We start from the raw sequence: 288,358 nt of genomic DNA, 5'->3' as shown, positions 1-288,358 counted from the left end.
GCGGGACCTTCCTGCCGGTGGATCCTCTCGAGGCCACCGTGCAGAGGATCATTATTTCCAACGTCCCGCCCTATGTTCCTGGTGAGCTCCTCCTTCCCCATTTGCGACAACTTGGGGAGGTGAGGTCGGGGATCACGCCCATCCCGCTCGGCTTCCGGGAGGCCAGCCTTCGCCACGTCTTCTCCTTCCGGCGCCAGCTGTTTATCCAGCTGGCGCGGGAGGAGGACACTGAAGGGGCGTTCGTCGTCCTCCACGAGGGGACCGCCTACCGCGCCTTTTGGACGTCAGACGGTGTGAGGTGCCATGCCTGCAGGGAGGTGGGGCACATCAGGAGGAACTGCCCTGCCTCCAAGGCCACCGGATCATCTCGTGCGGCCGAGGCTGGCGCCGCTGCCGCCGCCCTTCCCCCCGGATCTGCCCGCGCGTCAAGTACGTCTGATGCGCGGTTGACGTCGGGGGCCGATGCCACCAAGGCCTCCGGCGGGGGGGAGGGAGCGTGTCCGGCCGGAAAGAAGGCGCGGGGAAAAAAGAAGCACCTTGGGGCAGGCCCCCCCGTGGATGGTGAGCCCTTGCCCCTTGAGCCCCTTACACCCGCGCTCCTCGCGGAGTTGATCAGGGCAGATGTGAGCGGGAGGGGCCCCGTGCCCGAGCCTGTGGCCGCAACCGCCGCAGCGGTAATGCCAATACCTGCGGCCGGGCTCGGGCCCGAGGAACCCGACAAACCTGCTCCGCCGGAGGGAGTCGAGGAGGAGGCCTTTGCAGACATGGAGGTCTCCCTCGCTCCCTCCGTGCTAAAAAGAAGGCGCGACCCCCTGGATGAGGAGGAGGACCGGGAGGAGGAAGGTCCCTCCGAGCAGGGGGAGTCGTCGCCCGCCGCGGGTACTGCGCCCCCCCCGCCGCCCCAGCGCTGTCGTCATCACCAGCGATCGGCAGGGGTCGCCTGTCCCTCGGGAGGCTGAGGCAGATGTGTCTGTCCAGCACGTGCCTCCCGGGGATGGGGATGAGACCCTGCCCATGGGGGGGGTTGCAGAACAACCCGCGGCAGTAATTGAAGTTGACCTTTTATCGGTGTCGTTACCACTCGCCGGGTCGGGCAGCCTGGGGGCTGGGTCGGGCGAGCTCGAGGACAATGAGCTCGCCCAATGCGACCCGGACGTCTCCCAGGGGATGCTCGTCCTGGTAGAGCTTTTAATTCAAAACCCCCCGTCCGCTGGGTCGGAGGTTGGTGGCGGGGAGGAGGATGGCCCCCTGGCTGCGTCTCTGGTGCCGGACGTACTGGAGGAGCTGGAAATTGTTCTCTCCCCGGTTTCTCCGGTCGTTCCGGCGTCTGAGGCGGAGGGGAGCTCTGAACCGCCGCCGTCTTCTGGCCCGGCACCCCTAGAGGAGCCCAGGGAGAAATCCTCTGCCGCCGATCCTGGGGGTGGGATCCGGGCGGAGGCGGGGCTGGCTGGCGCGGCCGAGTCGTTCGCTTCGCACTGCGCGGCGGACGGGTCGGCCGCTGGTAACGACCCCCTGGAGGAGGATGGGGACTCGGTGATGGGCACGGAGGACGATTCGGACTCCAGCGCCGACGTGGCGATGGATGACCTCGTGCCCCTTGCCGAGTCTCCCCTCATTTCCGTAAGGGAACTCCGGGATTTTATGGCCACGTGCCTGGGTCAGCGCAATAAGGTCCGGCTGGCCCTCGACAGGTGGTCGGAGCTGGCGCTGCTCATCGATTCCGTCCGCGCCGCCGTTAAGATCTTGGGCGCGGATGAGGGTGTGAACCCGCTCGAGCTGCGTCGGCTCACAACGTTTCTCACTGGGCTGCTGAGGAAGTGGCGGCGGACCAGCGGCTGCGCTTCCTCGCCCCGTTAGGTGTAGGTAGAGGTTGCACTATGCTTCTGACATGAAGATAACCATAGCCAGCCTCAACATCAACGGCAGCAGGGAGGCGCGCCGCAGATTCAATAACTTCTCGGTCCTTCGGGACGGGAAGTATGCGGTGTGCTTCCTGCAAGAAACCCACACCGTTCCGGGAGACGAAGCCACGTGGCTCCTGGAGTGGCAAGGAGGGGTCAGCATGAGTCACCTCTCCAACAATTCCAGCGGGGTGGCTATCTTGCTGGCCCCGCATTTTCAGCCGGAGATCTTGGGGGTCAAGGAGCACGTGCCGGGCCGCTTGCTCCATGTCACTGTTCGCCTGGGGGGCGTGCCGCTCCATCTAGTGAACGTGTACGCCCCTCAGACCAGTGCGCAGCAAGTGCGCTTCTTCGAAGAAGTGTCCGCTCTCTTGGGCTCCATCGACGTGGGCGAGTGCGTCATCCTCGGGGGGGATTTTAACTGCACCCTCGAGGCGAGGGACCGTTCGGGTCCCCCGCGAAGCCCGGCGGCGATGGAGAAGTTGAGGGACCTGGTTGGGTCCTTCGACTTGGTGGACGTCTGGCGAAATCTCCACCCCGACTCCAGCGCCTTCACTAGCGTGAGGTCTGGGGGAGGAAGGTCCAGAATCGACCGCCTCTACATTTCCCGGGCGTTCGTCTCCTGCGTTCCGGCAGCTTCCATGCGGCCGGTGCCGTGCACGGACCACCACCTGGTGTGGGCGGAGCTCGCTCCGCTGCGCGCGCGGGGGGGGTCCGTGTACTGGCATTTTAACAACCTGCTGCTGGAGGACGCATGGTTCCGGGATTCGTTTCGTCGATTCTGGGCCGACTGGAGAAGGAAGCAGGGGGGCTTCCCCTCCTTGAGGCTATGGTGGGATGTGGGCAAGGCTCACATCCGTCTCTTCTGTCAGGAGTATGCGAAGGGGTCGACCAAGAGGCGGGAGGCCCGGGTCGGGCGGTTGGAGAAGGAGGTGCTCGACCTGGAGTCCCGTCTCGGTCAGGTCGTCGAGGACCCGGCCCTGCGGAAGGTGTACGAAGAGAAGAAGGGCGCGCTGAAGGACCTGCAGCTCGTCGGGTCCCGAGGCGCGTACGTGAGGTCGCGGATCCAGCTCCTGCGGGACCTGGACCGCGGCTCCCCCTTCTTCTACTCGCTGGAAAAAAGACGGGGGGTCCGTAAGCAGCTCTTGGGGCTGCTGGCCGACGACGGATCTCTGGTCTCGGATCCGGAGGGTATCAGCGCGGAGACCCGCGCCTATTACGGGGCTCTGTTCTCTCCGGATCCGTCCAGCGAGGATGCGCGCAGAGTTTTGTGGGAGGACCTGACGAAGGTTGGCCCGGAGGGCGCCGAAAAATTGGACGCTCCGCTAAGTCTGGCGGAGCTGACCGGCGCCCTCCGCCAGCTCTCTAGGGGAAAGTCCCCGGGGCTGGACGGGCTGACCGTGGAGTTCCACAGGGCGTTCTGGGACGTCTTGGGGGGCGACTACGCGCGGGTCCTGGGGGAAAGTTTGGCGACCGGGGAGATGCCCCTCTCTTGGCGCAGGGCGGTCATTGTCCTGCTGCCTAAGAAGGGCGATCTCCGCCTCCTTAAGAACTGGCGCCCGGTCTCCCTCCTCAGCACGGACTATAAAATCTTTGCCAGGACCATGTCTGCTCGCCTTGGCACCGTGCTGGCCCACATGATCCACCCCGACCAGTCCTACACGGTCCCGGGCCGGACCATCCACGATAACATCCATCTGGTCCGGGACCTGGTCCACCACTCCCAGAGGGCTGGTCTGTCGGTCGCCTTCCTTTCCCTGGATCAGGAGAAGGCGTTCGACAGGGTGGATCACGAGTATCTCTTCGGGACTCTGCGCGCATTCGGGTTCGGGACGCATTTCGTCGCCCGGATCCGACTTCTGTACGCCGCCGCGGAGTGTCTGATTAAAGTTAACGGGTCCTTGACGGCGCCCCTTCGCTTCGGGAGGGGGGTGCGTCAGGGATGCCCCATGTCCGGTCAGTTATATGCCATTTGCGTGGAGCCTTTCCTGCGCCTCTTGCGGAAGAGGTTGACGGGACTGGCTCTGCAAGGGCCGGGCGTGGAGGTGGTCCTCTCGGCTTACGCCGATGACGTGCTCCTCACGGTCACGGATCCCGCTGACTTGCGGAGGATGCGGGAATGCCAGCAGATTTACTCGGACGCATCCTCTGCCAAGATCAACTGGGAGAAATGTTCCGGACTCCTGGTGGGTCAGTGGCGGGTGGACTCCCTGCCGGAGGAGTTCAGGCCTTTCGCCTGGAGCACCACGCACCTCCTCTATTTGGGAGTCTACCTTAGCCCTGCCGAGGACGCTTGGCCGGCGAACTGGCAAGAGCTGGAGGCCAAAGTCACCGCTCGCCTAGGACGCTGGACAGGACTGCTCCGAGTGTTGTCCTACAGGGGTCGAGCGCTGGTCATAAACCAGCTGGTGGCCGCCATGTTGTGGTACCGGTTGGTCACTTTGATCCCTCCCCCTGCGTTTGTCGCCAAGATTCAGAAGAAGCTCATCGACTTCTTCTGGGACAAAAGGAAGCACTGGGTCTCTGCCGCGGTTCTGTGTCTCCCGCTTAGGGAGGGCGGTCAGGCGCTGGTGTGCCTTCGCACCCAGGCTGCGACTTTCCGTCTTCAGACGCTGCAGAGATACCTGTACGTCGAGAATCCTCCGAGATGGTGTGCGCTGGCGACGTTTTTCTTCCGCCAGCTGCATGGCCTCAATTACGACACGCAGCTCCTGTTTGCGAAAGTGGGCAGCAGGCGTGCCGGCCTGCGGGAGCTGCCTGTCTTCTACCAGGAACTACTATGGGTTTGGAACTACGTCGCTTCCAGGCGGAGCTCTCCCCCGTCAGGAGCGGCGGCTCTCCTTCGGGAGCCGCTGCTCAGGAATCCGCACCTCCACGAACACGGATTCGGGCGGCTGGCGGAGGGTAGGGCTGTGGCTGGCAAGGTGACCAGAGTCGGGGACCTGCTCGATGGCGGAGGAGCGGGCTGGATGGCGCCGGAGGAGCTGGCGCAGCGCCTGTCCTGGGCCAACGTCCAGCTCGCGGTCGAAACCATCGAATCGGTAAAAGCGGCACTGGGCCCCGACTCCACTAGGTGTATCGAGGCGGCTCAAGCACGTGGGGCGATCCCGTCCGAGCTTACCCCCGTTCGGACGGAATTCCTCATCGGCGCCCGGCCCCGAAACTCCCCTCGGGAACCGGCGCCTCACAACTTGAGCCGTCTCGAGGAAATACCCTCCGTGCCTTTTCATTCCGCGCGGAGGGGTTTCCTGTACGGGCTGCTCCTGCACACTCTCCACTTTGCCATCTTCGTCTACCGTCCGGACACGCCTTGGCGTGGCGTTTTGCCGACCGGCGGTAGCGGAGGTCCCCAATGGAGGGCTCTCTATGCGGGAGTCCTCCCTTGTTCCATCGGGGACTTGGCCTGGAGGGTGTTGCATGGAGCGGTCCCGTGCAATAAGGTTTTAAGTAGGTTCACGGACTCCCAGGCCGCCTGCATTTTTTGCGGCCTGGAGGAGTCCGTGTTTCACGTTTATATGGATTGTGAGAGGTTGCAGCCCCTCTTTCACTACTTGAAGGGGCTGCTCCTCGATTTTTGGTTGCACTTCAGTCCCACGCTCTTGATCTACGGTCACCCGGTGCGGAGGGGAGCGGACAGGTTGGAGGACCTCCTTGTGGGCCTGCTCCTGGGCCTGGCTAAAAGAGCCATCAATTGGTCCAGGCAGCGGGCGGTCGAGGGGGTCGTCCAGCCGGATTGCCTGCATCTCTTCCGCGGCCATGTTCGCGCCCGGGTGGCCCTGGAGATGGAGCACGCGGTGTCCGCCGGTGCGCTTGAGTATTTCCGTGACCGGTGGGCGCCGCGGGGACTGGAGTGCATCATCAACACGGAAAACCAAATTTTAATTTGATTTGTTAAGCTTTAGTTGAACTTTTGTTTATTTACAGTCGAATTGGTTTTTTTTTGGGTCCAAATAAAAGAGTACCCTCTGTTTAGCTGCAAGCACGAGCAGAGGGAGCAGCCAGACTTTGGAGAGTGGATTAAAGTGGTGGTCCCCTGACCAGGAAGAGGAGGAGAACGTTGGACCACCACCACCAACTCCACCATCATTACATCAACTGAGGTGCCTGGAGAGAGAGGACAGAGGAGGAGAAGGAGAAAGGAGGCCAACATCAACATCAACCAGGGGAGAGGCCTTTCTATCACTGCCTCCCCAAATTGGCCTCCACTTCAGGAGAGGGAGAGAGGGGAGAGAAACCAACTGCTTGAAAGGAGGGAAGAAAACTTCATCCGGAACATCTACAGGTGGGTGTTATTTGGGGCACTCTCCCAAGACTTTGTATTTTAGGTGGGGGGAGAAAAGAAGAAGCAAGGCCGGGTCATCAAGGGGTGTAGTGTGTGTGTGTGTGTGTGCTCTTGTTAAAAGCTAGGCCACACACACCACTAATTAGCATCCCTTCTATTGCCTGCCCTGGGAGAGCTTGGAGCTGCCCAAGGTGAAGTCCTTAATTTAATTTAATTACATCGTTAAGACCTGTTGCAGGACTAAGCCTGGGCTTCTCCAGCTTTTCCAGGTGAAGACGTCTTCTCCCCCTGCCAGAAGACCACCATCACCAAAGACTTTTTCCATCGGAGAGTGCAACCCTGCCTACACCCACCCACCATCCTGAGTGGCAACACTGCCCTTTGCGGCCTCTCTCCTTCCCACCCCCCCACCTCTCTCTCTCTCTTTGTCTCTCTCTGCCTGTCTTTCTAAGGCACCTTAGTTTCATCTATTTTATTAATTGCCAATTGAGCAGAGGGGCGAGGGCTCCTCTCCCAATTTAAATCAATAAGGAGAGAGGTGTGTCCTCATTTTAATCAGCTCCCTCTGCTCAATAGAGGACAAAAAAATATATATATACACCGAGGCCATTAACACCTTCAGGCCTGTGACTTGGGGTGAGTGTAGCCCTTAAAAAAAGCACCCCAGAATGGCGACTGCATCTTCGCCGGTGGCGGGGCCAGCCGGGACCTATGCGAGAGTGGTAGCCACAGCCACAGCTGCTCCCGCTGTTCCTGCTGCCCCGTCACCTTTTCGATTAATAACAAAAAAGCTTGGGGTGAAGAGCTACACTCACCCCACTATGACCATCGAGGCCTGCATCAAGGCCATGGCTGGGGTTGTCGGCCCCTCAGCCATCGTCGCGGCCTCGAAAATGTATGGGAAGGCTGTGTTCTTCCTGGGGTCGGAGCGGGCGGTGTCCCTGGCTGTCGCCAAGGGGCTCACCGTGGGCGGGACCTTCCTGCCGGTGGATCCTCTCGAGGCCACCGCGCAGAGGATCATTATTTCCAACGTCCCGCCCTATGTTCCTGGTGAGCTCCTCCTTCCCCATTTGCGACAACTTGGGGAGGTGAGGTCGGGGATCACGCCCATCCCGCTCGGCTTCCGGGAGGCCAGCCTTCGCCACGTCTTCTCCTTCCGGCGCCAGCTGTTTATCCAGCTGGTGCGGGAGGAGGACACTGAAGGGGCGTTCGTCGTCCTCCACGAGGGGACCGCCTACCGCGCCTTTTGGACGTCGGACGGTGTGAGGTGCCATGCCTGCAGGGAGGTGGGGCACATCAGGAGGAACTGCCCTGCCTCCAAGGCCGCCGGATCATCTCGTGCGGCCGAGGCTGGCGCCGCCGCCCTTCCCCCCGGATCTGCCCGCGCGTCAAGTACGTCTGATGCGCGGTTGACGTCGGGGGCCGATGCCACCAAGGCCTCCGGCGGGGGGGAGGGAGCGTGTCCGGCCGGAATGAAGGCGCGGGGAAAAAAGAAGCACCTTAGGGCAGGTCCCCCCGTGGATGGTGAGCTCTTGCCCCTTGAGCCCCTTACACCCGCGCTCCTCGCGGAGTTGATCAGGGCAGATGTGAGCGGGAGGAGCCCCGTGCCCGAGCCTGTGGCCGCAACCGCCGCAGCGGTAATGCCAATACCTGCGGCCGGGCTCGGGCCCGAGGAACCCGACAAACCTGCTCCGCCGGAGGGAGTCGAGGAGGAGGCCTTTGCAGACATGGAGGTCTCCCTCGCTCCCTCCGTGCTAAAAAGAAGGCGCGACCCCCTGGATGAGGAGGAGGACCGGAAGGAGGAAGGTCCCTCCGAGCAGGGGGAGTCGTCGCCCGCCGCGGGAACTGCGCCCCCCCGCCCCCCCAGCGCTGTCGTCATCACCAGCGATCGGCAGGGGTCGCCTGTCCCTCGGGAGGCTGAGGCAGATGTGTCTGTCCAGCACGTGCCTCCCGGGGATGGGGATGAGACCCTGCCCGTGGGGGGGGTTGCGGAACAACCCGCGGCAGTAATTGAAGTTGACCTTTTATCGGTGTCGTTACCCCTCGCCGGGTCGGGCAGCCTGGGGGCTGGGTCGGGCGAGCTCGAGGATAATGAGCTCGCCCAATGCGACCCGGACGTCTCCCAGGGGATGCTCGTCCTGGTAGAGCTTTTAATTCAAAACCCCCCGTCCGCTGGGTCGGAGGTTGGTGGCGGGGAGGAGGATGGCCCCCTGGCTGCGTCTCTGGTGCCGGACGTACTGGAGGAGCTGGAAATTGTTCTCTCCCCGGTTTCTCCGGTCGTTCCAGCGTCTGAGGCGGAGGGGAGCTCTGAACCGCCGCCGTCTTCTGGCCCGGCACCCCTAGAGGAGCCCAGGGAGAAATCCTCTGCCGCCGATCCTGGGGGTGGGATCCGGGCGGAGGCGGGGCTGGCTGGCGCGGCCGAGTCGTTCGCTTCGCACTGCGCGGCGGATGGGTCGGCCGCTGGTGACAGCCCCCTGGAGGAGGATGGGGACTCGGTGATGGGCACGGAGGACGATTCGGACTCCAGCGCCGACGTGGCGATGGATGACCTCGTGCCCCTTGCCGAGTCTCCCCTCATTTCCGTAAGGGAACTCCGGGATTTTATGGCCACGTGCCTGGGTCAGCGCAATAAGGTCCGGCTGGCCCTCGACAGGTGGTCGGAGCTGGCGCTGCTCATCGATTCCGTCCGCGCCGCCATTAAGATCTTGGGCGCGGACGAGTGTGTGAACCCGCTCGAGCTGCGTCGGCTCACAACGTTTCTCACTGGGCTGCTGAGGAAGTGGCGGCGGACCAGCGGCTGCGCTTCCTCGCCCCGTTAGGTGTAGGTAGAGGTTGCACTATGCTTCTGACATGAAGATAACCATAGCCAGCCTCAACATCAACGGCAGCAGGGAGGCGCGCCGCAGATTCAATAACTTCTCGGTCCTTCGGGACGGGAAGTATGCGGTGTGCTTCCTGCAAGAAACCCACACCGTTCCGGGAGACGAAGCCACGTGGCTCCTGGAGTGGCAAGGAGGGGTCAGCATGAGTCACCTCTCCAACAATTCCAGCGGGGTGGCTATCTTGCTGGCCCCGCATTTTCAGCCGGAGATCTTGGGGGTCAAGGAGCACGTGCCGGGCCGCTTGCTCCATGTCACTGTTCGCCTGGGGGGCGTGCCGCTCCATCTAGTGAACGTGTACGCCCCTCAGACCAGTGCGCAGCAAGTGCGCTTCTTCGAAGAAGTGTCCGCTCTCTTGGGCTCCATCGACGTGGGCGAGTGCGTCATCCTCGGGGGGGATTTTAACTGCACCCTCGAGGCGAGGGACCGTTCGGGTCCCCCGCGAAGCCCGGCGGCGATGGAGAAGTTGAGGGACCTGGTTGGGTCCTTCGACTTGGTGGACGTCTGGCGAAATCTCCACCCCGACTCCAGCGCCTTCACTAGCGTGAGGTCTGGGGGAGGAAGGTCCAGAATCGACCGCCTCTACATTTCCCGGGCGTTCGTCTCCTGCGTTCCGGCAGCTTCCATGCGGCCGGTGCCGTGCACGGACCACCACCTGGTGTGGGCGGAGCTCGCTCCGCTGCGCGCGCGGGGGGGGTCCGTGTACTGGCATTTTAACAACCTGCTGCTGGAGGACGCACGGTTCCGGGATTCGTTTCGTCGATTCTGGGCCGACTGGAGAAGGAAGCAGGGGGGCTTCCCCTCCTTGAGGCTATGGTGGGATGTGGGCAAGGCTCACATCCGTCTCTTCTGTCAGGAGTACGCGAAGGGGTCGACCAAGAGGCGGGAGGCCCGGGTCAGGCGGTTGGAGAAGGAGGTGCTCGACCTGGAGTCCCGTCTCGGTCAGGTCGTCGAGGACCCGGCCCTGCGGAAGGTGTACGAAGAGAAGAAGGGCGCGCTGAAGGACCTGCAGCTCGTCGGGTCCCGAGGCGCGTACGTGAGGTCGCGGATCCAGCTCCTGCGGGACCTGGACCGCGGCTCCCCCTTCTTCTACTCGCTGGAAAAAAGACGGGGGGTCCGTAAGCAGCTCTTGGGGCTGCTGGCCGACGACGGATCTCTGGTCTCGGATCCGGAGGGAATCAGCGCGGAGACCCGCGCCTATTACAGGGCTCTGTTCTCTCCGGATCCGTCCAGCGAGGATGCGCGCAGAGTTTTGTGGGAGGACCTGACGAAGGTTGGCCCGGAGGGCGCCGAAAAATTGGACGCTCCGCTAAGTCTGGCGGAGCTGACCGGCGCCCTCCGCCAGCTCTCCAGGGGAAAGTCCCCGGGGCTGGACGGGCTGACCGTGGAGTTCCACAGGGCGTTCTGGGACGTCTTGGGGGGCGACTACGCGCGGGTCCTGGGGGAAAGTTTGGCGACCGGGGAGATGCCCCTCTCTTGGCGCAGGGCGGTCATTGTCCTGCTGCCTAAGAAGGGCGATCTCCGCCTCCTTAAGAACTGGCGCCCGGTCTCCCTCCTCAGCACGGACTATAAAATCTTTGCCAGGGCCATGTCTGCTCGCCTTGGCACCGTGCTGGCCCACATGATCCACCCCGACCAGTCCTACACGGTCCCGGGCCGGACCATCCACGATAACATCCATCTGGTCCGGGACCTGGTCCACCACTCCCAGAGGGCTGGTCTGTCGGTCGCCTTCCTTTCCCTGGATCAGGAGAAGGCGTTCGACAGGGTGGATCACGAGTATCTCTTCGGGACTCTGCGCGCATTCGGGTTCGGGACGCATTTCGTCGCCCGGATCCGACTTCTGTACGCCGCCGCGGAGTGTCTGATTAAAGTTAACGGGTCCTTGACGGCGCCCCTTCGCTTCGGGAGGGGGGTTCGTCAGGGATGCCCCATGTCCGGTCAGTTATATGCCATTTGCGTGGAGCCTTTCCTGCGCCTCTTGCGGAAGAGGTTGACGGGACTGGCTCTGCAAGGGCCGGGCGTGGAGGTGGTCCTCTCGGCTTACGCCGATGACGTGCTCCTCACGGTCACGGATCCCGCTGACTTGCGGAGGATGCGGGAATGCCAGCAGATTTACTCGGACGCATCCTCCGCCAAGATCAACTGGGAGAAATGTTCCGGACTCCTGGTGGGTCAGTGGCGGGTGGACTCCCTGCCGGAGGAGTTCAGGCCTTTCGCCTGGAGCACCACGCACCTCCTCTATTTGGGAGTCTACCTTAGCCCTGCCGAGGACGCTTGGCCGGCGAACTGGCAAGAGCTGGAGGCCAAAGTCACCGCTCGCCTAGGACGCTGGACAGGACTGCTCCGAGTGTTGTCCTACAGGGGTCGAGCGCTGGTCATAAACCAGCTGGTGGCCGCCATGTTGTGGTACCGGTTGGTCACTTTGATCCCTCCCCCTGCGTTTGTCGCCAAGATTCAGAAGAAGCTCATCGACTTCTTCTGGGACAAAAGGAAGCACTGGGTCTCTGCCGCGGTTCTGTGTCTCCCGCTTAGGGAGGGCGGTCAGGCGCTGGTGTGCCTTCGCACCCAGGCTGCGACTTTCCGTCTTCAGACGCTGCAGAGATACCTGTACGTCGAGAATCCTCCGAGATGGCGTGCGCTGGCGACGTTTTTCTTCCGCCAGCTGCATAGCCTCAATTACGACACGCAGCTCCTGTTTGCGAAAGTGGGCAGCAGGCGTGCCGGCCTGCGGGAGCTGCCTGTCTTCTACCAGGAACTACTATGGGTTTGGAACTACGTCGCTTCCAGGCGGAGCTCTCCCCCGTCAGGAGCGGCGGCTCTCCTTCGGGAGCCGCTGCTCAGGAATCCGCACCTCCACGAACACGGGTTCGGGCGGCTGGCGGAGGGTAGGGCTGTGGCTGGCAAGGTGACCAGAGTCGGGGACCTGCTCGATGGCGGAGGAGTGGGCTGGATGGCGCCGGAGGAGCTGGCGCGGCGCCTGTCTTGGGCCAACGTCCAGCTCGCGGTCGAAACCATCGAATCGGTAAAAGCGGCACTGGGCCCCGACTCCACTAGGTGTATCGAGGCGGCTCAAGCATGTGGGGCGATCCCGTCCGAGCTTACCCCCGTTCGGACGGAATTCCTCATCGGCGCCCGGCCCCGAAACTCCCCTCGGGAACCGGCGCCTCACAACTTGAGCCGTCTCGAGGAAATACCCTCCGTGCCTTTTCATTCCGCGCGGAGGGGTTTCCTGTACGGGCTGCTCCTGCACACTCTCCACTTTGCCATCTTCGTCTACCGTCCGGACACGCCTTGGCGTGGTGTTTTGCCGACCGGCGGTAGCGGAGGTCCCCAATGGAGGGCTCTCTATGCGGGAGTCCTCCCTTGTTCCAACGGGGACTTGGCCTGGAGGGTGTTGCACGGAGCGGTCCCGTGCAATAAGGTTTTAAGTAGGTTCACGGACTCCCAGGCCGCCTGCATTTTTTGCGGCCTGGAGGAGTCCGTGTTTCACGTTTATATGGATTGTGAGAGGTTGCAGCCCCTCTTTCACTACTTGAAGGGGCTGCTCCTCGATTTTTGGTTGCACTTCAGTCCCACGCTCTTGATCTACGGTCACCCGGTGCGGAGGGGAGCGGACAGGTTGGAGGACCTCCTTGTGGGCCTGCTCCTGGGCCTGGCTAAAAGAGCCATCAATTGGTCCAGGCAGCGGGCGGTCGAGGGGGTCGTCCAGCCGGATTGCCTGCATCTCTTCCGCGGCCATGTTCGCGCCCGGGTGGCCCTGGAGATGGAGCACGCGGTGTCCGCCGGTGCGCTTGAGTATTTCCGCGACCGGTGGGCGCCGCGGGGACTGGAGTGCATCATCAACACGGAAAACCAAATTTTAATTTGATTTGTTAAGCTTTAGTTGAACTTTTGTTTATTTACAGTCGAATTGGTTTTTTTGGGTCCAAATAAAAGAGTACCCTCTGTTCAGCTGCAAGCACGAGCAGAGGGAGCAGCCAGACTTTGGAGAGTGGATTAAAGTGGTGGTCCCCTGACCAGGAAGAGGAGGAGAACGTTGGACCACCACCACCAACTCCACCATCATTACATCAACTGAGGTGCCTGGAGAGAGAGGACAGAGGAGGAGAAGGAGAAAGGAGGCCTACGTCAACATCAACCAGGGGAGAGGCCTTTCTATCACTGCCTCCCCAATTTGGCCTCCACTTCAGGAGAGGGAGAGAGGGGAGAGAAACCAACTGCTTGAAAGGAGGGAAGAAAACTTCATCCGGAACATCTACAGGTGGGTGTTATTTGGGGCACTCTCCCAAGACTTTTTATTTTAGGTGGGGGGAGAAAAGAAGAAGCAAGGCCGGATCATCAAGGGGTGTAGTGTGTGTGCTCTTGTTAAAAGCTAGGCCACACACACCACTAATTAGCATCCCTTCTATTGCCTGCCCTGGGAGAGCTTGGAGCTGCCCAAGGTGAAGTCCTTAATTTAATTTAATTACATCGTTAAGACCTGTTGCAGGACTAAGCCTGGGCTTCTCCAGCTTTTCCAGGTGAAGACGTCTTCTCCCCCTACCAGAAGACCAACATCACCAAAGACTTTTTCCATCGGAGAGTGCAACCCTGCCTACACCCACCCACCATCCTGAGTGGCAACACTGCCCTTTGCGGCCTCCCTCCTTCCCACCCCCCCACCTCTCTGCCTGTCTTTCTAAGGCACCTTAGTTTCATCTATTTTATTAATTGCCAATTGAGCAGAGGGGCGAGGGCTCCTCTCCCAATTTAAATCAATAAGGAGAGAGGTGTGTCCTCATTTTAATCAGCTCCCTCTGCTCAATAGAGGACAAAAAAATATATATATACACCTAGGCCATTAACACCTTCAGGCCTGTGACTTGGGGTGAGTGTAGCCCTTAAAAAAAGCACCCCAGAATGGCGACTGCATCTTCGCCGGTGGCGGGGCCAGCCGGGACCTATGCGAGAGTGGTAGCCACAGCCACAGCTGCTCCCGCTGTTCCTGCTGCCCCGTCACCTTTTCGATTAATAACAGAAAAGCTTGGGGTGAAGAGCTACACTCACCCCACTATGACCATCGAGGCCTGCGTCAAGGCCATGGCTGGGGTTGTCGGCCCCTCAGCCATCGTCGCGGCCTCGAAAATGTATGGGAAGGCTGTGTTCTTCCTGGGGTCGGAGCGGGCGGTGTCCCTGGCTGTCGCCAAGGGGCTCACCGTGGGCGGGACCTTCCTGCCGGTGGATCCTCTCGAGGCCACCGCGCAGAGGATCATTATTTCCAACGTCCCGCCCTATGTTCCTGGTGAGCTCCTCCTTCCCCATTTGTGACAACTTGGGGAGGTGAGGTCGGGGATCACGCCCATCCCGCTCGGCTTCCGGGAGGCCAGCCTTCGCCACGTCTTCTCCTTCCGGCGCCAGCTGTTTATCCAGCTGGTGCGGGAGGAGGACACTGAAGGGGCGTTCGTCGTCCTCCACGAGGGGACCGCCTACCGCGCCATTTGGACGTCGGACGGTGTGAGGTGCCATGCCTGCAGGGAGGTGGGGCACATCAGGAGGAACTGCCCTGCCTCCAAGGCCGCCGGATCATCTCGTGCGGCCGAGGCTGGCGCCGCCGCCGCCGCCCTTCCCCCCGGATCTGCCCGCGTGTCAAGTACGTCTGATGCGCGGTTGACGTCGGGGGCCGATGCCACCAAGGCCTCCGGCGGGGGGGAGGGAGCGTGTCTGGCCGGAAAGAAGGCGCAGGGAAAAAAGAAGCACCTTAGGGCAGGTCCCCCCGTGGATGGTGAGCCCTTGCCCCTTGAGCCCCTTACACCCGCGCTCCTCGCGGAGTTGATCAGGGCAGATGTGAGCGGGAGGGGCCCCGTGCCCGAGCCTGTGGCCGCAACCGCTGCAGCGGTAATGCCAATACCTGCGGCCGGGCTCGGGCCCGAGGAACCCGACCAACCTGCTCTGCCGGAGGGAGTCGAGGAGGAGGCCTTTGCAGACATGGAGGTCTCCCTCGCTCCCTCCGTGCTAAAAAGAAGGCGCGACCCCCTGGATGAGGAGGAGGACCGGGAGGAGGAAGGTCCCTCCGAGCAGGGGGAGTCGTCGCCCGCCGCGTGTACTGCGCCCCCCCGCCCCCCCAGCGCTGTCGTCATCACCAGCGATCGGCAGGGGTCGCCTGTCCCTCGGGAGGCTGAGGCAGATGTGTCTGTCCAGCACGTGCCTCCCGGGGATGGGGATGAGACCCTGCCCGTGGGGGGGGTTGCGGAACAACCCGCGGCAGTAATTGAAGTTGACCTTTTATCGGTGTCGTTACCCCTCGCCGGGTCGGGCAGCCTGGGGGCTGGGTCGGGCGAGCTCGAGGATAATGAGCTCGCCCAATGCGACCCGGACGTCTCCCAGGGGATGCTCATCCTGGTAGAGCTTTTAATTCAAAACCCCCCGTCCGCTGGGTCGGAGGTTGGTGGCGGGGAGGAGGATGGCCCCCTGGCTGCGTCTCTGGTGCCGGACGTACTGGAGGAGCTGGAAATTGTTCTCTCCCCGGTTTCTCCGGTCGTTCCGGCATCTGAGGCGGAGGGGAGCTCTGAACCGCCGCCGTCTTCTGGCCCGGCACCCCTAGAGGAGCCCAGGGAGAAATCCTCTGCCGCCGATCCTGGGGGTGGGATCCGGGTGGAGGTGGGGCTGGCTGGCGCGGCCGAGTCGTTCGCTTCGCACTGCGCGGCGGACGGGTCAGCCGCTGGTGATGACCCCCTGGAGGAGGATGGGGACTCGGTGATGGGCACGGAGGACGATTCGGACTCCAGCGCCGACGTGGCGATGGATGACCTCGTGCCCCTTGCCGAGTCTCCCCTCATTTCCGTAAGGGAACTCCGGGATTTTATGGCCACGTGCCTGGGTCAGCGCAATAAGGTCCGGCTGGCCCTCGACAGGTGGTCGGAGCTGGCGCTGCTCATCGATTCCGTCCGCGCCGCCGTTAAGATCTTGGGCGCGGACGAGGGTGTGAACCCGCTCGAGCTGCGTCGGCTCACAACGTTTCTCACTGGGCTGCTGAGGAAGTGGCGGCGGACCAGCGGCTGCGCTTCCTCGCCCCGTTAGGTGTAGGTAGAGGTTGCACTATGCTTCTGACATGAAGATAACCATAGCCAGCCTCAACATCAACGGCAGCAGGGAGGCGCGCCGCAGATTCAATAACTTCTCGGTCCTTCGGGACGGGAAGTATGCGGTGTGCTTCCTGCAAGAAACCCACACCGTTCCGGGAGACGAAGCCACGTGGCTCCTGGAGTGGCAAGGAGGGGTCAGCATGAGTCACCTCTCCAACAATTCCAGCGGGGTGGCTATCTTGCTGGCCCCGCATTTTCAGCCGGAGATCTTGGGGGTCAAGGAGCACGTGCCGGGCCGCTTGCTCCATGTCACTGTTCGCCTGGGGGGCGTGCCGCTCCATCTAGTGAACGTGTACGCCCCTCAGACCAGTGCGCAGCAAGTGCGCTTCTTCGAAGAAGTGTCCGCTCTCTTGGGCTCCATCGACGTGGGCGAGTGCGTCATCCTCGGGGGGGATTTTAACTGCACCCTCGAGGCGAGGGACCGTTCGGGTCCCCCGCGAAGCCCGGCGGCGATGGAGAAGTTGAGGGACCTGGTTGGGTCCTTCGACTTGGTGGACGTCTGGCGAAATCTCCACCCCGACTCCAGCGCCTTCACTAGCGTGAGGTCTGGGGGAGGAAGGTCCAGAATCGACCGCCTCTACATTTCCCGGGCGTTCGTCTCCTGCGTTCCGGCAGCTTCCATGCGGCCGGTGCCGTGCACGGACCACCACCTGGTGTGGGCGGAGCTCGCTCCGCTGCGCGCGCGGGGGGGGTCCGTGTACTGGCATTTTAACAACCTGCTGCTGGAGGACGCATGGTTCCGGGATTCGTTTCGTCGATTCTGGGCCGACTGGAGAAGGAAGCAGGGGGGCTTCCCCTCCTTGAGGCTATGGTGGGATGTGGGCAAGGCTCACATCCGTCTCTTCTGTCAGGAGTATGCGAAGGGGTCGACCAAGAGGCGGGAGGCCCGGGTCGGGCGGTTGGAGAAGGAGGTGCTCGACCTGGAGTCCCGTCTCGGTCAGGTCGTCGAGGACCCGGCCCTGCGGAAGGTGTACGAAGAGAAGAAGGGCGCGCTGAAGGACCTGCAGCTCGTCGGGTCCCGAGGCGCGTACGTGAGGTCGCGGATCCAGCTCCTGCGGGACCTGGACCGCGGCTCCCCCTTCTTCTACTCGCTGGAAAAAAGACGGGGGGTCCGTAAGCAGCTCTTGGGGCTGCTGGCCGACGACGGATCTCTGGTCTCGGATCCGGAGGGAATCAGCGCGGAGACCCGCGCCTATTACGGGGCTCTGTTCTCTCCGGATCCATCCAGCGAGGATGCGCGCAGAGTTTTGTGGGAGGACCTGCCGAAGGTCGGCCCGGAGGGCGCCGAAAAATTGGACGCTCCGCTAAGTCTGGCGGAGCTGACCAGCGCCCTCCGCCAGCTCTCTAGGGGAAAGTCCCCGGGGCTGGACGGGCTGACCGTGGAGTTCCACAGGGCGTTCTGGGATGTGTTGGGGGGCGACTACGCGCGGGTCCTGGGGGAAAGTTTGGCGACCGGGGAGATGCCCCTCTCTTGGCGCAGGGCGGTCATTGTCCTGCTGCCTAAGAAGGCCGATCTCCGCCTCCTTAAGAACTGGCGCCCGGTTTCCCTCCTCAGCACGGACTATAAAATCTTTGCCAGGGCCATGTCTGCTCGCCTTGGCACCGTGCTGGCCCACATGATCCACCCCGACCAGTCCTACACGGTCCCGGGCCGGACCATCCACGATAACATCCATCTGGTCCGGGACCTGGTCCACCACTCCCAGAGGGCTGGTCTGTCGGTCGCCTTCCTTTCCCTGGATCAGGAGAAGGCGTTCGACAGGGTGGATCACGAGTATCTCTTCGGGACTCTGCGCGCATTCGGGTTCGGGACGCATTTCGTCACCCGGATCCGACTTCTGTACGCCGCCGCGGAGTGTCTGATTAAAGTTAACGGGTCCTTGACGGCGCCCCTTCGCTTCGGGAGGGGGGTTCGTCAGGGATGCCCCATGTCCGGTCAGTTATATGCCATTTGCGTGGAGCCTTTCCTGCGCCTCTTGCGGAAGAGGTTGACGGGACTGGCTCTGCAAGGGCCGGGCGTGGAGGTGGTCCTTTCGGCTTACGCCGATGACGTGCTCCTCACGGTCACGGATCCCGCTGACTTGCGGAGGATGCGGGAATGCCAGCAGATTTACTCGGACGCATCCTCCGCCAAGATCAACTGGGAGAAATGTTCCGGACTCCTGGTGGGTCAGTGGCGGGTGGACTCCCTGCCGGAGGAGTTCAGGCCTTTCGCCTGGAGCACCACGCACCTCCTCTATTTGGGAGTCTACCTTAGCCCTGCCGAGGACGCTTGGCTGGCGAACTGGCAAGAGCTGGAGGCCAAAGTCACCGCTCGCCTAGGACGCTGGACAGGACTGCTCTGAGTGTTGTCCTACAGGGGTTGAGCGCTGGTCATAAACCAGCTGGTGGCCGCCATGTTGTGGTACCGGTTGGTCACTTTGATCCCTCCCCCTGCGTTTGTCGGCAAGATTCAGAAGAAGCTCATCGACTTCTTCTGGGACAAAAGGAAGCACTGGGGCTCTGCCGCGGTTCTGTGTCTCCCGCTTAGGGAGGGCGGTCAGGCGCTGGTGTGCCTTCGCACCCAGGCTGCGACTTTCCGTCTTCAGACGCTGCAGAGATACCTGTACGTCGAGAATCCTCCGAGATGGTGTGCGCTGGCGACGTTTTTCTTCCGCCAGCTGCATGGCCTCAATTACGACACGCAGCTCCTGTTTGCGAAAGTGGGCAGCAGGCGTGCCGGCCTGCGGGAGCTGCCTGTCTTCTACCAGGAACTACTATGGGTTTGGAACTACGTCGCTTCCAGGCGGAGCTCTCCCCCGTCGGGAGCGGCGGCTCTCCTTCGGGAGCCGCTGCTCAGGAATCCGCACCTCCACGAACACGGATTCGGGCGGCTGGCGGAGGGTAGGGCTGTGGCTGGCAAGGTGACCAGAGTCGGGGACCTGCTCGATGGCGGAGGAGCGGGCTGGATGGCGCCGGAGGAGCTGGCGCAGCGCCTGTCCTGGGCCAACGTCCAGCTCGCGGTCGAAACCATCGAATCGGTAAAAGCGGCACTGGGCCCCGACTCCACTAGGTGTATCGAGGCGGCTCAAGCACGTGGGGCGATCCCGTCCGAGCTTACCCCCGTTCGGACGGAATTCCTCATCGGCGCCCGGCCCCGAAACTCCCCTCGGGAACCGGCGCCTCACAACTTGAGCCGTCTCGAGGAAATACCCTCCGTGCCTTTTCATTCCGCGCGGAGGGGTTTCCTGTACGGGCTGCTCCTGCACACTCTCCACTTTGCCATCTTCGTCTACCGTCCGGACACGCCTTGGCGTGGTGTTTTGCCGACCGGCGGTAGTGGAGGTCCCCAATGGAGGGCTCTCTATGCGGGAGTCCTCCCTTGTTCCATCGGGGACTTGGCCTGGAGGGTGTTGCACGGAGCGGTCCCGTGCAATAAGGTTTTAAGTAGGTTCACGGACTCCCAGGCCGCCTGCATTTTTTGCGGCCTGGAGGAGTCCGTGTTTCACGTTTATATGGATTGTGAGAGGTTGCAGCCCCTCTTTCACTACTTGAAGGGGCTGCTCCTCGATTTTTGGTTGCACTTCAGTCCCACGCTCTTGATCTACGGTCACCCGGTGCGGAGGGGAGCGGACAGGTTGGAGGACCTCCTTGTGGGCCTGCTCCTGGGCCTGGCTAAAAGAGCCATCAATTGGTCCAGGCAGCGGGCGGTCGAGGGGGTCGTCCAGCCGGATTGCCTGCATCTCTTCCGCGGCCATGTTCGCGCCCGGGTGGCCCTGGAGATGGAGCACGCGGTGTCCGCCAGTGCGCTTGAGTATTTCCGCGACCGGTGGGCGCCGCGGGGACTGGAGTGCATCATCAACACGGAAAACCAAATTTTAATTTGATTTGTTAAGCTTTAGTTGAACTTTTGTTTATTTACAGTCGAATTGGGTTTTTTTGGGTCCAAAGAAAAGAGTACCCTCTGTTCAGTAAATACCTGTTATTATTGTTCTCCTGCAGTCCGTGTATTATTTATACTCGGACACTACAGGATTTGTCCTGCTTTTTGTGGACAGGACATACCTGGGCAGTTTTCTACATTGTTGGATAGATGCCAGTGTTGTAGCTGTACTGGAGCAGCTTGGCTAGAGGCGCAGCTAGTTCTGGAGCACAAGTCTTCAGCACGATAGCCGGGATGTTGTCTGGGCCCATAGCCTTTGCTGTATCCAGTGCGCTCAGCCGTTTCTTGATATCATGTGGAGTGAATCGAATTGGCTGAAGACTTGCTTCTGTGGTGGTGGGGACCTCAGGAGGAGGCCGATATGAATCATCCACTCGGCACTTCTGGCTGATGATGGTTGTAAATGCTTCAGCCTTGTCTTTTACACTCACGTGCTGGGCTCCACCATCATTGAGGATGGGGATATTCATGGAGCCTCCTCCTCCCGTTAGTTGTTTAATGGTCCACCACCATTCATGACTGGATGTGGCAGGACTGCAGAGCTTCGATCTGATCCATTGATTGTGGGATCGCTTAGCCCTGTCTATAGCATGCTGCTTCCGCTTTTTAGCATGCATGTAGTCCTGTGTTGCAGCTTTCCCAGGTTGGCACCTCATTTTTAGGTACGCCTGGCGCTGCTCCTGACATGCTCTTCGACACCATTCAGGATAAAGCAGCCCGCTTGATTAGCACTCCATCCACCACCTTCAACATTCACTCCCTCCACCACCAGCGCACTGTGGCTGCAGTGTGTACCATCTACAAGATGCACTGCAGCAACTCGCCAAAGCTCCTTAAACAGCACCTTCCAAACCCGCGACCTCTACCACTTAGAAGGACAAGGGCAGCAGACACATGGGAACATCACCACCTACAAGTTACCCTCCAAGCCACACACCATCCCGACTTGGACCTGTATCGCCGTTCCTTCACTGTCGCTGGGCCAAAATCCTGGAACTCCCATCCTAACAGCATTGTGGGTGTACCTACACCATATGGACTGCAGCGGTTCAAGAAGGCGGCTCACCACCATCTTCTCAAGGGCCATTAGGGATGGGCACTAAATGCAGGCCTAGCCAGCCAGTGATGCCCGCATCCCATCAATGAATAAAAAAAACAACTCATTATTGAACCAGGGTTGATCCCCTGGCTTGATGGTAATGGTAGAGTGAGGGATATGCTGGGCCATGAGGTTACAGATTGTGCTGGAATACAATTCTGCTGCTGCTGATGGCCCACAGCGCCTCATGGATGCCCAGTTTGGAGCTGCTAGATCTGTTTTGAATCTATCCCATTTAGCAAGGTGGTAGTGCCACACAAAATGATGGAGGGTGCCCTCAATGTGAAGACGGAACTTCCTTTCCACAAGGGCTGTGCGATGGTCACTCCTGCCGATACTGTCATGGAGTGATGCATCTGCGACAGGTACATTGTTGAGGACGAGGCCAAGTATGTTTTTCCATTGTGTTGGTTCTCTCACCACCTGCTGCAGGCCCAGTCTGGCAGCTATGTCCTTTAGGACTCGGCCAGCTTGGTCAGTAATGGTGCTGCCGAGCCACTCTTGGTGATGGACATTGAAGTTCCCCCACCCAGAGTAATTTCTGTGCCCTTGCTATCCTCAGTGCTTCTTCCAAGTGATGTTCAACATGGAGGAGTACTGATTCATCAGCCGAGGGAGGGCGCTAGGCGATAATCAGCAGGATGCTTCCTTGCCCATGTTTACCTGATGCCATGAGACTTCATTGGGGCTGGAGTCAACATTGAGGACTCCCAGGGCCAGCCCCTCCGACCTTGCCTCCACTTCTGGTGTGTCTGTCCTGCCGATGGGACAGGACATACCCAGGAACGGTGATGGAGGAGTCTGGGAAGTTATGATTCTGTGAGTATGACTATGTCAGACTTTTGCTTAACTCGTCTGTGGGACAGCTCTCCCAATTTGGATCAAGTCCCCAGATGTTAAGGAGGAGGACTTTACAAGGTTGACTGTGCTGGGTGTGCCTTTGTTGTGTCCAGCGCCTAGGTCGATGTCGGGTGGTTCATCCTGTTTTATTCTTAGTATTCTTCATTGTACAGCTGTTTTGTACAACTGAGTGGCTTGTTAAGCCATTTCAGAGGGCAGTTAAGAGTCAACCACATTGCTGTGGATCTGGAGTCAGATATAGGCAGGACCAGGTAAGGACAGCCCATGAATAACAAACATTCGCATCTCTTTTGTATCCACATGCTGAATTTAATGTAGTCAGCAGCATGTTGAAACAGGGCATGCTGTGACCTTGGTTATAGAATGCTGAGCTAAAGACTGGCTGAGCATTTATCAGATTTTCTGTAAGTGCATGCAAAGAGCCTGTGATTAAAATAAATTGAGTGCTGTTGTCACTTTTACTGCTACTGTTAACAGGGTGCTAATATTTGTGGTTGTAAGTCTAGGACAGGGTACAACTCATCAATGGCTTGATTAGTAAGATGTAACCTTCTCAGATATTGTTCCTCATTGAGGTTAAGGTATTTTGACCATCTGTGGTACATGACATAATAAAACTCACTATGCACTTGGTTTGAGCATAAAGCAAGGCTTTAATCAACTTGTTTCAGAACATGGAAGTCTAGTTGTATCTCACTAGCTCCTTGTCTTACAAAATCTCCCTGAAAAGCTGGGGCCCACGCCCGAGTATTTATACTCCTTGGACGACGCCATCAGCTGGCCGTCCAGCGTTATTTCATAAGTAGTTTCTTGATGATGAGATTTATAACATTCTTCCTGCCTAAAAGATTTGGAAGTCCGACGACTTCCTCTTAACGGATTAGGCGGACCACAAATAGCTGCAGTCTTTTAGATTTTTGTTTATGGCCAGAAGGCACATCTCCCCGGACCGTGTCTTGGTCCCTGGGCCGCTTGATCTGTACCGGTGGATCGACAGGGCCCGTGTTGCTCTGATCGACCCGAGGGAGGCAGGGGAGATTGTGACTCTGTGTGCGGGTCCCCACAGGCGAAGAACTGGCTTCGTCCCGTTGGTTAGCCGGGGATTGATCGGCGTCCTGGCCCGGGGTGGCCATCCCACGGGGAGCGCTCGGCTCCCCGAGTGGATCCGGCCGGGCAGCCGGCAGATCCCTTGATGTCCCAGGCAGGGCGTCATCCTCAAGGGAGTGCAGAGTGTCGGCCTCATCCCCGTGGGTCCCTCCATCAGTTGGGTCCGCGGAACCGGCCGGACAGGGAGCCAGGTCCTGGAGCGAAACGGTGGACTCCCGGCCATCCAGGTACCGCACGTGAGCGTACGTGGGGTTGACGTCCGTAAGTTCTACCTCGTCGACTAGAGGATCGGTTTTCGACGATCGGACGAATCTTCGGAGCAGCACGGGGCCAGGAGCTGCCAACCATGACGGTAGAGACGTCCCATGGGTGGAGTGACGCTGGAAGCTGAAGAATCGCTCGTGAGGTGTGACATTGGTAGAAGTAGAAAGGAGAGACCTGATGGAATGCAACGCGTCAGGGAGCATAGTTTCCCACTGCTGGTCTGGTAGATTGCGTGACCTCAGCGCAAGATGAACAGCGTTCCAAATGATAGCGTTGTATCTCTCAACCTGTCAGTTACCAATGGGATGGTACGGTGTCGTTTTACTTGTGGCGATTCCCCGTTGGGAGAGATAACTTTTGAGTTCGCTTGACATGAAGGAGGGACCCCGATCAGAGTGGATGAAATTGGCCGTACCACAAAGGGAAAAGACTTGATCAAGGCATTTGATCACTGTGGAAGTAACCATATTGGGACAGGGGAAAGCAAAGGGAAAGCGTGAATATTCGTCCACCATAGTCAGTAAGTAGGTGTTCCGCATTGAGGAAGGCAATGGCCCTTTTAAGTCAATGCTGAGTCGCTGCATAGGGTGTATGAGCGAGCCATCCGATGGACGGAAGAATTGCTGTTTTAACTCCGCACAAATTTTACAGGAGGAACACGTTCTTTTCACACCTTCTGTAGAAAATGGGAGATTTTTAGATTGCACAAAGTGCAACATATGGGTAACACCAGGATGGCATAAGTCAGTATGAAGAACCGCCAGAGTTGAAGTTGACACAGAGCAGAATGACCGCGTGAGGGTATCTGGGGCCACATTCTCTTTGCCGGGTCGATAATGTATGGTGTATCCAAGGGCAGCCAATTCCATCCTCCCGAGTTGTATTTTGTTATTCTTGATCTTAGTGCGTTTCCAGTTATCCAGCATAAAGATCACGGAGCGCTGATCGGTTATAAGTGTGAAATGGCGACAAGTGAGAAAATGACTCCATTTACGTACCACTTCGATGATGGCCGTAGCCTCCTTCTCAACAGGAGGATAATGGAGCTCGCTACCCTGCAAAGTCCTGGACAGAAATGCAATGGGTTGACCACCTTGATTCAAGATAGCAGAGCTCGCCACATCCGATGCATCGCACTCGACCACGAAAGGAAGATTTTCATCAATGGAATGAAGCGTGGCTTTTTCCAGTTGTCGCTTGAGGAGGTTGAAAGCTGAAATAGCCGATGCCTCCAATGGAAATGACTGTAGAAACAGGGGGGTACTGGGGTTATTGTCTCTGGCCAGTCAGAAGTATCTGAGCTGCTCCAAAGCCCCGTGCGGTTTCAAATCGCTCCCCTTTTTCTGGTTCTGACCGCCGGACTTATTTCAGTAGCGATATAGACAAAATGAGACTCGTGGTTGGGTGCAAAGAAGAACAGTATTTATTGAAATAAAGAATAAATTGAAAATAATGATGAATACAGCACACTTTTGCTTACTACAGCACACCTTTGCTTAATACAGCACACCTTTGCTTAATACAGCACACCTTTGCTTAATAAAGCACTCTTTTGCTTAACGGGAGGAGAAACGGACACATCGAGGGAAAATTGACTAAAATTACAATTTAACAAAATTCCCCTTTAATTCCCACCCCTAATACCTATCTATGTTGCCTTGTAATGGGCCAGAAAGTTTTATGCTCACCAGTGAACACCTGCTCCGTGCCCCTGTGGTCTGTCTTAGATTCTACACCGCCCCGAAGTAGAGATACCCCAGTAATTCAAAAGTAACTGCTGGTATTCCACTTCTTTGGGTGGGCTGTTGAGCTGTTCTTCTTGTAGGCAGGGCATCGGAGGCAAGGCAGCAGAGAGAGAGAGAGTGGCTTCCTGAGGGACTATCTTTATACCCTATTGGGAGCCGTTATCTGCGCGCCCAAATCTGGATGTATCTGGGCTATACAAAAGGGACCGAACTGCCCCCATTGACTGTACTGGGTTTGAATGTGTTACCCATTCATTTAACTGGTTTGCGACCAGTTTGAAATGTCCCACTGATTTCTCAAGTGTTCAGTCAACAGCACTCAAGTGCTTTGTAAACAATCCATTGTCCTGCGGTCACCGCCCAACCGCAACTGATTGACAGCTTTAAGTACTTAAGCCCTTGAGTCAACATCATAGAGGGCTGGTAAACAAACAACCCTTTGTCCTGTGAGTGAAACTTCCAAAACTGCAGTTGATTGACAGTTTCAAGTATTTCATGCATATTCGCACAGGCTGGTGTTTTTTTCAAATCCTTTGTCAGCCAGGGATGGGAGATATACAAGCAGGCTTTCTTTGTCTTCTGCCACGAGGCCTGACAGCCATTTTTGATGCCCTGGGTTTTTAATGTATATTCCACCCAGGTTTTCTTTAATCAAAAATAATCTTCGGGGGCTGTAGAAATTTTCTGAAATTTTTGCGAAACCTTACATGACTTAGCGTGAAGCAGGGACTGGATCTTGTCGGAGAAGTGGGGTATCCATTTTGTATAATAGGCGAACATGCCGAGTGCCCGATGAAGAGAGCCGAGATTCATGGGGGGAGGGAGCTCCTGAAGCGGACGAAGTCGCTCCGGATCCGGTTTGATGACACCTTTGCCCACCCAGTAGTCAAGGATGTTGACTGATGGTACTGATTTCACAGATTTGGACTCATTTAAGGTTAAGTTGCGACGACGGAGAACGTCAAAAAATTTCTGGAGGTTGTTCCTTCTGGTCATGACCAGCAATGGTGATATTATCCAGATATGGAAAGGTGTCCATTAAGTTCTCCTGTTTGACTAGGCTATCCATTGCCCGTTCAAAGACGGCCACCCCATTGGTGACCCCAAATGGAAGGCGACAAAACTGGTAAAGCTGACCATTGGCCTCAAAGGCTGTATACTTTTTGTCAGAGTCCTTTAACGGTACTTGATGATATGTGCTCTTTAAATCAAAAGTTGAAAATACCTTGTAGTTGGCAAGGTTATTGACCATGTCATCGATGCGTGGTAGTGGGTAGGCATCCAAGTCGGTATACTGGTTAATAGTTTGCGAGTAATCGATGCAAAGATGTTTCTTGTGTTGCTTCAGAGGAGTTTTAACAATGATGACTTGAGCCCGCCAGGAAGATGAACATGGCTCAATGATACCGTCAGCTAGAACGCGAGAGATTTCTGCCTCGATAAAAGCTCGATCATCTTGGCTGAAACATCATGATTTAGTGACTATGGGCTTACATCAGGGGGAAAGATTGGCAAACAAGGAGGGCTCGTCGAGCAAAGCCACCGAAAGCGCACAAAACGGTACTTTGGAAATAGTAAGCTCTGGTTTTGACCCTCCAAACTCGAAAGTGAGTCCTTTGTGTTGTTTCTGGAAATCCTGTCCCAGGAGCACATCACTGCATAGGTTCTTGAGCACCCCGAGCCGCGTGGAGAAATAACTGCGGCCATTGAGGATAAGGTCGACAAGACAAAAGCCGGAAGAATTGGTGGTCAGTGTTGTTAGAGCCATTGCAATTTCTCTGTCCAAGGGGTAAATACGCAGTTTTAACTTACTGACAGCCCACTCACTAATGAAGCTGTCAGAGCTGCATGATTCGATTAGTGCACTCAAAATGTGTCCATTTACCGAAACCTTCATGGCTGCATGGGACAGACTTTGGGGAAAAACAGCTGTGATGGGAGGAGGGACAGTTTTACCCTTGACAGCTGTAACCCTAGTAGTGGTTCTTGGGGGAGGAGCAGTTTTATAGATTGCAGCTGTAACCTTAGTAATGGCTCTTGGGGGAGGAGCAGTTTTATAGATAGTAGCTGCAAAACTAACAGGAGCTCTCGACCGGTATACCTTAGAAAAGTGGCCTTTCTTACTGCAATGATTGTAGGTTGCGTTACGAGCAGGACAAAATTTCCTATAATGGAACGCACCTCCACAGAAGAAACACTTCCTTCCGGATTGCCAAGATGCCGCTAGGGCGGGGTCGTCATCAGTGTAGGTTTCTAGGGTAGGGTTGCCATCAGCCAGGTTGGAGTCGTCATCTGTGAGGGCTTCCACCCGAGGCCTATCGAAGGAGTCACTAAAAGTGATAGCAGCAGCCCGTGCAAGTGGTGAAAGATAGGTATCTGCATTCCTCTTTGCTAAGTCCAGAGAGCATGACTGGTCATAGGCAGCCTGTAACTTGAGGGTTTTATTCTCCAACAGATGCTGACATATGAAGGGAGACGCAATCCCATTAATAAAGGAATCACGAATTAACTCCTCTTGGTACTGCTCAGCTGTAACAGCTTTAAGATTACAATCCTTGCTGAGCCTGCGAAGTTTCTGAAAGAATTCGTCAAGTGATTCCCCGGGTTGTTGTCGAGTTGTGGCCAGTAGATGCCGAGCAAAAATTTCATTTGGGGACTTGACATATAGCTGCTGTAGTATTTGGATAGCGGCGTCATAGTCTACATAGTCTTCGATATAATCAAACACATGAGGGGATACATAATTCGCAAGTATCTCTAATTTATCAGGAACATTTTCACCACACACCATGAGGAAGTTGCTGAAAGTACGATACTAGTGTTTCCATACCTTAGCAGCTGTAAGTGAATTCGGGTCCAGGTCGAGATGGGCAGGGCTGAGTAGTTTCTCCATGATGGATCGATTACTTGTCTGAGTTCCCTTCTACAGTTCGAGTCGTAGCTGGCTGTTCCCGAAATCACCCAAAGCGTGGAGTCGATATCAAGTTGATTAAATTGACGTAATAAAACTCACTACGCACTTGGTTTGAGCATAAAGCAAGGCTTTAATCAATTTGTTTCAGAACATGGAGGTCTAGTTGTATCCACTAGCTCCTTGTCTTAGAAAATGTCCCTGGCAAGCTGGGGCCCACGCCCGAGTATTTATACTCCTTGGACGGCGCCACCAGCTGGCCGTCCAGCATTATTTCATAAGTAGTTTCTTGATGATGAGATTTATAACAGTACATATACTGCTTTGCGTAGTAGCAGGTCCTGTGGGTCTTTGCCCTCGACTTAAAAATTCTCATTCTTGTTTTCAAATCCCTCCATGGCCTTGCCCCTCCCTATCTCTGTAATCTCCTTCAGCTCTACAACCCTCTGAGATATCTGAGCTGCTCCAATTCTGGTTTCTTGACACCCCCGGTTTTGATCGTTCCACCACTGGTGGCCATGCCTTCTGTTGCCTAGGCCCTAAACTCTGTAATTCCCTCCCTAAACCTCTCCACCTCGCTACCTCTCTTTCTTGCTTTAAAATTTACCTCTTTGACTCAGCTGCTGGTCATCTGCCCTAATATCTCCTTCTGTGGCTTGGTGTCAGATTTTGTTTGATGATGCTCCTGTGAAGTGCCTTGGGATGTTTTATTACGTTAAAGGTGCTATATAAATACAAGTAGTTGTTGTAGCCTTTATCCTCCCTGACCAGCTTCTGTTGCTCTTGTTCCTCTTTCTCATCCAATGTACCCAGTATAGTGGGACTTGGTGATGCATCTGTGCTGATGTGTGTTCAGAAGCAGTTAAATCACTCCTTGCAATGCCTTCTGCTCTTTCTGTCCTGGGCCCTGGTGATTCTTTTAACTGACTTAATATCATCATTATAGTGGATAACATTATCATGAAGTGGACAAAAAGACGAACATAAGCAAATTTGCTCATCTTCCTTAACCTGATGTTGAATAAACTGAAAATGGTTTATGTAGTGTTTTTACTTTCTCATGTAATAGTATGGATTACCCTCCCAGAGGAACTTTCATTGAAGGGATAATTACTAGTCCTAGCCCCTTTAGGGCTACCCCAGATCAGGTGTATTCCCCAGGTGATCACTTTCAACTAAAGTTTGAGGTAGCCGAATCCTAAAGACGTTTAATTGGTTCTAAAGGTCCAGACTATCTCTCCCTAAAGGAAAAGAACAACCTGAAGATGTTACCATCCTCCAGATAGCACTTTTAATAAGTTTAGCTAGACTGTAATGTTCTGGATATTATGAAGGTCCGGAAAGCTCCCCCAGAACTCTGCAACTCCTCACCAAAGAGCGTACAGAGATTGAGTTCGCGAGTTTGATACAGAAGTCTTATGTGAGACAATTCTAAAAATATATAGATTTATTAAAGAACCGACATGTAATTTACAGTTGGTGAGTCAATCGCAACATTAACAGTTCCAAAAAGAGCAATCTTACAATTCTATTATCAGAGATCCTGTAGGGGGTGGCCGTGTGGGTGGTGTTGCTTGGCACGTATGTGCACCCAGTCAGTTATGCCTCTGACTGTTTTGTGAGCGGTTCGAATCACTCCCACGCCCCTGGGTTCTAGACACCGGACTTAGGTACAAGGCAGCGGTACAGAGAAGACTCGAGTAGACAGGTGGTTGGATGTAAACAAAACCAAGATTTTATTGAAGAGGAAAACTTGATACAATCTTATGGAAAAATTACTAGTGTACACTTCTACAGGCAAAATTACAAAAGACGAATAATAAACTATACTTCTACAGGGAATGGGGAACACACGGCACATCGAGGGAAAACAACTATCTTAACAATCCCCTTATCCTTATCCAACGCCCTATACCTAACTAGATTAAGCTATGAGGGGTCAGAACTTCATGCTCACCAATCAAAAGGGTCTGTTAGACTCAAAACAGCGGTTGGGTTCGGGGTTCGCTCCTGGTGCTCTCTGGAGCCTGCCATCATCATGTGGTTTTCGGGCGCTGCAAGGGCGTTGTCCAGGTTCGCGTACGCCAAAGTTAAACTCTCTGTTTGGGCACTTTACCTTGCAGGTATGATTCTTCATCGACAGCCGCCAGTTTGAGTTAGTGTGCAGATATTCGAAGGTCGGCCGAGGCTGAAGACCCGATGATTCGAAGCCTCCCCTCGGTTCATCTCCTCAGTTGGTCTTCTTCAGGTGGCCTGCCCTTCGGTGGTCTTCCCTCCTCCCCTCACCGCGTCCCGCCTCGCCTGGCCTGAATTGTCCGTGTCCGCCCGACCCGGTGCCGGGGCGATTCCAGATGGAGTGGGAAAGGGCACGGGCAAAGGCCAGGGGGTAAGCGCGGGACGGGGAAAGAGTGGCAGCCACGAGGGCGAGGGGCCGAAGCGCAGCCAGCACACCAACCAATGAATGCACCTGACGATCTAACTCCTCCGATTGCTACCCGGGGGCCTTCAATTATACCTTCGTCGAAAACCTTTATCTGCGTGCCAAATCAGGTTAGTTCTTTGTTTTAAATTTGGCGGGCTAGCTTAAAATAATGGTAGCAATCCATACTAACTGGTTTTAGATGGCCGGTAATCACATCTACCGGCCCGATAATTGACTTGTATTGTCATGAAAGTTCCTTGATGGGCCTGTCCAGCCTCGATGGCTGTGTTAATCTGTTTCTGATAATATATGTAGATTGTTTGATGGCCTTAACTATAGGCCTAAACTGAATTTAGATTTTGTCTCCAATTCGGTCTAATGCATAACTCAGAGTCCTGTCTCGTTTCAAAATACAAAGTTTCTCTTCACAGAAAACCTGCAGCTTTGGTTTCAATTTCTCCAAGCTGTCTGCGTTGCAGAATCAATTTTAAAATCCCACAGGCTTTCTGCCATGAGGCACGGACGCCATCTTGGGTACCCTTTTTGATTTAAAATGTCCACGCAGGGTCCCGTTTATTAATAACAGCCTTCGGGGAAATGCAGAAATTTTGCAAATCTTACAGTCACCCCTGTGATACTAAAACTTGCTTGAAGTATCATACTTTTAAGGTGAGCAAAATTTTTCTGACCCTCCACAGTCAACCTTCCCCTGTAATTATCCATCTAATGTACCCACAACACATGCACTTCCCATTCCGTGAAAATGTAGTGTACATCAGCACACAGAGAGTAAAATTACAGCCTTTACACAAACACCCAAGCATGGAGGGGGTCCAACACCCCTGCACCACTTGGTACATATATCTTTATTAAACCGCGTCGCAAAAAAACAACAAAAGAAAAACCTTTAATTAAAAATAACAAACACAAAGAAACAATAATCCTTTAATCAAAATACAGGGGAAAAAACTTAAACCGGCGTATCTCCCTCCACCTTTACATAATGTTCTTTCCAAATCCTCTGGTTTCGGAATTCTGACCTTTTCCCTTATACTGAATACAAACTAAATACAACACTATCCCTAACTGGCAAACCACGAGAATGTGGGAAGCCAGTCTGATCCACGAAGGGACCTCTACATTTTTGAAAATGTTCCACCAGGGTGGAGTCACAATATCCAATATCTTAGTCCCTATCTCTACTGTTTTCTGTTCAAGTGTATAAAAATCTTTCTGCGAAACTACAACGGCTTTGAGTATTTTGGTAAGGCGTTCAGGGAGAGGGGGAATTTCGTAGCCAAAGTGCGCTACGTACTTCTGCAAATTCGTAAAATTCTCCTTCACAGTGAGGTGAACAGTGGAGGGTTCAGGAATGGGGACAAATTGCTCCTGGGCCACTTGAACTTCTGCCTTGGGTTTAAAACAGAAACTGCTGTCACTAACCAGACACCAGCTATGCTGTCCATGCTGGTAGTGGGACGCGCCGGTGGTGACACAATATGTCCCATCCCCTATATATGCTACCTGCGGGGGAACATGGCCTTGTGCCATTGCCTCCATGATACAATTTATAGGCTTCGCGTCAGCAGCTCTGAACCCACACTGTGGTTTCGAATAGGCATTCAAGTGCTGGGGACACAGGATTATGTGTGCTCCCCGGCTTCGGCACCCTGAGAGGTCAGTACCTGTCATAGCGTGCTCCCACTTAATGACGTAAGGCAGGACCGCTGTGAAACGAATGTGTGCACCCCCTTGAATGACTCCAATGTTCTCCACCCTGTATACCGGTGCGGGTCGGGCTGTCCTACCCATGACCGGCATCCTAACTACTACTCCCATGATTATGTGGTTGGACCGTCCACAATCCACGGGGACTGGATAGGCTTCAGAGGCTAGCCGGAGTTGGCACGGGCTCAATGCATTCTCAAAAGGGTGGAGGGCTGCGAGGTGCTTGTTGCTAATCCAGGAGGGGACCAAACCTTGTTTTAAATCCTCCAGATTACTGCGGCCCTCACCCAGTAACCACGCCCCGCATAACACACACACCTCATTCTGTGCAGCTTGGTCGGAAGCATTTCTGTCCTCCCTTATGAGAGCATTTACCGTCTTTGCGTGCTTTTCCAACTCGGCTATGATCTCTTTTAAATGGACCGTCATGGCCTGGTCCTCATGCAACTCCGAGCCCACTACCTTGTCCTCATCCAGCAATATCCTCTTTAACTGTGTTTTTAAATCGTTTATCTGGGTCTGCAGCTCTATGTCATCTAAACTGTTGATGACAGAGGACCCAGTATTAAACACAGTAAAAACATCATTCCATACTCCCCTTCTTTGCCTCCCTGCATTACCCAAAAATTCTCGGTGTGTGGTGTAGAGTTCGGTCTGGTCCACGTGGGGAAAATCGAACTCGTAACATTTCTTGAACATGTCCTTCAATAGGGCCAGGTATAACTGCTTTGTTTCTTTGGGGCACCACTCCGGTAAATGTACCTCGGTGAGATTTAAAATCATGGAGGCTACCACGTAGTGTACCCCCAAATACAGCATCTGATCGGTGGGGACTAGTACCAACCCATTCCCTGGTCCCTTGGTGGTGGTGGGGCAACCTTCCCTGGATAACCTCACCGCCTGCGCCATGGGCGGGAGCTTACCGGGGCGGGTTACCAGCTCAGTGGCGTTGACTGGGATCAGGGAGAATGGGATTGCGCACGCCTTCAGGCTGGTGTCCCACCTGATCCCATCCCTGGTGTCTTGCCACTGCCGGTGGAAAATAATGGATATGCCTGCAGGACAGACCTTCTCTGACCCCCACATACAGATGTAAATCCCTTGATCCGGCTCCCACCACTTGTCCCAACACACGCTTAGTCCTCCATGAGTCCCGGTAATTGTCCGATGGGTGTTGTTACCCGGTGTTGTTACCCAACCGTTCCCATTCGACTTCAGGGTTCCTCATGTCCTTGCTCAACTTCCTGAGCCACCACCACCTATCCAGTGGAATGTGTCCTTTATACGTCAAACATATTGGCCTAGAAATTCAGTTGCGTTCGCCAGCCGCTAACGCCATAAGAGGGGTAGATTTGCAGCGCTAGGCACTTAGCGCCCGGGCGCAGAACGATCTGCGCCTACGCCCAACTTCAGTTGACATTTAGCGCCGGCGCAAAGTGTTTGCGCCCGCTCAGCTGCGCGCGCAGCTTATGACGTCATTTCGTCGTGCAACGCTGTTTGTGCGCCCCAAACCGGAAATTCAGTGGCGCCCGGCCAATGTGGGCGTGGCGCTGTTAAGAACTGTGAAGTGGAACGCAACAGAGGCCCTGTGGGCCTCGGGGAGCGCTAATTAAAGGGCACTTTCACTGACCTATAAAGCCCAGCCATTTTGCTGCAATGACTTCAGTGCTTTGGATTTCTGGACAGAGACCAAGGAACAGAGCTTACTGATTTGGGACAACATAGGAGAGGTATTTTTGGCTTCTGGCCAGAGCTTGGAAATTTGAACCATTGTGATTTAACTGTTTGCAAGTTTATTATGGGGGCTGTATGGGGTTCCAACCCTCAGTTCCAGCATTATGTGCGAAGGGCTCGCAGACGCTGTGTGAGAGGGCCAGCCATGCCTAGACGCAGAGGGGCCATCAGACGTCGGCAACGTAGGCCTTACCCACTCAGGGAATACCGGCAGCAGGTGTCCTATCTCACCATGACTGCCGCGCATTGTGTTAAGAGGCTGTGCTTCAGAAGGGAGGTGGTTGCAGAGATCTGCCAGCTGCTTCACAGAGATCTGCGTCCACAGCTGATGTGCAGGATGTCTCTCTCGGTGGAAGTGAAGGTCACGGTGGCTCTGAACTTTTATGCAAGCGGCTCCTTCCAAGCCGCTGCTGGGGACATAGCGAACATCTCCCAGTTCGCCGCGCATCGCTGCATCCGGCAGGTCACCGATGCCCTTTTCGCGAGGAGACACCAATTCATCTCCTTCCCCATGACCCTAGAGAGGCAGGAGCAGCGTGCAGTCAGATTTGGCAGGATCGCGGACTTCCCCATGGTGCAGGGCGCCATTGACTGCACGCATGTGGCTATGCGGGCACCTATCGACAATGCCGAGAATTACCGCAACCGGAAGGGCTACCATTCCCTCAATGTACAGCTGGTGTGTGACCACAGGCAGCGCATCCTAGCTGTCAATGCCCGCTTTCCAGGAAGCAGCCACGATGCATTTATCCTGCGCCAGACTACTGTGGCTGACATGTTCGAGGCACAGCCTCCACCAAGGGGATGGCTTATTGGGGACAAGGGCTACCCTTTGTGTACATGGCTCATGACCCCGCTCCGCGCGCCCAGGACCCCTGCGGAGGAGGCATACAACGAAAGCCATCAAGCCACAAGGAACATCATAGAGCAAACGATTGGCGTCCTCAAGCAACGGTTCCGCTGCCTGGATCGCTCTGGCGGATCTCTACAGTATTCGCCGGATAGAGTCTCCCAGTTCGTCGTCGTTTGCTGCATGCTGCACAACCTGGCTATCCGCAGGACTCAGGCACTGCCACCTCACGTTGGACCACCACCTCAGGTGGACGAGCAGGAGGATCATGAGGAGGAGGAGGAGGAGGAGGAGGAGGAGTACCAGCCCAGGAGGGAGCCACAAGGTCCAAGGGCCGTCCGCCGGCGGCTTATTGAACGACACTTCTAGGCCCCCTGTCAGGGAATGGCTTGTGGCAATGAACGCACCTGAATGCAGCCGCTCCGCAAGCCCTCAGCCGCTTAACGCAACAACCACTGGAAACATGACACCTGGACAAGCTGAATAAATAAAAAGCTTTATTTAACAAACTCAGGGCCCTTCCCACATGAAACAGAAAAACAGACAAGACCCCCAAAAAACAGTCACAAAAATATCTCACTCCCACAACCTGGGGAGGAATAACAAAACTTGCCCATCCAATTGGCCTTCATCCTCGGCCTTACCAAAATAAGCCCCCCCCACAACACAAACACCCCCATATAAAAAAAACCGTTGCCAACACACTACTGGGTGTGCCGAGAGGGCGAGTCCTTGTGCAGCCTTGTGCGGCCCCTGCCCGACCTGTTGCTCCGCCTCAACCTGGGCCCTGTGGGTGTTGCAAGGCTGGGGGAAGGCTCCTGAGGGGCAGAATGCGTGACGGCAGATGCCCTTGGGGGTCGGCCGAGACGAGGACCGGCCCTGGAGGGGCCGGCTGCTGACTGCTGCAGCTGTGGCTGGGCAGCATCAGTGTCTGCAGCAGCTTGTCGCACCTTGGCTGGGGGAGTTGCAGTGGCGGCTGCAGCAATGGGGGCAAGCTGGCTGATGCCAGGCGCTCGCTGGTTGCCAGAGACACTGGCACTCGGCCGGGCTGGCAGTGCAGCAAGCGCAGCAATCTGGTGGAGGCCAGACCGCTGTGCTGCAGCAGGGCGGTGGGTGCCCTGGCGATGCTTCCGCGACACAGCGAGTGTGGCAGAAGTGAGTGCCCGAACTGCCCTGGTCTGTGCCCGCATCAGATCAGTGAGTGTCTGCACGGCACCACTCATGAACTCGCGACTCGCGTCCTGCGCTGCCGCGAGTTCCTGGACACCCCTGTCCTGTGCTGCCGCGAGTTGGTCGACACCCCTGGCCTGTGCTGCCGCGAGTTGTTCGACACCCCTGGCCTGTCAGTCCCCGAAAGCGGCCACACTATGAGCCAGGGACTCAATGGCCTGAGGCAACTGTCCCACAACCCCCATGAACTCCTTGTGGCGGCGCTCAGAATCCGTGGACATTTCATCTAGGAGGCGCACCTCCTGGGCGAGGACCGTCTCCGGACTGGAGGCCGGACTCTCCCTCTGGGGAGAATGCCGCCGTTCTGCCCGACCCTTCCCACATGCCTGGACGCCACTGGGCCCAGGAACTGGCCTTCCCTGCAACACTTGCCCCCTCTGGGGAGAAGGCCGCCGTTCTGCCCGACCCTTCCCACGTGCCTGGACGCCACTGGGCCTAGGAACTACACCCCCCTGCAGCACTTCCCCCTGGCTCTCCTCCAGGCAAGACGTCTCCCCTCCATTGCCATCCCCTGGCGCGGATGAGGCTTCGCCCGATGTGCCGCCTTCCTGTTGGTCCTCGTCGTCCTCCTCTTCCGAGGGACTGGCACTCTCAGCTTCAAGGACCTCCTCCTCACCAGCTGAAAGCAGGAAGGCACAAGAGTAGCTTTAGAGTGAGGACAGGGCGTCAGCGAGGGAGGCATGAGTGGTGGCATTCAGCGCATTGGTCGGACAGTGGCAAAGGATGTAGATCTGATGCGCTAGGGGAACGAGAGAGGTCCAAACGGTCATGTCCTTACCATTGGGTCGCAGCACAGGGTCGGCATCTCCAATGGCAACAGGGCCAGTCACCCGGCCACGCATGAGTCGAGCCACACTCTCCTCCAGCTCACTGAGCTCCTGGAACTGGGCATGGCCTCCCCCGGTGACATTCTGGCTCTTCAAATTCCAGGCCAACTTGGCCTGCAAGAGAAAGGACGGCCTCTAAGTACATTGTGGTGGCCTGTTGTTGTGTGCACTGCCTCCCATGGTCGAATGGCTTGGCCAGTGTGTTAAGTGCAGAAAGTGCTATTGAGGATCATGCCAGTGCCATAGCTGCGGGAGGAGGGCTGGCCATTAGGCCTTTGAGGTCCCTTTGCCCATAATGTGAGGTGCACATGCAAGGATGAGGAGGACACTGGAAAGGGTACTCACCTTGACCATCCGAGTGAGGTTGTTGTACTTCTTGCGGCATTGGTCACCAGTCCTGGGGACATCGCTGTTGACTGACACCCTGTGGGCGATTTTCCTCCAGGCTCTCCTGTACTGCCTCCTGGGAGCCTTCTTGCCACTGTCCGGGCACAAGATCTCTTTGTACCTTTCCAACCCCCTAACCAGCACCCTCAAAGCATGCTGGGAGAAGCGCTGCGCTTGTTCACGGGCCTTCTCCATGGCTTCAGGCGCTATTTGGGTCCACCAGCAGTGTTCAGGCCTAGCTGCAGGGCTCCACTATCCAGGGCGTGGCTGCAGACCAAGTCGACCCTTCCCCCTTTAAGAGCTGGCCGGCGTCAGGGTGTCTGCTGTCAATCAAAACATGACCGCACCTGCGCTGCGCCCGGCCTCGGCGTTATCAGTCCGCACCGCCGGCTTAGCGCCTAAAGATAGGAGTGCAACGCCAGTTTCAGCGCTCGCCCAAACTCTTGGCCAAATCTACTGAATTTCGGCGAACTGACCTGCACTTTCCGGCGGGCGCTAACTTTAGCGACCGCCCGACTTTACCGCCCCAAAAGTGGCTATACTGAATTTCTAGGCCATTCGCTTTCCAACGGTGACGCTGACCCTCGTGGTAACGACTCGTACCCAGGGGCACAGGAGGGAGGCTTCCCCTACGTGAATCCGGTTTGGCTGGAGTACGGAGACAAATTGGACCCCAACCATCCTGGCCACCTTCCCTCGTGGAAGTAAACGGCGGTCTCCTCCGCATCCTGTTCACCGCTCCCATCGATCGCCAGGGGCGCCTTGTCTCCCGAACACCCGTAGATGTGGGAGTCCTGGATGTCGCCCCTCCTCTCCGCACTCATCCCGATCAGGGCGAATAGGATCACGATCCATTCCATCCCGACAATCTTTTCTGCAAAAAGATGTAAAAACATGCAGCCAGGTCCCAAAGAGATTCTCTGGCTTGGTGAAGCATGGTCGGGTCCCACGACCTCGATCCAAAGATACACTCTTAACAGACCACTTACATAAAACTACCCATCATCTTATTCAACTTAAATTATAAACGCCCAAACTTAAGCCAAATAATTACACCTTACCTAAACCTTAACTTAAACTAAAACTATATACATCCGCCGCCCGACTCCGGGCGGCCAGGCTAATCCCTGGTCGGATTGAGGCTCACCACTACCCCCGGCATGACTGCACCGTCCTTGACTGTTGGTCCCTCGCAGCCCGTGGCTGCTGGCTGAAGAACTCTGTCCTTGGACCTCTCCCTGACTTGAGAGGCGGCCCTTGGTACCTGGAGGGCTGGTGACCATGGCTTTCTCGGCTGGGGCGTCCGTGGGGACCTTCTAGGGGCTTTGACGGGTGGGGCTGTCTTGGCCGCTGGGCCGTTTACCCAAACTGCTGCTCCCCAAGGCTTGACCCCTCCCGAAAGTGGGCTGGGGGCAGGTAACTTTTCACAGCCTGCTGCTGCGAGCTGAGAGTCTCCGCCCCCAGGTCCTATGGCTGGGTCCGGGGCGGGGTTTTTGACCTCAGGTCCCTCCCGCTCTACACCTGGGTTAGGGGTGGGGTTTTCGCCCTCAGGTCCCTCCCCCTCGTCTGGATCCCAGAAGAGTGGGGGGGGTGTCCCAACCGATGGGCGGGATGGTCCCTCCCTTCAAACAAGCCACAGCGCCTGCCTGTGCAGTCTGTGAACTCGCTCCTGCTGCAGGCTGAGGATCTATATCCTCAGACCTTTTCCTAACTGGCTGCTTTTCCCTTTCAGGTGTAAACAGCTTACACTGGTTGATGTAACCAGCGGCTTGTTTTAAAACCTGTGCTGAAGGCTCGGCCGCTGCCCCGAGCGGACCTTCTAGGGGCTCCCCTTTCTCTTTCCTCACCGGGACGGTCTTACAGACGGGATCTTGGGTCCGGACCCGCTTTAGGTCCAGGGCCAAAACTACCCCCTGTGTGCCTCCCTTGTCCCGGACTGCGGCTTCCGGACCTGCCCGATAGGGGTCCCGGGACTCTCCTTCCCCAGCCTTATCTATGGCCCTTTCTCCAGCGCGCACGGTCAGACCGAGGAATTTCACCTCCTGCTGGCCGATCTGCGCCTTCTTGGGATTTCCCTTGAAACCCTTCCGTCCTAACAGCTCCAGCAGTTCGGCCAATAGCGGGCCATGCTCCTCCTTCGAATCAGTGAACAGGAGCAGGTCATCCACATATTGAACCAACTGTCTAGCTTAGCTAAAATCCTTCAAACTGTCGGCCATGCACTGATGGAAAATGCTGGGGCTGTTGTGGAAGCCCTGTGGCAAACAGTTCCACGTGTACTGTTGCCCTTTAAACGTAAAGGCAAACTTGTACTGATCCTCCCTCCTTACAGGGATGGACCAAAACCCATTTGAAATATCCAGCACCGTGAAACTGGTCGCGGATGCTGGAATACTCCCGATAAGGTCGGCAACTGCTGCTACTGTGGGTGCGCAGGCTGGGATGTTGCTATTGAGCACCCGATAGTCCACCGTGGCCCTCCAGGAATTGTCCGGCTTTCTGACCGGCCATAACGGAGAATTCACGTGGGTTGCTATCGGCCTCAGAACTCCCTGCTGCACTAACGAGGACATGGCTGCTTCCATGTCTGGCTCTGCTTCCCTGGGGAAGTTATACTGTTTCTGTGGTCGGGCCATGGGGTCCCCGTCTACGCTGACCTCAAACCCTGTGACCCTCCCGCAGTCATGCTTGTGCGTGGCAAATGTGGCCAGGTGGGCCTGCACAAATGCCTGGAACTCCGGTGGGGTGTTGCTGACCATGAGCCTGAGGTTATAATCCCCTTCCCTTCCTTACCCGGGATAACTACGATCTCACCGTTCTTTACTTTTCCTGCCCCCCAAAGGCAGTGATTCCTCAAATCCACTAGGATCCTGTGACCTACGATAAAGTCGGCCCCCAGGACCCCGCTTCCATCCTCCATGTCCCATTTCATCAGGACACACGTCCACTTGGAGCGGAGCAGTCCTATCTGAATGGCGAGCGGGATGGAAACCGAGCCAGCCTGTTCCCTACCCGTGAACCCCGATAGACTGTATGGGACCCCACTGGAGAGAGGTGAGGTGATGGGGTTAGCTGAGTAGATCACGGTGCGCGATGCCCCCGTGTCCAACAGATAGGTCCCTGTCACCTTTTCCACCTCCATCTCCAAAAGGGGTCTCCTCCACTAATCACATCGGAGCGAGCACAGATAAACAGGCTGCGCTGGCTCTAGTCACAGCTGTGGGTTGGATGGGGCTGACGGGGTGAGAGCACCGGTGGTGGCTGCTACTCTCCCCTGGCCAGTCAGTAAAGACCTCATGGCATCCAAAAGTGACTCGACCTCTGCGGAAGGGGTCCCTACCCCCACCTTTTGGGCTGGGGCTGTGGGATGGTTTCCCTTGTTATCCTTCCAAGGGTTCTTACACTCCTTCCGCCAGTGACCATCCTTCCCACACCCGTAACAATTGGTCTTAGTGTTGGGGGTTTACTCCCTTCCTGGTGCCATTCCTTTCTATTCTGCACTCCTGGTTTTACCTCATGCACCTTCCCTTTGGGTGGGTGTGCATCGGTTCCCCTGCCGTTTTTGTAGGCTAGGGTTAGCTGCCTAATTACCGTGAGCTCTGTGGTCTGGGGATCTTTGGGGTCGAACCAGGCTTCTGCCTTGGCCCGGACCTGTGGCAAGCTGTTCGCCACCAGGCAATGGAGCCAATGCGTCAGGGAATCCCCGTTCAGGAATGTCCGGCCTGGCGTCCCCGGGCAAGCTTTCCAGTACACCAGCCACAGCCGGTCCGCAAAAGCCTGCGGGGTTTCCCCAGAAAGCTGGTTCGTCTTCTCCACGTGGGAGAAGGGACTTCTCTCATCCATCCCCATGGCCTCTAGCACCGCATCCCTAAGCTCCTCATACCCGCTCTGCCCCCTTTTACACTTGTCAGAGAGGGATTGGAGGAGATTACTCTCCAGGGAGAATAGCAGCATTTTGGCCTTCTCAGCGTCATCGCAGTCGTTGATGCTGGTGGTCTGCTCTATTTCCCTCAAGTGGCTCAAATGGTCTCCATTTGCGGAAAGCTTCGGGAGATGGTTGACCATAACCCTGAGCTGTTGGGTATTAAAGGGTAACACGAACTGGTTTTGGAGGGGTCCCTCATTGTCGCCATCGGCGGGTGGGCCGAACCTCCGATGCCGTGCTGGGCACATCGGTCCTGGCTCTGGCCTCTCGGGCGGGGGTTGCTCTACTTCCGCCTCCACCTCTGGCTCCGCTTCGGGTTTCACCACCGGTTCCACCCCCCCTTGCTGCCAAACCTCGCTGAAACTTGGCGCTACGGGTGGTGGCCGTGAGGTCTCCTCCCTCTCAACCGGGTCGTCCCTAGGCACCACCGGTGACGTTGGAACTGTCCTCCCCTCGTTACCCATAAAATCTGCCTGGCCTACCTTTGGGCTTATGAGGCATACCATGCCTTTTGCCCTCCGGAGGGCCTGGCTCAGATTTTCTATCCTCTCTTTACAGGGGCTGTGGTCTGCCTCCTCAAACCCCTGTTCATTTGCTAGCTTATAAGCGGCTTTTACCTCCTGTACTTTCTCTTCCTGTTCCCTGGTCTGCCTTGCCAAGCGGGCGTTTTTCTCCCGCAACCGTAACTCATTTCCCTTAGCCTCGGTGACTTGGCACTGTAGGTATTCCAACTGGGCCTTGTGTTCTCCTACTAAATGTACTCTCTCTTGGTTCAAAGCCTGCAAAGCTACTAATAACTTCTCCCCTGCGAGAGCCTTATCCCGGATCTCCAGGGCTGACTCTTAACTTGACTGCCTGTGCTGCAACGAGCCCATCCAAGAGCTGGACCTGCTTTTTAAAGCACATCAGCCAAACTGCCTTCTCTAAAGACTTCTTGTGTTCCTTTCCCTCTGTCCACTTAGCTGCTGCATCTATCGGACGCCCAGCCCTTAACAGAGTGGTGATCCACTTCTTAGTGATATTCACCTTGCTAAACACATAATCAGAAATCCTTTCCTCCATCACGGTTCGCTCATCCGAACCATTGTCTACTGTATCGCCACCTTGTTGCCGGTGTCCTGCCGTGGTCGCCTTTCCTGTAGGGGGTGGCCGTGTGGGTGGTGTTGCTTGGCGCGTACGTGCACCCAGTCAATTATGCCTCTGACTGTTTTGTGAGCGGTTCGAATCGCTCCCACGCCCCTGGGTTCTAGACACCGGACTTAAGTACAAGGCAGCGGTACAGAGAAGACTCGAGTAGACACGTGGTTGGATGTAAACAAAACCAAGATTTTATTGAAGAGGAAAACTTGATACAATCTTATGGAAAAATTACTAGTGTACACTTCTACAGGCAAAATTACAAAAGAAGAATAATAAATTATACTTCTACAGGGAATGGGGAACACACGGCACATCGAGGGAAAACAACTATCTTAACAATCTCCTTATCCTTATCCCACCCCTATACCTAACTAGATTAAGCTATGAGGGGTCAGAACTTTATGCTCACCAATCAAAAGGGGTTTGTTAGACTCGAAACAGCGGTTGAGTTCGGGGTTCACTCTTGGTGCTCTCTGGAGCCTGCCGTCATCATGAGGTTTCTGGGCACTGCAAGGGCGTTGTCCGGGTTCGAGTACCCCAAAGTTAAAGTCTCTGTTTGGGCAATTTACCTTGCAGGGATGATTCTTCGTCGACAGCCGCCAGTTTGAGTTGGTGTGCAGATATTCGAAGGTCGGCCGAGGCTGAAGGCCCGATCATTCGAAGCCTCCCCTCGGTTTGTCTCCTCAGTTGGTCTTCTTCAGCCGGTCTTCCTCAGGTGGTCTGCCCTTCGGTGGTCTTCCCTCCTCCCCTCGTTGCGTCCCACCTCGCCTGGCCTGAATTGTCCGTGTCCGCCCGACCCGGTGCTGGGGCGATTCCAGATAGAGTGGGAAAAGGGCACGGGCAAAGGCCAGGGCATAAGCGCGGACGGGGAAAGAGCAGCAGCCACGAGGGCAAGGGGCCGAAGAGCAGCACCAGCACACCAACCAACGAACACACCTGACGATCTAACTCCCCTCAATGCTACCCGGGGCCTTCAATTATACCTTCGTCGAAAACCCTTATCTGCGTGCCAAATCAGGTTAGTTCTTTGTTTTAATTTTGGTGGGCTAGTTTAAAATAATGGTAGCAATCCATACTAGCTAGTTTTAGATGGCTGGTAATCACATCTACCGGCCCAATAATTGACTTGTATTGTCATGAAAGTTCCTTGATGGGCCTGTCCAGCCTCGATGGCTGTGTTAATCTGTTTCCGATAATATATGTAGATTGTTTGATGGCCTTAACTATAGGCCTAAACTGAATTTAGATTTTGTCTCCAATTCGGCCTAATGCATAATTCAGAGTCCCGTCTGGCTTCAAAATACAAAGTTTCTCTTCACAGAACACCTGCAGCTTTGTTTTCGATTTCTCCAAGCTGTCTGCGTTGCAGAATCCATTTTAAAATCCCACAGACTTTCTGCCACGAGGCACAGACGCCATCTTGGGGACACTTTTTGATTTAAAATGTCCATGCAGGGTCCCATTTATTAATAACAGCCTTCGGGGAAATGCAGAAATTTTGCAAATCTTACAATCCTTACTCTCAAATCTTAACTTTGCTACAGTTTTACAGTTCTTATTTTTATTCAAGATATCTACCAAAATCAAATACAGTGTCATAAATCACAACTTCTACAAGAAGTAACTCAGGAAGTACTACTGAACGGCCAGCTGAGGGCGCCGTCCGAGGAGTATAAATACTCGGGTGTGGGCCCACCTTGACCAGAGACAATTTGGAAACAGGAAGCTAGTGACTACTAACTAGACCTTCATGTTTTGTTACAAGTCGATTAAAGCCTTGCTTTATGTACAACTAAGTGCGTAGTGAGTCTTTATTATGTCATACAGTACCTTGATCCCCGAGATACAAAGTGTTGTAGACTTACAGAGCCACCTCTGAAGCCTGATAATCGCTTTGCCCCTTTACAGCAAATCTATTATCCCATTTGAGAGCTCAATATTTATACCCTTTTCCAGTGGTATTCCCTTTAAAGTTTTCTGCTGATGTAAGCTAATTATCTCTAGTCATTTTTCTGCTGACTTCTGCAATTCTTAGTCACCTCAGCTGGTAGCAATACAGACTTGTGTCTCTCCTCTAGGTGTTTGAAGCTTACCATAAAAAAACAGTGTAAGAGCAGGTGCATTTCATTTGATGTCATTTTTACTAAGGCCTTCTATTTGTGCCTCTTTACGAAGTGTAATTTAGAACACCTTATACAGGGTGAAGCATTGTTTTGTTCTGAAAGATTCAGACTGTCAGGAGCCTTTAATCTTCTGTTTCAATAAAGTTATTGATTCAGTGTCAACAACTATCATATCTCAATAGCCATAATTCTATTACAGGTTTAGATTGTTGAGGTTTCCAGATTTCCAGACCCAGTTTGTCATGTTTTAATAAGGCCAGAATTCTTTCATAGAATGGTGTATTTTTCTGAATAGGTTATGTGGCCTATTCCTTCACATCGTAACATGGACAGAAATGTGCTAATGTTTCATAAATGCCAATGCAACAAACGGTAGAAATATTATTGTATGAATGCTCAAAGTGCTCATATCAAATTTCTTTCTCTGCTGCTTCAATGCAGGTGTTAACCCATTTAAAGTAGTGGAGAGAGGAATTTGGTACAAACATGTTCAGTGTATGAGAACATGACTGACTAATTTTACACTCAAATGACTGCACATTGACACTCACTTCGTGTGCACCTTAACTCTTGTGTTAGCCGTGGCTCGGTTGGTAGCACGCTCACCTCTGAAACAAATGGATGAATTTTAAATTTAACGTGTTATCTTGCATGGTTCCATCTCAGCAAAGTCACTACATCTCCTTCCAGTTTCACGGCCTTTGTCCATGCAGTAATGTCAGAAGTATTCCAGTACTTTATCCTTGGTTCCCACTTCTCTTCATCTGCATGCTTCTCCTTGGCAAAATTATCTGTAAGCATAGAGTCAACTTTTAATTGTACATTGATGACATCCAGCTTTACCTCTCTGCATTTACTTTGGATTTCACCACCTCTCATGTGTCTGATATTAAACCCCTCAAAAAAACAACCAGAACAATAACACTCCAGCTTGGTGTTGATAAAACCAAAGCTGTCCTTTTCAGTCCTGACAATACCTCTGTGCCACTTCCCTGGACTCCATTCACCTCCCTGGATGCTATCTGAAACTTAGGGCTGGATTTTGCCAATGGGGAGCTTTTGGAGGCGGGACTCCCACTTGTCGGGTTTCAGTCCCGGCTCCATCAACTTCTGGCCAACCAACGCTATTTTCCCTTGATTGACATTGTTAAGCCCGCCCAGCGGGCTTAGCAGGCCAATTAAGGGAAAGCCGGTTACACAGAACGTCTACGTATGACGTTTCATTTGACAGATGAATTGTCATCGTTTGTCAGCTTTGTGAAGCTGTCAAACACTAACATTCTCTGTAGTTTGATGAGTTCTTGAATTCAAGACTCATCAAACCTCTTTATTTAGCAGAAATTAGATGGTTGCTGCATTGGAGAATGCAGCGGTCATCTGTCATCTCTGCTGTGGAGGTGTGAGCCTCTCCGCATACCCAACTCTTGAAGCCTGCAGGAAGAAACAAAGGTAAGTGAACTTTTACTAATACTTTCCACTTACTTCACATACTCACCTCTCCACACTTGCACCCATCACTTACCTCTACAGTGCACTTTTGCACCCCTCCGACCACCGCAGACCCACTGCTCGCCTCAGTGACCCTGGCGGGGTTTGGAGCCTTCGGGAAGCCTGCACTTTTGTGGGCAAAATGGGGATGATCCTCTTATCTGCCTTTTAACTACCTGTTAACAGGCAGATAAGTGGCACTGATCCCCATCCCACCTCCAAGGAGACGGGACCCGGCGCGGGTCGGCTACCCACCTCCTGGCAAGATGGCACGGAGGCGGGGTGGGGGCGGGTTGGGCACCCGCCCCCAGATTCTGCCATTTTCCAAGCAGTCCCACCTCCATACCCGCCTCCTCAGGGCTGGCAAGATCGTGCCCTTAGGCTGGAGATGTGAAACCTCACTGTATGATTTGACCCCAAGTTAAGCTTCCTGCCTTAAATCTGATCTGTCACCAAGACTGCATTCTTCCCCTTTTGGAATATTGTGCACCTCTGTCTTCACCGTCCCTTCACTGCTGCCGAAACTTAGTCCATGTCTTCAACATCTTGATGAAAGCCCTTCTTGCCAGAGTCCTGGCCTCTACGTTGTGTGTCCAATTATGGACATCACACTTTAGGAAGGACGTGAAGGCTTTGAAGAGGGTACAGACAAGATTTACTAGAATGGTTCCAGGGATGAGGGATTACAGTTATGTGGATAGACTGTAGAAGTTGGGGTTGTTCTCCTTAGAGCAGTGAAGGCTAACAGTTGATTTGATAGAGGTGTTCAATATCATGAAGGATTTAGATAGAGTAAATAAAGAGAAACTGTTTCCAATGACTGAAGGGTTGATAACCAGAGGGCACAGTTTTAAGGTGATTGACAAAAGAATCAGAGGCAACATGTAGAAAAACTTTTTTATGCAACGAGTGGTTAGGATTTGGAATGCACTGCCTGATAGGGTGGTGGATACAGATTTAATAATAGCCTTCAAAAGGGAATTGGATAAATATTTGAAGGAGAAAAAAATTGCAGGGATATGGGGAAAGAGCGGGGAAATGGGTCTAACTGGATTGCTCTTCGAAAGAGCCGATGCAGACTCGATGGCCGAATGGCCACCTGCTGTGCTGTATTATTCTATGATTCTATAGCCTACAACATATGCAGAATACTGAGACCACGTACCAAACCCCATCACCCCCATTCTTGCTAAGGTACATTAGCTTTCTGTATCCCAATGAATTGATGATAATATCTTCATTCACATGTTGAAACCCTCCATAGCTTCAACCTACCCTACCCCCATAATCTCCTCCAGTTGTATGCCCCTGTACTTCATCCTCCTTTCATTGGGCACTCGCCTACTTCTTGTTCCACATTGCCTTGGCTGCATTATTGGCGGCTGTCTCTTCAACCACTAGGCCCCATTCTCTGGAGCTATCCTCAAATTTCCTCCACCTTGCCACCTGTCTTTCTGCCTTCAAAAGCCTACTTAAAATCCTTCTCTTTGACTGTGCTATTATGCCCCTTCCCTAATCCCATTCCCTCTCCCTTTTCTTTCATGCTTGATGCCCACCTTTTTGTAAAAGCATCTGAGACATTGTTCCCTACGTGAGTAGTGCTATATGAGTGCAGCTGTTGTAAGTGATGACTAAAGGGTCAAATTCAAGGCAATTTTCCCTGTCGCAATCATGTCTGTCTGCTGTACTGGCGGTTTAAAATATATGGCATTAAGTTTGGCCATGATTTGAATAAAATTATCCTTCTTTTTCTTGTTTGCAAGAACTGAGATGGACGTGTGGCAGGGGGCTAGTTCATACATGCCAATCATCTGACAATCAACTGACAATCAGCACTTCAACCCATGTCAGCTTGTCAGCGTCTCACAAGAAAATCAATGTTTTCACTGGGATTGAAGCTTGTTGGCATTAACTGATCAGACCGTTTGAAAGGTGGGAATGCAGCCTGTCAGAAGTAATCAGTGAGACTGAAGGCTGCTAAAACCAAACTGGTTGGAGGGTGGGAGTGGCTATCAGAACCAATTAGATCCTGCCCATTCTCTAGCTTCTCATGTTAGCTCACTTGAGAAGTTAGACAATGGGCTCTATCTTGCTGGAAGAACAATGGTGTGTTAATGACACACGCCATTATTAATGCGCAAATCAGGCAGCAAATTCAGGGGATTAAGAGCTATACCACGAGTTGCGAATCTCCAGAACTCGCTGGTCAATTTACATTGCTCCGCCGTTTGTTTTGCACAAACAGCATCTCACCCTTAGCCTCCCTGTTATTTTTAAGAACTTGCTGGATTTTCACATTAATTGTCCATTAAATGCGCTGCAGGAAGTTAAGTTTGGTAATGAAGAGTGTAACTACCTTTTAAACGACGTGATAATTGTTAATGCAATGCCAATCAACCTCTCTGGCCCAGAAAGGGAACAATTTAATGGTTCAGTCTCATTCTTGCATGTAGTCAATTGTTGTTAGAGATTTTTTAAAATGCCAACCTTTTCTTACTTTTCCTTTCTGACTCTTTTTCTCTCTCTCTTAATCGAATCTTTCTTTCCCTCTCTTTATTTCTCTTTCTGTACCTGATTTGAAGCAAATTCACCCTCAATAACTCACCCTCCTTTCCATCATTTCTCTGTTTCTTTCTCAATCCTTAAATCTCTTTGGTCAAGGAGCTACATTGTTGATCTCACTGTTCACCAAGGTCCTAGATGCCCTGTTGCCCTCACCACGCTGTTATCAGCTCGCACTTCCAGCAATTTATGGCACAAATTTTTTTTGAGTTTAAGGTTGCAGAAAAAGTCCAACTAAAGGAGCGCACCACGAGATGCACCGCTCCAACAAGGTCTGGCCCAATATGTATTGATTCAATAAACCCAAACCGCTGTAATATTGTCTAGGGGCTACTTGTTGAAACTGTCCTTGGCTTGGATATTTATTCATATGAATGTACAGCGCTAATCTTCTCACAATAAAATGTAAATAGGAGCTGAGTCTTTTTTATATTTGTTTGTTTGTGGAAAGTTCTCTGAGAAGGCGGTGGTTGTTTTTGTAACTGAGTGACTTGCTAGACCATGTTAGAGGGCAGTGTATTGTGGGTTAGGCTGGGTAAGGGGAGTTAGTTCTTTGCCCTGAAGGCATTAATCATCGGTGAACAAACTGGGTTTTTACAACAATCCAGCAGCTTTCATGGTCATTTTTCTGGTTCTAGTCCATAAAATTGCCAGATTTATTAAATTAATTTCATAATTAGAACTCATGACCATACAATTCCTAAACCATAATCACTGCACTATTATACCCACCTTGGCTAACTTTATTAAATAAGTGGGTGTGCAAGAAAAGTGACATAATGCTGATAGAAAGCAGTAATTAATTTTCCATCCATGCTTAGTCTTCATATCCTTTTAAAAGTAACAATTATTTGGGAAAAGTGTGTGAAAAAGTTGATTTTTATTTGCTAAGTCTTTGGTAAAGGTCACTGTGACAAAATGAAACATTTTTGCCTCCTTTTAATATAGTGGCTGTTGCTTTGAATCCACTCGTACTACACAAAAGGGACAATTTTCCTACCCCATTCTCTGCCATGATAGATCCACTTACAAAATAGTCTCACAAAGTAAAAACTCCATAGTGTTTAATGTGTTTTGCAGATGCATTTGCCTCTTGCATTTCATAAACTTCTTCTTGCTGTTGTGTATGTGCAACAATGCTCTGCCATTGTTGAAAGAATAACACTAATGGGTGGCTGCATAGCTTACTAACAAACTGTATGGGTACAGAGGTCCATTAATGTGACCTATGAGAAAACTAATGCACCTCCATCAGTACCAAGGGCTTTTTTCCTGGGGTGGCACTGCAGGATCATTGCTTTCAGAGGTGGTGCCCCTGTCATTTGTGCAGGGCTACATGATGGCATAGAAGTGCTTACTATCTGGTAGCTATTGATCATGAGGAGAAGGAGGTTTAGTGAAATGTGGTGCGTTACCCTACGCATGCTACTGCTACAGGCCATCTCATCATGAAGCCTACTAATCTCTCTGAGGCATTTATGAGCTGTTGGAATCACTCCTTTATTACCCAAATCCCTCAGTAAAGTGAAACCAAGCATGGGAAGCACATGACAGCCACCAAGACAGAGAAATTCACAGCTCACTAGAGGAAAAAGCACTCGCAAAAGACATTAAACATGCAAACTGTGGTAAACCACTGTTTGTATTCCTGTTTGTCCTGTTTGTATTCCACTGTGTACATGCCTGGACATGCCTCGGCTGACTCCTCCCACAGGTCCTAGTATAAAGGTGACTGCTCCCCAGCCCGTTGTATCCTGGACCGGTCGACCACTCGAGGCAGACCTCCATTCTGTTGTTAATAAAAGCCTTTAGTTACTCTTCTAACTCTCAGTCTTTTATGAGTAATTGATAGCGCATCACAAACCATATGCCCTAAACATAGAATGAAATGCATTCACTTAACTGTATGTAATAAAAAACAGAGTTTACTGGAAGATCCAAGCAGCAAAGTCCCTGTCTCACACACCGGTCTCCCTGTCTGCAGTGCTTTCTCTGCTGCTGGCTCTATGATGCATTATTGCCCTTTTGCTCTTCCATGACTTGCTGCTACTCATCATTCAAACACCTGACGAGACCTTTGCACATAGCAATATAGTGCAACAGGCAGTACACCGCTATCATTTCACAGAACTTCTCTGGCTCATATTATAAAGCCCACCTGACCAGTTCAGGCATCTAAAGTGTTGCGTTAGTACTCCAAATATCTGCTCAAACGAGTCCTGTTTTGCCCATGTATCTAGAAACATAGAAGATAGGAGCAGGAGTAGGCCATTCGGCCCCTCGAGCCTGCTCCGCCATTCAATGTGATCATGGCTGATCATCCAAATTCATAACATAAGAACATAAGAAGTAGGAGCAGGAGTAGGCCATACGGCCCCTCGGGCCTGCTCCGCCATTCAATAGGATCATGGCTGATCCGAATCTAGACTCACGTCCACTTCCCTGCCCTCTCCCTGTAACCCCTAATTCCCTTATCTGCTAGGAAACTGTCTATCTCCGTTTTAAATTTATTTAATGTTGCAGCTTCCACAGCTCTCTGGGGTAGCAAATTCCATAGATTTACTACCCTCTGAGTGAAGAAGTTTCTCCTCATCTCAGTTTTGAAAGGGCAGCCCCTTATTCTAAGATTATTCCCCCTAGTTCTAGTCTCACCCATCAGTGGAAACATCCTCACCGCATCCACCCGATCAAGCCCCCTCACAATCTTATATGTTTCGATAAGATCGCCTCTCATTCTTCTGAACTCCAATGAGTAGAGGCCCAACCTACTCAACCTTTCCTCATAAGTCAACCCTCTCATCTCCGGAATCAGCTGAGTGAACCTTCTCTGAACAGCCTCGAGAGCAAGTATATCTTTTCTTAAATATGGAAACCAAAACTGCACGCAGTATTCCAGGTGTGGCCTCACCAATACTCTGTATAGCTGCAGCAAGGCTTCCCTGTTTTTATACTCCATCCCCCTTGCAATAAAAGCCAAGATTCCATTGGCCTTCCTGATCACCTGCTGCACCTGCATACTAACTTTTTGTGTTTCATGCACCAGGACCCCCAGATCCCTTTGTATTGTAGCACTTTGCAGTTTCTCTCCATTTAGATAATAACTTGCTCTTTGATTTTTTCTGCCAAAGTGCATAACCTCACACTTTCCAATATTATATTCCATCTGCCAAATCTCTGCCCACTCACTTAGCCTATGTCCTTTTGCAGGTTTTTTATGTCCTCCTCACTCACTGCTTTCCCTCCCATCTTTGTATCATCGGCAAACTTGGATATGTTGCACTCGGTCCCTTCCTCCAAATCGTTACTATAGATTGTAAAGAGTTGGGGTCCCAGCACTGACCCCTGCGGAACACCACTAGTTACTGATTGCCAGCCCGAGAACGAACCATTTATCCCAACTCTTTGTTTTCTGTTAGATAGCCAATCTTCCACCCATGCCAGTATATTACCCCCAATCCCGTGATTTTTTTATCTTGATCAGTAATCTTTTGTGTGGAACCTTGTCAAATGCCTTTTGGAAGTCCAAATACACTACATCCACTGGTTCCCCTTTATCCACCCTGTATGTTACGTCCTCAAAGAATTCGAGCAAATTTGTCAAACATGACTTCCCCTTCATAAAACCATGCTGACTCTGTCCTATTAAATTATGTTTATCCAAATGCTCAGTACCCGGTCCCCGCTTTCTCCCCATACCCCTTGATCCCTTTAGCCTTAAGAAATATATCCAACTCCTTCTTGAATATATTTAATGAATTGGCCTCGACTGCCTTCTGTGGTAGAGAATGCCACAGGTTCACCACTCTCTGGGTGAAGAAATTCCTCCTCATTTCTGTCCTAAATGGAATACCCCTTATCCTTAGACTGTGACCCCTGGTTCTGGACTCCCCGACCATCGGGAACATCCTTCCTGCATCTAGTCTGTCCAGTCCTGTCAGAATTTTATAAGTTTCAATGAGATCCCCTCTCATTCTTCTAAACTCTAGTGAGTGCAAGCCCAATCGACCCAATCTCTCCTCATGCATCATTCCTGCCATCCCAGGTATCAGCCTGGTGAATCTTCGCTGAACTCCTCCCATGGCAAGAACATCCTTCCTCAGATAAGGTGACCAAAACTACACACAATACTCAAGATGTGGTCTCATCTGTTCTCTTTTGAGATACAGGAGGTCAAGTTGGTCTTTGCCAGTAGCGCGAAACAGGCTCATAGCAAATCGCCAGCCTGTTTTACACCATGCTCGATTTTCTTATTCATTGGGCTGGCAATTGGCTTTGATCCTATTTCACACAACTGGTAAAGACCAATTTCATCCTGACTCTTTTGCAGTCCTCATCCTCGGCGATTCAAATCTCCATCTTAACTTACCTCTGATTTCACTGTCCTCCCTTAACCTTTCCTTTCATATAAGCTCTCCTACCCATATGCACGGCCACCCAGTCAACCTTGCCATCTCACGTGGCCTCTCCGCTCCCATTGTCTGGATCACAGACAAGGCCGTCTCCAACCACTTCCTTGTATCCTTCACGACTCACTTCCCCCTTTCAACCCCACTTCCTTCTGAATTTACCCCTTGAAAATATGTTTTGCCGATGCATTTGCCACTGAAATACCACTGAGGGCCTCTTGATGGTACTGTTGAACACAACAACTGCAAGGTCTGTGGTGCAACTGATGGGGACTTTGTGGTACTGCAGCTGTTAGTAAATTATTGGAAAAAAAACTTGCCATGTTGAAAGGGGATGAATACGCTTACAAAACAGTCTCACAAAGAAAAAAGTCCATAGGGTCAAATGAAGGCTTTCTGTGCAGTTCTCAGTTCTTGTCTGGGAATTTTATTTGGGGTGCGGGAGGGGCAGTGTGGGGAGGGAGGGAGCGAGGATACAAATAATAACTATCGACTGGAATGATTGAACATATATATTTGTTAAATTTATAAACTAGATACATCTTATGTGGAAAAGACTAACTACATTTCAATACATTTCATAATTAGATTTTTAAATAGTTTCAAAGATAGACTGAGTAACACAATGGGCTGAATAGTGCTAATGTTGTAATTCCTGATTTCAGCCCATGGAAATTTTGCATTCCAAAGTGATGTATTGCCTTTAATAACCACATAAGTTAATGAAAACACTGTGTATAACTTGTAATTATTTCCCTGTAAAAGATTTTCACCATTAACCTTTTGCTTTCATTGCTATCTATATATTAAAAAAAGAATGATATCATAAAGCTGGCAAAACTAACTATTAGCTGTTTCATGTCACTGAATTTAATAGCAATGTTTGGCTTCACATAATGATAACTGTATAAAGGCAATCTATTAGGTTTATAATCTCTTTTCCACATAAAATGTAGCTAGTTTATAAATTTAACAGAAATAGATAATATGTCCAGTCAATAGTTATTACTTCTCTCTTCCCCCTCCCCAAACAAAATACCTCATCAAGAATTGAGAACTGCACAGAAAAATTTGAAGTAAAATAGGATCCAATGCAAACATTCATCATGGCAAATACAGTGATCACAATCAATCACAGAAAGCTTAGCTGCTTGTAGGAACAGCATGACGATCACTGGCCAGGGGATTGCTGGGCATAGTGAAGGATGGAGGTCATGGTAGATCAGTTAGTGGCTTGTAAGGGGAAAGGCAGAGTAAATGAGCTGTGGTGCACCTAGACAAACTGTGACAGAGATATCAAAAATTGTATTGAACAAGCACTGGAACGCGTGAACTATCCTCCAGTGCACCATATCTTTAATATCCTCTACCCATTCATTCCATTCTGCTGAGCGCACTGGATACAGCAAAGGCTATGGGCCCCGACAACATCCCGGCTGTCGTGTTTGCAACCATCTTCAACCAGAAGTGCCGAGTGGATGATCCATATTGGCCTCCTCCATCACAGAAGCCAATCTTCAGCCAATTCGATTCACTCCACGTGATATCAAGAAACGGCTGAGTGCACTGGATACAGCAAAGACTATGGGCCCCGACAACATCCCGGCTGTCGTGCTGAAGACTTGTGCTCCAGAACTAGCCGCGCCTCTAGCCAAGCTGTTCCAGTATAGCTACAACACTGGCATCTACCAGACAATGTGGAAAACTACCCAGCTATGTCCTGTCCACAAAAAGCAGGACAAATCCAATCTGGCCAATTACCGCCCCATCAGTCTGCACTCAACCAGCAGCAAATTGATGGATGGTGTCGTGCTAATGGGGCACTGATTCAGTAGCGCTGGGGTGAGGCGAATCCAGCGCCGCACACCAAATCTGGGCCCTCCCGTAGTGCCGCCGCTAACAGTTACCACTGGTGACTTCAATGCCAGGGTGATCGTGACATCAGTGAGCATCTAACTGGGTGCCCGATCTGCCAAATTCATTTTCGTCCCCTGCCTTAGCGCCTCGCCCCGACAGCGGAGAGGAGGTGTCAAGCAGGCGGATGCCGGCTCCAGGGGCGCTACTTAAAGGGATCATGAGTAATGAGCCGCAGATGTCAGGTTAGTGCAGTTTCACTGCTTCCGTGTCAGTTTGAGATTGCGCAAGTTTAATTCAGTCATTTAAAGTTTCTTTAGCTTCAGGAGTGTTGTGGCTACTAAAAATTAGTTACATTTATTCTGACAACATATCAAAGTGCTACACTTGGTTACATTAATAAGGTCTGTACTGGCAGTCGACCTCGCCCTCCAGGATCTACTGCGGAGGCAGCGCAGGCAGCGAGAAAGACTGGAACATGTGGCCAAGGGGAGGAGGAGAGCCATGAGGGCTCTCAACAGGAGGCCTTACCCTCCGAGGGTATTCCAACAGCACTTCTCCTACCTTCAATGAAGCGAGGAGCAGTGTATTAGAGGGCTCCGCATCACCAAAATGGCGGTCACAGAACTCTGCCACCTCCTCCAAACAGACCTCCAGCCTCACACCAGGAAGCCTTAAACCTCAGATGCCTTTTCCTCACCATATCACATTATCCTCCTAGGCGCAAAGTTGAAATGAGAGTGATCACAAAATATTGCAAACTCCATGAATAAATTTATGCATAAACATATCACAATCATTCCAACAACTAATGACCCTTGCGCCTGTCATAGTTGAATAGCTGTCATTGTGTGCAAGGCGTGAGATGTGAATGTGAGTGTTGGTAGGTAGAGATTGTTGGTGTGTGAGTGCTGGGGGCAGTGTGTGAAGCTTGTGGTACAGATGGTGGTATGTAGCATTTGTTGAAGCATTCAATCACCCTGATCACCTGACTGAGGTGGATCTGCGCTGAGCACACCTGCTTCAGTCCTCCTGCTCCTTCTCCTTGTTGTGCTTCTGTAGGGGGTGGTGTGTGTGCCCAGTCAGCTCTGCCCCTGACTGTCTCTGAGCGGTTCGAATCGTTCCCACACCCCTGGGTTCTAGACACCGGACTTAGGTACAGGCGGCGATACAGAAATAGAGTAGACAAGTGGTTTGGTACAAGAAAACCGTAATTTTATTAAAAGGCACAACAATATTACAATACTGGAAAAATCACTAGAATAATTACAGGCATATAAAGTTACACTTAGTTGGGAATGGAGAACACACGGCACAATGAGGGAACAATCACGTTAATAATTCCCCTACCCTTGTCCCACCCCCAATACCTAACTAGATTGAGCTAAGAGGGGCCAGGGATTTATGCTCACCAATGGGGTTTCCTTCACAGTTCGAAACCTGTCGATTAAGCCGGTTGTGGTTTTGGGTTCGCTCTTTGTGTCCTTTAGGGCCTGCCGTCGTCACGTGGTCCCAGGGCGCGGCGGTGGAGTCGTCCGAGTAAAGTACCCCCTTTTCCTCAGTTTAAAGAGTAAAGTCTTTGTTGGGTACTTTACCTTGCAGAATGGTTGTTCTTCTGGTGGTGGTCTGGTCGTTGGATTTCGTTGCGGCTGGGCTCGGTTGGTGGCCTTCGGGGTCGGCTCAGTCGTGTAAGGCTGCGGTTGCGGCCTAATTGTCCTCAGTTGTTACCTTGATCTTGCTATTTGGCTTCGCTCCTCATCGTGCCCCGATGGTTAGTCCTCTTCTGCCGTGCTGCCACTCGAGCTTGCTGTTTGGCTTCGTTCCTTATCGTGCCCCGATGGCTAGCCCTCTTCTGCCGTGCTGAGCATCCTGAGCTACCGGTGGGCCTATAATAATACAGGTTCTCCATTCCCTTATCTGCACGCCAAATCAGGTCAGTTCTTTGTTTAATTTTGGCGGGCTTGTCTAAAGTGTTTACAGTCATTCACCTTAACGGCTTTGGGGCGGTTGTCTCCTTGTTTTAACGGCTTCAATATCCTGGCTGTTTGTCATTTATGAATGTTTAATCATCTTTTCCTGGCTTGGTGGCTCCTTTGAGCGGTTACCGATTATGTATGCAAAAAGTAAATGGCCTCAAGATTACGTCTATCCTGAGTTAACTGTTTCGAGATGAAAGATGCATATTCTGTGTTTACCTAGCTGTCTGGCTTTAGAAAAATGACAAAGTCTTCCACACAGATCCATGCATGTTAGGTTTCGTTTCAGGATTTGAATGGGCCTGCTTTTGCAGGGCCTTGCCTTTTAAACTCCTGCGGGCCTCGGTCACAAGGTTTCAGAAGCCATTTTCTTTCGGGTACCCTTTTTTAATAACTTGTCCATACAGGGTCCCTTTATCCATTACTTTTGGGGAATGTGGGAATGTTGAGAACCCTACACTCCCCCCTGTTGATACTAAACTTGCTTTAAGTATCATCCTGACAAGGTGAGCAAAATTCCCGACCCTCCATAGTCAATCTTCCCTTGTAATTACCTATCTATGATCCCATGACACATGCATTTCCCATTCTTTAAAATGTAGTGTACATAAGCATACAGAGACAGAATACAGCCATTTACACACATCCAAGCATGGAGGGGGACCAACACCCCTGCACCACTTAGTACACATACACTTTATTAAAAATAACACGTCGAAAATCTTTATTAAAAATAACAAAATGCAAAGAAGAAAAAAACAATCTTTAATCAGTAGCACACAAAAAAATTCAAAAAGGTGTATCTCCCTCCACCTTGACATAATGTTCCTTCTAGGTCCTTTGGTTTCGGAATTCTAGTATTTGGCTTTTTCCCTTGCACTGAGTGCACACTAGGTACAACAGTATTCCCAGCTGGCAAACCACGAGGATGTGGGAAGCCAGTCTAATCCATGAAGGGACCTCTATGTTTTCAAAAATGTCCCACCAGGGTGGAACCACAATATTCAATATTTTGGCCCCTATCTCTACTGTCTTCTGCTCCAGAGTGTAGAAATGTTTCTGTGAGACTATTACTGCTTTGAGTATTTTGGTAAGATGTTCTGGGAGAGGGGGGATTTCATAGCCGAAATGTGCTACATACTTTTGTAGGTTGGTGAAATTCTCTTTTACAGTGAGGTGAACAGTGGAGGGTTCAGGAATGGGGATAATTCGTTCCTGGGCCACTTGAACTTCTGCCTCGGGTTTAAAGCAGAAACTGCTGTCACTTACCAGATACCAGCTATGCTGTCCATGCTGGTAGTGGGGCGCACCTGTGGTGACACAATATGTCCCACCTCCTATATATGCTACCTTTGGGGGAACATGGTCTTATGCCATTACCTCCATGGTACAATTTATAGGTTTTGCGCCAGCAGCTCTGGTTTTGAATAGGCATTCAAGTGCTGGGGACACAGTATTATGTGTGCTCCCTGGCTCCGGCACCCCGAGAGGTCAGTACCTGTCATAGCGTGCTCCCACTTTATGACATAAGGTGGGACCGCTGTGAAACAGATGTGTGCACCCACTTGAATGACTCCAATGTTCTCTATCCTGTATACTGGTGCAGGTCGGGCTGTCCCACCCATGACCGGCATTCTTACTACTATACCCATGATAGTATGGTTTGAACGTCCACAATCTACTGGGACTGGGTAGGCCTCAGAAGCTAGCCGGAGTTGACACGGGCTTAATGCATTCTCAAATGGATGGAGGGCTGCGAGGTGTTTGTTGCTGATCCAGGAGGGGATTAAACCCTGTTTTAAATCCTCCAGATTACTGCGGCCCTCGCCCAGCAACCATGCCCCGTACAGTACACATACCTCGTTCCGTGCAGCCTGATCTGAAGCATTTCTGTCCTCTCTTATGAGGGCATTTATAGGCCTAGAAATTGGGTATAGCCCCGCTTGAGGTGTTAGAACTGGCGCTGCGCAAAGTTTATAGCCAGATGAAACTTATCGCCGCCTGGCGCGATATTGGGTCGCATCGCCCCCAAAGGGGATTGAGGCGCGAATTCAGACATTGCACGGGCCTCCTAAGGCGCAAAACTTCCGGCGCTACCCAATATCGGCGCGGACGGGCGCAGCGCAGGTGATCTCAATTATCGATAACCACGAGACTTCCAGGCACTGGCCGGCTCTTAAAGGGGTGGGTCAGTCAGCCTCAGCTTCCACACTCAATGCCCTTTAGGCCTCAGAATCGGCGCTCTTCCTTCTCTGGTGCAAAAAACTTGGTCAGGATGGAGAAGGTGAGAGAGAGCAGAGCGCTTCAGCACTGAGGCCCTGGACCAGTTGGTGTCCGCAGTGGAGTGCCGTCGAGATGTTCTGTATCCTGACAATGGCAGGAGGCCGAATCAAAAGGATTACCGCCGAGCTTGGAGGGATGTTTCTCAGAGGGTCAACTCCAGCAGCATGGCGACCAGGAGCCCTGTTCAGTGCAGGAAGAAATTCAATGACCTCACTCGGGTCGTTAGGGTGAGTGGTGTTTATGCAAACTTCTGATTCCCTCCATCTGCACCTGACTTCACGCACCCTCTTGCCATGATGCCCCAATGGCCATCTGTCAGCAAGCACCCATGGCCCTTTCTGGGCACACACATGCACACTTGACTCAAGGCATCATATAAGGGCTCTTGCACCATGGGGGGCATGAGATGCTCTCTCAAGGCATCATGTAAGGGCTCTTGCACCATGGGGGGCATGAGATGCTCTCTCAAGGCATCATGTAAGGGCTCTTGCACCATGGGGGGCATGAGATGATCTCTCAAGGCATCATGTAACAGAGCTTCCCCTTCTTTCCCCTGCAGTCCAAGCTGGCGACGATCCAAAAGGACCAGCGTCGAACCGGTGGCGGACCTCCACAAGTGGTCACTCTCACGGATCTCGAGGAGAGAGTGCACCAGATTCTTGGAGGACGTCTGAGTGGTCCTGTTACCACTGCAGCTGCCGACCCCCTTCTCGACAGCGAGGGTAAGGCTCTCACCTTTTTCAGCTGTCTCCTTCCACTTGGTCCCCCCACCAGCATGCTTTCTCAGTGTGCAGCCATGTCAGAGCCTTGCCGCCAACCTGATCACTTGCTAAAGCCACTCTTCCACCTCCCTGCTTTCAGATGCTGCATCACCAACTCGGGATCTGCGCCCTGAAGCTGCCAGTGCCAGTGCCTCCAGAGGCGAGGATCAGGAGGAAGCCGGAGCATCCGTTCCAACTTCAGGGGAGCGTACACATCTGCAGACTGGGGATAGTAGTTCCCTGGAGGGGAGTGGGGGGGGTGGTCTGCTGATGAGCCAGTTGCCGGAACAAGCGGCATGCAGCAGCGCGGGGGGGGGGTCGGCAAGTTCGGCCACTGGCTCCCCGGAGGGCAAGGCAGGGAGTGAGCTCAGGCACACTGAGCTGATGGCTGCAGTGGGGAGGATGCCTCAGTCGATAGAAACACTGGCAAAGAGTGTGTTGGACTTTGGAGCAGCAATGGAGAGGACTGTAATGTATATACCTTTAAGTGGGGAACTATCTTTTACAGCTCATGTATACTGCAGTACCAGCAGTGACCACACCTGTATATAGCCCTGAGTAGTAATCTGTACAGATCAGTTCAACTGTGAGCCACGTTGAGTAAACACCTGTTGTTACCGTTCTCCTGCAGTCTGTATCTTATTATACACGGACGTAACATTGGCGACGAGGCAGGTTCGAACCTACCTGCAACTCTGCACCACCTCCCGGGGATTCGTTCCTGGAGATCAGTGGATTGGAGGTCAAGGCCAGAGACTTGGGTGTCGACCACGGGCAACCGCCCAGTCATCCAGCAGAGACTCGAGAATTGCGGGGGAGGCCGTCGAGAGCCAGGCTTGGCTTTCCAGTTGAGGTGGTCCAGCGAAACGGGCTGGCAACAGGTAGTGCGCAGACCCTTCCCGGACAGCGGCGGGCTAGAGCCTGACCGAGCGGCACAGCAAAGGGCCGAGCAGCGTCGACGGGGGAGAGAGAGAGATGGCAGAGCACACAGAGCGCAGCCGGTGTTCAGGGGCCGAGCAGCATTGGAGAGAGGGAGAGAGAGACGCGCAGAAACCCGCGAGGCACCGCCATTGCCATGAAAACCGGCAGCAGCGGGGGAGGAAGGAAAGCGTGGGAGACGCCATTTTAAGCCATTGGGAGACGCCATTTTAAACCACACCCAAAATGCCGAAGAGTGGCAGTATCACCGCATTTGACAATGAAGTCGAAGGTTGGACTACATATGTCGAACGAATAGAGGTGTACTGCAAGGCAAATGAGGTGTCAGATGACAAGAAAGCGTCGGTATTGTTAAATTTAATGGGTGCAAAGACGTATGGTTTATTACGAAATCTAGTAACCCCAACGAAGCCAATGGAAAAGAGTTTTGAAGACATAGTAACGATACTAAAGGAACATTTAAACCCCACACCGCTGCTGATAGCAGAAAGATTCAAGTTTCACAAACGGAACCAGCATAAGGATGAAAGCAATGCTGATTATTTAACAGAACTGCGCAAACTATCGAAACACAGCCAGTTTGGAGCGGGACTGGCAGATACCTTAAGGGACAAGTTTGTGTGTGGGCTTCAAAGTGAAGGAACCCAGAAACGGCTTTTATCTGAAAAGGACCTTACGCTGGAAAAGGCTTTCAGCATTGTGGTATCATATGAAGCAGCAGCACGGGGCGCTGCAGAGATACAACAGAGACCGCAAGAATATGGCACAAACGAAATGTCATATGGAACAGAGAAGTGCTATCACTGCGGCAGAACAACACACGACCAGAATGATTGCTGGTTCAAAGACAAAGTGTGCAGACAGTGTGGAAAAGTAGGACTCATACCACGAGTCTGCAGGTCGGGAAAGAAAACCAGCAATAAGAAACCTATCAAAGAAAAGTACAAGAAGGTACATAAGATGACGGAGAATAGTTCAGACGAACAAAAGAGTGATAATGACTCCGAAAGCAGGGAACTGAGTTGTCTGAAACTACATAATGTGATCACGACGGAGGATCACCGAACCATTTGGGTCACTCTCAAGATAGCAGGAGTCCAGGTAAAGATGGAATTGGACACAGGATCAGCCCTAACAGCCATAAACCGATGGGACTATGAGCGGCTATTCTCACACATACCCTTGAGAGGCACAAAAATTATTTTGAAGACGTACACGGGGCAAAAAGTCTACCCCAAAGGAAAAATAAGGGTGACCGTTATATGTAATGGTAAGGAAACACCAAAACTAGGCCTGTATGTATTGCAAGATGGAGGACCACCATTACTGGGACGTGAATGGATCCGGAAAATACAACTGGATTGGCATTCCATACAGGCACTGACTGTGGCTGACAAAAAGGATGACGACGTCACACCTGGGCGACTGTCAAAGATCCTAACTGACGCAAAAGAAGTGTTCCAGCAAGGACTCAGAACATTAAAAGGCATGACAGCGACGATTAAAATTGAAGAAAACGCAAGCCCAAAATTTTTTAAAGCCAGACCGGTACCTTATGCGATCCGACCAGCCGTCGAAGCAGAGCTGGAGAGGCTGGAACGTTCAGGTGTACTGTCCAAGGTAGACTGGAGCGAGTGGGCTACTCCCATCGTCCCTGTGATTAAAAAGTCATTGAGCAGCACGCCTGGGGAACCAAGGAAGGTTCGCATCTGTGGGGACTTTAAGGTAACAGTGAACCCGGTCCTTCACACCGTACAATATCCACTTCTACGGATTGAATATATTTTCGCCTCGCTATCTGGAGGGAAACGCTTCACTAAGATTGATCTGGCCCAGGCGTATCTGCAAATGGAGGTAGAAGAAACATCAAAAAAATACCTCACAATCAACACCCATGAAGGTCTCTACCAATACAACCGGCTGGTATTCGGGGTAGCATCAGCTCCGGCTATTTGGCAGAGGGCAATGGAACAAGTCCTGCAAGGAATCCCAGGGACCCAGTGTTATTTGGACGACATCCTGGTCACGGACGAAAATGACAGTGATCACCTTGCCAACCTGGAGCAGGTGCTCACTAGATTGCAGGAATATGGGCTCCGAGCTAACCGCCCCAAATGCGAGTTTTTTAGAAAACAGATCTCGTATTGTGGTCACGTTATCGATAAAGAGGGGTTACATAAGTCCCCAGGGAAGATTGAGGCAGTAGTCAAGGCTCCAGCACCGGAAAATGTGTCACAACTGAGGTCGTTCCTCGGGCTGGTAAACTACTACCATAAGTTCTTGCCAAATTTGTCTACAATACGACACCCACTGAACACCCTACTGCAAACTGGGGTGCCATGGAAGTGGAGTGACGAATGTAGACGAGCTTTCCAGAAGAGCAAAACACTAATCACATCGAAAGAGGTATTGGCCCATTACAACCCAGCATTACCAATTCGGTTGGCATGTGATGCGTCACCCTACGGCATTGGAGCGGTGCTGTCGCACAAATTCTCGGACGGCTCAGACAGGCCAATAGCCTTTGCGTCACGATCACTAACCTCAGCTGAGCGTAACCACGCCCAGATTGACAGGGAGGCCCTCAGCCTAGAGTGGGGAGTGAAAAAGTTCAATCACTATCTGCACGGGCAGAAATTCACCTTGCTGACTGATCACCAGCCTCTTGTCTCCATTTTTAATCCGAAGAAGGGCGTTCCGGTGATGACTGCGCAACGACTACAAAGATGGTCACTTTTTCTAGGGGCGCACCACTATGAGATTGAATATAAGGGCACGAAACAGCATGGAAATGCTGATGGGCTATCACGCCTGCCACTGCCTACTGCGGAGGAAGCACCAGCAGTGGATCCTATTGAAATATTCCATTCGACTATAGTTGAATACCTACCGGTAACTAACGCTTGTATCGAAATGGAAACCCGAAATGACCCGACACTGTCTCGGGTATATGATTTGACGGTGAAGGGATGGCCAGCACATGGCGACTCACTGTTGCCAGCATTCTCGACAAGGAGAGAACAGCTGTCAGTGTGCTGGGGGACCTTGATGTGTGGATCCCGAGTGGTAATTCCACCCAAGTTAAGGGATAGAGTGCTCAATGAGCTTCATGAAGGTCATCTGGGAGGGGTAAAAATGAAAAGCCTAGCCAGGGCTTATGTGTGGTGGCCGGGAATCGATAAACAAATCGAGGACCTGACCAAGAGCTGCTCAGGATGCCAGAAAGTCCAAAATGCACCACCACAGGCCCCTCTACACCCATGGGAGTGGCCCTCATCTCCATGGCAACGGGAGCATATTGATTTTGCTGGTCCATTCATGGACTCAATGTTTTTAATAGCCGTGGATGCGCACTCGAAATGACCTGAAGTCATCAAAATGTCCTCCACCACCACGGAGAAAACTATTGCAGTCCTACGGACCATTTTTGCCAGGAATGGCTTGCCAGAACAGATTTGCTCCGACAACGGACCACAGTTTGTGTCCGAAGAGTTCTGGAGGTTCTTGAAAAAGAATGGGGTAAGGCATTACACATCCGCCCCGTATCATCCAGCCACAAATGGATTGGCTGAGAGGTTCGTACAAACCTTTAAGAAGGCAATAAAGGCTATGTACAATGACAACATTCCGCTGCAGCACAAGGTGGAAAATTTCCTGTTCGCCTACCGGAATGCGACACATGCAGTCACCAACCAGGCCCCAGCCATGATGTTCTTTAACCGAAGGTTAAGATCTCGCCTGGATTTGCTCAGACCAAACGTACGAAGAGATGTTGAGAGTAAGCAATTCCAGCACATCCATGAGAAGCCAACAAGGAGCTTCAATGTAGGGCAACCAGTCTTGGCCCGCAACTACCGAACAGAAAAATGGCAGCCAGGAACGATATGCACACGGCAGGGCCCACTAATGTACACAGTGGACGTTGGGGAGAGCATCGTGAGATGCCATGCTGACCAGATCCTAGAGTCACAGGAACAAGTCAACCCCATGCCTCGCCCATACGTACCTGGTGATGAACCCGACGTACAGGTCGCATCTACCCCAGAAACAGTAGCATCGGAAGCTGATGAACCAACCGACGACAGGGGGCCTGAATCGCCTCCGCACCAAGAGCAAGACACTCGGGAAAGGCGCTATCCAGAAAGGATCAGGAAGCCTCCCCAAAGACTGAATATATAAATAGACTATTTTCAGCTAATGTTGCATGTTAAAAGTGTTAATTGTAATTAGTTTGATATTTAATTGTTAAATGAGTGTTATGGTACTGTTAATCTAAAAGGGGAGGAATTGTAATGTATATACCTTTAAGTGGGGAACTATCTTTTACAGCTCATGTATACTGCAGTACCGGCAGTGACCACACCTGTATATAGCCCTGAGTAGTAATCTGTACAGATCAGTTCAACTGTGAGCCACGTTGAGTAAACACCTGTTGTTACCGTTCTCCTGCAGTCTGTATCTTATTATACACGGACGTAACAAGGACTGTCCAGGGCTTCGGGGCAGCAATGGAGAGGACTGTCCAGGGCTTCGAGGCTGCAATGGAAAGGACTGTTCAGAGCCTCGGACAATCCCTGGAAAGGTCTGTCCAGGGCTTGTCCGAGGCAGTGGAACGGACTGCTCCGGCCTTGTCCGAAGCAATGGAAAGAACTATCCAGGGCTTCTCCGAAGCACTGGCACCTGCTACACAGGTCCTCACTGCTGCCACGCAGTCACTTGCTGGCCTCGTCCACACCCAGATTGAGGCAACGCGAACTCTCACTGCAGCCACCCTATCTGCATCAGCTAGGATCACCCCGGGCCCTTCCAGTACCATACAAGGCCAGGAATCAGTAGAGCAGGCGATTGTGGCGGTTGAGCCGAACTGGCCCCCTCAGAGAGCCAGTGTGTCGTCCGACCATGGTGCAGGTGTCCTCTCTCGGCAGGTGACCATTGCTCATGCCACCACTGGTACGTCTGCAGTGCAGCTGCCACCACCTGCAGGGCACACTGCTTCCAGCCATGCTCAGATCAAGCAGCCTGCGTCCGCACCCTCCAAGACCAGAGGTCTGCCAGGCCGTCCCTCAGGGGCTTCTGTGATTCCACACAGTCAGCAGGCTTCCCCCAGCCTTGACCCTGCCACTGGGGTTCAATTACGTAGGAGCAGCAGGGAGGGAAGGGGCCGACCGCGAAAGAGAAGTCCTTCTCCATCAAGGGGCCAGCAGTAGAGGGAGGTGCTGAGACGTTTCTTTGGCCAAATTGAAGGACTCCCTCACCTGTTGTGATCGTTGGAAATGGTTTGTTTAGTTTTGCCGAAGAGTTAACTGTTATTTTGTTAGTTATGGTTTCTGTTGACATGACGTTGTTATGCTGGAAGGAAGGACTTTTGTGACAATAAAGAAAAGTTTTAATTTGCAATGGTACACGCACGGTGGCATAGTGGTTAGCACTGTTGCCTCACAGCGCCAGGGACCCGGGTTCAAATCCGGCCTCGGGCGACTGTCTGTGTGGAGTTTGCACATTCTCCCTGTGTCTGCGTGGGTTTCCTCCGGGTGCTCCGGTTTCCTCCCACAGTCCAAAGATGTGCGGGTTAGGTTGATTTGGCTATGATAAATTGACCCTTAGTGTGTTAGGGGATTAAATACGTGGGGTTACGGGGATAGGGTGGGATATGTGTCGGTGCAGGCTCGATGGGCCAAAATGGCCTCTATCTGCACTGTGAGGATTCTGTGATTCTGTGATTCTGTAACTATTTACAGTCATGCTGGCCTTCAGAGCCTTTCAAAGATCCGCAGTGCGCAGGACGAATGACACCCATCATTCCGCCAGAGGGGCCTGGAACCGAGTCCTGATGAGCCTCTGACGGATGGCCCTTCCACTTGCAGGAGCCCTCCCATCTTCCTCCTCCTCCTCCTCCTCCTCCTCCTCGTCCGCATGCTCCTCCTCGTCCGCCTGCTCGTCCTCGTCCGCCTGCTCTGCTGGACCTTGAGGGACAGTTGGCATTGGCTGGGTGCGTCGAATTGCCAAATTGTGGAGCATGCAGCAGACGATGACGATGTGACCCACTTGCTCCGGCGAGTACTGCAGGGCTCCCCCCGAATGGTCCAGACAGTGGAAACGCTGTTTGAGTACACCAATAGTGTGCTCTACAATGTTCCTGGTCGCCTGATGGCTGCTGTTGTACAGCTCTTCTGCTGGGGTGGCGGCCAAATGGAGTGGTGTCATGAGCCATGGGCAGAGAGGATAGCCCTTGTCCCCAAGAAGCCAGCCTCGTGGGCGAGTCGGCCCCTCAAAAAGGTCACAAACTGAGGTCTGCCGCAGGATGAAGGCATCGTGGCTGCTCCCTGGGAATTGGGCGTTGACTGCCATGATCATTTGGCGGTGGTCACAGACCAGCTGCACATTGAGGGAGTGGAACCCCTTGCGGTTGCGGAAGTCCTCAGGATTGAGCAATGGCGCCCGCAAAGGCACGTGTGTGCAATCAATCGCCCCCTGCACCATGGGGAAGTCCGCAATAGCAGCGAAGCCCTGTGCGCGCTCCGCCTGCTTCTCCAGGCTCAGAGGGAAGTTGATGAATTGACGCCTTCGCCTATAAAGGGCAGCTGTAACTTACCGGATGCAACAATGGACTGCAAACTGAGAGATATTCGCAATGTCCCCAGTGGCTGCCTGAAAGGATCCGGTGGCATAGAAATTGAGGGCAACAGTCACTTTAACGGACTCCGACAGAGAGGTCCTGCACCGTAGACGCGGCTGCAGATCCTGAGCAAGCAGGTGGCACAGCTCAGTTACCACCTCCTTCCCGAATCGGAGCCTTCACACACACTGCTCCTCTGACATTGCAAGGTATGAGACCTGCTGCCTGAATACCCTCGCAGCGTACCCTCGGATTGGCCGACCTCCATTGCCCCTCCTCCTTCTGGCCAATCCCGGCCCTCTCTCCCGCCATCTCTCTGCCCTTTCACAGTGTCCGGCCATGAGGACGTTGCCATCCAAAGCAGCTCCCATACCGATGCCAGTCGGTCCAAACGCTGTTAGGTGTAGCGCTCCAGCTGCTACGGACAGGTTTGAAGGTCCCAAGTATTCTAAGACTAAATTCCAAAAAATCTGCTCCACAGTAGCTCACCAACTCTCTCCAGCAACGATCACAATGAACAGGCCAAGTGGCTGCAGCTTTTATACTAGAGCTGTCCCTTTTAAATAGCGCCCCCGACTACGAGAAGGGCCTGGTAGCGTTCCATTGAACTGTCACTAACAGCGCTAGGCGCAAAGGTTCCGGGCGCCACCCAATATCCGGTCCGGGGCGCCAAAAAGGCATTGCACACTGAAATGACGTCATGATCTGCCTGCGCCCGCGGGCGCGCACAAAGAGTTAGCGCCGGCGCTAAAACAATACTCAATATGGGAGGTGGCGCAATATTCACTGCGCCCGCCCGAACATTGGGTAACGCCCCAATTCTCGGGCTCTTTAGGCGCTAATCGCTGGCGCTACCAACCGATTTTCTAGGCCATAGTCTTTGCGTGCTTCTCCAGCTCAGTTATTATTTCTTTTAAATGGACCGTCATGGCCTGGTCCCCATGTAACTCTGAGCCTACTACCTTATTTTCATCCATTAGGATTTTCCTCAATTGTGTTTTTAGACCGTTTATCTGTGTCTGCAATTCTATGTCATCCAAGCTGTTTATAACAGAGGATCCTGTGTTAAACGCTGTGAAAACATAATTCCAGGCTCCCCTTCTTTGTCTCTCCGCATTACCAAAAATCTCATTGTGTGTGGTGTACTGTTCGGTTTTGTCTTCATTGGCAAAATCGAACTCGTAGATTTTCCTAAACATCTCTTTTAACAGGGCCTGGTATAGCTGTTCTGTCTCTTTGGGGCACCACTCCAGTAAGTGTACCTCGGTAAGGTTTAAAATCACGGAGGCTACCGCGTAGTGTACCCCCTGGTATTGCACCTGATCCGTCGGCACTAGTACCAGCCCATTCCCTGGTCCCTTGGTGGTGGCAGGGCACCCCTCTCTGTGTGTCCTTGCTGCCTGGGTCGTGGGCAGGGGCTTTCGGGGGTGGGTTACAAGTTCAGTGGCATTGACTGGGATCGAGGAGTATGGGACCGCGCACGCCTTCAGCCTGGAATCCCACTTCACCCCCTCCCCGGCATCTTGCCATTGCCGGTGGAAAATGATGGATATGCCTGTGGGGCAGACCTTCTCTGACCCCCACATACAGACATAAATCCCCTGATCCGGTTCCCACCACTTGTCTCAGCACACACTCAATCCCTGTGAGGCCCTGTAATTGTCCGATGGGTATTGTTCCCCAACCGTTCCCACTCAACTGAGGGGTTTCCCATATCCTTGCTCAGTTTTCTGAGCCCCCACCACCAATCCAAAGGAATCTGTCCCTTGCATGTTAAACATACACGTTTCCCTACGGAGACGCTGACCCTTGTGGCAACGACCTGTACCCTGGGGCACAGGAGGGAGGCCTCCCCATAAGTGAACCCGGTCTGGCTGGAGTACTGAGTCAAATTGGACCCCAGCCACCCTGGCCACCTTCCCTCTTGGAAGTAGATGGCGAGCTCCTCCACATCCCGTTCACCACCCCCTGCGGTAACGATCGGTGCTCTCTCTCCTGAGCACCCATAGACGTGGGAGTCCTCCACGTCACCACGCTTTCCAATGCTCATTCCTATCAGGGCGAGTAGGAGTACGCCCCCCTTCATCTTGAAATCCTCTCCTGCAAAGAGACACAAGAGCATATAGCCAGGTCCCAAGGAGATACTCTGGCTCGGGTGAAGCATAGTCGAGTCTTGTGACCTCGACTCAGTACCAACATTCTTAACAATACTACTACTATTTAAACTACCAATCACCTTGTTTAAACTTAAACTAAACACCCAAACTTTACAATATCACACTTAAATTACCTAACTATGTACATCCGCTGCCCGTCTCCGGGCGGCCAGCCTAATTCCTGTTCAGGCTGCGGCACACCGCTCCGTTAGATGTGACCGCAATGTCCTGTAATTTCGGTCCCTCACAGCCTGTGGCTGCTGGCTGGGGACCTCTGTCCTTAGATTTACCCCTGACTCGTGAGGCTGCCCCTTTAAAATGGGGAGCTGGTGACCACGGTTTCCTTGGCTGGGGCGTCCGTGGGGACCTTCTGGGGACTTTGGCAGGTGAGGTTTTTCTAGCTGGTGGTTCTTTAACATGAGCCACTGCCCCCTCCTGTGCGGTCTGTGGGCTTTCCACTACTGCTGGCTGGGGATTTTCCTCCTCAGGCTTTACCTCTCCTGAACCTGGGCTAGGGGCAGGTAACTCTTCACAGCCTGGTGCTGCAGGCTGAGGGTCCCCGCCCTCAGGTCCCACTTCACCTAAACCTGGGTCGGGGGCGGAGTCTCCGCCCTCAGGTCCCACCTCACCTAAACCTGGGCCAGGGGCGGGGTCTCCGCACTCGGGTCCCACCTCATCTAAATCCCAGAAGAGTGGGGGAGTGTCCCAATCAGTGGGCGGGATGGCCCCTCCCCTTAAGCAAGCCACAGCGCCTGTCTGTGCAGTCTGTAAACTTGCTCCTGCTGCAGGCTGAGGATTTCTATCCTCAGACCTTATCCCAAATGGCTGTTCTCTCCTCTCGGGCTTAAACAGTTTACACTGATTAATATGGAACCATTTGGTGCGCCGAGGCATCTTAATGGCGTATGCCATGGGGCTGGCCTTGCCTACAATGCTGTAGGGCCCCATGTATAGCGGTTCTAGACTTCCTACCCGAGCAAAATTCCTCACCATAACCTGATCCCCTATTTCCCACTCATGGTGTTTTCAGGGTTCTAACAGCAATCGGTTACTTTGATGCTGCTTTCCCATGTTCCCAGCCGACTGCCCGTGGACCTGCTTAAAGTGCTCAAAGAGGTTCCTGGCGAACCTGTCCCGGTTTACCTCCCTGAGCTGATCTTCTGTGAGCACCGGGGCTAGTACATGGGTGGGGGTCCGCATAACCCTGCCAGTCATCAGCTCGTGCGGGGAGTACCCGGTGCTTTTGGACTGGCTGGCCTGGATCCCCATCAGGACCAACGGTAGGACCTCTGCCCATTTACTAGGCGAATCCACCGTCTCTTTCCTCAGCCTTTCCTTCAGGGTCCTGTTCATTCTCTCCACAATCCCTGATGACTATGGGTTGTGGGCAACGTGCCACTTCCCCTCGATGCCGAGCAGCATAAGGGTATTCTGCATGACCTGCCCGGTGAAGTGACTTCCTTGGTCGGACTCCACGTACTGTGGTAGCCCCCATCGTGAGAACACTTCCCGGACCAGGGTCCTGGCTGTACCCAGAGCTGTGGCTGTTCTGCAGGGGATGGCTTCTACCCATTTCGTGAACACATCTACCAGGACTAGGCAGTACTTATAGCCTCCCTGGGCAGTGGGCAGGTGCCCGATGTAGTCGACCTGGATCGACTGCCACTGTCCCTCTGCCCTCCAGATGTGTCCCATAGGTACCTTCCGTTTGTGGGGTTCAGGGTTATTGGCAGCGCACACCAGACAGCCAGCGCAGAACTTGTGGACATCTTCCCTGAGTCCTGGCCACCATCCTGCCTGTTCCACCCGCTGCCAGGTGGTCTCAAGCCCGGGATGCCCTGCTCCTGGACCCTCATGGGCCAGTTGAAGGAATTCCCTCCGGTGCTACCTATTGTTCTCCCCTAAACAGCATGCCTTCTTTCACGGAGAGGGCCGTTGTGCCATACGGGCCCTCTACCCTTTTTCCCTCAGTCACTTCACTGAGGACTTACTTAAGGATGGGGTCTTGGGTTTGGACCGTCTTGAGGTCCGGGGCTAAAGCTACCCCTGCACTCCCTAGTGTCCCATCCCTACCCCTGACTGCTGCTATGGGTCTGGATCCATATGGGTCCATGAAAGTGCCTGTACGGGCACCCTCCTTAGCTAGCATTTCAGCCTGCTGGTTGCCCTGACTACGGGGTTCTGTGGAGAAATGGGCTTTCACCTTATGGATGAAAACCTCCCCTTCCTCCCCCACTGCTGCTAAGATTTTCTCCAGCAGGGGTTTTATTGTGAGGGGTCTCCCGTCGGCGGAGGTGTATCCGCGGCGGGACCAGATGGCCAGGTACCCCGTACACGAATTGCACGTGAACAAACTGTAGGATTCGCAAAATTGAACTTTATATTATAAAGGGTCGAATGGCAGAAGAGGCCATGATTTTAAAGACTATTTTAAAAGAAGCCTAGAAAAAAGGGGCATTCAAAATGGCCGCCAGACCCCGTGACCAACTTATTGGGACACTTTAAAATGGTTCCTGCAGTCCTCAGACAGCTTTGTGGATTCAGCCCACAGGATGTTCTGGAAGCCGTTTCTGAGAGAACGAAACCAAACACCCACATTATACATATAGATTGGATGCAGATCCAGTCAAGAGCGGCCTGTAGATAAAGGCCATCTAAATGTTTAACCAGACAAAAGGGAACAGTTTCATATTCATGAGAAGAGCATCAAGGGCCCGTTAAGGACATCACCAAGACATTAAAAACAATGAAGGTCATTCCAGACCAGAGATGGCCCATTACCGGCCATCCAAGAACAGTTTAAAATATAATAACTACCCCGTTGAGCTCCCAGCCCGCCAAAATTAAAACAAAAGACTAACCTGATTTGGCGCGAGATAAGGGCTTCTGATGAGAAGTATATCTGGGAACCCAGGGGTAGAAAGAATGCATCGTGGGGAACGGGAGGAAGCCATAGACGAAGCCATCGTGGTGCTACCATCGTATCGGTGGCATCATCGCTAGAAGAAGGAGAAGAAGACAGTTCGAGCCAGCGTCCCGCTCCAGGGTAAAACATCGGGAGATCATCGACCAACCCCAGGCCGTTGACGAAATGAGAGGCCATCGACCCACTCCTGCTCGGGAGAAGAGACAATTAAAACCGACTGAAGAAATGATGAGGGCCAGCCCAAGGCTCCTCTGACTGGGGTCGAGCAAACGATCCCCGACCCCGCCGACATCCAGACCAGTCGGTGTCCAGCCATCCCCGACCCCCACCTCAGGAGAGAGGTGTGGCGCAGTTCGCTGAGGCTCCACCAACCACGTGGAGACGGGACGCCTGAAAGGATCAAACGCAGACCTGTTTCAAAACCTTACACTTCCTAGTTGGATTGGTGAGCATGTTTCTGGCCCTTCATAATCAGTTCGAGATAGGTTTAAGAGGGTGGACATTTAAGGGTATAATTAACATGAGTTGTTGTCCCTTGATGTTCCGTGTGTTTTCCCCATTTCATGATGATCTTTGTAGAGTATAGTGGGCTAGAAATTCAGTGGGCTTTGCGCCCAGTTTCCGCCCAAATAGGGTTTCTGCGCCAGTGTAAGAGGGTGCGCTGATATTCAGCGCTGCGGTAATGGCGGCGGTAGCCGGTAGCGCTGCGCCGACACCGATGACGTCATCGGTGTGCGCAGTGCCCCGGTTCCGCCCCGCTTCCGGCCCAAACCCCATATTTAGTTGCGGCCGCCTCTTCTGCAGCGGCCGCAAACAGCGATTGAAAAACGGGGCCGTACTGCTGCGCTACTGGGGCGCTTTAAGGTGGAGGTGCGGCCGGCCGCTTTTTCGGCGGCCGCCTGCCCGCACCTCCTTCCCCGGCCTCCTCCACCACCTCCCCCGCGGCATTGCCGGCTGCTTTCCGCGAGCCCGGCACTTCTCTGTGGTGCCGGGCTCATTTGCCGGCACAATCCAGCGGTGATCTCCCCGTTGCAGGCACCTCCACCTTAAGAGAAGGAGGAGGCCTGCAGTACCGCAGCCCGCCGCACTGCATCGGGTGGCGCAGCGGCACTTAGAGCGCTGAAATTCAGTTTCAGCGCCCCAAGCGGGGGCGGGCACACCCTGGAATAGCGGCCGGTTCCGACTTGGGGCGCAAAAAGTGAATATCGGACGGTCGCACATGGCTCCGCGCCCAGCGCTAACTTTTGGCCGTTAGCCAGCTGGCGGAGCCATAGTGAATTTCTAGGCCAATATGCCTGCATTTGCCTTAGTTAGTATTGTGTCGTTATGATTTGTGTGTGTTTTCCCCTCCCATGTACCCTCTTATTTGCATGCATTTTGATTTTGTTTTACATTATGCAATAAAATTCCATTTCGTTTCATCAAACTTGGTCTATAAGAGTTTTCTCTACATTGTAGTTCCTGCCCCAAAGTCCAGAGTATAGAATCTAAGGGGTGAGTGGGTCGAACCACTCACGGTTTTACTGTGCAAGAGAGAGAGGCCTCCAGAGAGAGAAACCTCTGCGATCTAAAACCCCTTACAAACTGTCCGAGCAAATCGTGCACGGGGTGGGGAAGATTTCGGGGTGTGTAACTACGTACACTACCGCGGACAGTTCAGCCTGCTGGGCGCTCATGGTGCTGGGGAGCTTAATTGCCAGGGCAATGTTCGCCGCTGGGTCATAAATTCCACCCCCTGTGAGTCGCTCACCAGCAGATACTGTGCTGGAGCCGTCCACATAGATTTTGCGGCCCCTGGGGTGTATCCCGGCCCGTAAACCTATGTCCACTTCCCAAACCCCTTCTATGGAACACCGGTGGGCTGTTCCAGGATATACCAAGTTGGCTGCGAGCTTTGGCTCGCAGAACCCTTTCCCTTTTAGGTCCATCTGTGAGAGAAGCAGGGTCCAGCGAGCAATGCGGGCACTGCTCACTGTCCCATCTTTGATTCTCCCATCCAGGAGCATCTGGGTGGGTGTGTGATGGGTGAGGAGGGTGATTGGAGAGGTGCCTGTGAAGATCAGTGATCTTTTCACAGCCCAATGCATGGCCAAGAGGTGCCTCTCACAATTGGAGTAGCTCTTCTCCACATCCGTGAGTATCCTGGAGGAGTAGACCACCGGCCTCAGCCTGCCATGCCGCTCTTGGAGCAGCATAACACTCAGGCTGTCCCCACTGGCTGCTACCTCCAGGAAGAACTCTTTTCCCCATCTATGGCCCCTAGAGCTGGTGCGGTCTGCAAGTCCTCCTTGAGCCTGACAAATGTTGCCTGGCAACCCTCATCCCACGCCAACTCCACTCCCTTGTGTAGGAGTCGGAGCAGAGGGGCTGCTGTGGCTGCATAGTCTTCAATAAAGTCTCAGCAGTACCCGGTTAGTCCTAGCCACGATCTCACACCCGTGACTGTGTTGGGGACTGGTAACTCCTGTACCGCTTCCCTTCTAGCCTTATCTATGGCCCTTTCCCCAGCGCGTACAGTCAGGCCCAGGAATTTCACCTCCTGCTGGCCGATCTGCACTTTCTTTGGGTTTACTTTAAAACCCTCCTGCCTGAGCAGCTCCAGCAGTTCGGCCAGTAGTGGGCCATGCTCCTCTCTCGAATCGGTGAATAGGAACAGGTCATCCACATACTGTAACTGCTGCCTGGGCTGGCTAAAGCCCTTTAAACTGTTTGCCATGCACTGGTGGAAGATGCTGGGACTGTTGTGGAATCCCTGAGGCAAACAGTTCCAGGTGTACTGTTGCCCTTTAAAAGTAAAGGCAAACTTGTACTGGTCCTCCCTCCTTAAAGGGATGGACCAAAACCCGTTGGAAATATCCAGCACCGTGAAAGTGGTCGCGGATGCTGGGATACTTCCTATCAGGTCGGCAACTGCTGCTACCGTGGGTGCACAGGCTGGGATGTTGCTGTTGAGCACCCGATAGTCCACCGTGGCCCTCCATGAGTTGTCCGGCTTTCTAACCGGCCACAGTGGAGAGTTTACGTGGGTGGCTATCGGTCTCAAGACCCCTTGCTGTACTAAGGAGGACATGGCTGCTTCCATGTTTGGCTCCGCTTCCCTGGGGAAGTTATACTGTTTCTGTGGTCGGGCCATGGGGTCCCCGTCTACGCTGACCTCAAACCCGTTGACCCTCCCACAGTCGTGTTTGGGTGTGGCAAATGTGGCTAGGTGGGCTCGCACAAATGCCTGGAACTCCTTCGGGGTATTACTGACCATGAGCTTGAGGTTATAACCCCTTTAGGCTTCATGGTGCACAGGGTCCCCTTCCCCTCTTTCCCTGGGGTGACTACTACTCCGCCTTCCTTTCCTGTACTTGCCCCCCATAGGCAATGATTTCTTAAATCCACCAGGATCCCGTGGCCCACGATAAAGTCGGCTCCCAGGATCCCTTTTCCGCCCTCCACTTCCCACTTCATTAGGATACAGGTCCACTTAGAGCGGAGCATACCCAAATGATTGGAGAGCGGGATGGAAAATGAGCCGGCCTGTTCTCTGCCTGTGAATCCCACCAGACTGTATGGGACCCCGCTAGATAGAGGTGAGGTGGTGGGGTTAGCTGAATGGACCACGGTGCATGATGCCCCCGTATCCAACAGATAGGTCCCCTTCACCTTTTCTATCTCCATCTCAACGAGGGGTCTCTTCCATACATTGTACCGAAGGGAACACAGGTAAACAGGCTGCACTGGCTCTAGTCAGGGCTGTGGGTTGGATGGGGCTGACGGGGTCAGAGCTCCGGTAGCGGCTGCTACTCTCCCGTGGCCAGTTAATAGGGACCTCATGGTGTCCAAAAATGACTCGACCACGGCAGGAGGGATTCCTGCCTCTGCCTTTTGGGCTGGGGCTGTGGAATTCTTTCCCTTGTTATCTTTCCAAGGGTTTTTGCACTCCTTCCTCCAGTGTCCATCCTTCCCACACCCGTAGCAATTGAGCTTTGTGCTCGAAGGGTTATTCCCTTCCTGATGCTACTTCTTCCTACCCTGACCGGGTTTTACCTCATGCACCTTCCCCTAGGTGGGTGTGCATCGGTTCCCCTACCATTCTTATAGGCTAGGGTCAACTGTCTGATCGCCGTAAGTTTGGTTGTCAGGGGATTCCTAGGGTCGAACCAGACTTCTGCCTTGGCGCGGACCTGTGGCAAGCTGCTTGCCACCAGGAAATGGAGCCAGTGGGTCAGCTGATCCCGGTTCAGGAACACCCGGTTAGGTGCCCCAGGACAGGCACTCCTGTACACCGGCCATAACCTGTCCACGAAAGCCTGCGGGGTTTCCCCTGTGAGCTGCACTGTCTTCTCCACACGGGAGAAAGGACTTCCCTCATTCATCCCCATGGCCTCCAGAACTTCATCCCTGAGCTCCTCATACACGCCCTACCCCCTCTTACACTCATCAGAGAGGGATTGGAGGAGCCTACGCTCCAGGGAGAATAGCAGCATTTTAGCCTGCTCAGCATCATCGTTGATGCTGGCTGCCTGTTCCACTTCCCTGAAGTGGACCAAGGGGTCCCCTTTCTCAGTGAGCCTTAGGATATGACTCACCATAGCCCTAAGCTGTTGGGTGCTGTAGGATAATACGAACTTATTTTGGAGGGGTCCCTCTTCCTCGCCATTAACGGGTGGGCTGAACCTCTGATGCCGGGCTGGGCACATCGGTCCTGGTTCCAGCCTCTCTTGCGGGGGTTTTTCCACCTCCGCTTCTACCCCTGACTTCACCCCACCTTGCTGCCAGACCTCGCTAAAACCTGGCGCTGTAAGGGTTTTTTTGCTAGGTCTCTCTCTCTGGTGAGACCTCTCTCTCTTTTCACAGTAATTTACCGAGTGGTCCAACCCACTCACTCCTTAGGTTCTGTACACTGGACTTTGAGGCAGGAACTACAATGCAGAGAACACTCTGTAGACCAAGTTTAATGAACATAAGAACATAAGAACATAAGAAATAGGAGCAGGAGTAGGCAAATTGGCCCCTTGAGCCTGCTCCACCATTCAATAAGATCATGGTTGATCTGATCCTAACCTCAAATCTTCTATCACTCTCCATCCCACCCGAACCCATGTGATCTCCCGGGAGAGGCGAAAAACCAGATAAAAAACCCAATGGCCAATTTGGGAGAAAAAATCTGGGAAATTCCTCTCCAACCCATCTAGGCGATCGAAACTCTTCCAGGAGATCACTCTGTCCCTATATTTGCTATAGTACTTACCTTCTGTAAAGGCGATCTCCACCCCAGCCAGGAACAGGAATAAAACCATCTCCTGAAATCTAACACAGAATTAGAACACAAGAAGTAGGAGCAGAACCAGGCTACACGGCCCCTGGGCCCGCTCCACTACCCACAGGGCCATGACCATTCCGAACCTAGACTCATGTCCAATTTCCTGCCCGCTCCCCGTAACCCTTAATTCCCTTTACTTCTAGGAAACTATCTATTTCTGTTTTAAATTTATTTAATGATGCAGCTTCCACAGCTTTCTGGGGCAGCAAATTCCACAAACCGACCACCCTCTGAGTGAAGAAGTTTCTCCTCATCTGAGTTTTGAAAGAACAGCCCCTTATTTTAAGATTATGCCCCCTAGTTCTAGTTTCACCCATCATTGGGAACATCCTCACCGTATCCACCCAATCAAGCCCCTTCACAACCTTATATGTTTCAATAAGATCGCCTCTCATTCTTCTGAACTCCAATGAGTAGAGTCCCAATCTACTCAACCTCTCCTCATATGACCACCCCCTCATCCCCGGGATTAACCGAGTGAACCTTCTTTGTACTGACTCGAGAGCAAGTATGTCTTTTCTTAAGTATGGACACCAAAACTGTATGCAGTATTCCAGGTGCGGTCTCACCAATACCTTGTATAACTGCAGCAATACCTCCCTGTTTTTATATTCTATCCCCCTAGCAATAAAAGCCAACATTCCATTGGCCTTCTTGATCACTTGCTGCACCTGCATACTAACTTTTTGAGTTTCGTGCTCCAGGACCCCCAGATCCCTTTGTACGACAGTACTTTCCAGTTTCATGCCATTAAGACAATAACTTGCTCTATGATTTTTCCTGCCAAAGTGCATAACCTCACACTTTCCAGTATTGCATTCCATCTGCCAAATCTCTGCCCACTTACTTAGCCTGTCTATGTCACGTTGCATGTTTTTTATGTCGTCCTCACTCACTACTTTCCCTCCCATCTTTGTATCATCTGCAAACTTTGATATGTTACACTCGGTCCCCTCCTCCAAATCGTTAATATAGATTGTAAAGAGTTGGGGACCCAGCACTGACCCCTGCGGAACACCACTAGTTACTGATTGCCAGTCTGAGAATGAACCATTTATCCCAACTCTCTGCTTTCTGTTAGAGAGCCAATTCTCCACCCACGCCAGAATATTACCCCCAATCCCGTGATTTTTTATCTTGAGCAATAATCTTTTGTGTGGCACCTTGTCAAATGCCTTTTGGAAGTCTAAATACACTACGTCCACTGGTTCTCCTTTATCCACCCTGTATGTTACTTCCTCAAAGAACGCAAGCAAATTTGTCAAACATGACTTCCCCTTCATGAAACCATGCTGAGTTTGTCCTATTAAATTATGTTGATCCAAATGTCCCGTTACTGTCTCCTTAATAATGGACTCTAACATTTTACCAACCACAGATGTTAGGCTAACAGGTCTATAGTTTCCAGCCTTCTGCCTACTGCCCTTTTTAAATAAGGGTGTTACATTAGCAGTTTTCCAATCTGCCGGGACCTTTGCTGAGTCCAGGGAGTTTTGGAAAATTATTACCAATGCATCCACAATCCCTACCGCCACTTCCCTCAAGACCCTAGGGTGTAAGCCATCAGATCCAGGGGATTTATCTGGCTTAAGTCCCATTATTTTACCAAGTACCACTTCCTTAGTGATTTTAATCGTATTTAGCTCCTCTCCCGCTAGAGCTCCCTGTTTGTCCAGTGTTGGGATATTCTTAGTGTCCTCTACCGTAAAGACTGATACAAAATATTTGTTCAGCGTTTTTGCCATCTCCATGTTTCCCACCATTAATTTCCCAGTCTCATCGTCTAAGGGACCAACATTTACTTCAGCCACCCTTTTTCTTTTTATATAACTATAGAAACTTTTGCTATCCGTTTTTATATTTTTTGCTAATTTACTTTCATAATCTATCTTCCCTTTCTTAATCAATCTTTTAGTTATTTTTTGCTGTCTTTTAAAGACTTCCCAATCTTCTATCCTCCCACTAGATTTGGCTACCTTATATGCCCTTGTTTTTAGTCGGATACTATCCTTAATTACTTTACTTAGCCACGGATGGCTATATTTTCTTTTACACCCTTTTTTCCTCAGTGGAATATATATTTTTTGGAAGTTGTAAAATAACTCCTTAAATGTACACCACTGATCATGTACAGTCTTACCCTTTAATCTATTTTCCCAGTCCACTCTAATCAATTCCGCTCTTATACCTTCATAGTCTCCTTTATTCAAGTTCAGCACGCTTGTTTGAGATCCAACCTTCTCACCCTCTACTTGAATATGGAATTCAACCATGTTATGGTCACTCATTCCAAGGGGATCCTTTACTAGGACATTTTTAATTAATCCTGTCTCATTACACAGGACCAAATCAAAGGTTGCTTGCCCCCTGGTCGGTTCAGTTACATACTGCTCAAGAAACCCATCCCTAATACACTCAATGAACTCATCCTCAAGGCTGCTCTGCCCAATTTGATTTGTCCAGTTAATATGATAGTTAAAATCCCCCATAATTATAGCTGTTCCCTTATTACAAGCCTCAACTATTTCCTGATTAATACTCCATCCAACAGAGTTGCAACTGTTCGGAGGCCTATAGACTACGCCCACTAGTGTTTTTTTCCACTTATTATTCCTTATCTCTACCCAAAGTGTTTCACTATCCTGCTCCTTTGACCCAATGTCATTTCTCTGTATTATAATGATTACTTCCTTTATTAACATAGCCACCCCACCTCCCCTCCCTTCCTGCCTGTCCTTCCTGATTGTTAAATAACCTGGTATGTTTAATTCCCAGTCATGGTCACCCTGCAGCCATGTTTCTGTAATGGCCACAAGATCATACCCATATGTAGTTATTTGTGCCGTTAACTCATTCATTTTGTTACGAATGCTACGTGCATTCAGATAAAGAACTTTGAAATATGTTTTGTGACACTTCATTCCTGTTTTTTCCCCTTTTACTACTTTACCTTTTACTCCATACCTTCTGTCCCTTCCTGACACGTTCTGTTTTTTAATTTCCCCACTGCTACCTAAGTCTATGACCTTCTCCATTGTCATTTCTGTTATTTGCTCTCCAGAAACCTTCCCCCCACTAATTAGTTTAAAGCCCTCTCTACAGCCCTAGTTATATGATTCGCCAGGACTCTAGTCCCAGCACTGGCCAAGTGGAGTCCGTCCCAACGGAACAGCTCCCTCCTGTCCCAGTACTGGTGCCAGTGTCCCAAGAAGCAAAACCCATTTCTCCCACACCAGTCTTTGAGCCACGCGTTTAACTCTTTAATTTTATTTATCCAAGCCAAATTCACTCGTGGCTCAGGTAATAACCCAAAGATTATTACCCTTGAGGTTCTGTTTTTTAATTTGACCCCTAGCTGCTCATACTCCTTTAACAGAACCTTCTTCCTTGTCCTTTCTACGTCATTTGTACCAACATGGACCACGACAACTGGATCCTCCCCCTCCCACTCCAAGTTTCTTTCCAGCCCAGAAGAGATGTCCTTAATCCTGGCACCGGGCAGGCAACACAGCCTTCGGGACTCCCGCTCTTGACTGCAGAGAACCCTATCTATCCCCCTAATGATACTATCCCCTACCACTACAACATTTCTTTTTACTCTCTCCACTTGAATGGCCCCCTGTACCACGGTGCTGTGGCCAGGTTGCTCATCCTCCCTGCAGTCCCCGCTCCCGCCCTCACAGGGAGCAAGAGCCTCAATCCTGCTTGACAAGAGCAAGGGCTGCGGTTCCTTCAACACTACATCCTGGATCCCTGTACCTTCCTCACTCGTAGTCACACCGTCCTGTCCCTGACCACGGACTACATCTGCAGTAATTAATTTCATAGGTGTGACCACCTCCTGAAACATAGAGTCCAGGAAGTTCTCCCCCTCCCTGATGTGTCGCAGTGTCTGAAGCTCGGTCTCAAGCTCTTTAACATGGAGCTTGAGTTCCTGCAGCAGCAAACACTTATCGCAAATGTAATCACCGTGAGTCTCAATGGGGTCCACCAGCTCCCATATTTCGCAACAGTGACACATCACCTGTTCACCCATATCTGTGTAATTAATTAAATTTCTTATTATTAGTTATGACGACCCTCTGCCCCGATATAGATGATAATATTACATCACTATTTAATAGGACTTACCAACTTAAAGGTATAGAAAAGAAGGAAGGAACCTACCAACCAGCTGATCACCAACCTCCCTCGTGGAAGCTGTCTGGGGGACCTGTCCGGTTGAATTGTCTCACTGCTCCACGTCCGCAGTGTTGGATTAGCCTGAGAGAGGGAAGCAAAACAGAGCAACAAGCACCCCCTCACCTCCCACTTGCCCGAACTCTGCCACTTACCAAAGTCTGCTTAAACTCAATGCGATTGCACTCAGCCTGCAGCTCCAAGCCCGCCCCTTTTTATACCCGGATTCTACTTCCAGTTTCAACTCCCCAACAGCTTAATTTACTCTAAAAAATTTAACTTACTTCAAATAATTCACTTTTTTACTCACTAAAATTCAGTAAATGCACTTAAAAGACTTTTTCTGCCACTTACCAAAGTCTGCTTAAACTCAATGCGAAGTGAAATTTTATTGCATAAAGGAAAAATTGAATGTGAGCCACTAAGGTACATGGGAGGGAAAAACAAATCATAATACAGTACTAACCAATATATCCACAGGCATATTATACTTTACAAGGTTCACCATGAAATAGGGAAACACACGGAACATCGAGGGACAACAACTCATTGTTAATTATCCCCTAAAATGCCCACCCGCTAAACCTAGCTAGATTAGATTATGAGGGGCCAGAAACATGCTCACCAGTCCCAGTTAGAAAATAGAGGTTTTGAAGTCTGCATTTTGGTCCTCTCAGGCGTCCTGTCTCCACGTGGTCAGCGGAACGCAGCGGGCTGCGACACACTCTTTTCTCCCTCGAGGTAATGGACACGGGCAGGCTGGATGTTAGCAGGCCTGGACGTCGGCGTGGAGAGAGCCCATCTGTTTGACCATGTTCATAAGGTTTCCTCTTGGAGGGTCGTTGTCTTCTCGTCTCATCAATGGCCTGGGGTTTGTCGATGATCTCCCGATAGCTACCCCGGGTCTGGACGTTGACTCAACCTGAACCACCAATGGCTACTCTGAGTCTTCAAAACGTCTCCGATCCCAATCTTCTACTGAATCATCTTCTTCTTCCGAGTCTGAGCGGCCTCTCTACCAAACCTGAACTCCTAACCGAACTACACCTTCTTCGGACCCCCGAACGATCTCTCGAAAATGATCTCTACAATGCTCTTCTTGCTCTTCCGCACTGCTCTCTCTCTGAACTCTCCTAATGGCTACCCCAGGTCTCCAGTTATACTTCTCATGGAGGCCCTTATCTCCCGCCATATCAAGGTTAGTCTTTGTTTAAATTTTGGCGGGCTTGTAGCACAGAGGGGTAGTCATTGTGTTTAAAGTACTTTCGGGATGGCCGGTAACTGCCATCTCTGGTCTGGAATGACCTTGTATTGTCTTTAATGGGTCTTGATGTCCCCCTTTGAACTTGAAGCTGTTTTCCTTTGCCTGGGTAAACATTTTGATGGCCTTTATCTACAGGCCGATCTGATTGGATCTGCATCCAATCCATATGTATGGGGTTCTGTCTGGTTTCGCATTCTCCGAAATTGCATTCCAGAACTTTCTGTGGGCTGAATCCACAAAAGCTGTCTGTGGACTGCAGGAACCATTTTAAAATGTCCCAAAAAGCTGGTCACGGGGTCTGGCAGCCATTTTGTGTGCCCCTTTTTCTGGGCTTCTTTTAAAACAGTCTTTAAAATTAAGGCCTTTTCTGCCAATAGACCCTTATAGGACAATGTTCAATTTTGCGAATCCTACAGCGCTGCGGGTGGTGGTCGCGGGACCTCCTGTTCCTCAACTGGGTCGCCCCTTGGCACTACCTGTGGTGTCTGAACCGTTCTCCCCTCGTTCCCTGTAAAATCCGCCTGGCCTGCCTTCAGGCTTATGAGGCACACCATGCCCTTTGCCTTCCTTAGGGCCAGGCTCAGATTCTCTATTTGTTCCTTGCAGGGGTCATGATCTGCATCTTCAAACCCCTGTGCGCTTGCCAACTTATAGGCTGCCTTTACTTCTTTTACTTTCTCCTCCTGCTCTCTTACTTGTCTCGCTAGGCGGGCGTTCTTTTCCCGTAACCTCAAATCATTACCCTTGGCTTCAGTGACCTGGCACTGTAGGTATTCCAACCTGGCCTTATGTTCCCCCATTAACTGTACCCTTTCCTGGTTTAGGGCCTGCAATGCTACCAGTAACTTCTCCCCTGCTAGAGCCTTGTCCTGGACCTCCAGGGCTGACTCCCTTATCTCGGCTGCCTGTGCTGCAACGAGCCTGTCCAAACGCTGGACCTGCTTCCTGAAGCACATCAGCCAGACTGCCTTCTCTAGGGATTTCTTGTGCTCCTTCCCTTCTGTCCACTTAGCTGCGGCATCTACCGGACGCCCAGCCTTTAACAGATTGGTGATCCACTTCTTCGTGATATTCACCTTACTAAACACATAATCAGAAATCCTTTCCTCCATCATGGTTTGTTCTTCCGAACCATTGCCTACTGTATCGCACCCCTGTTTCCAGAGTCCTGCAGCGGTCGCCATTTCTGTAGGGGGTGGTGTGTGTGCCCAGTCAGCTCTGCCCCTGACTGTCTCTGAGCGGCTCGAATCGCTCCCACACCCCTGGGTTCTAGACACCGGACTTAGGTACAGGCGGCGATACAGAAATAGAGTAGACAATTGGTTTGGTACAAGAAAACCGTAATTTTATCAAAAGGCACAACAATATTACAATACTGCAAAAATCACTAGAATAATTACAGGCATATAAAGTTACACTTAGTTGGGAATGGAGAACACACGGCACAACGAGGGAACAATCACATTAATAATCCCCCTACCCTTGTCCCACCCCCAATACCTAACTAGATTGAGCTAAGAGGGGCCAGGGATTTATGCTCACCAATGGGGTTTCCTTCACAGTTTGAAACCTGTCGATTAAGCCGGTTGTGGTTTTGGGGTTTGCTCTTTGTGTCCTTTGGGGCCTGGGTCGTCACGTGGTCCCAGGGCGCGGCGGTGGAGTCATCCGAGTAAAGTACCCCCTTTTCCTCAGTTTAAAGAGTAAAGTCTTTGTTGGGTACTTTACCTTGCAGAATGGTTGTTCTTCTGGTGGTGGTCTGGTCGTTGGATTTCGTTGCGGCTGGGCTCGGTTGGTGGCCTCCGGGGTCGGCTCAGTCGTGTAAGGCTGCGGTTGCGGCCTAATTGTCCTCAGTTGTTACCTTGACCTTGCTATTTGGCTTCGTTCCTCATCGTGCCCCGATGGCTAGCCCTCTTCTGCCGTGCTGCCACTCAATCTTGCTGTTTGGCTTCGTTCCTTATCGTGCCCCGATGGCTAGCCCTCTTCTGCCGTGCTGAGCATCCTGAGCTACCGGTGGGCCTATTATTATACAGGTTCTCCATTCCCTTATCTGCGCGCCAAATCAGGTAAGTTCTTTGTTTAATTTTGGCGGGCTTGTCTAAAGTGTTTACAGTCATTCACCTTAACGGCTTTGGGGCGGTTGTCTCCTTGTTTTAACGGCTTCAATATCCTGGCTGTTTGTCATTTATGAATGTTTAATCGTCTTTTCCTGGCTTGGTGGCTCCTTTGAGTGGTTACCAATTATGTATGCAAAATGTTAATGGCCTCAAGGTTACGTCTATCCTGAGTTAACTGTTTCGAGATGAAAGATACATATTCTGTGTTTACCTAGCTGTCTGGCTTTAGAAAATGACAAAGTCTTCCACACAGATCCATGCATGTTAGGTTTCATTTCAGGATTTGAATGGGCCTGCCTTTTGCAGGGCCTTGCTTTTTAAAATCCTGCGGGCCTCGGTCACGAGGTTTCAGAAGCCATTTTCTTTCGGGTACCCTTTTTTAATAACTTGTCCATACAGGGTCCCTTTATCCATAACTTTTGGGGAATGTGGGAATTTTGTGAACCCTACAGCTTCTCCTTGCTGAAGCAGCTACACAGCCAGCATTGCTAAGGATGAGGTGCTGCAGTATCAATGAACCTCCCCTTTAAGTACTGGGAAAAGCCTGTGGCGATGGTGACTTGAGATTAGACTGCACCCAATATTGGTCAGGAGTGGTTAGGATCTGGAATGCATTGCCTGAAAGGGTGGTGCAGGCAGATTCAATTGTGGCTTTTAAAAAGGGAATTGGATAAGTACCTGAAGGAAAAGAAATTGCAGGGCTATGGGGAAAGGGTGGGGGAGTGGGGCTAGCTGAAATGCTCTTACAGAGAGACGGCACTGGCTCAATGGGCTGAATGGCCTCCTTCTGTGCTGTAACCATTTTATGATTCTATGATCTATCCTATCAATGCCCCTCAGTGTTACATGTTTCAATGAGATCACCTCTCATTCTTCTAAACTCCAGAGAGTGTAGGCCCAATCTGCTCAGTCTCTCCTTATAGGACAACCCTCTCAACCCAGGAATCAATCTAGTGAACCTTGGTTGCACCGCCTCTAAGGCAAATATATCCTTCCTTAGATAAGGAGACCATAACTGTGCACAATACTCCAGGTGTGGTCGCCCCTCATACCTTGGCTTTATTTAAGTTTAAGACTCTAGTTTTGGACTTAAGAATGTCACTCTTAAACTGAATGTGAAATTCTATCATATTATGATCACACTTCCCCAGAGCATCCTTTATTATGAGATTACTAATTATCCTGTCTCATTATATAAAACAAGATCGAAAATAACCTGTTCCCTTGTTGACATATTGTTTGAGGAAACTGTCTCAAATGCATTCCATGAACTTGTCCTCCAGACTCCCTTGCCAATTTGATTTGCCCAGTCTATATGAAGATTAAAGACACCCACGATTATTACATTACCTTTGTTGCAAGCTCCTATTGTTTCTTGATTAACACACTGTCCAATGGTATAGCTACTGTTAGTGGGCCTATAAAGTACTCCCACCACTGTTTCCTGCCCCTTGTTATTTCTTATCTCCAACCATACTGTTCTACTCCCTGATCTTCCGAGCCAAGAACCTTTCTCACTACTGTCCTTATGTCATCCTTTATTAACAGGATCCTTCCTTTTCCATTCTGCCTGTCTTTTTGAAATGTCATGTACCCTGGAATACTTAGTTCCCAACCTTGGTCACCTTGCAACCACATTTCTGTAATGGCTATTAGATCATACACATTTATCTCTATTTGTGCCACTAATTATAAATATGAGACCACACCTGCACAGTTTTGGCCTCTTTACCTGAGAAAGGACATACATGCCTTAGAGGCAGTGCAACAAAGGTTCACTAGATTGATTCCTGTGATTAGAGGGTTGTCCTATGAGGAGAGATTGAGAGTTTAGAAGAATGAGAGGTGATCTCATTGAAATATATAAGACTCTGAGGGGGATTGACAGGGTAGATGCTGAGAGATTGTTTTCCCTGGCTGGAGAGTCTAGAACTAGGGGGCACAGTCTCAGGATAAGGAGTAGGCCATTTAAGACTGAGATGAGGAAGAGTTTCTTCACTCAGAGGGTTGTGAATCTTTGGAATTCTCTACACGAAAAGGCTGTGGCTGCTGAATTGTTAATTATATTCAAGGCTGTGCAGGGTTCTCAAAATTCCCACATTCCCCAAAAGTTATCAATAAAAGGAACCCTGAATGGACAAGTTATTAAAAAGTGTATCCGAAAGAAACCTCGTGACAGAAGCCTGCAGGATTTTAAAAGCAAGGCCCTGCAAAAAGCAGGCCCATTCAAATCTTGAAACAAAACCTAACATGCATGGATCTGTGTGAAAGATTTTGTCATTTCTAAAGCCAGACAGCTAGATAAACATAGAATATGCATCCTTCATCGTGAAACAGTTTAACTCAGGATAGACGTAATCTTGAGGCCATTAACTTTTTTGCATACATAATCGGTAACCGCTCAAAGGAGCCACCAAACCAGGAAAAGACGATTAAACTTCATAAATGACAAACAGCCAGGATATTGAAGCTGTTAAACAAGGAGACAACCGCCCCAAAAGCCGTTAAGGTGAATGACTGTAAACACTTTAGATGAACCCGCCAAAATTAAACAAAGCACTGACCTGATTTGGCGCACAGATAAGGGGTGAAGAACCAGTATAATTGTAGGCCCACTGGTAGCCAAGCTCTCTTCCTCTCTTCCTCTCCTCCCTTCCCGCGCTGCTCAACACCGAGGACGCCTATTACAACACCGGGTGCCAAATGCGGGAGGAGAACGGGATCCGACTCAACACATACAGGACACACGGGGCCGCAAGCGGGCGGGCGAGACGAGACAAACGGCAAGACCGACAGGCAGAGAAGGGCAGCGTAAAGAAGCATTGGGGATGAGCGGGCACACACCCCGGTAAATGGACGTTCGATGCATGGGTAGAAGGAGCAGCTGACGACCACGAGCACCGCAGTAACAAACTCAAGCCAACACCATAGACCGCCAACCGAACCCCAACCGCAACAAAGCCTTCGACGACCAAACCACCACCAGAAGAACAACCATTCTGCAAGGTAAAGTACCCAACAAAGACTTTACTCCCTATCTCTAACGGAGGAAAAGAGGGTACTTTACTCAGACGACCCCACCGCCGCGCCCTGGGACCACGTGGGGATGGCAGACCCCAAAGGACACAAAGAACGAACCCCAAAACCACAACCGGCTTAATCGACAGGTTTCAAACTGTTAAGGAAACCCCATTGGTGAGCATAAATCCCTGGCCCCTCTTAGCTCAATCTAGTTAGGTATTGGGGGTGGGACGAGGGTAGGGGGATTATTAATGGCCCAGAAATTCCAGAACGGGGCTTGCAGCGCGTGCAAGCCCCGTATTTACACTTACCCCGCGCTACTGCCGATCAGCTCCAGGGACGCCTGGAATTGGTGTTTCCAGAAGAAGAATCCCGGGCAGCGTATGACGTCACGCCGCCCAGGAGTGCAGCCAGCGCGAAGTCAGGAGTGTGCAGTGCAAGTGAGACACGCCCCTTGAGGCCTCAGTTTCACTGGACATGCCCCCAATGTTTCTGTCAAGCTGCTAACCATTTTTACATGCAAAGCAGCAGTTTAAATAGGTTTTTGGAAGTTTTTTGAAGATTTTGGTAACTTTCATAAACTTTTTTAAATGTTTACATTATTTTGAGTAATCTGAAGTAGTTTTAAAGAGAATTAAAGCAATTTAAAGACTTTTAAAAGCCCTAAAAGAATTTTTTTAATTCCATTTATTTATTTAGCAATGTCGTCGTCATACGTGTCTTCACACTGTTCCCTTTGGGGAACTGTATGAAGTGGTGGAAGGATTTATGGCCATGATTAACGCTCATTCCGTGACCGTAACCATCTTTGAACCAGCCATTAGGGCGGTTAGTCCTATGGCGGGAGGGTTTTACGGGCTCCCACAAGCTATACAAGGAGGGGGGCCACCCACACCCACGGACGCAAATATCCCACTGGATGTCAACCCAGAATTTAGAGCCGGAGCTCCGACTCCACTTGCCGGGACTGTCTGGAGCGGGGTTCGAAACCCTACCCTGATCTGGCCAGCGGCGGGGATCCTACCGCTATGACAAAGGCCCAATCCAATTAGCAACGTGAAATGGCAGCATAGGGCTCCAGTCACGGGGAGGGAAAAGGCGCAGGAAACGTATGGGTGTCACCTTTTGTGCGGAGTGGGCCTTTTGCGTAGCAGTAAGCATCCCCGCCGCTGGGCCAGAAGGAGTAGGGTTTTGAACCCCACTCCAGATAGTCCCGGAAAGTGGAGTCGGAGCTCCAACTTTAAATTCTGGGTGGACATCCAGCGGGATGCTTGCGTCCGTGGGTGTCGGTGGCCCCCCCCCCCTCAGATGGGTTGTGGGAGCCCGTAAAACCCGCCCGTCATAGGACTAACCACCCTAATGGCTGGTTCAAAGATGGTTACGGTCACGGAATGAGCGTTAATCACGGCCATAAATCCTTCCACCACTTCATACAGTTCCCCAAAGGGAACAGTGTGAGGATACGTACGATGATGACCTCTTGCGCAATGCACCTCCTTGGACCCTCAGTCGCAGATGCGAGGGGGCAAGTTGTGCAATTGTTAAATTTTTTATTTTATTGACATGTAAAATGTTGGCCCAGTAATTCCCTTCCAAATGCGCTAGTACGGTCGGGGTACTTACGCATCTGGCCGGATGAAATGCCAGTTTTCAGCATGCACAGTGCATGTGGGGAAAACCGGCATTTCCTGTCCTCTGAACGAAGGGGTTCAGAGGCAGAACGCGTGCGACTGCACAGGCAGCGCGTGCGCAGTATAATTCGCCGCTTTCATTAATGCTTTCAGTGAGGTCCAGTCATTACAACTTACACATGAAAAAAGCATGGGTACAGTTGCTCCAGAGGCTGCGGAGGAAGATATTTCTTATCGTGGAGCTTCTGAAAGTATGTATGTCTGTATATATTCCTTTGCGTGTTATGTATATATTCCTTTACTTATGTGTATGAATGTATTATTTAATTATGACTTTCAGAGAAAGTAACTTATTGGAAAATCATAATTAAAAATATACATTCATACACATTAGTAAAGGAATATAAAACATACATACATATACGTAAAGGAATATATGTGGACATACATACATAACTCATTCTCACATTCCATTCACACAGCCACAATTGCTCCTTCTACCTACCGTTCTGAAAACCCGTTTAAAAAAAAAAAATTAAAGTTTAAAACTTAGTTAAAATTTCTTAAAATAACTTCCCTCCCTTTCCCAAACCTAAATATTGCATTTCATAAGCTCCTCCATAAAATATATCTCCTTCCCCAGCCAATGAACAACTTTACACTTGCTTTTTTTAAGTGCAAGCTCTAGGGACTTACCCTCACTGAATCCATCAGTGAAATCTACAAAGTTCACTGCGCAAGCGCTGCCTGTGCAGTCGCACGCGCTGTGAATAGACCTTGGGTCTGGAAATGCCGGCGTTCCCCGCATGCGCTGTTCCTGCTGAACGCCGGCATTTCCAACGGCCAGATGCGTGAGTAACCCGACCGTACTCACGCTTCTGGCCTGGAATTTCTGGCCCAATGTGTTTGTTCCCTCGATGTGCCGTGTGTTCCCCATTTCCAAATAAGTGTATTTTTATATGCCTGCAATTATTCTAGTGATTTTTCCAGTGTTGCAATATTGTTGTGCCTTTAATAAAATTACGGTTTTCTTGTACCAAACCAGTTGTCTACTCTATTTCTGTATCGCCGCCTGTACCTAAGTCTGGTGTCTAGAACCCAGGGGTGTGGGAGCTGTAGTGTCCGTGTGTAGATAAAGACACTGAAGACAGGAGTTGGTTCATAGGTATTTACTAAGCAAGTCTGGGGGGGGGTTCTAAAGGATATACACAATACACAGGCTTATATAGCCCAAGTGGCAATTACCGGCATTACGCACACCTGGGGCTCTTAAAGGCACATACACCATAATTGCTCTTAAAGGCACATACACCACAATTCCTCCCCTTCTAGCTAACTAGTACATCATATTTTAAGTAATTATTAATTACATGTTATATGCAAAATAATATACATTGCTGTATTAATTAATTATAAGTTAGTCTCTCAGGAGGCTTCCTGACTCGGTCCGGATAACGCCTCGGGGGTGTAGTAGTTTCTGGTGGTGTAGTAGGTTCTTCTGGCAAGGCTGATTCGGCTTGAAGGCCAGTGTTGGGTTCATCGGGCTCCAGTATCACCGGATCGGAGGTAGATATGGGTATCTCTACTTCATCGTTAGATGTATAGAGTGGTGGTGTAGGTTGTCCCTTTTCGGATGACTTGATGATTTGGTCAGTATGGCGCCTTATTATGCTGTCTCCGATGTCCACGGTATACATCAGTGGTCCTAATCGTGTGCAGATAGTTCCAGGCTGCCATTTCTCGGTACGGTAGTCCCGGGCCAAAACCGGTTGGCCTATCTGGAAGGCCCTAGTTGGCCTTTCATTCATGCCTTGAAACTGCCGGTTCTCCACGTCCCTTCGGATGTTGGGCTTGACCAAATCCAGCCGGCATCTTAGGTTTGTATTGTAGAACATCATGGCGGGAGTTTGGTTTGTAACCATATGTGTTCCATTCCTATATGCAAATAAGAAGTTATCCACCTTGTGCTGAAGTTTTATGTCTTCATTACCCATGGCCTTTATGGCCTTCTTAAAGGTCTGGACAAACCTTTCAGCCAATCCATTGGTGGCAGGATGGTATGGGGCGGACGTGTAGTGCTTTACCCCATTGTTCTTTAAGAACTTTCTGAATTCTTCGGACACAAATTGCGGTCCATTATCAGAACATATCTGTTCCGGCAGCCCATTCCTGGCAAATATGGTCCTTAATACTGTGATGGTTTTTTCCGTGGTGGTGGAGGACATCTTTATTACCTCCAGCCACTTGGAGTGTGCATCAACTGCGATTAAGAACATTGAGTCCATAAATGGACCAGCAAAGTCGATGTGCACCCTTTGCCAGGGAGATGAGGGCCACTCCCATGGATGTAGAGGGGCCTGTGGCGGAGCATTTTGGATCTTCTGGCATCCTAGGCAGCTCTTGGTCATGTCTTCGATGTCTCCATCGATACCTGGCCACCATACAAATGCCCTAGCTAGGTTCTTCATTTTCACTCCACCCAGATGCCCCTCGTGAAGCTCCTTTAGCACTTTATCCTGGAGTTTGGGTGGAATCACCACTCTGGATCCACACATCAAGGCTCCTCGGCACACTGACAGCTGTTCTCTTCTTTGCGAGAATGCTGGCAACAGTGGTTCGCCATGTGCTGGCCATCCCTTCATTGTTAAATCGTAGACCCGTGAGAGAGTAGGGTCATTTCTGGTCTCCCTTTCAATGGCAGAATTTATCACCGGTAGACATTCCACTATGGTAGAGTGGAATATCTCTACTGGGTCTACTGTAGGTGCCTCTTCTATCGTTGGCAACGGCAGGCGCGATAAACCGTCAGCATTCCCATGCTGTTTTGACCCTTTGTATTCAATGTTGTATTGGTGTGCCCCTAGAAAAAGGGACCACCTCTGTAGTCTTTGTGCCGTCATAATGGGGACACCTTTCTTAGGGTTGAATATGGAGATGAGGGGTTGATGGTCACTCAGCAAGGTAAATTTTTGTCCGTGTAGGTAATGGTTGAATTTCTTCACTCCCCATACCAGGCTGAGTGCTTCCCTGTCTATCTGGGAATAGTTACGCTCAGCTGAGTTCAATGAGCGTGACGCAAAAGCTATCGGCCGTTCCGAGCCATCAGGGAATCTATGGGACAATACCGCTCCTATGCCGTAAGGGGATGCATCGCACGCCAGTCTGATTGGTAGTGATGGGTTGTAATGAGCCAAAACTTTCTCGGATGTGATTAAGTCTTTACATTTATGGAAGGCACGTTTACAGTCTTCGTTCCATTTCCAAATCACTCCTGTGTGTAGAAGATCATTAAGAGGGTGCAGAATAGTTGATAAGTTCGGTAAAAATTTATGATAGTAATTTATTAATCCCAGGAATGACCTTAATTGTGAAACATTTTCAGGTGCTGGGGCTTTTATAACTGCTTCAATTTTTTCAGGTGACTTATGCAACCCTTCCTTATTAATTATGTGGCCACAATATGATATCTGATTTTGGAAAAATTCGCACTTGGGGCGATTTGCTCGTAGGCCCCGTTCTTTCAGCCTAGTGAGCACCTGCTCCAAATTGGCAAGGTGCTCGTTGTCGTTTTCTCCTGTTACAAGGATGTCGTCTAGGTAGCATTGAGTCCCCGGAATCCCTTGCAGGACTTGCTCCATAGCTCTTTGCCAGATAGCTGGAGCTGATGCTACTCCAAAAACCAGTCGATTGTACTGGTACAGGCCTTTGCGTGTGTTTATTGTGAGATACTTTTTAGAGGTCTCCTCAACCTCCATCTGTAGATATGCCTGTGCCAAGTCAATTTTTGTGAAACGTTTCCCTCCGGATAGTGAGACGAAAATATCTTCTATCCTCGGAAGAGGATACTGTACCATGTGAAGGACCGGGTTTACAGTCACCTTAAAGTCCCCACAGATGCGAGTTTTTTTCTGTTCCTCAGAGTTATTTTTCAATGTTTTATTCATGACTGGAACGATGGGTGTTGCCCATTCGCTCCAATCTATTTTGGATAATACGCCTGCCTTTTCCAAATTCTTCAGCTCTGCCTCGACTGCCGGACGTATTGCGTATGGCACCGGTCTTGCCTTAAAATTTTTTGGAATTGCTGTATCTTCCACTTTTATTGAGGCGGTGATGCCTTTCAAGGTTCCTAGTTTCTCTTGAAACACTTCTTTGGCGTTGGCCAAGATGTCTTTTAATCGTTCAGGTATGATGTCATCATTGTTTTTTTCCTTACTGGTCACCGTCAGTGCCTGAATGGAGTGCCAGTCTAAACGTATCTTCCTTATCCATTCACGTCCCAACAACGGTGGACCACCATCTTGTAGAATGTATAAATACAACTTTTGTATTTCTTTGCCGTTGTATACCACAGTCACCCTTATTTTTCCTTTGGGGTAGGCTTTCTGCCCCGTATATGTTTTTAAGATAATGGATGTGTCTTTTAGAGGTATATGCGAAAATAGCCTCTCGTAATCTCGTCGATTTATTGCGGTTAGAGCTGATCCTGTATCTAGCTCCATTTTAACTGGGGACCCTGCTATTGTGAGGGTAACCCAAATGGTTTGGTAATCCTCTTTGGCAAGTACATTATGTAATTTGAGACAGCTTAGTCTCTTGTTTCCGGAGTCGCTATCGCTATTCTGGTCTTCAGAGTTATTGTCCGTCATCATTTGTACCTTCCTGTACTTTTCTTTATTGATTTTTTGTTTTCTGTCAGTGGATTTATTTTGTCCAGATTGGCATACCCGTGCAATGTGTCCAATCTTACCACATTGCCTGCATGCTTTGCCCTTGAACCAGCAGTCCCTCTGGTTGTGGGTGGATCTGCCGCAGCGATAACATCTTCCGAACTCCTGTGTCATTTTATGGGTGCCGAAGTCTTGTGTCTCTTGTTGTATCTCTGCAGCTCCTTTTGCTGCTGCTTCGTATGATACAGCCATACTGAAAGCTTTGTCCAATGTTAAATCTTTTTCAGAAAGCAGTCTTTTTTGTGTTCCTTCACTTAAGAGACCGCAAACAAATTTGTCTCGAAGATAATCCAATAGTCCTGCTCCGAATTGGCAGTACTTTGATAGCTTTCTTAATTCGTTTAGGTAATCAGCGTTACTTTCATTCTTGTGTTGATTTCTCTTGAAGAACTTGAATCGTTCCGCTATCAGCAGCGGTGTTGGGTTTAAATGCTCCTGCAGGGTATCAACAATTTCTTTAAAAATCTTGTCCTTTGGTTTGGCTGGAGTGATTAAATTTCGTAACAGCCCGTATGTCTTTGCGCCCATTAAGTTCAGAAGTACTGAAGCTTTTTTTTCATCTGTTATTCCATTTGCAGTGCAATAAACCTCTACTCTTTCCACGTATGTGGTCCAATCTTCTATTTCGCCATCAAAAGCCTCAATATTACCAGATTTAGGCATTTCAGAAAAGATATGGCGCTTCCCGCGCTTTTTTTTTTTCTCTGTAGCAACGATATGGCGCTTCCCGCGCTTTCCCGCCGCTGCTACCGATAACAACGCTGTTTTACTGTGGTTTCCGTTTATTCACTGTTGGAGACTTGTTCCCGACGGAGGTCTAAACACTGACCTGCTTGCCGCGCCGGCCGTCTCTCGAGTGCACCCTCCCAGTCCGTTATTGCTTGCCTCCGATTTCGCTGCCTGTCTCAGCTGTAGAGCCCGCCGCTGGAGCTCCAGCCTGATGCCCAGGAAGGATTAGCGCAGTACCTGTCACCAGCTTGGCCAGCTGGTGAAACCACAGTTTCTCTTACTTCCTTGAGTCTTCTGGACGCTGGAGGAATCGATGTCCTTGAGGTGCTGCCGAATTGCAGGTAAGTCCGTTTCCACTTCGTCGCCACTATAGTGTCCGTGTGTAGATAAAGACACTGAAGACAGGAGTTGGTTCATAGGTATTTACTAAGCATGTCTGGGGGGGGGGTTTCTAAAGAATATACACAATACACAGGCTTATATAGCCCAAGTGGCAATTACCGGCATTACGCACACCTGGGGCTCTTAAAGGCACATACACCATAATTGCTCTTAAAGGCACATACACCACAGGAGCGATTCGAACCACTCAGAGACAGTCAGGGGCAGAGCTGACTGGGCACATGCCACCCAGCTGAGATAGATTTTTGGATGCTAGGGAAAAGCAAGAGATATGGCGATCAGGCGGGAAAGTGGAGTTGAGGTCGAAGATCAGCTATGATCTTATTGAATGGCTCCTAATTCTTATGTTCTTAGGGGGAAATATTTGGTATAGCCTGTTTTGGGGCGCTAACCTCGTAATTTTAGCGCCCCAATAAAGTTAGCGCCCCTACCCCGTAAATTCAGTAGTAGTGCCCCAAGAAGGAGGCGGGGCGCTACTGGAAGTTCTCCACCTCCTTCTTGGGGCGCTACTACTCAATGTCCCGGTGCTACATGCAGCAGCGCCACACGCAGCAGCACACAGCGCCACGTCATTGCAGAAGGGGAGGGGCCTAGCACTGCGCGCACTGGGGCCCTGCCGGACCACCAGTTGATCGTTCAAAATCAAATATTGAGAAATTTCAACTTTAAAATGTTTTAAGCATTTGAGAACCTCTTTAAAAGTGTTTGGACTTCAAGACCTGGTTGAAACTTATTTAGATGAGAGGGAAATTGATTTTTGTTTCTGTTTCTTCCAAAATCTTATTCAAAACTATGTGGGGAAAAAAGTGTTTTTAACACTCATTTTTTGTGAAAGGTGCATTAAAAATCTTTAAATTCTTTCAAGTCTCTTTTCAACTTTGACAGAAGTTGCTCCAAGTTTCTCTTTCCCTCTTCAACGCTGTCATTAAACATACAACAAAAAATAATAAAATAAACTCTAATTCCAAACAGAGCTTAAATAAGAAAGTGAACAAAGTGGTTAAACTTCCTAAGAAGACGGTGAGGTTATGTATCCCCAGCCTTGGCGACGAGTTGGGATCAGTTTTGGAGAAGTTTAAGTTATTAAACTAGTTTAAGTTATTAATTTAATAAAGTAACAACAGTTATTATTCTCCCAGCTCTTAATTTAACCCACTACCCTAACTCAGAGAGCAAAATAAACTGTAATACTCACCAACCAATCACCAACCTGCTGTCCTGCGATGCCTCTGCGGCTCTCAGTGAGTTTATTTATTTAATTATTTAATTAAAATGGAATTAAAATTAGGTAGAAAGCTTTTGTTAAAGAAAAACAAATTACTTACTGTTTACTCACTGGATTTACCGAGACTCAGAGCTTCTCCTTTGTGCTTTCCATGTGGTCATTTTTTCAGATGTTCCCTTTCGTTGGTTTCACTGCCTGCTCATCTTAAACTAAGTTTTAAAGTAGTTATTAATTATTCTGAATATTTATTCAACGATTTATTTATAGGTAAGCTAAGAAAAAAATGTGTGTAGTAAATTAAATACTTAGCTCAATTTCCTCCGAATATGACGTCACTGTGCTTTTTCTCTGGGTTTGTTTCACTGCTGCGAGGCTCCATTTAATCTGCTCCGGTTCCCGCTCTTTTACTTGTAGGTTGCCAGTTGTAATGCCTGTATGGTATCGAAAATTCAAATGTTTGTTTATGCCATGCTAAAAGCAGTATGAATGTCAGCAAATTTAATAAAAGCTGGTAATCCTGAGTATGTCATCGTTCACAATGTAAAGTTCTTTTTATAGCAGAATTTAGTCCACAAAAAGCAGGACAAATCCAACCCGGCCAATTACCGCCCCATCAGTCTACTCTCAATCATCAGCAAAGTCATGAAAGGTGTCATCGACAGTGCTATCAAGCAGCACTTACTCACCAATAATCTGCTCACGATGCCCAGTTTGAGTTCCGCCAGGGCCACTCAGCTCCCGACCTCATTACAGCCTTGGTCCAAACATGGACAAAGGAGCTGAGTTCCAGAGGTGATGTGAGAGTGACTGCCCTTGACATCAAGGCAGCATTTGACTGATTGTGGCATGAAGAAGCCCTACTAAAACTGAAGTCAATGGAAAACGGGGGAGGGGGGGGGAGGGGAAACGCTCCACTGGCTGGAGTCATACCTAGCACAAAATAAGATGGTTGTGGTGGTTGAAGGTCAATCATCACAGCCCCAGGACATCACTGCAGGAGTTCCTCAGGGCAGTGTCCTAAGCTACAACCATCCTCAGCTGCTTCATCAATGACCTTCCCTCCAACATAGGGTCAGAAATGGGGATGTTCACTGATGACTGCACAGTGTTCCGCGCCATTCACAACCCCTCAGATAATGAAGCAGCCTATGCCCGCATGCAACAAGACCTGGACGATGTTCAGGCTTGGGCTGATAAGTGCCAGGTAACATTTGCATCACAGAAGTGCCAAGCAATGACTATCTCCAACAAGCGAGAGTCTAACCACCTCCCCTTGACATTCAACGGTATTACCATCGCCGAATCCCACACCATCAACATCCTGGGGGGTTACCATTGACCAGAAACTTAACTGGACCAGCCACATAAATACTGTGGCAACAAGAACAGGTCAGAGGCTGGTTATTCTGTGGCGAGTGTCTCACCTCCTGACTCCCCAAAGCCTTTCCACCATCTACAAGTCACAAGTAAGGAGTGTGATGGAATACTCTCCACTTGCCTGGATGAGTGCAGCTCCAACAACACTCAAGAAGCTCGACACTATCCAGCACAAAGCAACCTGCTTAATTGGCACCCCATCCACCACCTTAAACTCCCTCCACCACCGGTGTACCGTGGCTGTAATGTGTACCATCTACAAGATACACTGCAGCAACTCGCCAAGGCACCTTCGGCAGCACCTCCCAAACCCGCGACCTCTTCCACCTAGAAGGACAAGGGCAGCAGGCGCATGGGAACACCACCACCTCCAAGTTCCCCTCCAAATCACTCACCATCCTGACTTAGAAATATATCGGCAATCCTTCATCATCTCTGCGTCAAAATCCTGGAACTCCTTCCCTAACAGCACTGTGGGACTGCAGCGGTTCAAGAAGGCGGCTCACCACCACTTTCTCAAGGGCAATTAGGGATGGGAAATAAATGCTGGCCTTGCCAGCGATGCCCACATCCCATAAACAAATTAAAAAAAAAAAATTCTTGCTAGTTTTCTCTCTTCTATTTTCTCCCTTTTCATCATTTTTTTGGTCATCTTTTGCTGGTTTCTAAAGCTCTCCCTATTCTTTGCAACATTATAAGCCTCTACTTTTAATCTAATATCCTTAACTTCTTTAGTTAGCCACGGATGGATCATTTTTCCCATGGAGGTTTTATTTCACGATGGAATGTATATTAATTGAGAATTATGCAATATTTCTTTAAATGTTCACCATTACTTATCTACCGTCATACCTTTTAATCTAATTTCCCAATCTACCTTAGCCAACTCACCCTTCAGACCTATGTAATTGGCTTTATTTAAGTTTAAGACTCTAGTTTCATGCTTAAGTATATCACTCTTAAGCTCAACATGAAATTCTATTATCTTATGATCACTCTTCTTCAGTGGATCCTTTACTATGAGATTACTAATTAACCCTGTCTCATTACTCAATACATGTTCTAAAATAGCCTGTTCCCTGATTGGATCCATGATGTCTTGTTCTAGGAAACTGTCTCGAATGCATTCCATGAACTCGTCCTCCAGACTACTTTTGCTAATTTGATTTGCCCAGTCTATAAGAAGATTAAAGTCCCCCATGATTATTGTATTACCTTTGTTACAAGCTCCTATTATTTCTTGATTAATACTCTGTCCAATGGTATAGCTACTATTAGGTGGCCTATAAACTATTCCCACCAGTGTTTTCTGCCCCTTATTTTTTCTTATCTCCACCCATACTGATTCTACTACCTGATCTTCCGAGCCAAGATTCTTTCTCACTCCTGTCCTTATGTCATCCTTTATTATCAGGGCTACGCCTCCCTCCTTTACAATTCTGCCTGTCTTTTCTAAACGTGAAGTACCCTGGAATATTTAGTTCCCAACCTTGGTCACCTTGCACCTCTGTAATGGCTATTAGATCAAACCCATTTATCTCTATTTGTGCCACTAATTTGTCTATCTTGTTACGATTGCATTATGCATTCAGATAAAGAGCCTTTAATTTTAACTTTTTACCATTATTCCCTGCTTTCACCTTATTTGTTGATGCACTATTACCGTTAAACGGTCTGTCCCTTCCTGTCACACTCTGTTTACATTTACCGAAATCACTACACTGCTCCATTGTCTTGACTTTTCTGTTTAGATTTCTAAATTTCCCCTCACCCCTCTTTTTACTTTAAAGCGCTATCTACAGCCCTAGCTATTCAATTTGCCAGGGCACTGGCCGCAGCCCAGTTTAGGTGGAGCCCATCCCAACGGAACAGCTCCCTCTTTCCCCTGTACTGGTGCCAGTGCCCCATGAATCATAACCCCTTCCTCCCACACCACTCTTTGAGCCACGAATTTAACTCTCTGATCTGCTTGTCCCTATGCCAATTTGCACACAAGTTTCTCTGAAGCACAGAATAAATCCTTTGAGCACATGAAAAATTAGTAAAAAGTTTCATTTCTTATGCATACATTATCTGTGCGCTAAAAGGAATTTCACCCCCTTAATTTCTGTCAAAAAGCCTTGCGAGGCAATCTATAGGATACCAGAGTTTGAATCCTGTCAGGGCCCCTCACTCTTTCTGAGGTGGATAACATGAGCACCATGGCTGGGAATTTCCACGGAGCTGCTCCCACTTTGCCAGCTTAATTGTTCCAGATATGTGGGAGAAACCCCATTTAAGCGCATAAATTGGATTTCCGTCTCACGTCAGGCAAAGTTACAGCTGCGGAGTGGAAGCAGCTATGAGAAAATTCACAGTAAATCTTAGGATGTGGGGGGAAAACAAGAGATTCAAAGGAGGGACTGAGCAGTCAGTTTCAAGGTGAAAAGGTTAAAACTATTTCTGACCTAAAAATAATAATTTCAGAAATTGACATAATAGTCTGGTATATGTTGTAATATAATGAACACAGTCAAACCTAAATCAATGCAGGATTTTTAAAAAATGAGGTATTGCAAAACTTTCTTCAATTGAATTGTTCTTCATCAACAGAGTTGGGATAAATGGTTCATTCTCGGGTTGGCAATCAGTAACTAGTGGTGTTCCGCAGGTGTCAGTGCTGGGACCCCAACTCTTTACAATCTATATTAACGATTTGGAGGAGGGGACCGAGTGCAACGTATCCAAGTTTGCTGACGATACAAAGATGGGAGGGAAAGCAGTGAGTGAGGAGGACATAAAAAACCTGCAAAAGGACATAGACAGGCTAAGTGAGTGGGCAGAAATTTGGCAGATGGAATATAATGTTGGAAAGTGTGAGGTTATGCACTTTGGCAGAAAAAATCAAAGAGCAAGTTATTATCTAAATGGAGAGAAACTGCAAAGTGCTACAGTACAAAGGGGTCTGGGGGTCCTGGTGCATGAAACACAGAAGGTTAGTATGCAGGTACAGCAGGTGATCAGGAAGGCCAATGGAATCTTGGCTTTTATTGCAAAGGGAATAGAGTATAAAAGCAGGGAAGTCTTGCTTCAGTTATATAGGGTACTGGTGAGGCCACACCTGGAATATTGCGTACAGTTTTGGTTTCCATATTTAAGAAAAGATCTACTTGCTCTCGAAGCAGTTCAGAGAAGGTTCACTCGGTTGATTCCGGAGATGAGGGGGTTGACTTATGAGGAAAGGTTGAGTAGGTTGGGCCTCTACTCATTGGAATTCAGAAGAATGAGAGGCGATCTTATCGAAACATATAAGATTGTGAGGGGGCTTGATCGGGTGGATGCAGGGAGGATGTTTCCACTGATGGGTGAGACTAGAACTAGGGGGCATAATCTTAGAATAAGGGGCTGCCGTTTCAAAACTGAGATGAGGAGAAACTTCTTCACTCAGTGGGTAGTAAATCTATGGAATTTGCTACCTCAGAGAGCTGTGGAAGCTGCGACATTAAATAAATTTAAAACGGAGATAGACAGTTTCCTAGCAGATAAGGGAATTAGGGGTTATGGGGAGAGGGCAGGGAAGTGGACGTGAGTCTAGGTTCGGATCAGCCATGATCCTATTGAATGGCGGAGCAGGCCCGAGGGGCCATATGGCCTACTCCTGCTCCTACTTCTTATGTTCTTATGTTCTTATGTTCAAGCTTCTTCTCTGTGCTTTGGTACCCTGGGAGAGTATAAAGATCATAGCGGTCCTTTAAGTTGTCTTCCGCAAATGCCAGCTCTGAACAGGGATTAAAAACACTTTGAGGGAAAAATTCGGTTGGTTAGCATCTCCCGTTTGCGCCTGATGGAGGCGCTAACTGGGTGCTAATGAAGTAGTGCCGGGGCGAGGCGAATCCAGCGCCGCACGCCAAATTCAGTAGCCCCTTAGCGCCGCCACTAACACTTAGCGCCTGGGCCTTTAGCGCCAGGCAAGTTGTGCAACGCTCACTCAGCGCCCGATCTGCCAAATTGATTATTGCTCACTGCCTTAGTGGCAGTCAAAGTCACCGTCGCCCTCAATTTATTCACCAGCGGTTCCTTCCAGTCTGCAACAGGAGATATAGTGAACATCTCGCAGTTCGCTGTCCATCGTGGCATCCGGGAGGTCACAGAGGCTTGCTACAGTAAGAGAAGGGACTACATTTCCTTCCCCATCACCAGAGAGAAGCAGAACGAGCATGCATGTGGCTTTGCCAGGATAGCAGGATTCCCCATGGTGCAGGTCGCCATTGACTACACCCACGTGGCTTTGCGGGCACTGCATAATAATCCTTATTAACCGCAAAGGCCACCACTCACTTAATGTGCTGTTGATGTGCGACCAGACAGCGAATCCTCAATGTGAATGCCCACTGCAGCCACGATGCCTTCATCCAGCACTCTTCCAGCTACCATGTCAAGCTCACGGCTGGCTGCTCGGAGGCAAGAGCTATCTGCTCTCCACCTGGCTCATGACTCCCCTCCGCAACCCTAGCACTCGTGCTCAGCACTCATATGATGAGAGCCAATATGCCACCAGGAACATCATCGAGCAGACCATCGGGGGGCTCAAGTAACAGTTCTGCTGCCTTGACCGCTCGGGAGGAACTCTCCAGTACTCACCGGAGCAGGTATTCCATTTCGTGGTGGTCTGCTGCACGCTCCACAACCTGGTCATCATGAGAGCCCAGCCCTTACCACCAGGGATTGCAGGACCACCTCAGGAGAAGGAAAAGGGCGAGGAGGAGGAGGACGAGGATGAGGAGGAAAAGGAAGATGAGGAGGCGGAGGAGGAACAGGAGCGAGGGAGGAGGCAGCCACTCAATCGGCATTCCGGAAAGGCGGTCCGTGACTACCTCATCAGACTGTGGTTCCAATAAATTAAACCCCAGATCCCCGTTGCTCACCACATCCCCATCATTCCATTCATTTCATCTATATATATAAAGCGGCTCTTCTGTCTGTCCCGATGTCTGTCTGTCCGTTCTCTATACGTTTGAAAGTTACAGAGCGTACCGACGCGCGCGTCACCTCAAAAGAAAGCTTGCGATTCCGGACCGGTCATAGGTGTATTTACGTTTCAGCCGGACAAAAATCCCGCCCGCGGTATCCCAAAAACTTTCAGCGTTCCGCTCATTAGCATCTCATTAGCGACCGTGTGACGTTGAGGCCCACCAATCGGACGGCGGGTTCCTTCCTACAGTTGAGTGTCGAGTGACTCGACGATTGACCAATCCTACGCTTCGGTGACCTGACCGGTCGACCAATCGGTGCGTGTGTGGGCGGGCCTTATCCTTCTGAACCGAGGTGAGTGGCCGCCATCTTGATTTTTCACAATTTTTTCCCCCACACTTTCTGTGTGTTAGGGAACTAAGGTAAATATTTTAATGATGTGTTAGGGAATTAAATAACAATTTAATGGGGGGGGGGAGAGCCTCGGGAAATCGCGGGGGGGGGGAGAGCCTCGGGAAATCGCGGGGGGGGGAGAGCCTCGGGAAATCGCGGGGGGGGAGAGCCTCGGGAAATCGCGGGGGGGGGAGAGCCTCGGGAAATCGCGGGGGGGGAGAGCCTCGGGAAATCGCGGGGGGGAGAGCCTCGGGAAATCGCGGGGGGCTCTCGCCGCCCGCACGGACCGCGCATGCGCCGCCCGCCCGCCCACAGCGGCCGCCCATCAGCCGCGCGATACGCGGGGGACCTCAGCTCCGGACCTCAGGCGCTAGGTAGGGGGAGGGGCCGGAGAGAGGGACGGGGGGAGGGGAGTGGGGGAGGGAGGGAGACAGGGGAGGGAGAGGAGGGGAGAGGAGGGGATAGGACAGGGAGAGGACATGACAGGGAGAGGGGGGACACACAGGGGCAGGGAGACCAGCTGGATAAACCCATTCTCACACAAGCCTGGTCAGAAAATCATTCTACATGTAATCAGACTTTGGAGCTACAAGATACACCACAGTGAAAAATCTGGAATGCTCAGGCACTCTACAGCAGTATTAAGACTTACAACCTTCAACACTGAACTGAAATGGCAGCTTTTCTTTCTGCGGTGCCCAAGTTTGAAAATAAATTGAAGCAAATCATCAGCTCCGGACCTCAGGCGCTAGGCAGGGGGAGGGGCCGGAGAGAGGGACAGAGGGGAGTGGGGGAGCGGGGGAGTGGGGGAGGGGAGGGGTGGGCGATTGGAGGGAGGGAGGGAGAGGAGGGGACGGGGAGAGGACATGACAGGGAGAGGGGGGACACACAGGGGCAGGGAGACCAAGCGCCCCAAAATTGCCCTCGCAACGCAGGGCTCCCCAGCTAGTTGAATATATTTAAGGTGGAGATAGACAGAATTTTTGAATGATAAGGGAGTCAAGGGTTATGGGGAGTGGGCAGGGAAGTGGAGTCGAGGCCAAGATCAGATCAGCCATGATCTTATTGAATGGCGGAGCAGGCTTGAGGGGCCAAATGGCCTACTCCTGCTCCTACCTCTTATGTTCTTATGTCCTTATGTATTCCTGTCGCAGGCCATATCACAGCGCAAAGCTGAAATAAGAGACACCACAAAAACATCCAAAGCCAATTAATACATTTATCAATAATCAATGAACACATATTTACAACAAAAATATTAACTATTCACCCTTGTGCAATCCCTTAGTGCCTCTCGTTACTGTGCCTTTGCCTACTCTAGTGCTCCTACGAAGTGTTGGCCCAATGGCTGCAGCACAGCTGGTGGAAGGCTGCTGAGTGCCCATGCGGGAGACTTCAGAAGGCCTTGCAGGATGCCCTCAATCAGCTCTGGGCCTGGAAGGCCTGGCTGTAGACTGCAACACCTTAGCATGGGCGGCAGCAGTCTGAGATGGCTGGCTGACAGGCAGCAACAAGAGCAATGGCAGAGTACCAGTGGTGAGAGCAGGAATGCTGTCATCCTGAGAGAGGACAGCAGCTTCCTGCTCCACTGACCCACTGCCACTCCCCCGGGGGCAGCACCTCAGCATCCCTAGCAATCTATTGCAGCACAGATTGCTGGTCTGCTGTGACATCGTGAACGCCCCGGCCGACGATGGTAGACCCAGCCACGATGGCAGCAGTCAGAGCTTGCATGATACTGCATGAGAGCAGAGAGCAGAGAAATTGGATGCCACCAAGCATAGACTTCATTACAGCACTAAGACATTGCAGCGCTTCCGCCTGTGCTGCAATGGAAGCTGCCAGATCACCCATCACGCGTGGCATGAGGTCTGGGTCGCCACGGTCTCTCTGGGAGTCGACCATCCTTTGCAGACTGGAAATGATGGGCTCCATGGTGTGTGCAGAGCCTTGTGCAATGTTGGAGGTGGACTACCCCACCCTCCTTTTCATTGCCGAGAGGCTCTCGGGCACCCATGCCATTGCACCTATCATCTCCGTGTGCATGCTCATCACCCTTCTTCTAAAGGCCTCCCCATCGAGGTCCTCATCTGAGTCCTGTGCAGCAGAACTCGCATGCGAACTCGCCCTCCGGTGAGCTGACCCCCGAGCTACCCTTTCCCCCTGGCCTTGCTGCAGCCCACTTGTTCCCGGTGCCTCACCCTGTGCAGATCCCACTACTATACTAGCCTCTAAAGAATGCGTAGTGCCATTATCTGAGCTGGTGCCCGCGGGTGAGACATGCAATGGCGCAATGTGTTCTTCCCCCTCTTCTCCTGTCTTGCTCTCTATGGTCCCCTCAGGGACAGGCTGCTCAGGTGCTTGCTGATTATCAGAAAACATAAAGGCACAAGAGTTGGCTTAAGGTGAGGGGGGGGTGGTAGGAAGGGAGAAAGGCATGCATACAGAATGATTAGCTGGAAAGTGCGAAACGCTTGTGGGGTGAGGGGGAAGTGGGATGTGAGAAGGAGTAGGGAGCAACATACTGTTGTTGTCCCCAAGGGGGTCAATGTCACTGGTGGCCACGGCGCTCACCACCTGGTGCCCAATAATCTGCAGCACTCTATTCTCCAGCTCAGACAGTAGTTGGGTGTCAGTTTTCCCCCCGCCTGTGCGCTCCTGCTCCCTCCCATTGTGAGCCACCTTGGCCTGCAAGAGAAAGGAAATTGTGTGAGTGAGTGTGGAGCAATGTGTTTTGGTAATGTGCCTGCCATAGTTGAATAGCTGTCATTGTGTGCAAGGTGTGAGATGTGGGTGTGAGCGTTGGTAGGTAGAGATTGTTGGTGGGTGAGCACTGGGGGTGTGGTGCTTTGGGCAGTGTGTGCAGACTGTGGTTCAGACGCTGGTATGTAGCATTTGTTGAAGCATTCACTCACTCTGACCACCCGAGTGAGGTTGTTAAATTACTTCCTGCACTGCGTGTGGGCCCTGGAGACCACAGTGCTCCCCGAGATGTGCTGCGCTACCTCCCTCCACATGGTGTGGAAGACTTGCGGTGAGGGCCTCCTGCCACTTGCCGGGTAAAGCACCACCCTCCGTCTCTCCACAGCGAACACCAATGGCTCCAATGCTTGATCACTGAATCTGCAGGCTCGCTCCCTCAGGCGTGGATCTGCCATCAGTACAGCTGCTTCAGTCCTCCGGCTCCTTCTCCTTGACCTGCTGTTGCTTGCTGAGGCAGCTGCACAACCAGCAATGCTGACTCTTAATGCCAGCAATTGCCGATTTTGAGTCAAGTATGTGCCCCCTTTTTAAAGGGGCACAACTAATAAAGACTGTAAATTAACAAAAAAGGTTTTAAGGAAACTTAACAAATCAAATTAAAATGTTATTCCATGGGGTGATGATGTGCTCCAGCCCCTCCAGTGCCCACCAGTTGCGGAAGGCCTTGAACGTGCCGATGGATACCACATGCTCCATTTCCAGGAACATCTGGACGCAAACGTAGGTATGGAAGAGAGGCAGACCATTGGGCTGAACGACCCCCTTGACCGCCCACTGCCTGGACCTGTTGATAGCCACCTTGGCCAGGCCCAGGAGCAGTCCCACGAGGAGGTGCAATGCGGAGAATGAGGTTCTTCAGCATCAATGAACCTCCCCTTTAAGAACTGGAAAAAGCTTGTGGCAAGCATGACTTGTGATTAGGCCGCACCTGATATTGGTCCACCATTTGATTGTAACGCCAATGAGCTTGGGCTTAAAGACTTGAATTAGCGCTTTAATAATTTCTTTGAGCAGTGAGCATGAATTTTGCGTGCAGCCTAAAGCATTAGCGCCTGGTGCTAATTTTCCAACTTTTCTAATTGTACCGCCCATTCCTGGGCTATAATGAATTTCTAGCCCTATATGTCAACTGACATTAACATCCAGTTTTTTCACAAATTATGGACATATGCTCAATGTTATGTTTTAACTATTTGTTCTGTGATCAGATTCCATTATACTGCTGACCACAAATTTAATTAACAGCAGTAACTTCTAGAAAGCCAGGGCAGTGGCTGAGCTCCACATGTTCATATCGTTTTTAAACATGTGCTTCAGTTTTAACTGAACAGAATAATTCTGAACCAAAGATAACATAGAAATGACTTGACATACAGTATTTGACTTTTCCAACTTCCAACAGAAGGGTGTTACCGGGGAGTGGATGCCACAGTGAGTTGGCAGAAAATGAGGTTATGGCAGACTTAGGTCAGCACTTAGAGGATGTGGGCCCACGACACAAAAGAAAATCCCCATTATAGTACTAAATTGGCAATCTCACTTTGAGTGCAAGAAAGGGAAATGTCACACGTGAGAAGTGCGAGACACTGCCCTCAGACTGGGTTTTAGGAATATTGGGTTGGATTTTATGAATTAGCGTTCTCGGCACAGATCAGGAATTTGGGCCCAGAGATCAGTGTGCCTCATATGATTTTCCTTCTATTTGATTCAGGCGGATTGTTGCAGACTCCAAATGGAAACTCCTAGTTCTGTCCATTTTCTTTTCATTTGTGAAAGTAAAGGCTTCGTGCTCTACCTGGTCTAAAATATATGTGGGGAAGGATTTGCCAGGGTAAATAACTCTTTCGAGTTCTCCTTGTGAAATAATTTGACTATGTATGCTGATCTGTGGAGCTTCACATCATAGCGAAGTTGGCATCTTGCAATAGATTGCCATACCTATTCCCCTTCAGGTGTTGCGGAAAACAATTAACAATCCCATGAATTGTAGATCTCAGCGAGAAGGCCCAATACAACTTCTGTGAAACTTTGCTGCCTTTGCTCGGGACTTATATTCAACCATCTTGCAGCACCAGTTTGAGGCACAGTCTTCTGCACAAAGTATAATGAGTCACAAGACTAATTTACATTTTATTTTTATCATTCTTGTAAGATTTTTATTTTCTTCCTTTTTTTTCCACTATTAAAATCTCCTCACAGCACATATCTTCTTCAACCAAGCGAATAGCCTGGAGACCTTTGTCCAGGCCTTCACCATTGCCACTGCTGGGTAAAGCCTTGAGTGACGCAGTCTATTTTTCAACTCACTCTGTGAAGAAGTGCCTAGTCTCTTCATGGTGTTTGCTCATTATAGCATGGTTGTGATAGAAAAACTCACTGAATGGAAAACTGTAGAACTGTCAGAAAGAAAGTTTTGCATTTTGCATTTATATGTCCCAAAATGCTTTGCAACCAGCTAATTCCTTTTGAAATGCAGTCACTGTTGTTATATAGGCAAACATGGCAGTCAATCGTTGCACGGCAAGATCCTGCAAATGACAAATGAGATAAATGATCAGTTAATCTGTATTGGTGTTGTTGGTTGAAGGATGAATGTTGTCTAGGACTCTAGGGGAATTCCATGCGGGTTCTTTGAATAAGTGCCATGTGACCTTTTATATACATCCGGTTCTGTGTCTGACCATTCCATGACACAGAGCCGTGGAACTCCTCCGTGCTGCCTCTTTTTATGTCTAATTTTAACTGTGCTCAGATTCAATTGCACATTATTCTGCCAGGGTGAATTATATCACAATTCTTTTGTACCAAGCACGAACAAATGCAAATAAAGCTGTCATAGAACCAAAAGGTATGAAATCAGGATCAATATCTTTCTGCATGTCAGAAATATGATCAGAAACATCCATAGCGCAATGAAATGGTTCGGTATGTACTTCCCCAATGCTTTAATCACTATGTCACTGAGCTACAGATTCCCAGAAGCCAAATTCAAACCCGAAGTTTGACTTACCTCATTTCTTGCCTGAAGCAGATAGTTGATTCTGAATATTTTGCTTTTAACAGGACTTCCTTGTAAATTAGCTCTTGGCTCAACAATTTTATACTGTCTAACTATCACAGCAAATTAAAACCCAGCCTATTCAACCTCTTATGTGATTTCTGTTTGCCAGTGATCAGTTCCTCAAAATAGAACAGTCAGGACTGTCTCAGGGCAAGAGCAATATAATTCTACACACGGAATTTATAATAATTTAAAGTTCATCTATATGGTAGACAGATGCTGAATAGATTGTGACCCCACATTGAAACTCACCTTATTACTTTCATGCATAAATGTGAAAAACCTATCTTCCTGATTATAATAAAATGTATCAGCATAGATCCCTCGCAAACCTATTTAACCCATTCCAGCAAGAAAAGCAATCTACAACTTCCTCAATTTACTTCTAATTTGGGTAATGGGCCCGAAGCTTGCTTTGGAACTTCCCCAGTACAGAAATTCAATACATATTTTGCAAGAAAAAAATAAACACTCTGGGCTTAATGGCTACACGTTTTTAGATTTATTTTTCCTCATATTTTCCTTCTGACATCTCCTATTCCATCTTCCTTGAAGATGTTGTTTTAATGAAACTGGCTGCTACAGGAAACTCTCTTTTAACCGGCAAAATTCAGGAGTAGGTTCAGGTAAGTTTTACTATATATTAGTGGCTGTGTAACCGGGGTTCCTGGATCTGTGGCTGTGTAACAGGCACTCCTGGATCTGTGGCCGTGTAACCGGGGTTCCTGCACCTGTGGCCGTGCAACAGGGACTCCTGAATCTGTGGCTGTGTACGGGGCTCTCGTACCTTGGTAAGTACACCTCTCTGTAATCCAGACTTTTTGATCAACCGGCACCATGCCAGTCTCATCAGTGCCGGATAAAAACGAGTTTCCTGTACATAGATTTACAAAGAATCTACAGCATAGAAATAGGCCATTTTGCCCAACTGGTCTATGCCGATGTTTATATTGCACACATGCCTCCTCCCACTCTAATTACCTCTTCCCATCCTACCCCCATTTCCCTCTATTCCCTTCTCCCTCACATATGCATCAAGCTTCCCCTTAAATGATCACTGCTCTCCAAGCTCCACATTCTCACCACCCTCTGTGTAAAGGAATTCCTCTTAAATTCTTTATTTGATTAGTTAGTGGCTATCTTATATTTATGCCCCCTTGTTCTGGACTCATCCACAAGTGGAAACAGTTTCTCCGCATCCACCCTACTGAACCCCTTCATAATTTGAAAGACCTCTATCGGGTCCCCTCTTAGTACTTTTTCCAGAGAAAAGAGTCCCAGCCTGCACAATCTTTCCTGCTAGTTGCATCCTCATAATTCTGGTAACATCCTTGTAAATCTTTACTGCACTTTCTTCAGTGCTTCAATATCATTTTTGTAATATGGAGATCAGAACTGTACACAATACTCCAAGTGTAGTCTAACCAAGGTTCTAAATAAATTTAACATTTTAACACATCACTATTTTCTTTGTAGATCAATTCCCTTATGAAGATGGCATGTTTTCTGCACTGCCATTGGATAATGCATCTTCCTTATACTTTTCCAAAATAGTTCAAGTAAATATTTTTTCCTCCCCTCAATTTAGGAGCAAACAATTAGTGCTGTGCCTAATCAGCGAGTTGTAAAACTGCAATGTAAAGGGAAACACCACTTCTGACAGCATGCTAACCTCTGGCTGGCTTTGCTTCATATCGTACTTCATGTGGCATTTCAGAATGAAAAATTATAATAACTGATCTTTATACTGTAGTGTTTTGGGATTGAGGGCAGGCTGTAAGCTTAGAACAGAGCACAGAGAGGCCATTCTGAAATCTATTCTGATCCCAAATCATTCCACAATGTAAATAGGATTACAAGTCAGCCAGCTTTGGTGTACAATTTTAGTAGCACAGAGGAACTTTGCCGCATACCCACGATGCAAGAGTAACAAGTTAATTATGTTGGTGAGATTCATTAGTGGTACCATTATTAAATGTCATTATTAATGTAGCCAAATGAAAGGTTACACTTTATATGTTAATTTCATTTTCTCTTTCTGAAGCTGCCCACCTGCTGTGCTTTGCTGCCATTTTCTGTTTTTGACATTATTGATGTGCCCCACACCACAGTGGTGGGTTGCGTTCCTGATTACAATTCATCTATCAGTGGAAAAATGAAAGCACAATTAAGGCGGCTCTGCAAATGAGAGAAAAAATCAGTGGGCAACAAAAACAGCGGCAGTCTTGTGAACCTCTGAGTAATCTTCTTAAAAGTGGCATTGACAGAGGCCTGGGAGCAGAGGAAGGCCTAGACTGTAGAAACCTAACTAAAAAATGAGGCTGGAGGGAAATATGTTTAAAAAATAGTAAAGGTGATGATCATGTATTCTCTTTATATAGTGGCCCATTTGATAATTCAGTCAGGGTCTCAATTTAATATCTCACCTGAAAGATAGCAGGGGTAATTTTGACTTTGGGCGATTACGTGAAATGGGCAATATCGATTCAGCCTCCCTGTTATAAATCTCATCATCATCAAGAAACTACTTGTGAAATAACGCTGGACGGCCAGCTGGTGGCGGCATCCAAGGAGTATAAATACTCGGGCGTGGGCCCAGCTTTCCAGGGACATTTTGTAAGACAAGGAACTAGTGAAATACAACTAGACTTCCATGTTCTGAAACAAGTTGATTAAAGCCTTGCTTTATGCTCAAACCAAGTACGCAGTGAGTTTTATTACGTCACTCCCGTTATACATCTCTCCCGATTTTCACTTCTATTGACTTCATTATTACCTTCAAGAATAGATTTTCTTTTCATTCGGTGAACAATTAGGTCTGCAATTCATACAATGCACAAACCAATTACTTAGAATTGACTTGTTACTCCTGTAATTCTGCAGTTTGTGGATGGATTCTGGGAAGCATCCATGGTGGCATCGGGCATTATGATGCCTGATGTGTAAATCACAAACTTTGGTGGGGCATAAGTTCAATTGTTCTATAAAGCCATGTAGTCCGTGATATATGGGGGTAAATTTCCTTGCTGTTTTCGATGTATTTATGGTGTATAATTGAGGCAAGTAAAATTTTGTGGTGGGAAATTCAGGCAGAAGCCGTTTCCTCTGACTTATTGCTATAAAATTACTCACCCACCACAAGTTTTCTCGCACGTCTCGGCCCTTCCTGCGACCCCCCACCCCCCCGCTGAGTCCCGTGTGCCCTCATATACATATGTAATAATGAGAGCAAGTAGCGCTGCAGCGTTGCGTTTCACTTCACTCAGGGTAAATTAGACTGAGAATGATAAGGCGTAGCTGCTGTCAGGATCAGCTGAGCCAGGTGGAAGTGAGGAATTTCTGAACCTGAGATGTGTGGAGAGTTTCATTAGTGATTTCTGCAGTTGGGAAACACTTTTTAAAGCAAGTGTTTTTCCATTCTGCCTGCAGACCTGTACTTGCTTTTCACTGCTTCTGTCAGGATCAAGTCACCGGCAGATTTTCACCTCTCCCCACCCCCTAACCTACTAATGTCCTTCAGGGAAGGAAATCTGCTGACCTTACCCAGTCTGGCCTCTATGTGACTCCAGACCCACAGAAATGTGGTTGACTCTTAACTGCCCCCTGAAATGGCCGAGCAAGCCACTTACTCAAGAAGGCGCCATGAATATGGAGTCTCCAGAGAACACAACTGCTACACCAGCAAAGACATGCCAATCCAAGCCAACTTAAACAACCTACCATCAACCCGTCTCAAATCTAGAAGGCCATTTTGGACCGTCGTTGAAGCCCTTCAGCGATCTCCCCTCAACCTTGATGACCGATGGCGAAATGTTTGGAAGAACTGCGACATACAGAATGGATTCCTTATAAAGGACCTCACAGTACAACCTGAAGGATCAAACCTTCCTCGCAAACAGTGGACAACCATCAACCACCTCAGAACTGGTCATGGTGGATGCTGCCACCTTCTCCATTGATGGAAGATTAAAGCATCCCCATCATGCGACTGTGGAGCTCCTAATCGGACCCTGGAGCACATCATTGAACACTGCCCTCAGAGGAAATTTGCAGGCAGCCTACAAGATATCCAGGCTGTTACACCGGAAGCTTTGGCCTGGATATCCAACTTAGATATTGACATTTGATTTGCTTTGCTACTACCATAAGAAAGAAGAAGAAGGCAACTCACCACCACCTTCTCAAGGGCAATTAGGGACAGGCAATAAATGCTGGCCTTGTTGGTGATGTCCACATCCCATGAATGAATAAAAAACACACAGACAGGGCTTCTCGGAAGCAGGGATGTCATTCCCGATGGGCATTCCCTTGTATGTTATTATCATGGTGCTGGAGGAACATTTAAGGAGGATGCAGCCCACCTGATATTCCCCCCATAGAATATACAGGCTGCACAGGCCATACATGGATCTTACTGAGAAGATGTGTATAAGGAGTCAAAGGGCAGCTGTCACCTACTGCATGAGGACCTGTAGTTACACTCCTCTGCCCTCACTGCTCTCACTCTCTGTGGCTATAAAGCAATCACACACTTAACTTTTATGGCGCCAGCTAATTTCAGGCAACCACAGACGATATCAGACGATTGGCCAATTGTAGCTTGCTTCCTGTCTCCCAGAGTTGAACAAGCTCAGCATAAACTAAGGAACAAACCTAGGACCTTCCTGGTCTGTACGACTCAATACCACTGAGTCCTTGAAGGAATGGTTGATTTTTTTTAACATGAACATATAAGGTACAGTACAACTACTACTACTGACAGGATGTTGTTGGTACTGCATTTGATGCAATAGCATTACTTTACGTGATGTAGTGGCCACTTATAACAGTGAGAGCGGTGTGCTTATTAAAGCATTAACAATATGACATTTCCATCTATAATGAACTGGCTGAAAGCAATTTTTCAGTGAGTAACCTGATTACTGAAGTGGACTTAATTTGAGTGTGTAGTTTCCATTTACAGCTTCTGAAAACTGTGTAATCTTGTTTAGCATGCATGTTATCCTCTCTTTCTACCATGTACCATCCTGACATCTAAACATTAATCCTGAAAATGCCAAGACAGAAGCTTCAAGAACAATATGAACTTGTTTCATTTGGGAAGTAATATATGTAAACGGATACTTTTGAACCGCTATTGTTTATTTAAAGTTAAATGAGTATCATCCTTATAGAGTAAATTATTTTATTGAAAGAAATACAATTTAAGAACATAAGAACATAAGAAATAGGAACAGGAGTAGGCCATACGACCCCTTGTGCCTGTTCCTCCATTCAATAAGATCATGGCTGATCCTCAATCTCAACTCCACTTTCCCACCTGATCCCCACATCCCTTAGAGTCCAAAAATCTATCGATCTTGACCTTGAATATACTCAACGACTGAGCCTCCACAGCCCTCTGGGGTAGAGAATTCCAAAGATTCAGCACCCTCTGAGTGAAAAAATTCCTCCTCATCTCAGTCCTAAATGGCCGACCCCTTATCCTGAGACTGTGACCCCTGGTTCTAGACTCCCCAGCCAGGGGAAACAGCCTCTCAGCATCTACCCTGTCAAGCCCCCTCAGAATCTTATATGTTTCAATAAAATCACCTCTCATTCGTCTAAACTCAACAACAACAACAACTTGTATTTATATAGCGCCTTTAATGCAGTAAAATGTCCCAAGTTGCTGCACAGGGGTATTTTAAGACAAAACATTTGACACTGATCCACATAAGGATAAATTAGGGCAGGTGACCAAAAGCTTGGTCAAAGAAGTAGGTTTTAAGGAGCGTCTTAAAGGAGGAAAGAGAGGTAGCGAGGCAGACAGGTTTAGGCAGGGAATTCCAGAGCTTAGGGCCGAGGCAACAGAAGGCACGGCCACCATAAGGTTGAGCGATTATAACCAGGGATGCTCAAGAGGGCAGAATTAGAGGAGTGCAGATATCTCGAGGGCTTGTGGGGCTGAAGGAGGTTACAGAGATAGGAAGGGGCAAGACCATAGAGGGATTTGAAAACAAGGATGAGAATTTTAAAATTGAGGCATTGCTTAACCGAGAGCCAATGTAGGTCAGCGAGCACAAGGGTGATGGGCGAACGGGACTTGGTGCGAGTTAGGACACGGGCTGCCAAGTTTTGGATGACCTCAAGTTTACGTAGGGTGGAATGTGGGAGGCCAGCCAGGAGTGCATTGGAATAGTCAAGTCTAGAGGTAACAAAGGCATGAATGAGGGTTTCAGCAGCGGATGAGATGAGGCAAGGGCAGAGACGGGTGATGTTACAGAGGTGGAAGTAGGCAGTCTTTGTTATGCTGCGGATATGTGGTTGGAAGCTCATTTTATGGTCAAATATGACACCAAAGTTGTGAACAGTGTGGTTCAGCCTCAAACAGATGTTAGGTAGAGGGAGTCAGTGGCTAGGTAACGGAGTTTGTGGCAGGGACCGAAACAATGGCTTCAGTCTGAATTAAAGGATTCAACTGAAGGCTTTTAATCACTAAGAACATTGCATGTCTTTCCACATCGGATTCGTCTGGCAGAAATGACTCATACAGCTCTTGAGACCTTTATATGACAAAAGACAGGGGCGGAGCCAATACATACAATAGGAAAAAGGGGGCGGTACACACAATACAATGCAGGTAAAACACAGGGGCTGATGAAGGCATATATTTCATCACATTCACCCCTTCTACAGATTTAGTCTGTCCGGGGGTGTGATAGTTCTTCCTGAACGTCGCAACAGTACCTCGGGTTCCGACCGGGAGTCCGTGGTGCCCTCCTGGGCATACCCCTGTGCTGGGGGTGTTGCAGGTACTTCTGGGGGTGGTGAGGATACCTCTGGGGATGGTGGAGGTTCTTCTGGGGGTGGTGAGGATGGGTCGTCGTCGCTTCCTGCCGAGGCAAGGTCCTTTATGGACACGGTGTCCTCACGCCCGTCGGCGTGCTTGACGTACGCGTACTGTGGGTTTGCGTGGAGTAGGTGTACTGCCTCCACGAGGGGATCCATTTTGTGGCCCCTCACATGCTTCCGTAATAGGACTGTCCCTGGGGTGGAGAGCCACGAAGTTAGGGGCACTCCTGAGGTTGATTTGCAGGGAAAAACAAACATCTTCTCGTGAGGAGTGGCGTTAGTAGCAGTACACAGTAGCGACCTTATCGAGTGGAGTACGTCTGGGAGGACCTCTTGGCAGCGGGAGGTAGGGAGGCCTTTAGACCTTAGTGCTAAGGTGACTGCCTTCCACACCGTCGCGTTCTCCCTCTCCACTTGCCCATTACCCCGGGGGTTATAACTAGTGGTCCGACTCGTGGCTATCCCCTTCGACAGCAGGTATTAGCGCAGTTCGTCGCTCATGAACGATGCCCCCCTGTCAGTGTGGATGTAGTTAGGCATGCCGAACGTGCAAAACAGGCTGCCGAGGCACTTGATGACCGTGGCACTGGTCATGTCTGGGCAGGGGTAGGCGAATGGGAAGCGGGAGTACTCGTCCACAATGTTGAGAAAGTACACATTGCGGTCGGTGGAGGGGAGTGGTCCCTTGAAATCTAAGCTCAGGCGCTCGAATGGCCGTGTAGCTTTGATCAGGTGGGCTCGGTCGGGCCTGAAAAAACGGGGCTTGCATTCCGCACAGGTGCGGCAGTCCCTGGTCATAGACCAGACCTCCTCGATGGAATAGGGCAGGTTACGGGATTTTATAAAGTGGAATAGCCGGGTGACCCCCGGGTGGCAGAGGCCATTGTGGAGGCCCTGTAGCCTATCCCCCTGGATGCTGGCACACATCCCTCGTGATAGGGTGTCGGGGGATTCGTTGAGGGCCCCCGGCCTATACATTATGTTTGTACTCAAACATGGAGAGTTCGATCCGCCACCTGAGAATTTTGTCGTTCTTGATCTTCCCCCTCTGTTTGTTGTTAAACATGAAGGCTACCGACCGCTGGTCGGTAAGCAGGGTGAAGCGTTTGCCGGCTAGGTAGTGCCTCCAGTGCTGCACTGCCTCCACTATGGCCTGGGCCTCCTTCTCTACCGAGGAGTGCCTGATCTCGGGCCCTTGGAGGGTTCTTGAGAAAAAGGCTACGGGCCGCCCATCCTGGTTGAGGGTGGCTGCTAAAGCGAAGTCGGACGCATCGCTTTCGACCTGGAAAGGGATGTTTTCGTCCACTGCCTGCAGCGCGGCCTTCTCAATGTCGTGTTTAATGCTGTTGAAGGCGGCATGGGCCTCAGCCGTGAGCGGGAAGGACGTTGATTTCAGGAGGGGACGGGCCTTGTTGGAATAATTGGGGACCCATTGGGCGTAATAGGAGAAAAACCCCAGGCACCTTTTCAGGGCCTTGGGAGTGTTTGGTAGGGGTAGCTCCCGTAGGGGGCGCAATCGGTCGGGGTCCGGACCGATTTCCCCGTTTTCCACCACGCAGCCCAGGATACAGAGGCGCGTGATGTTAAAGACACACTTATCCTCGTTGTAGGTGAGATTGAGTCTGAGGGCGGTTTTCAGAAATCTCGCGAGGTTCGAGTCGTGGTCTTGCTGGTCGTGGCTGCAGGTGGTGACGTTGTCTAGGTATGGATAGGTGGCTGTTAACTGGTTCTCATCGACCATGCGGTCCATCTCCCGCTGGAAGACCGAGACCCCATTCATTACCCCAAAGGGGACTCTGAGGAAGTGGTAGAGGCGTCCGTTCGCCTCGAAGGCGGTGTATGGACGGTCCTCCGGCCTAATGGGGAGCTGGTGGTATGCCGATTTTAGGTCGATGGTGGAAAACACCCGGTATTGTGCGATTTGGTTAACCATATCCGCTATGCGGGGCAGAGGGTAGGCGTCTAGCTGGGTGTATAGATTAACCGTCTGGCTATAATCTATCACCATCCGCTTCTTTTCGCTACCCTTAACTACTACTACCTGGGCGCGCCACGGGCTGGTACTGCATTCAATGATACCCTCCCGCTTGAGTCTTTCTACTTCCGATGCAATGAACCGTCTGTCCTCCCAGCTGTACCGCCTACTCTTGGTCGCTATGGGTCGACAGTTGGGTGCGAGGTTGGCGAACAGAGAGGGCGGCTTGACCTTCAGGGTAGCCAGACCGCACACTGTGAGGGGCGGCTGGGACCCACCGTAGGTGAGCGTGACACTTTGGTGGTGGCACTGGAAGTCCAGACCCAAGATCATGCTCACACAGAGATCTGGCATTATCAATAGTTTAAAATCTCTGTAATCAGTGCCTTTTACCGACAACATAACCGCGCAGAAACCTGTAATTTTTGAGGTATGGGTCTTATCAGCCATGGCGATTTTGCCCTGTGTAGGGACTATCGTTAGTGAAAGTCGTTTTACCAGGCTAGGATGAATAAAGCTTTCGGTGCTCCCGCAGTCAATCAAGCATTTAACCTTGTTCCCGTTTACCTCTATGTCCATCATCGATCTAGACAACGGATGCGGCCTGGATTGATCCACCGTGATCGAGGCCACCAGTGGGTCCTGAGGTCCGTGTAGTCGGGACAAGATGGTGGACTCCATGAGGGTGGACAAGATGGCGTCCAAGATGGCCGCCCCCACGGCGCGCACGCGGCGGTGGCGGAGTTGGAGGCGGGGTTCCCTCTGCAGACTTTGCTGAAATGTCCTTTCTTCCCGCATTTAAAACAGGTGGTGCCCTTCGCTGGGCACAGATGCCTGGAGTGTTTGTCCTGGCCGCAGAAGTAGCATTTCGGGCCCCGATGCATCGCGGCAGTAGTGGGGCTCCTGGGTGGAGGCTGGGGCTCCGATGGTGCTGGGCTGGCCTGAGACCTGGGAGGTGAAGATGGCTTCCAAGATGGCGGCCCCCACGGCGCGCACGAGGCAAGGGCGGAAACCTGATTGGAGGGATTCAAACATGGAATTGCGGGAAAGATGGGTACGGATTTGGGAGGCGACAACTTTGGAGACGAAAGGGAGGTTGGAGATGGGGCGGGAGGTTGCAAGGATGGAGGGATCAAGGTTTGTTTTTTTGAGGAGAGGGGTGATGACAGCAGATTTGAGGGAGAGGGGGACAGCACCTGAGGAGAGAGAACTGTTAACAACATCAGCTAACATGGGAGCCAGAAAAGGAAGTTGGGTGGTCAGCAGTTTGGCGGGAATAGGGTCGAGGGAGCAGGAGGTGGGACTCATGGACAAGATGAGTACAGACAGGTCATGAGGGGAGATAGGAGAGAAACTGGAGAAAGATGTGAGTTTAGGGCTAGGGCGGGGCGGGGGGGAACCTTAGAGGAAGTTTGGCCCAGTGGGCTAGGGGAAGGAAGGGAAGTGGCAGAGGCAGCTGAACGGATGGTCTCAATCTTACAGACAAAGAAGTCCAAGAGCTCCTCACACTTGTTATCGGAGGTGAAGGTGGAGGAGACAGGGGAGAGGGGTTTAAGAAGACGGTCAGCAGTAGAGAATAGGAGCCGCGGTTTATCTTTGCATTCCAGAATGATTCTGGGATAGTGAGCAATTTTGGCAGACAGGAGCAGGGCCCGATAATGCTTTATGTGGTCCAGCCAGATCTGGCGGTGAATGGCTAAACCAGTTGTCCACCATATCCGTTCGAGTCTGCGTCCCTTGGACTTAAGGGAGCGAAGATGAGAGCCCTCCCAGGGGGAATGGCCAGGGTGAGAGAGGGTAATTGTTTTAGTAGGGAGTAGGGCATCAAAGATAGTGGTGAGGGTGTGGTTGTGCAGACACGTCATGGTGAATCGAGGGCCAGAGGTTGGGCAATTGGGATTTCATAAGTGCAGTTGTAAGAAAGTTGGGAGAGAGTTTTTTCCAGGGGCGGACACAGAAGCAAGTAGGGTTGAGGGGGGGGGTTGAAAGGGGGATGTGGGTGGAGAGCGATACAAGGAAATGGTCAGAGATGGCCTTATCTGCAATTGACACGATGGGAGTAGCGAGGCCACGAGAGATGGCAAGGTCGAGGGGATGGCCGTGAATATGGGTTGGGGAGTTTACATGGAGGGAGAGACTTGTAGTGTATGTAACCGTTCTACCTTTAAGAGAACTATTGTATGTAACCGTCCACCTTTAAGAGAACTATTTTAGGTGTGGCACTACTTTATCCTGGCTGCTGTATACTGTAATACCGACGGTGACCACACCGGTATATAAGTGCTGTGGCAGAATTTATTGGGCAGATTCGCCCTGACCTTCGAATAGTAAAGTCCTGTTTAAGTTACTCTTGTAGTCTGTGTATTACTTCGCTATACAACCCACAGACTTTACAGTGGCGACGAGTTCAATCTTACCCTGCGGCAACAATACTTCTGAAGAAGTAAACGAGCGTCGAGAAGAGGCACCCGCCCTCGTCGTTTTGCTGAGAGAAAACTCGAGTCTGCAGACCAAGAAAGGAGGAAGATTTCAAACACGAAGTCTTCCATCAGCAACAGGCACGGATTGTCCCTTCTGCCACGGTGGTGAGTGAGCCGATCAACACGAGAAGCAAGTCGGCCACGGTGACTGTGAGTAAAGGGAAAATAGAAACAAATAAACGGAGGATAAGGGCGGTGCACTCGACCACGGTCGAGGGGGAAAGGAGCCGGACAGAAGTCGGGCCCAGAGGCGCTGAGACTGGGGCAGCGTGGAGCAGAAGCCGCAGTACAAGCGGGCTGGGGAGCGTCGTGAGACGACTAGACCGCGACGGCGAAAAAGGCCGGACAAATACCGCGACCACGAGGCGCTGCGACCGGGACCATAAGGCGCGGGGAGATATAAACATAAATAAGCCACGGAGAACTCAGCCACAGCCGGGGAGGAAAGCACCGGACTGCGAGAAGCTAGGAGGCGCGATTGGGGTGAAAAAGGCCAGACAGTGACTGAGGCCATGAAGCGCTGCGACCGGATCGTAAGGCGCGGGAAGAGATAAAAATAAATAACCCGCGGAGAATGCAGCCGCAGCCGGGGAGGAAGCACCGGACTGCGAGAGGCTGGGAGGAGCGATTGGGTGAAAAAGGTCGGACAGTGACCGAGGCCACGAAGCGTTGCGACCGGGATTGTAAGGCGCGGGAAGAGATAAAATAAATAAATCGCGGAGAACTCAGCCGCAGCCGGGGAGGGAAGCACCGGACTGCGAGAGGGCTGGGAGGCGCGATTGAGAGCCGCGCGAGCGGGAGAGACAGAGCCCGAGCGAGAGCCGCGCGAACGGGAGAGACAGAGCCCGAGAGAGAGCGAGCGAGAGAGACAGAGCCCGAAGAAGACTGAGCGAGATCCAGCCCAGCGGCTGAAACTGTTCACCGTCAACGGGTTGTACCCAGCACCGGAGAGACAGAGCCCGAGCGAGGGAGACTGAGCGAGATCCAGCCAGCGGCTGAGACCGTTCGCCGTCAACGGGTTGTACCCAGAGCCGGTTGCCCGGCCGAGAGAAGGGAACGCGCTGAAGCCGAAGAGCAGGCTGCGAACCCCGAAAGCCAGCGGCCGTCGCCCGAGGGAAAAGCTTACCCCTCCCGCCAGGGGAAGAAAAGCGGGAACCGCCATCTTGAAAGTGGGCGGGGAAAGAAGATAAGCGCGGGAAACCGCGGGAAGCCGCCAGTAGGCGGAGAAAAAGACAGAAGCGGGAACCACCATTTTGAAAGGGGCGGGGAAAGAAGATAAGCGCGGGGAAACCGACATCTTGGAAAAAAAAAATTTAAAAAAAAAAAGAGTTAAAGAAATATTTCGTTGTTGTTTATCAGGGAGGTGAAGATGCCTAAGCGTGGTAACATCAACGATTTCGATTCCGAGGTAGAAGATTGGGCCACGTATGTAGAACGCATTGAGATATATTATGAGGCCAATAAAATAGAGGATGATGATAAAGCTATAACCTTGCTAAACTCGATGGGGGCGAAGACATACGGGCTATTGAAGCATCTTCTAGCACCAGTTAAACCGGCGGATCAAACCTTCGATAATATTGTTGCTGTTCTGAAGGATCACTTGAACCCCACACCGCTGATGTTGGCGGAACGATTCAAATTTTATGCGAGAACGCAACGGAAAGAGGAAAGCAACGCGGAATACTTGGTCAAACTGCGTAGGCTAGCGAAATACTGCCAGTTTGGAGGAAATCTGACAGAGGCATTGCGAGACAAGTTCGTGTGCGGGTTGTCGAAGGAAGGAACGCAAAAGTGACTGCTCGAAGAGAACGACCTTACACTGGATAGGGCTGTCCTTATTGCAGCATCACACGAAGCCGCAGCGAAAGGAACTGCGGAAATGCAGCTGAAGGCAGCGGTCCTCAGTGTGGATCAAATTACTTCGGGTGCAACGAAATGTTATCGTTGTGGGAAGACAACACACGACCAGAACCAATGCTGGTTTAAAAACCAGGACTGTAGGAAATGTGGCAAACTGGGTCACATAGCCAAAGTATGCTGGTCAGGGAAGAAGACCAACAACCAAAAAAAAAAGCCATCACAGGAAAAGTACAACAAAGTACACAAGGTGGTTGAGAAGAGTTCAGATGAACAGAATTCGGATTCAGACCCAAGCGGCCACGAACTGGGTAGTCTGAGAATTCATAATGTGAGTAAGGAAGCTGACCTACAAACTATCTGGGTCATGCTAAAAATAGCCGGAGTCCAAGTGAGAATGGAATTGGACACTGGATCAGCCCTATCAGTCATAAATCGAAGGGATTACAACCGGCTATTCTCACATATACCCTTGAGAGATACCAAGTTCCTATTGCAGACATACACGGGGCATAAAGTATACCCCATGGGAAAGATAAGAGTCAAGGTGAGAGACAGGGGCAAAGAACACCCCGGAATGGACTTCTATGTACTACCTGAGGGAGGACCACCACTTCTAGGACGGGAGTGGATCAAGAAAATAGACATGGAATGGCACTACCTCAAAGCAATAACGAGTGAGGACTCGGGGCAGACAATCAGCTCAGACTCTGAAACGGATGACGATAAGACCAGCCCAAGCATGAAAGACAAGTCTAAAATGAACTTGCTGACTAAGGTTGGTAGAACGAATGTGGGCATAAAGGCTTATGCTCCAGAGGAGAACAAAGTTTCAGAACAGAATTCCTCTGAACAACAACAACATAGCTTGACAGAGAATTCTGAGTCTGTTCAAGTTACAGACATATTACTGAGGAACATCGAGCTCGAACGCAAACTTATTTCAGATTACGACAGCAATTAGAACAATTGAATTGCCGTCTCGAGCAAGAGATGAAAGCAATGAAAAAGTTCTATGATACCGAATGGGAGAATCTGGAAGGACAACAGAAGCAGCTGGGGAAGAAAAGGGAGCAGGAGCACACAAACCGTCTGCACGAGGAGGCCAAACGAATCAAAGCTGATTCGGCTTCTGAAGGGGCGTGCTCCAATCCGGTGGAACAAGATGTGCCGCAACTGAAGGCGCTGGTTAGCAGGTTGCAGGCAGAAAAAGCTGAGTTGGTCGACATGACTTCCGAGTTCCTACTGAAGTTGGGTGCAGCATCACCGGACGATTCATTTGTGGAAATTCGAATGATGGGGGCTGCGGATGATGGCGAAGTAGAAGCAGCAAAGGAGCCCCAGGACAAGGTTCTAAACAGCCCTGCAGCTAATGGAAAAGGGATGAGGACAGAAGAGTTAACAGTCAGCCAACTCCTCCAGGGCAAGGTTATAAACAGCCCTGTAGTTAATGGAAAAGGGATGATGGCAGAAGAGTTAACAGTCAGCCAACTCATTCATATGCTGAGGGATAAAACTCTAAAATGGGAAAAACTTAAATACGAGCCTCAATCTTCAAAGGGAAGGGAGCTCTCAAAAGTCATTGGAAGAGCTGAGGTGGCAACCCAGACTGAGAAGTCTGCAGCAGAACAGCCCTTGGATGCCAAAAGTACGCTGACGCACGGCAATGTAGAACAACAGAATACTGAAACAGCTACTTCGGTAGAGGGATTGAATAGTCCGATCAATCAATCTCCGAATGAAGTTGAAGTATTGAAATCACAAATGAGGTCATTAGTAAAAGACTTGCAGGAAGCCCAGAAAAAGCAGGATGAATCTGAACGCATGATGAAGTCTCTTCAGGACAGATGTCGGGATTTGGAACAAAAGTCGGCTAACGTCCAGCTGGGTAAGGAGGAAATAGAAGACCCTCTCGCTGGCCTAGCTCAGGACGACACCGAATATTACCATGATCTGTTGAGTGACACTGAATATTACGAGGACCTGGTCTGCCCAGCTTGTGCCGAGAACTCCCAAAGTGCCGAAATCAGGATGAATCACTTAAAGTCTAAGGAACATAGGGAGATGGTGGCGTTACAGCTGGCAGCTGACAATGGAGCCCCGAGAGTCTCCAAGAAGCAAAAAAAGGAAAAGACGAAGCAGAAGATGATAACCATCTGAACCATTATTACCTCTACCCGATCACACACGTGGTCCCCCGAACGGAGCCAAATCAGTTGGAAAGTAGGAAAATTTCCCAAGGCAATCCAACTGTTTTTTGTTTGTTTTAAAAAGTCAGCAATGCTGGTTCAGAAGTGATGGAAGTAAAGCTGTTAAGTCTAGGGAAGGACTATGGGATGAGTCCCTCTAGCAAGGTGACCCGACTACGCCACGGAGGCGTGGTCCGGACCGAGTCAAGAAGATCAGAGACTGAATCTGTGAACTGTTTCCCGTAGAGACTGAATCTGTGAACTGTTTCCGCAGAGACTACCTCTGTGAACTGTTGTAACATGAAGTTGGATATGTTATGATGTTATGTTAATGGGGAATAAATATGTTGTAAGCTAAAAAGGGAGGATTGTAGTGTATGTAACTGTTCTACCTTTAAGAGAACTATTGTATGTAACCGTCCACCTTTAAGAGAACTATTTTAGGTGTGGCACTACTTTATCCTGGCTGCTGTATACTGTAATACCGACGGTGACCACACCGGTATATAAGTGCTGTGGCAGAATTTATTGGGCAGATTCGCCCTGACCTTCGAATAGCAAAGTCCTGTTTAAGTTACTCTTGTAGTCTGTTTATTACTTCGCTATACAAACCACAGACTTTACAAGACTAAGGGAGGATAGGAGGCTAGTGAACTCAGCAGAGAGAGATGAATTGAGATGGAGGTTGAAATCACCGAAGATGAGAAGGCGTTCGGTGCAGTGGCTGAGGGAGGAGAACAGTGAAGATATCTCAGTAATAACATGTTTATGGTACTTGGGTGGGCAGTAGAGAACAAGAATTTTAAATGAGAGGTGAGAGGGGTGGAATAAGGTGAGATGCTCAAAGGAGGAAAAACTGCTGGAGGAGTAGTGGGACAGACCAAGGTGTGATTTGGTGATGAGAGCCGCAACGTCACCACAGTGGTCTGGGCGGGGCAAGTGGTGGAAGGTATAGCCAGGTGGGGAGGCTTCATTTAAGGGTAAGGTGTCGTCACCCCTCAACCAAGTTTCCGTCAGGGCCATGATATCGAGGCAGTCATCCACGATAGGCTCATGGATGGCAAGAGCCTTATTTGCAAGTGAATGGACATTCTGGAGGGAGATGCGGAGAGGGTCGGTGATGGCTGCCCCACTGCCAGCATCCACAGGGTCAGCACTGGGGGGGGGGTGGATGAGTTGGATGGGGAGCAGATTGGCAAGATTTGCCCCCAGTGGGCATGCTGGGCGGGAAGGTCGGCAAGAGAGTAGGATGGGACAGTTGGGGTTGCTGCTCGTAAGACGGCAGTGACAAGTGCCTTGATGGGCCCTTCGTAGGATGCCAAGAGAGGTACAGAAGGAAGCTGTGGGCTTATCTAAGAGGGAGTCAAGCCTGGGACGGCGGCAGGAGAGTAGGAAGGTCGAAGAGTAATGAGGTAGGGATTTGGGAGGACAGAGTATCCGAGAGAGGAGAGATGAAAGGAGGCATGACGACAGGAGAGTGCGGTCAGGGAGGGATAGAGAGAAAAGGAAAATAGGGGGGAAATATTGAATGGTTTGTGTCCAGAGCGGCAGCTAAAGTGCACATGCAAATGGACACGGGAAAAGCTCAGGTTACATAGGCCTGTTTAAATGTAGTAATTAATTGGATACATATTTCTTGGTAGCAGGGAATAGGTTGGGTACAACATTAGTAGGGAGACCAGGGTCAAAGTCAGAGGTCCCGTGGAAGGACAAAGCTGACGTAAGCAGAATGGGGCTGGTACGGAGCATCGACGAACCGCTGTCCAAAGCGGGCGAGTGAAGTCTAGAAGCTATTTGAAGGTTAGAGAGTTCGAGGATGGAGGTAGTTGCTGTAGGAACGAGAGTCGGTAGCGATGCAATAAGATGATGGCGAAATTGACGCAAGTTGGAGGTCACCGTAGATCAAAGCAGCGAAGAAAAAGTAAAACCATAACCAGTGACCAGCAAAGCTGAAAACCGGTAGAACGAGTCACGAGCAAGTGAAGCAGCAGCTGCAAGCTTGAAGCCAGTTCAGCAGAGACACAGCCGGAAGTTTAAAGATAAAAATCCAGAGAGTGTAGGATATTTCTATCCACTAGTAAAACCATGCATGTATCGTGTCTTAATAGTTCAGAAAATTCCTCACACTTTCAAGGCTGTGTTCAGTTCAATTCAATTTTTTAATACTTTATAGCTGCAGGGTAAGAATTCACTATTCACTATTCGGCTGGGTGGGACTGCACTTGCCTGGTTCCATTCTTATCTATCTAATCGTAGCCAGAAAATCACCTGCAATGGCTTCTCTTCCCACTCCTGCATCATTGCCTCTGGTATCCCCGAAAGATCTATCCTTGGCCCCCTCCTATTTCTCATCTACATGCTGACCCTCGATGACATCATCTGAAAACACAGCATAAGTTTCAACATGTACGCTGATGACACCCAGCTCTACCTCACCACCACTTCTCTCGACCCTAGATGGGTCGGAGAGGAATTTCCCAGATTTTTTCTCCCAAATTGGCACATTGGGTTTTTTATCTGGTTTTTCGCCTCTCCCGGGAGATCACATGGGTTCGGGTGAGATGGAGAGTGAAAGTAGATTTGAGGTTAGGATCAGATCAGCCATGATCTTATTGAATGGCGGAGCAGGCTCGAGGGGCCGATTTGCCTACTCCTGCTCCTATTTCTTATGTTCTTATGACCCCTCCACGGTCTCTAAATTGTTGGACTGTTTGTCCGACATCCAGTACTGGATGAGCAGAAATTTTCTCCAATTAACTATTGGGAAGAGCGATTTTCTTCAGCATCTGTCTGAGGCTGAACCACACTGTTCACAACCTTGGTGTCATATTTGACCCTGAAATGAGCTTCCAACCACATATCCGCGGCATAACTAAGGCTGCCTATTTTTACCTCCGTAACATCGCCACATCGCTCGTCTCCACCCCTGCCTCAGCTCATCTGCTGCTGAATCCCTCATCCATGCCTTTATTACCTCTAGACTTAACTATTCCAACGCACTCATGGCTGGCTGCCAACATTCTACCCTATGTAAACTTGAGGTCATCCAAAACTTGGCTGCCCATGTCCTAACTCGACCCAAGTCCTGTTCACCCATCACCCCGTGCTCGTGACCTACATTGGCTCCCAGTTAGGCAACGCCTCGATTTTAAAATTCTCAACCTTGTTTCAAATCCCTCCCTGGCCTTGCCCCTCCCTATCTCTGTAATCTCCTCCAACCCCACAACCCGCCCCATCCCCCCCCCACCCCCAGAGATATCTGCGCTCCTAAAATTCTACCCTCCTAAGCATCCCTGCCTAAACCTGTCTGCCTCTCGACCTCTCTTTCCTCCTTTAAGACGCTCCTTAAAACCTACATCTTTGACCAAACTGTTGGCCATCTGCCCTAATTTCTCCTCAGGTGGCTTGGTGTCAAAATTTTGTCTTATAACACACCTGTGAAGTGCTTTGGGACATTTTACTATTTTAAAGCCACTTTATAAATACAAGTTGTTGTTGTTATAGGAAAGGATGTCTTGGTTTATTTTAACAGCAACTTAAAAAAAAGCCAATTAATAATTAATATTTTTTGAACAATAGATTTGCTAATCATTTCAATCATTTTTTTTTTTACAGATTTTCACAATCCTGCGGCACAGACTTGCACATGATACAACCTGACCTGATTCTCCGACTTTTGCTCTGTACCTTCAATAGAATGGGCTCTCTGCTCAACCAGAACGTGTGCAGGGAGGCAGACCTCAGTGCTGGTTGGTTGACAACGGGAAAATTGGGGCATCCAGCAGCTCATAAAGGGACACAGCTGGCCCTTAAAGGAGAGGCGTTTTCACCAGGAGTTGGGAGTTGCAACATACTGATTGGATTTGTTGTGATGATGGCAACGAGGAAAATGCCAACTTTCAACCTCAATACTTTGGAGGTGCTGAGGTGCAGTAAAGGAGGATTTCCCCTTTCAGGACAGAAGGCCACCGCTTTCTTTCTCGAAACCAGAGGCTTAGGCACCCTGGGAAGAGATGGCTCAGCAAGTCAACACATGAGGAAGAAGTTCTGTGAGATCGGAAGAAGTCCCAAGTTAAGTTTACTCAATGATGTGTATATGCAAAGTCACCTTTCACAAAGGTGTGGCCCCAAAGTAACTGTCCATTATATTGGTGAGTAGCTGCAAAGTTTACACACTGAATTGTCCCCTTGGTACTACACATTCTTATTCTATAGAGGCCACATGGTGCATCGACAAGGAGGCACACAGTTTCCATACACAGAGCTCTTCACAGGTCATCCACAAAAGAGAACTTTTCAGTGTGCAAATTACAGGGAGAAGTCAGGGCCAGGAAGGGATGTGTTGAAGACACAGGGATGTTGGTTCGATTGCTCATTCACAAACTAACATGTTTGTCAATGTTGCCACACGGTAGGGAGTGAATACGTACAGGTAATGACCAGCACTGGAGAAAGTGAGTTAGGACACATGACCCAGCAAGTATCCTCCATGTGTTATGATTCTTCATACTGGCAATGCCTTACCCAATCCCCATAGCAGGGCATACATGTGTTACTCACCTGCATGATGCCTTAAAATCATATCATTTTATTTGTCTTGCAAGCCATTGTCTGAGGGTTGCATTCTAAATATTACTTATTTTCTTTTTCTGTAGGTCCTTCCCAAGATGAGTACCCAGAGGGATTGCTACCAGTAGCACCAACACCTCAAAGAATGTTGCAGCAGGCACTCCACCTATCTGGAACTAACACTAGCACAGATACACATACCCTGGAAAGAATAGTCAGTGGTTTGCAGGTAAGGACACAATTAAGGGTGAACAAGTGGAGGTGGCAGGAGAGGAAGAGAAGCAGATGGCCAGGCTGTGAGCCCACACTGTCTTCCAGCAGCCTGGGCAAGGGATTGGTATCCTACTAGACCTGCCCTCATAAGGCAGTTAATAGAGCAGTAGAAGGCATTCAGAATATCCTGAGTCATATTCAGAATGCTCCTGAGTCCGTCATCAGCATCTGTCAAAGAATGTGCAGCAGTGCACTTTTTGTCATCACTGTCGTTCTATGGGAAGGATTTATTCAAATGTTGGGTATCATGGAGCAAGTGGCATCTTCACAGCCCTGGGTTTCACTGACTGGGTGATTGTTAAGGACAAGCAGTGAATGTTGCCATCACCCACATTGGAGACACGCTGTGGATTCTCTGATGCAGAATGCAGGCCAGGCAATTCAGAGCCCCAGTCTGCAGGGAATGGAACAGAAGGGTCCTATGAAGTGGCCTCCTATCAAGAAGACCACACAAGTTTCCACTTACTTTCTTCCACTGCCTGGCCAGGTTGCAATTCTTGGGTATCTGAAAGGTAAAGGGCACAAGGGTAAGGGTTGTGGTGAGGAAGGGGGGAAAGTAAGAGGTGCATATTTACACCATCTGCAGCTTGTAAGTCAGAAGAGATTGTGGGATGAGGGGCAAGTGGGATGTGAGAAGAAAGATTAGGTATGAGGATACTCTCATCTTCAATTGTTTCAAACCCGCCACTGGCCACTGCCTCAGCAATGACCGTTCCAATAATGGCCAGCACCGTCTCCTCCATGGGGCTTAGGACTTGCAGACGCGCCTCTTCCCCTCCGGTTAGTTCCTGCTGCCTCCAGTTGTGTGCCACCTTGTCCTGCAAGAGAGAGGGAAGTGCGTCAGTGAGTGCCCTGCAGTGGCTGGAGCAGGGGCTGGGAGTTGTGCAGGAAGTGAATCTGACCTGGGAAACAGTGACGAATGGCAGAACATGGGAGAGAGCGGGCTCTTCTTACTTTCTCCTCTCCCCTCACCACAACCCAACCCTTGTCTTGTTCCTTTTTCATTTCAGATACCCAAGAGCTGGAACATTCCCAGTCAGTGGAGGAAGAGGAAGAAAACATTGAAGATGAAGCGACATGGTCACTCGATCTTACACACGCAGCCAGCAGGTCAGAGACTGACACTGTGAGTATTTTAGAGGCTAGGATAGAGGAGGAATCTGCAAGTGGTGAGACACCGGGCACAAATGCACAGGAGCCATAGCGGGGGGAAAGACAGCGCAGGTGCCAGCTCGCTGGACGGGAAGGTCACACACTACTTCTGCTGCAGAGGAGTCAGATGAGAACTTCGATGGGCCAGGCTACAGAAAAAGTTTGATGGGTGTACATAACCAAATGCTTGGTGCACTGGAAAGCCTGCCAGAAAGCCTGCGCTCAAGGTCAAGGAGCATGGAGGAGTCCAGCACCAACTTGGCACAGGGCTTTCGCAGAGCTTGGAGCTCATCCTTTCCAACATGGAATAGATGGTCACCTCCATCAGCACGCCTGTGGAACCCACCATGATGCAGTGTCTGATGGCTAATGTCACAGCTTCGGTTGCAGCACAAACAGCTTCCATCAAAGCTCAGATTGCTGCCATCATGGCTCTGGAGACCACTGTTCAAAGGGGCTTCCAGGGTGTCACAGCAGTCCAGCAATCTGTCCTCCAACAGATTACTAGGAATGCTGAGGTGCTGCCCCAGGTTAGTGGCAGTGCCAGTGGCTCCATGGAGCACAAACCCGCTGTCCTCTCTCAGGATGACAGCATTCCTGCTCATACCCCTGGCATTTTGGAACCCTAAGGGGATTCGTAGCACCCAAAAAACGGGCACTACCAAGCCCACATTCACCCTCATTATCCCTAAGTTTTTGGCCTTAACAACCTAGGTCCACCAGCTCGAGTTGTGAAAGATCATGGGAGTTATTTTGGCCAAAGGGTGAAAACAGGTGCTAATTGGGTGCTGTGCTAATAAGATGCGCCTGTTTGATGGTCTGGATTTAGTACTTAATTTTGGTCCTAATTGCTGATTGCCATAATTTGAATTTGCCTGGAGGTGATAAACCAGACACCTGCAGGTTTAGCACTCAAGTGCTGATTAGACGTAATTTTCGTGAAGCAGTTTATGTGGGCTCCTCCCATCCACTTCCACTGAAGTTGTGGAGGGTGCTGGCTGGCACACAGTGGCACATTGCAGGATGGCTCAGAAACCAAGGGAGAGGGTGTAGAGGTTCTTGGACATGGCACTGGAGGTCCTGGTTGTTATGTATTGTGTGTTCTCCTCCCACCTGCGGTGGCGCTGTCACAGCAGATACATGGTTGGGTGTTCTCTTGGTTAAGTTTAGCTCTCTTTGTTCGGAACTCTCCAGAACTTTCCTTTCCTTCCGGAATAAAGCACTTCATGTTTGAATCTCTGGGTTCTGAGTTCTAATTGTGTCTAGGTAGAAAGGTACCAACACAACAATGTGGCGACGAGGATCGTATGAATCTGCGTTTTGGGAACTTTCTTGTTTTCGACTACAAAACACTCGGAACAGAGATTGCAGCATCACATTAACATTACGGGTGCAGTGAGTAAACAGAAATTTTAATTTGAAACGTGCGATGGCTACTATATTAGGAAACATCGGTGATTTTGATGAAAATGTGGAGCAATGGAGCGCTTATACGGAATGTTTTGACTATTTTGTATTGGCGAATGCAGTGGCAAACAAAAAGGTCATGCCTACCTTTTTGAGTGTAATGGGGCTGAAGACATTCAATTTTCTTCGCATCCTTGTGCAGACAGATAAGCCAGGAACTAAAACATATAAGCAACCAGTGGAAATTCTTGGAGCACATTTTTCACCAAAACCTCTGGTTATTGCTGAGAGATTTAGATTTCACAAACGGAATCAAGAGGAGGGGGAATCAGTGACGATGTTTATTGCTGCTTTAAAAAGGTTGTCAGAACACTGCCAGTTCAAGGAGGTGCTGAAGGACACCATTAGAGACAGACTTGTGTGTGGTCTGCAAAATGCAGCCACGCAGAAGCGCCTTCTTACTGAGGACAACCTTACTCTTGAAAAAGCCATTGAAGTTAGTGTCTCCATGGAGATGGTGGAAAAGGAGGCTCACCAGTTGAGTTCAACAGGGAGAGTTCACAAGGTGTCATCTGAGCCTAAAGGTGCACGGAACGGCACATGTTACTGTTGTGGGAAAACGGGCCATCACGCTAATGACTGCTGGTGTACGGAGCTGGAATGCCGAAATTGTGGCAAAAAGGGTCACATTGAACGCGCCTGTAGAGGTAAAACAAGAACAGACAGAGCTGGGAAGCATGGAAGCAAAATGTCTGTATTTGGACAAGAGAGGAAAAAGAGTGTTCATTCAGTGCAGTATGATGGAACAAGCAAAACAGAGGGGAGCGACACCTCTGAGGAGGAAGAGGTGCACATACTGACGGTTGCAGGTCATTCAAATGGCTACTGGGTGTCACCACTGGTGGAGGGACAATCAGTGCGGATGGAGGTGGACACAGGCGCGGCTGTGTCCCTTGTTTCAGACACTGTCTACAACAAAATGCTAAAGCATCTTACCCTTCAGCCAACAAACATTGTGCTAAAGACGTACACCAGCGAACCTGTGGTCATGAGAGGCGCCATTGAGGTGACAGTTAAATTGAACGGACAGACTGCGAAACTGCCACAATATGTGGTAAAGGGAAATTACCCATCGCTACTGGGACGTGCGTGGCTAGAGAAAAAAATGCTGGACTGGCCTGCAGTCCGCATGATGTCAAAAACGGAGTCAGGTCTAACTGCAGTGTTAAACAAACATGCAGAACTCTTCAATGGGGAACTTGGGAGCATGAAAAAGATCAGCGTGAGACTGGACATTAAACCTGACAGCAAGCCGAAGTTTCACAAAGCCCGACCTGTACCCTATGCAATTAGGCCAAAAGTTGAGGCTAACTTGGAGGCCTTAGTCGAGAATGGAGTCCTGGAGCCTGTGAGCATGAGCAAATGGGCCACACCCATTGTTCCTGTCCTGAAAAAGGATGGATCTGTTCGAATCTGCGGGGATTTTAAAGTGACTATTAACCCGGTGCTGTCTGTGGAACAGCACCCTCTTCCCCTCATTGATGGTCTTTTTACGGGCCTGGCCGGAGGGCAAAAGTTCAGCAAAATAGACTTATGCCAGGCTTATCTACAAATGCATGTCGATGACAAATCAAGGGAGCTGCTGACAATTGTGACACACAAGGGGCTATATAGGTACTGCCGCCTTCCGTTTGGAATTACGTCGGCCCCTGCTCTATTTCAAAGGGCAATGGATCAGATTTTGAGTGGACTGCCAGGAGTCCAGTGCTACCTGGACGACATCCTTGTCGCTGGGACAAATGAGGAGGATCATCTTCTGAACTTGGATGCGACACTACAACGACTGAAAGAGTACGGACTCAGAGTTCGTAAAGACAAATGTGAATTCTTTCAGTCTTCAGTTGAGTACCTGGGGCATGTGATTGATGCTACTGGGCTGCATAAGGCGCCGTCAAAGGTCAAGGCGATTGTGGAGGCCCCAGCACCCCAGAATGTGAGCCAGTTACATTCATTTCTGGGGCTACTTAACTACTATGGGAAGTTTATTCCAGACTTAGCAACATTGCTGAAGCCGTTACATTCGTTGCTATGTCAAGGCAAAACATGGAAATGGACTGAACTGTGCAACGAAGCTTTCGCCCAAGCAAAGAAAGCATTGCTGAAATCGGAGGTCCTGACACACTTCGACCCAAAGCTACCCGTGCAGCTAGCATGTGATGCGTCACCATATGGTGTGGGAGCAGTCATATCCCACATCATGCCTTCTGGTGAAGAGAAACCTATCGCATTCGCATCACGCACCTTGAACAAGGCCGAGAGTAACTATGCACAGATTGAGTGCGAGGCCTTGGGAATCGTTTTTGGAATTCGAAAATTTCATCAGTACCCGTTTGGGAGAAGGTTCACTCTCCTGATGGACACCGTCCATTGACTTCAATCTTCGGGCCCCACACCAGAATTCCGTCTCTTGCTGCAAGCAAGATGCAAAGGTGGGCTTTACTGTTGTCAGGACATACATACGACGTCAAATATCGCAAATCAGGCTTGCACGGCAACGCAGACGGTCTCTCGAGGCTACCCTTGCCTATTACTCCCCCAGAGCCTCGTCAGATAGACATCTTCTCCTTTAGACAAGTGGAGGGAGCACCTGTCACGGCAGTTCAGGTGCGAAGGTACACCCGCAATGATCCAGTCCTGTCTGAGGTAATGGACGATGTCATTCGAGGGAGAGCTATAGGAGATTCTCCTAGTTTGAAACCTTACGTTTCAAAAAAAAAATGAGCCCTCCGTCCAGGCAGATTGTCTTCTTTGGGGACGCCGTGTCATCATTCCGCCACCTCTGAGGGAACCTATACTGCAACAACTTCATACAGGCCACAGTGGGATGGTTTGGATGAAGGAAATGGCAAGAAGCTACTTCTGGTGGCCAGGTCTCGATGGAAATATTGAGGAGAAAGCCAAAACATGTTCCCCATGTCAAAGGGTCCGGAATGTTCCACAGCTGGCAACCCTACACCCCTGGGATTGGCCTGCAGAAGTGTGGCAGCGAGTACATGTGGACTTCGCTGGTCCTTTCGAAGAGAAGATGTTTATGGTGGTTGGGGACGCTCGTAGTAAGTGGCCGGAGGTCGCTGTGATGAGGTCTACCATGGCAGAGAAAACAATTGAGAAACTTGGTGAGATGTTCAGCCGTTATGGCTCACCGGAACAACTCGTAAGTGACAACGGTCCACAATTTGTATCACAGGAGTTTTCAACCTTCCTGCATGTGAATGGTGTCCAACAGATCAGGTCTGCACCCTATCATCCCTCTACTAACGGCCTGGCAGAAAGGTTCGTGCAAACTTTGAAGCACGCCTTGAAGGCATCGCAAGGTCAGGGCTCAATCCACCAACGTCTGAACAGCTTCCTGTTGTCCTACAGGAACGAGCCGCATGCCAAAACCAAAACTTCCCCCCCCTTCGCTCATGATGAAGAGGCAGTTGCGGACAAGGGCAGAACAGGTTGTCCATTGTCAACAACAAGCTCAAGTTGAAAAGAGAGAGAAAAGAGCCAAGGAGAGACGGTTTCACCCTGGAGAGCACGTCCTAGTTCGAAACTACAACACTGGACCGAAATGGGTTCCTGCTACGGTGATCGCGCAGACGGGCCCTGTGTCTTACACGGTTGAGACTGCCGAGGACGTCGTCTGGAGAAGACACACAGATCAATTGTTGCTAGGAGCAGAGACAGCCACAGAGGCCCCAACGGCTGGTTGCCCTGAACTGTTTCCGGATGATACCGCAAACCAGCATCCTTTGCCACAGTGCTCTTCTCCAACACAGGAAGTCATAGAGACTGTTCCACCTGTGCAAACTCCTGACTTTCGACTGACACAGGCACCTTCTCCATCCAGGCCTTTGTCAATGCCTACTGCTGTGGAAGCCAGCGATGACCGCCGGTATCCTGTCAGAGAGCGGCGGCCTCCAAGACGCTTGGATCTGTAGGCTTAGTGACTTACCCACAAGACTGGGGCAGAATAAACCCCAGGGTAAAATCAGGGTTGAGGCAGTCTACCTCTACCCTTGGTTAGTTGAGTGCATTGAAAGTAACTTACCTGTTGAAGAATAATGTGGACCTTTCATTTAAGAGGGGAGGAATATGTTATGTATTGTGTGTTCTCCTCCCACCTGCGGTGGCGCTGTCACAGCAGATAAATGGTTGGGTGTTCTCTTGGTTAAGTTTAGCTCTCTTTGTTCGGAACTCTCCAGAACTTTCCTTTCCTTCCTGAATAAAGCACTTCATGTTTGAATCTCTGGGTTCTGAGTTCTAATTGTGTCTAGGCAGAAAGGTACCGACACAACACTGGTGGAGGAGGTCCAGAGCAGGAGGGGTGTCCTGTACCCGCAGGGGGGAAGGACGCCACCTCGCCCTCCTGTCCCTCTCTCCTGCAGCAGCTGGTGCTGCTCTTCCTGGCCTCATGTCCTCCTCCCATTCATCATCCAGACCAAGAGGGATCCCTAGCAAGATGCCCATGATCAAGCACTCCCTTTCTTCTGGTGACTCCTATAAGGTGGAGTAGCACAGCACTTACTCTTTTTAGGTGATGCTCTCAGAAGATTTGTGGAATAAATGTTGCTCGAGTGTTTGTGAAACCTTGAAAAATGTCCCAGAAAGTCTCCCGATGTGTTTCAGAGGTCCTCTTTGTAGTGTATGTACCTTTAAGAGGAACTATGTTTTTGAAGCCCCTGTATACTGTAGTACCAGTAGTGACCACTCGAGTATATAAGCCTGTGTAGCGTCTTGTGTTTTTTAGTTCACCTCCAGACTTTGTTCAGTAAACACTTGTTAAATCAACTCCTGCATTCCGTGTCTCCATTAACACACGGATCTAACAGTGGCGACGATTTAGAAACGAACTTACCTGCAATTTGGCAGCACCTCAAGGGGATCGATTCCTCAGACGAAGGTCGAAGCCAGAAGCAAGAAAAAAAAACAAAAAAACTGTGGTTTCACCAGCTAAACGGGCTGGTGGCAGGTAGTGCACTGATCCTTCCTGGGCTGCGGCAGGCTAGAGCTCGATCGGGTGGCTCTGCAACGGTGCCGGGCAGCGAGTCGGGAAGCAGAAGCAAAGAAAGACAGAGGGTGGAGCACTCAGGGGGCGGCCGGTGCTGCAAAGCAGGTCGGCGTTCGGACCGAGCAGAGGGAGGGGAAAGTCCCAGAGGGTCCACTCAACGATGGGAACGGTTCTCCAAGTAACGGAGAAACTATTGAAGAGATATATATTTAAAAAAAGAAATAGAAATACCGCGAAAAGCTGCAGGTCGCAACAGGAACCGCGGTGAACAGCATTGGCAGCAGCGGCAGTGGCGGGAAAGCGCGGGAGGTGCCATCTTAACTCGGCGGGGAAGAGAGAAAAGCGCGGGAGGCACCATTTTGATCCATCGGGGACAGAGGAAAAGCGCGGGAAGCGCCATTTTAGATTTTCAAGATGCCTGAGACTGGCAATATTACTGCTTTTGATAGTGATATAGAAGATTGGACCACATATGTGGAAAGAGTGGAGGTATATTGCAAGGCGAATGAAGTAGCAGATGATAAAAAGGCATCGGTACTTCTAAATCTGATGGGCGCAAGGACATACGGGCTGTTACGAAACTTGATCACTCCAGCCAAACCGATGGACAAGAATTTTAAGGAGATTGTTGATACCTTACAGGAGCACTTAAACCCAACACCGCTGCTGATAGCGGAACGATTCAAATTCTTCAGGAGGAATCAGCACAAGAATGAAAGTAACGCTGATTACCTCACCGAATTACGAAAGCTGTCAAAGCGCTGCCAATTTGGGGCAGGACTGGCAGATTCTCTACGAGACAAATTCGTCTGCGGTCTCCTAAGCGAAGGAACACAGAAAAGACTACTTTCTGAGAAAGATTTGACACTGGACAAGGCTTTCAGTGTGGCTGTATCATACGAAGCAGCAGCAAGAGGAGCTGCAGAGATACAGCAAAAGCCACAGGACATTGGCACCCATGAAATGACACGGGGTTTCGAGAGATGTTGTCGGTGCGGCAGATCCACCCATGACCAGAAGGACTGCTGGTTCAAGGACAAAGCATGCAGGCAATGCGGAAAGATGGGACACATTGCACGTGTATGCAGATCTGGAAAAAAATCCGCTGACAGTAAAAAGGTCAATAAGGAAAAGTACAGAAAGGTACAAATGATGACGGACAGTAGCTCCGAAGACCAGAAGAGCGATAGCGACTCCGGAAACAAGAGACTAAGCTGTCTCAAATTACATAATGTAATTGCCAAAGAAGAATACCAGACCATTTGGGTTACCCTCACGATAGCGGGGTCCCCAGTCAAAATGGAGCTAGATACAGGATCAGCTCTGACCGTCATGAGTCGACGGGATTACCAGCGGCTATTTCTGCATATACCTTTAAAAGACACATCCATTATCTTGAAGACATATACGGGGCAGAAAGTATACCCCAGAGGGAAAATAAGGGTGCCTGTTGTATACAACGGCAAGGAAATACAGAAGTTGTATTTATACGTTCTGCAAGATGGTGGTCCACCGTTGTAGGGACGTGAATGGATCAGAAAGATGCGTTTAGACTGGCACTCCATTCAGGCACTGACGGTGACCAGTAAGAAAAAAAATGATGATGACGTCATACCTGGACGATTAAAAGAAATCTTGGCTAATGCCAAAGAAGTGTTTCAACAGGAACTAGGAACCCTGAAAGGCGCCACCGCCTCAATAAAAGTGGAAGATGCGGCAATTCCCAAGTTTTTAAGGCAAGGCCGGTGCCACACGCAATTCGTCCAGCCGTCGAGGCAGAGCTGGAGAATTTAGAAAAAGCAGGCGTGTTATCCAAGATAGATTGGAGCGAGTGGGCAACACCCATCGTCCCGGTCATGAAGAAAACGTTGAATAATGATAAATCTGAAGAACAGAGAAAAGTTCGCATCTGTGGGGACTTCAAGGTGACTGTAAACCTGGTTCTTCACACGGTACAGTATCCTCTTCCAAGGATAGAAGATATTTTCACCTCACTATCCGGAGGGAAACGTTTCACCAAAATTTACTTAGCACAGGCATATCTACAGATGGAGGTTGAGGAGGCCTCTAAAAAGTATCTCACGATAAACACACACAAAGGCCTGTACCAGTACAATCGACTGGTTTTCGGAGTGGCATCAGCTCCGGCTATCTGGCAAATAGCTATGGAGCAAGTCCTGCAAGGGATTCCGGGGACTCAATGCTACCTAGACGACATCCTTGTAACAGGAGAAAAGAACAACGAGCACCTTGCCAACTTGGAGCAGGTGCTCACGAGGCTGAGAGAACGGGGCCTATGAGCAAATCGCCCCAAGTGCGAATTTTTCCAGAAACAAATATCATATTGTGGCCATGTCATTAACGAAGAAGGGTTGCATAAGTCACCTGAAAAAATTGAAGCGGTCGTAAGGGCCCCAGCACCTGAAAATGTCTCACAATTAAGGTCGTTCCTGGGATTAATAAATTATTATCATAAATTTTTACCAAACTTCTCTACGGTTCTGCACCCTCTTAACGCACTGCTACAAACGGGAGTAGTTTGGAAATGGAGCGAAGACTGTAAACGTGCCTTCCATAAATGCAAAGGCTTGATCACGTCCAGGGAAGTGTTGGCTCATTATAACCCATCACTGCCAATCAGACTGGCGTGCGATGCATCCCCTTACGGCGTGGGAGCGGTATTATCGCATAGATTCCCTGATGGCTCGGAGCGGCCGATAGCTTTTGCGTCACGCTCATTGAATTCAGCTGAGCGTAACTATGCGCAGATCGACAGGGAGGCACTCAGCCTGGTGTGGGGGGTGAAGAAATTCAACCATTACCTACACGGACAAAAATTTACCTTGTTGACTGACCATCAACCCCTCGTCTCCATATTCAACCCTAAAAAGGGTGTTCCCATTATGACAGCGCAAAGGCTACAGAGGTGGTCCCTTTTCCTAGGGGCACACCAATATGACATAGAATACAAAGGAACAAAACAGCATGGGAATGCTGACGGGTTATCGCGCCTACCGTTTCCAACGGTAGAAGAGGCGCCTACAGTGGACCCAGTGGAGATGTTCCACTCGACCATAGTGGAATGTCTGCCGGTGACAAATTCTACCATTGAAAAGGAAATGAGAAATGACCCGACTCTCTCACGAGTCTACGATTTAACGGTGAAGGGATGGCCAGCACATAGCGAACCACTGTTGCCAGCATTCTCGCAAAGAAGAGAACAGCTGTCAGTGTGCCGAGGAACCTTGATGTGTGGATCCAGGATGGTGATTCCACCCAAACTCAAGGATAAAGTGCTAAAGGAGCTTCACGAGGGGCATCTGGGTGGAGTGAAAATGAAGAACTTAGCCAGAGCGTTTGTGTGGTGGCCAGGTATCGATGGAGACATCGAAGAAATGACCAAGAGCTGTCTAGGATGCCAGAAGGTCCAAAACGCCCCACCACAAGCCCCTCTACATCCATGGGAGTGGCCCTCATCTCCATGGCAAAGGGTACATATCGACTTTGCTGGTCCATTTATGGACTCAATGTTCTTAATCGCGGTGGATGCACACTCCAAGTGGCCGGAGGTAATAAAGATGTCCTCCACCACCACGGAAAAAACCATCACAGTATTAAGGACCATATTCGCCAGGAATGGGCTGCCTGAACAGATCTGTTCTGATAATGGACCGCAATTTGTATCCGAAGAATTCAGGAAGTTCTTAAAAAACAATGGGGTTAAGCACTACACGTCCGCTCCATACCATCCCGCCACCAATGGATTAGCTGAAAGGTTTGTCCAGACCTTCAAGAAGGCCATAAAGGCCATGGGTAATGAAGACATAAATCTACAACATAAGGTAGATAACTTCTTGTTTGCGTACAGGAATGCAACACATGTGGTTACAAACCAAACCCCCGCCATGATGTTTTTCAATAGAAGACTAAGATGCCGGCTGGATTTGGTCAAGCCAAACGTCAGAAGGGACGTAGAGAACCGGCAATTTGAAAGCATGAATGAAAGGCCAACTAGAACCTTCCAGATAGGTCAACCAGTTTTGGCCCGGGACTACCGTACCGAGAAATGGCAGCCTGGAACTATTTGCACACAACTAGGACCACTGATGTATACCGTGGACATTGGAGAAAGCATAATAAGGCGCCATGCTGACCAGATCATAGAGTCATCTGAAAAAGGACAACCTACACCACAACTCTATACGCCTAGTGATGAAGCAGAGATACCCATAGTATCTACCTCCGATCCGGTGATACTGGAACCAGATGAACCCGACACTGGCATTGAAGCCGAATCGACCTTGCCAAAAGAACCTACTACACCACCGAAACCTACTACACCACCGAGGCGTTATCCGGACCGAGTCAGGAAGCCTCCAGAGTGACTGAATTTGTAATTGATTAACTTCAGCAAATGTGTAGATTATTGTTCTTGTAAAAATGTTATTTAATGATTACTTCAAATGTTATGTACTATTTATCTAAAAGGGGAGGAATTGGAGTGTATGTACCTTTAAGAGGAACTATGTTTTTGAAGCCCCTGTACACTGTAGTACCAGTAGTGACCACTCGGGTTTATAAGCCTGTGTAGCGTCTTGTGTTTTTTAGTTCACCTCCAGACTTTGTTCAGTAAACACTTGTTAAATCAACTCCTGCATTCCGTGTCTCCATTAACACACGGATCTAACACTCTTCACAGCTCCAGCAGCAATGACCATGAAATGGTGAGTATCCCTTTAAGTGGTGAGTATCCCTTTAAGTAGGGCTTGAAATCCACATCAATGCCTTGTTCACTCCCAAATAGCTGGTCGCTGTTAGGAGAGGGCGTTAGGACAAGCGCTAGACGCCAAAATGCCGTGCAGTCTCCTTAATGAGAGCTAGCAGGCAGTTTAAGTGGCAATCAGCCCTTTAATGAACCTCCAGATGGCCGTTCCTAGCGCGCACTTCAACTTTACCAAGATGATGTCTTGCGCTAACCATGGGCTAAACCGATGTTTCAGCTCAAGACCCCATCTTGGCCACCTCGGAGGATCTTTAGTGCCTGAATGCGCTGACTAAAATCACCCCCCATTTGTCTTCAGAAAGTGAGCATTGTCTCAAATAGCTTATCAACTGTAAGAGCATCAGAGGCGAGCTTAATCTTACCTTCACAGTCTGCACACAAGCACTTTCCACCAGGGTTCACTAGACAGTGAGCAAATATCTTGGCTGATTATTTTCCCCCTCCCAATCCCAATCCCAATCCCAATCCCAATCCCAAATATTTTCACCCATTAATCCGAGATAGATTCAAACTCAGATCCCAAAGGGAAGAACAGTGCACTAACTGAAGAAAGAGTAACGATAGTAAAATCCATTTTTATTGGCTTGTTGTAAAATAACCCACAGCTGATGAGCAGGAAATTCCTGGCAGGGTTTCATTCTGGCTTTAAACCACTTCTCCAGCAATACTGAGGTAGGTGGTGGCAGAAAATGGGTTGGGGATCTGCCACGCTTGATCCCCTGCCCACTTTGAGTCTGTCAGATTATCTGGTGCCATTTCCACCTGAAAGCGGAAGCCTGCCCAAATATGGATGGATGCATTTAAATGACGTAACTGTGATAGAATGAAATCATGTGCCAGATGTTCTGTCATCATCGCTGTTGTAATAATGGACCCTGGGGATGCCTGCATTCAACAGGTGTCCAGCGTTGCTAAGGGAGACAAAACGTGTGGGGAAATTGTTCATTCGCAGTGAGTTTAATGGATGCATGGGCCAATGATCCACTCAATCACAGCAGCAGATTCTAAAATATTAATCAGATGACCTTGGAAGCTGCTTGCCCTTTTTGGCTGCTGCAGTTGTTGGAAACCTGCAGTAGAAGCCATTTCCTGCTCCTCCCTCCCCAGCAGTGAGCTCCCATGTGCAGGCAGGAACAATACCGGGAGCCTGCTGAAAAATTTAGATAAGACTGACCTGGAAAATTTGCCTGAGTCAGTGGTGGGTCACTTAGAAGTCTTGCCCTATCACACTTGAACTGTATTACAGCAGAGAGGAAAGTCCTCTGTGTTCAGTATGCCTGTTGCACACAGCCTGTGCTGAGTAAGGATATCCAACCTTTCGGAGCAAGATGCTGGACACATAGGGGGTGATGGGTGCGATTTAGTCCCGCCTCCATTAGTCGGGTGAGGTAGTTAAGACCCTTAAATAGTAGTTAAGGGCCTCTATAATCCTATTTTGACAGGCCTGTGACGTACCGATCACAAAAAGGACACAATCCGCTTTCCGGTCCGTAGACTATAAATCAGGCGTCATGCCTTTAAGAAGGATCACACCTTTAAGAAACTCGATCTGCAACATAGTTAAGCCCAGAGCGGGGGAGGAGCAGTCGAAGCTGTGCACTGATGAAAGGCAGTTGTACTTTGTGTAGTCTCTGACTCCATTTTGTGTTCAGCATGCAGCCTCAACAATTAAACCTTTTCTGTTGAACCTCTCCGAGTTCAGTATTTTTTGTTAGGAGTACGTAGACTCCTCCATTGGTGACCCCGACGCTCAGGACGACTCCTAAGCGTAACCATGGCTGACACAAATGCAGTTTCTGTGAAGCTGCCGGAGTTCTGGGAGAACCTGGCCACCGCCTGGTTCCTTCAAGCCGAATCGCAATTCCGACTCCGCGGCATCACCGCCGACGCAATGATGTACGACTACCTCCTCGCCTCCCTGGGCAGCTCCACAATCACGAAAGTCTGGACAACACTACAAAACCCTCCGGAGGAAGGCAAGTACGCACATCTCAAGGCCGCGCTCATTAAAAAATTCACAGCCTCCCAATTCTTGCGCACCTGCCACCTCCTCGACCTCCCGGGTCTCGGTGACTCCATGCCGTCAGACATGCTCTCACACATGCTTGCTCTGACCGACGAGAAACCGCCCGGCTCCCTCTTCCGCACGCTCTTTATCCGCGAACTACCTCCCAGCATCCGCCCGGCGATTGTGGCGTCCAGCCTCACGGACCTCGAGGCCCTGGCTGACGAAGCTGATAAGCTCCTGTCTGCCAGCTCCAGCCATGCCGTCACCCCCGACCTGGCCTCCGCAGCATCGGCGCGCGCTCCACCCTCTATCATGCAGCCACACAGCTCGGCCACGAGGCCCCCCAGGCCCCCACATCCCCCAAGCCCTCCGACCCAGGGCTACTGCTACTTCCATACCCGGTTCGGCGCACGGGCACGCCGCTGCAGCCATCCCTGCATGTTTCCAACCGCCCCCACACCGGCCTACACGATGGCCGTGGGGCAAGCAGGCGCGCTGCTGTACGTTACGGACAGCGCCTCCGGACGCCGTTTCCTATGCGACACGGGTGCGCAGCGCAGCATCATCCCCGCGTCCGCCCTCGAGATCCAGCGAGGCGGCCGCGGCCCTGCGCTGGCTGCCGCCAATGGCACCGACATCTGGACGTACGGCACCCGCACCATCACCATCGACCTCGCAGGCCGCCGCTACCACTGGGAGTTTATCACCGCCAAGGTGCTCTCCCCGCTCCTCGGTGCGGATTTCCTGTGCGCCCATGGCCTGTTGGTTGACATGCCTCGGCGCCGCCTCGTGGACATGAACACCATGTCACCTATCCCGGGCGCCATGGCCCCCCCCAACCTGCCGAAATGGCGTGGCAGTGCTGTGCCCGCTCAACGGACGACTACTCAGCACTCCTGGCTGAGTTCCCAGCCCTCACCAACCCGACCTTCTCCGCGAAGGTTGCTAAGCACGGGGTAGAACACTTCATCCCCACCACAGGCCCACCGGTGTATGCCCATGCCCGCAGGCTGGACCCGGCCAAGCTGGAGATCACGCAGGCCGAGTTCGCCACAATGGAACAGCTCGGCATCATCCGCCGCTCCAACAGCCCCTGGGCCTCCCCACTCCACATCGTCACCAAATCCGACGGGGGATGGCGCCCCTGCGGGGACTACCGGCGCCTAAACGATGCCACCACGCCGGATCGGTACCCCATACCGCACATTCAAGACTTCTCGGCTAGACTGGCCGGCCGCTCAATCTTCTCCAAAGTCGACCTGGTGCGCGGTTATCATCAGGTGCCAGTCCACCCCACGGACGTTCCCAAGACGGCCATAATCACCCCTTTTGGGCTATTCAAGTTCCTCCGAATGCCCTTCGGCCTCAAAAACGCGGCCCAGGCCTTCCAGCGGCTCATGGACTCGGTCCTCCCGGACCTGAAGTTCCTCTTTGTCTACCTGGATGACATCCTGGTAGCTACTTCCTCCAAGCAGGAACACATCGAGCACCTCCGCACCCTGTTCCAGCGGCTCAGTGAGCACGGGCTCATCATGAGCCCAGCCAAGTGCAAATTCGGCCTCAGCAGGATCGAATTCCTCGGCCACCACATCACGCAGGACGGAGCCATTCCCCTGCCCGCCAAGGTGCAAGCCGTCCAGCAGTTTCCCCGGCCTACCACCATCAAAGGCCTCCAGGAGTTCTTGGGAATGATCAACTTTTACAACCGCTTCATTCCCGGAGCGGCCTCCCTCATGCGGCCCCTATACGAAGCCCTCCGGGGTAAGAAAGACAGAATGGCGATCGAGTGGTCGGCGGACATGTTGACCACTTTCGACTCGACCAAAAAGGCGCTCGCCGACGCCACCATGCTCGCTCACCCACAGCCCAACGCCAGGGTGGCCCTCACCACGGACGCCTCCGACCACGCGGTCGGCACCGTGTACGAACAGTGGGTCGATGGGGCCTGGCAACCGCTGGCCTTTTTCAGCCGCCAACTGCACCCCCCGGAGGCCAAATACAGCGCCTTTGACCGCGAGCTCCTCGCACTGTACCTGGCAGTCCGCCATTTTAGATTTCTTCTGGAGGGCCGCCCCTTCACCGCGTTTGTCGACCACAAACCCCTGACATTCGCGATGGCGAAATCTGCGGACCCGTGGTCAGCCAGGCAACAACGCCAGCTCGCCGCGGTGTCCGAATTCACCACGGACATCCGGCACATCTCCGGTCGAGACAACGTGGTGGCCGACTGCCTATCCCGCCCCGACGTCCACGGCGCCCACCTGGCGGTGGACTATGCTCAACTGGCAGCGGAGCAACGCACCGACCCCGATCTGCTCTCTGCGCCCACAACCCTCCCAGGGCTGCGACTGACCGACGTCGCCTGCGGCCCGTCCGCCATCACAGTCAAATGTGACACCTCCTTGGCGCAACCCCGCCCCGTAGTCCCGGTGTCCTGGCGAAAACGGGTGTTCGATATCGTCCACGACCTCTCACACCCCGGCACCCGCACGTCCATTAGACTGGTGGCCAACCGATTTGTCTGGCGCGGCCTGCGCAAAGATGTGCGCGTCTGGTCCAGGTCCTGCATAGCTTGCCAGCATGCCAAAATCCACCAGCACGTCAAAGCCCCACTCGAGGGGTTCTCCGTGCCAGAAAGAAGGTTTGACCACGTCCACATCGACCTCGTCGGCCCCCTGCCGCCATCACAAGGTCACACGCACCTGCTGACAATCGTGGACCGTACCACCCGCTGGCCCGAGGCCATTCCACTGACGTCCACCACCACCGCCGACATCGCGAGGGCGTTCATCGGTACCTGGGTCGCTCGGTTCGGCGTCCCCTCCGACATGACGTCGGATAGAGGCCCGCAGTTCACCTCTGATCTGTGGGCCGCCATCGCCCGAAACCTCGGGGTGGCCGTTCACCGCACCACGGCTTACCACCCCCAAGCCAACGGACTGTGCGAGTGATTCCACAGGTCCATGAAGGCATCCCTCCGCGCCAGCCTTGAGGACAAGGCTTGGATCGACCGCCTCCCGTGGGTGCTACTCGGCCTATGCTCCGCGGTCAAGGAAGACCTGCAAGCCTCGGTGGCGGAACTCGTGTACGGCCAGCTGCTGCGCGTACCCGGAGAGTTCCTGCCCACCGCCACGACCCCCTGGTCGGCTGACCAGCAATGCCACGCTTTCGCCAACCAAGCACAACAGTTCGCTCTGGTACCCACCGGCTGGCACAGCAAACCAGCAACCCGCGTACCACCTAGCCTGCACATGGCCAAATTTGTTTTCGTGCGCCATGACGCCCACCGAGGACCTCTATGGCCCCCATACGACGGACCCTACAAGGTACTCCAGACGGGGAACAAGTTCTTCCTCCTCGAAGTGGGCGGCAGAACGGACATGGTGTCGGTCGACCGGCTCAAGCTGGTGCACCTAGAGCCCGACAAACCCATTCAAGTGGGCCAACCCCCACCGCGGGGCAGACCGCCTAAGAGCCCGACGCGTCCGACCGCCCCGCTCCCGACACCAACCGCCAGGAGCCGTTCCGGCCGTGCCATCAAGCCACCACGCTGGTTCGTACACTCCCTACTAGTGGATTCTGGTGGGAGCTGTGTGGTGTACCGATCACAGAAAGGACACAATCCACTTTCCGGTCCGTAGACTATAAATCAGGCGTCATGCCTTTAAGAAGGATCACACCTTTAAGAAACTCGATCTGCAACATAGTTAAGCCCAGAGCGGGGGAGGAGCAGTCGAAGCTGTGCACTGATGAAAGGCAGTCGTACTTTGTGTAGTCTCTGACTCCATTTTGTGTTCAGCATGCAGCCTCAACAATTAAACCTTTTCTGTTGAACCTCTCCGAGTTCAGTATTTTTTGCTAGGAGTACGTAGACTCCTACAGGCCTTTGTTATTTTGCCACATTTTATGCGTGTTGCATGACCCTCCTAAACCACGCCAGCTAATCCTGGCAGGTTGATAAGTGGGTGACCTCCTCACAGCTGCAGCTCCAGCATTAAAATGGAGCTTTCATCAAGGAGCAGTTGCAGGTGGCAGAACTTTTGTTCCAAAGGTCTTTCAGCACTTTTAGCAGGCCTACCGAAGTCGGAGGTGCTGCAGCTTCTATCTCTCAACTGTGAGACCTCCTTGGAAGACCCTCTCCCCACTTCCCCAACGGAGGTATCTGCCAGCAGCATGGGAACCATTTATTTCCTTTCACCATGGAGCTCAGATTCGGATGAGGAGCAGCCACGGCAGCAGCAGAACCAGGCAGCTCAGCAGCAACAGCAGCAGGAGCGCCAACCTCCTGCTCACCCACCTGGTGCTGCACAGGGCAGAAGGCACCAGCGCATGGAAGCACGTCGCCGCAGGAGATACCCCCAACACAGGATTTACAGACAAAGGATGAGCTACCTCAACATGACTGAGCTGCAGTGACAAAGGAGGCATGAGACTTTCGCGAGAGGTTGTTGGAGACATCTGCGCACTGCTGCACCAACACCTGGAGCCCAGAGGAACGGGTGGACACCCCTTACCAGTGGCTGTCAAAGTCACCACTGCACTCAACTTTTTTGCCTCAGGCTCCTTCCAGGGATCTTCAGCAGACATCAGCGGCATCTCCCAGTCAGCCGCCCACAGTTGCATCACGCAGGTTACCGATGCCCTTTTCGCAAAGGCGCACAATTACATCCACTTCTCAAGGGATCAAGCAAGTGTAACCGCGTGTTCAGTTGGCTTTGCAAATATGGCAGGCTTGCCAATGGTGCAGGGCATCATAGACTGCACACATGTGGCCCTTAGGGCACCCCATCACAACCCAGCTATCATTGTCAACTGCAAGGGCTTCCACTCTCTCAACATACAGCTAGTGTGTAACCACAAGAAGGAGATTTTGCATGTTTGCACCAAGTTCTGTGGTAGTTGCCATGACTCGTTCATCCTGTAGAACTCTAGTATTCCTCCGCTCTTCAATCCACCAAACCAACTTAACAGATGGCTCCTGAAGAAGTGGCTAATGATGCCGATCAGGAGGCCAGCTAATGAGGCTGAAGAGTGCTACAATGCCAGCCACATTTTGACCAGGTCCATCATCGAGCAAACCTTTGGCTTGCTGAAGATGCGATTCCGATGCCTTGACAGATCAGGTGGAGCCCTGCAGTATTCAGCAGCCAGGGTCTCCAGAATGGTCGTGGTCTGCTGTGCACTGCACAACATGGCACAGCGTCGTGGCTTGCAGCTTCCTGATGAGCAAGTGGCTCAGTTCATAGCCTCCTCCTCCTCAGAGGAGGAGGAGGAGGAGGAGGACTGAGCGGCAGCGTATCAACCAGCAGCGGCGGCAGCACGCGAGCACATGGCTGCCCGTGATGCAAGGGATGCACTCATCCTGGCCAGATTTGCATAGGTTGCCCATTTTGGCACATGTCCTTGGCTCCAGCTTAACACATGATAGACAATGGACATGACTCTCTGGCCTCCTTTCACTCTGGCCACCAACCTGACCATGCCAGTGTCGCGGAGCCCGCAATGTGGAACTAAGACTAAATAACAGATACCATCATGCCAACAGTTTGCCATCACCTCATTTTTATACATTCAAACAGGGATTGCATTTCATCATTAAACAGAGACAATCACCCAAGTGCCTACCCCTGTGACTAATGGTGCTTTATTTTTTCTTATGCTTGCTCCTACATTGCTCCTCCTGTGGTTTCAGCAGAAGTGGAGGCCCCTTGCTCACTTTGATGCTGCTCCTGCTTCGACACCTTTGGTGGGCGTCCTCGGGTTTCTGAGCCTGTGAGGGCTCGCCAAACGTCTGCTTATACTATGGCAATGCAGGGGCTGAGGCGCCCATCTCAGTTGGGTGCGGACTCTGGTGGGGCTCTGATGGACGGGCTACACAGTGGCATGGAAGTGTGAGCGTTGGAGAGGAGCCCCCACTTCCTTGTTCTCTGCCACCAACTTCCCTCTGATGGGTCAGGTCCACCTCAGCGCTTGCAAGTGGCTTGAGAGCACCTTGCTGCAAATCAGGGGGGCCATGAGGACCCGTATCTGCACTGGCAGTCCTACTCAAAAGGACTTCCATGAAGCTCTGGTTTCTCTGCTCAATAGCTGCCCATCACTCCTCCAGAGATATCAGTCTATTCTGAACATTCACCATGTTTTCCTGACTCTGGTGAATTATTTCCTCCATGGCCGTAGCCAGCCTTTCCACGGAGATAGCCATCCTTTCCATGGTGCTGCGTATATGCGCCATTGCCTCCATAAAGGCACTGTTCATGTTAGAGTTAGACTCCTCCATCCTCTCCACACTCGCAGTGACCCTGGAGACAAGACCTGTCAGAGACTCCTGCACCTGCTCCTGGAGCTTCAGCACCACTCTATTTCTGGATAGACCCAGAGGCTCAGGGTTCACATGCAGCGGAGCAGAACTAGGAGAGTCCTGTGCCCCTCCGCCGAGGACTCTCCACTGCTGTCCCTGACTCCAACACCTGCTGATGCTCACCTGTGAGATGTGATACACACGGTGACAACACTAATCTATGTCCTGAAGGTCCCACTGAGGTGTGCGTATCTGCACTGGCGCTGGGTACGCTTACATCTGCTGACGCTGCGTCCTCAGAGGTTGCAGGTTCCCCTGAGGCACCTTGCTGCTCAGCCTCTTCCTCATCGACAGTGGGGGGTGGGGGGGAGGGGGGGACTCTGTGGATGGTCCTCTGGGGGAGTAAAGGCATGGGTTAGACATTTGACAGAAGTCTGGCATGCACATGTAATAGTGCAGATTCTCAAGTGACATTCTAATAATGTACACCAGCAGCCATTTCAGTCACTCAAGCAGTGTAAATGAGAGAGACACAAAACTATTCTGTCACCAGCTTGCTCTGCATCGCCCGTCTGTCTGTCCCCCACTTCCACCTCCACCTCTGCGCCGGCGATGTCCAGGGCCGCCTCTTCAGCCTGGGTGAGAATGGCTATGGAAGGTGGTCCTCCTCCTGTCTTCGCCCTTTCCCTTCTATTGTGGGCTCTCTTTTGCTGCAGTGAGGGAGACAAGTGGAGTTGGAGTGAGAATGATGGAGTGAGTGTAGAGAGTCCAGAGCATAGATGCTTAGAAGGAGACAAAGATGGAGTGAGGTTCCATGTCCAAGGGCCCTCCCTGTGCATTGTTAGTCATTGTCATTGCACAACATTGAAAGGGAGTGTGAGGCCAGCATAGTCGAATAGTGAAGTGATTGGGTTCATAGAGTGAGAGGGATGGTGAAGGGTGCAAGGGTTGTAAGGGTAAAGTGGGATGTGGAGGAGGAGATTGACAATGCAGAGTGTTGGTGATGAGAGGCGAAGGGGAGCAGAAGGAGGGTCAAGCTGAAGGAATATTCACTTTGCCTGATCTTACAAGGTCACTGAACCTTTTACGGCACTGCAGCCATGTTCTACTGCACACAGATCTGGAGGTTATATCCCTTGCCAGCTGGACCCACACAGCCTTGGTTTCTTTGGGAGGCCTTTTCCTCCCAGATGAGGGGAAGAGCAGCTCCCTGCTGGCTTTTGCCCCCTCAACCAGCATACCCAGCACCTCATTGGAGAACCTCGGGGAGGCCCTTGCCTTGGAGTTGGCCATTCTTGAAGGAGGTAACAGCTTGGAGGTGGTGCAGCATCGACCAAAAACCAGTGGAATGAGCCAAGGCAGCAAGCGGCCCTTAAATGAAGCTGGATAAGTGATGTCAGCAGAGGCGAGTTTCAGTCCCAAAAGACTAATTGGCCCAGGGTAACCCACACCTATGAAATCAACTGACCAATTAGGGGGAAATCGCAAATTTCTCCCACCTCTCAGTGGAGGCAGGTTTGGAACCCACCCAAACCGAAACCCGCCTCCATTGGGAAAATCGCGCCCATGTTTCAACTACTTACACAGAAATGTGAGCCCCTCTCCATAAGCACAGATGAAAGACTTCATATACAAAAATGAAAGATTCCCTATGCACACAGAAAGCAAGACCCCCATAAGTGAGAATCCATAGATACAAAAAGCAAGAACCTCATACAAAAAAGATGAGGGGGGAGAAATTGGGCTCTGTAGTGCCCATTTTTACGAGTTAATCGGCCTCCTAAAGGTCGAAAATTGGGTTCTAGATGCACGTGCACACTTCTGATGGGAAGTGCGCCAGACGCTATCTTGGTACAGCAGTTTGCATGCATGCACCTAACCACCGCCAGCAGCATGCAGAGCAAGTAGGTTATGATGTCAATCAGTGCGCAATGCTGATTTGATGCCAGCCCTATCGCAACCTCCCACAGGCAAACACGCGTTCAATGGCATGAAGGATCACCCACCAGCGCTACTTAAAGGGATCATGAACTAACATAAGAACATAAGAACATAAGAAATAGGAGCAGGAGTAGGCCAATCGGCCCCTCGAGCCTGCTCCACCATTCAATAAGATCATGGCTGATCTGATCCTAACTTCAAATATACTATCACTCTCCATCCCACCCGAACCCATGTGATCACCCGGGAGAGGCGAAAAACCAGATAAAAAAAAACAATGGCCAATTTGGGAGAAAAAATCTGGGAAATTCCTCTCCGACCCATCTAGGCGATCGAAACTCGTCCAGGAGATCACTCTGTCCCTATATTTTCTACAGTACTTACATTCTGTAAAGGTGATCTCCACCCCAGCCAGGAACAGCAATAAAACCATCTCCTGAAATCTAACAGAATTAGAACACAAGAAGTAGGAGCAGAACCAGGCTACACGGCCCCTGGGCCCGCTCCACTACCCACAGGGCCACGACCATTCCGAACCTAGACTCATGTCCAATTTCCTGCCTGCTCCCCGTAACCCTTAATTCCCTTTACTTCTAGGAAGCTATCTATTTCTGTTTTAAATTTATTTTAATAATGTAGCTTCCACAGCTCTCTGGGGCAGCAAATTCCACAAACCTACCACCCTCTGAGTGAAGAAGTTTCTCCTCATCTCAGTTTTGAAGGAGCAGCCCCTTATTCTAAGATTATTCCCCCTAGTTCTAGTTTCACCCATCATTGGGAACATCCTCGCCGCATCCACCCGATCAAGCCCCTTCACAATCTTATATGTTTCAATAAGATCGCCTCTCATTCTTCTGAACTCCAATGAGTAGAGTCCCAATCTATTCAACCTCTCATCATATGTCCACCCCCTCATCCCCGGAATTAACCGAGTGAACCTTCTTTGTACTGACTCGAGCGCAAGTATGTCTTTTCTTAAGTATGGACACCAAAACTGTATGCAGTATTCCAGGTGCGGTCTCACCAATACCTTGCACAACTGCAGCAATACCTCCCTGTTTTTATATTCTATCCCCCTAGCAATAAAAGCCAACATTCCATTGGCCTTCTTGATCACTTGCTGCACCTGCATATTAACTTTTTGAGTTTCGTGCACCAGGACCCCCAGGTCCCTTTGTACTACAGTACTTTCCAGTTTCTTGCCATTAAGATAATAACTTGCTCTATGATTTTTCCTGCCAAAGTGCATAACCTCACACTTTCCAGTATTGTATTCCATCTGCCAAATCTCTGCCCATTTACTTAGCCTGTCTATGTCCCTTTGCAGGTTTTTTATGTCCTCCTCACTCACTACTTTCCCTCCCATCTTTGTATCATCTGCAAACTTTGATATGTTACACTCGGTCCCATCCTCCAAATCGTTAATATAGATTGTAAAGAGTTGGGGACCCAGCACTGACCCCTGCGGAACACCACTAGTTACTGATTGCCAGTCTGAGAATGAACCATTTATCCCAACTCTCTGCTTTCTGTTAGAGAGCCAATCCTCCACCCACGCCAGAATATTACCCCCAATCCCGTGATTTTTTATCTTGAGCAATAATCTTTTGCGTGGCACCTTGTCAAATGCCTTTTGGAAGTCTAAATACACTACGTCCATTGGTTCCCCTTTATCCACCCTGTATGTTACTTCCTCAAAGAACTCAAGCAAATTGTCAAACATGACTTCCCCTTCATGAAACCATACTGAGTTTGTCCTATTAAATTATGTTTATCCAAATGTCCCATTATTGTCTCCTTAATAATGGACTCTAAAATTTTACCAACCACAGATGTTAGGCTAACAGATCTATAGTTTCCAGCCTTCTGCCTACTACCCTTTTTAAATAAGGGTGTTACATTAGCAGTTTTCCAATCTGCCGGGACCTTTGCTGAGTCCAGGGAGTTTTGGAAAATTATTACCAATGCAACCACAATCCCTACCGCCACTTCCCTCAAGACCCTAGGATGTAAGCCATCAGGTCCAGGGGATTTATCCACCTTGAGTCCCATTATTTTACCAAGTACCACTTCCTTAGTGATTTTAATCGTATTTAGCTCCTCCCCCCCTAGAACCCCCTGTTTGTCCAGTGTTGGGATATTCTTAGTATCCTCTACCGTAAAGACTGATATAAAATATTTGTTCAGCGTTTTTGCCATCTCCATGTTTCCCACCATTAATTTCCCGGTCTCATCCTCTAAGGGACCAACATTTACTTTAGCCACCCTTTTTCTTTTTATATAACTATAGAAACTTTTGCTATCTGTTTTTATATTTTTTGCTAATTTACTTTCATAATCTATCTTCCCTTTCTTACTCAATCTTTTAGTTATTTTTTGCTGTCTTTTAAAGACTTCCCAATCTCCTATCCTCCCACTAGATTTGGCTACCTTATATGCCCTTGTTTTTAGTCGGATACTTTCCTTAATTACTTTACTTAGCCACGGATGGCTATCTTTTCTTTTACACCCTTTTTTCCTCAGTGGAACATATATTTTTTGGAAGTTGTAAAATAACTCCTTAAATGTACACCACTGATCATGTACCGTCTTACCCTTTAATCTATTTTCCCAGTCCACGCTAATCAATTCCGCTCTCATACCTTCATAGTCTCCTTTATTCAAGCTCAGCACGCTTGTTTGAGATCCAATCTTCTCACCCTCTAATTGAATATGGAATTCAACCATGTTATGGTCACTCATTCCAAGGGGATCCTTTAATAGGACATTTTAAATTAATCCTGTCTCATTACACAGGACCAAATCAAAGGTTGCTTGTCCCCTGGTCGGTTTAGTTACATACTTCTCAAGAAACCCATCCCTAATACACTCAATGAACTCATCCTCAAGGCTGCCTTGCCCAATTTGATTTGTCCAGTTAATATGATAGTTAAAATCCCCCAAAATTATAGCTGTTCCCTTATTACAAGCCTCAACTATTTCCTGATTAATACTCCGTCCAACAGAGTTGCAACTATTCGGAGGCCTATAGACTACGCCCACTAGTGTTTTTTCCCCTTATTATTCCTTATCTCCGCCCAAACTGTTTCACTATCCTGCTCCTTTGACCCAATATCATTTCTCTGTATTATAGTGATTCCTTCCTTTATTAACATAGCCACCCCACCTCCCCTTCCTACCTGCCTGTCCTTCCTGATTGTTAAATAACCTGGTATGTTTAATTCCCAGTCATGGTCACCCTGCAGCCATGTTTCTGTAATGGCCACAAGATCATACCCATATGTAGTTATTTGTGCCGTTAACTCATCCATTTTGTTACAAATGCTACGTGCATTCAGATAAAGAACTTTCAAATATGTTTTGTGACACTTAGTTCCTGTTTTTTCCCCTTTTACTACTTTATCTTTTACTCCATACCTTCTGTCCCTTCCTGACATGTTCTGTTTTTTAATTCCCCCACTGCTACCTAAGTCTATGACCTTCTCCGTTGTCCTTTATATTATTTGCTCTCTAAAAATCTCCCCCCCACTAATTAGTTTAAAGCCCTCTCTACAGCCCTAGTTATATGATTCGCCAGGACTCTAGTCCCAGCACTGGCCAAGTGAAGTCCATCTGAACGGAACAGTTCCCTCCTGTCCCAGTACTGGTGCCAGTGTCCCAAGAAGCAAAACCCATTTTTCCCACACCAGTCTTTGAGCCACGCATTTAACTCTTTAATTTTATTTATCCTAGCCAAATTCGCTCGTGGCTCAGGTAATAATCCAGAGATTATTACCCTTGAGGTTCTGTTTTTTAATTTGACCCCTAGCTGCTCATACTCCTTTAACAGAACCTTCTTCCTTGTCCTATCTACGTCGTTTGTACCAACATGGACTACGACAACTGGATCCTCCCCCTCCCACTCCAAGTTTCTTTCCAACCCAGAAGAGATGTCCTTAACCCTGGCACCGGGCAGGCAACACAGCCTTCGGGACTCCCGCTCTTGACTGCAGAGAACCCTATCTATCCCCCTAATGATACTATCCCCTACCACTACAACATTTCTTTTTACTCCCTCCACTTGAATGGCCCCCTGTTCCACGGTGCTGTGGCCAGGTTGCTCATCCTCCCTGCAGTCCCCACTCCCGCCCTCACAGGGAGTAAGAACCTCGAACCTGCTTGACAAGAGCAAGGGCTGCGTCTCCGTCAACACTACCTCCTGGATCCCTGTACCTGCCTCACTCGTAGTCACACTGTCCTGTCCCTGACCATGGACTACATCTGCATTAATTAATTTCATAGGTGTGACTACCTCCTGAAACATAGAGTCCAGGAACTTCTCCCCCTCCCTGATGTGTCGCAGTGTCTGAAGCTCAGTCTCAAGCTCTTTAACACGGAGCCTGAGTTCCTCTAGCAGCAAACACTTATCGCAAATGTAATCACCGTGAGCCTCAATGGGGTCCACCAGCTCCCACATTTCGCAACAGTAACACATCACCTGTTCACCCATATCTATGTAATTAATTAAATTTCTTATTATTAGTTATGAAGGCCCTATGCCCCGAATTAGATGATAATATTACACCACTACTTAATAGGACTTACCAACTTAAAGGTATAGAAGAGAAGGAAAAGGACCTACCAACCAGCTGATTACCAACCTCCCTTTTGAATGCTGTCTGTGGGGCCTGTCCGGTTGAATTGTCTCGCTGCTCTGCTTCTGCAATGCTGGATTAGCCTGAGAGTGGGAAGCAAAACACAGCAAAAACACCCCCTTACCTCCCACTTGCCCGAACTCTCCCACTTACCAAACTCTGCTTAAACTCAATGCACTGCACTCAGTGCAGCCGCACTAAGCCCGCCCCTTTTTATACCCGGATTCTACTTCCGGTTTAAACTCCCCAACAGCTTTAATTTACACTAAAAAATTTAACTTACTTCAAATAATTAACTTTTTCACTCACTAAAATTCAGTAAATACACTTAAATGACTTTTTCTCCCACTTACCAAACTCTGCTTACACTCAATGCACCACACTCAGTGCAGCCGCACTAAGCCCGCCCCTTTTTATACCCGGATTCTACTTCTGGTTTAAACTCCCCAACAGCTTTAATTTACACTAAAAAATTAAACTTACTTCAAATAATTAACTTTTTCACTCACTAAATTTCAGTAAATACACTTAAATGATTTTTTCTCCCACTTACCAAACTCTGCTTACACTCAATGCACCGCACTCAGTAAAGGTTAGTTGCTGGAGTATTTCTTCTGGCTGTTGGTGCAATTCTATGGGCTGGATTTTCTCAGCCCCGGGGAGGCAGGCGGGACTGCCGGGAAAGTTGCAGAATTTGGGAGCGGGTGGCAAACCCGCCCCGAACCCACCTCTGTGCCCTCTTGCCAGGAGGCAGGAAGCCGTCCTTCCCTGGGTCCCATCTCCTTGGAGGCGGGAAGGAATTAAAGCCTATTAACTGCCTGGGGGAACGCCGCCGGCATGTAGGAGGTGAGAAGGAGGTCGGAGGGGGTCGGAGGGGTCTGAAAGTGCGATGTAGAGGTGAGTGATGGGTGCAAGTGTGGAGTGGTAAGTGTGTGAGGTGAGTGTAAAGTGTTAGAAAATGTTAACTTACCTTTGTTTCTACCTACAGCCTTCAGCTGCTGTGGAGCCGGAGTCCCCGACATCTCCATTGTAGAGATCACAGACTGACTGTTGCATCCTCCGATCTAACAGCCAGCTGATTTCTGCAAAGTAGAAAGGTTTGATGAGTCCTGAACACAAGGACTCATCAAACTACACAGAATATCAGTGTTTGTCAGCTTAACAAAGCTGTCAAACGATGACATTTCTTCTTTCAAAAGTTCTTGACAGATGACACGTGCTCTGTCACTGACTTCCCCCTAATTGGCCTGCTGAGCCCGCCAGGCGGGTTTAACAAGGTTAATCAGGGGAAATTCCCACTGGTTGGCCAAAAGCTGATGTAGGCAGGACTGAGACCCAGCAAGCAGCAGTCCCGCCTCCAAAAGCTTCCCATTCAGAAAATCCAGCCCTAAGTGTTATTGGAGCTTTCCTATACTTATCCTCATCTGAGTCCTCTGCATCAGAACTAGTGTACGACCTCACCCTCCGGTGAGCTGGCACCTGCGCTTTCCTTTCCCTCCACCCTGGCTCCTGTGCACTTGTGCCCGGTGTGTTACCACATGCAGAGCAGTCCTCTATCCTAGCCTCTAAAATGTGTGCAGTGTCAGTATCTGAGTTGGTGGATGCTAGCGTAAGATTGAGTGACAGTGTCTTTTCATCTTCAATGTCTTCTTCCTCTTCATCCATTGCCTGCGCAGGTTCCAGTTCTTGGGTATCTGAAATGAAAAAGGGACAACGGTTGGGTTGAAGTAAGAAGAGTGTATTTACACCCTTTGCAGCCTCTCACAGAGAAGAGATTGAGGGATGAGGGAGAAATGGGATGAGAGAAGGGGGATAGGTATGCGGATACCCTCATCGCTTCCGCGCCGCCAGGGGCCACAGTGATGCCTCTTCCCATGATGGCCAGCACTATCTCCTCCATGGGTGTTACAACATGCAGATGCTCTTGTCCTCCTCCAGATCTTTGCTGCTGCCTCCGGTTATGCGCCACCTCCTCCTGCAATAAAGAGGGAAGTGTGTCAGTGAGTGGCGTGCAATATGTTTGGGTGATGTGGCTGTCATGGTTGATTAGCTGGCAGTATGTGATTTATTGGTGTGAGGCTTGCAACAGTGCTAAGTGTGTGAAGGTGAGGTAAAGCATATTAATGTTAGGGTTGAGTACTGATTGATAAAGATTGATGGGGGTATAGTGAATTGAGCAGTGAATGAGGCTAATTGGTGCAGTTGGCAGGATATTTGAAGATGAAATCACTCACCTTGACAATTTGCGAGTGATCATTAAACTTCACTGCATTCATGTTCTTGGAGCAGCATTGACATCTGCCACTGAGTTCACATCTCTGGTCGAGATGTTGCCTGATCTGCTGAGTATTTCCACCATTTTGTGCTTTTATTTCAGATTTACAGCATCCGCTCACAGAGGGAAGAGGAAGATGCAGAAGAGGAAGATGGTGAAGAGGAGGAAGCGGAAGAGGAGGAAGCAGAAGGAAGGAGGCAACCCAGACAGTCCCTATCTGGCCGGGATATCCGGGATGGAATGATCCGCCTGCGGTATCAGTGACCACAACCCCAATTCCCCTTTCAGCATTTGTCCTACACCTTACCTTCCCTCTGTTACTGACCTTCACAGCGTCCTCTTGGCCTCAAAGCTGAAATAAAAGCCACCACAAAGCAAACTTTCCAGTCCAACTTTATACATCTATCCATCCAATATGACATCAAGAAATCAACTCATCACCATTATGCATTCCCTTAGTGATTGTCTTGTGTGTGCCTTTGCCTATCCCACTGATGTCATGCAGTGCTACCCCAGTGGCTGCAGCATGGCTGGTGGAAGGCTGCTGACTTTCAGTGAGGAACACTGCAAATGGCTATGCTGGTCGAACTTGAGGAGCTGGTGGCTGGGAGTGTCAAATCAAGTGACGGTATTTCTTTGCCTTCTCCTTCTCCTTCTTCTTCCTCTCCCTCTTCTTGGTCACCCACTGGCTGGGCAGGCTGCATTTCTTGGGTGTGTAAAATGAGGAAAACACAAGGGTGGAGTTGTGGTGAGGGGAGGGTGGGAAAGCAAGAGGTGCATGCGAGAAGGAGAATAACGTATGAGGATACCGGTATCTTGTACCCTTTCAGCTCTGCCGCTGGCCAAGGACTCAGCCATGCCCCTGCCAAGAATGGCCAGCACTGTCTCCTCCAAGGGGGTGAGGTGAAGCTGGGAATGGGAGGGATGCCTCGTGATTGGTACAGATTGTTGGTAGGTGAGTGATTGCGGGAGGGAGGGTGGGGAGGGTGGGGAGTCATGCATTGGGAAGGGTGTGAGGCTAGTGGTGCAGTTGGTAGGAGACAGCTTTTGAAGATGCATTCACTGACCTTGACCAGTGGTCTGAGGTCATGAACCTTCTTTGGGCACTGGATCCAGGTGGTGGGGGCAACACTGCTGGCAGTGTCGGCCTTAGTGATGTGATCCCACATCGTTCTTTCTGGAGGGCCTTCTGGCCCCTGTGGGTAGAGGACATCCCTTGCAGTGTTGATCTCCTACACAAAGCTGGAGTGCTGCGTGCGAGACCTTGGGTGCTCCTTCCTGAGCCATTTGTGTAAGTGCTGAAGCGCTTTTCCCATTTTTTTGAGGTGCAGAAGGGAATTCAGCTTTAACAGCTGAAGACTGCCATTTGGGAATGTTTTTTCAAATTTTTTTAAAAAGGCAATAGAGCTATAAGGGTTGAAAACTGCATTTTTTTAACTCATTTTTATTTTTATCAGTTCAGAAGCATTTCCCCTTTTAAGCAAACGACAATGCATTGCCATTTTAATATCCCACAACTCATGGGCAGGAATTTTTCCCTAAAAAAAGGGTGGGTTTGGAGCATGGTGGCTGTTAAAGTGTTAAAAATGGGATTCTCGATCTGGTTCTGCCTCCACCCGCCCACTTCCAGTTTTGCCGGAGGCAGGACAGAGGCCGGGCGACCAACCCGCTCTCAGGGGGCGTTACCTCAATTTAAATATTGTAATGAGGCTGGAAGCCTTTTTCCTCCCTCCATTTTGTGTTAAACTGCCTGCGAACGAGTTTCACACAATTTGTTAAACAGAGGCGGGGACTGCTGCATCCTGGAGGTAAGTGGCTTTATACGTACCTCTTAGATCCAGAGTCCCGACCATACCCACCCTCCGCAATTGGAGACCCCCCACGAGACCTCCGATCATCCCCTGCCCCCCACTGGCCAGGTCCCCCCCACCCAACGATGATGATGAGACCGGCCCCAATCCACTCTTCCCCCCCACCCCCTGCCAATCCCTGGCCGAACCCCCCACCCCACGATCCCAGACGATCCTCTCCCCCATGATCCCCGACGATCCTCTTTCCCACCGATCCCCGACGATCCTCTCCCCCACCAATCCCCAACGATCCTCTCTCCCACCGATCCCCAACGATCCTCTCTCCCACCAATCCCCGACGATCCTCTCCCCCACCGATACCAGACGATCCTCTCTCCCACCAATCCCCGACGATCCTCTCCCCCACCAATCCCCAACGATCCTCTCTCCCCCCGGTCCCCGACGATCCTCTCTCCCACCAATCCCTGACGATCCTCTCCCCCACCGATCCCAGACGATCCTCTCTCCCACCGATCCCCAACGATCCTCTCCCCCACCAATCCCCAACGATCCTCTCTCCCCCCGGTCCCCGACGATCCTCTCCCCCACGATCCCCGACGATCCTCTCTCCCACCGATCCCAGACGATCCTCTCCACCACGATCCCCGACGATCCTCTCTCCCACCGATCCCCGACGATCCTCTCTCCCACCGATACCAGACGATCCTCTCCCCCACCGATACCAGACGATCCTCTCCCCCACGATCCCCGACGATCCTCTCTCCCACCAATCCCCGACGATCCTCTCTCCCACCAATCCCCGACGATCCTCTCTCCCACCAATCCCCGACGATCCTCTCTCCCACCAATCCCCGACGATCCTCTTCCCCACCGATACCAGACGATCCTCTCTCCCACCAATCCCCGACGATCCTCTCTCCCACCAATCCCCAACGATCCTCTCTCCCACCAATCCCCGACGATCCTCTCTCCCACCAATCCCCGACGATCCTCTCCCCCACCGATCCCCGACGATCCTCTCTCCCACCAATCCCCGACGATCCTCTCTCCCACCAATCCCTGACGATCCTCTCTCCCACCAATCCCCGACGATCTTCTCTCCCACCAATCCCCGACGATCCTCTCCCCCACCGATCCCCGACGATCCTCTCTCCCACCGATGCCCGACGATCCTCTCTCCCACCGATACCAGACGGTCCTCTCCCCCACCGATCCCCGACGATCCTCTCCCCCACCGATCCCCGACGATCCTCTCTCCCACCAATCCCCGACGATCCTCTCCCCCACGATACCAGACGGTCCTCTCCCCCACCGATCCCCGACGATCCTCTCTCCCACCGATCCCAGATGATCCTCTGCCCCACCGATCCCCGACGATCCTCTCTCCCACCGATCCCAGATGATCCTCTCTCCCACCAATCCCCGACGATCCTCTCTCCCACCGATGCCCGACGATCCTCTCTCCCACCGATCCCAGATGATCCTCTCCCTCACCGATCCCCGACGATCCTCTCTCCCACCGATCCCAGATGATCCTCTCTCCCACCGATCCCCGACGATCCTCTCTCCCACCGATCCTCTCTCCCACAATCCCCGACGATCCTCTCCCCCACCGATCCCCGACGATCCTCCCTCCCACCGATCCGCGACGATCCCCGACAATCCTCTCTCCTACCGATCCCCGATGATCCTCTCTCCCACCGATCCCCAACGATCCTCTCTCCCACGATCCCAGACGATCCTCTCCCCCACGATCCCCGACGATCCTCTCTCCCACCGATCCCAGACGATCCTCTCTCCCACCGATCCCCGACCCCGCCACCCCGCGATCCCCGACAAGCCTCTCCCCACTCCGAACTCCGGCCGATCCTCTTCCTCCCCATCCCCCGATCCCTGCCGATCCTCTCTCCACCCTGAACTGCGGCTAATCCTTCCCCACTTTACCCCGATCCCCGACAGATTGCTGACCCCCCTCTTGCAATCCCTCCCCCGGACCGGCCCCTCACTTCTGAGGCCTACCTGCCCACAGCCAGCCAGCTTCTCAAATTGCTGGCTGTGGGCGGGAATCGGAGGCCTCACATTCTGATCAGGCCCTGCCGTTAGTTGACAGGGCCTGCAGGAAATGGCCCCCACCCCCAACCCGCATCCCTTGAGAAAATTCCAGCCATAGTCTCACTTCCAGAGGCTGTTGGAAGATGCAATGCTGCTTCTGGATGCCACATTTGGGACCGATACCTGCACTAACGCCACCAGGAAGGTGTTACATAGTCAGTTTAGCGCTGGGCTACTAGTCTTTAGTCCCCAGCGCAAATTTTTCTCTCCTACCGGCACGACTATTTTCAGCGGCCGTAATTTCGTGTTGCAGTTGAATTTCTAGGCCACAGTTTCTGATTATTAACTAATTATTTTTTACACTTTGCTAGTTTAATTATTTGCATTGGAGTAATAATAATCAAATAAATTAAACTAAGCAAGATAATATCCAAGGCACATGAAAAGTAATTGCTGTGGTAACTGGGATTTATAGAACTTTGATAAAGAACAAAGTGCATTGCACCTACAGTACTGTGCTATAAAAATGCATTTGTGCTTGTCAAGTGTCAACAGGAATATGACCTGTATTTCAATATTGACAGATGAAATGTCTTTTTGTGTGAGTTGGTTTGCACTGCATTATCAAAAAGTAGTGACATTGTCACAACAGAAAGATTTTCAGTGTAAAAAAAGATCTCTAATTATTAAATATGAATTTTCACATTTGTATGGAACAGAAATCGAGACAAGAGCCAGCTTTCCCAGCACTCTGGGGATTAACAATGGGAAAAGAGGAAACAGTGCATAATGGGACATCCTGCACCTGTAGATGACCTCATTCAGTTTGAGATATACAATACAGAATGCAGATTATATGCATAGCAGAAGGCAAATAGCTGGGTGGAGTAGGTAATACTGCAGCTTGTCAAACAGAACACAGTGGACTCAGCTACAAACTGAAGTACATTGCAGTAAAAAAAGGAAAAATGAGTATTTGTGACAGCTTGTGAGAGGATGGCTCAACCGGCTGATATTCCTGACAGCCTCTGTGTCCCAGAAGTAGGACTTTTAGCTGCTTTAAAATGGAGCAGAAATGCAAAGGGGCAAGGACAATTAAAACAGAAGATAAAAGACTTGCCTGCACTGTTGAAGAATGGATTGAACCTCAAGAAGAAGCAGGCCGATGTGGTAATTATACAATTCTACAATTTATTATACATTAGAATAAACCAGGGCAGATTTGCTTCACAGTTGTGCGAAGATGTGCTATGCTGCTCTTTATATGATTGGACATTCATTTAGTATACATTATGGAAGGTACAAGAGGAAAAATTATGTTGAACAGCATAAATATTAAACAGATATGATTGTGGTGATTTTCTAACAGGTCTGAAACCTTTACAAATAGGTTGACTGCTGTTGATAGTGGAACATATGTTAAAAACGAGCTGAGGTGACTAAGGAATTATTTTTTTTAAAGTTTTAATCTCAGTCACTTACTGGCGTGTTTTGGGGCAATGCCCCAAACCATTGTCACAACAGTTTTTGAGATGTCAGGAGAGTTTGATTGCTCTATTAATTTGAACCATAACATAGCTACACCTTGTACTGTGTGGTAAACATCCTAAAGATCATAGTCACTGCTTAAAAAAAAGTAACTATTTGTAGTTTCACATGTTACACAACAGAACTGGTAGCTCAATAATGGAGGCAAAAACATTTTTGCAAAAAAATTCTCAGGGAGAGAATAAAGAGCTAAATTTGAAATAGTAATTAAAGGAGTTCCAATGATAAAATTGAAGGGGGCTCGAACAGTTCATTATATCATCTGAACTGTTAGATTATGTTACAGTATATTATGCTCTCTTAGGTATCTGGTCAAGGTATTTAAAAATAATACCAGAGGGCACCTGAGTGGAACGTTTCCTCTGTTTTCTATTTGCAGCAACATTGCAACAGCTTTATACTATTGTTTACGATTTTGTTACATACAAGGAAGAGAGGACATTTTCCCCAAATACTGTAATTGCATATTATACCTGCCTTATCAAGTGGCATCAATAATATGGTGTTGCAATCAGTTCCGAAGTAAACAAATACAATATTACAATGATATGTGGCAATCAAAGGGTATGATAGGCCAAGGATTTTCTTTGTCATATTTTACCAGGTTATAATATCTCATATATTAAAACCCTGGTGATGTGAGGGGCTGGGTGGCAAAGTATGGTTGCACATACTCCTTCAGCCTTGGGGACATTGGTTTGAATGTAGCCCAGACTGATAGGATGACAATCGCTTTCTGCTGCAGTATGAGACCCATATGTAATTGGTAATCTCACGCGTGGAGACTGGCTGGTTGGTGTGTGGAATGGAAAACTTAAGGTTACAGTACACTATTCAGGCAGAATAAAGTACCTGCCTGTGTTATACCTGACTGGGGATGGAGGGGTGCTTAGTGCTCAATGACAGCAGTAGAAAACTTGTTTTCTTTCCACATCACTGACATCTTTCACCATGATAAGCACACAAAATTACAATAGTATGTATATTAATTTTAAAAATCACTGCGTAACTGTGGGAATAAAGCTAGACTTGCAAACTAGTAACATTACAATGAAGTATTCATGTCAGCATATGATTTGCTCTCATTCAATTACCTAATAAACATACCAAGCAAAATTCATTTAAAAATGAAAATTTTTAATAAAACACTAATACACAACATTGAACCGATTTCCATTTTATATAGCTTCATTTCCACTTGTGAGACTGACCATAATTCATTGATGGAAGTGAAACCATTTTACAATGGATGTCCATGAAGCATCACTTACTTATCCATTTTTTAGTTGATCATGTAATTATACAAATAGTAATAGCTATGATTGCTCTTATTTTACAGTACACACAAAAGTTTATTTTCTTTGGGTGATGTGTAGCTACTAATGTGTCTTTTTATGTTCAAAGCCTTTTGTACACTTACCTTGCAGCTGCAGTAATTGCTGTGCCCCAATTTTTGTTCGTCTTCATGATGCAGAGTATAGCTATTGCTAGACTGTCAATGGGTTGTGATATAAAATCTGTGGGATCTTTGCTTATTTTAGCACTGAAACAGTGCTGTCAGGTAGGCCTGACAAATTACACAAGCAATTTCAATGAACAGATCCATTTTGCAGAAAATATTTTGATTGACCTATTATAATTGATTGCAATATTTATTGTGACCCTATTGTGACGTAATAGCATTGCAGTCAATTATAAATGGTCAAGCTAAATATTTTCTACTAAATAGATCAGTTCATTGAAATTGCTTGTATAAGTTAGTGTCCCTATTCTGACTTTATCTATATACTGTAGTCTATCAAATGGCAACATTAGTCATCACTAAATGTTCATTTGATGAGATTTTATATGTATGAGGTCAAATTATTAGCTATGCAGCTTTCTGCTTAGGAAAATGTGCATTTCAGTGCAGTGCTTTGAGCTTGGCAGATAAATATACAGGTATGACGATCAAAGGCAATATATTTTGAAGTATTTTATCACATGACTTTAAATGGGCAATTATTATTCTAAATTTATGTGAAAAAGGGATTCCTGATAGTTTAAACATGAACAACAAGCGTTGACTCCCTTCCAGGAGTTCATGAGTCCAGTCTTGGGGCATTCAGCCTTTCATGCCAACCTGCCTGCCTTGGTTGGATGAATTTCATCAGCTTCCAGCGAAATGGAGCCCAGTGTGGTAGCAAGGCTCCCCCCGAGGATTGAGAAGCAGGAACTGTTCATTTCAGTTCCCCTCCCCCAGTGTATCATGCTTTCTATTGTCTCAAAAAGGAATGGCATTCATCGTGCTCATGAAGAGGCTGGTGACCCAGCCTCCACAGGATGTATGATAGGAAGTTGTCTAATAGAAAATCAAAATTAGGAGAAAGAAATGGAGGGGAGCTGGTGAGTCATGGATTAGAATGTTGCCATTGCAGCTTGGAGACCAGGGATCTCGCCTGTGTAAACGTAACACTGCTGAGACTAGTTTATGACTGGACAGGCCCTATAATGGGCTGGGGAGCATTGTTAAAGTACATTGTCAAGTGGTATTCCCTTATTGCCGAATAAAACCTATTCAATCATTGCACATCACTTGCATAATTTGGCTCTTGATGTAACTCAGATGTGCCAAAGCCAAAATGAAAATCTTAATTCAAACACCGAGTTTTGGTGACTAGCTCTAGTATCCAAAACCAAAGTCGGAATCATCAGCTAACTTCTTGCATCTCATATTTTAAAGGTAAATGGTTGGGCTCGGCCATGACTAATTCTAGCTTGGAAAAACAATTTTGTTTTGCTGTTTCTAAATCAAACTATAGGAATATTTTTTAAAAATTGACTGTTAGGATGTGGTTGTGTTGGTTGTTGTGTTGGTTACACATGACTGGAAACTGGTTCTCAGTGTAGCACATTCCATAATTGTTACATGACTGGCCTAGTTGTTGTTGTTTAGGTTGTGTGTAGTATTAGTGTAAGTAAAGGACTACTATCCAAGCATTGAAACTTTAGATTTACTCCATTGCCTATTAACATGGCTGTGTTCAGTGCAAGGAGATTTAATTAACTACCTTAAATAATCGAGAAGCCTACTATTCTAGAGCAAGATCTATGGGAGAGAAATTGGATTGCATTTCATCCATTTGTTTAGGCCTAAAACAGGTGTTAAAACAACAAATTTACCTGTGAAAGGTCCCGTGCTCGAACTGCACTGGAAGTGCATTCAGTGCCATATTAGAACAAGCGATTTGTAGGTGTCCCTGGTGGTTGCCTGAAAGAAACACACCCATCATTAAAATATGCTAATCCGGGTCCTGTGCCTGAATCAGCACACTTTTGAGAGACTTCCTAAGCCTGCATAGCGAAATATGGCGGGAGCAGTCACGAAGCAGGCTGCAGCTGTGTTATTTAAAGGGATCCTCGCCTCCATTAAGATGAGTCTCTGGTTAGTTGTTTTAGGCTGCTAGGGTGCTTTTGGGTCAAATAATTGGCTGTTAAATATTTTTGGAGAGTGAGTTTTCAGAGGTGCTGAATTCTTTCACAGGATTGGCTTCAGTAGATTTGTTGACCATGGGATGCTACTGGGGTTACCGTTGAGGCTGCCAAATCAGGCGGAAGAGCAGCAGCTGCAAGGAAGGCAGCTCATACCTGCATAGGCTGCAAGAAGAGGGTGAAGGAGGGAATGGCGCAGGAGGCCTGACAGCCTTACATAGTCTTTTGAAGCAGGACATCTTTGACCAAGCTTTTGGTCATCTGTCCTAATATCTCTTTATGTGTCAATTTTTTCTGATTACGCTCCTGTGAAGCGCCTTGGGATGTTTTACTACGTTAAAGGCACTATAATAAATGCAAGTTGTTGTTATTACCATAACTCACCTCACAGAGGAGCAGTGTGTAAAGCAGCTCCGCTTCAACAGGAAGGCCATCACTGACCTATGTCACCTGTTGCAGTGAGAATTGGAATGCAACAGCAGGGCACTGCCTGTGGCAGTGAAGGTCACTGTGGCTCTAAACGTTTAACCCTCTGGCTCCTTCCAAACTGTAATAGGTGACATCAGTAACATTAGTCAGTTTCTTGTGCATAGGGCAATCAAGCAGGTGACTGAAGCACTGTTTGAGATGCACCAACAATTCCTTCCCCACTGAGGCTGCCAAACAGGAGGAAAGAGCACTAGGATTTGCCTACATTTCTATATTTCCATAGGTGCAAGGCATCATAGACAGCAAGCACATAGCCCTGCCTGCTCCCCATCAGGAACCAGCAATGTATTACAACAGGAAGGGCTTCCATTTGTTGAATATTCAACTTGTTTGTGACCACAGGCAGTGAACCATGCAGGTCTGCGCCCAGTTTCCTGGCAGCAGTTATGATGCTTCCATACTATGCCTGTCTTCAATAACCCCTCTGTTTCACCAAAACCGTCGGGTGGCAGACTGGCTGTTGATGGACAAGAGGTACCTCACCAACTGGCTCATGACCTTTGTCAGGAATCCAGGCATAGGCACGGAGCACCAACACAATAACAGCCATGCAAGAATCAGCAATAGAGCTTAATGATTGGCATCTTGAAACAAAGATGTCTTTTACCACAGCTCAGGGCAAGTGTTCAAATTTGTTGTCGTTTGCTGCATGCTCCACAATTTTGTATTCCAAAAGAGAGTTTCCTTTGGAATACAAAATTAAGTTTTGTAAGGGACCTCGTCTCCTCTATTGTCCTCAAATGTTACACGGCGCACTCTCCGAGCATTTCCAACCTAGGACCCCGATTTGCATATTAAAAGGGCCCACTGCCTAAAACAGGCAGGCACTTTGGGCACCCAGTGGTAGGCCCCTTTCAAAATAGTACTGGCCATATCATCAAAGTTAACGGGGTGTTAAGGCCACCCACCCCCTTTCGAGGTAATTACCGCACCGTTAACACCAGGTGATACAAGTTAAGATTGATCCCATTGTCCTTTCACTTCAAGGATCAAATCCTGCTCAGATTGACAGGATAGAAGTCTCCTCTCTTGGGGCCTTTAGAATCACTTTCATAGGCACTATAACATCTGTTGCAAAAAACAAAAAATGCTTTACTGAGTTTAACACAAAATATTGTGGGTGTAAAATAACAAGGGATGTCCACAATGTTTGTTTTACCCAAAATAATAATTTTCTTGTGAAACATGGCCTGGCTATACGTGCTGCAGCAGTTCAAATTGATCTATTCTTTCTGATGAATGCGAAATTAATTTTAGCAGTCTCAGTTCAGGTCCAAGTAACTGTGGCCCAGCAGCTATCCATACCTAGTCAATCTCAGTCAGCTAGGACATCAAATTGATGTGCAGAGTGAAAACATTCAGAATGTTCTGAGATTAAGACTGAGGCACATTGCTGGAACAGAAGAGAATGGCCTATAATTTGTTGTAGGAATGAATCTAACGACGTCTACCGCTAGTTAGACTTGCTCTTGCTCGTTTAATCTCAACAATATTTCAGACCAGCTCTAACTTTCTGTGGTGAGTTTAGTTTGTATCTGCCACGCAAATACAGCAACTTCACGCCGTTCTATGGTGAGGCAGACAGTGAGATGCCGTTTTCATGAAGCTAATGGCGGAGCGGTGCATCTCGGACAGCAACTTTTGGATTTCCACGTTTAACCGCACATCTGCCCTCACCTGAAGTTGCTGCAGCATTTGCGCGTAAGTAATGGCGACGCTATTAGCTTCGCCAGCAAATTATGGGCCACGGCTGCAAATGGCTTATCCTATGTAGGGTTTAGGAGTGCTTGGCTCCGGCACAGGTTTCCTGACAGCTCTCATCCTGATCAGCAGAAAAGAACATCAAAAAAGGCAAGCATTCTCTTCAGCAAAATAGTTCTGGTAGACACAAGAACGCACAGCTGCTTAAACCAGTAAATCAATTTTGGACTTTTGCTGAGGTTTGTGGATCTCTCCAATTTCAGTCTTTATGATGTCAGAAGAATTGCTTGATTGAATTGCAACCACATAGCTGATGGGTTGATTGGCCTCCTTCTGTACTGTTTGATTCTATGAAGAAAACAACATTCATTTGAGAAAAGGAAAAAATAAGGCATCTGCCTTTTCATTACTCCAAACCTTAAAAAGAGTCCACAGTGTTTCTAGAAACATTTTTTTCATTGCCCCCCCAAAAATTATGCTGAGCAATATTAAGTATTTTACATTTTAGGAACTAAAGATGGTTACATAGAAATGTTGTGGTTTCTTTGACTTTTTCTGCAACAGAATTTTCTTTTAATTATAATTTTGCTTATTGCCTAACTTGGTGTAAAGAGAGCAGCAAAAGAAACTTGCTGGTTAAGCATTTATTAAGGATTTTGAAGGCTCATTTTGAATGTGGGGATGTAAAAATAAATGGAAATGTATATTCTGAACTCCCGTTCAGATATATATATCTATATATATATCTTATCTATATATATAAAATAGCTCTTCTGTCTGTCCTTCCGTCTGTCTGCCTGTCTGTCTGTCTGTCCTCTATACACTCAAAAGTTATAGAGCGTACCTACACGTGTGTTGCATCAAAAGAAAGCTTACGATTCTGGAATGGTCATAAGCGTATTTACTTCTCGGTCAGACAAAAATTGTGCCGACGGTATACAAAAAACGTTCAAAATTCGGCTCATTATCCGCTCAATAGCATCGAGTGACATGAAGGTTGACCAATCGTAAAGTCGAGCGATGCGACGGTCGACCAATCGCTGCGTCACGGGGGTGGGTTCATTGCGCCTGCGGGCGGGCCATCCTAGAGTCGAGTGACGTGACGATTGACCAATCCTACAGTTCAGTGACCTGACGGTTGACCAATCGGTGCATGTGTGGGCGGGCCTAATCCTTCTGAGCTGAGGTGAGTAGCCACCATCTTGATTCCAAACTCTTCATTTCTTTTTCCCACTTTCTGCGTGTTTCTTTTCAAATCTAGAATTCCAGCAAAAAAAAAGTTGCTTTTAAAACACAAATTGTTTTTAAAAAAAGTTAATTAATTTGTAAATCTTTTCTCTAACCTCTATAATTTTTCTACCTTTCACCGTTTTTGCAGGCCTCGAAGCCTGGGCCTCTGTTGCCCAGCCACACCCGAGCTAGGCACCTCCCATCCCGCTCAACAAGCGGCCTGCGATCGCCGCCATCTTTCTAAAGGCTGGTGGAGCGGGACTGAGGCGAGCATAGCCATCGCCGCCATCTTAGTAAAGGCAGGCGGGGCGGGAGTCATCGCGCGCGTCAACGTCGTCCTGGAGCGCGCGCGTCAACGTCGGCCTGGACCAAAATGCATCAACGATCGGCGGTCTTGAAGCCGGCTCGGGCGGGGGCCCGGTGCTCGGGAGGGCGGGGCTCGGGAGGGCGGGGCTCGGGAGGGCGGGAAGGGGGGAAGGGTTACCCCGGCAACTGGGCCCGGCCCTCTCTCACAGCCTCAAGCCAGCTCACGCCCGTTCCCGGGGCTTGGCTCCAGCGCAGACCCAGCCGCAATCGGCGGTCTTGAAGCCGGCTCGGGGGGGGGCCGGGGCGCGGGAGGGCAGGGCTCGGGAGGGTGGGGCTCGGGAGGGCGGGAACGGGGGGAATGGTTACCCCGGCAACCGGGCCCGGCCGTCTCTCACAGCCTCAAGCCGGCTCACGCCTGTTCCTGGGGCTTGGCTCCATTTGCAGTGGCGGGCCACTTGCCCTCTCTCTCTCCTTCCCTCTGTCTCTCTCTTCTCCCCCTCCCCTCTCCCCCCTCCCCTCTCCCCCCTTCCTCCCTCCCCTCTCCCCCACTCCCCCCTCCCCCTCCCCTCCCCTCTCCCCTCCCCTCTCCCCCCTCCCCTCTCCCCCTCTCTCTCCCCCCTGCCTCACCCTCTCTCTCTCCCCCTCTCTCTCTGCCCTCTCCCTCCTACTCTCTCTCTCCCCCTCTCTCTCTGCCCCCTCCCTCCCCTCTCTCTCTCCCCCTCTCTCTCTGCCCCCTCCCTCCCCCTCTCTCTCTCCCCCTCTCTCTCTGCCCCCTCCCTCCCCCTCTCTCTCTGCCCCCTCCCTCCCCCTCTCTCTCTGCCCCCTCCCCCCCTCTCTCTCCCCCTCTCTCTCTGCCCCCTCCCCCTCTCTCTCTCCCCTCTCTCTCTGCCCCCTCCCTCACCCCCTCTCTCTCCCCCTCTCTCTCTGCCCCCTCCCTCCCCCTCTCTGTCTGCCCTCTCTCTCTGCCCCCTCCCTCACCCTCTCTCTCTCCCCCTCTCTCTCTGCCCCCTCCCTCCCCCTCTCTGTCTGCCCCCTCCCTCCCCCTCTCTCTCTGCCCCCTCCCTCCCCCCCTCTCTCTCCCCCCTCTCTCTCTCTCCCCTCCCTCCCCCTCTCTCTCTCCCCCCCTCTATCTCTCCCCCCTCTCTCTCTCTCCCCCCTCTCTCTCCCCCCGCTCTCTCTCTCCCCCCAGTCTCTGTCTCTCTCTCCCCCCCAGTCTCTCTCTCTCTCTCTTCTCCCCCCAGTCTCTCTCTCTCTATCTCTTCTCCCCCCAGTCTCTCTCTCTCTCTCTCCCCCAGTCTCTCTCTCTCTCTCCCCCCCAGTCTCTCTCTCTCTCCCCCACTCTCTCTCTCCCCCAGTCTCTCTCCCTCTCTCTCTCCCCCCCCAGTCTCTCTGTCTCTCTCTTCTCCCCCCAGTCTCTCTGTCTCTCTCTTCTCCCCCCAGTCTCTCTCTCTCTCTTCTCCCCCCAGTCTCTCTCTCTCTTCTCCCCCCGTCTCTCGCTCTCTCTCTTCCCTCCAGTCGCTCTCTCTCTTCCCCCCAGTCGCTCTCTCTCTTCCCCCCAGTCACTCTCTCTCTCTCTTCCAACAACAACATGCCCTCAAAAAAGCCTCGGCACCGCCAGGCACTTCAGCTAGTATATCTATATATATAAAAGGATACACCTGTCTGTCTGTCTGTCCTTCGGTGTGTCTCTCCGGCTATACAATCTAAAGTTATAGAGCGCACCTACATGTGCGTTACATCAAAAGAAAGCTTACGATTCCAGAACGGTCATAAGCATATTTACATTTCGGCGAGACAAAAATTGCGCCCGCGGTATCCAAAAAACGTTCAAAAGTCCACTCATTATCCGCTCATTAGCATAGAGTGACATTAAGGTCGACCAATCGTATGGTCGAGCGACCCAACGGTCGACCAATCGCTGCGTGGCGTGGGCGGGTACGTCGTGCGTGCGGGCGCGCCCTCCTAGAGTCGAGTGACAGGATGATTGACCAATCCTACGCTTCGGTGACAGGACGATTGACCAATTGGTGCGTGTGTGGGCGGGCCTTATCGTTCTGAACCGAGGTGAGTAGCCGCCATTTTGCTTCCATTCTTTTTCCCGCTTTCTGCGTGTTTCTTTTCAAATATACATTTCCAGCAAAAAAAAATTGCTTTTATTAAACTGTTTTAAAAAAAAGTTCATTCATTTGTTAATATTCTCTCTAACCTGATGATTCTTTTTCCTACCTTTTCCCATTTTTGTAAGGCCTCAAAGCCTAGGCCTCCAAGCATGGGCCTCTCTTGCCCAGCCACGCCCGACCTCCCTCACTCTCTCTCTCTCTCACACACTCCCAGTCAGCACCAACCAGATCGCTCGCCGCCATCTTTGATCATGGCAGCACTTCAATGTGGGGAAACAACAGCGCCATATTTGATCCTGGCGGCACGACAATTTCCTCCTGATGCCATCTTTGATCATGGCAGCACTTCAATGTGGGCCCGAACAGCGCCATCTTAGATCATGGTGACATTTCAATGTGGGGAAACAACAGTTCCATCTTTACTCTGGGCTGCCCGGTTTCTTCCTCCTTCCCTCACTCTCTCCTTCCCCCTCCCCCCTCTCTCCCCCCTCCCCTCTCTCTCTCCCTCTCCTCCTCCCCTCCCACCCCCCTCCCCTTACCCCTCCTCTCCCCCTCCCCTCCCCCCTCCCCTCCTCCCCCCCACACCCCTCCTCCCCCTCCCCTCCCCCCTCCCCTCCCCTCCTCCCCTTCCTCCCCCTCCCCATCCTCCCCTTCCCCTTCCTCCCCTTCCCCTTTCTCCCCTTCCCCTTCCTCCCCCTTCCCCCCAGTCGCTCTCTCTCTTCCCCCCCCAGTCGCTCTCTCTCTTCCCCCCAGTCACTCTCTCTCTTCCCCCCCAGTTGCTCTCTCTCTTCCCCCCCGTCGCTCTCTCACTTCCCCCCCAGTTGCTCTCTCTCTTCTCCCCCCAATCGCTCTCTCTCTTCCCCCCCAGTCGCTCTCTCTCTTCCCCCCAGTCACTCACTCTCTTCCCCCCCGTCGCTCTCTCTCTTCCCCCCAGTTGCTCTCTCTCTTCTCCCCCCAGTCGCTCTCTCTCTTCCCCCCCCCAGTCGCTCTCTCTCTTCCCCCCCCAGTCGCTCTCTCTCTCTCTTCCAACAACAACATGCCCTCGAAAAAGCCTCAGCACCGCCGGGCACTCCAGCTGGTATATATATTAAAGGATCCCTCCGTCTGTCTGTCTGTGTGTATGTCCGTCCGCCATACACTCAAAAGTTATAGAGCGTACCTACACATATCTTATATCAAAAGAAAGCTTATGATTAGGGGAGTGTCATAGGTGTATTTACTTTTTGGTCAGACAAAAATTGTTCCGACAGTATACAAAAAATGGACAAAATCCGCTCATTAGCGGTTGACCAATCCTACCACTCATTAGCGTTGAGTGACGTGATGGTTGACCAATCCTATGTGGGACATGTGTGGGTGGGGCCTAATCCTTCAAACTGCCGTTAGTGCAGGAGCGGGAGCTGAGCTGAGGTGAGTGGTGGCCATTAAAGACCTGCCGGGCCTGAAGCTAAAAAAATGGTAATGGAGGTGAGGAAATTGTTGATTCATTTGTATTGACACATTAACCACTGGAGGCAATGCCAGAAACGATGCAGATGGGGATTAAATGATATGAAATACAGATTTCCAGCAAAAAAAAATGTTGGTTTTAAAAGAAAAAAAAATCCATTTGCAAAGGAGTGCATGATACACAAAGTTTGTGTTTAACGTTTTATGAGGCATTTTAAGATAACGGATCCCCAGCTGAACCCTGTAGGTAAGCTCTTTTTTTTATTTTGGTAAGTGGAAATAGGACTTTCCAGGTGGTGGGTGTGCAGGAGTTCAAGCCTGGAGCTCGAGCCCCGAGCCCCGAGCCCACGAGCCCAGCACTGCCGCCAGCTGCAGCCTCATCAATTCTCCAATAACTCAACTTTTTCACGTTGAACTATTCCTCCTGGTGATGCGAGCGCCTGATGGCACGTCCCGCCAATCAGCACTCTGCTGGCGCATCACGTGCCGCGGAGTGGGGGCGTTTCATGGTGTCTGTGGGCGGGGCCTATTCCTCCCTCCCCGCCCAGCGAGCATGTGAGCGGCGGCGCATGGGGGCTCCGGGTCGTGGGCGGGGCCTACTCCTGCAGGCGAGACTCGGCGCCATTCCCTCCTTCCTCCCCACCCAGCGAGCAGGTGAGCGGCGGCGCACGGGGGCTCCGGGTCATGGGCGGGGCCTATTCCTGCAGTCGAGACTCGGCACCATTCCCTCCTTCCTCCCCGCTCAGCGAGCAGGTGAGCAGCGGCGCACAGGGGCTCCGGGTCGTGGGCGGGGCCTATTCCTGCAGTCGAGACTCGGCGCCATTCCCTCCTTCCTCCCCGCCCAGTGAGCAGGTGAGCGGCGGTGCACGGGGGCTCCGGGTCGTGGGTGGGTCCTATTCCTGCAGCCTGCCATGAGTGCGGGACTGATACACCCTTGCGGCCATCAGGGGTCAGCCCGACTGAGAGACTCGGCGCCATTCCCTCCTTCCTCCCCGCCCAGCGAGCAGGTGAGCGGCGGCGCATGGGGGCTCTGGGTTACCAAGGTTGGGCTCTGAGTCCTACCCCTTCCCCGCGGTATCAACCGCGTGGCCCGAGAGCCCGGGGGAGAGGGAAGACAGCTCTATTACAGCCCCGGGGGGCGCGGGGTGTGTGAGAGAGACTCGGCGCCATTCCCTCCTTCCTCCCTGCCCCCGGCCAATCACCCCCCACCCACCCGGGGGGGGCGCTGGGCTCAGCTCACACTCAGTGTGAAAGAGGAGGAGGAGGCCGGGAATCTGCGGCCTACCGCCTCAACATCAATCCCCGAGCTCAGAGCTTTAGCAAAGCGCAGAGAGAGAGAGAAACTCACCTCAGATGGTGTCCGGCCGGGCTGCAGAGAGTCTCCGTCTCCTCACACAACACACACAGCCCGAGCGATCAGACCCTCCGGCTTCACCTACATCTCCTCTCTCTAGATCCTTTTAAAAAAAATTTAAACCCACAATCTCGCCTTCTTCCTTCCTTCCTTCCTTCGGCCGCCGCGATTTAACCTTCCCGCCGACCTCACAAAATGGCGGGCGCCCTTCTTCACCCACCGGGCCCTGAGTCAAGTCCCTTCCCCGGGGTGTCTTCCTCTCTTCTCTATCTCCTTCCCTTACTCTCTCCTTCCCCCTCTCTCTCTGTCTCTCCTTCCCTCTCTCTCTCTCTCTCCTTCCCTCTCTCTCTCTGTCTCTCCTTCCCTCTCTCTCTCTCTCCTTCCCTCTCTCTCTCCTTCCCTCTCTCTCTCTCTCTCCTTCCCTCTCTCTCTCTCTCTCCTTCCCTCTCTCTCTCTCTCTCCTTCCCACACAGACAGACAGACAGACAAACTCATTTAGATATATAAAAATTATTTCTACTTTTTTCATAACAACATGCCCTCAAAAAACCCTCGGCACTGCCGAGCACTCCAGCTAGTTCATAATAAAAAGGAAGTGAAAGGAAATAAAAATCTGTCTTTAACTCAGTTAACCACAGTTACACAAAATGTTTCAGATTGTGAGCATGCATTTGTCGACTGCATCAAGAGAAGAAATTTGGACACATTCTGACAGAACCAGGATGGAGGAAATAGTCTTTGTAATTTATCGCAGCAGCCTGTAACAACATGACCTGATACTTGCTGTATGCAAATCTATTCATATGACTAGATACAGCAGGTTTAGATTTGGACGGGGTTTGTGCAGATCCTGGCCTGTTTAGAAGAAATGGATATGGTTGTAGGACTTTGTATATTGTGGTGTTATTTAGTGTTAAAGAATGGAATTCACTTTTATTGGGAAATATTTAAGATAGAATCTGAGGTAAAGGAGATAGGAGATGAATAAGACAACATGTAGTTCTACGATAAATAGTTTTGATGAGGGAAGCCTGATGTTAAGAAACTATGATGCAAAATTAGTAAATGTGGTAGAGATTAATATGATATATTGATTTAAAAAATGTTTATATTAACATAGGTGTAGTGGCCGTGTGTTGATAGAGACACTGAAGACAGGAATTGGTTCATAGGTGTTTACTAAGCAAAGTCTGGAAGGGTACTAACGGATATAACACAATATACAGGCTTATATAGCCCGAGTGGCCATTACCGGCATTACAGCACATATGGGGCTCTTAAAGGCACATACACTACAATTCCTCCCCTTTTAGCTAACCAGTACATCATATTTTAAGTAATTATTAATTACATGTTATAAGAAAAATAATATACACATTGCTGTAGTTAATTAATTATAAGTCAGTCTCTCTGGAGGCTTCCTGACTCGGTCCGGATAACGCGTCGGTGGTGTAGTAGTTTCTGGTGGTGTAGTAGGTTCTTTTGGCAAGGCTGATTCGGCTTGAATGCCAGTGTCGGGTTCATCGGGTTCCAGTATCACCGGATCGGAGGTAGATATGGGTATCTCTACTTCATCGTTCGGCGTATAGAGTTGTGGTGTAGGTTGTCCCTTTTCGGATGACTCTATGATTTGGTCAGCATGGCGCCTTATTATGCTTTCTCCAATGTCCACAGTATACATCAGTGGTGCTAGTCGTGTGCAGATAGTTCCAGGCTGCCATTTCTCGGTATGGTAGTCCCGGGCCAAAACTTGTTGACCTATCTGGAAGGTTCTAGTTGGCCTTTCATTCATGCCTTGAAACTGCCGGTTCTCCACGTCCCTTCTGATGTTGGGCTTGACCAAATCCAGCCGGCATCTTAGGTTTCTATTGAAGAACATCATGGCGGGAGTTTGGTTGGTAACCATATGTGTTGCATTCCTGTATGCGAACAAGAAGTTATCCACCTTGTGCTGAAGTTTTATGTCTTCATTACCCATGGCCTTTATGGCCTTCTTGAAGGTCTGGACAAACCTTTCAGCCAATCCATTGGTGGCGGGATGGTATGGGGCGGACGTGTAGTGCTTAACCCCATTGTTTTTTTAAGAACTTTCTGAATTCTTCGGACACAAATTGCGGTCCATTATCAGAACAGATCTGTTCCGGCAGCCCATTCCTGGCAAATATGGTCCTTAATACTGTGATGGTTTTTTCCGTGGTGGTGGAGGACATCTTTATTACCTCCGGCCACTTGGAGTGTGCATCAACCGCGATTAAGAACATTGAGTCCATAAATGGACCAGCAAAGTCGATGTGTACCCTTTGCCAAGGAGATGAGGGCCACTCCCATGGATGTAGAGGGGCTTGTGGTGGAGCGTTTTGGACCTTCTGGCATCCTAGGCAGCTCTTGGTCATTTCTTCGATGTCTCCATCGATACCTGGCCACCATACAAACGCCCTGGCTAGGTTCTTCATTTTCACTCCACCCAGATGCCCCTCGTGAAGCTCCTTTAGCACTTTATCCTGGAGTTTGGGTGGAATCACCACTCTGGATCCACACATCAAGGTTCCCCGGCACACTGACAGCTGTTCTCTTCTTTGCGAGAATGCTGGCAACAGTGGTTCGCCATGTGCTGGCCATCCCTTCACTGTTACTGCTTGCCTCCGCTTTCGCTGCTTGGCCCAGCTGTAGAGCCAGCCGCTGGAGCCCCAGCCTGATGCCCAGGAAGGATTACCGCAGTACCTGCCACCAGCTTGGCCAGCTGGTGAAACAACAGCTTCTTTCACTTCTTGATTCTTCTGGACGCCAGAGGAATCGATGTCCTTGAGGTGCTGCCGAATTGTAGGTAAGTCCGTTTCCACTTCGTCGCCACTGTAATGTCTGTGTGTTGATAGAGACACTGAAGACAGGAGTTGGTTCATAGGTGTTTACTAAGCAAAGTCTGGAGGGGTACTAATGGATATAACACAATATACAGGCTTATATAGCCCGAGTGGCCATTACCGGCATTACAGCACATATGGGGCTCTTAAAGGCACATACACTACAATTGGGATCACCAACAAGTTACTGGAGATATATGTACACACTCGCACAATTTAATTCTCAACAATATTCCAATAATCATCTTCAAACCATGAGAGTGAAGGAAGTAAATCAGTTTTAGCTGTGCATGGGGTACAGAACAGGTATGAGCCAAAATGACATGAAAGAAGGATGATTTGTTTTACACATAAGTATAGATAGCACCTCTACAGAGAAACTATTGAAATGGGGTGGGTGGGGGTGGATTTTAGCTGCCAGTGGGTTTCTGGAGGGTAACCACTGGTTTCAATTAGATTCCCACCTACCCGTGGCAGAATGAAGCGATTATAACCGTCAGGCCTCATTAACATGCCACCGGCTGACTTCCCGCCTGGAACAGGCAGGTAATGGTTGCCAGTCTGTGGAAATTCCGGCACTCGGGTAAGTGTGGGGACCAGTGTTCTGGAGGGCTCTCGCAGTACAGAAGAAGGGGCGAATCCAGGGCAATAGGTAGCCTAAACATTCGTTGTTGGGCGCATGGGGCACTCCTGCTCCTCCTGGCCCCTCAAATGAAACTAAAAGAACTTATTTTAATGCCCTTACCTGCTTTCAAACCTCTTTTCATTTGACTTTACTCAGTGGGAAACCCACAGCAGCTTCCCCACTCAGGTCAGAGTTAAAATCGCGGTCGGGATCCGATGACAGGCCTAAACCAATTTCTCCCCCATAGTCCAGTAAACTCTGGATAAGGACGCTCAAATGCCGCCTGATCCAATCTGGCATTGGACGTACTGCCGGTACCGTTTGCCATCATTTTGGCCTTTTCGTGTTCATCCGTCAACTGAAGGCGAGGCGTTTGTGTAATGGTACAAGATAAATTCCAGTAAGCTGGAGTACAGTGAAAAGGATTCTCTTTTTGACCCCTGTGTCTTATTATGTTACTAGATATTCCAGCATCTGCAGTATTTTGCTATCGTACTAGATATTGGGCACTCTGGCTCATAGTGGATGTGAGGTCCACTTACTGGTTACTGGTCAGCAACGCTGAACCCAAGGAGAATAGCTAAGTTAAAAAGCCAAAAACATAATAGGCACTACAAGAAAGAGGCAAAACATTATGGCAAGCAGCTACAAAAATGCAGCAATTGAATTACAATTTGTTGTCACAGCAAATAGCATTAGCAAGAAGTAAGTATCCTGTTTTCTGCTATAATGAAACAAAAAAAATAGCTGTGACAACAAACATGAATGCAAGTCAAATCATTCTCTGGAGGATTTATTACACATGCCCACAGGATCCATGACTGGGAAAGCAACTCCTTTTCATCCAAAATGTTTACCTCTTGTCTCTTTGATTTATTTCAATGTATTCAGAATGTAAACCTAAGAAGTCACCACTGGACAGAAAAAGTAGAACACTGAACATGGGAGCTTCAGTGGAAATCTTAGTGTTAATGGTCTTGCATATGAATAGAACTAATAAATGCATTATGCACCAACAGCAGTTAACTAGATAGTGAAGTCAAGGAAGCTATTTTCACCTTTTGCCATTTTAGATATTAAGAAGTTTAAACTTTGGGATAGACACTCAGGCCTAGAAATTCAGTTGGTTGCGCCAGCCGTTAGCGCCTTAGGAGGAGTAGATGTCGGGCGCTAGGCGGGTAGCGCCCGGGCGCAGCGCGATCTGCGCCTCGCCCCAACTTCACTCAAGATTTAGCGGCGGCGCAAAGTCTTTGCGCGCGCTCAGCTGCGCGCGCAGATCATGACGTCATTTCCTCGTGCAACGCCCTTTGTGCGCCCCCAACCGGAACTTCAGTCGCGCCGCCCCATTGTGCGCCTGGCGCCCCTAGCGACTGTTAGAGTGGAATGGTGCTCAGCCGATGCGGGGCGCGAGGGGCGCAAATTAAAGGGCACTCCTCCTGCAATATAAAAGGCTGCCATTTTGCAGCACACCTTCTTGTGAAACGGATCTTTGGAGAGAGACCAAGGTAGATAGCTTTCTGCTTTGGCCCAACACTCGGACAGGTACTTCTGGCTTCAGGCCACAGCTTTCCACTAGTCTTTGCCTTCATTGACATCTCATTGTTTGCCAGCATATTATGGGGGCTGCAATGGGTGTCAACGCTGGCTTTCTCAATTACATCCAAAGGGCTCACAGACGCCGTGAGAGAGTGGCAGCCCTGGCTAGACGGAGAGGGGGCAACAGGCGTCGGCAAAGGAGGCCTTACCCACCCAGGGTATACCGCCAGCAGTTCTCCTATCTCAACATGTCTGACGAGCAGTGTGTTCGGAGGCTGCGATTCAGAAGGGAGGTGGTCACAGAGATCTGCCAGCTGCTTGGCGGTGATCTGCAGCCACAGCTGAGGAGCAGGACGTCTCTGTCGGTGGCAGTAAAGGTGACGGTGGCTCTCAACTTCTATGCCACCGGCTCCTTCCAATCCGCTACTGGGGACATTGCCAACATCTCCCAGTTCGCCGTGCATTGCTGCATCCGCCAGGTGACCAATGCCCTTTTCAAAAGGAGACGTCAGTTCATCTCCTTCTCCATGGCCCTTGCCAAGCAGCAACAGCGTGCAATGGGCTTTGCAGCATTCGCGGGCTTCCCCATGGTGCAGGGCGCCATTGACTGCACGCATGTGGCTTTGCGGGCACCTCTGGAGAATGCCGAGGATTACCGCAACCGGAAGGGCTACCATTCGCTGAACGTACAGCTGGTGTGTGACCACAGGCAGCTCATCCTAGCTGTGAATGCCCGCTTTCCAGGCAGCAGCCACGATGCCTTCATCCTGCGCCAGACTTCTGTGGCAGACATGTTCCAGGCACAGCCTCACCCACGAGGATGGCTTATCGGGGACAAAGGCTATCCTTTTTGTACCTGGCTGATGACCCCGCTCCGTGCGCCCAGCACCACTGCTGAAGAGGGATACAACGAGAACCATCAAGCGACCAGGAACATCATCGAACAAACAATCGGCGTCCTGAAGCAACGGTTCCGCTGTCTGGATCGTTCCGGTGGAGCCCTCCAGTATTCGCCGGAGCGAGTCTTCCATTTCGTGGTCGTTTGCTGCATGCTGCACAGCCTGGCTATCCGCAGGACTCAGCCACTACCACCACAGATTGGAGGACCACCTGAGGAGGAGGAGCAGGAGGAGGAGGAGGAGGACCAGCACAGGAGGGAGGCAGAAAGTGCAAGGGCCGCCCGTCGCCGGCTTGTTGAACGTCGGTTCTAGGCCCCCTCTCAGGGACTGGCTTGTGCCAATGTCAGCAGATGAATGTAGCCGCTCCACAAGCCCTCAGCCGAGCAGGGCAACCAGGACTTAACCAAAAAACCATGCACACTGCAATTTAACAACAATAATTTATTGAAAACCTCTGCCCTTCCCACATTACATGCTCATGTGGAGAAGCCCCCTCCAAAAACACAAAACTACCAGTCTCGGCCTTACAAAAAGAAAGAAAGACACCAGTCTCGGCCTTACACAAAGAAAGAAAGACACCAGTCTCGGCCTTACACAAAGAAAGAAAGACACCAGTCTCGGCCTTACACAAAAACAACTGCACCAGTGTCGGCATTACAACAAGCACCAGGCATTTGTGCATACCTCTACTTTTTGCCCTGCGAGGGCGATGCCTTGCGCATCCTTGCCTGGCCCCTGCCCGCCCTGCTGCTCCTCCTCAATGGGAGCCCAGTGGCTGCAGCAAGGCTGGGGGAAGGCTGCTGAGGGGCAGATGGCGAGACGGCAGATGCCCTTGGGGGTCGGCCTGCACCAGCTCTGGCCTTGGAGTGTCCGGCTGCTGACTGCTCCAACTCTGGCTGGGCGGCAGCAGTCTGTCCAGCAGCTCGTGGCAGCTGCAATGGCGGTGTGGCAGTGTCGGCTGCAGGAATGGTGGCAACCTGGCAGATCGCAGGTGCTCGCTGGTCGCCTGAGACATTGGCACTCGCACGGGCCAGCACTGCAGCATGCGCAGCAAACAGCTGAAGAACAGACTGCTGGGCTGCTGCTGCGCGGCGAGTGCCCTGGCGATGCCTGGCTGATCCAGCGAGGGTGGCAGCAGTTAGTGCCCGTGTGGCCTTGGTCTGTGTCCGCATGACACCAGCCAGTGAATGGACGGCACGACTGAGCACTTGGCTAGAAGCCGACTGTGCTGCCGCGAAGTCCTGCAGACTCCTGGCCTGTGCTGCACTGAATAGTTCCAGACTCCTGGCCTGTGCTGCACTGAATTGATCCAGACTCCTGGCCTGTGCTGCTCCGAATTCCTGCACACTCCTTGACAGACACTCTATGGAGTCAGGCATCCTTGCCACTGCAGCCATGAGCTCAGTGTGCCTGCGCTTAGCCTGGACGGCCATTTCCTCTAGGAGGCGCACCTCCTCTGCGCTGACCGTCGCAGGACTGGAGGCCGCACTCACCCTCTGGGGAGAAGTCCGCCGAGCTTCCCCACCCCTCCCGCTGGGCCCCGGAGCTTCACTCTCCTCCGACCCTTCCCCCCGGCTCCCCTCCAGGGAAGACGTGTCCCCTACATCGCCATGGGCTGGCGCGGCTGAGGGTGGCACTGATGGGCCGGCTTCCTCTTCCTCCTCCTCGTCTTCCGAAGGGCTGACAGTGGCAGCTTGAGGGCCCGCCTCCTCACCTGGCGATTCACCATCTGAAAGCAGGAAGGCACAAGAGTAGCTTTAGAGTGAGGACAGGGCAGCAGCGAGGGAGGCATGAGTGGTGCCATTCACCGCATTGGTCGGACAGTGGCAAAGGATGCTGATCTGATGCGCAAGTGGAACGAGAGAGGTCCAAAAGGTGATGCCCTTACCATTGGTGCCCAGAACAGGGTCGGCATCTCCACTGGCGACGGGGCCAATCAGCCGGCCTCCCATAATGCGCTCCACACGCTGGTCGAGGTCGGAGAGCTCTTTGAGGTCAGGATGGCCTCCGCCGGTCTCAGTTCGGTTGCGCCGGTTGTGCGCAACCTTGGCCTGCAAGAGAAAGGACGGCCTCTAAGTACAGTGTGCAGCCCTGATCTTGTCTGCACTGCCTCCCATGGTCGAATAGCTTGGATAGTGTGTAACGTGCTGAATGTGCAATTGATTTTCATGCCAGTCCCATAGCTGCTGGACGAGGGCTGGCCATTATGGCTTTCAGGTCCCTTTGCCCATAATGTGAGGTGCACATGCAAGGGTGAGGAGGACACTGGAAAGGGTACTCACCCTGACAACCCGAGTGAGGTCGTTGAACTTCTTCCGGCATTGCACAGGAGTCCTGGCAACCACACTGTTGGAAGACACCCTGTTGGAGACCTCCCTCCAGGCTTTCCGGTAGGCGCTGGGCAGCGGCCTCTTGCCACCTTCTGGGAACAAAACATGGCGCCTGCGCTCCACTCCGCCAACCAGCACCCTCAGGTCTCCGTCGCTGAAGCGCTGCGCTCTCTCCCTGGCCTTCTCCATAGTCCTGGGCGTTGTATAGGTGAAGCTGAAGTGGTCAGGCCTAGGTTGAGGGCTGCAGTGTGCAGGGCGTGGCAGGCAAACAAATCCACCCTCCCCCTTTAAGAGATGACCGACGCCAGAGTGTCTGCCGTCAATCAAGAACTCGCCGCACCTGCGCTGCGCCCGGCCTCGGGGGTATCGCTCAGCACCGCCGGCTTAGCGCCTAAAGATAGTCGTGCATCGCCTGTTTTAGCGCAGCAGCAACCTCTTGGGGCGATGCGACTGAATATCGGCGAAGGGGGCACGACTTTGCGCCGGCCGCAAACTTTAGCGGCCGCCCGACTTTACCGCCCCAAAAGTGGCTATACTGAATTTCTAGGCCTCAATGTTTTCAAGGGGAGACTGGATAGGCACTTGAGGGAAATAAACCTGCAGGGCTTCGGGGATAGAGTGTGGGAATGGGACTGACTGGATTGCTCTACAGAGAGCCGGCATGGACTCGATGGGCTGAATGGCCACCTTCTGTGCCATTATGACTCCATGGCCTAAAAATTCGGTTGATTTGCACCTCCCGTTAGCGCCCTCTTAGGGCGCTAACGGGGCGCAAAGCAACTAGCGCCTGGGCGCAGTGCCGCCAACGCCTCCCGTGAAATTCAGCGGGAGGTTAGTGGCGGCGGTAACCGTTAGCGCCCCGCGGCGCTGCACCGCTGGCGATGATGTCACCGCCGTGCGCAGCGCCCCAGCCGTGATCTTCAGTAGCGCCCCCTGACTTACCGCCGGACGCTATTACCGACTAGGTCAGGGGAGCCTACCTGCGGCCGGGGCAGAGCAAATTAAAGCGGAGGTGCCGGGCGGCCATTTTTGTTGCTGGCCGTCTGCCAGCACCTGTCCCCTCTGCCATCCCTGGCCTCCTCTGCGGTCCCCCACAGAGTGTCGGCTGCACTCGGTGAGCCTGGCACTTCTCTTGAATGCCAGGCTCTTTTGCCGACACTCCGATCCCTAGTGGCCCAGCTGGGCCCCGGGTCGCACTGCGCTAGGCCCATCCCCTTTAATAAGGGGAGGAAGGCCTGCAGTACCGCGGTGCAACGTGCACATAGCACCGCAATATTCACTCACAGCGCCTCAAGAGGGAGACAGGATGGTTCCAGTAGCGTCCCGCCTTCCTCTTGGGTCGCTACCGGTGAATTTCGGGTGAGGGGGTGCTAAAAGTAGTGCCCCGGCGAAGTTAGCACCCCGAAGGGGGTGCGACCCAATTTTTCCCCCTATGGCTCTATATAATGTGATGTAAAATAGAATATGTGATGATTTACTTGTTTTCTGTCATTGTTGCCATCTCTTGCAATGGTTTCTCTTCCCGCTCCAGCTCCGTTACCTCTGGAGTCACCCAAGGATCAATCCTTGGCCCACTCCTATTTCTCATCTACATATTGCCCCTTGGTGACATCATCCAAAAGCACGTCAGATTCCACATGTATGCTGATGACATCCAGCTCTACCTCACTACCACCTCTCCATACCCCTCCACTGCCTCTGATTTGTCATGCTGCTTATCCGACATTATTGGATGAGCAGAAATTTCCTCCAATTAAATTTAGGAAGGACTGAAGCCAATGGGCTGGATTTTGTGAATGGAGATGAGTTGGAGGCGGGACTGCTGTTTGTCATGTCAATGTCCCGCCTCCATCCTCATCTGACCAATCAGAGGGATTTTCCCCTGATTGACCTTGTTAAGCTCGCCGTGCGGGCTCAGCAGGCCAATTCGGGAGGAAGTCACTGACAGAGCACATCAATGTCAGACGTGCTGTCAAGACTTCTTGAAAGAAGAAATGTCAGCATTTGACAGCTCTGTGAAGCTGTCAAACACTGACATTCTCCGTAGTTTGATGAGTCCTTGTGTTCAGGACTCATCAAATCTTTCAACTTTGTAAATTTCACATGACTGTTGGTTCGGAGGATCCAACAGCCAGTTTGTGAAATTGACAAGGAGGATGTTGGGTCTCTCAATCCAGCGCGGTTGAAGGCTATAGGAAGAAAACAAGGTAAGTGAACATTTTTAAAAACTTATCACTCACCTTACATACTTACCACTCCACACTTGCATCCATCACTCACCTCTACATCGCGCTTCCAGGTGCCTCCGACCGCCGCAGACCTCCTTCATGTCTCTTCCAACCCGGCGGGGTTCTCCGAGGTCGGGAAGTCTTCACCCGAGAAGGTAAAATGGCACTAATCCTTTTTTCTGCCTGTTAACTACCTGTTAACAGGCAGTTAAAAGTATTTAATGCCTTTCCCGCCTCCAGGAGACGGGACCCGAAGTAACACATCTTCCCACCTCCTGGCAAAAGGGCACGGAGGTGGGATGGGGGCGGGTTTGCCATCCGCCCCCACTTTCTACTACTTTACCGGCAGTCCCGCCTCCATGCCCACCTCCTCAGGGCTTGGAAAATCCAGCCCATCGTCTTCAAACGTCACAAACCCCGTTCCCTAGCCACCGACTCCATCCCTCTCCCTGGCCACTGTTTGCAACCTTGGCATCCTATTTAAGCCTGAACTGAGCTTCTGAACCCATATTCTCTCCATCACCAAGACCGTCTACATCCACCTCTGTAATATCGCCCGTCTCCGTCGCTGCCTCAGCTCATCTGCTGCTGAAACCCTCATTGTGCCTTTGTTACCTCTAGACTCGAGTATTCCAATGGACACCCGCCTTGCACCCTCCGTAAACTTGAGCTCTTGCAAGACTACCACAAGGAGTAGTTGAGGCAAATAGCATAGATGCATTTAACGGGAAGCTAGATAAGCACATGAGAAATGAATAGAAAGATATACTGATAGGGTTAGATAAAATGGGGAGGGAGGAGGCTCGTGTGGAGTAGAAACGCTGATCAAGTGGGCCGAATGGCCTGTTTCTGTGCTGTAGATTCTATGGGCTGAATCTTAACCTCAAAAATGGATAGGGTGGGGTTATATGAAATGTTAAAACTTTAAAAATCTTAAACCCGACCGCGACCCGCCTCCAACCCATCCACTTCCAGGTTTAATAGAGCCGGGACAAGGGGTGGGCAGCCAACCCGCTCCCAGCTGGCGGTTTGAACAATTAATTATTATTTTAATAAAAACAGAAAATGCTGGAGATACTCAGCAGGTCAGGCAGCATCTGTGAAGAGAGAAACAGAGTTAATGTTTCAGGTCGATGACCTTTCATCAGAACTGCAGTTCTGGGAGCAGTTCTGACGAAAGGTCATCGACCTGAAACGTTAATTCTGTTTCTCTCTTCACAGATGCTGCCTGACCTGCTGAGTATCTCCAGCATTTTCTGTTTTTATTTCAGATTTCCAGCATCTGCAGTATTTTCTTTTTGAATTATTTTAATAAGGCCGGCAGCCTCTGATTTAACCTGCTTTGCAGATTTAACGTTAGCCGGCCGGGTTTCCCAGGCCTCCGGAAATCCGGCAGCTGAAGGGAGGTGAGGACAGCTTCAGAGAGAAGATAAGTCTCTTTACAGCACCGCTTGTGGGCCAGGAGGAGCAGGAATGCTTTGATCTGGCCCCCCAAGCTTCCCCCCCACATCAGACAACCCCCCATACATCCCCTGGGTCGGGGATCAACCTCAACCCCCTCCCCGGGGCTTTAGCTGAGCAATTCTAAGATGTGGGAGGGAATTGAAAGATGGCACTCTCAACAGGACGGGAAGTACTTCCAGAAATGATTCCAACATTTCTATAATTTAGTAAAAATTACAAAATAGAATGAATTACTTTAAACAATTATGCAAAATATTTTGAGGCCTGCAATCCAACACTGAAGGAACACTGAAGATTGAGAGTTACCGTGGAAATGGAAACTCTCCAATTATGAATCCCAGGCCTCTCTGTGCCCACTGAGAGCATCCTTTCACTTTATGAAATGGCACTGCTAATTGCTGATTTATAAATATTGAATGCTGTTCAGTGAATACGGACTAACTCCTATGTTAGCAGCATCAGGAAAAACTTCATCAGGCCAAGCAAGGGGTGTAGGATTCCATATGGATTTCATTTTTATTAGTTTTAATTGAGGTTGATCTAAAAAAGGCATTAATTGCAACTGTGAGATGCAGATCTGAGCACAATAATTTAACATAAATCAAAATAATAATTATTGCTATGATATCCCAAGGAATTGCTTGCAAATAAAAAGTAAAACACTTATTGCTCATGGTTGAGGCACCTCTGGTGCCCCCAAGGATCTATCCTTGGCCCCCTCCTATTTCTCATCTACATGCTGCCCCTCAGCGACATTATCTGAAAACATGTGGTCAGTTTCTACATGTACACTGATGACACGCAGCTCTACCTCACCACCACTTCTCTCGACCCCTCTACTGTCTCTAAACTGTCAGACTGCTTGTCCGACATCCAGTACTGGATGAGCAGAAATTTCCTCCAACTAAATATTGGGAAGACCAAAGCCTTGTCTTCAGCCCCCGCCACAAACTCCGTTCCCTAGCCACCGACTCCGTCCCTCTTCCTAATATCTGTCTGAGGGTGAACCAGACTGTTCACAACCTTGGTGTCATATTTGACCCCGAAATGAGCTTCCAACCACATATTCGTGTCATTACTAAGGCTGCCTATTTCCACCTCCATAACATTTCCCATTTCCGCACCTGCCTCAGCTCATCTGCTGCTGAAACCCTCATTGATGCCTTTGTTACCACTAGACTTGACTATTCCAATGCACTCCTGGCTGGCCTCCTACATTCTACCCTACGTAAACTTGAAGTCATCCAAAACTCGGCTGCCCGTGTCCTAACTCACACCAAGTCCCGGTCGCCCATCACCCCTGTGCTCGCTGACCCACTTTGGCTCCCAGTTAAGCAATGCCTCAATTTTAAAATTCTCATCCTTGTTTTCAAATCCCTCCATGGCCTCGCCCCTCCCTATCTCTGTAATCTCCTTCAGCCCCACAGCCCCCTGAGATATCTGCGCTCCTCAAATTCTGCCCTCTTGAGCATCCCTGATTATAATCGCTCAACCATTGGTGGCCGTGCCTTCAGTTGCCTAGGTCCTAAGGTCTGGAATTCCCTTCCAAATCCTCTCTGCTTCACTACCTCTCTTTCCTCCTTTAAGATGCTCCATAATACCTACCTCTTTGACCAAGCTTTTGGTCATATTCCCTAATATCTCCTTACGTGGCTCGGTATCAAATTTTGTTTGATAACGCTCCTGTGAAGCTCCTTGGGATGTTTTACTACGTTAAAGGTACTACATAAATACAAGTTGTTGTTGTTGTTCTCATGAGTTTCTCTTGTGAACTACCCGCTTTGGCTCAGCTCACATTTAGCTGTAGCAGTTCTCTCGCCTCTTTGATGTTAGACCACCGGCAGTCTTCGTGGATATGTAATTTTGGGAGACAGAAGACGCCTTTTAATTTGCAGTCTTTGCAGACATGCTTCTCCAAGTGCCTCTGGGCCTCTATTCATGGCCTCTCCTGCCATGGGATATTGCCAGAGTTTAGATTGTAGGGGGTGGCGTGTGCCCAGTCAGCTTCACCTCTGACTGTCTCTGAGCGGTTCGAATCGCTCCCACACCCCTGGGTTCTAGACACCGGACTTAGGTACAGGCAGCGATACAGAAAATCGCGTAGACAAGTGGTTTGGTGCAAGAAAACCCCCATTTTATTAAGGCACAAATAAAACACAATCTTACTGAGAATTACTGATATAGTTACAGGCATAAACAATTACACTTATATGGGAATGGGGAACACACAGCACATTGAGGGAAGCAAATACATTAAAAATCCCCTTATACTTATCCCACCCCCAATACCTAACTAGATTAAGCTGTGAGGGGCCAGGAATTCATGCTCACCAATTCGAAACCTGTTGATTTAACTGGTAGTGGGTTTTGAGGTTCACTCTTTTTGTCCTTTGGGGTTCGTCATCATCACGTGGTCGCAGGGCGCGGCGATGGAGTTGTTTATGCGAAGCACCCTCCTTTCCCTCCGTTAACGTCTTCGTTGGGTACTTTGTCACGATGGGTCTTCTTCGGGCAGTCGCCGACGGTATTGCTGTGGTTGGGGTTCGGTTGGCGGTTTTTACCGTGAATGATTTTCCTATCCAAGCTTCGAAAACCAGTTTATTCTTAATTGGGCTTTACTGTCCATGCATCAAACGCCAGCTTATAACTAGGCCGTTTGCCCCCCCCAATGTGTCTTCCCGCTGCCCTTCTCTGCCTTTACCGGTTTTACGACTCTTTTCATCTCGTTGCGTCTGTTTGTGGCCCCGTGTGTCCTGTGCATCTTCGAATTTGGGTCTCGTTCTCCTCCCCGTTTGGCCCTGGTGTTGAAAGGGGCGTCCTCGGTGTCGGGGCGAGCAAGAGAGCAAGCGGCAGGAGCAAGAGATAAGAGACCGATCACTACTGGTGGGCCTACAATTATACCCAGTTCTTCACCCCTTATCTGCGCGCCAAATCAGGTCAGTCCTTTGTCTAACTTTTGGCGGGCTCGTTTAAAATGATTACAGCCATTTACTTTAACGACTTCTGGGGTGGTTGTCTCCTGGTATAATGGCTTCGATATCCTGGCTGTTTGTCAGTTATGAAACTTAATCGGGTTTCCTGGCTTGGCAGCTACCTGTGAACTATTACCAATTATTTATGCGAAGAGTTGATGGCTTTTAGATTAGAGCCATCCTGGCTTGATCTGTTCCAAAGTGAAGAATGCATATTCTGTGTTTACCTAGCTGTCTGGCTCTACAAAGTCTTTTTCACATATTCATGCATGTTAGGTTTTGTTTCAGGGCCTGCATTTAAAATCCTGTCGGTTTTGGTCACGAGGTTTCAGAAGCCATTTTGGGTACCTTTTATAATAACTTGTCCATACAGGGTCCCTTTATCCATAACTTTTCGGGGAATGTGGGAATTTTGAGAACCCTACACTCCCCCCTGTTGATACTAAACTTGCTTTAAGTATCATCCTGAAAAGGTGAGCAAAATTTCCGACCCTCCATAGTCAGTCTTCCCCTGTAATTACCTATCTATGATCCCACGACACATGCATTTCCCACTCTGTAAAAATGTAGTGTACATAAGCATACATAGAATAATTACAGTCATTTACACACATCCAAGCATGGAGGGGTCCAATACCCCTGCATCACTTGGTACACATACATCTTTATTAAAACAACATGTCAAAAATCATTAATAAAAACAACAAAACACAAAAAAAAACAACAATCTTTATTGAAAAATACAAAAACTCAAACAGGTGTAAAACCCTCCACCTTCACCTAATGTTCCTTCCAGGTCCTTTGGTTTCGGAATTCTAGTATTTGACCTTTGCTCTTGCCCTGAGTGCACACTAGGTACAATACTATCCCCAGCTGGCAAACCACGAGGATGTGGGAAGCCAGTCTAATCCACAAAGGGACCTCTATGTTTTCAAAAATGTCCCACCAGGGTGGAAGCACAATGTTCAATATCTTAGCCCCTATCTCTACCATCTTCTGCTCTAATGTGTAGAAATGTTTCTGCAAGACTATTACTGCTTTGAGTATTTTGGTAAGATGTACTGGGAGAGGGGGAATTTCGTAGCCGAAATGCGCTACATACTTTTGCAGGTTGGTGAAACTCTCCTTTACAGTGAGGTGAACAGTGGAGGGTTCAGGAATGGGGACAATTCGTTCCTGGGCCACTTGAACTTCTGCCTTGGGTTTAAAGCAGAAACTGCTGTCACTTACCGGACACCAGCTATGCTGTCCAGGCTGGTAGTGGGGTGCACCTGTGGTGACACAATATGTCCAACCTCCTATATATGCTACCTGTGGAGGAACATGGCCTTGTGCCATTGCCTCCATGGTACAAATTATAGGTTTTGCGCCAACAGCTTTAAACCCGCACTGTGGTTTTGAATAGGTGTTCAAGTGCTGGGGACACATATTATGTGTGTTCCCCGGCTCCGGCACCCCAAGAGGTCAGTACCTGTCATAGCGTGCTCCCACTTAATGACGTAAGGCGGGACCGCTGTGAAACGAATGTGTGCACCCCCTTGAATGACTCCAATGTTCTCTACCCTGTATACTGGTGTGGGTCGGGCTGTCCTACCTATGACCGGCATCCTTACTACTATACCCATGATGGTGCGGTTGGACCGTCCACAATCCACTGGGACTGGGTAGGCCTCCGAAGCTAGCTGGAGTTGACACGGGCTTAATGCATTCTCAAATGGATGGAGGGCTGCGAGGTGTTTGTTGCTGATCCAGGAGGGGACTAAGCCCTGTTTTAAATCCTCCAGATTACTGCGGCCCTCGCCCAACAAACACGCCCCGTACAGCACGCACACCTCGTTCTGTGCAGCCTGGTCAGAAGCATTTCTGTCCTCTCTTATGAGGGCATTTACAGTCTTTGCGTGCTTCTCCAGCTCGGCTATAATCTCTTTTAAATGGACCGTCATGGCCTGGTCCTCATGTAACTCCGAGCCTACTACCTTATTTTCATCCATTAATATTTTCCTTAACTGTGTTTTTAAACCGTTTATCTGGGTCTGCAGCTCTATGTCATCCAGACTGTTGATGACAGAGGACCCAGTGTTAAACGCAGTAAAAACATCATTCCATGCTCCCTTTCTTTGTCTCCCCAGATTACCAAAGTACTCGCGGTGTGTGGTGTACAGTTCGGTTTTGTCTACATTAGCGAAATTGAACTCGTAAAACTTCCTAAACATGTCCTTTAACAGGGCCTGGTATAGCTGCTCTGTCTCTTTGGGGCACCACTCCGGTAAGTGTACCTCGGTGAGGTTTGAAATCATGGAGGCTACCGCGTAGTGTACCCCCTGGTATAGCACCTGATCCGTAGGCACTAGTACCAGCCCATTCCCTGGTCCATTGGTGGTGGCGGGGCACCCCTCCCTGTGTGTCCTTGCTGCCTGGGTCATGGGCAGGGGCTTTCGGGGGCGGGTCACAAGTTCAGTGGCATTAACTGGGATCGGGGAGTATGGGACCGCGCACGCCTTCAGGCTGGAATCCCACTTCACCCCCTCCCCGGCATCTTGCCATTGCCGGTGGAAAACGATGGATACGCCTGTGGGGCAGACCTTCTCTGACCCCTACATACAGACGTAAATCCCCTGCTCCGGTTCCCACCACTTGTCCCAGCACACACTCAATCCCCCGTTAGTCCCTGTAATCATCCGATGGGTATTGTTCCCCAATCGTTCCCACTCGACTGCGGGGTTTCCCATATTTTTGCTCAGTTTCCTGAGCCACCACCACCTATCCAAAGGAATCCGTCCCTTGCATGTTAAACATACACGTTTCCCTACGGTGACGCTGACCCTTGTGGCAATGACCTGTACCCTGGGGCACAGGAGGGAGGCCTCCCCGTATGTGAACCCAGTCTGGCTGGAGTACCGGGTGGAGTTGGATCCCAACCATCCGGGCCATCTTCCCTCATGGGAATAGATGGCGTGCTCCTCCGCGCCTTGTTCACTGCTCCCTGCAGTCACCACTGGTGCTTTCTCTCCTGAGCACCCATAGATGTGGGAGTCCTCCACGTCACCTCACTTTCCAATGCTCATTCCTATCAGGGCGAGTAGGAGTACGCACCCCTTCACTCTGAAATCCTTTCCTGCAAAGAGACACAAGAGCATATGACCAGGTCCCGAGGAGATTCTCTGGCTTGAGTGAAGCATAGTTGAGTCTCGCGACCTCGACTTAAATACAAACATCCTTAAAAATACTACTACTATATTTAAAACTACCCATCACCCTATTTAAACTTAACCTAACACCCAGACTTAACAATAACAAACTTACGTAAAACTATGTACATCCGCCGCCTGTCTCTGGGCGGCCAGGCTAACCTCTGTTTGGACTGCGGCACACCGCTCCTTTCGGTGTGGCCGCACTGTCCTGTACTTTTGGTCCCTCGCAGCCTGTGGCTGCCGGCTGGGGACCTCTGTCCTTGGACTTCCCCCTAACTCGGGAGGCTGTCCCTTTAAAATGAGGAGCTGGTGACCATGGTTTCCTTGGCTGGGGCGTCCGTGGGGACCTTCTGAGGACTTTGGCAGATGGGGATTTCTTGGTCGGTGGGCCTTTAACCTGAACCGCTGCCCCCTCCGGTGCGGCCTGTGGACTTACCACTGCCGCTGGCTGGGGGTCCTCGCCCTCAGGTCCCAAATTTGGGTCCGGGACAGGGTCTTCGACCTCAGGTCGCTCCTCCTCCAAACCTGGGTTAGGAGCGGGGTGTTCGCCCTCGGGTCACTCCTCATCTGGATCCCAGAGGAGTGGGGGAGTGTCCCAATCGGTGGGCGGGATGGCCCCTCCCCTTAAACAAGCCTCAGCGCCTGCCTGTGCAGTCTGTGAACTTGCTCCCGCTGCAGGCTGAGGATTTCTATCCTCAAACCCTACCCCAACTAGCTGTTCTCTCTTCTCGGGTTTAAACAGTTTACACTGATTAATATGGAACCATTTGGTGCGCTGAGGCATCTTAATGGCGTATACCATCGGGCTTGCCTTGTCCACAATGCTGTAAGGCCCCATGTATAATGGTTCCAGACTCCCTATCCGAGCAAAATTCCTCACCATAACCTGATCTCCTACCTCCCACTCGTGGTGTTTTCAGAGTTCTAACTGCAATCGGTTACTCCGATGCTGCTTTCCCATGTTCCCAGCTGCCTGCCCGTGGACCTGCTTAAGGTGCTCGAAGAGGTTTCGGGCGAACCTGTCCCGGTTTACCTCTCTGAGCTGACTTTCTGTGAGCACCGGGGCTCGTACATGGGTGGGGGTCCGCATAACCCTGCCAGTCATCAGCTCGTACGGGGAGTACCCCGTGCTTTTTGACTGTCTGGCCCGGATCCCCATCAGGACCAACGGTAGGACCTAGGCCCATTTTCTAGGCGAGTTCACCGTCTCTTTCCTCAGCCTTTCCTTTAAAGTCCTGTTCATCCTCTCCACAATCCCTGATGACTGCGGGTTGTGGGCAACGTGCCACTTCCCCTCAATGCCGAGCAGCAAAAGGGTATTCTGCATTACCTGCCCGGTAAAATTACTCGCTTGGTCAGACTCCACATACTGTGGTAGCCCCCACCATGAGAACACTTCCCGGACCAGGATCCTGGCCGTACCCAGAGCTGTGGCTGTTCTGCAGGGGAAGGCTTCTACCCATTTCGTGAACAGATCTACCAGGACTAGGCAGTACTTATAGCCTCCCTGGGCGGTGGGCAGGGGCCCGATGTAGTCGACCTGTATCGACTGCCATGGTCCCTCTACCCTCCTGATGTGTCCCATAGGTACCTTCCTTTTGTGGGGGTCAGGGTTGTTAGCAGCGCACACCAGACAGCCGGCGCAGAACTCGCGGACATCTTCCCTGAGTCTTGGCCACCATCCCGCCTGTTCCACCCGCTGCCAGGTGGTCTCAGGCCCGGGATGCCCTGCTCCTGGACCCTCATGGGCCAGTTGAAGGAATTCCCTCCGGTGTTGCTGCGGCACAACCCACTGTTCCCCCCGGAACAGCATGCCCTCTTTCACGGAGAGGGTTGCTGTGCCGTAAGGGCCCTCTACCCTTTTTCCCTCAGTCACTGCACTGAGGACTGCCTGGAGGATGGGGTCTTAGGCTTGGACCATCTTAAGGTCCGGGGCTAAAGCTACCCCTGCACTCCCTTGTGTCCCGTCCCTACCTCTGACTGCTGCCATGGGTCTGGACCCATATGGGTCCCAGAAAGTGCCTGTGCGGGCACCCTCCTTAGCAAGCATGTCAGCCTGCTGGTTGCCTTGACTACGGGGTCCTGTGGAGGAATGGGCTTTCACCTTGTGGATGAAAACCTCCCCTTCCTCCCCCACTGCGGCTAGGATTTTCTCCAGCAGGGATTTTACTGTGAGGGGTCTCCCATCGGCGGAGGTGTATCCGCGGCAGGACCAGATGGCCAGGTACTCCGTACACGAATTGCACGTGAACATGCTGTCCGAGCAAATCTTGCATGGGGTGGGGAAGATTTCGGGGTGTGTAACGACGTACACTACTGCGGACAGTTCAGCCTGCTGGGCGCTCATGGTGCTGGGGTGCTTAATTGCCAGGGCAATGTTTGCCGCTGGGTCATAAACTCCACACCCCGTGAGTCGCTCGCCAGCAGATACCATGCTGGAGCAGTCCACATAGATCTCGCGGCCTGTGGGGTGTATCCCGGCCCATAAACCTATGTCCACATCCCAAACCCCTTCAATGGAACACCGGTGGGCTGTTCCAGGATATACCAGGTAGGCTGCGAGCTTTGGCTCGCAGAGACCCTTCAACTTTAGGTCCATCTGTGAGAGGAGCAGGGTCCAGCGAGCAATGTGGGCACTGCTCACTGTCCCATCTTTGATCCTCCCATCCAGGAGCATCTGGGTGGGTGTGTGATGGGTGAGGAGGGTGATGGGAGTGGTGCCTGTGAAGATCCATGATCTTTTCACAGCACAATGTGTGGCCAAGAGGTGCCTCTCACAATTGGAGTAGTTCCTCTCCACATCCATGAGTATCCTGGAGGAGTAGACCACCGGTCGCAGCCGGCCGTGCTGCTCTTGGAGCAGCACAGCACTCAGGCTGTCCCCGCTGGCTGCTACCTCCAGGAAAAACTCTTCCCCCCATCTATGGCCCCTAGAGCTGGTGCGGTCTGCAAGTCCTTCTTGAGCCTGACAAACACTGCCTGGCAACCCTCATCCCACGCCCATTCCACTCCCTTGTGTAGGCATCGGAGCAGAGGGGCTGCTGTGGCTGCATAGTCTTCAATGAAGTCCCTGCAGTACCCGGTTAGCCCTAGAAATGACCTCACACCCGTGACTGTGTTGGGGTCTGGTAACTCTTGTACCGCTTCTCTCCTAGCCTTATCTATGGCCCTTTCTCCAGCGCGTACGGTCAGGCCCAGGAATTTCACCTCCTGTTGGCCGATCTGCGCTTTCTTGGGGTTTACTTTAAAACCCTTCTGTCCGAGCAGCTCCAGCAGTTCGGCCAGTAAGGGGCCATGCTCCTCTCTCGAATCAATGAACAGGAGCAGGTCGTCCACATACTGTACCAACTGTCTGGGCTGGCTGAAATCCTTTTGTTTGCAATGCACTGATGGAAAATGCTGGGTGGAGTGTATGTACCTTTAAGGGGAGAACTACTTTTTACAGCTCCTGTATACTGTAGTACCGGCAGTGACCACACCTGTATATAAACCCTGAGTAGGGATCTGTACGTTTAGTTTTAGAGTAACCCTCATCCAGTAAACACCTGTTGATTGTTCCCTGCAGTCTCGTGTCTAGTTATTGAAGGACACATAACATTAAGATACACGGATCTAACATTGGCGACGAGGCAGATTCGAACCTACCTGCAACTCTGCATCACCTCCCAGGGATTCGCTTCTGGAGAACAGTGCAAGAAGGTCGAGTTCAGAAGCACGGGCATCGACCACGAGCAACCGCCCAGCCATCCAGCGGAGATTTGAGCATCACAGGGGAGGCTGTTGAGAGCTGGGCTTGGTTCTCCAGTCACGGTGGTCCAGCAAAACGGGCTGGCAACAGGTACGGTGCAGACCCTTCCTGGACAGCGGCGGCTAGAGCCGACCGACGGCACAGAAAAGGCCGAGCAGTGTCGATGGGAGAAGAGAGAGGGCAGAGCGCACAGGGCGCAGCCGGTGTTCAGGACCGAGCGGCGTCGACGGGAGAAGAGAGAGGGTAGAGCGCACAGGGCGCAGCCGGTGTTCAGGACCGAATGGCGTCAATGGGAGAAGAGAGAGAGGCGCGAAGGAAAACGCGCAGAGCACAGCCGGTGTTCAAGGGACGAGCAGCGTCAGCGGGGAAGAAAGGGAAACACGCAGAGCGCAGCCAGTGTTCAAGGGATGAGCAGCCGCAGCGGAGAAGAAGGGAGAGCGTGGGAAACGCCATTTTGAGCCACAGCGGAGAAGAAAGGAGTGCGCGGGAAAACGCCATTTTGAGCCGCAGCGGAGAAGAAGGGAGAGCGCGGGAAAACGCCATTTTGAGCCAGCCTAACCACACCCAGGGATGCCGAAGAGTGGCAGTATCACAGCGTTCGACAATGAAGTCGAAGGTTGGACGACATATGTCGAACGCATAGAAGTGTACTGCAAGGTGAATGAAGTGCCAGATGAGAGGAAAGCACTGGTATTGTTGAATTCAATGGGTGCAAAAACGTATGGCTTACTGCGAAACCTAGTAACCCCAGAGAAACCAATGGAAAAGGATTTTGGAAACATAGTGTCAATCCTACAGGACCACTTAAACCCCACACCGCTGCTGATAGCAGAAAGATTTAAGTTTCACAAAAGGAACCAGCATAAAGATGAAAGTAATGCTGAGTATTTAACGGAACTGTGCAAGCTATCGAAACACTGCCAGTTTGGAACGGGACTAGCAGATACTTTAAGGGACAAGTTTGTGTGTGGGCTTCAAAGTGAAGGAACCCAGAAACGGCTTCTATCAGAAAAGGATCTTACGCTGGACAAGGCTTTCAGCAAGGCAGTATCACACGAACCAACTGCACGGGGCGCTGCAGAGATACAACGGAGACCGAAAGAATATGGCACAAATGAAATGTCATATGGAACAGTGAAGTGCTATCGCTGCGGCAGAACAACACACGACCATAATGATTGCTGGTTCAAGGACAAAGTGTACAGACAGTGTGGAAAAGTAGGACACATAGCAAGAGTCTGTCGGTCGGGAAAGAAAACCAGCAGCAAGAAATCTCCACAGGAGAAGTACAAGAAGGTACATAAGGTGACGGAGAGTAGTTCAGACGAACAGAAAAGTGATACAGACTCCGGAAGCAAGGAGCTGGGTTGTCTGAAACTACATAAGGTGATCAAAACGGAGGATCACCAAACGATCTGGGTCACGCTCAAGATAGCTGGAGTCCAAGTGAAAATGGAATTGGACACAGGATCAGCCCTAACAGTCATAAACCGAAGGGACTACAAGCGGCTATTCTCACATATACCCTTGAGAGATACAGAGATTGTCTTGAAGACGTACATGGGGCAAAAAGTCTACCCCAAAGGAAAAATAAGGGTGAACATTATATATAACGGCAAGGAAACACCAAAAATGGACCTATATGCATTGCCAGATGGAGGATCACCACTACTAGGACGTGAATGGATCCGGAAGATACAGCTAGATTGCCATTCCATACAAGCACTGACTGTAGATGCCAAAAAGGATGATGACGCCACACCTGGACGACTGTCAAAAATGCTAACTGACGCACAAGAAGTGTTCCAGGAGGGACTTGGAACACTAAAAGGCATAACAGCGACGATCAAAATAGAGGAAAATGCAAGCCCAAAGTTTTTTAAGGCCAGACTGGTGCCTTATGCGATCTGCCCAGCTGTCTGGAACGTTTGGAACATTCAGGAGTACTGTCCAAAGTGGACTGGAGCGAGTGGGCTATACCCATCGTTCCTGTAATGAAGAGGTCATTGAGTAATACGCCTGGGGAACCAAAGAAGGTTCGCATCTGTGGGGACTTTAAGGTGACAGTGAACCCAGTCCTTCACACGGTACAATATCCGCTTCCGCAGATTGAAGATATTTTCGCCTCGCTATCTGGAGGGAAACGCTTCACTAAGATTGATCTGGCCCAGGCGTACCTGCAAATGGAGGTAGAAGAAGCCTCAAAACAGTACCTCACAATCAACACTCATAAAGGTCTCTACCAATACAACCGGCTGGTGTTTGGGGTAGCATCAGCTCCGGCTATTTGGCAAAGGGCAATGGAACAAGTCCTGCAAGGGATTCCAGGGACCCAGTGTTATTTGGACGACATCCTGGTCACGGGCGAAAATGACAGTGATCACCTTGCCAACCTGGAGCAGGTGCTCACTAGATTGAAGGAATATGGGCTCCGAGCAAATCGCCACAAATGTGAGTTTTTCCAGAAGCAGATCTCGAATTGTGGCCACGTTATTGATGAAGAGGGGTTACATAAGTCCCCTGAAAAGATTGAGGCAGTAGTCAAGGCTCGACCACCGGAAAATGCGTCACAACTGTGGTCGTTCCTCGGGCTGGTGAACTACTACCATAAGTTCTTGCCGAATTTGTCTACAGTACTACACCCACTGAACACCCTACTGCAAACGGGGGTACCATGGAAGTGGAATGACGAATGTAAACGAGCTTTCCAGAAGTGTAAAGAATTGATCACATCAAAAGAGGTGTTGGCTCATTTCAACCCAGTACTACCAATTCGGTTGGCGTGTGATGCATCACCCTATGGCATTGGAGCGGTGCTGTCGCACAAGTTCCCGGACGGCTCGGAGAGGCCGGTAGCCTTTGCGTCTCGGTCACTAACATCAGCCGAGCGTAACTACGCCCAATTGACAGGGAGGCCCTCAGCCTAGTGTGGGGAGTGAAAAAGTTCAACCACTATCTGCACGGGCAGAAGTTCACCTTGCTGACTGAACACCAACCACTTGTCTCCATCTTTAATCCAAAGAAGGGCGTTCCGGTGATGACTGCGCAATGGCTACAAAAATGGTCCCTTTTTCTAGGGGCGAACCAATATGAAATCGAGTATAAGGGCACGAAACAGCATGTAAACGCTGATGGGCTATCACGCCTGCCACTGCCTACTGCGGAGGAAGCACCAGCAGTGGACCCTGTCGAAATATTTTATTCGACTATAATTGAACGCTTGCCAGTAACTAACGCTGATCTAGAGAAGGAGACCCGAAATGACCCGACACTGTCTCGGGTATATGACTTGATGGTGAAGGGATGGCCAACACATGGCGACTCACTGTTGCCAGCATTCTCATCCAGAAGAGAACAGCTGTCAGTATGCCAGGGGACCTTGATGTGTGGATCCCGAGTGGTAATTCCACCCAAGTTAAGGGAGAGAGTGCTAAATGAGCTTCACGAAGGCTATCTGGGAGGGGTGAAAATGAAAAGCCTTGCTAGGGCTTATGTGTGGTGGCCGGGGATCGATCAGCAAATTGAGGACCTGACAAAGAGCTGTTTAGGATGCCAGAAGGTCCAACATGCACCACCACATGCCCCTCTACACCCATGGGAGTGGCCCTCATCTCCATGGCAACGGGTGCATATTGATTTTGCTGGTCCATTCATGGACTCAATGTTTTTAATAGCCGTGGATGCGCACTCGAAATGGCCTGAGGTGATCAAAATATCGTCCACCACCACGGAGAAAACTATTGCAGTCCTACAGACCATATTTGCCAAGAACGGCTTGCCAGAGCAGATTTGCTCTGATAACGGACCACAGTTTGTGTCCGAAGAGTTTCGAAGATTCATGAAAAGGAATGGGGTAAGGCATTACACATCCGCCCCGTATCATCCAGACACAAATGGATTGGCTGAGAGGTTCGTACAAACCTTTAAGAAAGCAGTAAGGGCCATGTGCGATGACGACATTCCACTGCAGCATAAGGTGGACAATTTCCTGTTAGCCTACAGAAATGCGACACATGCCGTCACCAACCAGACCCCGGCCATGATGTTCTTTAACCGAAGGTTGAGATCTCGTCTGGATTTGCTCAGACCCAATGTACGAAGAGATGTTGAGAATAAGCAATTCCAGCACATCAATGAGAAGCCGACAAGGAGCTTCAATGTAGGGCAACCAGTCTTGGCCCGCGACTACCGAACAGAGAAATGGCAACCAGGAACGATATGCACACGGCAGGGGCCACTAATGTACACAGTGGATGTTGGGGAGAACATTGCGAGATGCCATGTCGACCAGATCCTAGCGTCACAGGAACGAGTCAACCCCATGTCTCGCGCACCTGGTGATGAGCCCAACATACAGGTAGCATCTACCCCAGAAACAGTAGCATTGGAAGATGATGAACCAACTGACGACAGGGGGCCTCCGCACCAAGAGCAAGACACTCAGGAAAGGCGCTACCCAGAAAGGATCGGGAAGCCGCCCCAAAGACTGAATTTATAAATGGACTATTTTCAGTTAATGTGCATGTTAAAAGTGTTAATTGTTAAATGAATGTTATGGTACTGTTAATCTAAAAGGGGAGGAATTGTAGTGTATGTACCTTTAAGGGGAGAACTACTTTTTACAGCTCCTGTATACTGTAGTACCGGCAGTGACCACACCTGTATATAAACCCTGAGTAGGGATCTGTACGTTTAGTTTTAGAGTAACCCTCTTCCAGTAAACACCTGTTGATTGTTCCCTGCAGTCTCGTGTCTAGTTATTGAAGGACACATAACATTAAGATACACGGATCTAACACTGGGGCTGTTGTGGAAGTCCTGAGGCAAACAGTTCCAGGTGTACAGTTGCCCTTTAAACGTAAAGGCAAACTTGTACTGATCCTCCCTCCTTAAAGGGATGGACCAAAACCCGTTGGAAATATACAGCACCGTGAAAGTGGTCGCGGACGCTGGGATACTTCCTATCAGGTCGGCAACTGCTGCTACCGTGGGTGCACAGGCTGGGATGTTACTGTTGAGCACCCGATAGTCCACCGTGGCCCTCCAGGAATTGTCCGGCTTTCTAACCGGTCACAATGGAGAGTTTATGTGGGTGGCTATCGATCTCAGAACCCTCTGCTGTACTAAGGAGGACATGGCTGCTTCCATGTCTGGCTCTGCTTCCCTGGGGAAGTTATACTGTTTTTGTGGTCGGGCCATGGGGTCCCCGTCTATGCCGACCTCAAACCCGTTGACCCTCCCGCAGTCGTGTTTGTGTGTGGCAAATGTGGCTAGGTGGGCCTGCACAAATGCCTAGAACTCCTTTGGGGCATTGCTGACCATAAGCTCGAGGTTATAACCCTCTTTGTGCTTCCTGGTGCATAGGGTCCCCTTCCCTTCTTTCCCTGGGATTACTACTACCTCGCCGTCCTTTCCTGTACTTGCCCACTATAGGCAATGGTTTGTTAAATCCACCAGGATCCCGTGGCCTACAATAAAGTCGGCTCCCAGGACCCCTCTTCCACCCTCCACTTCCCACTTCATTAGGACGCAGGTCCACTTAGAGCGGAGTGGTCCTAAACGAATGGCGAGCGGGATGGAAAATGGGCCGGCCTGTTCTCTGCCTGTCAATCCCGACAGACTGTATGGGACCCCGTTAGATAGAGGCGAGGTGGTGGGTTTAGCTGAATGGACCACGGTGCACGATGCCCCCGTGTCCAACAGATAGGTCCCCTTCACCTTTTCTACCTCCATCTCCACGAGGGGTCTCTTCCATACATCATACCGAAGGGAACACAGGTAAACAGGCTGCGCTGGCTCTAGTCAGGGCTGTGGGTTGGATGGGCTGACGGGGTCAGAGCACCGGTAGCGGCTGCTACTCTCCCGTGGCTAGTCAATAAGGACCTCATGGTGTCCAAAAATGACTCGACCGTGGCAGGAGGGATTCCTGCCTCTGCCTTTTGGGCTGGGGCTGTGGAATTCTTTCCCTTGTTATCTTTCCAAGGGTTTTTGCACTCCTTCCTCCAGTGTCCGTCCTTCCCACACCCGTAGCAATTCATCTTAGTGCTAGAAGGGTTATTCCCTTCCTGATGCCACTCCTTCCTACCCTGTCCGGGTTTTACCTCATGCACCTTCCCCTTAGGTGGGTGTGTATCGGTTCCCCTACCGTTCTTATAGGCTAGGGTCAACTGTCTGATCACCGTAAGTTCGGTGGTCAGGGGATTCTTGGGGTCGAACAAGACTTCCCCCTTGGCCCGGACCTGTGGCAAGCTGTTTGCCACCAGGCAACAGAGCCAGTGGGCCAGCTGATCCCGGTTCAGGAATGCCCGGTTGGGTGTCCCCGGACAGGCACTCCGGTACACCGGCCATAACCTGTTCGCGAAAGCCTGCGGGGTTTCCCCTTTGAGCTGCACGGTCTTCTCCACACGGGAGAAAGGACTTCCCTCATTCATCCCGATAGCCTCCAGAACTTCATCCCTGAGCTCCTCGTACCCGCACTGCCCCTTCTTACACTCGTGAGACAGGGACTGGAGGAGCCTACTCTCCAGGGAGAATAGCAGCATTTTTGCCTGCTCAGCACCATCGCAATCTTTGACACTGGCTCCCTGCTCTACTTCCCTGAAGTGGATCGAGGGGTTCCCTTTTTTGGAGAGCTTTGGGATATGGCTCACCATAGCCCTAAGCTGTTGGGTGCTATAGGGTAATACGAACTGATTTTGGAGGGGTCCCTCGTTGTCGCCATTAACTGGTGGGCCGAACCTCCGATGCCGGGCTGGGCACATCAGTCCCGGCTCCGGCCTCTCTTGCAGGGGCTGTTCCACCTCCGCTCCCACCCCTAACTGCAACCCCCCTTGCTGCCAGACCTCGCTGAAACCTGGCGCTACGGGTGGTGGTCGCGGGACCTCCTGTTCCTCAACCAGGTCATCCCTTGGCACTACCAGTGATGTCTGAACTGTTCTCCCCTCGTTTCCTATAAAATCTGCCTGGCCTGCCTTTGGGCTTATGAGGCACACCATGCCTTTTGCCTTCCTCAGGGCCAGGCTCAGATTCTCTATCTGTTCCTTGCAGGGGCCATGATCTGCGTCTTCAAACCCCTGTTCACTCGCTAACTTGTAAGCTGCCTTTACTTCTTTTACCTTCTCCTCCTGCTCTCTTACTTGTCTCGCTAGGCGGGCGTTCTTTTCCCGCAACCTCAACTCATTACCCTTGGCTTCTGTGACCTGGCACTGTAGGTATTCCAACTTGGCCTTATGTTCTCCCATTAAATGTACCCTCTCCTGATTCAGGGCCTGCAATGCTACCATTACCTTCTCCCCTGCTAGAGCCTTGTCCTGGATCTCCAGGGCTGACTCCTTTAACTTGGCTGCCTGTGCTGCAACGAGCCTGTCCAAAAGCTGGACCTGCTTTTTGAAGCACATCAGCCAGACTGCCTTCTCTAAGGATTTCTTGTGCTCCTTCCCCTCTGTCTACTTGGCTGCGGCATCTACTGGACGCCCAGCCCTTAACAGATTGGTGATCCACTTCTTCGTGATATTCACCTTACTAAACACATAATCAGAAATCCTTTCCTCCATCATGGTTTGCTCATCCGAACCATTGTCTACTGTATCGCACCCCTGTTGCCGGAGTCCTGCCGCGGTCACCATTTCTGTAGGGGCGTGGCGTGTGCCCAGTCAGCTTCACCTCTGACTGTCTCTGAGCGGTTCGAATCGCTCCCACACCCCTGGGTTCTAGACACCGGACTTAGGTACAGGCGGCGATACAGAAAATCGAGTAGACAAGTGGTTTGGTCTTCTTCTTCAGGCGGTTGCCGACGGTATTGCTGCGGTTGGGGTTTGGTTGGCGGTTTTTACTGTGAATGATTTTCCTATCCAAGCTTTGAACACCAGTTTATTCTTAATTGGGCTTTACTGTCCATGCATCAAATGCCAGCTTATAACTAGGCCGTTTGTCTTGATTTCACAACCCATGCTTCGAACGCCAACTTATTCTTAAATTGGGCTTTACTGTCCATGCATCAAACGCCAGCTTATAACTAGGCCGTTTGCCCCCCCCAATGCGTCTTCCCACTGCCCTTCTCTGCCTTTACCAGTTTTACCGCTCTTCTCGTCTCTTCGCGTCTGTTTGTGGCCCTGTGTACCCTGTGCGTTTTTGAATTTGGGTCTCGTTCTCCTCCCGGTTTGGCCCTGGTGTTGAAAGGGGTGTCCTCGGTGTTGGGGCGAGCAAGGGAGTGAGCGGCAAGCGGCAGGAGCAAGAGATAAGAGATAAGAGACCGATCACTACCGGTGGGCCTACAATTATACCCGGTTCTTCACCGCTTATCTGCGTGCCAAATCAGGTCAGTCCTTTGTCTAACTTTTGGCGGGCTCGTTTAAAATGATTACAGCCATTTACTTTAACGACTTCTGGGGCAGTTGTCTCTTGGTATAATGGCTTCGATATCCTGGCTGTTTGTCATTTATGAAACTTAATCGGGTTTCCTGGCTTGGCAGCTACCTGTGAGCTGTTACCAATTATTTATGCGAAGAGTTGATGGCTTTTAGATTAGAGCCATCCTAGCTTGATCTGTTCCAAGGTGAAGAATGCATATTCTGTGTTTACCTAGCTGTCTGGCTTTACAAAGTCTTTTTCACAGATTCACGCAAGTTAGGTTTCGTTTCAGGGCCTGCCTTTTGCAGGGCCTTGTTTTTAAAATCCTGTCGGTTTTGGTCACGAGGTTTCAGAAGCCATTTTGGGTACCCTTTTTAATAACTTGTCCATACAGGGTCCCTTTATCCATAACTTTTTGGGAAATGTGGGAATTTTGAGAACCGTACAAGGTTCACTCTCCTCTTGCTGTATTGTGTGGGAAAGTAAGTAAATTCAATCAGAAAATCAATACTACCCCAGCAACCAGTCAGCAAGTAAAGGGAGCCTTTTAAAACTATAGGACCTAGAATGAAACTATTGGTCCTGCAGTTTCTGAACTGCTCACCCAATAGTGGAGCATTGGTTAGTCTTCACTGCTCATGATGCTACATTTGAGTAGCCTTTGAACAAGCTATTGTTTGGGATTATAGCCCTCGAGAAAAATTTAGTGAAGAAATACTGTGCTATAGACTCATTGGCCTTGAATTTCATTGGGCCGCGAGGCGGGCTTGTAGGCGTGCGGGGGTTAAAATCGCAAAACCTAGGGGTCGTGACCCCCCCCGCCTGGTTCCCGCCTCCACGCCATTTTAACCTAGGTGTGTCTGATTGACCCAAATCAGTCCCGCCTGCAACAGGCGGGACTGATCTTTAGGGCCCTTAAGCAGCACCGACTGGCCTTTATAATCCCATTTTAACAGGCCCTTGTCTGTTTAACCCTTTTCCCACGCAAAACGCGCCTGGTGGGGATGACACCTGTCAAACCTGGCGTGAACACTATTGGCTTGCTGACTATCAGCTGCAGGTCCAACATTAAAGAGGATATTTGATCAGTCATCATTTGCAGGTGGCAGGACTTTGTTGTCTCAGGTCTGGGGGAACTTTTAGAAGGCATAACCACAGCTGTGGAAGGTTGGAGCCTCACACACTTCTTCAGTGTGACCTCCTGCGAGACCCCTCTCGCCACCCTCACTCAGCGCTTCCTCAACTGAGGCACCTACCAGAAGCATGGGAGGCCTTTTTTTCCTTCCTCTCTTGGCATTAGAGGACCTCCAGCCCCATTCGCGAAATGACACACGCCACAACTGCAGAAGTTGCCATCAGAAATTTTATTTACAATAACCAACTGATGGCATTTTTAAAATAAACACAACATTTCACCCAAGTGACTACCCTTGTGACTATTAGTGCTTTATTTTCCTCTTACGTGTGCTCCTACATAGTGGTTCCCCTGTGGCTTCAGCAGATGTGGAGGCCCCTTGCTCACTTTCCTGCTGCTCCTGACTCGACACCTTTGGCGGGCGTCCTCTGGGATGGCGAGCCTGTGAGGGCTCGCCAGACAGTCTGCTGCTCCTGCGGCTGTGCAGGGGTTGAGACCTCTATCTCCGTTGGGTGTGTACTCCGGCGGGACTCTGACCGAGGGCTCTGCAGTGGCATGGAAGTGTGAGCACTTGGAGAGGAGCCCCCACTTCCTTGAGGTCTGCCACCAACCTCCCTCTCATGGGTCAGGTCCCCCTCAGCGCCTGCAAGTGGCTTGAGAGCAGCTTGCTGCACATCAGGGGGGCCATGGGGACCCGTTTCTACAATGGCAGTCCTACTCAGAGGGCCTGCCATGAAGGTTTGGTTTCTCTGTTCAATAGCTGACCATCGCTCCTCCAGAGATGTCAGTCTATTCTGAACACTCACCATGTTTTCAACACTCTGGCGACTTAGCTCCTCCATGGCCGTAGCCATCCTCTCCTCTACTGTAGCCATCCTTTCCACGGAGGTTGCCATCCTTTCCGTGTTGATGCGTTCATGCGCCAATGACTCCACAAAGGCTCTGCTCATGTTCGGTAAGGACTCCTCCATTCGCTCCACACTCGCAGCGACCCTAGAGACAAAACCTGCCAGAGACTCCTGCACCTGTGCCTGGAGTTCCATCACCTCTGATCTTACGGATGGACCCAGAGGCAGAGGGTCGACATGCAGCTGAGCCGAGCTGGCAGAGTCCTGCGCCCTCCGATTTCTTTAAATCAGCGACAGAGATAATAAATAGTTACATATATACTGATCAATAACATAACCAATATTTGTAAACGAGCATTAAATGCAAAAGTGAGTAATTTTCACCTTTGCAAAAACGTCTTGCAGTATTAGCTGGATAGAAACAGCACTTAGTTATGCCTGAAATTATCTTTAGGAAAAAATGTGAAGTATTCATTTGATGTTAATAGATCTGGATGCTGGCTGGTTTGTAGCGTGATGTAGTCTAGTGTGAGTGGATTGCTGTAGATGTGAAAGTGGCAGAAAGGTTGGGTAAGGACTGATATTTCATCTGAGGAAAAAGAGCAATAAAACTTTTGCAGTGCTGAGTTACGATGAGGCCAAGGAGACAATAATAATAATCTCTAAAGCTGATTTCTATGATTACACGAATAGGTATGTAAGTGTTTCACAGAGGGATGCAGGTGCATGTGCCTTTGTATAGCAGTGATAGGAAGAGCTCTTTCTTTAAAATTTGTTTTATAAGATGTGGGTGTCGCTGGCAAGACCAGCATTTATTGCCCATCTCTAATTGCCCTTGAGAAGGTGGTGGTGAGCTGCCTTCTTGAACCACTGCAGTCCATGTGGTGACTAAGTTACTTACTGTCCAACTTATTTTTGGTATTTTGGGCTCAAAGGAAAAATTGAATGAGAACCTGAATTATTCAAAGTTGCTAATTACAGACCTTTTTTTATATTTAGTTTTCATAATGAACACAATGAAATGTAATGAGCGATTCCAAATTGAAACAAAGCTCTAAAAAATTAAATCTACTTTAGATTAGTTTATATATAATTTGCAGGGCTATGGGGAAAGAGCAGGGAGTGGGAATAATTGGATTACTCTTTCAAAGAGCCAGCACTGGCACGATGGGCTGAATTGCCTCATTCTGCGCTGTATCATTCTATGATTCTCAATGATTCTATGTTTAGGGGAAGCTAGTGTAATGGATATGGTACCAAACTAACACCAGAGTTAGGAGTTCAAATCTCACTCTGGCAAGTTGTGAAATTAAATTCAATAAATCTCCCCAGTCTAGACTACACATGGCTCAGGCCTGCACCATATGGTTTTCTCTTAGGCCGCGATTTTGCCGGCGCTCAGTGGACCCGATTGGTGGCAGGTCAGCTGTGAAATTTAAAATGATTGGCAGCGGATTGGGAACCCACTGTCAAAACGCGCACACCTGCATTTCCCAATGTTGGCTAACACTGAGCAGATCCGACAGGTAGCGGCGGGGGACCCAATTCAAATCATTAGTGGCTTGTTTACAGCCACTTAACAATGCTTTTTTTCCGAGCTTTTTAACTTTCACAGGTCTCCCACAGGTTTCCCGCTGTGCCTAGACCTTATCAGTGAAGCTGAGGCAGGAGGTTAGTGGACATTGAATCAGCTGATGAGTTGACAGCTTCAAATATCAACTCAAAGCTCCCAGCTGATTCAGATATCTTCCCTTAAGCACTAGCATCTGCGTTTCAACTACAGATTCATGATGCTGCAAGTCTTTACACAAGTCTCCATGCAGTCTGACCTCATTACCTCTCCCACCATTGACAGATCACTCTGTCATCGCTACTTCACCTGCCATCTATTCCATCAGCATGGGTGCACTTTATACTCTCTTGCCTTGGTCCTCAGAATCTGACCATGATCAGCCCCGACACCAGCATCACCAGGCACACCAGCAGCACCAACAACCACACCAGCCTTCTCTTGCAATCACCTGATGCTGCACAGGACAGAGGGCATCAGCATCTGACCACATTGCTGCCTGGGATGCCAGGGATGGCCTCACCATGGCCACATTTGCTTCACTTGACGCTGCACATCTTGGCTGCCACATGATGCGCCAGGTTGGCACCACCCCACACCAACAACATAAAGCATCCCTACAATGCCCAAGCCATTCCTTTCACACTCATCAGCATTGCGGGAGTACAGGTAGACTATCCTTTATCCGAAAACCTCGGGACCAGCCGAGTTTCGGATAAAGGAGAATTTCGGATTTCGGAAGGTGGGTCGGCGGCGGTCCGCGGGGGGGTCGGCGGGGGGTCGTGCGCACGACTTACGCTGACGCTCAGCGTAAGGTCGGCGGGGGTCGGGGCCGGCGGGGTCCGCGGGGGGGTCGGCGGTTGGCGGGGCCGGCGGGGTCCGCGGGGGGGTTGGCGGTTGGCGGGGTCGGCGGTTGTCGGGGCCGGCGGGGTCGGCGGTTGTCGGGGCCGGCGGGGTCCGCGGGGGGGTCGGCGGTTGGCGGGGTCGGCGGGGTCCGCGGGGGGGTCGGCGGTTGGCGGGGTCGGCGGTTGTCGGGGTCGGCGGTTGTCGGGGCCGGCGGGGTCCGCGGGGGGGTCGGCGGTTGGCGGGGTCGGCGGTTGTCGGGGCCGGCGGGGGGGTCGGCGGTTGTCGGGGCTGGCGGGGTCGGCGGTTGTCGGGGCCGGCGGGGGGGTCGGCGGTTGTCGGGGCTGGCGGGGTCGGCGGTTGTCGGGGCCCGCGGGGGGGTCGGCGGTTGTCGGGGCTGGCGGGGTCGGCGGTTGTCGGGGCCGGCGGGGTCCGCGGGGGGGGGGTCGGCGGGGGGTCGTGCGCACGACTTACCCTTTATCCGATCTTCCGAAACCGGAACCCTCTAAAAACCGAAGATTTTTTCGTTCGTACGCACGACTTACGCTGAACGAAAAAACCTTCGGTTTTTAGAGGGTTTCGGTTTTCGGAAGTCCGGAGAAAGGGTAGTCTACCTGTACCATTATGTCTCACCATTCACTAAAATTCACTAAGCCACTTCCAAAGGTGTGCACAAATCTGTCCAAGAAAGCAAAGTTTTGAAAATAAATATTTCAATGTTTGACAGCACATTAACAGAAACTTCACATGAACATTGGCTAAAACATACAAGTGCCTACCCTTGTGTGTTGTTAGTTGGTATGATTGGACTAGGATGAGTGTGAGTGTGAGGGGTGGCTAGTGAGATGGGGAAATGATAATGTAGATAGAGAGGGATGGATGGAGATGCAAGGTAATTTGGTGTGAGTAAGGATGTGCAGGGAGTAGTGTAGGGAAGGCAGAGTGATGGGGATGTCATGAGTGACACAGCAGGGTGAGGTTGAGTGAGGCTTTGCAGTAACATTTCATGATCTACTGAGATCATTGAAAGGTTTGCGCCACTGCAGCCTGGTCCTCCTGACGACATCCCTGCTTGTGCCCTCCTGTTCAATGTGCAACCAGGGGAGGTCTCTTCCACCCTGCGTGCTGTGACTCCCTCCATAAGCATATGCCTAAGAGATGGATGGAGTCATGGGAGAACCTGGGTGCAGCTGTGCACCTCTGTACAGTGACTGTCAGTGTTTGCAGCACCTCAATGAACACTGACAGCACAAATGTCAAAGTAATTTTGGACATGGTCCCTTTAAAGAAACCGGCTGATGACGCGTCATAAATGACATCATCAAACCCGCTTCCTTCAATTGGCCGGGAAACGTGGTTGGCGGGCTTAACAAGCCCAATCAGGGGAAAGTCATGTCGGAGGCCGAGATGGAGCCAACAGCGGGGCTGCGACCCGCCACCGACATCGCCCACCCCGGACCTGCCAAGGTGGGGAAAATCGCAGCCATAATGCTCTCTGAAGTGACCTTAACAAGTCCCTCAGTTATACAAATAATCACAACAAAGCACTGAAGAAGCCCCCACCCTGTTGTTAGGCAAGTAATGATGGGCAGTAAATGTGGCCTTGTCAGCTTTGCTCACAACCTGAGAACAAATTTTAAAAGGCTGTGCTGATATCTTTTTAAATGGCAGAGATAACACATTTATCCAACAATAAATGGTAATGACAGTGCAAATAACGATTTTTCTGCAACTTATTTCAGGCGTAATTAAATTAACTAAAATCAAAACCAAAGTAGAGAACATTTGGGTTAAATTCAACTGGATTTGGAAAGGAAAACCAGGAGGATGTATAATGGACAGCCAAACATCCACTGCTCATTTTGTGCCACTGCTGAATTTTGAAATTCACCCTCTGTGTGTTAAATTAAACAGTGCTGATCAGGAAAGAGATATAAAAATTCTAAATCTATGGAACTGTCTGGACACGGCTCAGCTGGAATAAGAGGGGCACCTGTCCGGATGGGATACATCCTAGGTTGCTGAGGGAAGTAAGGGTAGAAATTGTAGAGGTGCTGGTCACAATCTTCCAATCCTCCTTAGATAGAGGGGTGGTGGCAAAGGACTGGAGGGTTGTAAATGTTACAGTCCTGTTTAAAAAATGGGAGAAGGATAAATCTGGCAATTACAGGCCAGTCAGTTTAACATCGGTGGTGGGGAAGCTTTTAGAAACATTAATCCGGGAGAAAACTAACAGCCACTTGGACAAGTATATATCTATATATATAAAAGGATACTTCTGTCTGTCATTCCGTCTGTCTGTCTGTCTTGAATAAACTCGAAAGTTATAGAGCGTACCTACACGTGTGTTACGTCGAAAGAAAGCTGACGATTCCAGAACCGTCCTAAGCGTATTTACGTTTCGGCCAGACAAAAATTGCGCCAGCGGTATCCAAAAAACGTTCAACATTCCGCTCATTATCCGCTCATTAGCATCGAGTGACGTCGAGGTCGACCAATCGTACGGCGGGTTCCTGGCGCGTGCGGGCGGGCCCTCCTACGGTCGAGTGGTGGGACGATTGACCAATCCTACGCTTCGGTGACCTGACGGTCCACCAATCGGTGCGTGTGTGGGCGGGCCTTATCGTTCTGAACCGAGGTGAGTCGCCGCCATCTTGATTCCAAACTTTTCATTTCTTTTTCCCGCTTTCTGCGTGTTTCTTTTCAAATCTACATTTCCAGCAAAAAAAAAGTTGCTTTTAAAAGACAAATTGTTTTAAAAAAAAGTTAATTCATTTGTAAATCTTTTGTCTAACCTCTATAATTTTCCTACCTTTCACCGTTTTTCCAGGCCTCAAAGCCTGGGCGTCTGTTGACCAGCCACGCCCGAGCTAGGCGCCTCCCGTCGCGATCGACAAAAGGCCAGCGATCGCCGCCATCTTTGTGAAGGCTGGAGGGGGCGGGCCTGAGCCGAGCGTCGCCACCCGCCGCCATCTTAGTAAAGGCGGGCGAGTCGGGAGTCAGCGTCCGCGTCATCTTCCGCCCGGAGCGCGACTTGAGTCCGGCCGGGACTCACGCGGTAGGTTGCGTGGCGGCGTCTCTCTGGTCTTGAAACCGGCTCGGGCGGGGGGCGGGGCTCGGGAAGGCGGAGCTCGAGAGGGCGCGCGCGCAGGGGTCGGGAGAGCGCAGCGGGAGGGCGGGGCTCCGGAGATCATAGGGGGGGCGGGGCGCGAGCCTCGGGAGATCGGGGGGGCGGAGATCGGGCCTTGGGAGATCGGCGCTCGGGAGGGCGGGGCTCGGGACATCGGGGGCGGGGCTCGGGGCTCAGGGACTCCCCCCCTCCCCCCCTCTCCCCCTCCTCCCCCCTCCCCTCCCCTCCTCTCCCCCTCTCCCTCCCCTTCCCTCCCTCCCCCCCTTCCCCCTCCCCTCCCCCCTCCCCCCTCCCCTCCCCCTCCCCTCCCCCCTCCTCTCCCCCTCCCCTCCCCCCTCCCCTCCCCCTCCCCTCCCCTCCCCCCTCCCCCTCCCCTCCCCCCTCCCTCCCTCCCCTCCCCCTCCCTCCCTCCCCTTTGCCCCTCCCTCCCTCCCCTCCCTCCCTCCCTCCCCCCTCCCCTCCCTCCCTCCCCTTCCCCCTCCCCTCCCCTCCCCCATCCCCTTCCCCCCTCCCCTCCCCCTCCCCTCCCCTTCCCCCTCCACTCCCCTTCCCCCTCCCCTCCCCTCCCCTTCCCCCTCCCCTCCCCTCCCCTTCCCCCACTCCCCCTCCCCTCCTCCCCTCCCTTCCCCTTCCCCCCTCCCCTTCCCCCCCTCCTCCCCTCCCCTTCCCCCCCTCTTCCCCCTCCCTTTCCCCCCTCCCCTTCCCCCCCTCTTCCCTTCCCCCCCTCTTCCCCCCTCCCCTTCCCCCCTCCCCTCCCCCCCTCTTCCCCCCCTCCCCCCCTTCCCCCCCTTCCCCCCCTCTTCTCACCAGTCGCTCTCTCTCTTCCCCCCAGTCGCGTGCTCTCTCTTCCCCCCAGTCGCTCTCTCTCTCTCTTCCAATAACAACATGCCCTTGAAAAAGCCTTGGCACCGCCCGGCACTCCAGCTAGTGGACTAATAAAGGAGAGCCAGCACGGATTTGCTAAGGGAAAATCGTGTTTAACTAACTTGATTGAGTTTTCTGATGAGGTAGCATAGAGGGTGGATGAGGGCAATGCAGTTGATGTTGCGTATATGGACTTTCGAAAGGCATTTGATAAAGTACCACATTGTTAGCAAAATTGAAGCCCATGGGATAAAAGGGGCAGTAGCAGCATGAATAAAAAATGGGCTAACAGATAGAAAGCAGAGAGTTGTGGTGAATGGCTGTTTTTTGGACTGGAGGGAAGTATACAGTGGTGTTCCCCAAGGTTCAGTATTAGAACCACTGCTGTTTTTGATCTACATTAATGACTTGGACTTGGGGGTGCAGGACACAATTTCAAAATTTGCAGATGACACGAAACTTGGAAGTGTAGTAAATACTGAGGAAGATAGTAATAGACTTCAAGAGGGCCTAGACAGGCTGGTGGAATGGGTGGACACATGGCAGATGAAATTCAACACAGATAAGTGTGAGGTAATACATTTTGGTGGGAAAAATGAGGAGAGACAATACGTGCTAAATGGTACAATTTTAAAGCGGGTGCAAGAACAGAGAGACCTGGGGGCTGCTTGTGCACAAATCTTTGAAGGTGGCAGGACAGGTTAACAAAGCAGTTAATAAAGCATATGGGATCCTGGGCTTTGTAAATAGAGGCGTAGAGTACAAAAGCCAGGAAGTTATGCTAAACACTAGTTTGGCACCAGTTGGAGTATTGTGTCCAATTCTGGGCACCACACTTTAGGAAGGACGTGAAGGCTTTGGAGAGGGTACAGAAGAGATTTACTAGAATGGTTCCAGTGGTGAGGGATTACAGTTACATGGATAGACTAGAGAAGCTGGGGTTGTTCTCTGTAGAGCAGAGAAGCCTAAGAGGAGATTTGATAGAGGTGTTTAAAATCATGAAGCGTTTAGATAGAGAAACTGTTTTCAATGGCTGAAGGTTCGATAACCAGAGGGCACAGATTTAAGGTGATTGGCAAAAGAACCAGAGACAACATGAGGAAAAACTTTTTTGCCCAATGATGGTTAGGATTTGGAACACACTGTCTGATAGGGTAGTGGATACAGATTCAATACTAGCCTTCAAAAGGGAATTGGATAAATACTTGAAGGAGAAAGAGCGGGAGTGGGTTAAATGGCTTGCTCTTCGAAAGAGCCAGTGCAGACTTAATGGGCCAAATGGCCTCCTTCCGTGTTGTACTATTGAAAAGATACTGGGTTGTACTAGCAGAGTGATAGGGAACCAAACAAAAGAGGGCAGAAATATTGTGGCTGTATAAAATATTTAACGTCATTGGTGCAGTTTTAGTCACCTAATCATGGGAAGAAACAAAGATGTTTCCATATATCAGACATTCAAGTTGTGAAGCTAGGTTAAGGAGTTAGGTTTGGTTTTGTTGGAAAGGAGACTTCATGGTGTGCTAATTGAAGTTCTCAAGATTAAGAAAAGTAGTTGGCAAGTTGATCCAGACAAAGTATTCACTGTGGCAAAAAGTTAAAATATTAGAGGGCAGAAGTAAAAAAATAGGACATGGGGCACAAAGGGAAGTCAGGCAAAACCTTTTCATTCAAAAAATAATAAAGCTGAGCAATAAGTTACCAGAGCAGACCAGTGATGCAGACAAGATTTAAGAGACAATTATCCATGTTCTGTAGAGAGAAGGGATTTAAGGGTTTGCTAGAAAGATGGGTAAAATCATAGAATTTTACAGCACCTTAGGAGGCCATTTACTCCATGTGACCTACTTACTCCCATCCCCTTGCCCTTTCCCCATACAGTTTATTTTTTTTCTTTTTCAAGTATTTTTCCATTTCCCGTTTAAAAGCCATTGGGCCAGATTTTGCTGAAAAAATAACAGCATCTGAAAGAAGCACGCCGTTATTAATGTGCAAATCAGCCAGCAACTTTTGGCAAGGAAGAGATACCCCATGAATAACGAATTGCCAAAAGTTGCTGGCTGACTTACGCCACTCCGCTGTTAGCTTCACGAAAACGGCATCTTGCCTTTAACCGCCCTATGATTTTCATGAAGTTGGTGCCTCTGCAAATTAATTAGCCATTAAACCCACCACAGAAAGTTAACTCTTGTAATTATCAGCAGAAGTAATCTTTTAACAACGTGATAATTGTTAATGACTGCCAATTAACCTCTCTTGCCCAGAAAGTAAACAGTTATAAATGTGGCGTCTCATTCCTGGTGACTTGTTATTGGAGATTTAAAAAATGTCAAACTTAAAATTTAAAAAAACCTTTCTTTTCCTTTCTGTCTTTTTTTTCTTTCTCTTAATCCAATCTTTCTTTCCCGCTCTTTATTTCTCTATGTGCCTGATTTGACTTTGAGTTCACCCACTCTAATTCACCCTCCTCAGTCCCTCCTCTGTTTATTTCTCAATCCTTTACTCTTATTGGTTAAAGAAATACACTATTTGACCCGCTATTTACCAAGGTCCCAGATGTCCTATTGCTCTCGCTGCGCCATTATCAGCTCACACGTCCAGCAACTTACACGGCAAAAAATGTTAAAACCTAAACGTGCAATTGTAAGTCTAACTAACCGGGCATGCCACAAGATGCAAAATATAGCCCATTGTAGATTACAGTATGGTAGCATAGTGGTTATGTCACTGGGCTAGTAATCCAGAGGTCTGGACTAATGATCGGAAACGTGAGTTCAAATCCCACCACGGCAGCTGGGGAATTTAAATTCAGTTAATCTGGAATAAAAAGCTACTATCAGTAATGGTGAACATGAAACTATTAGATTGTGGTAAAAAACAATCTGGTTCACTAATTCCCTTTAGGGAAGGAAATCTGCCATCCTTAGCCAGTCCTTAGCTGTGCCTCTTAACTGCCCTCTGAAGTACGTAACTGCCAGACTGGGCCTGCAGCAGGTGATGAGAAAACCAAAATGAGGGAAAATCCTACTTGACCTCATCCTTACCAATCTACCTATTGCAGATACATCTGTCCATGACAGTACTGGTAGCAGTGACCACCGCACAGTCTTTGTGGAGACAACGTTCCATCTTCACACTGAGGGCACCCTTCATCGTGTTGTGTGGCATGACCACCGTGCTAAATGGGACAGATTTAGCAGCTCAAAACTGGGTATCCATGAGGCACTGTGGGCCATCAGCAGGAGCAGAATTGTATTCCACCACAATCTGTAACCTCATGGCCTGGCATATCCCTCAATCTACCATTACCATCAAGCCAAGGGACCAACCCTGGTTCAATGAGGAGTATAGAACAGCATGCCAGGAGAAGCACCAGGCGTATCTAAAAATGAGATGGGAAGCTGCAACACAGGAGTACATGCATGCTAAACAACAGAAGCAGCATGCTATAGACAGAGCTAAGCGATCCCACAAGAAATGGATCAGATCAAAGCTCTGCAGTCCTGACACAGCCAGTCGTGGATGGTGGTGGACAATTAAACAACTAACGGGAGGAGGAGGCTCCATGAACATCCCCATCCTCAATGATGGCGGAGCCCAGAACGTGAGTGCAAAAGACAAGGCTGAAGCGTTTGTAACCATCTTCAGCCAGAAGTGCCGAGTGGATGATCCATCTCGGCCTGCTCCTGAGGTCCCCACCATCACAGAAGCCAGTCTTCAACCAATTCGATTCACGCCACGTGATATCAAGAAACAACTGAACACACTGGATACAGCAAAGGCTATGGACCTCGACAACATCCCGGCTGTAGTGCTGAAGACCTGTGCTCCAGAACTAGCTGCACCTCCAGTACAGCTACAATACTGGCATCTACCCAACAAAGTAGAAAATTGCCCATGTATGTCCTGTCCACAAAAAGCAGGACAAATCCAATCTGGTCAATTACTGCCCCATCAGTCTACTCTCAATCATCAGCAAAGTGATGCAATGTTTCATTGACAGGGCTATTAAGCGGCATTTACTCACCAATAACCTGCTCACAGATGCTCAGTTTGGGTTCCGCCAGGACCACTCAGCTCCAGACCTCGGTCCAAATATGGACAAAAGAGCTGAATTCCAGAGGTGAGGTGAGAGTGACTGCCCTTGACATCAAGGCAGCATTTGACTGAGTGTGGCATCAAGGAGCCCTAGTAAAATTGAAGTCAATGGGAATCAGGGGGAAAACTCTCCACTGGCTGGAGTGATATCCAGCACAAAGGAAGATGGTAGTGTTTGTTGGGGAACAATAATCTCAGCCCCAGGACACCACTGCAGGAGTTCCTCAGGGCAGTGTCCTAGGCCCAACCATCTTCAGCTGCTTCATCAATGACCTTTCTTCAATCAGAAGGTCAGACATAGGGATGTTCGCTGATGATTGCACAGTGTTCAGTTCCATTTGCAACTCTTCAGATAATGAAGCAGTCCGTGCTTGCATGCAGCAAGACCTGGACAGCATTCAGGCTTGCGCTGATAAGTGGCAAGTAAGATTTGCGTCACACAAGTGCCAGGCCATGACGATCTCCACCAAAAGAGAGTATAACCATTTTTCCTTGATATTCAATGGCATTATTGTTGGATCCGTGGTTCAGTGGATATGCTGTTATTAAATAATCACACGGATGCTGTACATTAACAATAAACAGGTCTTTACTGGAGGAGGATAGTCTCAAGACTGGGGGTACAGAGGCATGCGCAAAGCTTATATACAGGTGTGGTCACTGCCGGTACTACAGTATACAGGAGCTGTAAAAGTAGTTCTGACTTAAAGGCACATACACTACAATTCCTCCCCTTTTAGATTAGTAGTACCCCTAATATTCAAATAACAATTAACATTTCAACATGTACATTAAACAACAAAAGTCCATTTATAGATTCAGTCTTTGGGGCAGCTTCCTGACCCTTTTGGGATAGCGCATTTCCGGAGGTTCTTGTTCTTGGTGCAGAGGCGATTCTGACCCCTTTTCATCGGGTAGTTCATCGGGTTCCACTGCTACTGGGTCTGAGGTAGATGCTACCGGTATGTCGGGTTCATCCCCAGGTACTCGAGACATGGGGTTGACGCGTTCCTGTGACGCTAAGATCTGATCGACGTGGCGTCTCACAATGTTCTCCCCGACATCCACTGTGTACATTAATGGCCCCTGCCTTGTACATATCGTTCCGGGTTGCAATTTCTCTGTTCGATAGTCACAGGCCAAGACTGGTTGCCCTACATTGAAGCTTCTTGTCGGCTTCTCATTGATGTGCTGGAATTGTTTGTCCTCAACATTTCTTCGCACATTTGGTCTGAGCAAGTCCAGACGAGATCTCAACCTTCGGTTAAAGAACATCATGGCCGGGGTCTGGTTGGTAACTGCATGTGTCGTGTACAAACCTCTCAGCCAATCCATTTGTGGCTGGATGATACGGGGCGGATGTGTAATGCCTTACCCCATTCCTTCTCATAAATTTTTGGAACTCGTCGGACACAAACTGTGGTCCATTATCAGAGCAAATCTGCTCTGGCAAACCATTTCCGGCATATATGGTCCGTAGGACTGCAATCGTTTTCTATGTAGTGGTTGAAGACATTTTTATCACCTCAGGCCACTTTGAATGAGCATCCACTGCTATTAAGAACATTGAGTCCAGAAATGGACCAGCAAAATCAATATGCACCCGTTGCCATGGAGAGGAGGGCCACTCCCATGGGTGTAGAGGGGCATGTGGTGGTGCATTTTGGACCTTCTGGCATCCTAAGCAGCTCTTAGTTAGGTCTTCGATTTGTTGATCGATTCCCGGCCACCACACATAAGCCCTAGCAAGGCTTTTCATTTTCACTCCCCCCAGATGACCTTCATGTAGCTCATTTAGCACTCTCTCCCTTAACTTGGGTGGAATCACCACTCTGGATCCACACATCACTGTCCCCTGGCATACTGACAGCTGTTCCCTTCTGGATGAGAATGCTGGCAACAGTGAGTCGCCATGAGTTGGTCATCCCCTCACCGTCAATTCATATACTCGAGACAGCGTCGGATCATTGCGGGTCTCCTTCTCTATATCCGCGTTCGTTACTGGCAATCGTTCAATTATTGACGAATAAAATATCTCAATAGGGTCCACTGCTGGTGCTTCCTCCACAGTAGGCAGTGGCAGGCGCGATAGCCCATCAGCGTTCCCATGCTGTTTCGTGCCTTTATATTCTATTTCATATTGATTCGCCCCTAGAAACAGGGACCATCTTTGTAACCACTGTGCAGTCATCACTGGAACGCCCTTCTTAGGATTAAAGATGGAGACAAGTGGTTGGTGGTCAGTCAGCAAGGTGAACTTCTGCCCATGCAGATAGTGGTTGAATTTTTTTACTCCCCATACTAGGCTGAGGGCCTCCCTGTCAATCTGGGCGTAGTTGCGCTCGGCTGAGGTTAGTGACCGAGACGCAAAGGCTACTGGCTTCTCCAACCCTTCAGGGAATTTGTGCGACAGCACCACTCCAATATCATAGGGTGATGCATCACATGCCAAACGAATTGGTAGTGCTGGGTTGAAATGGGCCAACACCTCTTTTGATGTGATCAATTCTTTACACTTCTGGAAAGCTCGTCTACGTTCGTCATCCCACTTCCATGGTACCCCTGTTTGCAGTAGGGTGTTCAGTGGGTTTAATGCCGTAGACAAATTTGGTAAGAACTTGTGGTAGTAGTTTACCATCCCGAGGAACGACCTCAGTTGTGACACATTTTCCGGTGCTGGAGCCTTGACTACTGCCTCAATCTTTTCAGGGGACTTATGTAACCCCTCTTCATCGATGACGTGGCCGCAATACGTGATCTGTTTCTGGAAAAACTCGCACTTGTGGCGATTAGCTCGTAGCCCATACTCCTTTAATCTGGTGAGCACCTTCTCCAAGTTGGCGAGGTGATCACTGTCATTTTCGCCCGTGACCAAGATGTCGTCCAAATAATACTGGGTCCCTGGAATCCCTTGCAGGACCTGATCCATCGCCCTTTGCCAGATAGCCGGAGCCGAGGCTACTCCAAACACCAGCCGGTTGTATTGATAGAGACCTTTATGAGTGTTGATCGTAATGTATTGTTTCAAAGCTTCTTCTACCTCCATTTGCAAGTACGCCTGTGCTAGATCAATTTTGGTGAAGCGTTTACCTCCAGATAGCGAGGCGAAAATATCCTCAATTCGTGGAAGCGGATATTGTACCGTGTGAGGGATTGGGTTCACTGTCACCTTAAAATCCCCACAGATGCGGACCTTCTTTGGTTCCCCAGGCGTATTACTCAACGACCTCTTCATTACAGGAACGATGGGTGTAGCCCACTCGCTCCAGTCCACTTTGGACAGTACTCCTGAACATTCCAACCCTTCCAGCTCTGCTTCAACAGCTGGTCTGATCGCATAAGGCACTGGTCTGGCCTTCAGAAACTTTGGGCTTGCATTTTCCTCTATTTTAATCGTTGCTGTTATTCCTTTTAGTATTCCTAGTCCCTCCTGGAACACTTCTTTTGCATCAGTTAGCATTTTTGACAGTCGTCCAGGTGTGACGTCGTCATCCTTTTTGGCCTCAACCTTCAGTGCTTGTATGGACTGCCAATCTAATTGTATCTTCTGGATCCATTCACGTCCTAGCAGTGGTGGTCCTCCATCTGGCAATACATATATATCCATTTTAGGTATTTCCTGGCCTTTATATGTCACTTTCACCCTTATTTTTCCTTTGGGGTAGACTTTTTGCCCCGTATACGTCTTCAAGACAATCTCTGTAGCTTTCAAGGGTATGTGTGAAAATAGCCGCTTGTAGTAAGAACATAAGAACATAAGAAATAGGAGCAGGAGTAGGCCAATCGGCCCCTCGAGCCTGCTCCGCCATTCAATAAGATCATGGCTGCTCTGATCCTAACCGCCAATCTACTATCACAGAACCATCTCCTGAATCTAACAGAATTAGACACACGAAATAGGAGCAGGATCAGGCTACACGGCCCCTGGGCCCGCTCCGCTACCCACAGGGCCATGACCGATCCGAACCTGGTCTCATGTCCAAATTCCTGCCCGCTCCCCGTAACCTTTAAATCCCTTTACTTCTAGGAAACTGTCTATTTCTGTTTTAAATTTATGTAATGATGTAGCTTCTACAGCTTTTTGTGGCAGCATATTCCATGGACCTACCACCCTCTGAGTGGAGTAGTTCCTCCTCATCTCAGTTTTGAAAGAGCAGCCCCTTATTCTAAGACTATGCCCCCTAGTTCTAGTTTCACCCATCATCGGGAACATCTTCCCCGCATCCACCCGATCCAACCCCTTCACAATCTTATATGTTTCAATAAGATCGCCTCTCATTCTTCTGAACTCCAATGAGTAGAGTCCCAAACTACTCAACCTCTCCTCATATGTCCATCCCCTCATCCCCGGGATTAACCAAGTGAACCTTCTTTGTACTGACTCGAGAGCAAGTATGTCCTTTCTTAAGTATGGACACCAAAACTGTACGCAGTATTCCAGGTGCGGTCTCACCAATACCTTGTACAACTGAAGCAATACCTCCCTATTTTTATATTCTATCCCCCTAGCAATGAAAGCCAACATTCCATTGGCCTTCTTAATCACTTGCTGCACCTGCATACTAACCTTTTGAGTTTCGTGCACCAGGACCCCCAGATCCCTTTGTACTTCAGTACTTTCCAGTTTCTTGCCATTAAGATAATAACTTGCTCTACGATTTTTCCTGCCAAAGTGCATAACCTCACACTTTCCAGTATTGTATTCCATCTGCCAAATCTCAGCCCACTTACTTAGCCTGTCGATGTCCCCTTGCAGGTTTTTTATGTCCTCCTCACTCACTACTTTCCCTCCCATCTTAGTATCATCTGCAAACTTTGATATGTTACACTTGGTCCCCTCCTCCAAATCGTTAATATAGATTGTAAAGAGTTGGGGACCCAGCACTGACCCCTGCGGAACACCACTAGTTACTGATTGCCAGTCTGAGAATGAACCATTTATCCCAACTCTCTGCCTTCTGTTAGATAGCCAATCCTCTATCCATGCCAGAATATTACCCCCAATCCCGTGATTTTTTATCTTAAGCAATAATCTTTTGTGTGGCACCTTGTCAAATGCCTTTTGGAAGTCTAAATACACTACGTCCACTGGTTCCCCTTTATCCACCCTATACGTTACTTCCTCAAAGAACTCCAGCAAATTTGTCAAACATGACTTCCCCTTCATAAAACCATGCTGACTTTGTCCTGTTAAATTATGATTATCCAAATGTCCTGTTACTGTTTCCTTAATAATGGACTCCAAAATTTTACCTACCACAGATGTTAGGCTAACCGGTCTATAGTTTCCAGCCTTCTGTCTACTGCCCTTTTTAAATAAGGGTGTTACATTAGCAGTTTTCCAGTCTGCCGGGACCTTTGCCGAGTCCAGGGAGTTTTGGAAAATTATTACCAATGCATCCACAATCCCTACCACCACTTCCCTCAAGACCCTAGGATGTAAGCCATCAGGTCCAGGTGATTTATCCGCCTTGAGTCCCATTATTTTACCGAGTACCACTTCCTTAGTGATTTTGATCGTGTTTAGCTCCTCCCCCCCTTTAGCCCCCTGTTTGTCCAGTGTTGGGATATTCTTAGTGTCTTCTACTGTAAAGACTGATGTAAAATATTCATTCAGTGTTTTTGCCATCTCCATATTTCCCACCATTAATTTCCCGGTCTCATCCTCTAAGGGACCAACATTTACTTTAGCCACCCTTATTCTTTTTATATAACTATAAAAACTCTTACTATCTGTTTTTATATTTTTTGCTAATTTACTTTCATAATCTATCTTCCCTTTCTTAATCAATCTTTTTGTTATTTTTTGCTGTCTTTTAAAGTTTTCCCAATCCTCTATCCTCCCACTAGATTTGGCTACCTTATATGCCCTTGTTTTTAGTCGAATGCTATCCTTAATTTCTTTACTTAGCCACGGATGGCTGTCTTTTCTTTTACACCCTTTTCTTCTCAGTGGAATATATTTTTTTTGGAAGTTGTAAAATAACTCCTTAAATGTACACCACTGATCATGTATTGTCTTACACTTTAATCTATTTTCCCAATCCACTCTACTCAATTCCGCTCTCATACCTTCATAGTCTCCTTTATTCAAGCTTAGCACGCTTGTTTGAGATCCAACCTTCTCACCCTCTAATTGAATATGGAATTCAACCATGTTATGGTCACTCATTCCAAGGGGATCCTTTACTAGGACATTTTTAATTAATCCCGTCTCGTTACACAGGACCAGATCTAAGGTTGCTTGCCCCCTGGTCGGTTCAGTTACATACTGCTCAAGAAACCCATCCCTAATACACTCAATGAACTCATCCTCAAGGCAGCCCTGCCCAATTTGATTTGTCCAATTAATATGACAGTTAAAATCCCCCATAATTATAGATGTTCCCTTATTACAAGCCTCAACTATTTCCTGATTGATACTCAGTCCAACAGAGTTGCCACTGTTCGGAGGCCTATAGACTACGCCCACTCGTGTTTTTTTCCCCTTATTATTCCTTACCTCCACCCAAACTGTTTCATTATCCAGATCTTTTGACCCAATATCATTTCTCTGTATTACAGTGATTCTTTCCTTTATTAACATAGCCACCCACCTCCCCTTCCTTCCTGCCTGTCCTTCCTGATCGTTAAATAACCTGGTATGTTTAATTCCCAGGCATTGTCACCCTGCAGCCATGTTTCTGTAATGGCCACAAGATCATACCCATATGTAGTTATTTGTGCCATTAACTCGTCTATTTTGTTACGAATGCTACGTGCATTCAGATAGAGAACTTTCAAAGATGTTTTGTGACACTTAGTTCCTGCTTTTGCCCTTTTTATTACTTTACCTTTTACTCCATAACTTCTGCCCCTTCCTGACACGCTCTGGTTTTTAATTTCCCCACTGCTACCTAAGTCTATGACCTTCTCTGTTGTCATTTTTATTATTTGCTCTCTAGGAACCTCCCCCCCACTAGTTAGTTTAAAGCCCTCTCTACAGCCCTAGTTATATGATCCGCCAGGACTCTAGTCCCAGCACTGGCCAAGTGAAGCCCGTCCCGATGGAACAGCTCCCTCCTGCCCCAGTACTGGTGCCAATGTCCCAGGAAGCAAAACCCATTTCTCCCACACCAGTCTTTGAGCCACGCATTTAACTCTCTAATTTTATTTGTCCTAGCCAAATTCGCTCGTGGCTCAGGTAATAATCCAGAGATTATTACCCTTGTGGTTCTGCTTTTTAATTTGGCCCCTAGCTGCTCAAACTCCCTCAGCAGAACCTCCTTCCTTGTCCTATCTATGTCGTTGGTACCAACATGGACCACGACAACTGGATCCTCCCCCTCCCACTCCAAGTTTCTCTCCAGCCCAGAGGAGATGTCCTTAACCCTGGCACCGGGCAGGCAACACAGCCTTCGGGACTCTCGCTCTCGGCTGCAAAGAACTCGATCTATCCCCCTAACGATACTATCCCCTACCACTACAACATTTCTTTTAACTCCCCCCACTTGAATGGCCCCCTGCTCCACGGTGCTGTGGCCAGGTTGCTCATCCTCCCTGCAGTCCCTGCTCCTGTCCCCACAGGGAGTAAGAGCCTCAAACCTGTTGGACAAGAGCAAGGGCTGCGGCTCCTCCAACACTACCTCCTGGATCCCCGTATCTGCCTCACTTCTAGTCACACCATCCTGACCCTGGCCACGGACTACATCTGCATTAATTAATCTAATTGGTGTGACTACCTCGTGATACACCGAGTCCAGGTAACTCTCCCCGTCCCTGATGTGTCTCAGTATTTGAAGCTCGGACTCCAGCTCTTCAACACGGAGCCGGAATTCCTCGAGCAGCCAACACTTACTGCAAATGTGATCACCGTGAGCATCAATGGTGTTCACCAGCTCCCACATATTGCAGCAGCAACACATCGCCTGATCTCCCATTCTATGTAATTAATTAAATTTATTAATATTATTCTTAAATATCCTCTGCCCCGATTCTAGATGGTGAATATCACACCTTAGAACTATAAACCAAAGAGATTTAAGCTTAAAAGGGAGAAATACTTACCAACCAATCACTTACCCGCTTTCTGGTGACGTCACACTTGGATTACTTTTTACCTCTCTCCTTCCCTCCGAGTTCAGAGACTGGAGATTGGTACGCCTACCTGGTCTCTGGGGGCTTTTATACCCCGCTCTGCCGCTCAGGTTTCCCGCCGACGCTGTGAGACCTCACCTGGTCTCTGGGACTTTTATACCCCGCTCTGCCGCTCAGGTTTCCCGCCGACGCTCTGTGGCCTACCTGGTCTCTGGGGACTTTTATACCCCGCTCTGCCGCTCAGGTTTCCCGCCGACGCTGTGAGGCCTTACCTGGTCTCTGGGGACTTTTATACCCCGCTCTGCCACTCAGGTTTCCCGCCGATGCTGTGAGACCTTACCTGGTCTCTGGGGACTTTTATACCCCGCTCTGCCGCTCAGGTTTCCCGTCGACGCTGTGAGGCCTTACCTGGTCTCTGGGGACTTTTATACCCCGCTCTGCCACTCAGGTTTCCCGCCGATGCTGTGAGACCTTACCTGGTCTCTGGGGACTTTTATACCCCGCTCTGCCACTCAGGTTTCCCGCCGATGCTGTGAGACCTTACCTGGTCTCTGGGGACTTTTATACCCCGCTCTGCCGCTCAGGTTTCCCGCCGACGCTGTGAGGCCTTACCTGGTCTCTGGGGACTTTTATACCCCGCTCTGCCGCTCAGGTTTCCCGCCGACGCACTGAGGCCTTACCTGGTCTCTGGGGCCATTTATACCCCGCTCTGCCGCTCAGGTTTCCTGCCGACGCTCTGAGGCCTTACCTGGTCTCTGGGGTCTTTTATAGCCCCGCTCTGCCGCTCAGGTTTCCTGCCGACGCACTGAGGCCTTACCTGGTCTCTGGGGACTTTTATACCTCGCTCTGCCGCTCAGGATTCCCGTCGACGCTGTGAGGCCTTACCTGGTCTCTGGGGACTTTTATAGCCCCGCTCTGCCGCTCAGGATTCCCGCCGATGCTGTGAGGCCTTACCTGGTCTCTGGGGCTTTTATAGCCCCGCTCTGCCGCTCAGGATTCCCGCCGATGCTGTGAGGCCTTACCTGGTCTCTGGGGCTTTTATAGCCCCGCTCTGCCGCTCAGGATTCCCGCCGATGCTGTGAGGCCTTACCTGGTCTCTGGGTCTTTTATAGCCCCGCTCTGCCGCTCAGGATTCCCGCCGATGCTGTGAGGCCTTACCTGGTCTCTGGGTCTTTTATAGCCCCGCTCTGCCGCTCAGGATTCCCGCCGACGCTGTGAGGCCTTACCTGGTCTCTGGGGACTTTTATATCCCGCTCTGCCGCTCAGGTTTCCCGCCGACGCTGTGAGACCTTACCTGGTCTCTGGGGACTTTTATACCCCGCTCTGCCGCTCAGGTTTCCCGCCGATGCTGTAAGGCCTTACCTGGTCTCTGGGGCCTTTTATACCCCGCTCTGCCGCTCAGGTTTCCCGCCGACGCTCTGAGGCCTTACCTGGTCTCTGGGGACTTTTATACCCCGCTCTGCCGCTCAGGATTCCCGCCGTCTCTTTGATTTATGACTGTTAGCGCTGACCCTGTGTCCAATTCCATTTTCACTTGGACTCCGTCTATCTTGAGTGTAACCCAGATAGTCTGGTGATCCTCCATTTCGGTTACGTTATGTAGTTTCAGACAACCCAGCTCCTTGATTCCGGAGTCTGTGTCACTTTTCTGTTCGTCTGAACCACTGTCCATCACCTGGTGTACCTTTTTGTACTTCTCCTGTGGAGATTTCTTACTGTTGGTTTTCTTCCCAGACCTGCAGACTCTTGCTGTGTGTCCTGCTTTCCCACACTGTCTGCACACTTGGTCCTTGAACCAACAATCTTTCTGGTCATGTGTTGTTCTGCCGCAGCGATAGCACTTCCCTGTTCCATAGGACATTTCATTGGTGCCATATTCTTGCGGTCTCCGTTGTATCTCTGCAGCGCCCCTTGCGGCTGCTTCGTGTGATACTGCCATACTGAAAGCTTTGTCCAGCGTAAGGTCCTTTTCTGATAGAAGCCGTTTCTGGGTTCCTTCACTTTGTAGCCCACACACAAACTTGTCCCTTAACGTATATGCTAGTCCTGCTCCAAACTGGCAGTGTTTCGATAGCTTGCGCAGTTCCGTTAGGTACTCAGCATTGCTTTCGTCTTTGTGTTGGTTCCTTTTATGGAACTTAAATCGTTCTGCTATCAGCAGCGGTGTGGGGTGTAAGTGGTCCTGTAGGATTTCTACTATGCTTTCGAAATTCTTGTTTACCGGCTTCTCTGGGGTTATTAGATTTCGCAGTAACCCTTAAGTTTTTGCACCCATGGAATTTAACAGAACCAGTGCTTTATTAGCATCTGGCACTTCATTCGCCCTGCAGTACACCTCAATACGTTCCACATATGTCGCCCAATCTTCGACTTCATTGTCGAACGTAGAGATACTGCCACTCTTCGGCATCCTTGGGTGTGAGTTAACTTTCAAAAATGGCGCCTCCCGTGCTTCCCCTTCTTCTCCGCTGGCACAAAATGGCGTCTCCCGCGCTTTCCTTCCTTCCCGCGCTCGCCCTTCTTCTCTGCTGCGGCTTCTAAAAATGGCGTCTCCCGCGCTCTTTCTTCTTCTCCGTGACTCAATGGCGTCTCCCGCGCTCCCCTTTCTTCGCCCCGCGGACCCTGTTCCACCCGTGAGCCCTGGCTGTGCTCTGCGCGTTCTTCTTTTTATATTTTTCGACGCCGCTCAGTCTAGAACCCGGCTGTTTCTCTACCCTCTCTCTCTCCGGTTTGTTTTCTTTTGCTCGACGCCGCTCGGTGTTCAACCCCCGGCTGCACCCTGCGCTCTTCACCCTCTGTCTTACCCCGTCAACGCTGCTTGGCTTTCTCTCCACCGTCAGTCGGCTCCAGCCGCCGCTGCTCGGGAAGGGTCTGCGCTGGACCTGTCGTTGGTCTCTTGCTGCTCGTCGTGGCTGGGGAACCAAGCCCGGCTCTCCACAGCCTCCCCTGTGAAGTTCAATCTCTGCCTGACTGCTGGGCGGTTGCTCGTGGTCGACGCCCGTGTTCCTGGCCTCGACTATTTTTTATTTTTTTTATGTTGCCGGTAGATTCGAATCGACACTCGTTGCCACTGTTGGATCCATGGTTCAGTGGATATGCTGTTATTAAATAATCACACGGATGCTGTACATTAACAATAAACAGGTCTTTACTGGAGGAGGGTAGTCTCAAGACTGGGGGTACAGAGGCATGCGCAAAGCTTATATACAGGTGTGGTCACTGCCGGTACTACAGTATACAGGAGCTGTAAAAGTAGTTCTGACTTAAAGGCACATACACTACAATTATCATCGTCGAATCCCCCACCATCAACATCCTGGAGGTCACCATTGAGCAGAAACTTAACTGGACCAGCCACATAAATACTGTGTCTACAAGAGCAAGTCAGAGGCTAGGTATTCTGCGGCGTGAGACTCACCTCCTGACTCTCCAAAGTCTTTCCACCATCTACAAGGCACAAATCAGTACTGTGATGGAATACCTTCCACTTGCCTGGATGAGTGCAGCTCCAACAACACTCAAGAAGCTCAACACCATCCAGGAAAAAGCAGCCCACTTGATTCGCACCCCATCCACCACCTTAAACATTCACTCCCTCCACCATTGATGCACCGTGGCTGCAGTGTGTACCATCTACAAGATGCACTGCAGAATCTCACCAAGGCTTCTTCGACAGCACCTCCCAAACCCGTGAACTCTACCACCTAGAAGGACAAGGGCTGCAGGTATATGGGAACACCGCCACCTGCAAGTTCCCCTCCAAGTCACACACCATCTTGACTTGGTAATATATCGCCGTTCCGTCATCATTGCTGGGTCAAAGTCCTGGAACTCCCTACATAACAGTACTGTTGGAGCACCTTCACCACACGGACTGCAGTTGTTGAGGAAGGCGGTTCACCATCACCTTCTCAATGGTAATTAGGGATGGGCAAGAAGTGCTGACCTTGCCAGCGATGCCCAAATCTCGTGAATAAAACAAGAAATTCTGCTTGCTGTTTCTGGAAGGATATTCTATATCCTAATAATCCTTTGCATAAAATAAATCATCTGGCCCTGTCTTTTATTCTTTAGGTAATGATACATAACCAGTGGAAATAGTCTTTCCTGATTTACCTGTCACAACCCCTCATAATTTTGAACACCATTATCAGATCTTCCCTTAGTCTTATCTGCTTCAGTTTCTCCAATCCCTTCTCACAATTAAAGCCTCTAATTTCCGATATTGTTTTAGTAAATCTCTTCTGTACCCTTTCTATGGCCTCAACAACCTTTCTATAGTAGAACACTTTTCTCTGTAAACGGGATGTACTCATTGAAACTAATGACATTCTCTTGGTCCTAAAAATTCTTATACTCTTATTACTAATTATCTGATGCGTCATGATATAAAAGTACATTTTGTATTTCAGTTTCATGGGCTACGTCTATGCTTTAGCAGCAATTATGCTGGTGTGTCAGTGTCAGCAGTGGCTCAGTTGGTAGCACCCTTGCCTCTAAGTCAGAAGGTTGGTTGGTTCAAGTCCCCCTCCAGAGACTTGAGCATAAAGGTCTAGCCTGACACTCCAGTGCAGTACTGAGGGAGTGCTGCACTGTTGGAGGTGCCGTCTTTCAGATGAGATGTTAAACTGAAACCCTGTCTGCTCTCACAGGTGGACATAAAAGATCCCATGGCACTATTTCAAAGAAGAGCAGGGGAGTTATCCCCAGTTTCTTGGCCAATATTTATCTCTTAATCAACATCACTAAAACATATTAACGGCCCAGAAATTCGGGTCTCCACGGGTGAGTACGCACGGGGTACTCACCCGTAGGCCCAATGGAAGTGCCGGTTTCCTGCACGCACTGCGCAGGAAATCGGCACTTCCGTTCCCCTGAAAGCAGGGGTTCAGAGGTCGAACACGTGCGCGGGGGAGGCTGCGCGTGCACATCGAACTTCATTTTTTTTTACAGGTTTTCCCAGGAGGGTAAGTCTGCAGAAGTTAGAAATGTAAAAAGTAGGTGTAAGGCCTGCTTTTTACAAGGTAAGTGGTGAATTAATTAAAATTAAAACATTTTTTCCACAGGTTTATTATTTTTAAATACTTTAAAGCAAGGTAAGTTTATTTTTAGCCCCGTTAGAAAATAAAATTATTTTTTTCAAAAATTTAAATTATTGTTTAAAATAGTTATTTCATTTCATTTATAGTTTGTTTAAAAAATGTGATTTAAAAAAAATTTATTTGAAGATTTAGTGATGTTTTGTAAGAAGAAGGGGCCCGTAGTATTTCTAAGTTTGACAGCACTTCCTGTCAGACTTATGAATGGAGCATTCCCTGCTCCGATTGGCTACCCATGGCCCACGTGATCCCAGGGGACACATCGAACTAACTGCGCCCCTGGGATATGCAAGCACTGCGCGCCGGCAGCTGGACCAGGCCCCGGATCGGAATTCCACAGGGGCCCACAGCTCAACGGCCGGCGCACAAGGTAAATGCAGGTCGGGGGCTTGCACCCGCGGGAAGCCCCCGGCCCGAATTTCTGGGCCATTATACGGTCATTATCACATTGTTGTTTGAGGGAGCCTGCTCTGTGCAAATTGGCTGCTGCATTTCCTACATTACAACAGTAACTACACTTTAAAAAGTACTTCATTGGCTGTACCACTTTGGGACATCCGGTGGTCATGAAAGGCGCTATATAAATGCAATCTTTCTTTCTTATTGTAGGGCCTACATGCTGGGAAGAAGGATTGGGAGTACCCGCTTTTCCCTAGATTGTGACTTGCTTCAAGCTTTTGCAAATTGAGCAAATGCTATTCAGGACCTATGGCCTAGAAATTCAGTCGCGTTTGCGCCCACTTATTGGCTATAGAGTGGTTTGCGCCGGAAGTTTTTTAGCGCCCGAAATTCAGTTGGTCCCTAACATCGGCGTTAGCCGGTAGCGCTGCGCCGGCACCGATGACGTCATCGGTGTGCGCAGCGTCCCGGTTCCAATGCTATTCCGTGCCGATGGCCAAATTCAGTTGCGGCCGCCTCGCCCGTAGCGGCCGCAAACAGCGTTTGAAAAACGGTGCCTTGCAGCTCCGAGAGGCCGGCGCATAAAGGTGGAGGGGCGGCCGGCCGCTTTCCCGGCGGCCGCCTGGCCGCACCTCCCTCCCCGGACTCCTGCACCACCCCCCCCGCGGCATTGGTGTCTGACTCCTGCGAGCCCGGCACTTCTCCGTGGTGCCGGGCTCATTTGCCGGGGGAATCCAGCGGCGATCTCACGGCTGCAGGCAGCTCCTCCTTAAGAGAAGGAGGAGGCCTGCAGTACCCCAGCCTGCCGCATCGCATCGGGTGCCGCAGCGGCAGCTGGACGCCTGAAACTGACTTTCATCGCCCCAAACGAGGCGGCCAAACCCTGCAATAGCGCCCGCCTCCGTCTTGGGGCGGCGCAACTGAATTTCAGGCGGGCGCTACGGGAATCCGGGCGAGCGCAAAATTTCGGGCACTAAAGACCTGGCGCGGCGATACCGAATTTTTAGCCCTATGTGTCATGAAAGACTGGATTATTTGTATTGTAGATTCAAGTCCAGAAATTGTGTTATTGTCTGAGCACAATTCTAGGGTCAGCCGAAGCAGATGGCCTGTGACGTTTCTCCCTAACAGCACTGTGGGAGTACCTTCACCACATGGACTGTAGCAATTCAAGGCGGCGGCTCACCACCACCTTCTCAAGGGCAATTAGGGATGGGCAATAAATGCTGGCCTTACCAGTGACGCCCACATCCCAGGAACGAATAAAAAAAAATCGACCTGCAACTTGCAGTGATTTGCAATTCACGGGGTATCTCTTCCTCGTTATAAGTTGCTGGCTGATTTGTGCATTAATAATGGCGTGCGTTGTTATTTTTTCAGCAAAATGTGGCCCAATATAGGGAGTAGGTTGGAGAGGTAATAGGTTTACTGAATTAAAATACAGAGATTCACACTTTGAATTACAGTAGGCTCAAAAGTGCAAAAATACACACCAAATCAGGTATCAAAGATCTATGTATTCTGGGAAACTGACACATATCCCCACAGAAAATAATTCTCATGCCTTCAGCACTCTTTTCCCCTTCAGTAACTTCTAAATTTAATAAAAGTGATGGAATGTTGGGTATACCTTCAACTTAAGTCCTGTTAAGCCCATTATCCACTGAATTCTCAGTCTAACTCCTTGCTGTCATGCGTCCTGGATTTATATTCAGAACTGCTTTTGAGTTCTCAGCTGTTCTGAAGCTGTTGATCAGCTTTTGCAAGTTTTCGTGATTGCCGTGTATGCTGCTTGTGAAACATTGCTGGTGATAAATGGCTGCCATGTTTACTACGCAACAGTCACTGTACTTACAAAGTAATTTAGCGTGTGAAGTCCTTGAGATGTCATGATGTGATAAATTGCTATATAAAATCCAGATGTTATTACATTTAGGAGTGCTGTTAATTACTGCATATTGTCACTTTTCTTTGCACATTACTGTTATATCATGCTATTGTTATTGCACCAGTCACAGTTCTCACTGACTGGGAAATGCAATCTAAATCTCCATTACATTGCAGTAAAGTCACTGCAAAAGGTGCCTGGCTTCTTTAGAGTGATAGCATTGCAACACGATTCACTGTCAAATGTTCTCTGCGGAAACTAGCAGCCCACGGAGGAAGAATTGGTCTGGTCACTACACACACTGTACATCGCAACCAGAGCAATTCTGCTCCCCAAGGTGAGTAAAACACTCATTATTACTTTTTGACAGACAAGCTGAGAGGTACAATAACTGGTGTCCTCAGTATTTCCTCATCCTATTCAGCAGCATCATTTCATGCATCTTCTCCAGAGTCAGGCAGATTGGTGTATGGCACAATCCCAAGACTCCTTTAAAAGAATGCTAGTAAGAAAGTTCAACACTGAATTCAGAGCAAGAGTTTAAAAAAATTAGGAAACTGAAAGTTGCCACATTTACATCGGCTTTTAAGTTCATTAGTTATCTCAAATATAAATTCTAGTACATAATAAAATGAATAAAAATACATTGAAAGGAAAAGTGACCTGGGTTTTGGGAGGTCTTTATCTACAATAGCAACACAGATTTAAAAAATGTAACTTTGGCGAATAACTTCCTCTAGTCGTAAATTTTAAGGAAAAAGCTGATGTGAATAAACACCAACATGAATCACAGAAAGAAGCAATGGACTATTGTTCCATTATTATGGCTACTTTGAGCATCGCTGTCATCTTAAAATAGGTGAAAACAAATGAGGAAAAAATGGCTTTTTAATTGTTAGAAGCCTCTTAAGAAAAAGTTCAGAATTGTGTTTGTATGTGGAGTAGGGGTGGGAGAGATTCAAGATTCAAGATTCAAGATATTTTATTTGCCATATGTAACTAGTACAATGGAATGCTTACTCCCCAATCACTCCCACAATAAAGCTGTGGGAGCTCACAGAGACACATCAGTTATTCTCCAGCGCCGTGTTCTGAAAAAGTCAATTTAATGGCATCTAATGGCAGTGGGAACGCGATGTCCTTCAGCCACTCCGTCCACCCCGTCACCGCGGCCTCCTCCTCACTGTTGCCGGCTCCACAATGTGGTGGCCTGCTTCTCCCGCTCACGGTCCGGCCTCTGGCCACCATGCCTGGCTCCCCCTCCTCCCAGTCGGACTGCGAGCTTCCCGCTGAGGAGCTGCCGGCCGACGTGCTGTAGCGGGTCATCGTCGCTGCTGCTGCTGCTTACTGCTGCTGCGCTGCCTCCGCCCGACTCGCCGAACACATCGTCGGAGATGTATAAGCTCCGGTCACCGCGACCTCCTCCTCACTGTTGCCGGCTCCACGATGTAGTGTCCGACGGCCCGGGGCCTGCTTCTCCCGCTCATGGTCCGGCCTCTGGCCGCCTTGCCCGGCTCCCCCTCCCCCCAGCCGGACTGCGAGCTTCCCGCCGAAGAGCTGCCAGCTGACGTGCTGTAGCGGGTCGTCGTCGCTGCTGCTGCTGCTTGCTGCTGCTGCGCTGCCTCCGCCCGACTCGCCGAACACATCGTCGGAGATGTAAAAGCTCCGGTAGCGGGAGCGGGCCGCCTGGAGCAGGGAGAGCGCTTACCTCCGGGAGTTGGTTGGGGTGGAATAAATGAAAATAAGTCCTGAACTCAATTATAGGGCTGCTATTAATTATTCAAAGGAAGGGCAAGATTCTGTCTAACGAAAATACAACATATATATATTATATATATATCTCACTTGGTAATAGATTGGCGGTGCAAAATATGATAGAATTTCTAAATATTACAAAACCATTATTTTCTATATTTTGAATGTTCAGGATACAGTAATCTATTCACTGTAATACCTAATTATTTAGTACATTTACTTTGAATTATTCACACAATTCTCAGTTGAATAATTTCTGATACATTATTAATTATAAGAGAGTTAGGAAATGTAAATGTTTTGAAAACTTTTTAGCTTGGAGTTATTGTGAACTATGTTATCGTATCAACTGTTAATGTGCTCAGATCTAATCGCTCTCTTCACTATAACAGAAGTGTTAATCATTTAAAATGAAATGGTTAATGACTCCATTAAAATAGCAGAAAGACTTGATACAAGCACATTAAGCACTTGTACAATAACATTGCTCACAATATCTTCCAGGCTTATTACTTTAACTTACTTTAGTTTAGAAAAAAGTTAAAATAACCAAAGTCTAACATTAGATGATGCAAACTGTGCCTAAGTGTAATTTGGGTTGTAAAAGTAATACAATCAATGGTTTGAATAAAACAAAAGTATTATTCAACAGCGCTCCCATATAAACTGCTGATTAGATGCAATTTTCGTGCAGCAGTTTATATGAGCTCCTCACACCCACTTCCACTGAGCTGGCTGGCATATAGCAGCACGTTGCAGGAAGGCTCAGTGACCGAGAGAGAGTGTGCACAGGTTCTTGGATGCAGTCCTCTTCACAGCTCCAGCAGTAAGTGAACATGAAATGGTGAGTATACCTTTAGGTAGGGCTTGAAATCCACATCAACACCTTGTTTACTCCCAAACAGCTGGTCGCTGTTAGGAGAGGGCGTTAGGACAAGTGCTAGACACCAAAATGCCGTGCAGCCTCCTTAATGAGAGCTAGCAGGCATTTTAACTGGCAATCAGCCCCTTAACAAGCCTCTGGGTGGCCATTCCTAGCTCATGCTTCAACTCCTTAACCAAGATTGCGTCTTGCGCTAAACACGGGCTAAACTAGCGTTTCAGTTCAGGACCCCAGCTTGGCCACCTTGGAGGATCTTTAGCGCCTAAATGCACTGCTGAAAATCGCCCCCCCCTTACTCTTCCAGGAGGGCCTGTAGGCCCAGCATCAGTTACCTTTAGTTTTCCGAGGAACAGCACGTCAGGAGGCATCACTTCTCCGTAGAGGCTGTCACCGACCTGTGTAGCCTCTTACATCAAGACTCATAACTCATACACCCAGCTGGCCATGCATTACCTACAGCAATGAAAGTAAATATGGCCCTTAATTTTATTGCCTAGGGCTCTTTCCAGGCTGCAGCTGGTGAAATCAGTTATGTTAGTCAGTCTGCAGTCCATACCTGGATCGAGCAGGTCTTTGATGCCCTCTTTGTCAAGGCCAATAAATTTACAACATTCACCATGGATGCTAAAAGCCAGCAATAAAAGGCTGTATGGTTGGCTGCCATAGCAGACCCCCCCCCAACAAAGTTTAGGCTGTGATTGACTGCACCCATGTAGCTATTAGGGTTCCTCGCAATACGCAGGCTTCATGAACAGAAAAGGCTTCCACTCCCATAACATGCAACTGGTGAGTGAACTAACAGTGTATCACACAGCTCTGTGCCTGCTTTCCTGACAGCTGTCATGCTGTCTACATACGGCACCAGTCCTCCATCCCCCCACCCACTCTTTGCCCCAGCACAACAAGTCAGAGGCCAGCTGTATGAGGACAAGGGCTATCCACTTTAGACCTGGCTCATGACACATCTATGAAACCTATGCTCATTGGCCGAGTGGAGATACAACCTGAGACATGACACCATTAGAGCCATCAAGGAGCAGGCCATTGGACTGCTCCAACAATGCTTTCGCTGCCTGAACAGGTCTGGTGCCTTTTATAGGTTGGGCCCCTAAAGTCGGCAGAGCATGTGTCACCAGCTCTTGTAGCTTTGATTGAAGCTCAAATGGGTGCCTCTCCAGCAGAATTATGATCTGAGCTCGCCCTCTGGTGACCTGTCTCCTGGGCTGTCCTTCCCATTAGCCCTGCTCCTGCGCATTTGTGCTCGGTGACTGACCAGGTGCAGAGCCCGCTACCTTGTTATCCATCCCACCCGGGGTGCCGATTACTGTGCTGGTGCTTGGGAGGGATGGAGCAAGTGCTGGTGCTTATTTAGGAGGTTTGTTCTTCTCGAGTCATGTTCATCATGGTCTGAGTTATGGAATTAACCTAGAAAAAGGGGAGAGGGTCTAGGGTCAGCATGGCTAGGCAGTAGCAGATGAGTGGCAGTGCACTGCAGCACCAGGTTGGCGAGCTACCTTCTATGTGTAATTGTTTAGGAAAGAGCAAAACTAAGAGAAATAGGCAGACGACCTGGTGAGCATGTCTTCCAGCCTCGCCATTGCCAAGGTCCTTGACCTGCCTGCTCCAATGATCTCTATTGCTTCCTCCTGCATCCGGGCAAGGGCCTTCATGGAGTTAGGCCCTCCACTGGTTCTGGTTCTCTCCTAGTTGTTGTGAGTCAGCCTCTGGTGCAAACTGAGTGGGAGTTTGTTAGTGTGTGATCTTGTGCAAGGTTGTGCAGATGTGTGAGGCAGTTCATATAGTGTGCATGCTGAGAGGGAGAAGCAGCAAGTTGTGTGCAGCAAGGGTTGATGGTAATGTGCAAGAAAGTGGCTGCTGTGTGAACATAAAAGCAGTCAGCAGAGGAGCTCCAGTTGAGCGGGCTGCCTGTCACCACTGGAAATGCAAGGGCAGTCCACCAGTTAAATTTAAATGAGGCCTGACCATCAAAATGGCTTGGGTCTCTAACTGATGACATCACGTGGGTGGCCCGAATGCCACCCGACCAAAAACTGCCCAAAGTCAAACCAAAGATCTACCCCATTAAAGCTGTGGGGAATACAATCCCCACCGCTTATAATGGGCAGGCTTTCACACACTTTCCATATTTCAAACCAACTTAAAGCATGGTCGTTCAACTGAGCAAAGGAAGTACATAGGTATGTTGATGAGTTCTATTATCATCCAAGGGGTTTGTTTAATTATGACCAGAATAAGAGTTGGAAGATTTTCTTCTTCTGATATGCAATAATAATGGTTACATTCTTTCATTAGCAGATGGCCAACTTGGAAAAGAATGCTGAATATCAACCATCAGATTCCAAAAGAAAGGTAAGAATCAGATACGGGTTTACAGAAGGCGGCGGCTTGGCCCACTCTCTCTGTGTCAGGAGATGACCAAGAAGTGATAATCAGCTGACCATTGCACATGACAATGTTTTATACCATTAGTGTAAAGAAAAACAATTCCACAATCAATCAATTTTAATTATTCATTAAAATGGGGTACTCTAATTGTCAGTCTAGTGCGCACTAATTCTCAATGGAGTATTGTGATTCTAAAAGTTATTTAAGTATTAAACAGATACCATGCAAATTCAGAAATGGAATAACTGAATACAGCATAACTCTGATCTATGTGGCTGTTTGCAGGAATGTCCAGACGCAGCACTTGTAAAGGAGACTGGCTTGATTCAAGCTCCAAGCTGGTTCATGTATTATAGCCAAACTCATGGCCCTAGTTGAGTGCAGTTGGTGGAAACACCCATCATATGCATTACATAGGTTTGGCCTCATCCTTAGGCCATACTTTTAGGGTTTATTTTTCCCTCAAATTGATTCAAAAATGTTGGTTTAAATCACCTGTAAGCAAATAAGTGTTATTCAATTCAGAAACAAGAGGCTGGGGTAGAAATTGATATGCATTGTGTCTGTGAAACTGGTGTAAAGTATTTCAACTTAGCAGTGGAACGGCCTTTGAAAGAACTATTCAATTTAGTCCCATACCCCAACTTTCTCCCTATAACACTGCAAATTAGTTCTCTTCAAATAAATGTCCAATTTTCCTTTTTAAAGTTCCTATGGAATCTGATTCCACTCCTCTTTCAGATAGTGCGTTCAGATCACAACAACCCTTTGCATGAAATAATTTCTCCTCATTTCCCCTCTAATTCTTTTGCCAATTATTTTATATCTATGAGCTCTGGTTATCAACCCACTTGCCAGAGGAAACAATTTCTCCATACTTGCTCTATCAAAACCCCACATCATTTAGAATACCTCTATTAGGGATCCCCTTAACCTATTCTGCTCTAAGGAGAACAATCCCAGATTCTCCAATCTCCCCACATAACTGAAGTCCCTCATCCCTGGTATCATCCTGATAAACCTCCTGTGTAACCTTTTCAAGGGCCTAAAGTGTGGTGCCCAGAATTGTACACAATACTCCAGCTGAGGCCTAACCAGTCTATTTACAAAGCCAAGTATTCCATATATGTTCTTAATTGTCTTATCAGCTTGCCCTGCCACTTTCAAGGATTTGTGAATATGCAGTCCCAGGTCCCTCTGCTCTTGTACCCCCTCAAAATAGTACCATTTCAAGTATGTTGTTTTTCCCAAAGTGCATCACTTCACACTTATCCATATTAAATTGCATCTGCCATGAGTCTGCCCATTTCACTAGTCTATGTCCTCCTGAAGTCTGCTACTAACCTGCTCACTATTTACTACGTTGCCATAAACTTCGAAAGTGCGCTCCCTATACCCAAGTCCAAGTCATTTATACAGAACAAGAAAAGCAATGGCCCTAATACCAATCCCTTGGCCCCCACTGCATACTTCTCTCCAGTCAGAAAAACTTTCATTCACCACTGCCAATTATGTATCCAAGTTACCACAGTCCCTTTAATCCCATGTGCTTCTATTTTCCAGTAAGACTGTTATGAGACACTTTATCAAATGCCTTTTGGAAGTCCATATATACATCTACTGCACTACCTTCATCAATACGCTCTGTTACTTCATTAAAAAAACTAAATCAGGTTTCAACAAACTCAATAAAGTTATGTAAATGAAGGGCCTAACACCTGTTGAGGACCCTTTTAGAAATCTGCCTCCGCTGAGCAGGGCAGGCATCGCTCAGGAATCTGCAGTGGCCCCGGTGACCGCCATCAGAAGATAGGTTGTGAAAAAATTATTTATAAAATACCTCCCTGTGGAACCGGCAGAGCAGAGTGCTCCTCTGGCTCCAGAGACGTCGCGATCGCCCCTCCCCTGGAGCCTGCTCCAAACCTCCCTCCCGAGACTTACCTGAGGGCTGCGGCCAACAAGGCAGGTGGCCTGAAATTCAAGTCTTTGTTCAATGAGTTGCCTGTGGAAGGGCGACCAGCGGCGAGTATGCTGAAGAAGCCTGAGAATCAATTTCTATTGATCCTGGGGCCTCCTGCTTCTGGCGCGCGCTAGTCGCACAGTATCGAGTCTGGACCCGAAAATGGGTTGAGATTCATTTCTACCCCGTCTGTAAGTCGAAAATTTTAGTAACGACGCTCAAAATACTTTTAGTAACAAAGAAGCTCTTGCGCTGTCTTCACAAAGTGTGTGCTGCTGAAAGAAGATGGCACCCATCAATAGCTGTATCCTCAGCAAATGCTCCCCCACGGAGTTTCATTCACCCATCTGTAGGTGATACAAAGACAGAAGGTGGACACTTCTTTAATGTTACCCATCTGAAGGAGGGAAGGTAAAGCTCTTTGTGCGTCAAACAGGCAAAGTGGTTGCATACGTCACACCGGAACTGCAGTATGCTGATGGTGACATTTCTGGGTCTTGTTTGGTTTAATCCTAATTTTTAAATTCATATTTTGAGTGGCGGCTGGTATAATTATGAGATGTAATTTGGGCTTATCCCAAAAATCAGATTGCTTTCTGAAACATGTTAGACATCTTGTGTTGTTACAGATGTGAGATAAATTCTGGAGCCAAAACAAATTTTTTATTTTCCTCTGCCATAGATATATTCTGAGACCATTTGCTGTGCAGGGCGAGCACTGAGAAACAAGTTTGTAGCACAGGCACCTCATCTAGTTAAAGATCGTGTGACCAATACAGGAAAATGCAAGTAAGTAAAAATAAATCAGTCTATGGAGGTGGTTGTGAAGATCGAAGCTAAATATTTGGCAATATTTTATCAGAGCAAATTACAATAAATAAAGTTCTCACATGCTTGCAGTATCTACAATAGTAGAAAGAATAAACACAACTAGTTGGGGTAAAAATAAAAACTCTGATTTAATATAGTTGTAATTCCTTTAGCTTGGAGCCAGCGAATTGAGTGAAAACAGTAAGAGTTACAGAAGTAAGTGTGAGAGACTCTGTATAATAAAACCAATAGAGCACCTTTGGAACCTGGTCTCACATCAAGCCCAGGGGAATGGGTCGGCAGACAGTCCTGGTGGGGCTGGAGTTCTAAGTGATACGAGTTTGCTCAGCAATACAATCTCAACCTAACTCCTAGTAAACTCAGCACAAAACTGTTCAACATGCAACACTAATTGGCACCAAAGAGTCTGGGGTAGTGTTTCCGTTAGTTTGCGTTCATTTTACCAGCTCAAAATAGGTTAAATAGGCCAAACCCACGCAAAAGATCAGGTACTTTTAAAACGTAAATCGAATTTCTGCCATCTGCCACGCTGGTTAAAAATCATTTCGCCTGAAGCCGGTCCCAACCACAAAACTGGCCAAGCTCCCAAATTGAAATAACGAGGATGGCGGGTTTCCACCGATTGCGCCCATTTTCAGCTGTTCGAGGAGGCTCTCCAAATTGAGCTAGTTTTTTAGGTGCACAGGCACTAGTAGGCACATTTTAAAAGTTTTTGCATGTTAAAAAATATTTAATTAACTAAGGAACTGACTAGTGTACACGAATGAAACTAGTAAATGGTTCAGTATAGTTTTCTAAGTCATATTCTGTGATTTAAAATCAGGTTACTCACAACTGGAGGATTAGGCACTCTTATTAAAAATGCTTATTTTTAGTGATAAACCCATTTTCAGCTGCATTAAAATAGCTGCTCCAGGTTACCACTCTTAAATACATCAATGAATTTTTTTTAATACAAAGGAAAACAATAAACGATTACGTTCTATTACACTGACCGATTGTGCTGGTTCATGGAAGATTTTATGTTTGTGATTATACAAATGAGTTATGCAGAAACTTGAACTATAACTTCATTTCAGAAAAACAGTGCAATTTCAAGTGCAATTTGTGCCCAGTTTCCTGATTTCCCCCCCAAAGTGGAAACACTATCCCTAGGTTTTACCAGGTGAGGTTCCTGGTGCAGGGCCTCCGGAACAAGAGTGCAGATCAGAGATTTAGGGGCAGGGGGCAGCAGGCCCAATTTGCAATGTTCCTAAGTTTCAGGTCATTAAAATTAATCACAAGAAAATTGGGAGCATCAGGGATTAAATGTGCTGTCTCTTGTGTCCGATTATCTGATCCACACTCCTGTCAAGGAAGGCTCTGCACTGGGAGTCTTCCCTCACAGTATGGTGCTCTTTTAAAGTAGTAATCAGGCTACTTTATTTGAGCAGAGTGCAGGGAGTTTACCCTTCTTCTAACTTCAAATGTAACTGATCTAGGAATGCTTGATCTGACATAGGATGCAGAATGGAAAGTATTAAAGCAAATGCACAGAAAGTGTTGTAATGCTTGCGGAAGGAATATTAAACTTGAGAGCAATATTACACACTTAAGGTTGTAACAAGTTTTTCAGTTATAGAATACAAAATATAGCTGGCACTTGTTTGATTTTACTTATGAGAAGCATTCCTGTAAAATATATGAACTAATCTCATTTATCTTAGAGCTACTAACCAGCCAGGGAATGTTATTTTCAGCCTTTGCATCCCTGCTGCATTGTCATAAAAACCCAACTGGTTCACTAATGCCCTTCAGGAAAGGTACCTGCTATCACTATCCAAGCCTGGCCTGCATGTGACTCCAATTCTACACTGTGTGGTGACCGTTAATGCTCTCAAAGCTACTAGGGGCTGGATTTTGCCAGCGGAGGCGGGTTCGCGTCGGGTTGGCTGTTCGGAGGGCTACAGTCCCGCTGCCGGTTTCAGCCGCACTGCAATAACGATTTTGAGTTAACTGGGCTTTTTAAGCCCGCCGTGCACATTACCCGGCCCAATCAGTGGGTTTGGGTCTGCTGCTCGCCTCTGCTGACATCTTCGATTCCGGTGCATTTAAGGGGCCCATGCTGCCTTTGGGTTTTATTCACTTTCTGATGCTCCTCAGTGGTATTGTTTGCGAGATGACTGCTGCAAGAACCAAGGCTTCTCCCTGCTTTGATGATGACTCCCTCCATGCTCTTGTGGAGGGAGTTAGAGGGCACCAGGAGGTTCTGTTCCCTCTAATGGACGGAGGAAGCCTCTTCAGCAAACCAAGGCAGCCTGGCTGCAAATTGCTGAGGAGGTTAGCGCCAGGTCTTCATGTGCACGCACCTGGGTTCAGTGCAGGAAAAGGTTCAACGACCTGCTACGCTCAGCAAAAGTGAGTATAACATCACACTTGCCTGCAATCTGCTTCCCATCTCATCTCATCACCAGCACTCTGCATTGTCAACCTACTCCTTCACATCCCAACTTACCCTTACACCCCTTGCACCCTTAACCATCCCTCGCTATGTACAGAATCACTTCACCATTCTATTATGCACCCCTCACACTCGCTCTCACTGTTATGCAATGATAACAACACAACAACTAACAATGCACAGGGAGGGCCCTTGGTATTGGCACCTCACTCCATCTTTGTCTCCCTCTAAGCATCTATGCTATGGATTCTCTACACTCACTCCAACATTTTCGCTCAAACTCCACTTGTGTCCCACATTGCAGGAAAAGAGAGCCCTCAATAAGAGGGAGAGGGGGAGGACAGGAGGAGGCCCACCTTCCTTGGTGCATTTAACCAACGTTGAGGAGGCTGCTATCGAGATTGTCGGAGGTGTAGAGGAGGTGGACGTGGGTGATGGAGAGACAGGTGCAGTAGAGCAAGCTGGTGACAGAATAGATTTTTAACCCTCTCATTTAGATTTCATGAGCGACTGATATAGCATCTGATGTTCATACAGACTGAGCTCTGATCATCTGCACAATGGGATGTGTTTGCTACCTAAATATCACGGCCTAGAAATTCAGTTGCGCCACTTTTGGGGCGCTAAAGTCGGGCGGGCGCTAAAGTTAGCGCCCGCCGGAAAGTGTAGGCCACTTCGCCGAAATTCAGTAGATTTGTCCAAGGAGTTTGGGCGAGCGCTGAAACTGGCGTTGCACTCCTATCTTTAGGCGCTAAGCCGGCGGTGCGGACTGATAACGCCGAGGCCGGGCGCAGCGCAGGTGCGGTCATGTTTTGATTGACAGCAGACACCCTGACGCCGGCCAGCTCTTAAAGGGGGAAGGGTCGACTTGGTCTGCTGCCACGCCCTGGATAGTGGAGCCCTGCAGCTAGGCCTGAACACTGCTGGTGGACCCAAATAGCGCCTGAAGCCATGCAGAAGGCCCGTGAACGAGCGCAGCGCTTCTCAGAGCATGCTTTGAGGGTGCTGCTTAAGGCTTTTGAAAAGAGAAGAGAGATCTTGTGCCCGGACAGTGGCAAGAAGGCTCCCAGGAGGCAGTACAGGAGAGCCTGGAGGGAAATCGCCCACAGGGTGTCATCCACCAGCGATGTCCCGAGGAGTGCGGAACAATGCCGCAAGAAGTACAACGACCTCACTCAGATGGTCAGGGTGAGTACCCTTTCCAGTGTCCTCCTCATCCTTGCATGTGCACCTCACATTATGGGCAAAGGGACCTCAAAGGCCTAATGGCCAGCCCTCCTCCAGCAGCTATGGCACTGGCATGATCATCAATAGCACTTCCTGCACTTTACACATTGGCCAAGCTATTCGACCATGGGAGGCAGTGCACACAACAACAGGGCCCCACACTGGCCAAGCTATTCAACCATGGGAGGCAGTGCACACAACAACAGGGCAACACACTGGCCAAGCTATTCGACCATGGGAGGCAGTGCACACAACAACAGGGCAACACACTGGCCAAGCTATTCGACCATGGGAGGCAGTGCACACAACAACAGGGCCCCACACTGGCCAAGCTATTCGACCATGGGAGGCAGTGCACACAACAACAGGGCAACACACTGGCCAAGCTATTCGACCATGGGAGGCAGTGCACACAACAACAGGGCCCCACACTGGCCAAGCTATTCGACCATTGGAGGCAGTGCACACAACAACAGGGCAACACACTGGCCAAGCTATTCGACCATGGGAGGCAGTGCACACAACAACAGGGCAACACACTGGCCAAGCTATTCGACCATGGGAGGCAGTGCACACAACAACAGGGCCCCACACTGGCCAAGCTATTCGACCATGGGAAGCAGTGCACACAACAACAGGGCCCCACACTGGCCAAGCTATTCGACCATGGGAGGCAGTGCACACAACAACAGGGCAACACACTGTACTTAGAGGCCGTCCTTTCTCTTGCAGGCCAAGCTGGCGAAGAATATGAAGAGCTGGAATGTCACCGGGGGAGGCCGTGGCCAGTTCCAGGAGCTCAGCGACCTGGAGGAGCGCGTGGCTCGACTCATGCGTGGCCGGGTGGTTGGCCCCGTTGCTGTTGGAGATGCCGACCCTGTGCTGGGCCCCAATGGTAAGGACATGACCGTTTGGACCTCTTTCGTTCCCCTTGCGCTTCAGATCTACATCCTTTGCCACTGTCCGACCAATGCGCATAATGCCACCACTCATGGCTCCCTCGCTGACGCCCTGTCCTCACTCTAAAGCTACTATTGTGCCTTCCTGCTTTCAGCTGGTGAGGAGGAGGTCCATGAAGCTGAGTGTGCCAGTCCCTTGGAAGAGGAGGACGTCGAGGGCCAAGAGGAAGGCGGCACATCGGGGGAACCCTCATCCGCGCCAGGGGATGGCAATGGAGGGGACACGTCTTGCCTGGAGGAGAGCCAGGGGGAAGTGTTGCAGGGGGGTGCAGCTCCTGGGCCCAGTGGCGTCCAGGCACGCGGGAAGGGTCGGGCAGCACGGCGGCCTTCACCCTAGAGGGGGGAAGTGTTGCAGGGCGGCGCAGCTCCTGGGCCCAGTGGCGTCCAGGCACGCGGGAAGGGTCGGGCAGCTCGGCGGCATTCTCCCCAGATGGAGAGTCCGCCCTCCAGTCCGGAGACGGTCCTCGCCCAGGAGGTGCGCCTCCTTGATGAAATGTCCGCGGCCTCCGAGCGACGCCACAACGAGTTCATGGGGGTTGTGGGACAGTTGCCTCAGGCCATTGAGTCCCTGGCTCATAGTGTGGCCGCTTTCGGGGACTCACAGGCCAGGGGTGTGGAACAACTCGTGGCAGCACAGGCCAGGGGTGTGGAACAACTCGCGGCAGCACAGGCCAGGGGTGTGGAACAGCTCGTTGCAGCACAGGCCAGGGGTGTCGACCAACTCGCAGCAGCACAGGACGCGAGTCGCGAGTTCATGAGTGGTGCCGTGCAGACACTGGCTGATCTGATGCGGGCACAGAACAGGGCAGTTCGGGCACTCACTTCTGCCACACTCGCTGTGACACGGAAGCATCGACAGGGCACCCGCCGCCCTGCTGCAGCACAGCGGTCTGGCCTCCACCAGATTGCTGCGCTTGCTGCAGTGCCAGCCCGGCCGAGTGCCTGTGTCTCTGGCGACCAGCGAGCGCCTGGCATCAGCCAGCTTGCCCCCATTGCTGCAGCCGCCACTGCCACTCCCCCAGCCAAGGTGCGACGAGCTGCTGCAGAGACTGATGCTGCCCAGCCACAGCTGCAGCAGTCAGCAGCCGACCCCTCCAGGGCCGGACCTCGTCTAGGCCGACCCCCAAGGGCATCTGCCGATACACTTGGTGCCCCTCAGGAGCCTTCCCCCAGCCTTCCAACACCCACAGGGCCCAGGTTGAGGCGGAGCAACAGGTCGGGCAGGGGCCGGAGAAGCCTGCACAAGGACTCGCCCTCTCGGCACACCAAGTAGAGGGTGTGGCCAACTGTTTTTTTTATATGGGGGTGTTTGTGTTCTGGAGGGGGGGGCTTATTTTGGAAAGGCCGAAGATGAAGGCCAATTGGATTGACAAGTTTTGTTATTCCTCCCCAGGTTGTGGGTGTGAGATATGTTTTTCACTGTTTTTTGGGGGTCTTGTCTGTTTTTCTGTTTCATGTGGGAAGGGCCCTGAGTTTGTTAAATAAAGCTTTTTATTTATTCAGCTTCTCCAGGTGTCATGTTTCAAGTGGTTGTTGCGTTAACCGGCTGAGGGCTTGCGGAGCGGCTGCATTCAGGTGCGTTCATTGCCACAAGCCATTCCCTGACAGGGGGCCTAGAAGTGTCGTTCAATATGCTGCCGGCGGACGGCCCTTGGACCTTGTGGCTCCCTTCTGGGCTGGTACTCCTCATCCTCCTCCTCCTCCTCCTCATGGTCCTCATGCTCGTCCTCCTGAGGTGGTGGCCCAACGTGAGGTGGCAGTGCCTGAGTCCTGCAGATAGCCAGGTTGTGCAGCATGCAGCAAACGACGACGAACTGGGAGACGCTATCCGGCGAATACTGTAGAGATCCGCCGGATCGATCCAGGCAGCGGAACCGTTGCTTCAGGACGCCAATCGTTTGCTCTATGATGTTCCTTGTGGCTTGATGGCTTTCGTTGTATGCCTCCTCCGCAGGGGTCCTGGGCGCGCGGAGCGGGGTCATGAGCCATGTACACAAAGGGTAGCCCTTGTCCCCAATAAGCCATCCCCTTGGTGGAGGCTGTGCCTCGAACATGTCAGCCACAGTAGTCTGGCGCAGGATAAATGCATCGTGGCTGCTTCCTGGAAAGCGGGCATTGACAGCTAGGATGCGCTGCCTGTGGTCACACACCAGCTGTACATTAAGGGAATGGTAGCCCTTCCGGTTGCGGTAATCCTCGGCATTGTCGATAGGTGCCCGCATAGCCACATGCGTGCAGTCAATGGCGCCCTGCACCATGAGGAAGTCGGCGATCCTGGCAAATCCGACTGCACGCTGCTCCTGCCTCTCTAGGGTCATGGGGAAGGAGATGAATTGGTGTCTCCTTGCGAAAAGGGCATCGGTGACCTGCCGGATGCAGCGATGCACGGCGAACTGGGAGATGTTCGCTATGTCCCCAGCAGCGGCTTGGAAGGAGCCGCTTGCATAAAAGTTCAGAGCCACCGTGACCTTCACTTCCACCGACAGAGAGGTCCTGCACATCAGCTGTGGATGCAGATCTCTGTGAAGCAGCTGGCAGATCTCTGCAACCACCTCCCTTCTGAGGCGCAGCCTCTTAACACAATGCGCGGCAGTCATGGTGAGATAGGACACCTGCTGCCAGTATTCCCTGAGTGGGTAAGGCCTACGTTGCCGACGCCTGATGGCCCCTCTGCGTCTAGGCATGGCTGGCCCTCTCACACAGCGTCTGCGAGCCCTTCGCACATAATGCTGGAACTGAGGGTTGGAGCCCCATGCAGCCCCCATAATGAACTTCCAAACAGTGAAATCACAAAGAGTCAAATTTCCAAGCTCTGGCCAGAAGCCAAAAATACCTCTCCTATGTTGTCCCAAATCAGTAAGGGCTGTTCCTTGGTCTGTGTCCAGAAATCCAAAGCACTAAAGTCATTGCAGCAAAATGGCTGGCCTTTATAGTTCAGTGAAAGTGCCCTTTAATTAGCGCTCCCCGAGGCCCGCAGGGCCTCTGCTGCGTTCCACTTCACAGTTCTTAACAGCGCCACGCCCACATTGGGCGGGCGCCACTGAATTTCCGGTTTGGGGCGCACAAACAGCGTTGCACGATGAAATGACGTCATAAGCTGCGCGCGCAGCTGAGCGGGCGCTAACACTTTGCGCCGGCGCTAAATGTCAACTGAAGTTGGGGCAAGGCGCAGATCGCGCTGCGCCCAGGCGCTAAGCGCCTAGCGCTGGAAATCTACCCCTCTTATGGCGTTAACGGCTGGCGAACGCAACTGAATTTCTAGGCCCACATGTCTAACTCATGCCTTTACTCCCCCACAGGACCATCAAGCGCTCCCTCCCCAGTGCCCAGGAGGAAGAGCTGGAAGACTCCTCAGAGGAAGCTGCAGCCTCTGAGGGAGCAGCATCAGCAGAAATGAGCGCACCCAGCACCAGCGCAGAGACGCACACCTCAGTGGGTCCTTTGTGAGATAGAGTAGTGTTGTCACCTGGTGTATCACAGCTCACAAGTGAGCATCAGCAGATGATGGAGACAGGGGCAACAGAGGAAAGTCCTTGTCGGAGGGCATTGGACACTCCTAGCTCTGCTCCGCTGCATGTGGACCCTGTGCCTCTGGGGCCATCCAGAAAGAAAGCGGTACTGGAGCTTCAGGAACAAGTGCAGGAGTCTCTGACAGGGTTTGCAACCACGGTAACTGGGAGTGTGCAGAGAATGGAGGAGTCCATCTCTAACATGAGCACTGCCGTGGTGCACGCAATGGCGAATGTAGGTGCCGCCATGGAAAGAATGGTAACATCCATGGAGGACATAAATCGCCAGACACAAATGAACATGGTGACTCTTCTAAATAGATGGTCAGCTATGGAGGGTAGATGGGCATCTATCATGGAGAGGAACCAGAGGTACATGGATGTTCCCATTATGAGGACTGTCAGTACAGAGACGGGTCCTCATGGCCCCACTGATGTGCAGCAAGGTGCTCTCCAGCTACTTGCTAGCAGTGAAGTGTGGGTGACCCATGAGAGGGATGTTGGTGGTTGACAACAAGGAAGTGTGGACTCCTTTCCAAGTGCTCACACTCCCATGCCACTGTGGAGCCCTCGGTCTGAGCCCCAGATTCCTCACCCAACTGAGATGGCCATCTCAGCCCCTGCACAGCTGCAGGAGGAGCAGACTGTTGCAGAGCGCTCCCAGGCTCCCAAACCCAGAGGACACCCACCACAGGCATCTAAGCAGGCACAGCAGAGAAGTGAGCAAGGTGCCTCTACATCTGCTGAAGCCACAGGGGAAGCACCACGTAGAAGCACGTGTAAGAGAAAGTTAACACACAAATAGTCACAAGGGTAGCCACTTGGATGTTTTGATATAATACAAAGTTACGTTTCTCATCGTTATTTCAATTGTATTAAAGAAATGCAATGTCAAAGATTCAAAGAGTTGGCCTATGTGTGCTCAGAAATGGAAGTTGCACAGTGAGGGGGTCAGGGCACCTTTCATCTGTAGTGATGGTGGGGAGAGAGATAGGGATGCACAGTTTATTGTACAGATGCTCTCTGGTGTGTAATGAAGGTCGTGCAAACACTGATTTCCATGTGCCAGCCACATGTGTTTGCTACGTAAAGTTACGCGAATCTGGCATGGATTAGTGCCTCCCTTGCCTCGTGGCCAGCAATGTGCTCGCGTGCTGGTGGCATTAGCACAGCCACCTCCGCAACATCTTCCTCATCTGCCGCCTCATTCGGTTCCTCCTCTTCCTCCTCTGAGGAGGAGGCTGTGCACTGAGCCACTTGTTCTTCAGGCAGCGGTAAGCCACACTGCAGTGCGATGTTGTGCGATGTTGTGCAGTGCACAGCAGACCACGATGATTCTGGACACCCTGGCTGGTGCGTACTGTAGTGCTCCTCCAGATCTGTCCAGGCATCTGAATCGCATTTTGAGCAAGCCGATGGTTTGCTCTATGCTGCTTCTGGTGGAAATGTGGCTCTCATTGTAGTGCTCCTCAGCTTCATTTGGAGGCTTTCTCATCGGTGTCATTAGCCACGTCTTCAGGGGATAGTCCTTGTCGCCAAGGAACCATCCGGAAAGTTGGGTTGGTGGATTGAACAGCTGAGGCACAGTAGATTGCCGCAGGATGAACGAGTCATGGTAACTGCCAGGGAATTTGTCGCAAACATGCACAATGTTCTTCCTGTGGTTACACACCAGTTGGACGTTCAGGGAGCGGAAGCCCTTGCGGTCCACAAATACGGCTGGGTTGTGATGGGGTGCCTTAATGGCCACATGTGTGCAGTCTACGACACCCTGCACCCTTGGGAAGCTTGCCATATTTGCAAAGCCAACCGCATGCGCAGTAACACTTGCTTCATCCGTGGAGAAGTGAATATAATTGTGCGACTTGGCAAAGAGGGCATCGGTAACCTGTGTGATGCAAATGTGTGCGGCCGACTGGGAAATACCGCTGATGTCTGCTGATGATCCCTGGAAGGACCCTGAAGCAAAGAAGTCAAGTGCGGTGGTGACTTTGACAGCCACTGGTAAGGAGTGTCCACCCGCTCCTCTGGGCTGCAGGTGTTGGTGCAGCATTTTGCGGATGTCAGCGACTACCTCTCGCAAAAGTCTCAGTTTCCTTTGGCACTGCTGCTCACTCATGTTGAGGAAGCTCTTCCTCGGCCTGTAAACCCTGTGTTGGGGGTATCTCCTGTGACACGGTGCTGCCCTGCGTTGACGCTTTCTGCCCTGTGCAGCATCAGGTGGGTGAGGAGGAGGTTGGCGCTCCTGTTGTTGCTGCTGCTGTTCTGCCTGGTTCTGCTGTTGCCGCGGCTGCTCTTCCTCTGATTCTGAGGACCAGGATGACGGTATAAATGGTTCCCATTCTGCTGGTATATATCTCAGTTGAGGAATAGATGTTATAAGCGCTCAGTCAATGTGGGGAGAGGGTATTCCAAGGAGGTCACAGTGCATATGGATCTCAGTTTAAATACTTACAACCTCAATAGACCTGCAAAATGTGTTGCAAAACCTCAAAACAGAAAGTTCTGGCATCTGAAAGTCAGCCATGTTACAGGTCAGCCTTTATGCTGCAGGGTCAGCTGCCAAGTATTCAGCAAGTTGTTGAACCCGACACAATCAGCTGGCATGTTTGTCACACGACGTGGAACACACTGAAAATGTAGCAAAATGGGAAGAGCCTCTTAAAATAGGATTATCCAGGCAGTTAACAAGCTGTTAACTGCCTTAAGTGGCTCTTCTGCCGCTTGGTGTCTGGTCTGATCGGAACTCGGAAATCCGACACTTTGTAAAGTTGCGTGGAGGCGGGATGGCGGCGGGTTCGCAAACTGCCGTCAATCATTTTGATTTTAACTCTGGACCAGCCTCCAAACCCGCCCTCTGAGCACTGGCAAAATCGTGGCCTAGGGATAGGCAGTAAAATTTGCATTCCAAGAGCAAAAAAAAAGCAAAAGAATAATTTTCCATTTTGTGGTCCATTTACTTTAGAAAAAATTTGCAATAGTAGCTTTTTGGTTTGTGACAAGGCAGTGGTTGCATCATAGCCCAACTTGACTGACATTTCACGATAGTGGAGATAATGGAATCGTTCTGCTAACTTCAGTCGCAAATGGGAGTGACTGTTCATGTGAGGCAGAATGATGATCGTTACAAATTTCAGGTCTGCACTAGATACTCTCCCAGGTTCAGTGTTTCCAGTAAGTGGACCCCACGTCACCTATGATCAGGAGTTCACCTTTACTGCCCAATATCTCGTCATATGATATGCTGACCTGGAGATTGTAGCAATGAAACCCTTTGTTGTGTGAACTGGATACTGTAATCTTGCATGTGTGTTTTTCCTGAAGTTGATGCCAATTATAAACCAACAAATTTTTTATTTTTAAAAGTAATATATAAAGGAAGAGAATAAAGTTTACTGTGAATTTCAGCCTATTTAATAACACCACACGTAACAAAAAATAACAACATAGAAAAATGCCCCTGTTAGCAGGCTAACTTCGCTGTTCTAATTAGCGGATCTCTGAAACTAGTCGGCTCCACCTTAGGTAGGGAGTTCTCTCCCATTGACTTCCATTCCAGATTTCTCTGGCCAAAGAGTTGACCTCTGAGGCTCCCTCAGCTGCTGTGCCCAATAATTGGCCAATTTAGCTGCCATACAAGCCTGGTATTTCAAATCAGAAACCTCCCACATTGCACCGCGATGGCCTGTTCAGCTAAGACCCTACTCTGCTGTCTGTGTGGCGAGGCCATTCTAATATTACACCCAATAGCATGAAGCGGGCATTTTCATATCGGCTGCCTGTTATTGAATTCTATTGAAGTCAAGGGAACTGACTATCAAGCCGGGAGTATAATGGGCAGTTGATGCGATAACACCCGTTTTGCACTACCGCCCAAGACCAATTTCTACCACAATGAATCTCATTGTCGCAAACTGACATGGTGTGTGAGAAATACAATTTCTCCAGCTGTTTGATCTGGATCTGATCTATATTCCCAGGAGCAGGGTGTGTAGCATGGATTCAGTCTCTGGTGAGCTGAATTTACTCGGCTAAATAATCAAAATATCTTGAAACATGATAGCGATCAACTTTATTTTTGCTGCCGAATACTTATTGGAAGCTGCAATTCATTTCCTAAAGCAGCACGGGAGAGGTTTTACTGCTTGTTGCCTATGAATGAATGGAGGAGATTTTCAACTTCACTGCTTGGGTAGCAATCTGGTGGAACTGATCACCTGCCCTTTACAGAACCGGTCTGGTTTTCATTCCATATATTTCAATGGAATGAAAATCAGACGAGTTCTGTGAAAGGTTTGTGATCAGCTCCACCAGATTACTGTCCAGGCAGTGAAGGTGAAAATCTACCCTCAACTATTTTTACTTCAACAAATAAGTTGTGGCTTCGAATAAGTAAACAAAAATGATGCTAATCTGCATTCCGTCTGTGAACATTATTATTGAAGATACAAACAATTAATATCAATTTAACATAACAACTCTCATAAAATGTTGGCCTGGAGAGATTCCTGTTCACTAATAGAACTTAATGAATAACCTGCGTGAGACCTAACATCGCAATTATTTTACAATGAAGGCATTCCCCACTATAGGTACCTCTCATTCAATTATAATCGAAAAGTGAATAAGGTATTTAAAATATATTGTAATAAATAACAAAAAAACTGTAAATTATGTTTTCATTAATAGAGAGATAGCACCGGTAATTTTTATTTATCGATAGAAAAGTTGTTAGAAATTGTTGGCATGTTGCAGCCTAGATAAGGAAATGAAACAGGCCTTACTGATATTTGACACCAGTTATTGTTGTATATGATCTATATGTGCCTGTAAAAATATGGAATGAGAAAAAGCCATCCAGCCCATCAAACTCCCTCCCTTTGCAGATCATGTCCATAGAAGTTTACAGCGCAGATGACCATTTGGCTTGTACCTGCGCCGGCTCTTTGCTAGATCAATCCTAACTAAATTTTCTCTCCCCACAGCCTTGTATCTTCCTCTATTTCAAATATTTATCCTATTTTCTCTTAAAAGGTGCAATGATCTCTGTCTCAACTGCTTCTGGTGGCAAAACATTTCATGCTCCAACAACGCCCTGCATAAAGAAATTTCTACTAACCTCACAGTTTTAAATTGGATGACTCTATGTTACTGATTCTCCATCTTTCCATATTCACCCACTCAAGTCCGCTATTAAATCTCTGCTAAGAACCACCTCCTAAATTGGTTGGTGCCTTTTTTTAGGCGGTCTTGGCAGCCGCCTGAAATAAACGCAGACCTCATTTCAATATTTTTTGTCTTATAATACTCCTGTGAAGCGCCTTGGGAAATTTTACTACGTTAAAGGTGCTATATAAATACAAGTTGTTGTTGTTGCTGGAATCATGCCCGGTTTGGGGCGGTTGGAATTTAGGCCTCACTATCTCAAACCACAGACTAGTTCCCAAAAAAGAATTCTATTTAGCCTATAGTGGCAATCAAATCTCTATTAACCCAATTTACAACCTTTGAACCTTACAATATAACAAGGAACAATTTACATTAGCACTTGATGTATATTTTGCTTTTCTAATCACATTAAGAATTATTTCTTAAGAATTTTATAAAGTATTTTAAAAGCCTTTTTGATGTTTATTCTATGCATCAAAATCTGAATCAGCTACATTGACGAGGACAAAGTAGCATTGATCATTTTTATTATTCATTTCTTTTAATCTATGAGTATAAATTCACAAGGTGATTTGACCTTTTGCGGATTAGCACGGAGTAATTAAGTGCAAATATTATCTGACCTTTTGACATTAATTAAATATTTACATGTGAAAGGCTGTGTACTTTTCTATTCTCAGAACTAATGTAGGTAAGGCAAAATACAGATGAATAAATATGCTAATATTTCACAACAGGAGTAACACAAAACAAATTTAGATGAAGTGCATCTCTTTAAACTTGAAACTGTTTGAACTATTTCTCATCCACAGGAGAAGCAGTGTGGGTTTTGAAATGGTGGACTGGTTGCTCGATCAATGTCCATTCATCTACACTCGGGCCAAGGCAGAGGGCATCTGGCAGATTCTGTCGGAACTGGGAATTCTATCTTCAGGTGATCACATGCGCTCAATGAACGGAATTGTTTTAGGAACTGAAGCAAATGTCAGTCAATACCCTTGCACTCACCTCACAATTTCATCCTAGCTTCAGTCTCTGATTCCGCAGAAGCAAGTATTTATTCGCAGGTGGGCCACTTATACTAGCTAGAGGGACATGAGTTTTACCAGTGTGTGTGCTCTACTGCAATTGTTGTCATTACCCCAGTTATTTTAAGATGCCACGTTTCTAATCAGCAAAAAGTTGACTTATCAAATGCGGACTCAAAACTTTATCATATTCAAATAATAAGGCGCAGGTTGGTCAACTGAAAGCAGTTTGGAGATGCAGGCTCACACTTACTGCACCAAGCATGAGGTTAAACAATGGCAATGCCACCACTTGTGGTCTAGTTTGTACTGAAAGTTCTGGTGCTGGGCAATATTGAACTCTTGCACTTTTTGGACTGGTTTTAAAAGGCTAGCATCACGGAACTACCCCCAATGTGTAGCAATGGGTACAAATATAGCACAGATTTATTTATTTATGTATTTATGATATATATATATTCTATATTCTGATTTTGTTTCACTTTTTAACAAAGACTTTTGTCTCCATCAGCCGCTTTTAGCTCAGGAGGCAGAATCATTGACTAATCTCTGCCAGTGCAACTCAGATGGATTCAGCAATGTCAAATTTTCCTCCCAACCTTCCCCTCCCCCCACCTGCTTTGCAAGTGATGCAAATAAATAACAGAAGGCATTGCACTGTAACTGGGTTTTAGAACTGCTTGCTGTATATCACTAGGTTCAGAAGAAAGAACTGAAATATCAATGAAATAGGTTTAATGCTAAAATGTCGACAGCTATGTATAAACATTTCTTGCTTTAAACGATTTCCCGATTTGCAGGAGTAGGCCCTTCGAGCCTGTCCTTACTCTTATACTCAAATCCACTGGTTCCCCTTATCTATTCTGCTGGTTACAACCTCAAAAAATTGTAACAGATTTGTCAAACATGACTTCCCTTTCATAAATCTGTGTTGACTCTGCCCAATCCTATTATAATTTTCTAAGTGCCCTGTTACCACGTCCTTAATAATAGATACTAGCATTTTCCCTACTACTGATGTCAGGCTAACTGGCCTGTAGTTCCCCGTTTTCTCTCTCCCTCCTTAAATAGTGGGGTTACATTTGCTACCTTCCAATCCACGGGAACCGTTCTAGAATCTATGGAATTTTGGAAAATGATAACCAATGCATCCACAATCTCAATAGCCAACTCTTTCAAAACCCTAGGATGTGGGCCATCAGGTCCAGGGGATTTATCGGCTTTCAGTCCCATTAATTTCTCCAGTGCTACTTTTTAACTAATATTAATATCTTTCAGTTCCTCATTCTTGCTAGACCCTTGGTTGTCCACAATTTCTGGGAAGTTTTTTGCGTCGTCTTCTGAGAAGACAGACACAAAGTATTTATTCAATTTCTCTGCCATTTCCTTATATAAACGATTTCCTGATTTAAATGATTCCCTGATTTAAATGATTGCCCGATGCTAATGTGGGTGGTTTCATGTGGGGATTATACTTTTTGATTTTCTGAAAAATGTTGATAAGTTTCCAAGTGAGTGATTAATGGCTACAGGGAGGAGTCATAGAACAGGGGGTAAAAAATGGGACAAATGGTCAAGGTATGTGGTGGAGAAGAATTTTCCAGTCCTTTAAAAGGGAACTTGACAAACTCCTGAGTGAAGAGATATTTTCAGTTATAGTATGGAAATTCCTAGTTGTGATTGTTGTGGGTAACTGGCTTCTTGGAGCTCGTTTGATTGCCTTAGGGAATCAAAGAGGAATTTTCAAGTGCTTTTCCTGAATTAGCTGCAGGTGTTTTTCTTTGTTTTCTACTTCACTCAGGGGATAGCATTGCTTGGGGGTGGATGAATGGCCTGGAAGGTGGTGGGGTGGGGGGGGGGGGAGCTTTGCATTGTTGCCTGAAAGGTGATGTGCCTGACGGTCTTTTTTTACCCTTCACTTTGCATATTTGTATAAAAATTGGCTTAAAAACAAGAAAGAGAGGTAGCTATAAATGGGAACTTTTCAGTTTGGAATGAGGCTACAAGCCAGGTTAACCTTGACTGTCCTTGCTATATTTGATACGTATACTTGGAAAGAAGCATCATAAGCAAAATCTCCATACTTACAAGTAGTGCTGAAATAGGCAGTAGGACAAATAACGAGGAACAGTACAATCAGATTCAGAAAGATGTGTAAGACACACATCTGTTAATAAGTTCTTTAAATAAATACCATAGTCTGCCCAACAATGTTAACACATTTATAAGCCATGATATTTCCTAATGATCGATGGTTTAGATGGGTTCTGTGAAATTAATTCTATCAAAGGCTTTCTTGTATTGAAATTCTTGGTGGTTCAATGGAAAGTACTAGAGGTCTGGATTTGGACCCATAATCTTTATTTATACACCAGGGAGTAAACACACATCTGTATCTGGAAGACCAACACATTAGTACCATTTCTGTGAAAGTGGATCATATCTAAGGAAATAGTTAGGAAAATACTTTCTTTGTGCCTACACTTAATTAAATGGTTACTGTGTTCTTTAGAAACATGTTCAGACTTTTTGCAGAATAGAGGAAATCAAAGACTGCATACAATCTCTGATTGAGCCAACTTTTGGTTAGAGCAAGGCAAGAGTTTAAGAGAAGTGTCATGTACATGATAAGTGGGAGGAGAAAGGATTAAACTGACCTGCTTAGTGCTTTACTGCTTATTGGTTCCACTGTTGGTGAAATGAATCAATGTTCTTCTTCAAAATAGTGCCGTGGAATTTTTTACGTACACCTGAGAGGGCAGACGGGGCCTCAATTTAACATCTCATCTGAAAGATGGGCACCTCCGACAGTGCAGTGCTCACTCAGTACTTTACTGGGAGTGTCAGTCTAGATTAATTAATTCATAGTCTTGCACCTATTAAACTAACAAAATATTGTAGGTAGGAGAGAGCATTGGCTAAAATTAGCAGCAAAATACAATTGTCCTAATCTGAGTTATACTCAAGATGACATGTCATTTGTTTCATTTTGTCTAGTGCTGTTCAAATGGATGGAAATTGTAGTCATGTTTATCAATTGAGCGTGGAGTAAATTTGAATATTTTAATATTTTTTTATTTTTATCACCGTACAAGAAAATTAAATCCTGTATTAAAACTGAACCAGTGGATGTGGTGTATCTGGATTTTCAGAAGGCATTCGATAAGGTGCCACACAAGAGGTTATTAAACAAAATTAGGGCTCGTGGGATTGGGGGTAATATACTAGCATGGATTGAGGATTGGTTAACGGACAGAAAACAGAGAGTAGGAATAAAGGGGTCATTTTCGGGATGGCAGGCTGTAACTAGTGGGGTACTGCAAAGATCAGTGCTTGGGCCTCAGCTATTCACAATCTACATCAATGATTTGGATGAGGGGACCAAATGTAATATATCCAAGTTTGCTGATGATACAAAGCTGGCTGAGAATGTAAATTGTGAGGAGGATGCAAAGAGGCTTCAAGGGGAGATATAGACAGGCTAAGTGAGTGGGCAAGAACAAGGCAAATGGAATATAATATGGAGAAATGTAAAGTTATCCACTTTGGTAGGAAAAATAGAAAAGCAGAGTACTTTTTTAAATGGTGAAAGACTGGGAAATGTTGGTGTTCAGAGGGACCTGGGTGTCCTTGTACAAGAATCACTGAAAGTTAACATGCAGGTACAGCAAGCAATTAGGAAAGCAAATAATATGTTGGCCTTTATTACAAGAGGATTTGAGTATAAGCGTAAAGATGTCTTACTGCAATTATATAGGGCCCTGGTGAGACCACACCTGGAGTATTGTGTACAGTTTTGGTCTGCTTACCTAAGGAAGAATATACTTGCCATAGAGGGAGTGCAATGAAGGTTCACCAGACTGGTTCCTGGGATTTTTTTTTTTCCTATGAGGAGAGATTGAGTAGACTGGGCCTATATTCTCTAGAGTTTAGAAGAATGAGAGGTGATCTCATTGAAACATACAAAATTCTTACAGGGATTGACAGGGTAGATGCAGGGCGGATGTTTCCCCTGGCTGGGGAGTCTAGAACCAGGGGTCACATTCTCAGTATAAGGGGTTGGCCATTTAGGACTGAGATGAGAAGAAATTTCTTCACTCAGAGGGTGTTGAATATTTGGAATTCTCTACCCCAGAGGGCTGTGGAGGCTCAGCCGTTGAGTAGATTCACGACAGAGAGCGATAGATTTTTGAATATTAAGGGAATCAAGGGATATGGGGATAGTGCAGGAAAGTGGAGATGAGGTAGAAGATCAGCCATGATCTTATTGAATGGTGGAGCAGGCTCGAAGGGCCAAATGGCCTACTACTGCTCCTATTTCTTATATTCTTATGTTCATAGGATATATAGTTATTTGCTGGGAATGTCTTGGTTGATTGAATTTAGCCAGAAAAGGTGCAGGAAGCTGAATTGTTCTTTATTCTTTTGAAGCATTATTGTAATCTGAATTTTAAAAGAACTTGGAATAAATTATGGGCCTTCAATTTGCATCTCTGCAAATGGTGACATAATTCGCTTCCATCAGCCATGGTTCAAAAATGTGACCTTATTCAGGAGTACTCATGAGCAGTTTGTCTATAATTACAATTTCTTTATCACATGATGACGTAATTAAAAGAATGTTATATTAGCTCGACAATAGTAATGATATGAATTCATATTACAGCAATGAACGGATTATGAAAGTCTTTCTCAAAAGCAAAAGAACATTAAGGATGCATTGGCACCTGGTTCATATTAACTTATTCTTTGGAGATTTGAGGTCTTTTAAATAAATCCCAAGCACTGTGTACAATTATAAAAATTAAATAGTGACGTATCCAGTGAAAATTGTGTTGGTTAACTGATTTTGGCCCCATAAGTTTTCTTCCAGCAAGATGTTTTCCCAGATGATATAGCCACTTTAAAAACTCCATTTGATTAAACTAGAAATCTTTATTAATCTCTGTCATCAAATGACACACTGTCCCCTTTCTACAGCAAGGCCATCCGCAGACCTGGCCAGTTGTTAATGGCTTTCATTTAGGTCCTTAAGACATTGCAGTATAACGTTGTCACAGCACAAATCACTGACAAATGTCACACCTGATCTTTTACTTTCATAGCAATGGAAACGCAAGAGAATTTTCAAGATAAGGATATCTGCTATCAGTTTTCAAACGATGAATGTGACGTTCTGATCTGCGCCTTTGGAAAGGAGGAGGAGTGGAAAAATGGTGTACGACTTCTTGGGCACATAGTCCCTTATATTCAATCCAGAACAAATCTCCAAATAACGTTAGTATATTTTATTATTTTGTCTTAATTATTGTCCTCCTTTTAATACTGCTCTATGACAAAGAGGGAAAAGGGGTGAAACAGGGAAATGTCATCCTGTGGCACAAAGCAGTGGGGGTCATTTTGACTTTGAGTGAGAGTGTAAAAGGGACGATATCTAATCAGCCACCCGGTTATAAAGCTCTTCCGATTTTCATTTCCATTGATGTTTACAGCATATTCAGTGGTGGACGCTCCACAAGCCCAGTATTGTATGGTATTTAATTTGGGTCAACTTGTAATGAACTAAGTGTGATTTCAAAGGGACTGAAAATATAAGCTGGTTTATATATTGGTCAAAATCTTCAAGGAGTTTGCTGGCAGAAGTCACTTTTTGCACCTGCACACACACAAAACCCAGCACTGTTACACTGACTAAGTTAAAAGACTTCCTGGAGAGGAGAATCAGACAGCCATAAATAAATCATTGCAAATAGATGATGTTGACAAAACAAACATCGCGATCAAGATTGTCAATAGCTAAATCCGCCTGATGTCACCAAAATAAATATAGTTGTTATATGACATTATTCCTGCTGCTAATTCTGATTGGGAAGTGCTGCACTAATGGAGAGAGCAGGAGCTGGGTGAGCCTTTCTACATATAAGAACATATAAGAAATAAGAGCAGGAGTAGGCCATGCAGCCCCTCGAGCCTGCTCCGCCATTCAATAAGATCATGGCTGATCATCGATCTCAACTCCACTTTCCCGCCGATATCAAGGGATATGGATATCCCTTGATTCCCCCAGAGTCCAAAAATCTATCGATCTCAGCCTTGAATATAATCAAAGTCTCGGCATCCACAGCCCTCTGGGGCAGAGAATTCCAAAGATTCACAACCCTCTGAGTGAAGAAATTCCTCCTCATCTCGGTCTTAAATGGCCTACCCCTTATCCTGAGACTATACCCCTTAATTCTAGACACACTCTAGCCAGGGGAAACAATCTCTCAGCATCTACCCTGTCAATCTCCTTCAGAATCTTGTATGTTTCAATGAGATCACCTCTCATTCTTCTAAACTCCAGAGAGTATAGGCCCATTCTACACAATCTCTCATCATAAGACAGCCCTCTCATCCCAGGGATCAATCTAGTGAACCTTTGTTGCACCGCCTCCAAGGTATATCCTTCCTTAGATAAGGAGACCAAAACTGTGCTCAGTACTCCAGGTCTCACCAAGGCCCTGTACAATTTTAGCAAGACTTCCTTACCCTTATACTCCAACCCCCTTGCAATAAAGGCCAACATGCCATTTGCCTTATTGATTTCTGTACCTGCATGCTAGCTTTCTGTGTTTCTTGCATGAGGACACCCAAATCTCTCTGAACACCAACATTTTAAAAGTTTCTCTCCATTTAAAAAAAATTCTGTTTTTCTATTCTTCCTACCAAAGTGAATAACCTCACATTTCCCTACATTATACTCCATCTGCCACCTTACTGCCCACTCACTTAGTCTATCTATATCCCTTTGCAGATTCTTTGTGTTCTCTTCACAGCTTACTGTCCCACCTAGCTTTGTATCGTCAGCAAACTTGGATACATTACACTTGGTCCCTTCATCTAGGTCATTAATATAGATTGTAAATAGCTGAGGCCCCAGCACTGATCCTTTTGGCACCCCACTAGTTACAGCCTGCCAACCTGAAAAAGACCCGTTTATCCCTACTCTCTGATTTTGCTCTGTTAACCAATCCTCTATCCATGCTACTATATTACCCCAACCCCATGAGCCCTTAACTTGTGTAATAACCTTTTATGTGGCACCTTATCGAATGCCTTTTTGAAATCCAAATATACTACATCCACTGGTTCCCCTTTATCTACCCTGTTAGTTACATCCTCAAAAAACTCTAATAAATTTGTCAAACATGATTTCCCTTTCATAAAACCATGTTGACTCTGCCTAATCATGTTATGATTTTCTAAGTGCCCTGTTACCACTTCCTTAACAATGGATTCCAGCATTTTCCCGACGACTGATATCAGGCTCCCTGTTTTCTCTTTCCCTCCTTTCTTGAATAGCGATGTTACTTATGCTACCTTCCAATTCGATGGGACCATTCTAGAATCTAGGGAATTTTGGAAGAAGCAAGATCTAAAATAGCCTGTTCCCTGGTTGGTTCCATGACGTATTGTTCTAGGAAACTATCCCAAATTCATTCCATGAACTCATCCTCTAGAGTACATTTGCCAATTTGATTTGTCCAGTCTATATGAAGATTTAAGTCCCCCACGATTATTGCATTACCTTTGTTACAAACTCCTACTATTTCTTGATTAATATTCTGTCCAACAGTATAGCTACTGTTAGGGGGACTACATACTACTCCCACCAGTGTTTTCTGCCCCTTTTTATTCCTTATCTCCACCCATACTGATTCTACTTCTTGATCTTCCGAGCTGAGATCCTTTCTCGCTACTGTGCTTATGTCATCCGTAATTATCAGGGCTAACCCACCCCCCCCCTTCTTTTCCATTCTGCCTGTCTCTTTAAAATGTCAAGTATCCTGGAACATTTAGTTCCCAACCTTGGTCACCTTGCAACCACGCCTCTGTAATAGCTATTAGATCAAACCTATTTATCTTTATTTGTGCCATTAGTTCATCTATCTTGTTATGAATGCTTTATGCATTCAGATAAAGAGCCTTTAATTTAATTTTTTTGCCATTATTCCCTGCTTTGACCTTATTCTCTGCTGCACTGCTACCGTTCAACTCTCAGTCCATTCTGCTTATTTTTACCCAAATCGCTACACTGCTCTATTGCCTTGACCTTTCTCTTTAGATTTCTAAATTTCTCCTCACCTGACCCCTCCTACCCCCTTTTTTAGTTTAAAGCCCTATCTACAGCCCTAGTTATTTGGTTCACCAGGATGCTGGTCCCAGCCTGATTTAAGTGGAGCCCATCCCAACGGAACATCTCCCTCTTTCCCCCCATGAATTGAAACCCCTTCTTCCCACACCACTCTTTGAGCCACGCATTTAACTCTCTGATCTGCTTGACCCTGTACCAATTTGCGCGTGGCTCAGGTAGTAATCCAGAGATTATTACCCTTGAGGTTCTGCTTATTAATTTAGACCCTAGCTCCTCAAACGTCCTCAGCAGAACCTCATTCTTAGTTCTACCTATGCCGTTGGTTCCTACATGGACCACGACAACTGGCTCCTCCCCCTCCCACTCCCAAGTTCTTCTCCAGCCACGAGGAGATATCCTTAACCCTGGCACTGGGCAGGCAACACAGCCTGCGGGACTCTCTTTCACGGCTGCAGAGAAAAGTATCTAACCCCTGACTATACTGTCCCCTACCACTACCACATTCTTTCCTTCTCCCCCCACTTGGATGGCTCCCTGTGCTACGGTGCCGTGGTCAGTTACCCATCCTCCCTGCAGTACTTTTCCACACCCATGCAGGTAGCAAGTACCTCATACCTGTTGGACAAGGTCTAGGGCTGAGGCTCCTCCATCACTACATCCTGAGTCCCCATACCTTCCTGACTCGCAGTCACACTCTCCTGTCCCTGACAACTGACGAACTCTAAAGTACTACTTAACCTAAAGGGTGTGACTGCTGCCTGGAATTAAGTGTCCAGGTAACTCTCCCCCTCCCTGATGCATCGCAATGTCTGCAGCTCATACTCCAGCTCAACAATTCTGAGCTGAAGTTCCTCAAGTTGCAGACACTTACCGCACATGTGGTTGCTCGGGAACGCGATGCTTTTCCACAAACTCCCACATGCTGCAGTTACGACACACCACCTGCCCTGCCATCTCTAACCTTGTTTTATTAACTAATTAATTAAGTAATTAAAGCTTTTATTCAATTGATATTTTAGTTTTATTGTTTGATTATTTTATCTAGTTTAAGTTATTAATTTAGTAAGTACTAGCAAGTTACAGTTTCTCAGCTCTTAATTTAATCCCCTTCCCTAACTTAGAGAGGAAAAAAAAGCTGTAATACTCACCAACCAATCACCTACCCGCTTACCTGTGAGTCACTCTTTGATTTTTTTAAATTTTGTTTTTGGATCGGAGCCTCACTGCTGCAGCTGCACTTAGGTGTGTTGAGCAGTGAAGAAAAATAGTGAAAATTTGAAATTCAAACACTTGCCTGACTTTCTGGAGAAAGATTTAGCAGTGAAAGAACAAGGCCTTCAGCGCCACGCAAGGCTGAAGCATTTGCAACCATCTTAAGCCAGAAATGCTGAGTGGATGATCCATATCAGCCTCCTCCTGATATCCCCACCATCACAGAAGCCAGTCTTATGCCAATTTTATTCACTCCACGTGATATCAAGAAACAGCTGAGCTCACTGGATACAGCAAAGGCTATGGGCCCTGACAGTATCCCGGCTATCGTGCTGAAGACCTGTGCTCAAGAACTAGCCGCGCATCCAGCCAAGCTGTTCCAGTACAACTACAACACTGGCATCCACCCGGCAGTGTGGAAAACTGCCCAGGTATGTCCTGTCCACAAAAAGCAGGACAAATCCGACCCGGCCAATTACCGCCCCATCAGTCTACTCTCAATCATCAGCAAAGTGATGGAAGGTGTTGTCGACAGTGCTATCAAGCGGCACTTACCCACCAATAGCCTGCTCACCGATGCTAAGTTTGGGTTCCGCCAGGACCACTCGGCTCCAGACCTCATTACAGCCTTTGTCCAAGCATGGACAAAAAAGCTGAATTCTAGAGGTGAGGTGAGAGTAACTGCCCTTGACATCAAGGCAGCATTTGACTGAGTGTGGCGTCAAGGAGCCCTAGTAAAACTGAAGTCAATGGGAATCAGGGGAAAACTCACCACTGGCTGGAGTCATACCTAGCACAAAGGAAGATGGTTGTGGTTGTTGGAGGTCCATCATCTCAGTCCCAGGACATTGCTGCAGAAGTTCCTTAGGGCAGTGTCCTAGGCTCAACCATCTTCAGCTGCTCCATCAATGACCTTCCCTCCATCATAAGGTCAGAAATGGGGATGTTTGCTTATGATTGCACAGTGTTCAGTTCCATTCGCAACTCCCCAGATATTGAAGCAGTCCATGCCCGCATGCAACAAGACCTGGACAACATTCAGGCTTGGGCTGATAAGTGGCAAGTAACATTTGCTCCACACAAGTGCCAGGCAATGTCTATCCCCAATAAGAGAGAGTCTAACCACCATCCCTTGACATTCAATGGCATTACCATCGCTGAATCCCCCACTATTAACATCCTGGGGGTCACCATTGACCAGAAACTTAACTGGACCAGCCACATACATACTGTGGCTACAAGAGCAGGTCAGAGGTTGAGTGTTCTGCAGTGAATGTCTCACCTCCTGACTCCCCAAAGACTTTCCACTATCTACAAGGCACAAGTCAGGAGTGTGATGGAATACTTTCCACTTGTCTGGATAAATGCAGCTCTAACAATACTCAAGAAGCTCAACACCATCCAGGACAAAGCAGCCCGCTTGTTCGGTACCCTCATCCACCACCTTAAACATTCACTCCCTCCACCACCGGCGCACCGTGGCTGCAGTGTGTACCATCTACAAGATGCACTGCAGCAACTCGCCAAGGCTTCTTCGACAGCACCTCCCAAACCAGCGACCTCTACCATCTAGAAGGACAAGGGCAGCAGGCGCATGGGAACACCACCACCTCCAAGTTCCCCTCCAAGTCACACACCATCCTGACTTGGAAATATATCGCCATTCCTTCATCGTCGCTGGGTCAAAATTCTGCAACTCCCTCATTAACAGCACTGTGGGAGTACCTTCACCACATGGATTGCAGCGGTTCAAGAAAGCAGCTCCCCACCTTCTCGAGGGCAATCAGGGATGGACAATAAATGTTGGCTTTGCCAGCAACTCCTACATCCCAGGTACAAATAAAAAAAAGAATTGTGGTGGAACTGGCAACGGGAGACAGAGGCTATACAGCATTACTAGCACTGGGAGTCTTGCAACTGCTTGCTGAAGACGCAAAACATTTTGAGTGATTTGTAGTGTTATAGGGTCGCCCCCATCGTCGCTACTGAACTGGCGGACAGGAATGTAGTATTAGTAGTGTTACAGGGACTAATACAGTCAGTGATCAGATTAATATTGGAAATCCTATTAGAGCACCACCTACAACAACAACTTGCATTTGTATAGCGCTTTTAACGTAGTAAAATGTCCCAAGGCACTTCACAGGAGTGATTACCAAATAAAATTTGACACCAAACCACATAAGGAGTTATTAGCACAGGTGACCAAAAGGTGGAGAGAGGTAGCGAGACGGAGAGGTTTAGGGAGGGAAAAGTCATGAAAAATGCCACATTTTACGGATATTTTAACATAAGAGTCCAGTAGGAATGTTTACATAGCAACTTTTAATGGAATGCGTGACCCACGTACCAATTACTTTTACTTTCCCCCCCACCACCACCTCACAATCTAACTCTTTGGTATATATTTTCCACCAGCTGGGAGATGGCATGCTTCAGTGATTGCTGCTGAAAAGCACTTGTGTGGCAGACTCTGCTCTAGTGCCCATTATGGTAAAATAGCTGCTTAACATGTTCAAGGGAAAGCTGGGTGTGCATTGCTGGAATTCAGGCATCTGTTTCTATGATTTTCCATCCATTAATTTTAATGGGATGCCCGTATCACTGATACGTGATCCTAGCAGGCAAGGCTCCCTACTGGAACCATGACTTCATAAAGTGCCCCCTCATACATCTAGGTGCATATGCAAAATAGCCACTTGGGTGAGATATGTAAGGGGTTTTCTCTTGCTAGGTCTCTCTCTCTGGGGAGACCTTTCTCTTTTTTGCACAGTAATTTACCGAGTGGTTCGACCCACTCACCCCTTAGGTTCTGTACACTGGACTTTGAGGCAGGAACTACAATGCAGAGAATACTCTGTAGACCAAGTTTAATGAAACAAAGTGAAATTTTATTGCATAAAGGAAAAATTGAATGTAAGCCAATAAGGTACATGGGAGGGAAAAACAAATCATAATGCAGTACTAACCAATATATCCACAGGCATATTATACTTTACAAGGTTCACCATGAAATAGGGAAACACACGGAACATTGAGGGACAACAACTCATTGTTAATTATCCCCTAAAATGCCCACCCCCTAAACCTAGCTAGATTAAATTATGAGGGGCCAGAAACATGCTCACCAGTCCCAGTTAGAAAAGTCTTCAAAACGTCTCCGATCCCAATCGTCTACCGAATCGTCTTCTTCTTCCGAGTCTGAATGGCCTCTCTACCGAACCCGAACTCCTAACCAAACTGCACCTTCTTTGGACCCCCGAACGATCTCTCGAAAATGATCTATCTCAATGCTCTTCTTGCTCTTCCGCACTGCTCTCTCTCCGAACTCGAACTCCTGATGGCTACCCCAGGTCTCCAGTTATACTTCTCATGGAGGCCCTTATCTCCCGTCATATCAAGGTTAGTCTTTGTTTAAATTTTGGCAGGCTTGTAGCACAGAGGGGTAGTCATTGTGTTTAAAGTACTTTCGGGATGGCCGGTAACTGCCATCTCTGGTCTGGAATGACCTTGTATTGTCTTTAATGGGTCTTGATGTCCCCCTTTGAATTTGAAGCTGTTTCCCTTTGTCTGGGTAAACATTTTGATGGCCTTTATCTACAGGCCGATCTGATTGGATCTGCATCAAATCCATATGTATGGGGTTCTGTCTGGTTTTGCATTCTCCGAAATTGCATTTCAAAACTTACTGTGGGCTGAATCCACGAAAGCTGTCTGTGGACTGCAGGAACCATTTAAAAATGTCCCAAAAAGCTGGTCACGGGGTCTGGTGGCCATTTTGTGTGCCCCTTTTTCTGGGCTTCTTTTAAAACAGTCTTTAAAATTAAGGCCTTTTCTGCCAATAGACCCTTATAGGACAATGTTCAATTTTGCGAATCCTACAGTCTCCCCTGATGATACTATAACTTGCTTGAAGTATCATAATTCTGGATGAGCAAACTTTTCTGACTCTCCATAATCAAACCATCCCCTGTATTTACCTATCCACGACCCCACGACACATGCAATTCCCATTTCAGAAAACCCACAGTGTACATTAAGCATCTATAGATGGCAATACATTGGAGTTAAAATCTGACACACATAATAAGCTTCAATAAAAATAATAAAGAAAGAAAATACACACAAAATCACACATGAATACTATCAAAAATAGAGGAGGGAGGGAAACTCTAACTCTATACATAGCAGCAAAATTTAAACGGGTGTCTCCTCGTCTACCCGCACATAATGCTCCCTCCATTCTCCTCTGTTCTCATACTTCTGGAAATGTTTGTCCCTCTTACAATGTACAAAGAGTAAATAAATCACAATAAAAATCTGACATACTATGAGGATGCGGGAGGCTATCCTAATCCATGAAGGGACTTCTATATTAGCGAACAGGTCCTACCACTGTGGGGTCACTATATCTAATATGTCTGCCCCTATTTCTAATGTCTTCTGCTCCAGCGTGTAAAAATGTTTCTGTGAAACGGTAACGGCTTTTAGTATCTTGGTGAGGTGTTCAGGGAGAGGGGGAATGATGTAGCCAAAATGTGCAACGAATCATTGCAGATCGGTGAAATTTTCCTTGACAGTGCGGTGAACAGTGGAAGATTCAGGAATAGGGACAATTCGCTCTTGGGCCACTTGAACTTCTGCCTTGGGATTGAAGCAGAAACTGCTGTCACTGACCGGACACCAGCCGTGCTGTCCATTTTGGTAGTGGGGCGCTGCAGTGGTGACACACTATGTCCCACCTCCTATATATGCCACCTGCAGGGGCACATGGCTTTGTGCCATTGCCTCCATGGTGCAATTTATAGGCTTCGCGCCAGCAGTTCTGAACCCGCACTGTGGTTTCGAATAGGCATTCAGGTGCTGGGGACACAGGATGATGTGTGCTCCCCGGCTCTGGCACCCCGAGAGGTCCGTACCCGTCATTGCATGCTCCCATCGAATGACATAAGGTGGGACCGCTGTGTAGCGAATGTGTGCACCCCCTTGAATGACTCCAATGTTCTCCACCCTGTATACCGGGGCAGGTTTAGCTGTCTTTCCCATAACCGGCATTCTTACCACTATACCCATAATGGTGTGATTAGACCGCCCACAGTCCACTGGGACTGGGTAGGCCTCTGAAGCTAGTCTGAGCTGGCACAGACTTAATGCGTTCTCAAAAGGGTGGAGGGCTGCGAGGTGCTTATTGCTGATCCAGGAGGGGACCAAACCTTGTTTTAAATCCTCCAGATTACTGCGGCCCTCGCCCAATAACCACGCCCCATACAGCACGCACGCCTCGTTCTGCGCAGTCTGATCTGATGCATTCCGATCCTTTCTGATGAGAGCATTTACCGTTTTAGCGTGTTTCTCCAGCTCAGCTATGATTTCTTTTAAGTGTGGTGTCATGGCCTGGTCCTCATGTAACTCAGAACCCACGACCTTATTCTCATCCGTCAGTATCTTTCTTAACCGCGCTTTTAAGCCATTGATCTGGGTCTGCAGCTCCACGTCATCCAGAGTGTTGATGACGGAAGACCCTGTGTTAAAGGCGGTAAAAATATCATTGACTGTACCCCTTCTTTGTCTCCCTACCCTGTCCAAGACCTCATGTGGTGTGGTGTACAATCCGGCTCTTTCGACATCGGCAAAGTCGAACTCATAAAATTGTCTGAACATACTTGTTAACAGGACCTGGTACAATTGCTCCGTTTCCTTGGGGCACCACTCTGGCAATCGCACCTCGGTGAGGTTTAAAATCACCGAGGCCACTGCGTAGTGCACCCCTTGGTACAGCACCTGACCTGTGGGTACCAATACCAGTCCGTTCCCGGGTCCCTTGGTAGTGGCGGGGCACCCTTCCTTGCGGGCTTTGGCTACCGGAATCGTGGGCAGGGGCTTGCGGGGGCGGGTGATGAGCTCAGTGGCATTCACCAGGATCGGAAAGTATGGGACTCCGCACGCCCACGTGCTGACGTCCCACCTCATCCCTTTCCCAGCATCCTGCCACTGTCTCTGGAAAAAGATGGAGATGCCTGTGGGGCAGATGCGTTCTGAACCCCACATGCAGATGTAAATCCCCTCATCTGGTTCCCACCACTTGTCCCAACAGACACTCAATCCCCCATGAGTCCCCGTAATAGTCCGATGGGTATTGTTACCCAGTCGCTCCCACTCGACCGTGGAGTTTTTCATGGTCTTACTCAGCTTCCGAAGCCACCACCATCTGTCCAAAAGAACATGTCCGTTGCATACTAAACAAATCTTCCTCCCGACGGTTACGCTGACTCTGGGCGCGATGATCCTCACACTGGAACACATTAGAGAAGTCTCTCCATATGCAAACCCGGACTGGCCGGAGTATTCCATAGAGTTCGACCCCAGCCATCCTGGCCACCTCCCTTCGTGGAAGTAGGTGGCTGTTTCCTCAACGTCCCATTCACCTTTCCCATCAGTCGCGATGGGGGCTGTGTCCCCGGAGCATCCATACACGATGGAGTCCTTGGTGTAGACCCGATAGGCCAAGCTACACCCGATCACCACGAACACGATGAGAATCCTCTCCATGGTACCTTTGGTTCCTGCAACAGATTAAACGATACAGCCAGGCTCCCGAGAGATTCTGGCCTAGGCGAAGGCAGGATCGAGTCTTTCGACCTCGATCCAAAACAAACACACACGCTGGGCAGATTCCAAAACTATTTCTTATGACACCCATCACCTTAAAAATTTACACACCTTATACTTAACCAAGCTTAAACTTAACTAAACTTATGTACAGCGCTGCCTGTCCCCGGGCGGCCTGCCTAATCCCTGTTCGGACTGCAGCTCACCGCTCCCTGTGGCGGGGCCGGACTGACCTGTAGCTTGAGTCCCCCGCAGCCTTTTGCTGCCAATTGGGGACTGCGTCTTTCTAGGGATTTCCCAAGTCAGTGTCTGCTGAAGTAGGGGGAATCGGGCCAGAGCTTTATTGGCTGAGGCGTCCGAGACGACCTGCGAGAGGGTACTTCAGGCGAGGCTCCCTTTGCGAGTGGACCTTTGGTTGGGACTTTAGCCCTCACAGCCCGTGGCTTCTCCACGACTGTCGGCTTCGGCTCCCTTCCCTCAGACTCCGCCCCTTTGGGATTTAGGTCTGTGGCAGACGACTCCTCCCTACCTGTCCCTACAGGTGGAGAATCTCCGCCCCCAAGTTCTACCTCCCCTAAGCTTGAGCCGAGGGCGGGACCTCCGTCCTCCGACTCCACCTCCTCCAGAATCGTGTCGGGGCGGGGCCTAGCTGTTCGGTCTCCCCCCTAACTGTGCTCGGGTCAGGGGGAGGGCCTTGGTTTTCGGGCTCTTCCCCGTCCGAGTCCCAGGCCAATGGGGAAACCTCCCAGGTGGACGGGATAGCTCCTCCCCTCAAGCAGGCTGCGGCGCCAGCCTCTGTGGTCTGTGACTTTTTGCACGCCTCAGGCTGAGGATTTTTACCCTCAGACCTGGCTTCGGTTGTCAGCTCTTTTGCACCCGGCTTAAATAGTTTGCACTGATTTACGTGAAACCATTTAGTGCGCCGGGGCAACTTCACTGCGTAGGTGGTGGGGACCGGTGGGTCTTGCGCCGATTCCCGTCTAGCCTTGTCTATGGCTCTCTCTCCAGCGCGGATGGTCAGACCCAGGAATTTTACTTCCTGCTGGCCGATCCGTGCCTTCTTTGGGTTCACCTTGGAACCCTTTCTGCCTTTCTTACCCGTACTCGCTCCCCAGAGACAGTGATTTCTAAGATCCACGAGGATCCCGTGTTCTACTAAGAAATCGGACCCAAGGATCCCTTTTCCACCCTCCACCTCCCACTTCATCAGTACACACTTCCACGTGGTGCGGAGTGGTCCTAAATGAATGGAGAGGGGGATGGAGAATGCGCCAGCCTGTTCTTTGCCGATGAAGCCCGACAGAATATATGGAACCCCGGTGGACAGAGGCGAGGTGGTAGGGTTAGCCGTGTGAATCATGGTGCACGATGCCCCCGTATCCAACAGATAGGTCCACATAGAAACATAGAAACATAGAAGATAGGAGCAGGAGTAGGCCATTCGGCCCTTCGAGCCTGCTCCGCCATTCAATGAGAACATGGCTGATCATCCAAATTCAGTACTCTGTCCCTGCCTTCTCCCCATATCCCTTGACCCCTTTAGCCTCAAGAAATATATCCAACTCTTTCTTGAATATATTTAATGAACTGGCCTCCACCGCCCTCTGTGGTAGAGAATTCCACAGGTTCACCACTCTCTGGGTGAAGAAATTCCTCCTCATTTCAGTCCTAAATGGCTTACCACTTATCCTTAGACTATGACCCCTGGTTCTGGACTCCCCGGCCATCAGAAACATCCTTCCTGCACCTAGTCTGTCCAGGCCTGACAGAATTTTATAGGTTTCGATGAGATCTCTACCTCCATCTCCACGAGGGGTCGCCTCCATAAATCATATCACAACGAACACAGGTAAACGGGCTGTGCTGGCTCTAGTCATTGGGGTGAAGCGGTCGGGGCCGCTGGAACAACGGGACCGGTGGTGACTGCTATCTTCCCCTGTGAGATCATAAGAGACCGCATTGTCTCTAAAATTGATTCTATCGCAGCGGGATCCATAGCTGCACCGGCTCCTCTCTCCGGGACAGGGGCTGCGGCTTGGACCTGGACTCGTGCTGGGGCAGCGGTCTGGGCTTGGGCTTGGGCTGGGGGAGATTTTCCCTTATTATCCTTCCACGGATTTTTACAGTCCCTGCGCCAATATCCATCCTTCCCACACCCGTAGCAATTGAGCTTGGCCTGGGGAGGGCAATTCCCCTCCTGATGCCACTTCTTTTTACTTGGGGCTGCGGGTTTTGCCTCATGCACTTTTCCCTTCGAGGTAGGTGCCTTCTGACTCCTGCAATTCTTATACGCAATGGTGAGCTGTCAGAGCACTGTCTCCTCTGTGGTACCGGGACCTTGGGGGTCAAACCAAGATTTGGCTTGGGCCTGTATCTGCGGTAAGCTGTTGGCAACCAGGTAGTGGAGCCAATGAACCCGCTGGACATCGTTCATTGCGGCCCGTTCAGTCATGCCCGGACAGCTGCGCCGATACACTGGCCACAGCCTTTCTGCGAAAACCCGTGGGGGCTCTCCAGTTAGCTGCATAGTCCCTTCCACACGGAGGAACGGGGTGCCATCGTCCACTCCCATAACCTCCAGGACCTTGTCCTGGAGTTCCTCATACCCTTTCTGCCCCCTCTTACACCCGTCTGAGAGGCACTGAAGGATTGTGCTATCCAGGGAGAATAGCAACATCTTAGCCTGTTCTGGACCATCGCAGTCATTGATGGCGGCTGTCTGCTCTATCTCCCTGAAATGGACTGAGGGATCTCCCTTCTCGGAGAGTTTTGGGAGGTGGCTCACCATCGCTCTGATTTGTTGGGCACTGTGGGGCAGTATGAGATGGTTCTGGAGGGGCCCGTCATCGCCATTTGCAGCGGCGGGAGCATACCTCTGGTGCCGAGCAGGAAACATCGGTGCCGGCTCCGGCTTCACTACCGGGGGTTGTTCTTCCTCCTGTTCTACCTCAGCTTCCTCCTCTTCTACCACCCCCCCTTCGGGCCAAACCTCACTATAGCTCGGCGGTGCTGAGGGTTCAGTGGCTGGTGCCACAACTACTTCACATGGAATCGGTCTTGTGGATTCCTTTAGGAAATCTATGTGACTTGCCTTTGGGCTTACGAGGCATACCATGCCTTTTGCCTTAGCCAGGGCCATTCTTAGGTTTTCTACCGCCTCCTGGCAGGGGCCGCAGCCTGCGCTTTCAAACCCCTGCTCGGTGGCCACCTTGTAAGCTGCCTTAACCTCCATTACTTTCTCCTCCTGCGCTCTTAGCTGTTGTGCCAGGCGGGCGCTTTTCTCCCGTACTCTCGCTTCATGAATCTTTGCCTCAGTAACCTGGCATTCCAGGTACTCTACTTTAGCCTGATGTTGGCTGGCTACAGTTTGGCATTCCTGATTCAGCGCGTGAAGCGTTGCAATCAGCTTTTCCCCAACCATGGCCTTTTTCTCTATTTCTGATGCCTGGCTTTTGATCCTGGCTGCCTGCGCTGCAATGACTCTGTCCAAAATCTGGACTTGTCTTTTGTAGCACATCAGCCACACTGCCTTCTCTACTGACTTTTTATGTTCTTTACTCTCTGTCCACCTGATGACTGCGTCTACCGGGTGCTCATCCAGTAAGAGATCGGAAATCCACTGCTTAGTGAGATTTACCTTACCAAAAACATAATCCGCTATCCTCTCATCCATAACATTTCGTCCATTTAAACCTGGGTCTAATAGATTGCAATCCTGCTGCCAGTGTCCTGCCGCGGTCGCCATTTTCTGTAAGGGGTTTTCTCTTGCTAGGTCTCTCTCTCTGGGGAGACCTCTCTCTTTTTTGCACAGTAATTTACCGAGTGGTTCGACCCACTCACCCCTTAGGTTCTGTACACTGGAATTTGAGGCAGGAACTACAATGCAGTGAATAATCTGTAGACCAAGTTTAATGAAACAAAGTGAAATTTTATTGCATAAAGGAAAAATTGAATGTAAGCCAATGAGGTACATGGGAGGGAAAAACAAATCATAATACAGTACTAACCAATATATCCACAGGCATATTATACTTTACAAGGTTCACCATGAAATAGGGAAACACACAGAACATTGAGGGACAACAACTCATTGTTAATTATCCCCTAAAATGCCTACCCCCTAAACCTAGCTAGATTAGATTATGAGGGGCCAGAAACACGCTCACCAGTCCCAGTTAGAAAAGTCTTCAAAACGTCTCCGATCCCAATCGTCTACTGAATCATCTTCTTCTTCTGAGTCTGAACGGCCTCTCTACCGAACCCGAACTCCTAACCGAACTGCACCTTCTTCGGACCCCCGAACGATCTCTCGAAAATGATCTCTCTCAATGCTCTTCTTGCTCTTCCGCACTGCTCTCTCTCTGAACTCAAACTCCTAATGGCTACCCCAGGTCTCCAGTTATACTTCTCATGGAGGCCCTTATCTCCCGTCTCTTATGTTCATTAATAAATAGACATTCTTATTATGAACACAGCTAGCTTTTGCTAGACACTTTTATTGAGCACATGTGGACTAGGTACAGTATCTGTAGAGGCTTCCATCTTGACTGCTGCCTTGTGGGTAGCCTAGTGCCTCATGGGTAATGTAGTCTTAATATACATACAGCTGGGTAGTGTAGTCTTATACATACAGCTATATACAGCTCTACGGCTCCACCTAGTGTCCACTATAGAATGACATGTTATTGCTCATTACATCCCCCTTTCTTTGAGGTTTAACAAAATCAATATCAATCAACTTTCAAGAAAACAGTAAAGATAATATCAGTAACACTTTTGTTAGTGCTCTATAAACATAAACATTTTCAAAACAGTCAACACATTTTCAAAGCTTTACATTGTACTCAAAGATTAAGTCTATCAGGCTTTTTTACTTCACGTGTGGATCTTCTCAACACGGGTAAGTCTGATGTGTCTTCATGAGATTGTTCTGGCGGTGAATGACAAGATGCAGTTGCGGCACTGTCATCAATCTGCTCTTGTATAGATCGAGGTCTCCTTGCGATCTTTGATTGGAGAGGGTTTCAGTGTTTCCTTCACTCTTCATGCCATAACTCTCAATGTAGTCAATGCACTCTCGAAAAACTGCTGGCAGCTGGATCCCATCATACAGCATAGTCCTCTCAGCAGCTTCGGCTAATGGAACACCAAAGATTGGCCTGAGGGAAGAAGGAGTATCCACCGGAACTGCTTCCTGCTCTGGTGCAGGCTTCTTCTTTTTCTTTTTCTCTTTCCACTGCTTAACAACATCTGCTGCGGTTATATCTTTGGACTTTTTCTCCTTGTGTTTTTCCTCTTTGTGCTTTTCTTCCTTTGGCTTCTCTTTGACCTTAAAGTCTTTTTCTTTCTTCTTGGAGAAACTAGGCTTTTTGAAGACATGGATACCCTTTGGCCTTTACATCCTTGATGGGCTCTCTGCTTCATCACCTGAGTCATCTGGTCTGCTTATGGCACAGTTTATACAGTAGACTCTCTTGACCAGTTCTAAGTCTTCACAAGCTTTGTCATCTAGTATCGAATCAAGTCTTTCAGCCACAACAGAAAACATGAGATGATGCACTTTGTCTTTGACTGTCACTTTAAGCCTGCATACACCTAAGCTATCTATTTTCTGTCCATTATAGCTCTTCAGTAGTACTGACTTTTTCTGTATTTTGGGCTTTTCTTTCATATTTTTTATGTCACTCATACTGATTAAGTTTGCTTTTGCCCCAGTGTCCAGTTTCAATGTAACTAATGCTCCATTTATCTGCAGTGGGATCATCCATTTGTCCACTTTTACTGCATTGACTTTATGTTCAGCATTGTCCATTTCTGAGGGCTGCACATTTTCTGTATCTTTTTTGATGTTGTCACATGACACCATTCCTACAAAAAATGTCTCACTTAAATCAGTGTCCTCAATCACATTAACTTGTTGCCCATTCTTAGTTTTTACTTTTGAAAAGCATTGTTTGGCAAAGTGATTCTTTCCATTACACTTTGTGCACATTTTTCCAAATGCTGGGCATTATCTTAACTGGTGTTTGTAACCACAGCATTTACAATTAAAAATTTCATCCTCCGATTGCTTTTCATTTCTGTTCTGCCCACATTTCTTCCCCTTGTAGGACACAGCACCGACAGCAGCATTATCACTCATTACAATCGCATCATTATTGATTTCACTGAAAGTGTTCACGTGCTTTCGAGCTAGCTCGCTGGCTTGGCATATTTTCACCGCATTTTCCAAATTTAGTTCGGTTTCTCTCAACAGACGTTCCCTGACTTTTTTATCATGAATACCAAACACAATCTGGTCACGAATCATGGATGCTTTGAGCTCAGAGAAATTACATGTCTGTGCTTTCAGTTTCAGATCAGTTATAAAGCTATCAAAAGTCTCATTTTGTTGCTGTGTCCGAGAACGGAAGATGTATCTTTCATACGTCTCATTCTTTTTGGGAGAGCAATGTGCATCAATTTTTTTTAGCACATCTTCTAATTTTTCTCTGTTCTCCTCTGGATTAAATACAAATGTATTAAATACCTCTATCGCCTGTGGGCCTGCAAAAGTAAGCAGCAACGCTATCTTCCTTGCGTCTGGCTTCGTACCGAATCCGATGGCTGCAATGTAGAGTTTGAATTGTTGTTTAAAAATCCGCCAATTGTAGTCGACATTTCCCTCAAGATTCAAACGCTCTGGTGGCTTCAAATTCTCCATGTCGCTTTTCACAATTTTCAGCAGATCTTCACCATCCTGGTACCATCTTATGTTCATTAATAAATAGACATTGTTATTATGAACACAGCTAGCTTTTGCTAGACACTTTTATTGAGCACATGTGGACTAGGTACAGTATCTGTAGAGGCTTCCATCTTGACTGCTGCCTTGTGGGTAGCCTAGTGCCTCATGGGTAATGTAGTCTTAATATACATACAGCTGGGTAGTGTAGTCTTATACATACAGCTATATACAGCTCTACGGCTCCACCTAGTGTCCACTATAGAATGACATGTTATTGATCATTACACCGTCATATCAAGGTTAGTCTTTGTTTAAATTTTGGCGGGCTTGTAGCACAGAGGGGTAGTCATTGTGTTTAAAGTACTTTTGGGATGGCTGGTAACTGCCATCTCTGGTCTGGAATGACCTTGTATTGTCTTTAATGGGTCTTGATGTCCCCCTTTGAATTTGAAGCTGTTTCCCTTTGGCTGGGTAAACATTTTGATGGCCTTTATCTACAGGCTGATCTGATTGGATCTGCATCCAATCCATATGTATGGGGTTCTGTCTGGTTTTGCATTCTCCAAAATTGCATTCCAGAACTTACTGTGGGCTGAATCCACAAAAGCTGTCTGTGGGCTGCAGGAACCATTTAAAAATGTCCCAAAAAGCTGGTCATGGGGTCTGGCAGCCATTTTGTGTGCCCCTTTTTCTGGGCTTCTTTTAAAACAGTCTTTAAAAATTAAGGCCTTTTCTGCCAATAGACCCTTATAGGACAATGTTCAATTTTGCGAATGCTACAGATACCAGAGGCTGTTAGTACCCAGAGGACTGTATCTTAGCTTGAGCAATCATCTTCAGAACTACAGAGCATGATGAATGGTCAGGATAACATTTTATAAAGTAAATTAACCCACCAGGAAATTGGGTGACAAACAAAATTAACTATTTCAGGTAAAATGTAGTTTTTGCAAATCAGTTGTAATTCAGTTGTAATTACACAAGCCATTGTTTAACATGGCTTTCTGATTTATGTATAGATGATCAATGCATGCAATTAGTGGTACAAATATCCACTAGAGTGACCTCTCAATAAATTATTAAGTGGCTCAAAATACTCTAATGCCCTGTAATATCAAAATCCAATAAAAGATTACGCTTATGAAAAAGTAATATTTGACAGATTTTTAAATTGTGTTTAAAAATGGAAGCTGTTCTTATTCCTCATTTATACTACAGCAAGTACTGCAGTGCTGGCTACGTTTCTATATCAGTGGGGAGGTGGGCAAGGTTATTCTGCTTGCCCACATCACCGCTGAGCAGAGGAACCAGAGTTCCATGCACGTGGCTCCCAGTCTCCCACTGGTTTCTCTTGATGCAAAAGAGATGAAGTGATAGTCAGCTCTATTGAGCCATTAAAAATTGAATGGTTGTATAGTGGACTGATCAATGTTTAAAACTTTGCGCTATAGTTAATGTGAGGCAATAGCGTGTCAGTGTCACATAGCCGACAACAAGCGTGCAATATAACTGGGACATAAATTATATCTCTCAACAACTGTTGAAACTGGAAAAGTCCCCCCCAGAGCTTGGCTAGAATGGGAATACTTTGTTTCTGTGTCCCAAATTATGGTTGTTTACATCAACACAATACAACACCTGGAAAATTGTATTATTTTTATGCTTGGAATGAAGATGTCATAAATGCATAAAATCTTAAAATAGCTAAAATCATTATCTGAGGTTTATGAAAGTTGTTTCTAAAACAACATGGAATTAAAAAGAAAATCAACATTTTTTTTAGTCAGTGCTCCTTAGAATATTTGTTAGCTGACTGAAATGCACGTTAGCTGATGAAGAGGAACATTATCATATTAAAAACTTACAACCAACGTTGATGGAAATTAGAATGGAGCCAATACCTCGGCCTTATTTATATTTGCCACTAGACCTTATTGTTCACAGAACCCAATTTATTTGTGATTAGTGGCAAGCTTTTCACAAATGGACTCCTACTTTACGGATTGGAATCTGCTCCCTTGCCATTTGAAGTGTGTAGCCAACAATCCCTTATATGAAAACATTATTGCTTTAAGCATTGTGGAGTCTGAGGAAATGTTTGTTCATCAAAGCTATATGTTATTGCTAACCAGTTTAAAAAGAGTAAATTAACACAAAAGTGTTTCTGAACTTTTGCCTTTAGGATGAGGAAAAAAGAGTCGTAGTTGATATCCTTCTCTGTGCTCCAAGCAGAGAGCAAAGCATCTTATACTGTTCCAAACTAAATAAACAGAATGAAATTAAGAATTAATAGATTTTCCACTTTTTTTATTTTTTCAGTTCAGAGCAAAGATCAGCAGAGGAGAAAATAGTTCCATGTGATGAAATCCTCCAAATTCAGGCTCTTGCTCTCTTATCAGCAACGGTAAAAAAACATTTCTTATTAATTCAGAAGCTAACTGTGAAACACTCCCCCTTCAGTATGGGTTTCCCAGAGGTCCTGCCAAATTTTAGGGCAGGACCTATTTAACATTTTTTGTATGGATTTTTCGGCCGCAGCCAGTCAGATTGAAAGGCTTGCTGGCTGTCGAGCGGGAATGCAGCTGGGGAGCAGAGCAGACATAAGTCAGACATCGCGGGGTGGGGGGTGGTGGGGGGCATTACGATGGCCATCAGGGGGCGTTGGTCATCAGAGGAGGAGTTGGAGATCGGAGAGGGAGTTGGAGATCGGAGAGGGAGTTGGAGATCGGAGAGGGAGTTGGAGATCGGAGAGGGAGTTGGAGATCGGGGGTCCTATCACAGGGTGGGGGGGAAGCAGTCCTGCTCCTCTTGGCCCACAAGCAGCGCTGTAAAGGTACTTACCTGATGGATCCGACCTTTCTCGCCTTGCTTCAGCTGCCGGGTTTCCTGAGGTCTGGAAAACCCGACCTCCAGGCGATAAAAGTAAAACTCTTGTTAAAGTGGGAGCATGCAGCCTCATTAAAATATTTAAATTATGGACCCGCCTCCTGAGAGCAGGTTAGTCACTCACCCCCAACCCGCCTCCGATAAAATGGGCGCCTTGGGGCTGGGTTGAGGTCCGGTTCCAGTTTTTGAATTTTTAACCCACCCCGCCTACCCCACCCATCCTGGGGGTTTAGAATTACCTTCTGAGTGTCTGCAAGGCATTTGACCTTGGATGGTATTTGACCATGGAGGGATGTCATTGCCAAATCCAATCCAGTTTACATTTGACACCCATACACTGGGAATTTCCAGGAGGAGTCACTGGATAGTGATCAGGACTGGGAACTCCAGCTGGGTTTTCTCCTCTCTAGCTGGATCGGTTGTAGCTCCTTGATTCCTGCTGTTGCTGAGATGAGCTAATTCAACAACTTTCTGGCCAGCATGACTTACTGCTACACCTGGTGAGGTCCTTACCTACTAGTGCAGCAGTTCTCAATCTTTATTATACCAGGACGTCATTGGTGAAATCAAAAAACATTGTGACCATTTACTCTGGAACCATAAGTGTCCATGACAAACCAATTACAAAAGCAAAATACTGCGGATGCTGGAAATCTGAAATAAAAACAGAAAATGCTGGAAATACTCAGCAGGTCAGGCAGCATCTGTGGAGAGAAACAGAGTTATCGTTTCAGGTCGATGACCCTTTGTCTCTCCCTTTACTGAGCCACTCTTTCACCCCTTCACAAAGGCACTCTCTCTCTCTCTCTCTCTCTCTCTATCCTCTTCACAGAGACACCGTCACACCTTTTCACAGCAAGACTCCACCCCTTCCTCCCAGAGGTACTTCTCCCTTTTAACTGACTGGTTGTCACAATCACGCAGTGATATGGGGTGCGGGGGATGGGTGGGAGGATGGTAGGGATGTTGCAAACTACAGGTTAAAAACTGCTGCACTAGGTCATAAGGATACCCATTGTCCTTTGTTCAATAGATTTGGCCCTGAATTCCTCGGACTTTATTACGCTGCACTGTCGTAACTTCCCTAGAAGTGCAGTAAAACTCAGTAAATGGGGTTTCCTCCGCACGTCCGGTGAAGTTATGGTGGTGCAGCAGCAGAAAGTCCAAGGAAATTCAGGGCCACGTCTATGATGCTTGTGGTAAAACAGTGTGAACTGCCGCTTATAATCCACATTCAAAATAGCAGGCCTGATTAGTAACGAGAGAGCTTCTCTCTATTATAGCGAAAATAATACTTGTATTTATGAAGTGGCTTATCATGTTGAAATACCTCAAAATGCTTTGCACTATAAACTACTGTTGATGAGTAAGCAAACATTCAATTTATTCAGGGTGAAAAACTGTAAATGCAGTCACTAGACTTAAACCGTTTCTGCCAGATAAGAGTTTGCAGTGTAGAATCCTAATTGCACTATTTGAAGCTTTATTTTCACAGCAACAATTTAAAAGTTAACATTTGGCCCTCAGGTGCTTGGTGTGCAGCTTCCACAGCTCCCTGATGGCTTATTGCTGTATACACCAGTGTCAGGACTCTGCTGTAATAAAATTACACTTTTCTTTTGCAATTTGACTAAAAATATCTTTTGGGGTTAATGAGAATTTTTTGATTCCATTTTTAAGAATTCAATTATTCTTCAGTTTCTTCTGCTGCAGAATATGTTTACAAAAGCACGACAGCTTGTTGATCTGAGCCAGTCACCACTCTCATGTTGTTATGTTCCTTGTTTGGACAATAGGTGAAAAAGGAGCTGGTTGCTGCTATTGCTTCAAAAGCAGAAACATCACGTGAGTAACTCTATCCCATTCCCACCCACACACTTTCCGTCAGGAGTGTTGACACAATGTAGAAGGTTATCGTACAACTGATACTACATCCTGTGAAGGACAAAGGATTGACCTCATAGCTGTAACACCCAGTTGGGACTTCCTACCAAACTGGGCCTATATAATAGCTGCATCATGCTTTAAACCAGCTGCTTCCTTAAAAATAATTCCAAGTTTATTTTATGCAAAAGGTCAAAATTAAATATATATAACTCTCAACTGCACATATAATAACCAGATGGAGAGATAAAAAGGAAAAAAAACTAAATGTTGGAAACTGAAATAGAAACCAAATATGCTGGAAACTCTGCGCTCCTCCAATTCTGGCCTCTTGCAAATCTCCGATTTCCTTCGCCTCAACATTGGCGGCCGTGTCTTCAGCTGCCTAGGCCTTAAACTCTGGGATTTCCTGCCTAAACCTCTTAGCCTCTCTAACACTCTCCTCCTTTAAGACGCTCCTTAAAACCTACTTCTTTGACCAAGCTTTTGGTCACCTGTCCTAATATCTCCTCATGTGCTCGGTGTCAAATTTTGTTTTATAACACCCCTGTGAAGCACCTTGGGACATTTTATTATGTTAAAAGTGCTATATAAATGCAAGTTGCTGTTGTTGTTATTGAAATGCATAGCAAGTCTGTCAGCATCAGGAAAGAGAAAAAATGGACTAACAATTCAGGTGTAAACCAGGATCTAGGCAATGGCCTAGAAATTGGGTTTTGGCTTAGCCAGGGCTTTAGCGCCGGAAGTTAGTGCCGGCGCTAAGTCCCCTGCGCGCGCCAAAAATTCAGTGGCGCCGCGCCCAAACGGCTGCCGGCGCTACTGAAGGGTCTTTGCGGCGGTACATCGGCGCTAACTGCCGTTTCGCGCCGCAATTCCGGCGCTGCGGCACCCGATGCGGTGCGGCAGGCTGGGGACGTGCAGGCCTCCTCCTCCCGTTAAGGAGGAGCTGCCTGCACCCGGCCGCGGCCCGCGCAAATCAGCTTAAAAATGAGCCCGGCACCTCGGACAAGTGCCGGGCTTGCATCTGTTCCGGGGGGGGGGGGGGAGAAGTCCGGGGAGGGAGCTGCGGGCAGGCGGCCGGCGGGAAAGTGGCCGGCCGCCGCGGGGCCTTTAATGCGCCGGCGCAAACTGGAGTAAGGCACCTCTGCCAGAACGTTGCTTGCGGCTGCCACGGGCGAGGCGGCCGCAACTCAATTTCGGAGTTCGGGCGGGTTACCACGGCAACCGGGACGCTGCGCACACCGATGACGTCATCGGTGCCGGCGCAGCGCTACCGGTGCAACGCCGATTTAGGGCCCCAGGGAATTTTTTAACTGGCCATAACTCTGGCGCTAGTCCCTCTAGCGCCTCAAATGCGGCGCTAAGGCTACTCAATTTCTAGGCCAATGTCTTTTTACACCAATGAGATTCATGAAAATTAGGGATTGAACTCGGGTGTTGTCTGTACAGCTACCTTCCCTCACAATCACCCTCCTCCCCAGTCAACCCATCCTGGTTCCTTTTAACGACTTACCTGAGGGCTGCTGTGTCCTCTTCTCTGCCGAACAGCCTGGGAACTCCATCGCCTCCGAGTCACACACCATCCTGTTTTGGACATATATCGCTGTACCTTCATTGATGCTATGTCAAAATCCTGGAACTCCCTACCTAATAGCACTGTGGGACAATGTCCCCCCCCCCCCCAATTTTTTTTGGGTGCATAGCCCCTTTAAGGGGCTGCACGGCCTATTCTTAGTTTTGCGCATGCGCAAAATTTTACATTGGAAAAGCCTGCACCGGACCAGCAGAGACCTGCACAGCTTAGGGGAACATTGCTGCGGGAGTGCCTTCACCACATGGACTGCAGCGGTTCAAGAAGACCCACCACCACCTTCTCAAGGGCAACTAGGGTTGGCCACTAAATGGTGGCCTTGCCAGCGATGCCAATAATATATATATATAGAAAACATTTTGTATAGAATTTGGTGAAAAAAGACATTGATGTTGACTGAAGGAGAATATGCAACACATTTTGAACATCTCTCCTATGGGTGGAATGCGTGATTGACATTGTGGGCAGCTTTCAGAAAGGAATGTAAAGTGGTTCAAATATTTCCTGTGCTTTTCCTAATTATAAAATATCTTGTGATACAATGCTTACTCAGGCAATGATAAACTTATGGATTTCTTTTCAGCGTGTGGGGAAGAGAACAGATGTGGCATCAAGCAAGTTGATTTGAAAGACTCTGCGAACAATGTCAAGAAAAATAAGGTACATTTGCTGCATAGCAATGAGATGCTTGATCTTTATCAAACAGAAAATAAATGCAGCATATGCCACCATGTGCTGCTAACTTGAACAGTGACCACCAAGTCTAATTCGTTATATTGAATGTTGCGTGGGAAGTGACATCTGCTGTTCTGTGGCATTTTAAAGGAGGGTTCTATCTTCATGAAAAAGTCCTTGGCAACTCTTTATCTCTGGAGTGAAGAAAAGCCAATAACTATGTCTATCATTTCCATTAAGATCTCTGATGGCTGACATGTAAACACCAGGCAGTTATACTCCTCCAGTTCCTGTCGACAGTGAATAAGTTTGCATGTGCTACAAATTTCGGGCCTATACTAGATATGCTTTTGGCTTTTCATGTAAGTAATAAGGGGGGAAAATTTGGGTTGCTTTGCGCCTCCCGTTAGCACCCCCAGGGAGGGAGGCCTGCAATATGTGCCGATGCGCTGTTGCACGTAGCTCTGCGATATTCACTTGTAGTGCCCCAGGAAGGAGGGGGAGCGCTTCCAGTAGCGCCCCACCTCCTGCTTGGGGTGCTACCACTGAATTTACGGCACAGGGGCGATAACTTTTTCGAGGTGCTAAAAGTAGCACCCCGGTGAAGTTAGCGCCCCGAATGGGGCGCCAGCGACTTTTTCCTCCAAGGAATTTACTTTGTCTGATCAGCTTTTGAAGAAGAAAAAAGAAAGATTTGCATTTCTATAGTGCCTTTCACGACCTCAGGACATCACAAATTGTTTTACAGCCAATAAAGTACTTTTGAAGTGTCGTCACTGTTGTAATGTAGGAAACGCGGCAGCCAATTGTGCACAGCAAGCTCCCACAAACAGCAATGTGATAATGACCAGAATTTTTTTTTTGTTATGTTGATTCAGGGATAAATATTAGCCAGGACACTAGGGATAACTCTCCTGTAATAACAACAGAAAATGCTGGAAAAACTCAGCAGGTCAGGCAACATCCGTGGAGAGAAATTTGAGTTGACGTTTCGGGTTGGACCCTTCTTCAAAACTGGAAAGAAAAGAAACTAGATCGGAGGCAGGGCTGCGATCGGACAAAAGAATAAAAGAAACAAAAGAAGTAAAAGAGATTAGAAGCTAGACGAGATGGTAATAGGCTGGGATTAGGTGTAAAGTGTACTGGCAGGGCAAAAGATAGCTGCCAGGTGTGAGAGAGAAACAAAAGGAAAGGGGGGGGGGGGTGGAAAAGGAGTGGAACAATTACAAGAGAAAATGAAATGGGGGCCGAGCTTATGATCTGAAATTGTTGAACTCGATATTGAGTCCGGAAGGCTGCAGACTGCCTAATCGGAAGATGAGGTGCTGTTCCTCGAGTTTACGTTGAGCTTCCGTGGAACAATACAAGAGGCCAAGGACGGTGAGGTCCGAGTGGGAATGGAGCGGTGAATTAAAATGACAGGCGACCGGAAGCTCGGGGTCACCCTTACGGACTGAACGGAGGTGTTCCGCAAAGCGGT

General features: G+C 49.4%; 1 protein-coding gene across 1 annotated transcript; it reads left to right on the top strand.

Moving 5' to 3' along the window:
- The first annotated feature begins 163,917 nt into the window (after positions 1-163,917).
- On the top strand, positions 163,918-288,064 carry LOC147117458 (rap guanine nucleotide exchange factor 5-like). The gene is made up of 8 exons (XM_085988453.1): positions 163,918-164,345; positions 239,945-240,001; positions 242,680-242,786; positions 256,945-257,066; positions 262,266-262,437; positions 282,162-282,246; positions 284,525-284,573; positions 286,787-288,064. The coding sequence occupies exons 1-8, from the start codon at positions 164,172-164,174 to the stop codon at positions 286,948-286,950; spliced, it is 930 nt and encodes a 309-aa protein (XP_085844579.1). The 5' UTR covers positions 163,918-164,171; the 3' UTR covers positions 286,951-288,064.
- Positions 288,065-288,358: the final 294 nt, after the last annotated feature.

This window comes from Somniosus microcephalus, chromosome 5, assembly GCF_052327205.1.
Source record: "Somniosus microcephalus isolate GS21.2 chromosome 5, FLI_Smic_1.0, whole genome shotgun sequence".
Classification (NCBI taxonomy): domain Eukaryota; kingdom Metazoa; phylum Chordata; class Chondrichthyes; order Squaliformes; family Somniosidae; genus Somniosus; species Somniosus microcephalus.
The sequence above is the reverse complement of the archived record's forward strand: the minus strand, read 5'-3'. Positions and strand labels throughout refer to the sequence as shown.

Coding starts and splice junctions, on each gene's coding strand:
- LOC147117458 (XM_085988453.1), top strand. CDS start 164,172: ATGGCTCAACCGGCTGATATTCCTGACAGCCTCTGTGTCCCAGAAGTA. Junction 242,787..256,944: donor ACCAATACAGGAAAATGCAA/GTAAGTAAAAAT, acceptor TCTCATCCACAG/GAGAAGCAGTGTGGGTTTTG. Junction 262,438..282,161: donor AGAACAAATCTCCAAATAAC/GTTAGTATATTT, acceptor TTATTTTTTCAG/TTCAGAGCAAAGATCAGCAG.